General features: G+C 33.9%; 1 protein-coding gene across 8 annotated transcripts; it reads right to left on the reverse strand.

Annotated features, from left to right (window-relative positions):
- Positions 1 to 31,551: 31,551 nt before the first annotated feature.
- EPHA7 (EPH receptor A7) lies at positions 31,552 to 210,904 on the reverse strand. 8 transcript variants are annotated; one of them, XM_054557888.2, is made up of 17 exons: positions 210,276 to 210,297; positions 205,984 to 206,048; positions 201,739 to 202,408; positions 149,424 to 149,579; positions 147,879 to 148,214; positions 64,021 to 64,145; positions 61,202 to 61,385; positions 56,328 to 56,436; positions 55,592 to 55,647; positions 51,086 to 51,211; positions 49,832 to 50,017; positions 49,197 to 49,258; positions 47,585 to 47,794; positions 46,411 to 46,560; positions 38,649 to 38,842; positions 37,159 to 37,314; positions 31,552 to 35,391 (listed from the first exon to the last, which is right to left on the reverse strand). In XM_054557888.2, exons 3-17 carry the CDS (start codon positions 202,340 to 202,342, stop codon positions 35,277 to 35,279), a joined length of 2,769 nt encoding a protein of 922 aa, XP_054413863.1. In that variant the 5' UTR covers positions 202,343 to 202,408; positions 205,984 to 206,048; positions 210,276 to 210,297; the 3' UTR covers positions 31,552 to 35,276. The 8 variants fall into 8 exon arrangements, with proteins under 8 accessions (XP_054413863.1, XP_054413864.1, XP_054413861.1 ...); XM_054557889.2 differs by lacking the exon at positions 210,276 to 210,297 and adding an exon at positions 210,006 to 210,135; XM_054557886.2 differs by lacking the exon at positions 210,276 to 210,297 and adding an exon at positions 210,501 to 210,904 and having other exon boundaries at positions 31,553 to 35,391; positions 51,086 to 51,199; positions 61,217 to 61,385.
- Between the last annotated feature and the right edge of the window lie 77,454 nt (positions 210,905 to 288,358).

A 288,358-nucleotide genomic window follows, 5' to 3' on the forward strand; every position in this document is an offset into this window, starting at 1 on the left:
AGGAAACCAGCTAACTTGTCTCCTTAGTTCACAGCTTTCGCTGAAAGTAACTACACTTGAGAAACCTTTATCACACCAGGACCTGATTTAGATGATGAGCTCCTGGACTTTGAGTTAATATTGTACTGGAATGAGAAAATGTGTGTCTTAAAATGGAGACGAGCATATTTTGTATATGGGAGAGATATGAATTGTAATAGCCACAGGCCAACTAGTAGATAGTCTTGGTCCCTATACACATGCTGAGTCTCATATCAAGAGGTGGAGTCTAATGCACTTCCCTGTGAATGGGGACTTTCCTGGTAACTTACTTGACTAACAAAGTATAGTGAAAATGACTTCTGAGACCTTGGAGGCTACATCATAAGAAGTTTTTTAGTTCTTTTGAGCCTCTTAGAATGCGTGTTCTGGGGACATATTGCCATGTTGTCTAAAGCCCAAAGACATATGCAAAGTTTACATGTATGTGTTTCACTCAACAGTCCTAAAAAAGCTCTCAGCCAGCAGCCTGCCCACACTGCCAGCCTTATGAATGAGCCATCTTGGATATTCAACTCAGTTGAGCCTTCATATGACTTTAGCCTCAACCATCATCTGTCTGCAACATGACAGACTCTGAATAAGAACTGCGCAGTCATTCCATGAACCATGAGACAGAAAAATGAATTGTTCTTTTAGGCCACTAAAGTTTAGGGTTGTTTGTGACACAACAGTGGGTAACCTATACAAAGTTTTGTATTTTGTCAGAAGAAAGGAATTATTGCTTCAGAGATGTGGCAGCTGAAACACGTTTACATCTCAGATTATCACTCTACATTCCTCCACTTCCTTTGCTAAATATCACTAAGGAGCCAAATTCTTTGCAGTATGGAAGATAACACTCTCTCCAATAGAAAAAAAAAGATAAATTGTGAATTATTCACATGACTTGTGGTCTGGGTTGTGCAAATGTTTGCATATTAAAAAAAAATGGTAATATATTTTTAGGTCATCTCCTTGATTTTTATTTTAAAGTGAAATATGTATGGAAAACACAGGGGAAAATATTTGCAGTATAAGTTGTTGGAAAGGCAAATATTTTAATGCATACATTTTAAAAGAAACACCTTCCATGATCTCCTTTTGAAATATGATAGATAAAACATTTTAGCATCTGTCCCACTGGGTGTTTCCAGCATATGAAAACCCTCCCAAGATGATTGTAGTTCTTTAGGAGTGAATCCAAAACAGCCTGAGGTAAAACATTTACTTTTTGTTTTTGGGATTCTTAGCAATTAACTTGCTCCTAAAACTCTTGCTATCTTGGCACTGCTCACATACACCTTCTATTCCATTATCTTTCCCTGTATTCGTTGCAGGGAATACACTACTCTTCCTGCAGGCCACTGAACAGTGAGGAACCTGCTTTTTTGTATTCCTCACAGAAACTGGCCTAGTGATATGCTCAAAATAGCTGCTCAGATGGCTGCTGAACGACAACATATCTTCAAAGTACAGAGAATGGAAAGCCACACTGCATTTCATTTCTACCTTGGGCGAGGGTACTTTAGTTGTGCTATACCTGTCAGTCTCTGTTCCCAGAGAAGCATTTCACATTAGCAAGCATCATTACTTTCAAAGAAAATCCCCAGTGTTCATGACATAGTTCCACCTAAAGAACACAAGTGAAGGTTAGGGAAAGAAAGTGACAGGAAGATGGCTGTTTGAGGGAAAGATTGGTTTGGCCACTGAGCTTAAAAGTCACACTTGTAATAAAAAGGCCTAGGAAGCAAAGATCCTGGAAGCAGACATCAGAGTGTGAAGAAAGTGGCAGGAATGAGAAGTTAGGGAAAGCAAATAGCCAGAACCTGGAGGATCAGCCAGAGCCAGAGGAGACATAAATAGTGACAGAGAGAACCAGTACAGGAAGCTAGTTAAGGTGGGAGGTTCAAAATCAATCATTCCACACTGTATGTATATCAATGTGGCTGTGTACCCTGTATTTATGTACAATTATAATTTGTCAAAAATTAAATTAAAATTTAAACTAAACCAAACAAACAGAAAAAAACAAGCCAGAGTTGAGGAGCCTCGCATGGATCTACAAGAAGTTCATTACAGGTTTTGAGGTAGCATGTCTTGGGGCTAATGCCAATCAGCCAACCAACAAAAATTAACAACAGCAGGATACCTTTCCTTTCAGCTCTTCTATTCATATAAGCACATATTTATTAATCAGCAAAGATGGCCTCAGTGCTAGGGTGCTGGGGATAGAGACCTATCTAGAAAGACCCAGTTATTCCTTTTACAGAGCTTACATTCTAGAGCAGAAGTAATGAGTTGAGCGCATATCACTGGCCACACAGAGGTTACACAGATTCTTAAGGGTAGCCAAAGAGAGTTCTTCTAGGGCAGTGACTTATTTCCGCCAGTGTCAGGGGGCCATGCCATCTCCCTTTGTTCAGTCTAGAGAAGATTGCCTAGGAGATTTTCTAATTATGGAATTGGAATCCTCACTCACTGTAGCAGGAGCAAACTAAGGAGCCAGTGGAAGCCAAATAAAGATCCCTGCTTCCTGAGAGCTCACACTGCACAATTTCAGAACATCACAAACATCTTAGTACAGAAGGATCTGCAACACCTGGCAGGAAGCATCCAATGCTCACTGACCTGGATTCAGATGGATGTTCTTATTAGGGTGTCAAAGAAGAATTTTTTCCAGGAATTTTTAAACATGGAGCAGGAACATAAACATGGCAATGCCAAGTAATTTTGCCAAGTATGAAGAGAACAGAGTTTGTCACCCTCTGTGAAAGGTGAACTAGGACTCTGCCTGATTCGGAAGCTCATTTTGTGGACCAAGTGTGTTCCCTAAGTCTCCTTTAAGCTAGTTACTCTGGTTTCAGAGCATTCAGACAATAGTATTGCCCTCAGCACGTTACCATGCAGGCAGAGGCTGCTTCTAAACGCAGGAAGGAAGGAATGAAGGAAGGAAAGAAGGAAGGGAAGGAGGGAGGGAGGGAGGAAAGAAGGAAGGAAGGATGGAAGGAAGGAAGTGGGGAAGTGGGGAAGGGGGGAAGTGGGGCAGTGGGGAAAGGGGGAAGGGGGAAGAGGGGAGGGAGGGAGGGGTGGAGGGAAGAGGTGGGCCAGCCTATGAGCCACCAGCATTGACTGGCGTTTCTCACACGCTCAGTTTATAATGACAGCCTTGCCTTCTTCCTGTGCATCCATTTGGTAGCTTCCCCTCATTGTCACCTGAATACTAATAAGAAAACTGTTTTCAATTTCACAGCAATAAAGAGACAGTTTTTGAAATATAAATAGGGTACAGAAAGGGTAGCTGCCCATAGTAAACAAAATGTAAAATATTGAGATAGAAAAAAGTTACTAAACAAAAATAAATGTGTACATTCTCATATCCTGTATATAAACAAGTGATACTCTTCTTTCTATTTTTTGTAACAATATTTTAGCAAGCTGTTAAAGTTCTCATTGTGGGAAATACTTAGTACATGTTTGAGTATGAAATATGGAATCAGACCTAGATTTGAATCTCAACTCTGACAAATGATAGGTGTGTGAATATGAGCAAGATATTTAATCTCCTTTTATGTCTCAGATTTACCATCTACAAAATGGAGGAAATAATCTTACTATTCTTAAAGCAATTAATAATCATAATATACAAAAAGCCTCTGATACGTATTAAGCCCCTTCCATAAATGGTAGTTAAGTTGCCATCTTAAGAGCCATTTGAGCTAGAACTAAAGGTAGTGCTACCAGAATTGTATGTATTTTGCCTGGTATCAGCAGTTGGCAGATGCAGTGAGCAAAATCCCTCACAGAATAGTGCCTTCAAAAGGCCTGCAGAAGCCGGGCACGGTGGCTGACAACTGCAATCCCAGCACTTTGGGAGGCCGAGGCGGGCGGATCTCCTGAGGTTGGGAGTTTGAGACCAGCCTGACCAACATGGAGAAACCTTGTCTCTACTAAAAATACAAAATTAGCCGGACGTGGTGGCGCATGCCTGTAATCCCAGCTACTGGGGAGGTTGAGGCAGAAGATTCGCTTCAACCCGGGAGGCGGAGGTTGCGGTGAGCCGAGATCGCGCCATTGCACTCCAGCCTGGGCAACACAAGCGAAACTCCCTCTCAAAAAAAAAAAGCCTGCAGACCTGCCTTTGCTCTTATGCATCTCCTCATTACATGTCACAGACTACTACTATTCCCTAAACAGACAATGGAGGAAATGTTGGCATTTCCAGTTCCATATGTGTGTGTTTTAATAAATAAGACAAAACATTGAAAAAAATTCTGCTAATATTAACAGAGACTTGAACCGGCAACTTTACTGCACTAGTGCAGGACAACCATGTGTCGTGGAGGGTCTACAAGGAATTTGAGAAAAGGGCAGGAGGTAGGATGTTGCACCTTCAACTGCTCGGTTTGCTTTTAGCAGTTTACAGTGTTTGCAGTTTACCTGTGGCCAATGACATGGATTTTTGACTTATACAATCTACTATTAACAACATCAGGACTCACAAAGTAGATAGGGGACCTTAAATTTTTTTTTTTTTTTACAAAATGAGTCTGATTGTTGATAAAACTCTTAACACCAGCACCCGAGAGAACAACAAGAAGGGTGGAGGTGAGACCTCTAATGTGAGTCCCCTGGAAGGTCAGCCAGTTTGACACCACAGCTATTTCCTCTTCTGTGAGTGTGTCATGCACGGAGGTGCACCTCTCTGATCTTCCTTCAAGGAAGAGCTTGCTGTCAGGCTGCAAGAAGCACAGTTAGCTGACAGCCTGCGGGTATTAATGCTGCATCATTTGCCTCTGCTCCACTCTGGCAGCCCCCAGCAAATGACTGATCATGGTGGGAGTCCAAGTGCCTGGCCATTTCTAACCAACATGGGCCTCCCCTAAGGGCAATCTTTGCTCTGGAGCTCCTTGAGTTGGTGGAGATCTGCAACTCAGCCTGAGGCACTTGCTGCCTAATCCTGCTTCTCTTCTCCTCTGTCCCTAGCTCTGCCTTCCCTTTACATCTGTCAGTGCTGCATTGCATTGAGGCCTAAAGATTTTTTTTTCTTTCCTGTCTTGCTTCCTTCTCCTTTCATTGTTTACAGGTGTTATCATCCAATAAAACTCTTGAACTCCTAACTCCATCCCAGCATCTGCTTCCCACACAGCCCAAACAGCATAGTTAGTCCCTGGAAAATGTTTAAGAGCTGAAACTTGGGTTTCCATAGAAACTAAATTTTTATGGAGTGACTTCCTTTTTCTTTTGTTTGTTTAGCTCTCTACTTTTGTTTCCTTGTAAATTTAATAATCAACATTCCACTTAAAATTTCCCTGCATATTTTCCACTCCTTGATAACACTTGTTGAACTTGTTTTCATATCATTGTTTAGAAAAAAGTCCTGGCAGATTTAGTATTAAAAGATATTTGTATGCTGCATTTTTATAATTCGTCCCTAACTTATCACCAAACTAATTTTTCAAAAGATAAATATTTTAAAAAACTGATTTAATCCAATACTTATGGAATTTTTACTGTGTACCAGGCACTGTATACTGTGATACCTGCAGTTAGCATAACTGAAGCTTCCTGAATTTCTGGTGCTTATATTCTGAGGGAGCCAGACAGGCAACAAACAAACCAACTGCCCGCCTGGGGTACTCCTTGTCAAACCTTCACAAGTCTTTGTCCCTCACTTTGCTCTGGTCTTTGCTCCAATGTCACCTTTCAGAGGTCTTCCGTGGACACTCTATCTCAAATAGCTCTTTCCCTTTATATTGCTGGATGTTTCTTCCTTGAACTTACTGCATTCGAGATGACATTTGTGTATTGCTTCATCTGTATCCCCTAATAGGATGTAAGCTTCATGAAGCCAGCGACTTTGAATCTCCAAGTCCTGAAGCAGCGTCTTTCACCTAGAACAGAGCTCTTCCCAAGCATGTTAAGACATAAAAATACTAGCAATTTAGCTAGGCAAATGATTCTTAGAGCAAATAATAATAATATAGAAGAAGCCTCTGATATATATTAGCTTCTGTAGCTGCTTCTATAATTGTAGCTACTCAGGAAACGGAGGCAAGAGAATTGCTTGAGCCCAGGAGTTTTAAGACCAGCCTGGGCAACATAACAAGACCCTGTCTAAAAAGAAAAAAAAGAAGAGACAATTGGAGTAACAGTTGTTCCGCCCAAAATTAATTAATAAATAGATTTATTTAATAAATAAATTAATTAATTATAAATAATTTACAAATTTATTTATAAAATTTATAATAACATAATTTTATAATAATTATAAAACTATAAATAATTATAATTAATTAATTAATTAATAATTATTAATTAATAAATAAATAGATTATTTTATTTCAAAATAAAAATATCTATTATTATTATTGAAATATAAAACTGCATTCATTATTGATATTCTAAGCCTATTTTTAAGAGTATATTATATCTTGAGAAACTAGATAGTAGCAGTATGAAGCCATGATAAAGACAAACTAATTATTTCATCTTCAGGTCATTCCTTAAACTGCACACATTTGTATATGTTTTATATGTCCCACTTTATAAATAAATAAATGAACATACATTGTGGATGTGTGTTAAAAGATTTTTTTTTAGTTTTTAAAAAAACAGATTCAGGGGTTCCATGTGCACATATATTACATGAATATATTGCATAATTGTGAGATTTGGGCTTCTAGTGTACTCAACACTCAAATAGTGAACATTATACCCAATAGGTAATTTTTCAATCATACCCACCCTCCCATACTCTCCCAGTGTTGATTATTTTTGGAGTCTCAGTGTTGATTATTTCCATCATTATGTCCATGTGTACCGACTGTTTAGCTCTCACTTATAAGTGGAAACATGCAGTATTTAATTTTCTGAGTTATTTCACTTAGGATAACGCCCCCCCAGCTCCAATCATGTTGCTGTAAAAGACATGACTTCATTCTTTTTCATGGCTGCATGGTATTCCATGCTGTATATATACGACATTTTTTTTTTTTAATCCAGTCATCCACTGATAGGCACTTAGGTTAATCCCATGACTTTGCTATTGCGAACAGTACTGAAATAAACATGCAAGTGCAGATGTCTTTTTTACATGACTACTTCTGTTCATTTGGGAAGGTACACAGTAATGGGATTGCTGAGTCAAACAGTAATTATATTTTTAGTTTTTTGAGAAATCTCCATACTGTTTTCCACAGAGGTTGTACTTATTTACATTTTCAAAAACAGTGAATAAGTGCTTCCCTTGAAGTCCTTCCCAACATCTGTTGTTTTTAGACTTTTTAATGATAGCCATTCTGACTGGTGTAAAATGGTATCTTATTGTGGTCTTAATTTGCATTTCTCTGATGATTGCTGATGTTGAGAATTTTTTTCTATGTGTGTTGATCATTTGTGTATCTTCTTTTGAGAAATGTCTGCTCACATCCTTTGTCTACTTTTTAATGGGATTATTTGTGCTTTTTCTTGGGCAGTTGTTTGAGTTTCTTGTAGACTCTGGATATTATTTCTTTGCCAGATGCACAGTTTGGAAATAGTTTTTTCTCCTTCTGTAGGTTGTTTGTTTACTCTGTTGATTATTTCTTTTGCTGTGCAGAACCTTTTAGTTTAATTAAGTCCCATTTGTCTATTTTTGTTTTTGTGCATTTGCTTTGAAGGTCTTATTTACAAATTCTTTGCTGAGGCCAAAGTCTAGTTGAGTTTTCCCTAGGCTTTCCTAGACTTTTAAAATGACTTTTATAGTTTCAGTCTTACATTTAAATTTTTAATTCATTTTGAGTTAGTTTTTGTGTATGGTGAGAGATAGAGGCCCAGCTTCATTCTTCTGCATATGGCTGTCCAATTTTCCCAGCACCATTTATTGAACAGAGTGTCCTTTCCCCATTGTTTATTTTTGTTGACTGGGTCAAAGACCAGGTGGTTGTAGGTGTGTGGCTTTATTTCTGGCCTCTCTATCATGTCCAGTAATCTATGTGTCTATTTCTGTATCAGTGTCATGCTGTTTTGCTTACTATACCCTTGTAGTATAATTTAAAGCCAAGTAATGTGATGCTTCCAGCTTTCTTCTTTTTTTTGTCTGTTTGGGCTCAATTTTGGTTTCCTATGAATTTTAGGATTGTTTTTCTAATTCTGTGAAAAATGACATTGGTAATTTGACAGGAATTGCATTGAATCTGTAGATTGTTTTTGGGCAGTATAAAATTTTAATGATAATGATTTTCCCAATTCATGAGCCTGGGATGTTTTTTCCATTTGTTTCTTTCATCAGGGTTATGTAGTTCTCCTTGTAGAGACCTTTTTGTATATTCATAGTTTTTTTTTGTTTTGTTTTGTTTTGTAGCTATTGTAAATGTGACTGTGCTCTTGTCTTGGTTTTCAGCTTGAATGTTATTGGTATATAGAAATGCTGATTTTTGTACATTGATTTGTCTCCTGCAACTTTACTGAAGTCGTTAATCAATTCTAAAAGTCTTTTGCTGGGGTCTTCAGGATTTTCTAGGTATCATATTATATCATCAGAAAACAGAGATAATTTGACTTCCTTTTTTCCAATATGGATGCTTTTTATTTATTTCTCTTGTCTAATTGCTCTGGCTAGGACTTACAGTTCTATGTTGAATAGCATTGGTAAGAGTGGGCATCCTTGTCTTGTTCTAGATCTTAGGAGGAATGCTTTCAACTTGTTTTCATTCATTATAATGTTGGCTATGGGTTTGTTATATGAGGCTATGTTCCTTCAATTCCTGTTTTGTTGAGGGTTTTCATCAGGAAGGGATGTTGAATTATATCTAATGCTTATTCTGCATCTATTAAGGTAATCATATGGTTTCTGTTTTTCATTTTGTTTGTGTGGTGAACCATATATTGATTTGCATATGTTGAACTATCCTTGCATCCCTGGAATAAAACCCACTTGATCTTGATCATGATGTATTATCTTTTTTATGTGCTGTTGGATTCGGTTTGCCAGTATTTTGTTGAGGATTTTTGCATTTTGCTCATCAGGGATATTGACCTGTAGTTTTCTTCTTTTGTTTTGTCTTCAACTGATTTTGTGTAAGAGTGATACTGGTTTCATAGAATGAGTTAGGGAGGAATCCCTCTTCCTTGACTTTTTGGAATAGTTTTAGTAAGATTGGTATCAGCTGTTCTTTGTACATCTGGTGAAGTTCAGCTGCGAATCCGCCTTGTCCTGGGCTTTTTTGTTGTTGTTCGGAGGTTTTAAATTATTGATTCAATTTAATTACTTGGTATTGGTCTTTCCATAATCTATTTCTTCATGGCTCAAACTTGGGAGGTTGTATGTTTCTAGGAATCTATTCATTTCTTTTCAATGTTCTAGTTTGTACACATAGAGATGTTAATAGTAGTCATAGTAGTTTTAAATATAGATATTTAAAATCTGATATTTAAAAATCATTATGCTGTGGTAATAATGTATGTATTTAAATTATCTATGTATACATCTAGAAATCTCAGAAATATATAATGAAGTTATCATATAGCTTGATATCACCAGATATTTATATTTTAAAATGTCTCTGTTAAAATTCTTGTAACCTATGTAATCATAAATTTTTCTCCGTTGTAATTACTGTATGTGAAAAATTCAAAGCTTAAATGGAACAGTTTCGGGAAAAAAGTAAATATTCTTTCCCAAATTGCAGGGTTTGTTTTGTATATGTTATTGAAATCCATCTGCTTGTACTAAAGTTAAAACCAAGTAGATTTCTAGGGACACATTGCTCAGAATAAATAGCCAACCTTTGTTTGTCTGTCTGGTGATACATTGGACTTATGCTAACGAATGTGTTTTACCAAAAATGCTCAATAATGGCTCATTCTCAGCCATGACCCAACATCAGACATCTTGTAGATGCTATTGAAATACTAGCATTGCCAAATGAAACTGATACCCAGAAACAACAAAAAAGATTAGATTTTGTTCTACTTTATGAGACAAACCAGTCATGAAATCTGTAAAACAATACAGCTCCAGAACTGATGGAATCTGGCCAGGATTTAGTAAAAAATATATATACATATGGTTAGAAATGTTCCAGCTAAATTATTTGCAAATTCCTGGATGAAAAGCAATTTACTACAGACTTTGAGATAAGCCAAGTAAGCACTAATACCAAAGAAAAATAAACCAGCCAAGGAATGTTCTTCTTACCCACCAATATTCTTAGGACCCAGTCCAACGTATTGGCTGACATTTTGCCTCTTAGATAAGAAGGTTATTTAATGGTGTGAATCGAAGAGTAGATTCTCATTCAAAGGATAACATTATTAATAATTTTATTGCATGCCATACATCTCAATCATTGCAGGGGACAAAAAGACACAGATGTTTCATTAGGTGTTAGGAAGGAATTTATTAATTGCCATGTACATTTTCCATTTAGTAAAATGTCGAATAGCAAGTAAATCTTTTCAATAGAGTAAAATGTAACTCTCAAGGACGAAACCTAACATCAGTACTCACTATCTCCAATTTGTCTCTTCCCATTCTTTTTTGAACCTACTCCAATAAATATTTCACCTCACTATTCTGCAAGAGCTGGTGCTGTCAAGGGTCCATTGATTGATCCCCAATCCTCATCTTATTTGACTCATAAGTGACGTTTGACAGAGTTGATCCCTCCTTCCTATAGAAACACCCCCCTTTTTTCCATCTTCTAGAACAACACTGTCTTCTGGCTTTCTTCCTACCTTCAGGAGCTGTCCCTCTTTGCTCTATAGTGGTGGCTCCCCTTCCTCTGTCTGCACCCTGTAGTGTCCCTGGATTGTCTAGCCCATGTCTCTGTCTGCACTCATTCCTGATTATCTCATTCAATTTCCTGGCTTTACTTGTCATCTATGTGCTGATACCTTCCAAACTTAAATTCTAGCCTCAGCCTCTTCCCTAAACTCCAGGTCCACTTATCAAACTATTTCTTGTCACCTTCATATGGATATCTACTAGCCCTGCAAAGTTGTATTCTCCTAATAGAAATTGATTTCTACCTAGCTCCAAACTGACGCCTCTTCCAGTTTTCCCCATCTGTTAATAGAGCCTTTCTTTTTTTCCAGTTGTTCAGTCCTGACCTCAAACACTGTTTACTGCTCTGCCTCTTTAACTCACAATCTATTTCCAATCAGTATAAATTATGTTGTCTCTACCTTCGACATATATCTATAATCTAATTCTTCTCACCAAATCCACTACTGCAACCTACTTCAATCTACTTCATCTCCCTCCTAGATGATACTTGTTTCACTGCCTTGCAATATAGGATGTAACAAGAGTGAGACCAGTGTCAAAAGTCAGGTAAGCAGTACCCAGAAAAGTGCATGCTTTGAGGTTGCTGAGAACAGAAAACACATACACCAGGCTGAAGTGGTGCAGTGTTTACTCACGGCAAGAGAAAAGAGCACGCACAACCCAGCCCTTTGCAATGAGTTGGCTCTGCATGGCTAGTGGATCCATTTCCAGCTGACATGGCAGTGTGGCTGAATGCACCCTACTTCATGCAGCAGAAAAAGGGCCCCATCCCTTGCCTTGCAGGGTGGGGAATACAGAAAGTTGGGGGCATGTGTGAGAGCCACTGGCTAACAAGTTCCAAGGAAGTTTTGCATGTGCGCTCTACAGAGGAAACAGAGACATACTGGCTGTGCTGTGAGTTTGTTGCACATAATGCAATTTCTTTGCTTACCAGCATGTTCTGCACAGAGCACAAGGTTGTTAAAAAACACACTGGAGGTGTCAGACTGTACTTGGATCCTTTCCTCACAAAATTCTTGACTTGCTCATCTCCTTGATTCTCTTCTCCACAGAGCAGCTGAGTAGCCCTAAAACACAGTACATAGGACCACACTTCTCTGTTCAACCCTCCAGTGCCTCACTATCTCGCTCAAAATAAAAGCCACAGCTGTTACAATGGTCTGGAAAGTTCTACTCACAGTTCACTCACAGTAGCCAGGTAGGTGGTTTGCCATGATTGCTCAGGCAGGGGCCACGTACCCATCCCTGTGGCTAGTTGCATGGAGTTTTTGAATTGGTAGACTAGCCCAATCACAGTATGAACAGTGATCAGTTACCCAAAGGAGGGGCTGTGAGCAATGAGAAAACAAAAGCTATTTGTCCACTATCACATATTTTATCAGGTGGGCAGGATGTAATGCCTATATCTATTTGACCTTTGGCAAAACCATATGAATAATAATGACCAACATAATATCAGGTTCAGTTAGGCTTTGAGATGCTTGGTTCATGGGTTCTTAGTATGGTATTAAACTGAGTATATACCTCGTAATTTGATTACAGCAACATGGACGAAGCTGGAGGCCATTATCCTGAGTTAACTAATGCAGGAACAGAAAACTGGATGCCACATGTTCTCACTTGCAAGTGGGAGCTAAACATTGAGTACATGTGGACACAAAAGGAGAACAAGAGGCCTCAGGGGCCTTCCTGAGGGTGGAGGGTGGGAGGAGGATAAGGGTTGAAAGACTTCCTATTGGCTACTATGCCCACAACCTAAGTGACAAAATCACACCCCAAAACCCAGACACATGCAATTTACCTATGTAATAAATAAGCACATGTGCCCCCTGAACCTAAAATAAAAGTTGAAAAATAAAAAACTAAACTAAACTATTTAAGTAATTATATACAAGTGGGCCATGCCTGGACCAATAAAATAAGTACTTCAAAAGCCAAAGACCATGAATAATCCAAATCTGTGTACCTAAGTTTCAAATAACAAAATTAAATCTAAAAGTGTAAATAAGTAGAGCCTTATTCTTAGATGCCAACTTGAAGCACATGCACTGCAGGGGTGGCTACTTGTCCGAAAGTGAGAGTAGTTTAGCCAAGAGGATGAGGCAATTGAACAGTGGGTAGGCAACTGACAAATATTTACCATGGCAGGATATCACCAAGTGTTCCTCACTAGGGAAATTGGACCATTTGTGGACAAAAGGTGGAGCATGCTAAAACTGGGTTTCTCTTGCTATGGCTCTTGTCTTTCTCTGTCCCAGGCCTAGGTATACTCTGAGCCACCATGCCTACACTCACTGCCTTCTCCCTGTGAAAGGCTGCTCAAGGGAAGACTCTACATAATGAGCCATATGTACACCTGTGCCTGTGAACTCAGTGTCTTACCTTTTGGGCTTTGAATCATACACATTATTTGCTGTTGTAGAGTGAATGTCCGTACCATCTTAAATTAAGTCTACGAATATTCACAAAAATACGGGACAGCAAATTTTTCAGATATGGGTTTTTTCCTATGACAGTAAAAATCATAAAAACACATGCACACACATGACTAGATTTACATTTTGATATATATGATTGACTAGAATGTATCGCACTTCCGTAGCTAGTCTAGTCTAGACATTAAGAGGAATCTGCAAAATGTTTAAAATTAGAAGATCCACTCTTCTGATTCTCTAATTTGTTTAGTATAAATTTGCTCTATGGTAATCTTTACAATCAAGCCTTACAGCATTTTTTCTCATGTGATGATAATTTAATGGGAACATAAAATGGACACTGAACAAGAACAGAACTGTGATTACTCCTGCTACTCTTTGCCACTCATACCACTGTAGAGAGGTCAAAACTGTTGGTAACCGAGAGACATTTAAACACCTATGAGTCTGCCAAACTCAATCCTAGTATCTGAAATTCACCAGAAATTAAACAATTCTTACTTATGTCTTTTCATTATTTGTGATACCATTGTTTATAATAAGGAATTTCACTAACTGCCTAGAAGTAGACAATTTAATGTCAAAGGCCAGATACAAAACCATGATACTGAACCATAAGAATCAGAGTCCAAACCAGTACTCAGGAGCAAGACTAGAGTACTGGAACGCCTAATCAAGCAGAATAACATAAAGACTATGGTCATGTGAGCAAGGCTTTCTTAACTGTCTGACTTCCTAGGAGGGTAGCATAGTTTACCACCCCACCCTGCTGGCTTGGCTAACCCAACATGTTAAGACCAGATCAGCGAAAGTGTCACACCTGCCTCATGAGATTAGGAAAACAAAAAACAAAAACAAAAAAACACTCTTGCCTTGATAAAGTGTTTTTGTTCCCCATATAAGGAAGACATGGTCTGAATTCAGGCATTGATAGTTGGTACAGATTAATATAAAAGTGGGGAAAAGGGATGTAATATTTTCATATCCTGTATGTGTGCAAAGATAAATTTGAATCTGCCATGAGGAAACTGACCACAGCAAACTGAGCCCATAGCTGTTATGAGAGAATAACCTTCTCATACGTAGGTCTGCCCTTGGATTCCTCCTCTGGCTCTTTGTTGACAATTACTTGCTAAGTATAGCAGTAAGAGCTGTGTGACAGGAGAGTGCCTGAGATATCAGGCAACTATATAACCTTGTCCCAGCCTCATGACTGCTAAAGAGCTATTGTTGAACTTGTCTGTTTGAAAGGAAAAAAAAGCATTATGGAACCAATATGTATACCCAGAATTCATATCAAAGCTGACACATCAGATACACATTCAAACTACTATGCTGTACTGTGATGATAATTATTCTGACTGTTGGTATCATTGTGTTCACACTATTACCCAGAAAAATTGCACCTTGAGATTGTTGTGTTGATTCAGATTTGAATCTATTCATGTCTAGAGCATAGAGTGATACCAAAATAATTTCAAAATCCTTCCTCAGTAGAAGATATAATATCAAACACATCTCTAAAGCAAGATTGAACTAAAGCATAATTTAGTCAAGTTAAACTTGGGGTTTTTTCACTACCAAGTTTTTGAGGAAGTTATTTAATTTCTCAGCCTGCATTTCTGTTAATGTTAATAACAAGGACATTAGACACAAAACAATAGATTAGGTATCGGTTTCATTCTTGTAACAAGGTGTTGGAAAAGACTGAAGCTTCTCTATTAGGGTTTTTAGACTTTGTGAATATGATATGTTGATACTATTATTTGTGCAATACAAATGTAAAAATGTCAGTTATTAGACATATTGTTGGAGGAAAAATTGGGGAAATATTTTGAAATCTTCACACAGAAAAAATTGGAATGTTAGATATATTAGCAAATGTAGAGATCATCTAATTTAGTGACTCTCAAAATGTAGTCCCTACAAGCAAAATAGCATCACTTGGGAACTTGTTAGACATATAAATTCCTCCACCCAGCCTCAAACCCTGTGAAGCAGAAACTCTGGCTGTGGAGTCTAGCAGTCTGTGCTTTAATAAGCCCTTCTGGTGACTGTGATGCCCACTAGAATTTGAAGTCTACTGACCTAATTCAAGGTCTTCACTTGACAGATGAAAAAACTAGCCTCAGAGGTCACCACATTCCTGATTTGGGTACTGAGATAAGATTAAAAACAAAGTCTCTTTTGTTAGTGTTATTTATTCATTTTGCCCCTAAGCAATTCCTTAAATTATCCAGAAAGCCATGAATTAAGTAATCAGTTTCTTTAAAGACCAGCAGTGATTTTTTCATGTGTTTTTTGGCTGCATAAATGTCTTCTTTTGAGAAGTGCCTGTTCATATCCTTCGCCCACTTTTTGATGGGGTTGTTTGTTTTTTTCTTGTAAATTTGTTGGAGTTCATTGTAGATTCTGGATATTAGCCCTTTGTCAGATGAGTAGGTTGTGAAAATTTTCTCCCATTTTGTAGGTTGCCTGTTCACTTTGATGGTAGTTTCTTTTGCTGTGCAGAATCTCTTTAGTTTAATTAGATCCCATTTGTAAATTTTGGCTTTTGTTGCCATTGCTTTTGGTGTTTTAGACATGAAGTACTGGCCCATGCCTATGTCCTGAATGGTATTGCCTAGGTTTTCTTCTAGAGTTTTTATGGTTTTAGGTCTAACATGTAAGTCTTTAATTGATCTTGAATTAATTTTTGGATAAGGTGTAAGGAAGGGATCCAGTTCCAGCTTTCTACATATGGCTAGCCAGTTTTCCCAGCACCATTTATTAAATAGGGAATCCTTTCCCCATTGCTTGTTTTTCTCAGGTTTGTCAAAGATCAGATAGTTGTAGATATGCGGCATTATTTCTGAGGGCTCTGTTCTGTTCCATTGGTCTATATCTCTGTTTTGGTACCAGTACCATGCTGTTTTGGTTACTGTAGCCTTATAGTATAGTTTGAAGTCAGGTAGCATGATGCCTCCAGCTTTGTTCTTTTGGCTTAGGATTGACTTGGCAATGCGGGCTCTTTTTCTGTTCCATATGAACTTTAAAGTAGTTTTTTCCAATTCTGTGAAGAAAGTCATTGGTAGCTTGATGGGGATGGCATTGAATCTATAAATTACCTTGGGCAGTATGGCCATTTTCACGATATTGATTCTTCCTACCCATCACTGGCCATCAGAGAAATGCAAATCAAAACCACAATGAGATACCATCTCACACCAGTTAGAATGGCAATCATTAAAAAGTCAGGAAACAACAGGTGCTGGAGAGGATGTGCAGAAATAGGAACACTTTTACACTGTTGGTGGGACTGTAAACTAGTTCAACCATTGTGGAAGTCAGTGTGGCGGTTCGTCAAGGATCTAGAACTAGAAATACCATTTGATCCAGCCATCCCATTACTGGGTATATACCCAAATGACTGTAAATCATGCTGCTATAAAGACACATGCACATGTATGTTTATTGCAGCACTATTCACAGTAGCAAAAACTTGGAACCGACCCGAATGTCCAACAATGATAGACTGGATTAAGAAAATGTGGCACATATACACCATGAAATACTATGCAGCCATAAAAAATGATGAGTTCATGTCCTTTGTAGGGACATGGATGAAGCTGGAAACCATCATTCTCAGCAAACTATGGCAAGGACAAAAAACCAAACACCGCATGTTCTCACTCATAGGTAGGAATTGAACAATGAGAACACATGCACACAGGAAAGGGAACATCACACCCTGGAGCCTGTTGTGGGGTGGGGGGAGGGGGAAGGGATAGCGTTAGGAGATATACCTAATGTTAAATGATGAGTTAATGGGTGCAGCACACCAACATGGCACATGTATACATATGTAACAAACCTGCACATTGTGCACATGTACCCTAAAACTTAAAGTATAATAATAATAAAATTAAAAAAAAAAAAGAGTAGCAGTGAGAACTTAGAGGTGTGACAAGCCTGCAGGGTGGAAATAGAGAGATGGAGCCACAGCTTCAGGACCACATGTTTCTGACTGTGGGCTTGAATCACTATCAGATAACCTTACAGACCCAGATATTACAGTGCAACTTTAGGACACTAATAAAATAAATTTTAGGTGTGTGTAATTCAGGGCTGCAAAATTACTATGGTCTTTCTACTTTCCAACTTATTTTTAAGTTGCATGGATTTTTCCTCATATTTTATGCCATTTATGCTCTTTTTTCTAAGCAGCATAAAGTGTCATGGCTCCCAGCACCTGAAAACTAGATTTAGAAGATTTTTATAGTACATGTTGAGAAGATAGTTTTTTTTTATTGATTATTCACAATTCCAAATTTTTAAATATTGTCTATTAAACTTTACTGATGTATTTCTTTCAATATCTTAAAACTATTTTTTTAAATTGGAGAACTGCATTATACTAATAACATCCCTTTATTTTTTTTTGATTGGAAGCTATTTAAAAAAATTAAACCCGTCACTAGAAAAACCTGAAATAAAAATCATATTGAATACAAGTATTTCTTAATCTACACATTTTGTATTTTTAGCTCTTTAATGGATAATGTAAGACATTCACATTTTACGGTTCTGGGAACCTTTATGAGAAGATTCTAGGAATATGTACTTGTATTTCTCTCCTGCTCAGATGCGAGAACATTTAGAGCCAGGAAGGCAGAAATCAGCAAACAATTTAGTTAATGTGGTGTGCAGGTAAGAGTGTGGTGTTCCAGAGTCAAATATAGCCACTAAGGATGTGTGACCTTGTACTCAACTTCTCTAGAACTTGGCTTTCTCATCTGTGGACTGCGAATATCTGCCTCACAGAGTTATCATGATAAATAAAAAGAAGGTATATATTGAGTCTAGAAGTTAAACTCCTCTACAGATGGCTATGATGTAATAATGACATCAGTAAATATCCATCTAAGTTTAGCTATTAGCTTTATATATTTCTTTATTTTCTTATCAAAAGACTTTATAACGCTTGTGTTTCTAATGTGTGGATTTTTCCGTGTATGTTTGTATTTCCTGCACTCTTAACTATCCTAGCATCCACTCTAGATTGGAGATAGTGGGATAGTTCTTATCCCTGTAATTTACTTTATGTTCATCAATATTTCTGATATAGATTTATTTTATTTTCTTTTTTCTTTTTTTTTTTTTTTTTTTGATACAGTGTTTCCCTCTGTCACCCAAGCTGGAGTGCAGTGGCACAATCATGGCTCACTGCAGCCTCGAGCTCCTGGGCTCTCATTTCAGCTTCCAAACTAGCTGGGACTACTGGTGTGCTCCACTATTCTTGACTAATTTTTAAAAGTTTTTCGTAGGTACAGGGTCTTGCTATGTTGCCCAGGCTGGTCTTGAACTTCTGGCCTCAAACGATTCTCCCACCTCAGCCTCCCAAAGTGCTGAGATTACAGGCATGAGCCACCATGATCGGCCCTAATACAGCTTTTCAATCTGTACCAAAAAGTAGTGTATTGTTTTTAAAGGGTAACTCTTCTTAGAATTTATAGACAATTAGCTTATTAGATATTTCATCTAAAAAATTATGCAATTTCTGTCTGCAATTATGAAATGACAATAATTTACAAGAGGAACTCTGAGTTTTACGCATTGCCTTAACACATCAGAGCACATATCACCTTGTCAATATAGTTACTAGAAAACCCTCAAGGCTGCTTGGGTTAATTATTTAAAGAATGTCCTTCAAAGGAAGCAGTTATGGGTTATGCCATTTGAGTTTGACGTGCTAAAGAGCCTGGCCCCTAATACTAGTGTGATTTTCAGATAATAAGAGGGTAAAGAAGGGATATGAAGTTTATACTGCAAATGGGCAATAAATATTCTTCTATTTAATGCATACGCTCAGATTATTTTTAAGAAAGAAAGCTTCACTAATTCATATCCAGATAGTTAACTCCAATAGAGTATTCAGTCTGAAAAATTGTTTATGGGTCTATTCTAAAAATATTTTGGATTTTGTTAGTTGTCATCCCAAATCGTATAAAAAGTAAGACTGCATGTGGTGACACCTAGTATTTGGTTAACAATAAAATAAAATCAATATGCATTCACGTTCCTAAGTATATGGATAACAGATCTCATTGGCCAATAAAGAGTGACCAATACAAGTTTTAAAACTTTTCTTCAAGATATTTAAATGTTACATACCCAGCCTTGGTCTGGTGTTAGTTTCATTACAATATATTAAATATGGATTCTGGGAATGATCTACCTTGGTTTGAATCCTGGATGCCAGTTTATTCTCTGTGTAATCTGGGCAAATCATTTACCTTCTCTAATTCTATTTCCACATCTAGAAATTGGGTTAACAATAATCTTCACCTTATTTAGTTTTAGAGTACATAATTGAAATAATTCACATACCAGATTTAGCATATTCCTGGCAAAATGTTGTGATTCTGTTTATGTTTATCAATAACAGTATTATTACTAACACAAATTAAATTAACTGTTATTATTTTTACTACTGCATGTTTAAATATATTTGAAAATAATGTTTGTTATTACTAGTTAAACGAACGAAATCAGATAAGATCTAGAGCACCTGATACGTTCAATAAATTAAGCCTACACTATTGATTATATATATCCAAGGAACAATTCTACTGTTTAAACATCTAACATTATATATGTAAAGCATCTAACATTAAGATGTTAGAATGCTACAGAAAACCAATTTCAGTACTATGAAGTCTCTGGAAATAACTATTTTTTGTTTCACTTTTAGCCCATGTAAAATGGACCTAAACGTATTTATTTACCTCACTACTGTCCATAAAAATTGAACTTTATAACTTTTTAAAATATTTTGTCTTGCAAAGATGTTACAAAGTGCTATTATTGTATGTTAGAAAATCACCATTTATTTATAAGTCTCGCTGAAGCTCTATAGTCAAAAATACCTTCCATAAAGAAGCAAAATCATGAGTACTATTAAGGAGTTAAATTGGTGTGCTCATATAGAATCACTTAGAATTCTGAAATAATACCATTTGGAAAAGTAAAAAAAGTCTTAGCCTTTAGTGTTCTACATAATGTAAAGTGACCCACATGATCTTTTACTAACCCTAAGGATATGTTCAGATTACCCCAAAACAATTTTATGTCAATGATAAACATGTCTCTGTTGATGCAGAGGGATGATCTCAACTTCCCAATTCTTGACTAAGGAAGATTAACATAATCAAGATGAATAGCCTTTTTCAAACATTTCCTCATTATAGACAGGTCTACAGTTTTATAAAAAATATGAGACAGAGGCAACTGTTTCATTTTTCCTGAGGTTATGAGGAGTGGGAGTAGAAAAGAGATTTGCAAGCAATTATCATTTATAAAATTTTCTTTAAGTGAGAAAAGAGCTGGAAGAGTGTTATTCAGTTCTGTCCTAAAGCCTGTAAACCGTAGTCCAAATCAATGGCTTCCAAACTTTGCTACACAATAAAATCACCCAAGTTTTAAAAAATCCTAATGTGCAGGTTGTACCACAGACCAGTTGTAACAAAATGCTCACTGTGGTAGCAAGACATGTATATTTTTTGAAGACCCTTATTTGATTCTAACGTGCATCAAATTTGGGGCTCATCAGTATAAGTGTTAGCTTGCAGATTTGAGTCCTAGACTCAGCTCTCTCTCTTCTTGTTTATAATATCAATTCACAAACTCAAGTTTTTTATACTAAAGAAAACATTTAGGTGAAATCATTTGCAGTTGGCTGCTTTCAATAATATCTAGCTTTTGAAAAAGTAATATCAAAGGAAAGTTGGAAATAATAACAATAATTAAAAGGATACTAGTATTTGACAAGATTTCAAACTTTGTAAACAACGTGATCAGGGCTAATACAGAGGGTGTGGGGTGCTAGTATTTATAGGGCCGGCAAGATAATTAGAGTGAGTAGGCTTACATTGCTCCTAAGAAAAGTAGGCTCTACATTGATAGTCATATAAAATATTTAACTTATTCTTTATTAAGCAAGGGAAGCATAGTTTTGAAACCTAAATATGAAAGCTATTCTACTTAGAGTTCTTTGAAGTAAAATTATTTCTTGCTTTAACTTCCAAGGTCTCTCAAGCTTTTTGACAAACGATTTCCAATCTGCTGATGGTGTGAGAAAGTGTTAGTTCTCATAGGAACTTTGACCAACTGTGCTTCTATTTATTTGTACAGACCGATAAGAAATTTGCAAATGATTCTTCATAGTGCCATCAAAATTTTGTGAGGTAAAGATGGAAATTGTACCTCTCTCGAGATGATCTTAGGTTATTCAATACTAAGTTATTTGCTATGTCATTATTTTTGTTTATTTAAAGGCCAACTTTTCTTCCTTTTTTTCTTTAAGATCCCTGCAAGTAAATTAGTGGGGGCTTTATCTGAGAAGTAGGTAACACACTAAAAGTTTGAAAAAACAATTATTTCAAGCAAGCCTCACCTACTGCCCTCCAAGTGAAAGAAATAAATTAGAAAATACCCAGCAGTAAAGTCTTGAAAAATCAGTGAAAATACTTCTGACTATGGTGAAACTCATAATTGGAACTGGAATTCTACAATATAGAAAACACTTAGTTTCAAATTCCTCAATAAAACAGAGAAGTCCAGCTAACAGAAGATGAAGGACAACTTTTAAGCTTTCACAATATTTCAAATGTGGATTTTGCCTGGTACATTAACTCGGCTAGGATTGTAAGTTCAATGACTGACTGTTATCTATTTAATAACTAGAGGTTTACAGGCTCATATTTTAAAACATTCACATAAGGATGGGGGTATATATACTTTCTTGACTTGCTTTTTGTTACTTAAGCTTTTTGCCTAGTTATTCGAATAGTTATCTTTTATATGCTGAACTATGCATGAAGGCAAGATAAAGATACTATTTCCTACCAGTGACACAATATGGAATGCATATGAAGATAAAGTAGAGGAAGATTGTGCTTTTCTATAATTTTCAAGATTCTCTCCATAACTATTTAGAAAATAGGAAAGAAATGGGCTTTGTAAACCTGTGCAGTTTTAGACAGGCAGATTCTTGGTATAATTTCTTAAAAACTAGTTTCTCATAGGTCATGATAGTGAAAGGAAAAGGCATTTGGGCAAAAGAATGAATTAAGTTGTAAAAGTAGTAACTAGGTATCTCTCTTTCTTTGGCTTATATCTCTTCATTATTAAATTACACCGAATTTGAGACACAAACTATTGTCTCATTCACACTATCTGAGGTATTGAATTGCATTATGATTACAAATGCCAGGGCACATTTGTAATCATAATGCAATTTGTGAAAAGCACAACATATATGTTCACAAACACCCCATTTAACGAACTTATTTCCTGTAGATGTGTGTTGTGGGGGGTGTATTACATCAACTCTTAGCTCATTTTTGATTATTCTACTAATTTTACCCCTGCTTCAACAACTAAATGGCTTCTTATCTCTTTTTTCTTTTTTACTTTTTTTTCTACTTAGATTTGGTATATTTGTAATATTAGCTAAGTTTTAGAATAACTTACTGTTAATTCTGAGTGATGGTAATTTTTAAAATTAAATCTTAAAAAATTTGACATTCAAATTATATTCTGGGTTTGGAGGCCATTGGTGGAGACAGAAGGTTTTGTTTCTTAGATGTGTTGATAATAAAGGACAGTGGCTGCATCATACCCTGGCTGCTCCTTACTAATGAGGCAATTTGGGGTGGGTATAGACTGAAAACAATTTCAGCTTCCTTGGGCGGAAGAGACTAGCTGGGGTTTCCATGTACAGTGTGAAGATATAGTCACTACTACACTTGTCTTTGTTGCGAGGATTTCTGTCCTTGGAAACAGATCCTGGTAGACCAAATAAAGGCGTACTCTATACCTCCGTGTGTCCTGTCAATCCCTTGGTTTGGTCAAGGAGAGGAAAGTAAACATTTTGTTTTATTAGTAGAGAGTGTGCTATATCTATTTTTTTTCTTCTTAAAGCAGCAGTTTGAAGAGGTGCTTTAGCCCAATTTGGCTGATGAGGATACAGATTCAAAATGTTTGAGAGGTAGCCTCAAAGTCACATTTATTGAGTGGTCAAGTTTTCACTTAAGCAAAATGTGTCTTACTCTAACAGATGTGCAGTCGTTGCAGGGGATTTAAGAAATCCATAGTTCATATCTGTGTACTAAGATAGCACGTAAGCAGGATTTCTTCCCTTTTCCTAGAATCCTGCTTTGCTCTGGAAATCTGCATATTCAAGTATATAGCCTTCTTTCAAAAGTTCTCTAAAAGCTATTTTCTGGGTTCCCTACATTTTCTCTCATTTATTCCTCCATAATCATAGGACTCTGAGGCCTAGTAAAATGCTTGACATTTAAGTTGCTCGCAGTGATTCTATTTGAATGCTTATAATGAAACATATCTTTAGATAGGCTGCTGCCCTCTTAGCTTACAAATACTGAGGAATCTTTAGTCACAGGGCTTAATGATTAAAATAATTATAGTCAGGCACTCTTCTAAGAGCTTTACATATGTTAATTAGTTTATTTCTATCAGCAACCTTATGAAATGGGTACTATTTACCATTCTCATTTTACAAAGAAGAAAACGAGGCAAAAATGTGATTAACTAGTCTAAGGTCACACCACCAGTAATTGGTGAACTGGAATTTGAAAGTAGAAACAAAAGAGTTTCACACCTTCTTTACAGACAAACATTACTAACCTTTTCCTCTAGACAAGCTCAAGTATTTGTGAATGTCTAGCTTGCTCAAACTGTCACCATCTGACAGAACAGAAGAGACTTAAGTGTCATATCTTGGAATCCCATGAAGGTAACAATTTTACGCATCTACTTTTGAAATTAAAACAAGGACTACCCTCACTTTTGCCAACGGATTTTGTAAAGTTAAATTGAGAAAAGATTCCGATAACTTGATAAATGAAGATAAGACGTTTAAGAACCAGAATTGCAAGCTCTTTAGGAACCAGCAAAATGCAAATCAAGACACAATATGCCATATATTGTCAGAAATTATATGGATCTACACATAATAGTAGTTATAACTTTATTGTCAAAGATGGAGGAACTACCAAGCAAGTCAAAGAGTTTAATAACTCCAAAATGTATTTCTTTAATGTCAAAAGTATTTTTATGCTTATTTATTCAGTTGCAATAGTTTTGAAATGGTTAGTTTCAAAGCATTGATATTTATGCATATGCATACACTTTCCTATTTGTCTGAAATACATTAAAATTAAAAAATCTATTTTCTTTTAAATGCAGTGAGCCACCTGAAAATCCAGAGTAACAAGAAAAGTCTCAAAAATGTCAGTCATCTTACATGGTTCAAATAATATGAGACCTGGAGAGAAGGGTCAGAACAGACCTGCCATGGTTGAATCTGATGTGATTATTTACATCCAAGTTAGAAATCTCTAAAATTATACAGAGTCTAAAAATAATATTGACCAAACCTCAGGCACATTGCTTCAACTCTGGTTGTTCTGCTCTAGTCCTATGGCTGATATTTCAAGATGAGCAAACCATTGATAATAGCTTACCTAACAAGTCTGTGCAGTGCTAAACCAAACAAGCATAATTAGATATGCATATAAACAAGATTAAAATAGAGAAATAAAAATTTACCATACCCTGGAGCACTAGTAAATAAGCAAACATCATTTATTCATGCAGAAAATACAGTTGTTAAATCCAGGCAGCTTACACAAGTACTGAGTAACACCCACCTCCAGTAACCTAGGGGCCACCACACAGAATTCATCATGGCCAAGAAACTCCAGGTAGGCTGTAAGGGTAGATAAATGATATGAAGTTCGGAGGATAGAGAACATGACTCCAGTGTTTATGGGATTAAGAGACTTTGCAGATTACGTGTAAGATCTCTAGAAGCTATAGAAGCTACCAAGAACAACCTTGAACATGGAGCCTGTGCTTGAGTGGAAGCCATTGAAGGAAAAGCAAAACAGTGGCTAGAGGGAAATTCTTGGACTACGTAACATCCAATCATGAAGGTTGAGAAGCCACAAGTAAGTTAGAAAATACCATCCTTGATACCAAGAAAATATACCAAAATCATTACAAATAAGAAAGCATCAATATCTTTTCTTATACACATATACTGGGATTTATCAGGCTAAACTGAAACATATAAGAAGGCATTTTGCAAAGATATCTTTTTTCCAAAGAGATAAAATCATCATAACGTTATTTTTAATTTGCTTTATATTATTTTAAGTGCTGTTGTCTAATTTCATGCAGTTTTCTTAAAGTCACTGGAGAAAAATAAGTCAAGACAGGTATCTCCAATCTGATGGATGAAGAAACTGAGTTTTATAGTTAAATTGTTTCCCGCAATGTCAAGGAATCAGTAAATGGTTGAGCCAGGACTAACACATCTACTGTTGAAGTCTTCTAATTTTGAAACCGTTTAACTTTCTTTTTCTGTCTTGATTGTATTTAGGCTTATTGTGGAGATTCTTCTTTCATATCAAATTTATATGAATTTATGCATGATTATAGTTATAACTAATAGTCAAAATTGAGATAGTATTAAGTAAGTGAAAGATTATATTTCAGTTGCACTTGAGATGTATTATATGTTTTAGCCTCAAAGGCAGCTACATAATTGTTTATTCAGTCAAAATCATTGATTATGTATGTACCATGTGTAAGGCAGTATTTATTCAGCCTATATACAGTGCTGAGTAAGCATACAAAACTGAAGATTCCTTATAATAACTCCATGGCCATAGCTCATGCAGAAAAACTCTCTGCAATAATATAATGGAAAGTTAACTCTTTATATAAAACAAGCAAGTAGGAAACATGAAGATCTATTTACTCCTAAATGGTACTAAAATTATGTCAATAAATACAATTACTAGGAACAGATTTTGGTTCTTATCATTAGCACGTTGAATGTATGAAGACAGTAGATGCACATCTCTTTGGCCGTCTTTCCAAATACGTGGCAGATAGGAGTGTCTGCTGCTGTTTTGGGAGCAGAGAATCAGGGTAGACTGAGAATTATAGCAGCACATGTTGAGTAGGAATTGTGTGCTTTTCCTCAAATTTAACTGTTTTTTTATTCAGTAGAATGTTCCAAATATAAGAATTGTTTTAGTGATAATTACATATTCTTGCATTAGGGGATAGGAATAGAAACCATCCTAGCCGTTAATTCTGTGTTGGACACTGTGTTGGGCACTCTGTTGGGCTCAGTATATACTAAAAAGAGCAAAATACATTTGCTTATCCCCTTCAGATAACTCGTAATTACAAGGAAATATAAAAGAACTATGCTGCAGGAGACACCAGTAGTTCAGTCCAGCAGAAGCATGGGTAAGAGAGAAGGGTTGAAGATCATGCATGGGCAGGGTCCCAATTGCTGATGCTATATTACATAATTGAGTGTGACTCTCTGATTTGTGAGGGGCCGTCAAAGTCTTTTAAACTAGGCAATAGTGTGATCAGATATGTGTTAGAGAACTTACTCAGGAAGTCATAAGTAAAAAGGATTAGATAGAGGTAGAGAAACAGGTTTGGAGGATGTGACGTTAATCTAGGTGAGAGATGATGAAAACTTAATTTAGGTCAGTGGCTGTGGAATGGTGATAGATTCAAGGGATACTGAAGAGCCAAAATCAGCTGGATGTGGGGAACAATTGTTTACGGCCAGATGAATGAAGTTTGACCCTCTGTGTACTGATTTGAGCGATGTGATTAATGATGATTAAAAAACAAAACAAAACACAACACAAAAAAAACTGAGTAAAAGATAAGGAAGAGGTTTGGAACAAAAACATAATTTAAATTCTAAAATTCATTTGTGAGTTAGTTGTTCAGAACTCACAGCAATGAATTTATAAATGTTTGCTAAAGAGATAGAAATGCAGACAAAAATATTACCCAAAGCAATAAGAGCTAACATGTATTTCCTCACTCAATATTGTTATAAATACTTTCTGAGTATCAATTAACAAATTTAACAACTCTTAAAGTAAGTAGTATTTTTGCCCATTTTACAGACAAGAGGAAGGATATGGAGAAATAAAATCATTTTCCCTGTGTTACAAATGTAGTAATAAGAATAAATCCTACACCGTCTGGCTTCAAACCTTCTGCAATCACCCCACCACCCGATGCTACCTTTTTCATGATATAAATGCTAAGTAGACTTACAGGCTGGCCAACAATGTTCTATCTCATTATATTTTTACTTGACTATAGAATTCCTGATATCTTGAGTTTGGGAGATAGAATGAGGGCTTTTTTTTTCGTTATGGAAGAAGAAAAAAATATTCGTCTTCATCTTGTCTAAATTTTAAAGTAGTCAAAATCACATTTCACGTACCTTTGCATATTACTGTTTCTTCAAAAACATTCTTACCATGTGTCTCCCTCATCAAATGAGATATTGGTAAATAATCCTTCATTGTTTCTCTCATCAAGTCCAATTTCCTCCACTTGATTTCAAATTATTTGATCTGGCCTTACTATTTGCAGCCATTGATGCCGCCTATTCTTTTTCAATATCTGGAAGGTGCTGCAATGTGGTACACCCTGGTCTTGTTTACTAATCAGCTCATTCCACCCTCCTTTCTCTCACAGGTTCACACCTCTGCTCCTCCTCTCAGCCCCTCAGGGCGTTCCTGCTTCCCCAGTCCATCACAGAAGCATCCATCTATGCTCTGAAATTAGTTTTCGCCCTCAACACCCGTTTTCCTACCACCTTTCCTGCACTTTGTGCATCCTTCGGAGCACCTGATTCTCGCTACCTTTTAAGAAGAAAACAATTTGAATTAATTTACACTTCAAGGATTCTAAAATATTTATAGAGTGTCTACTGAGTGCCAGAAACTGCTAAGTCCCTAAGGACATAAAACAAAGATTTCCATTTGGTTTCTGCCCTCCAAGAGCACTTGATCTAGCTGAAGAGACACACACAAATAATCTGACAGAACAAGGTAGGATAATAGTAGCGCCAGCAGTGTAAGCAAAGCGCCAAAGAGAATTAATTCTGGGTCTCTAGCGCCAGTGAAGACTTGCAGGAAATAACTTTTGAGTTATATCTTGGAGAGGGGAATTTCTCTCATTTAGAAATGTGGGAGGGAGGCCTGGCACGGTGGCTCATGCCTGTAATCCCAGCATTTTGGGAGGCGGAGGCAGGTGGATCACCTGAGGTCAGGAGTTCGAAAGCAGCCTGGCCAACATGGTGAAACCTTGTTTCTACTAAAAATACAAAAATTAGCTGGGCATGGTGGCACACACCTGTAATCCCACTCAGGAGGCTGAGGCGAGAGAATTGCTTGAGCAAAGGCGGCGGAGGTTGCAGCGAGCTGAGATTGCACCACTGTACTCCAGCCTGCGTGACAGAGTGAGATTCTTTCTAAGGAAAAAAACAAACAAACAAAACTGAAAGAAAGAAAAAGAAATGTGGGAGGGAATGTGAAGCTGGAGAGCAAAAGAATGGGAGCATGGAAGTATAGCCTGTTTCCAATTTAGAATAGTTTCACTTACGATTTGTGGAGTTGACCATAGTGTGAAATTCAGTAGAGGCCATACTATGCATTCAGTAGAGGCCATAACCTCCTAGTTTAATCAAAACATTAGATGGTGAATCTAATTACAGATGCCCACTACTTCTTATTTACCTAAATTCTAAGGAGCTCCTCCACTTAGGATGAGACTACATCCTGATAACCCCATACTAAGTGGAGAAACTAAGTTGGGGACCCTCTGCTGCGTTGCTGGCACCAAATACACTTTCCACTTAGAATATTTTCAACTTACAATAGGTTTATGGGGAGGTAACCCCTTCATAAGTCAAGGAGCATATATTCTATTGATCTGATCCAGAAACAGTCAGTAGTTAACTTAATCTGTATTTCAGACACTATTGCCTTAAACTTCATTTCCACTATATCCTTTTTTTCTGGCCAAAATTGCTGATAGCTTTGTGGTGCCTCTCCTATTAAACTCAATATCTCCTACTTGACTTTCAAGATTTGATGTAATTCATCTCTGCCTTTTCTATACAAATTTCTATACAATATTACTTAATCCTCTTTGAAATATGAAGGATTGTATTTAATGTTTGCGGGTCTTGTTTTGTAAGCAGAGCAGAAGATATTTAATTGCACCTTGTTCTGCTGGCTCCACAACAAACTTAACCGAACAGGGACTCCTTTATTATGAGAGAAGCCATCTCAATAATAGCAGCAACTCAAGCATTAACCTACATTCATTTCTCAGGTAAAACTAAGCATGACTGTTTTCAGTGTCAAGTTCCTGTAGTTCCTGTTAAGTTGGGTCCTGGTGAATTCGTATGGAGCTCAGTGTGTAACTGGTCAGGATCTAAGTGAAAACAAAGAATTACAATGCAGATCTCCAGCCCAGCAGATCCCTGAAAACACTCCTGCAAATGTTAGGATTGAAGAAAGGCATGGGTGTCTGTCATCTGGGAGGAATACATTTTAGTCTCATATTCTGTCTGTTTTTTAATGTAAACAGTGCATATTTCTAGCAAATTGACAGAAGAATATCAAGTTAATCTCAGAAATGTCTGTTGTAATTTGCTGTGGAGTCTGTGCTATCAGTGTAATAAGAATCTGCAAATTCATGTTACATTTTAAAGGTGTTCTTAAGTTGTTTGCTTCATTTCTATAAAGTGATGTTTTAAAAATCCTATGATTTGTTTCAACATGTTCTGCATATGCAGCTTAACATTTTCTATTCGTTTTCCTATTATTTGTTGTCTAGTCATTCATTTTATTTAGTTTCAGTTGTGTGAAATGGTGAGACTTGAACAAAGGGTTTGTCCTTTGCTAAACTAAAACCATGCTACTTAAAACAAATTTGCTCATTTTTTTCCTCTGAGCATCTTCAAGTAAGATCTATGATTAACCGCACATTGAAAAACATATTGCACCTTCTTTAGTTATATATAAAATCTACAAATATACCTAATTTGAATTTCAAGAGAGAGATAAAAATAACCTTCAGCAGTAGATAACTAGGACATTTAAAATAATGAAATACAAGGTGCGGGTTATATCTGATGGAGCTTTATTTGCCATTAATGGAGGTTTAGAATATACAGCACCTCACTTGTTATTGTTGCCAAATTATCAAATTTAGAAATTCCTACTACTGTTACCTATCTACAAAACAGTTGGCTAGGGCATCACTACTTACTAAACTTTGTGCAATAGGTCCAATTAAATTGGATCAATTAATTACATTTATTTTAACCTCAAGGTCAATCAGAAGAGGTCTTTTATTGTTTTAATTACAGATTTAATTAAATTCAATCATTGAACTTGAAAAAAAATCCACCCCCTTACAGCACTTAACTCTAATGAGGTTTGCAGAAGCATTCCTATTGAAATATTTTATTCTCCTGCCCACATTCTTTAAGCTATGCTGAGATGCACTAGACAAAAGAGTAAGAACAGCTGGTAGGAGTGTGTGGGATACTGCAGGGACACCAACACAAGGCCAAGAGGATGCTGCTCCACAGCTTCAAAATTTGCCAGTCACCATGTTGTCTTTATCATTTTACTATCTGTAGTTACAGTTTTTGCATTTAGGATTTAGATAATCTCTTTGATTTGTGTGTTTCTTTCAGTAGCTTTCTTCAAAATTGACATTGACTTTTCATTGCAGCCAACAATATACAACGAAGGGTAAAAGTAGGAGATAAGTGCTTCAATGAAAATATTGTTACTGATGATTACCATAAATGTTTAAATATAATTTTTATTTAGTTATGGAACTTGTGTATTTTAATAATGGCTTATGATAGTGTATTTTTGTACCAGTTATAAATCTAATACTTTGGAGATAATTTTATAATTTCTGGGATCTCCCTCAGTGTTCCAGGATATATAATTATCACTGTATAAACTTAAGAAGAATGTTGGTTTATGTCTTGCCTCTTTGAGCAGCATTTTGTTAATATGTATATAAGAAATGGGCAGGGGCAGGCCAGGATATCAAGATTATCTTTGAATTTCAGTTCAGTGTAGCATGAGCCTCAGCACTACAAGTATGATAGCTAGCAATAGTGCCTCATCTGACATTTGCCTATTATTCTCATTTTTTGGGGGAATTTAAGAGGGTGATGTTTTAAAATAGGGAGTGCTTAGTTTTCATCATTTCAGGTGCAAGTTAGAATGATCACTGAGTCACTTTCTATGTCAAACAACTCAATCATTCAACCAGATTTATCACTTTTTCCTTTTGTTTTGGATTTAACATTTGCATGATCTAGTAACTTGAATGAAAAAAAAATCTAAGTTCATTTATTATATCAAAAGTTTAAAATATATGTGAACGTCCAACGACAAAATATTTCCTTTCTCATGCAAATATTATTGTTAGTATCATGCGGTAGTTTCAGGAAGGAGCAAGAAAGATAACTATTTGGCAGTACGGCTCTTTGAAGACATAATCTTATTCTTCTGTAATAATTAGAGTGGAATTAGGTTAGTGTGCAAGAGAACAAAAGGAAGTAATGGATATTCATTTTTCTTCGTATTCTGATTGGTCCACTCAACTATTTCAATAAAACTTTATCTCTTCTTGTAATATTGTATAGGAAAATAAAGAACGTGTAAGGGATATAAAGGAATCCACCAATGATTGGAGACAGGATTTTCTTTACATTGTCTAATAGACTTGTTTATTATTTTAAGCTGGTAAAAAGAGACTTATGATTCGTGTTGAAGAAAGAGTTATTTGTGCTTGATACATTGAAGACACTGTTCAAAAGCGGTTTGTCCTTATAAAAGGATGACCCCTGTAGTATTTCTTAGGCAAGGAGGGACAAATTCAACCAACGAAAAGCACATCTCGCCCCGAGTTCCCCATGATTTCTCCACATATAGCAAAAAAATACACATCAGTAATTTATTTGAACATGCACATCAGTGAGTAGCATAGTTCTAGGCTACTCAACAAACAAAAGGGAGAATATCAGCATTACCTAAATAAAAGAGAGGTGAATCACACCATTTTAATTGTCTTAAAAACACAGATAAGAAGAGCAATTAAAATATAGTCCTAAACAGTACTAGCTAATGTAGATTACATAAGTATACAATATGATTCAACTAATAGTGCTCTGACAAGCATAAACCACCAGTTCTAGTAAACAAGGCCCAGATCAATTGCTGAGAAAATGTTAGATTCAAATGTAGAACAAGTTACTTTTATTTCAGTACTGAATGCAAAACACAGGTCAAGTGTGAGGACAGCGTTCTAAAAAAGGTGGCTCTATTAAAGCAAGGAGGCCATTTCCTTTTGCATTTTTATAATTTTGGAATTCTATTTTTGACGTTCACTTTCTCTACTTTTCCTCCCCTGAGCACTAATTTATTTAAAAAAAAAGATTCCAAGGTGCAAGTTGTACATTCTTATCGTTATACCATCTCATCTCTTTCTGGAAGAGAGTATTACAATCAGCATTACAATGTTAATTCTTTTTCTCTTAATATTTGTTTCACATACATGTATTTCAAAATCATAATGTTGATTAGGAAAAGAAACTTACAAACGAGATAGTGATGTAATCATACACTTCCTATTGTGCTGTGTGTCTTTCCCATCCCTTCTCCCCTTTCCCTGTAAAGAGCTGTAAAAAATTTAAGGCAGATGAGGTATATTGCTGAAGGAAAAAGTTATTTTTGAAAAAAACTCAAAAAAACTTTTATTCTGCCCTTCTACTCAAGAAAGACTACTGAACTATAAATCTAGTGCTAGAAAAAAGCAGGAAAGACACCGTTTGCATGTACCATACTATGTCTTCTATTTCTAGAATGGCTTTTGTTAATTTAATTTTAATAGAAAAAATAAGCACCTTAAGCTATGAACAAGAAAAGAACTTCATTATTAGTGAGTCTAGAATCCAAAAGGAATTAAGAACACTCACTCAAACTCTTTCACTCATTCTCACAAAGGCCAATGCTACTGATTAGAATTGTAAAGTGCTGTACTTAGTATAAACACTTGTATACACTGCAGACACTGAAAAATAACCCTCAAGCACATTGTGTTATAGTTCCAAAAATATATTTACAGTCTATTACAAAGATTACAAATGGAAGTGTCTAGGTGACTGTATTATGCTAATTAAAATTATTTTTACAGATTACTTTTCCTTAGGGACAAAAAACATTTTAGTGAAATTAAAATGATTTTTCTAGTCAATCAAAAAATAAATTAAAATATCAAATAACACTGTACAGTGATTTAAAACCAAAAAAAAGGGTGGGGAGGGGTTTGGGAAGCAATCCATTTGAGTTTTTCTATAGCCATCTTTGGTCCTAAATGTGGGAAAACACATTATGTAGCACTGAAAATACCTGTTCTTTTGTGATGCTCTGCAAGTAAAATAGAAAAATATAGTGCATTTTCAATGTATTCAGAGCCCACTACAGAGAAATGTGTGTACAAAACAAGACAGTATAAATAAAATTTACAAGTTTTACAAAGGAACATTTACAGATTTTGTTTCTGTTATTTGTTTGTTTGTTTGTGGATGCCCACATTATCAAACAAGACCAATTATGACCGATCCCTGGGATCTTTCTCTATTAAAATCATTATACAGCCCAATTCTCTTTGGAAGTACAACAGTTCAATTCTGGGGTAGTTCATGATTTTCATAACTTTTGAAAGCATTACTCACAATATGTATACATTCCTGCAATATCTATAAAGACACATTTAATTATTGCTTATGAAATTCTAACACAGTAATCAAATAATATGGTTTAATAAATAAAGCTTTAAAAACAAGCCAGATCGTTCACCTCTTCCTTCTAGGGTAAAGAGTCCTTTCGTTTAACAAGTTTCTTGCATCAGTGTTCACAAACAAAAGACTTTTTGTTTTGTTTTGTTTTGTTTTGAACTGCAATGGTGATATTCTGTGCAGCAAATTTGTGTTTAAATGGTGAAAATTGTGAACTGCCCCTTTATCATGCTTCAGAGTTATAATATAAAACAATTATTTCCTTTCATGTTTGGACTGCATTCAACAGAAGAGGATATAAAATATATGTCAACTATTTATCCTAAATTTCCTAATGTCACGAGACTGAAAAAATCTTGATGTGCTCAGATTAAATTTTAGATAACACTGGATAGTTCTGCTTTCAGAGACTTGCCTTCACCAACATTCTTCAGATGAAGTGCCTCATTTGTTTATATACTCATAAACCTAAACTTCGAGTTTATTAAATTCTTTCTAGTAAAATCACTCTATAAACAATCTGTTAAAAGTGCCTTATAGTATGTATGGATCATTATTGCTTTTTTCATTGAAAAGATAGTGTGTTGTTGATCTTTACAAAAAATTTCTTTTTAAAAAATATCAGAGCTCTTGGCAACCTGCATTTTCTTGACTACCTGCCAATTAGCAAACAATATCAAAACAGCACTGATTAAACAGAATAAAATGGCACAAAAAGGATACCAATGTTCTGACAGAGATGTATCTTCAATCATGCTATTTCTTTTGAAATTTGAGATTCTTTCAAAGGTACCCAGTGTAGTGATGTGTTACAGATTTAACACTAAAAAGGTCCAAAGCTATAAACAGCTTTCTAAAACAAAGTCCTTATGAAGAATAAACACAAATGATTTTAAAAAGGAATAGTCTGAAATCACATATTTAAGGAAAATATTTCATTGATTTTAACAATAAGATCATGATTTTATTTGACAAATATATTCTTTCTTAAATTCTTTATGTACATTTTAAAAAGTCTATAAGACAAAAAGGAGGTTAGAGAGCTCAAGGTGTTTGGATGTTTTTCAGGTAGTACTTTGTTTATTGTCACTGCTATTTTCCTGGCCACCGATGGTGGATCCTAAATTCCCTTTTTATATATTCTGGTGGCACTTAGGAGTTCAAGTCTATAGGTGCTTCTTAAATCTTCTCTTCACTGTTGGAAGGACCCAGGACATCAATTGTCTTCTAGCAGCATTCTATGCATATACTGAAGGCCAGTACTGTTCTCTTGCAGTCTGTAATCTCCCTTAAAAGGGAGAAATGCATATCACACTTGAATGCCAGTTCCATGTAAATGTAGCATTTGTGCTCTCATAGTCTGAATGCTGCTCATGATTTTCTTTTGATGACCAACCAGTGTGATCCCTAAACTCATCACATCCCTGAAAAAGACAAACGCACTTTTTATTAGGTACCTTACAAAGAATAAATGTGGCACTAAACTGTCATCAACTGTTTAATTAAATACGTTACCTTAGCCAAATAGATCTTATCTTAGTGTTCTTGGGTATTAAGATCACACCCCTGCAGCAGATCAGAATTGTAAAACCTACATCAACATTCTCCTTTGTAAAAACCTAACTGCTCAGGTTCTCAATTTAATCTCAATTCACTTATAAAGTGATATGAAATTTTACATAAGAAATTATTAAAGTCTTAAGACTATTATTAACTTAAGGAAAGGTTAGGAAATGTTATTTGAAATGTTTTCTTGAACCTAATAGGGATTTAGAAATTTCTCACTGGAAAAAGCTGGATAAAGGATAATGAAAACAGTTGGTGGGATCTAGTAGAAAAATTGGAAATCATCAATGACCATGTGAAATTTTATACTGGATTTAACTAACGTGTGGTAATTCTGAGCATATTATTGGTTATATACTTACTTCAGTCAGTTCAATCATTTCATTATATGTTATAAAAACTATCTTTTAAAATGTACAACATCTATGTTTAATAGCTTAAATTTGAATTAAGAATTGGATCTGTTTGTGTTTTGCCTTTCCTAATAGCCAGATACAATGAGCTGATGTCTTTACAAGCAGCTAAAATATTGCAAAACTATAGCACTGTAGTTTTTCATGGCAGTGACTGAGAAACATGGTTTTTTAGGGGTACAGATTGCTTTGGGGACTCAAGTGTAAAAATGCCCACCTAGTGACTAGAAGAAAACTGAACAAAATAGCATGCACACACTTAAATCCATGTACATGACATTTCCTGGCATATACCAGAAAATAATATTTGATTGGTGGTCTTCGTCTCATTGGAAAAATGATGACAGTACAATATAGGATCCCACAAATGGAAACTTGATTATTGTTTTCCATTTTCAAACACATTGACTGAGAGGAACTATGTCACCCATGAAAGAAAGTCATGCTGCAGCCAAGTCAACTGAGGTTCAGAGATTTTTAGATTGTCCAGAAACCCATAACTAGTGATGGAGCCAGACAGGAAAAGTGAGTTCTTTTAACTTCAAGTTCATAGAAATTTCAAAAGTTGTTTTATCAGGTCATTTTTTTCAGGTTAAAAAAAAAGGAATTGTTCAATCACACATCTTCCAAAAAGTAAGTTTAACTCTTACTTTTAAGCTATGGTTAACTGAATTAAGCTTCTTTTGATCTCTTCAGAAATAATTATATTGGACGTTCTAACGCATTTCAGCATTGAGTATAAAGTTTTGAGATTATTTAAGTTCAACACAAACATGGTGAAAGAAATCCTCCTTTGCAATGGAGAAAGTTTCCCCAGTGAATAGGAATCTAAATAATACAGAGGTTAACTACAGAGGAAGCCTCACTGGATGGTGTTTAGAACAGCAGCTATGGAGCCATATTAGTTATTACTTACTAGTTAACTTGGCTTAGGGAAAATATTTAAATTTTCTGAACTTTAGCCTTGTTGGCAACAACATAGGTATAAAACTATAGACTTAATACAATTATTGTTGTGAAGGTTAAAAAGGTAATATGTTTAAAGGTCTATTTAGTATAATGCCTGGTACACAGTAAGAACTTGTTAAAGAAGTACTTTTTTTCTTGATTTTGGGATTCAAATTCTTTTAATATAAAGAAGATAACCTAATGTATAAAGTGTAGATTGTACCTAATAAATCCTTAAATACAATTTTAAGAGTTTAAGCTTACTCAATAGTCATCCTGGCTACTGATTCAAGGGAATTGTAGCCAGCTGCTGTGAAGTTATCTTTGTATCTTTCCATCTTAATAGCTTGTAGCCATTCTCCAACTGAACAAAAGGTAGTGAAATCAGGAGTGTTTTGATCCAGAAGAGGGCTTATTGGCCTAGATAAAAATGAAACAGAAAAGCAATATTATCATGAACTACCAAAGAAAGAATGTTTTGGCCCATATAAAATTAAAGTATAAAGAACAAAATTAGATGTTTTAATTGGTGTACATAATAAAAAAATACATCGATATGCTAATAAAATCCTAAAGCATCCAGGAGGCCAGTAACTACAAACTCCTAAATTTACATTTTATTTAGATATGATGACCACCCGGTTTTGTCTTCCATGTTTTTAAAAGTACAGCCAACAATATTTGGAATCAGTAAATAATTGTTCATTTGCTTTTCCAAAAGTAATTGGGAGTAAATGATGCACATATGGCTGTGTTCTAACCTATTCAGGCCACAAGGGTGCTGTAGAGATATTGTGCATCTCCTTTGCTGATGGCATTCTTGTGAATACCTGGGGAGTTAGAACACCTCCACAGGTGCGAACTTACTACCAATGTAAACCAGAGCATCAATATTACCTGGCATCTGAGGCTGAATAACTATTAACATGCATTACAATCAAGCAAGCCAAATGCAAAGGATGAATGGACTCTTTTTAATGAGTACACCTCTTTAATTCTGTATTGAATTTTTTTTTCTTTTTTTTTTTTTTGAGACGGAGTCTCGCTCTGTCGCCCAGGCTGGAGTGCAGTGGCGTGATCTCAGCTCACTGCCACCTCTGCCTCCCGGGTTCAAGCAATTCTCCTGCCTCAGCCTCCCAAGTAGCTGGGATTACAGGCGCCCGCCACCATGCCCAGCTAATTTTTGTATTTTTAGTAGAGACGGGGTTTCACTGTGTTGGCCAGGCTGGTCTCGAACTCCTGACCTTGTGATCCACCGACCTCGGCATCCCAAAGTGCTGGGATTACAAGCATGAGCCACCGCGCCTAGCCTGAATTTCTTTTATAAACTTTAACATCATTGAATCATTTATTAAATGACTTGAAGCAAAACAATTAAATAGATACTATGCATATAACAAAAAACAAGGACAACAGTAATAAAAACCCATGTAATAATAATAATATTGGTCTGAAAATATGAACTGCTGCTATCTTATCACAAAAATCCAGTTTATAAAGTTTTTTTTTATAAAAGCAGCTAGTGATACTCATAAGTTTAAAAAATACAATAACTAATAGATTCTTTTTAAGCACTAATTAAGGTAAGCCTAACTGAAAAGAAAAATATAAACTTCTATAAATGCAATACATTTAATATGAGTTTATACGTCAACACAAAAGTCAATTTGCCATTGTGGTGGGGTGGAGGAGATAAACGGTTTACGTTACTGTTTTAATTTCTCCCAGATTCCATTCCCTTAGGCATTTCTTACCTACTACAAGTTCCCAGGGGAGTTTTCAGACTATTTGGGTTTCGAATCATTTTGTCTAGAATTCCAACTATCTGTTCAAATTTTGGCCTTTCAGCACGCTCCTTTTGCCAACAATCCAACATTAGCTGGTGAAGACCAGCTGGGCAGTCCATGGGTGCTGGTAAACGATAACCTTCTTCTATTGCTTTTATAACCTAATAGCCAAAAGGACATTACAAATATTACTGATTTAGGTTCAATTATAATAAAACAAATTTCCCGGTAGGCAAAATGATTTATCCAGAGAAGAATGAGGCACAATGCTTCACAAAAGACTTACTTTTTTCCCAAAATTTCCATGAATATTAAGCATGTTATTAAGGAGTGCATGAAGTGCAGGATATGATGACATTTCCTAGTTAATTCAGCAATAGGGAACAGCAATTAAGTTCATCCAGGGTACAATAGATGGAAACAGTTTTAATATCATCCCAGAGGCTTTCAAAAGGGAACATGTTATGGAACTATCTTACTTGTGTATCTTTGTGAGTATACATATGTGCCCATACATTTAATAATTCTGCAAGTTGTAAAAGGAATTTTAGTTACCCAGAATGAGCCAAAATGATTCACTTTTAAACAGGGTAGCAAAATAATATGAATGTACTATGATAGAAAATATTACCAAGCACATGAGTCTTTTAAATAATATGAAGCTTATTGTTAGTGTTATAAGACAGTAGTTGTAAGACAGGAGCGAAGTTGTACTGGTTTATGAGTGGCGACTGCATCCCTTCCCTACTCCAAGTTCCCTTACCTCACACTGGCAGATTGAAATCAGCGTGGGGGAAGGGTTACAGCAGGAAATAGGGAAAGGGTACAAATCAGGGCTTTCCCAGTCAGAGAGCTGGTTTTTATTATTATTTTTTATCAGCATACCACTGCCTACTTAATAGCCCAAAAAACTGTTCATATGAAGCTTTGAATGTTAGTGAAAAATAGGCCCCTGTAAACATTTGTATGTAGCAATCAGAAAAATTATCATTCAGACTTGGGTTTTTTATTTATATGAAAGGCAAAAATAGATCTTAAAAATTTGAAAATGTTCCAAATCTGAGCAGCAAAGGGAAGAGAACAAGAAGACAAATAGCAGAAATAAGAAGGGATTGGAGAACACTAAAATAGTATTCGAGCGGGAAGAACAAATCCTTTGACACTGACTGATATAATGGTAGAAATGTAACAAAAAATGACCCTCTGAGAAAAAAAAAAATCTTTGAATTTTCAAAGAAAATAAGGCCAAAAGTAGGCAAACAAAAAGCTGGCTTTAAGAAATGTTGAATGTCTTAATATTTTTAGGGAAAGATGCATGCTGACATTCAAAAATAGCACCTTAAAATATAAAAGGTTGTAGGATAGGATGTAATGAGTACAGTACTTGGCATCAACAATATTTGAAAAAAAATTCTTTTGTATAAGGGAAAAAAAAGTCTACTTTTTTCTTTAAGAAAAATCTCTAACTCTAAAGTTTAAAAAGTAAATAGATGGACTTAGTTACAGTAATTTTTGAAAATTTATATAAGTATAAAATTTAAGACCAAACTCTCTCCTAATCACTAGGTTGTATTTCTATCAGTTTATTAAACTCTTCATCTGAATTGTCCATAGGTACCTCCACTGTATATATTTAAAATTGAATTTATCACCTCTCTTCCCAATCCTTTACTATTTCAATTAACGGCACTTCCAGTCCCAGTCAGGAAGCTGAAAACTGTGCCAGATTCTTTCATTCTCCCTCTCTCTCTTTTTAAAAAACAAAGAAATAAACAAACAACAACAACAACAAAACGGAGTCTTGCTCTGTCATCCAGGCTCTGTCATCCAGGAGTGCAGTGGCACGATCACAGCTCACTGCAGCCTTGAATTCCAGGGCCTCACATCCTGATCCTCCTGCCTCACATCCTCTTATATACACAATTAGTCACCACTTTCTGATGATTTTCTACTTCCCAAATACAATATATGCTCAAATACTAGAAAAAGTATTTTTCCATGTCTACATTTATATATCTCTCTCTCTATATATACGTCTCCCTGAAGTGATGGAGTAATTATCTCACAGTTAAGTCTTTACAAAGTTTCACACTGAGGTGTTCCTTTAAGTACTTTATTTTGAACAACAATTATGGAGAAAACACCTTGGTCTTAAGTGACCTTAATCAGTGTTGGTACTAAATGCAATGGAGGTCATATGACAGAACTTAAAAATGTCCTTTTATGATCCCATAATTACAAATGTTGCATATCACTGTAAACATTCCTCTAAAATATCCCTTTTAAAAGCTATACATCAAACAAATACATACAAATGGTAACTCGCAAGGATCACAAATATATAAGTACAGGAGAAATTATATTTTTTAAAAAACATTTTAAATGCTAAGAATTTCAGTGGTTTTGCAAAACATTCCAGTAATAGCACTGTACTTGGATTCAAAAATGCTATGTTAAAAAATGTGAATAAAAGTAAAAGTAATTTACTTTTAGAAAGTTGGGTTAAATGATTTAAATAGCAGATCAAGCTGGGAATAAATAAACTAATAACTTCTGAAATTTTATGTATTCAAAATGACCACACAATAAGCAACTGGGGGTATTTTTTTTCATTGGAAAATGAGTGGCTTTTTGTATTTGAGGCTGCTTCTATTTAAACACATACAGTCTATTTCTGATTTGACATGACTGCATTCTAATGCTCATAACATTAATTCAGTCCTCATTATTTCCCACCACCTCCTAACCTATTTCCCTGCTTATAGCTTATCTTCAGGTGTCCTGAAAGGAACAATGTAAGTTGAGTGATCTTCCCTATTTTCTTTCCCTCCAAATAATGTTTTAAAATGTAAATCTAAATCTTATCATGCCCTCTTGACATAATACTTTTCAATAGCACTCCAAGCTTTCACAATAACACTTAAAATTATCGATTCTTTAGCTTTCAACACAATATATTCTTAAGTTTTTGTAGCACTGAGCATAGGACCATTAAATGATTATTAAAAAAATGAGTTAATGAACCTCTGTAGTTGTCCTACTGCATTACAGAAATTTAACGATTCCTTTTGCTATTGTAGAGAAACAACACTGATCTCACTTCAAAGTGAAACTCCTAGCTATATTCAAAGATATAATGGTTTATACATTTATAAAGGAATAACAACAAGATATAACATTTAAAGTAAGAGATATTGGGACTTTAATAATCTCATTAATAGTCACATCCCTATGGACATGAACACTTAAGGTACTTGCTGGGAACTCTTCGACCTTATGGAGCAGTTTGGCATAATCCAAGACACACCCTTTGAAACAAAACCAGCCAATAGGAGCTAATTTAGGCAAAAACTGAACTTTGAGGTTCTGTAGTTTTCATTTATTAGCCTAGCAGTAAAACAATTTTGTTAAATATGCAACTAATAATCATAGTTAATATTTATTAAGAGCTTATTATATGATTGGCATGGTTTTAAACTTGAATTATCTTATTTGATTCTTACAAAAACCTTATTAGGTTTAAGTATCATTATTATACTGATTCTAGAGATAAAGAATGTGTGGCACGCAGGAAAAAAAAAGAGAGGGCCAGTCAGTATCAGGTAGCTGTTAGTAGAAAAGACAGAATTTGACGTATGCCACAGACCAGAGCCCGTGCTGTTAAGAATGGCATTATTTTTCCAATGAAAAATTAGGTACGTTATTCAAATAGTTAGATATTCTTGGAAAAACAATGCACAGAGGTAAGATGGCTGGCCCTCCACTTCTTAGAGGATTATGTAATTAGTTCACTGAATTCATCTGAAACATATTCTTGTGAAATTACTAGAAACTCCTTGTATTTGCCTTAGTATTCTAATAAAATTCATTCATAACCAATTCTATGTCTAAATAGTTCCCAGCGGAACCAGAAGTGATTTGGGTAAATGTAATTTTAAAAAAGATCTCTGGGACACAACAGGGACCACTTCTTTGGCAAATGCTGTAAAGCAATACTTAGAAATAAAAACAAAAGTTACTTACGGAGAAGTGTTTCCATATTATTACAGTATGACCATTGTAATTAAGAGAAAAAGGAACACAATAAGACCCCATTAATGAGACTGTAATAACTCAAAATGGCATATGACATGATTGGCTTCTGTCCTCTGCTCAATACTCATTTTCTATTTCATTAACCTCAAAATAACATGACCCACATTTTATGCAATTAAATATGTTGGACTTCACTTATGAGATTATGGAAAAGTTTTACATAAAACAACATCATCATTTTGCTTCTGTATTAACATGAAAAAATATAAAGTCATAAATCAGTGATGACTTTTAAAAGGAAAAATGAGGTCTCACAATTTAGCTGAGAATACATTTACTTATGGGTATATTATACTTTCCAAGCTCTTAAATGACTTTTCTTATATGGCTTTAAGGAATTATCTTTATGTCTCATATCTTTAAAAAAGCTTAAATTTTTTAACATCCTAATATCTACCTACTAGGAAAATTAACAATTTACTGGCCTAGCTTTATATAAGAAAAAAATACTTTCTTACTTTTTTTTTAAATACTTTTTTCTTATGTTAACTATTAAGATACTTAATTTGCTATATAGATTTTATTCTTTTTATGCTAGTAGTATTTTTTCTTATATTACAATACATTAAAATACTAATGTAAGAAAAATACTCCTAGAAGAAAAAAATAAAATCTATATAATAAAAAACTTCAAAATTTCATAATTTGAGGGTAAAAATTTGATTTGGATGAATCAAGATATAAATTCAATTAAAAGATAGCTGCTGTGAAAACCAAAAGGATATTTTCAATTTCCACAATATTTCTTATATTTGACTACATTTACATACATGAAGATTTTTCTTTGAAAAGTCATTAATGGAAAGAGCTAAATGTTTGCAGATTTTTTAGAAGAATGAAAGTTGGAAATTTATTTGGAAAGCTTAACCTCTTGGTTTTAATTGCAAGTAACTGAATCTGACTGTTTCCATCGTAGTTAAAACTTAAGAAAATAATAGACACACGAAAATACAAATGAGTGCCCATTCAAGGGTTAACTAATGGATAACCTATTTGAGTATGAGTCTGGTCATGTATACGTATATTAGTTTTCCCTAGGTTTTTCTTGTTCATTGCCTTGTCCAGAGTCACACAAACCGTTCAGATAGTCCAGAACTTTCTCACTCATTAGCTTCTACACCACCCTTTTGTGTCTCTTCAGGTTACAAAAACCTCACCTTATCCAGCATTCAGCCTGGAACTGTGTGGACTTGCTTAGAAATGTAACCATCACTGTACATCTTGTTTTCCTTTGTCTTGTAAAAAATCTTTTAAAATCTGAGGCATTTAAAATTTGACAGCTTTCTAAAATCCCTGACAAATTCCTAGCAACTACATTTTAATAATGTAGAGTTAATTGGTTCACTTGATAAATCCATTTAGGCTAATTAAAAGACAATGAATACATCTGAAAATCTGACGAAGGCAACCTTCCCAGAAAAAAAAAAATAATATATTCACACATACACAGCAGTTTCCACATGTATCAGGGGTTCACAGGGGTTCATAGATCTAAGTCTCTCCATGAACTCCTACCACAGATTCCTAGAAAAAAGCTTTTATCTAGAAAATTTTATCCCAGAATGGAAATCATTATCCTAAATTATCCGATTTTTCTCTATTTGCATATTGAAAATTAAACATATAATTGTTCAAATAGCACTCTACTGACATAATTATAAAATAATGAATATTATCTAATAAGAGGAATATGAATACAAATTTCACTGTACAAACTGACCTATCTAGGTAATTTCTCACTGCTAAACAAACCTGTGTCCAAATTTATTAATTATTTTAGACCTTCTAAATAAAAAAATTAAAGAATGTGCCAAATATTTTAGGTTAGAACTAAACTGCACAATAGACATAATTATGTCATTTGACTAATAAAATATTAATCCTTGGTATAGTAAGGCTATATTCATAATGTTCATTTTTAAGAAAAACAAAAAACAATACTTAACACATTTTAAAATTTAAAATTGGAGATACTAATTTTTTTCTTCTTAACCATTTCCATTATTTGTTTTTGGAAGTTAAGTGAACTCTGAATTTGTCAGTCTTGTCAGTCCCTTTATGTTTGAATCCAATACAGAAGGAAGGTGTCAAAAGAAATGAAACTCCACTGAGTGTCTAGGGAATGTAAATATTTCTCTTTCTCCGCCCTAAGGATTTGTTTGTCCAAATTTTGACAGTCCATGAAATCTTTGACACTGAGACCTGTCAAATATTAACAACTTTGCCTCTGCCAAACAGACTCATCATTTAGACTTTTATCTTTGAAAAACAAAAACAAAACAAAAAGCAAATGAAAAGTTTTATGTCATCATCTAATTCAAAATATCAATAGATATAACTGATTTATAGCCTTCCTCTTTTCAGACTGGGGACTTCTCAGTTAATGAAAAAATTTGTAGGGAAAGTATCAAAAATAACCTTATCAACAACATATAAAACAGTCTAAATGTTAGTTGTCTAAAAATAACTACTGTAAGTTTTAAGACCCAATGTGGATTTTCCTTAAGCACTACTTATTTTTTTGACTCCACACTCCAAGAATCTGCATTAGTATCATTTCCAGACTCCTTTGAAAACTCCTTCATCAATTTGTCCAAACCTACATCTTCATTTCTAATTACCACAAGTCTACTGCATCTCTGTTATAGAAAAGTGAGTCCATTTGATCGGTCTTCATACACCTCTAAACCTTAACTTCTCAACTTTCCAGTGTGCTTCCTTAGAGAATTGGCTCCTCAGCTCTGAACCAAGGTATCCACCAGATTTTTAGTACAATCCTGGATATCTTCCTAGATTTCATACTGGCTCTACATTTATCTAATTTTCACTCATATTTCAATAGGTTGAACTATAAGTGCTCTTGGCCTACAAAATGGCCATTTTAACAAACTCAAACTAATAAAAGCAACCTTTTTTTTGCACTTTTGCTATATTGTTTTATAAGTGGTCTCTTGGTGTGAGATGTATACCCTCACATGGACTACCATCAGTTTCTTTTCTCAACGGAAAACAGTATGTTTTATGTTTTAGCATGTCCTCATGGCAACAGGGTATGTACATTTAATAAATATACTTTTAAAAGGAATTTCCAAAGATATTCTTATTGTGATTGCATTCTAAAATATCACTATGAAACATTTACTAATATTGATCATAAAATCTAGATTGTCCCATGAAACTAAAACTTAGTTAAACCAATCAACAGTAGATAATTTAAAGAATTTTCTTAGAACACTAAAAGAAAAAGATAAGCTTCAAAGACAAAACAAAGCACAACCAAACTTCCTTCCCTCCTCTTCACAAATGATTCTTTTACTCATGTGATGCTCCCACTCCAGCTGTGCAAGTGTGGAAACATTATCTTTATTAAGGAGGAAATATCATTAGTAAGCTTCTATTTTGTGTCCATAGAATTTATATTATAAAAAGAGAAAGTGATTATTCAAAACGAAAGCCAAAATAATAAAATTAGTAGAACCACTAATTTATGGTAATTAGTGTGGTAGTAATTGTGGAAAACTGTATTTTTATAATTATTTAAAAGTGTGTTCTAATGAGCCTTTACCTACATGTTCCAGTAATACTGGCTATTAATGTATTCAATCCTTTTTGTTTAAATGAATGTAACACCTACATCTTGATTTGACATGTCCCAATAAGGTCTTTCTCCATAAGACATAACTTCCCACATGACTATTCCATAGCTCCATACATCACTGGCTGATGTGAATTTCCGGTACTGGATGGCTTCGGGTGCTGTCCACCTTACTGGAATTTTTCCACCCTGTTATAAAAAGAAATGAACATTTTAAATATGTATAATAACTGATATATTATTTATGGCAACACCATAAATACATATGTGCATTTTTGGTTGGTAGTTCAGCAGCATCAGGTCTACCCATCTTGAATCTCTATGCGTATTTAAAGTTATTTATCTGATTTTCAGAATACCATTACAAGTTTCGTCATTTCAAGTTTACAAGGCAACTCAACTGATTGAGATTTGTGTGGTGTTAGGGCAAGAGTATATTGAACAAACAATGACAGGCCGGGCGCTGTGGCTCACATCTGTAATCCCAGCACTTTCGGAGGCCGAGGTGGGTGGATCACCTGAGGCCAGGAGTTCAAGATCAGCCTGGCAAACATGGTGAAAACCTGTCTCTACTAAAAATACAAAAAAATTATCCATGTGTGGTGGTGGGCGCCTGTTATCCTAGCTACTTGGAAGGCTGAGGCAAGAGCATTGCTTGAACCCAGGAGGCGGAGGCTGCAGTGAGCCAAGATTGTGCCATTGCACTCCAGCCTGGACAACAAGAACAAAACTCCATCTCAACAACAACAACAACAACAACAGCAGCCACAACAAAGACAAACTAGGCAAAGTTACTATGAAAATGAAATAAAATATGGATAATTTAAATAAATTCTCACATATTTTCTTTTTTTCTAATCTTACAAAAGTTATAAGGTTTAGCATAGTTAATATTCTTTTAAATCTTTATTTAAAATGTGATTACAGTTTTCTACAAATATGAGTGCTAGTAACTAGATGTTTTTGTATGTAACTATATTCTATGACTCTCCCAATATAAGGTAGTCATGTTATCAACACTTTCCTTATTAGCCTATATATATATTGTACAAACAATGATTCTTCCAGAAAAACAAAAAACAAAAAAGCAACCTCAAAATGCTTAGCTCAATTTGCTTCATTTCTCCTGTTTAGTTTTACATTATTAGGTCCTGCTTTCGTGGTAGAAAAATCTTAAGAATATGAAGAAGTGCAGTAAATGACTTTTTCTTACAGTAGTTGTATAGACAGCTTCTGGATCATCCTCTATAACTCGGGACAGGCCAAAATCTGACACTTTACAAACGAGATTGCTGTTGACAAGAATATTGCGAGCTGCAAGGTCCCTGTGAACATATCCCATATCAGCCAAATATCTCATTCCAGCAGCAATTCCTCTCAGCATTCCTACTAACTGAATGACTGTAAATTGTCCATCATGTTTCTGCAGGAAGACAAAAATAAAAGCCCAGTTAACTGCATACTTTAAAAAGGACAAAAATCACCATGAAAAATATCTGCATGCTAGTAATTTGCTATTGTATAATAGGAATTGTTAATTAATTTTTTATATAATATGGATACTTGTGAAAAAAACATAACATGCTCATTTAGCTGACAGCCAAATAAGAGAATTTTGGTAATCATTTAGTTATTTATACTAATTTGATATTTTAAAATGAACTAATAACAGTTTGAGATTGCACAAGTCCAAAAGTAATGCTAATTTTTAAGTTTGGAAATAGAGTATCTAAAAAATTACCCCCAATAGCTAAGTGTTTTCCCCACATGCCAAAAAGTCTAAATAATATAAAAGTATATAAAGAAATTAATATACATATAATAAGGTTTATTTTCCTCTAAATGCTAAAAAAGAGCAAGGGGGGAAATATTTGAGTCAAAATGAACAGAAACTAAAATGTAGAAAGTGATTGTAGTGGCTACTTTGTTTCCATTTCGTTTTTTCTTAGTTTTGCTACTGATAGGAGCATTACTTGCAACAAGGATTCTCTAGGACAGATGTACTAACAAATGGGATTGAGAACTGTTTGCAACCAGACTGGCCACTTCTAACCCATTTTAACTAAAAAATTACTCCAGCTGAATATAAACATGCTGGATGAAGTATGCTAGTCTGAGTTGATTAATTTTCTAGTTGATACTTATATCATGATGATGCAGCAGTAAAAGTTTCTCTAAATCCTATGACTGTTTATATGCCTGAGTTAAATATGATTCTAGATCATATTAAATAACTTTGCATGTTCTCTTTTTCTTTAGATTATTTTTTCTTTGCCATTTGGAAACATGTTCACATGTTAATATTCTTAGTTAAAAAGCCTCTGAGAGTAAAAATATCTATGTTTATATATTTTGGATTTATATGTCATTTACAAATAAACCACATACCATTAATTTGAAAAATAATGTTAATAATCATACATTTTATGCTTGGTGTTCACCTAACAATAAAATAGAAATGCTTCTACAGAGCAGAGCTGTGATCATAGTGTCAACACAGAATGGTTATCTCACCTTTTAGTCTTTTCCATATTATCTCTATATTTCATTTACAACTGTATATACTGTTTTATAACATGAATTCAAATTACAGGGCTTCAGGCATCCTCCATATCTCAGGTAATAATATTAACGGAAATAACTTCTTGACCACATTGTATCACTCAAATGCTCAAAATATTCTAGTTTAATCTAGTCTTGAACTCTGATTATTAATCTGATTTTCAAAGACAAGGCTCTCATTTTACATCGCAAAAAAAGTTCATAAAATTATATTGGTAGCAAGCGTAGTATATTTAGAATAAGTGGATCACGTTGGTACTTACCCTGAGAAACGCATCTAGGGCTCCATTTTCCATGAACTCTATTACAATCATGACTGGTTTCCCTAAAATTAAAAAAAAAGTTTCAGAAGTCGTAACCTGAACTGTAGGGTTATTTCCTTTCTCATCCCCCAGTAAAACACATGGTGCTCTTTTGAAAGAGTGAGTGTGAGAAGTATGAGCATTTCTTTTACTGTTGCTGCTAAGCTCAAAAAGTCATTGTATGTCTGCTTGGAAGATGGTCATGATTCATAAAATTAAACCATATAAATAAAAGTCACTGTGTTCTTCTGACTCCTGCTTTGTGAGTAAAACTCAGAGAAAATTACACTTTATGTAAAATGTAAAGACTATATTGTATAATTATTATGTCTCTTGAAGAGAAATAAAAACATTTATCAGCCATTCCATCTATCAGAGTTATTCTTCAATTCTAATCTTGCATTCATTTTTTTTCTGCTTTCTTTTCCCTTGAGGTGATAACATAAAGGAAGAATTTTTTGATTAGTTACATACCAAGAAAACACATTAATTTAGACTATGCAACATATTTCATAATTTGTTTTATTATGTACATAATAATACTAATTTCTGACACTCAGTCTTTTTGATAAAATAAAGATATAACCAATATCTACCTCTTGTAACAACCCCTTCCAAATGGACAACATTTGGGTGGTCAAACTGCCCCATGATGCTTGCTTCACACAAAAAGTCTCTCCTTTGTTTTTCTGTGTAACCAACTTTCAGGGTTTTTATGGCTACTGCAACATCTCTTTTCCCTGGAAGTTTCAAACGGCCACTGCAGACTTCACCAAATTCTCCTGAAGTAACAGAACAAGCAGGCATATTTTAGTTTCTAAATATTGTAATTTTCTTTTAAGAGTAAATGCAATGAATTATTTTTCTTTAACTTTTAGTAAATTATTTGAAAGCATTTTAAAATATTTTCAAAAATACTTGGTAAAGCCCTGTAAGTTACATTGAATACATTCCCATATATAGGGGAGTCTATTTCCTAGACACAAAAGTTGTTTATGAAAATAATGGCATAATTTAAATTAAAACCTGAAGATACAGTTCAGAGCTCCTTCATAGAAGTTACGCTTTCCTAAACTGTCCGTTAAACAGGCTACTATTTTTCAATTGAATTAACCAACACTCAGGGTCAACATTTAGATTTGAATTATGCTATTATATATTTAAAATTTTTTAAATATATTATATTAGTATATTACCTAGACTACCTACTAAAGCATGAGGACACATCAGCAAATTCTAAACACTGCTATTCCTTTTAATTTTGAGAAGAAAATACTTACTAAATATTTAAAATCTGGAATTTATATGCACTATGTCTACTGGATTTAAAGGAATTAGAATCAGAAATGTATCATTATTATAAAAATACATACATATAGAAAATATTCCCTCTAAATAATTCATACACATTAATTTTCTACATGAATTTAAAGTACAATGGCTAATACCTACAAATACAAGAAAAAAGATAAAAACGAAAGTTTTGTAAGAAGACAGTAAATCAAGTAAAAGGAAATGTGCAGCAAAATTCTGGAAATTTCTGACCTTTTAAAAATACAAATTCATTTCTTAAATGACAGGCCAGAGCTGTTATAAAGTAGCTTGTAGTAGAACAATATCTTAAAAATCCAACAGAAAACCAAAAATACATGGATTCTTTGTGCCACATGCTAGTTTTTCACATTTTTTGGTAAGATTTCATAAACAAGTACAGCCTCACTGCTTCCAACAGTTCAGGTAAATGCAAAAGTTCTATACTTGAGGGATAATTATTTGCCTGTCATTATGATGTATGACTTTCGATCTTGGCTAAATGGAACAGCTGAACAAGGAAGCTACAATAGCCTTACCTGCACCAATCACACGCTCAATTTTAATACAGGAGGCATCTAGCTCCTTGGCGAATTGATGGACAGCTCTATTTGGGTCCTCATAGGTTTCAGGGTCAATGTAGGTTTTGGTGCCTGGAAATTTAACTGTAATGATGTAAGAAAGCATGACTGTGATGAAGCAAAGCACTTATTGTGCAGTCAGCCCAGGAATTTCATTATGCAGAGTGCTCCTTGGAACAGTGAACTTGCTTCCACATCACCTGATTCACAGCAGTTTTAACAGACTACTTCAGTCTGCTGGCGTATAGGTATTATCTGCAAGCTTCTATAGGTAACATAGGATCCAGCTCATAGGTTACTAACTGAATTGCTTTTCCAGTAAATCAACAAAAGACATTCACCAAAATTTCTGACATGCCTATCAGACTGGAGGTTTAATTAAATTCACTGCTATCATGGCATAGTTCAAGCCATATTAAGGTTTGTAATGGACTTGGAAACACATTTGTAAATCTACCAGTCAGTCAATCAATCAAATTAATACACTGGGAAAAGAAGACATTTCATTTACAGGTAGCCTACTACACTGACAGCAATATTAAAAACATTTAGACATCTTACTTATTCTTTTGATTTATTTTTTTAAAGACCAACCACCGTTGATATATACATAAAATTAATACAAGATGTGAGGGACTTCTATCACAGAATCAAAGAGATATCTTCTAAAGACAGTTTCATCTTCACCTTCAAGGGCAATAGAGGCCAGATATACAAAGTGCAGAGTAAAGTCAGAAAATTTACAATATTCCTGGGATCTGTTAACCAAGTATGACAGCAATTTGAAAGAGGAATGGTCTATATGAACTTTCAATTATAAGGCTCTGGAAGATCTTAACTGTTGAGGAGGTAGCCAATATGCCTCACAAAAGGTAGTCGAAATGCAAACAACATAGAATAATCTCAAAAGTTAAACTCTTCTTAAAATGCACCCAGAAGCATGCAGGTAACAGATAATACTATGTCAACTTTAAATAAAATTCTATTACAATAATGTATTCCAAATCTATTTGGTAAAAGACAAAGATAAGATAGATAGGCATATATTTGGTTATATTAATGCAATAAAAATTACACTATATCCTCAAAAAAACTTTATTGTTTTAACAAAGCCACTGAACAATGTTTTCATCAAATCTTACTATTTGGAGAACAATATATTTCTTTATATATTACACTGCAGCCTAACTGTGCTTATGTCATCACATTAAAATTATATTTTAAAAGTAAACACATAACAAAAAGAAGCAAAATGTATAAAGGAAAATGGGATTTAAAAATCTTGATTTATTCTGCTGTAGTTGATTTTTTATCCAAAATTGATTGTCTTAAACAATTATTGTTGCAGTTTATAAAACTGACAGATGCTCATTTGTTACTAAAGCTGAAGATGAAAAAAAAACAACACAAGAAGAAAAGAGAGAGGGGATAGAAGGAGAAAAGAGAGAAGAAGGAGTATAGGGAAAAGGGGAAGAGAAAAAGAGAGAAGGGAAGAAAACAATAGGTTAACCTCCTAGATTGGCAGGCAGATGGAGAATGAGCCATCTTCTCCCTTTTTATTCTCTCTTTCTTTCATTTTTTTAAAATTTTGTTTTGATAAGGGAGCTAGATTGGAGGTAACCTTCTGCATCTCAAACGGTCTCTGATGGTTCTTTATTCAAGCTGTCATAAAACATTTTGACAGGCCAGAGCTATTTTGGCATAAAAACATGAAATACTGCCCAGCTTGGATTTGAAGACATTGTTAGAAGAAATGGTAGGAGGAAACAAAATGTAAATTGGAATTGCTTCACTAAATTCCTCCATTGTGTTTATATCTTTAAATGTAGCACTTGGGGCCATGGAGAGTTGAGGGTGCCTGATACAAATGACTGGACATTCTATTAAATTCCGTGCTCTAAAAGCTAGTTAAATGGTTGCTTTCAAGTTTCTGTAAAAATTCAATCTGGTGTTTTAGCACCTGGGAAAATTGTCCATGTACTAAATAGAGGAATAAAAAGACAGCAACTTGTAAACAGCTGGTTACCACAGTATTATACTTTCTATATTAAGTAATCATAAAATCAAATAAAATACCTGGTTTTAATCAAATGACAAGAAAACATATCCTTGGAAAAAGGGTGATTCAAAATATTAAGAATTTACCAGGATAGGATATGTTAAGTGCACTTTTTTCATTATTCATTTAAAAATGAATGTTTTAAAATAAGGAAAATATTGACATTATTTCTGAATATTCTGGTTTATCCCAACTTGAGTATGAACTTTTGTATTTTAAAATATTATTTCGATTTCTCATGAAAGTTAAACATCTTAAAACCACCATTGCTAGTTTTCTCTAATGATGAAAACTTTACATACAGCAAGCTTATCTTGTCTATATTAGCAAGTAAGGCATGCAACTATATATTTTCTAATTACAAACTGGATGTGAAATGTGAAAAAAGTGAAAGGCATAAAAATATTAAAACTGACTGATGACAATTAAGCATAAGGCTATACAACAAATTTTGGATAAGTCATGTTTCAACTGACCTTCTGCATTAACCTGCAAGTTAAAAGTAAATAAACTGGTGTATGTGATCATTTGGGGATATTTCAAATATGCCCAATAAATAAAAGAAAAGTGACATACTGATTATGGTAATATTAAATAATTGTGCCATTAAATTATTCACATATGGGCAGGACCAGGGATTTCAGGAACTACAGTCTTATGTTACTCTTCTATATACATTCTACACTAGAAATAAAATTTAGGCATTCAAGTTTTGATCTGCTCCTTCCTGTCTGGGGAAGTGTTAAAAATATTCTCACATGTCATTAAATACAAACAAAAAAGGTAACCCCCACTTTTTTCTCTATTTCCTCTAGCTATAAACTACCTATGGTTCTCTCTTCACTGAGGCTTGTCACAGGAAAATTAATGCCAGATTAGCAAAAGGAAGTTCTGACACTGGGGGCACATCAAATAATCCCAAGTGGGGTATAGAAACACACATATTCAGTCATAATCAGGGGTATATTTAAGTTTTTTGAGGCTTACCCCATATACAGTTTGGGATACTTTTTTTAGGGGAAAGAATACATGATTATATACATAAATTTGCTAGAGCACTCCCAGGGCCTAAAAAAGGCCTGTGAAAGTAAGAGGCCTTGAATATTAAAGTTTATAATAAAGCCACTTCTGGGCATACCTTTAACTTCAATTTGTAGTACATTGTACTACCCCACATGCCCTTCCTACCATCAGAGGTTGAGATTCAAGAGAATTTCTTATTCAATTTGGATTTGTGTTACGTAAAACCACTTCTATTTTGAAAACTAAAGGTAACTGTTGTTTCAAAAATACAAACACATTGAGAAAATTTAGGAATGATAAGAACATTTACAATTTGTGTATTTAAACCACACATTGTCATTTGAGCTTTTTTTTTTTAAAAAAAAAAAAAGAATCACAAAGAAAATCTAAAATGTATTAGAAATTCTTGATGGAGGCTTTGATATTCTTATGACTTTAGGATGGGTATAGGACAGTATCTTCACAGATATTGACATAAGAATCTAATAAATAACACAACAAAAGATACAATTCTTACATCTTATGTCATGGGAAATTTATCTACACATGAGAACATTTGCCAAAGATTATGGGTACTACAAAATAATAATAAAATTGGTTTTTAATATTCTTAAGGATTAAAAATGGGGAAAATAGGTTAGGGTAAGAACATCATCAATTATCATAACTGAAGTAATTTGGTTGTTAGGTTTTGATTTTGCCTACATAAAGTAATAACATTTACTCTCAGTGCTCTCATTTTCACATGCCATCCTCATTGCAACAAGAATAAGATTAATGCAGATAGGCATCTATTTTATTTGGGTCCCTAAGCTTTCTTCTAAATATGATTTTTAAAATGAACTTTTAAGAATAAGCTAAATCAAATCCATAGGAAAACATCAGAAGTATGAATCTTATTATTACACTATTTATGTCCTGTGAAATATCTATCAATGATAGGTAATTTATAGTAGCTGAAGAGAAAGAGGCTCCTTAATTTAGCCTTTTGTGGTGGCATCACTCATTGGATTAAAAAAGGGCCTATCTTTGTAACCTGACATGACATTCCTTAGCTAGAGAATGGGCACATGCAACCTTTAATGTATTATTATTAGGATGGTAAGAAACACTTGGGCAAAGTTTGCAAAATAAAACATTGTGATGTAAAAGCAGCTGAATATTCTGCAGTTATATGACATTTCTGAACATATTTTATTTTTTCAAATTCATATCACATGATTTCAATTCTAAACATCTTATTCAAATGCTTTAAAGCAACATTTTGAGCTCATGGTATAATTTCAAGCATGATGCATGAGGACTTTGTTAATGCCAATGCTAATAACCAGATTTTTCTGTTAATAGGGGTACATCATAATAAAGAAAAGCCAAACACTTACAATGAAAGTAAAGCTCTTCATCGCCTTCTTGGTCAGCTTTGCTATAACCACAGTGCCTGGAAGAAAGCAAATTTGTGACAATCTCAGTCATTTTACTTTATATATTTAATATTCAGTACAATGTACCTTAGTTACTCAGCAACTTACTAGAGTTAAATTTACTGTTCATAGTTATGAATCCATTTAGTAATAATATAGCAAAATTCACATGATTAAAAATGCACAGAAAACAAATTTTTGTGTGAGAAAATGTAAAAGGAACATTTTAAAAAATACATTTAGATTGAATACACAAAATTCAGTATGATTTGAATCCTCAAGGTTCAATTTACAAAAATATTCATGAGTCACAAATATTCACAAGTGAATGTTTACTTATATCTCTTTCTGGAAAAGAAAAACTTTTTAAATGGTGTCCACAAATATTTAGTAGCTAAAAAAGTAAATATTTCCCCAGGTATATTCTATATTTATTATGAAAACTTAACTCTGAAAATAAGCAAACATATTCACCCAATAAAAACTGCAGTACTCATTCTCTTTAAACTAAAGGCAGTGATCAAACTCATATTCCATTTTGATCTTGAAGGAATGACACATTATTGACCTTTAATGTTTTATATCAAAGAATGTTTGCATTTACTATTTAAAATTCTATTAACTAAGTAATAGGCTGACACAATTCTTAAAAAACAATACATTTTATGTTAGAGATTAGAACAACTTTGTGTTCTACCTTCTCCCAATGATGAAGCCAAACACCATGAACACCAAAATGATGGTCCCAGCCACAGCAACCACAGCAATGATAATGACAGGATTCTGTTCACTGGAGACAGCTGTAGCTGTAAACAGAGGAAATAGGCTCAGAAATACTTGACACCATGCAAGAACTTGAGATACTTAATTAGAGATATCTTTTCTATTTAATTCATTCTAATTTTAAATAACTGCATTATATTGTAACAAAGTAAATTTAAACAAATGTTTATTTCTGCCTTTTAAAGAACTGCTAAGGACAATACTTTCACATATTTTCCATTTATCAGCTACAAAAGAACGTATAAATGCCTTATTGAATGACTATATTCCTGCTTAGTTGTTGAAAGCTTAGTTATAAATCAAGAGATAGACACATCTGATCTGCAAGTGCTATTAAATCCCTATTGTTCCTCAGCAAGGCATTTGATTTTGATCCCTTTGTGTCTTGCTTTTTGGTATGTGAAATCAGAACCAAAATACATACCTCATGTATTTTTGAAGTACCTTAACACACATTAAATGCTTTATCTCTCATACCATCAATTAAAATGGAAAGCATCATGTAATCATAAACATCATGAATTTATAGTCCACTATAATTCAGGAAAAAGATGAGCCACATTATCTGTGTTAATTTTCATGAAGTATGAGTAAACACATTTCGTATTTTAAGATTACAAAGTAGCTAGCCTATTTTAGAAAGAGCAAACTTTCTTCAAGTACTTTAAAAAACACTATCATTACCTAACTGCAAACCCTTCCGTACAATACTAAATAATTCTTCTATGCTCATTAAGGCAAACCTGGCTGAACCTTTCTGACAGTCTCTTTGGGAGGAAGTACATGTTTGCATGTCTTTTAAAATACCTTCTGATATAGAATTTTTGCACTTATCACTTCCATTTTTCCAAACTAGTGAAGTTTTATTTATATGGTGATTCACAATTGTAATATTTTCCCAGAGTTTCATATTTTCAGTAGCAATACAGACTTTATAAAATCATCAAAGACATATGAAACAATGAAAATGAATATTCCAATAAATGATCCAGTTGCAAATATCATAAAATACATAATGTCAAACTAATATAATTTGCTATCTCTGAAACAATCAACAGCTGCAATCTTTAATTTAAGGCAGCATGGAAAATACCATTCCTTCTTGTTGATGGCAAGGGACTAGATCTCTAGAGAAGTAATTCATATGAAGGCAAAACATATCTTGCCACAATAGGAAGTATAAAGTTTTTTTCAGATTGGCCTTTCTCTAGTTTGTCTGTCTCCTTTTGACAACTTATCTCTTAATTTTGTATACCTATGCTAACAAGAGATAGCTCCAGTGTTGAAAAACAGGAAAAATTGCTCTGGTCTGATAGATACTTTCTGAACAAAGAAGATTATACACATTCTTTAATTTATCACCTGCTGAATTGCTCCCTGAGGGAACTTAAAAAGGTTAAAAAAAGCAGAAGAAGAAAACAACTTTCAAATACTAATTTCTGAATTACAGCCTATTATCACACAACAGAGAAAAGATGACTTCAAGTCTTTTAAAAATTTGCTTATTTTTTGTTTTCAGTCTGTTTTTTAAATATACATTTTAAGAAAGAAAAAGAATGGAGTAGTTCCAGTCATGAGGAAGAAAAAAATTATGTTCATATGTTATGAAATTCTTTCCATTCAATCAGTGTGTCCCATGGGCCTAATTCTCTGCTTGTCTTAGGCTCAGTTTTTTCCTTAGCTTCAGAAACAGAACTCTAATGAGAAAAATGAACTCAGGTGAATGATGAATCAGAATTTGTGCATATTTATTTATACATTTTTGTATATTGTCAGGGTCATACTTTAATCTTTCCATAGTTGACATTATGGTTAATATTTTCATCTATTTCACGGGCAATACATATTAAAAGTAATTTGCTAAGGCTATAAACAGAATATCATGGTTTAAAAACTCGAAAAAGTAGACAGGATACTGCACAGAAGGGGATTTTAGGATGTATGTGCAATGGAAGAGACTGTCAAATTTCTCTTTACAAACAGTGCTCAAGTGACTTCTTTTAGGCTGCATCTTACCTTCTGACCTGCTTTCTGGCACAGCGAGTCACTGCTCCCTGACATGGTGATATCACTGGACCATGCATTCCACCACCGCTTAATTGTGTGGCCAGAATCCGTGTACCTGTCCCTCTCTTTCACTGAACTTTCAATAAAGATCATGAACTGTGTGTTTCTGTGCCTCCTTAATTCTTAGCATAGTACCTTATGCTGACTCACTGGTTCACAAAGAGTAGTCTGGAAAACCCTGAGAGTCCTCAAGAACTTTTCATAGAGTCTGCAAGTTCAAAATCATTTTCATAATATGAAGATGTTATTTGACTTTTTTACTCTCATTTACTTACGAATGCAGTTAAGATTTTCAGAAGGTGTATGACATGATAACACCATGACTCTGATGGCTAATAAGATGTGTTTGTGTGTTCTTGTGTTTTTAAAGTTTCCATTTTAATTTCTAATTTGGTGAATATTAATTGATATAACCAATATAAAACATTTTTTGATATCCTCAATATTTTTTAATAGTAAAAGGGCTCCTGGGATGGAAAATTTTGAGAAAGGCTGTGTTTAATAAGAGCTGACACTTAAGACTTTCCATGATAGGGGCTCTCCTTGACACTTTGTATATTTAACTTAAACCTCAGAATATTTTGTGAATTGAGTACTACTATACTAGAAATTAGGGTACAGAGACCCAGCTCATCCAAACTCCTATAATTGGACATGGCAAAGTAGAGAGATTTGAAACCAGGCAGCTCTCTACTGGTACTGATTGATATTAATAATTCACTCTATGTTGATCAGTGTGAAGTATTCATTTATTGCTAATTTACTGAGTGCCTTCTGTGCCTGAAACCATAGTAGGCACTGGCAAGACAACAGTAAGAAAAAGAGATATGGATTCTTCTTTCATCAACTTTACATTCCAGTAGGAGAGAATATATTGATAGTAAAAATCACTAAATTCTAATGCAAAAATCCATTCTTAAAATACATTTCATGTGATCTTTCAGGTTCCACTACCTTAATCTCTGAGTCTTGGTTACTTCTTTTTTAAATAATAAAAATAATATCTATGAATCTCAGCACTCATTAAATGATAGTTTGGTTTAATATTCTCAATTTACAAAGTCAGGAAAAGGCATAAATTCATCTTGAAACATTTGAAATCTAAAAGTGTTTTTAAATAATAAGGAATGGTTGGGTAAATGTGAGATAACTGATATTTTAAGTTTTAAATATTTATTAAAAGATAAAAAACATAATCTGAAGTATCTTATTATATTTGAATTTACAGGGTGATATGATATAGATCGAATTGAAAATTACTAGAGCACATTTTAACACTAACCACTCAAATGTTTAAATGTTGAAATCTTAACTTAAAATGCTTTAATGTTTTGGGGGACACTAAACTTTGATATGCTGATTCTTGATCTTATATAATCTATTTAAAAAGAATAATCATGAATAATGGTATTAAGTTTACCACATCAAATTATGTAGCAAATTTTTAAACTGACACCTTTATGTTTGCAACTCTATGTGAATGATTTATATGTCAAAATGATTTCAGCATACGTTTTTATTATTTGTGGCTATAAGAGTTACAGATTTATTTTAAAATGTAACAAAATATGTGGAATAATAATACTGCTACCAAACTTAACAAACATTAGTTAATGCAAAGGATATTTATCAATTTACTCCACCTTTTGAAGAGCTATACAATTCTTTCTTTAAAGCCAAAATAATTCTTCAATCAAAATATTAATTTAATTTGTTTAAATTTTTTTAATTGAGAAAAGTCATATAACATTTTCCAACTTAATTTTGATTAGAATTTTGGAGGAATGCTGGATTGGCAAGGAGAAGAGATAACAGCTGGGTAAACCATGTGCCTGAGCAGTAACATCAGGAGGAATCAAAACTCCAAAATATAGAAACACGTACTGAGACATCAGCTCTGTTGAGGAGCAACAGCAGTGGTATTCAGGGTGTTCTGAACTTGGACTCTGACAGCAAATGGGGACATGCATCCCAAGATACATCTGCTTACTTCTTATACACTATAAATACATGCATTTTTACTATAATCTTGTTGCATTGTAAAACATAAAATGATAAAGGGGCTTCAAAGATATTGGTTATATTCTATTTTTAAGATGAGTGGTTATAGGGATATTCATTTAATTATCTCCCTTATATTTCATATATACTTTAAATAGATTCCTTAGTATGCATGAAATATTCTATAACAAAAATGAAAAATGTCAAAAATAAAAATAAAAACAAGTTCTAAGACCTTCCTGAACTCTAATTTTTGAAATCATTGCTAAAGGGCAAGTCACTTAAATTAATACAGGTTCTTAGATACCATCTTTCTCTTGTCCACCTCACTACACATTCTGGCTTCATTTGTGGGTTTCTGTGAAGTAGCTGCTTTGATGGACACACTTAGAATAAGATTGTTTTGAGGTCGACAAAAACATCTTGTGTCAATACACAAATTGAATCAGTCCTGCTTCTGTTTCTAATTTCACCTTTTTCAAAAAATAAATCCAGTATGCGTTAAAGAAACTAATTAAAATCACAAGGTTCTAAAATTGCTAAACAAAACAGAAAATATTAAATTATTATGAACTTTTACAAAGTACATTTATATGTACATATATATTTACTTGTATATGTAAAAATTATGATGATGCAAATGATCACCTCAATATTGAAAAAAAATTAATATATGCTAGAGTTATTGAGAGTAGGAATCCAAACCAAAGGCATAATTACCTTCAAACATTTTACCTGTAGCTTCCTCTAGTGTAGCAACATCAAGTCTGGGACTGTAATTTCCATAACCAGCAGCAGTAAAAGCCCGAATCTGGAAAACATACACTGTTCCTGGTTTCAGATTATTAATGGAGGCTGAAGTAGACTTGGTTTTTACTGTTGAGTAGGTCCGTTCCCTTTGATCCTAGAAACAATATTTAGAGGAAATATTTAATTGTGATTGCAACCAGACAATTTGACAGCCAACTGTTTCAATTTAATTCAATTTGCTCCATTGTTTTTATAGAGGCTACATTGTACTTTGTGGAATATTATAACGTTAAATCACTTCTAAGATAATATAAAATGAAAATGTGAAATACATGCCTTTGTTATATATATTTAGGGAGAAATAATTTAGTTAAAACATTTATGGTGTTTTTAGCTTTCGCACAGGTAATACGTGACAAGAACTATTTAGCCATAATATAATAAAATATCCTACTGGTCAAAGAGTGGGTACACCTGTACAATCTACAGTTTAGTAGAGGTCATCAAATCATAATGTAGTTCTCTTAAGTTTTTTCCGAAAGTTATTCAGCAAGAAAAAAAGCCAGATGCTAAAAATTCAGAAAGTTATTAAATCAAGAAATTCAGATAACACTACTACTATACTGACATACCAATTTTTTTAAAACAACCCTGAATTTCTCACAGAATAAACCACTTCTGCAAAACAGTGCTTAATGAAATATTTTTAAAGTAAAATTATAAATATTAAAGTTTAAATATATATGATTTATGGTTTGAAAATATTTTAAACATGATTTATTTCATTTTGTTCATATTTCAGATATAAAAGCTAATGCAAATTTACTAAAATCAATTATATGTTTATTAACAATTTTTATCCTGTCATTATCAAACACATTTTATGTGCATATATAATAAGATTAAGAAGGGAATAAATGTAAAAACTCAAGCATATAAAAACTCCATCAAAACAATATTTAAATAAATAAAAATTTAAATCTTCCTTGATATGATTCTCACAAGCTATTTATGAATAAAAGTTGTAAAAATTATACTTCATAATATACAATATTAGAGAGTTCTTATTTGGTGTATAATAAATACTTGTGTTCAACTTTATCTGGCAATGAAATTCTTCATTGAAATCTTAAAATGTCAATCAAGTTGTTTGATTTGCCTTCACAGTGAGATTTGCAAAAGTGTAAATAAATATATACTTAAGCTTGATTTACTCAAACTGATCTGTGACTGTCCTCATTATAATCATTTATAAAAATGATAGTTTGTATTACATGTATTTATCTCAGACAAAAGACCTAGGCATAACTCAGGTGACACAAACATCATGCATGCCTGCATATACATTACAATATAATACAATACAATACTATTATTGTCTTTTAGTTGCCTAATATGCAAATTTAGTGAATGTAGATTTCGGTAAGGCCAAAAAATGATATGAACAGATTTATTCTAGAGAAAATATTTGCAAAATATTTCAGATTTATATTGTGAGAAACTTTACTCTTACCACCTATGTGTTTCATTGCTTTTGAAATTGGATGCAATTTAAGCAGGGACTATAACTGTTAGCTCTCATGGGAAAACAAATATACCAAAACCAGCATTAAAAACAATGATCCCCTCTAAAACACATTTGTTGGGATGAGAAATGAAGCATATAAAATGCAACCTTAGCCATGAAGTCATGAATTCATAATGTAAGTAACAAGCAAAAATATTTTAAACTTAATCTGAACATTAAAACAAAATCATATTTTAAACTAATTTTTCTTTAGAAAAACAAAGGTATCTATTGCCAATGTACTATACACATTTCAATTTATTTAATCATGTCCACTCATCCCCAAAGTTTTCTCAAAGCTTTAAGCTCCTATTTTCTAATTCTATTGTCTAAACAGTTAAAATGGTTATGTGTATTATAGCACTTCAGGTAACTCAGGTAAGCCAAAAATAGTAACACTTATTACTATGACTGTAGTAATAGCAATGGTTTCCACGTTTCAAACCTTGCATTGAGTCTTTTTGTGAGGTGGGGTTTTAAATCACGATCTGTGAACACGGTTCACATAAACATTTTCTCTCTCTTTCCAAATGCAACAGAAATAAATATACTCATATACTCAGATGTATCACTAGTTACTAAAATTTAGTCATTATAGGCGGATTAAAAAGGCAGCACTTGGGTTTTAGCCATACTATTTTTCCTGGAAGGAGAAGTGTAAATAAGTCCCATACATGATTATTAAAACATATATAAAATAAATTTCAGGAGGAATTTAAAGGAGTGAAATAACATCATCTGATTTGTAAGTCTGAAGAACTACATATTTATTATACAAAATATTCTTATTATTTGAAATTACTAAATTATTTGAGGTCATTATCATCACTGAAACCACATAAATTAAACAAATCATTAAGGTCCCAAACAGACATACTAAAGAAAATATTTTTTAAAATGCATTGGGGCTGTGTGGTTTCTGTGGTACCAAAATATCCTACATCTAATTACTACAATATCAAAAATTGAATAAATAAATAAATACATATGCTACAAATGGGATAGTTTCATTTGTGTAACACAGAAACTTAATACACAGAAATCACATTTATAATGATGAGCCAGAGATTCACAGAGATGGTTATTATAAATGGCTAAAATTAACTACGAAGTTTGAAGTAGCTCCAAATTGTTGGCATAATGACCAACTTTAGTCTACAATACAGTAGGATGACATGAGACACACAGCACATTGTACATTTCAGTTGCTCTTAGCACTTACTTTCTCGTAATACTTGATTTCATATTCTGTGATGACTCCATTGGGATGCTCTGGTTCCTGCCAGGAAAGCTCGACACTCCGCTGCAGTACTCTCTCCTTCATTACTCCGCTCACTTGCGAGGGAGCTGTTTGGACAAGATGTGTCAATAAACAATGAGAAAATTCACTGGATGCCTCAAATCAAATGTCACAACTGATCAGTCCCATGCTGTGCCAGTTTCATTAAGGTAAAAGAAAGCACCTTTTCATAGCTCACAATTCAGAAGCTAATGAATATTCAAACAGGACCTTATTACTGTTCATAAACCTTAATAGAAATTTAAATTAAAGTGCAAACAGCAGAAGATAGCATTGTTCAAGTTAGTGAAAAATGGAAATGATGGGGCTGAGAATGACAATTAAGCAAATGAATGCTAATTAAGGCTAGAAAATATGATTTCAGATTAATCTCCAGTGATAAACTAAGTCCAAATATTTATTTCACATGCAACAGCAATACACTTTTTAAAAGAAAAAATAATTTAATATTTATGCAAGAAAAAGTGTATGAAATGGCTACTTTGATCTTCAATTAAAGGAATCATATTTTTAAAAATGTTTCCATGTTTCACTTGGTGTGTGTATACTCCCAAAGAATTCCAAACAACTTTGGAAAACATTTTTAGACTTTATTAGGTCAAGATGCAAGAAAATGCAAAGGCTGCCTGCTACTTAAATTATGTGCATGAACACACATACATACACATGGACTCTTGCATGTGTAATTTATACCTACGTAACCTAGGCTTCAAGCTTTGAAAGAAGCAATTCAAAGCTACAATCTTGCTTTCTCTTTCTATACAGATAATAATATGCTTAGAGTTCTTTCATTCTAATTAGTGACATATACTCTTTTTGGTAGCTAAGTCTGTGGAATGTAGCAAACTAATTTGCTCTGTCTAATTTGCTCGGTGATGATTAACTAGTTGTCTACTCTGTCTAAATGAGTAGCTGCACTGGCTTGGCTGAATTTCAGTGGGGTCATTATGTTTCATGTATCACGCTCTATCTCATTCTGTAAAATATTTTCAGGCTGTTAATTTAATTTTCAGATGTCTGAAATTGTTAATAATCCTGCTGACAGAAAAGCAATTATATGGGACCAAGTCGTTTAAGCAACCTTCCGATGTTTATCCCTTTGGCTTTATTTTGTTTCTTCTACTGAATATTTTCTTGTATCAATGTCTAAAAAACACATTTTTCACTTCTTTCTGGCTTGGCGATTTTGAAGGAAGGACATGGAAGATACATGACTCTCATTTCCTCCCAGATTACTAACAAAAGCATAACGAGGGCAGTTTAAGTGGGACAACTTTCCCTTGAAGGGGATGTAGCCAAAGTACTCAACAAACTGTGTTTACAGTCTAAATGCATTTCTGATATATTTTCAACGAAGCTAATTTCTAGTAAGAAATCTTATTTTTGTCACAACTTTTGAAACCTGAACATATGCAGTAAACAAGAACTTATCTCTAAAGTGACACGTCTCTGTACCCAGAACCTGCTTAGCATAACTCAGTAGACTGCAACGTTCAAGAGGCTGTTTCCTTAGGCCATGGCCTTAGGAATCCAACTCCAACTAATTGTGCCATGAGACTCTACTTGACAAATAATCTCTAATAGCATAACTTACTTAACAAAATCATCCCCCCAAATTTACATTTTAACTAGTAAAAACAATAGACTGCAGCACAGGTGAGAATACTGTAATGGTTAACACATTGAGTTACCCAGGAATGCTGCTGGTCTCTGATCAGAGTTTACCATTTATGTGTGCCATTTGAAAATAAGTTAGCTAGAAGTAGGTTAGAGAGCTCGTATGTGTAAATCTCTAGGTTTCTTTCAAATAACACCAATAGCCTACTGTGATTTTCAGTATAAGTCAAACACTAAGACATGTTGCTTGGTTTCTATCCCTAACTATCACTTTGCTTGGTATGATAAAAGAGGCAGGAGACTCTGAATTCTTCAGGTTATGGAAAAGATTTGGGTTATAAATCTACCCTATTTAGTTTCTGATACATTGAAACAAGATCTAAATATAAAATGAGATGATTTTTGCAAGTTATACACTAAAATTACATTCATTATTTCCATCCTGGAAAATAATTTTTACCAATAAAATTATAGCAACTGGGAACTGAAAAAGAAAAGCTGCTAAAATATTTGAAATATATGATATTTTGAAACTCATATCACAATGCTGACAGTGAAATATGCTGCAACATATTTTCCTTTTTCCACAGGAGCCATATCTGTAAGTGAATATACTCCTGAATTCTTCTATATTTCTTTCTTTTTTCTTGTATCCCTTGCTGATACTATATCAAGTCACACATTTTAAGAGGGTCAGAAAGGGAAGCACTAGCACATGGCCCTTGAGAATGGATAAACTGCGTGACAGGAAAAAATCTCTCTGTCTTATGTCCTTCAAATACAACATTCGGTACAAGAAACATGATTATATTTTCCCTGAGCTTCAATATCTTAGGTATAAAGGATACACAACTCACAGGATATACAGCTTATAAACAAAAACATCTCTAGCCTAGATATATTCTAACAAGGTAATTATTTTCAGATAAGGTTATATGTTAAAGTAAAATTAAAGTGGCATAAGGTATGTTAATCTTAAAACACAATGATTTCTATGGTTAATATATTTGATTTACTAAATTAATGTTATTGTAACAATCTCACTAAAAATGTGCTCACTCTTACACCAAAATATTCAATTAACTACAATCTAAAGTTCATTTCCGAAAAGAAAATAACAGTATACAAATGAATTATACAAATGAAATATACAAGTGACAATATACAAATGAATATACAAATGAATTAAATGCTTTAAGAACCAATTCAGTGTTATAACATTTAAATTATAATTTTCATAATTATCAAAATGAAATTACACATGTTGTAATTGGAATTATGTGAAGATAATAAATAGTAACCAATAATAATAAAGTTCCTGAATTGAAAGATGTAGGAAAACAAATACTGTATATAACAGAGCTTTTTGAACATAAATTTTTAGTAGGTTTTCTAACAAATAATTAACAGATTCATTTTCACTAGAGTTTCTAGAAGTATTCAAATATAAAAATTAAATTCAACTGAAAAAAACAGATAGAACTTCCTTTGCCCTTAAAGATCTTCAAGTCTTATCAGGGATATAAGATATAACAAATAAATAAAATATAAAACAGACTAAGCCATGAAGCAAATTATTAATCATATTTGGAATCTTCACAAATGACAATGACATAAGATCTTAGGAAATTCAAATTTGTTTCCAGAGTTCAAAGTGGTAAATCTCAACAGCATAAAAACAAAATTGATAAATTTGATGAAAGAGTAAAGCAAAAGTCTAATGACAGGCAGAAAAGTAAATTTGTGGAATGGGTTTGTTAGTTTAAGGCTTTAAATTGAAAAATAATCAGTAACAAGAATGGTGAGTTTATGTACAGACCTGAACCAATGAGCATTTTTACAGATTTTGAGCTTCGAGCACTCATATGTGATCTTTGATCTTAATCAATTTCCAACTAAAATCCAATTACAAAATACGTATTTAAATTACAGAATGGAATTTATTCATAAGGTCTATGTACTGCCTCCCTCTACCCCCTGCCAACAGGTTAAGCTTAACTATTTGTAAAGGAAAATCTCTTAGCATGAAGCAGGGAAAAAGACAATTTTAAAGCACAGCATAGTAGGCAGAGTGACCCCACAAAGATGTCTATACCCTAATCTCTGAAACATGTAAATATGTAAATTCCATGGTCAAAAGGGTACTGTAAATATAATTAAGGTTACAGACCTTAAAATAAAGAGATTATCCTAGATTCTTCCCAGTGGGCACTATCTAGTCATACGAGCCCTTAAGAGCAAACAGAGATGCTGTAGAAGTCAGAGAAATTTCAACTGTGGGAGGAACCAACTTGCCATTGTTGGAGGGGACCTCAGAGAAACATGAAAAGATACAGGGGCAGCTTTTAGGATCAGACTGGCCCTGACTGACCGCTACAGAAATCAATAATTCTGTCCTATCGGAGCAAAGAATCTGAATTCTTCCAACAACAGGAATGAGCTTGGAAGTGGATCTTCCCCAGAGTTTTCAAGTAAGAGCCAAGACCAGCTGATAACTTGATTTCAGCCTGTGAGGCTGGTAGTTGAACCTTGCTGTGCCCAGACTTGTGTCCCACAGAACTGTGAGATAATAAATGAGTGTTTTAAATTGTTCACTGTTTGTGGTAATCTGTTATGGCAGTGATAGAAAATGAATACATGTAGTAAGAAAAAAAGCAGACCGTCTTATTGAAATTTTTATGAAATTATGAAAACAGGCTAGTGATTGCATATTTAAATAACGTGATATTAAATTGTATGTTGAAATAGCATGGAATCAAGGAATATTGACCTTGATTACGACCCAAAACATAATGTTTCATAGAAAAGAACTTAACCAAGATAATGAATTTCACTTTGGATTTAAAAAGTCATTTATTTATACCATTCATTTTTTTCTACATTTACATGTTTCTAACTGAATTTAAACAAAGAATGAGATGGAAAATTATACTGGTATTTTTCAACAATACAATGAGGTAAGATGGGTCAACAAGCATAAAATGACCTTTCAGCAAACATATCAAGTTTTTAAATCCACTGAAATTTGTGAGATATCCATTAGGTAAATACAAAAAGTAAAAATAAAGATATCTCTGGAATACAGTCAAAGGAAAACCTGCTAATAGTAGAATGATGCTCTTTCATGGAACTCTTTTCCTATTGTACATTATCAGCAAGAAATTCATGTTTAGCAATCCTCAAAATAACAAATGTATGTGTTACTATGAGCTTAGTATTTTAAAATATACAACTTTTAGCTTTCTCACTCTTCCCCACAGGTGTTCATTTTTGTACTATAGGAAAAACACATAAAAATACATACAAATTTGCTTAAATAATGAAATACTTGGCCATAATTATACATGCAGTGCAGTGTATCATGTAACATAGCAATTCTGTTTCTAGAGTATGTAGATATACATATAAAATGCTAAACACATAATTTCACATTTCAATTTCTTGGCTTTGAAAAAACAGGGTCACTAATAATATTAAGAATGATACATATGCAATTTTAGCTAAAAAAATAAGTATAGGAACTAAGGGTAATTGAACCTGTAGCAATTATGAGCTATTCTTTTGTGATAGACGTCTGTCAAATTATCTTTGGCTGGAGAGAAGCATGATCTGTAGTTAAAACCAACATAAATTTTCATTCTCTAATAAGTATTTGAAAAAATTGGTGGAAGAGAAATGATGTTTTTTCAAAATTAAATTATGTTATTTGCATCACTATCTACTTAACACACCAATTAGGATAATGATTTTCAAAATGTAAAATATACAATATAGTAAGATATACAACAGAATGAATTTCTAAATAAATTCAAGAAACAGTTACTAAAAAGACAATTTGACTAAGAAATAAGGTTTGAAAATTCTGGAAAAAAATATGATGTTGAGCTGAAAAAGTAGGAAAATAAAAGCATCCTGCATAGCGGCCCCAGTCAGGTATACATATGAATTAAATCAATATATCTTCAGTAGAGTAATAAAATACCTAAAAAGGACTACAAAAGTCACCATTTCACAATTTGATCAACCAAGAACCATTCTGTTCTTTAAGGCAGCGATTGTAAAAATGATCTGACAATACATCCTTCTGAGAATAAAGTTTTATTCTTTTTTATCACCCGATAATTGGCAACCAATTGTTTGGACATTTAATTAATTATTATAGGAGTTAGCACTTCTCAGAAAAATCTATAAGTAAAAGGCTTTAAGGGGCATCAGTTTGTGGAGAAGAGCTACTGTTGGTCATTGGTGCTAAACACATACTAGGACTCCTCCTAATCTCTGCTAAAGTACTGACTAAAATGTCAACTGTTGAAAGGTTAATGTGTAACTCCTCATAAATTTTTATTTTAATAGAATTTCTCTTAATGTAAAAAAGATAAAATTTTGAACACAGTAGGTATAAATTAGGCAAATTCCCCCAACTGGCTGTCCTATTCATACCAGTCTTACAAAGGAATAACTCAATAATGATCTAACATGACAATTCAGAATGGTTAAGGAGTTCTTGATGGTAAGACACACATTATCTATCTTTTCAATCAACAAGTAATACTATCTTTTTACTGGTTTAGTTCTATTCAACAAATACTTGTTTGACATTTACTATATGCAAGGCATTGTGGATTTTTATAGTTCCTTAGAATTTGCAACGTTAGATAGATAGACAGATAGAATTCTTCCCTTCTAAAACCCTATGAGGTAAATACTGCTTTTCTTGCTGTTTTTTTTTTGTGTGTGTGTGAAGAAGCGGAGACTTAAAAATTAAGTAGCATCATCTCAGAAAGAGGCATATTTTTTATTTAATCCACGTTTTAAAGCCCTAATTCTCAACTTTTTTTCAACTATATTGCAAAATTCTAGGCTCCGACACTTCCTGAGAGCAGAAACTAGCAAGAGGAAAGCTAAGCAGTCATTCACTCATTTAATGTTTATTGAGAATCCATGATGTGCCAGGACATTAGGTTTTGAGAATATAAGGATCAAAAGACCCACAGGGATCTGCTCAGTAGGCAGTAGCAGTCTCAGAAACTGCAGATACTAGAAGAGATTAAGCTGAGCAGAGATGTTTTAAATGGAAAACGCGTGTATATGCGACAAAATTCAAAAATACTAAAGTGTGAAAATTGACACTCCCTCCCAACCTGTCCCCATGTAACTAAGGTACTTTTCCCTGAAGCAATCACTCTTAGCAATTTATTTGGTATCCTTCCAGAAATTGTCTACTAGGTAAACACAAATATGTGCATTTTTTACATGAATGGTATTTTTTGATTTATGCTGTATTTTATAACGTATTATTTAACACATACAGATCTGCACCACTCTTTTATCAGCTCTGTTGTATTCCATTATACATATGCGCCATGATTTATTTGACCAGACACTTATCAATAAGCATGGTCCTTTCCCACCTCTTTTTCTTACTAATTATGATCCAATGAAACTGCTGACAAACTGGTATCTAATTAATTAATCCTATAAGGAGAGTAAAATATTTCAAAGTGGTCTACTGCCCACAGGTGAAAAGAGGTAGGCAAAGTTACATGGACTGAATAGGCAAAATGTGGCAATTGTTAAAACTCCTTTAGAGGTTTTGCTTTAAAAAAGAAAATGAGCACTTTATTTGGTTATTATTATTTAAAATATTCTAGAGCAGTGCCACTCAAAGTGCAGGCTGGCTGGCTACTCAAAACGCAGCTGCAAGTTGTTGGTGTGTGAGAGGAACTTGTGTCAGATGTACATCAGCAACATCAGTAAGCACTTTTTTGTAGCTCAGCTGACGTTTTTTTCTTAGTAAGATTTCTTGATGAAAGAAGCATTTCTTTTTCTTTGCAGCTTCCTTGATCATTTTCTTTCTGGTGCTAGCTACTTATCTGTCATATGCTGGCATTTTGAGTAGCAGTGACTTTTAAAGGTACGCTAGCATTTGTCTTAAATACCCTTCACTGTAACACTAAAATGCCCAAAAGGTAAGATTACTATAACATTTTTACTGATTTCTGATGAAAACTCCTTTCGTTCATACCTTCAACATATAATTTCTCATGACTGATTATAGTATAAAGAGTTGTGCGAATTGCAAAGATGATGATGTCTCAGTTCCTACCTTCCAGGAGATTTAAATCCAGAAAACAAGTTAGAACATGAATGCACACAATCTAAATGCAAAACTAAATATCGTAACATAGATGAAATATAAATCAAGTACCAACATATTCCTGGGAGACAGTAAAGAGCAAAACACACAGAATATTGTCCTGTTGTCAACCCCATTTGTAATTCAGCATTTGATTGGTATATAGCCATGCACTTAAACAGCTTATCAAGACTGTTGGCATCATATCTATATAATCTGCAAGTGATAACTTTATATCAATTAGATAATAACAAACTCAGTTTCAAGATTGGGCACACATTTTTCTGTCTATTGGCCTCCACCAATAACCAACAACTCCTTGAATCATTCTTCCTCTGCTTCAACTAATACAGATTTCATTTTCTGTTGATAGTTGAGTGGCTACACAATGTGTCATTCAATTATGTTATACCTATCTCCTCAGCTATTCTGATGCTCCTTAAAGGTAGAAAACTTAGAGAAGCACTAGAGTACAGGAATGAAGAGCATGGGCCAGAAAGCTAGTCCATGGCTTATTTGTTGTGTGACCTTGAGCAGAAAATTGAACCTCTCTGTGTCTCAGTTTTCTCAGCTTTAAAATAAGGATAATCAGAATACTTACATCATAAATAGAATTGTTATGGAAATTAAATATATAAATGTTAAATATTTAAAACCATTCCTAGCACGTGGTAAGAATTCCAAAAAAAAAGTATTATTATTCTATTATGACTTTGTTTGTATTAAAATTACTGATACTTGGGACACCTTCCAGAATACTCCGATTCTAAGATCAGATTCAGGTCTTCATATTTTTCAAAAACTCCATAGATAAAGCTGACGGACAGCTGAGTTTGAGAATAATTCCTTTAAATCTTTGGCAGTAACATAAATTGCTATTCTAAGGTGGGATACCAGCACTCTCCATAATAAATTCTGGCAATGTTAGATTTTGAAATCACATTGATAATTTTTATAAAATAGCCATTTCAGTAAATAATCCATTTGTATAATTTATACTCTGTTTTACATGCATGAGCTAGCTAGAAAAGTACATCATCAATGTTAAGTTACTTAGAAGGGATACATCATTGTAAGAAAATGAAATAACTACCAAAATGAGACGAAGACCAATAACACACACTCTTTTCAAAATGTTATAAAATGCATTGAGAAAGAGAAATACACAGATGAAGTAACTTCTATTTTGATTGGTGAGGAAACTAATATTTTGAATGATTTGTTTTAAACTACTTTCGTACTTTCACAGTCAGTAAACTGGCTCCATCTCTAATTTTCCATGAATTCATAGCCAAAGGATACTTTACAAGGTCAACTATGTAACTGTGGCTTTGCTTTAATGACGAAATAATCATAGAAATCATTTATCAGGAAGTATGGGACAGCTATGGCCCACAACCAGACTCCTTTAACAATAATCCTTTAAGTAGAATATGTGTATATATGTCTACACACACACACACACACACACACACACACACACATTAGTTAATGACCTCCCTTGCAGGTCATCGGAGTAACATTTTCAGTTGTGCACATTTTCTTTGACCTCAGAACTTTTTTTTAAATAAAGAGAGAAATATATAGTATTCCAATCTCAAAAATATTATAATGCCAGTTGACAATTTTTGACATGATAACATAGTCTAAATGTCATACTATGGGTATCTTTAAATTTTCATAGCTATATTTAAATTCTTTACAATATGGATTTCTGTATTACATAGGTAAATTATATTTTAAATTTGATGTACTATAACTGTATTTCCTTACAACATGCACATCAGTATAATCCTTCATTTAGATAAGGTAAATTTATATATTATATATTTCATAAAATGTACAAATAATTTTATGTAATATATACAATTTTACATATATAAGTCACTATGTGCTTAAGTAAGCTTATTAGTTCCTCTTCCAAAGTATGTGCACAATGTTTATAACATTAGCGTGTTATTACTCTGGAAATTCATAGATTTGGTTTACTTTTAAGAAACAGTAAATCATGTATTTAAACAATATATAATTTGTTTATTAAGAACAGGGTCCGTGAGAAGGAAATTGAAGAAAAAGGGAATATGAGATTTGTCTTTAAGGCAGATATTACACATTCTGTTAATCATACACATTCATAATAAATCCTATTTATCCATTTAAATAAAACTTCCATTACGGAACGCTGAGTGCTTAATAGGTGACTACACTGTGTTTATAATTTCCCAAATACTTTTCCATCACACCAGCATTTTTCATTTTTGTGAACACAATGAATGGATTACAACCGAAGTTTTAAAAAATAAATTGGAATAAAAATTGAGTTCATTGCAGATAGTAATGAGAGGTGACAGCATGCTGGCAGCCCTCGCAGCCCTCGCTCGCTCTTGGCGCCTCCTCGGCCTTGGCGCCCACTCTGGCCACACATGAGGAGTCCTTCGGCCTGCCGCTGCACTGTGGGAGCCCCTTTCTGGGCTGGCTAAGGCTGGAGCCAGCTCCCTCAGCTTGCTGGGAGGTGTGGAGGGAGAGCGGCGGGTGGGAGCTGGGGCTGAGCACAGCGCTTGTGGGCCAGCGCGAGTTCTGGGTGGGCGTGGGCTCGGCAGGCCCCTCACTCAGAGCCCCCGGCCCCGCCAGCCAGGGGCAGTGAGGGGCTTAGCACCTGGGCCAGCAGCTGCTGTGATTGATTTCTCGCCAGGCTTTAGCTGCCTCCCCGCAGGGCAGGGCTCAGGACCTGCACCCTGCCATGCCTGAGCCTCCCCCCTCCCCCTCCCCATGGGTTCCTGCATGGCCAGAACCTCCCCAAGGAGCGCTGCCCTCTGCTCCACCTTGCCCAGTCCCATCGACCACCCAAGGGCTGAGGAGTGCAGGCACACAGCGCAGGACTGGCAGGCAGCTCCACCTGCCGCCCTGGTGTGGGATCCACTGGGTGAAGCCAGCTGGGCTCCTGAGTCTAGTGGGGACTTGGAGAACCTTTATGTCTAGTTAAGGGATTGTGAATGCACCAATCGGCGCTCTGTATCTAGCTCAAGGTTTGTAAATACACCAATCAGCACTCTGTGTCTAGCTCAGGGTTTGTAAATACACCAATTGACACTCTGTATCTAGGTAATCTAGTGGGGACATGGAGAACTTTTGTGTCTAGCTCAGGGATTGTAAACACACCAATCAGCACCCTGTCAAAACAGACCAATCAGCTCTCTGTAAAATGGACCAATCAGCAGGATGTGGGTGGGGCCAGACAAGAGAATAAAAGCAGGCTGCCCAAGCCAGCAGCTGCAATCTGCTGAGGTCCCCTTCCACACTGTGGAAGCTTTGTTCTTTCACTCTTTGCAATAAATCTTGCTGCTGCTCACTCTTTGGGTCCACACTGCGAAGTGTCTGCAGCTTCACTCCTGAAGCCAGTGAGACCGCGAACCCACCGGAAGGAACAAACAACTCCAGATGCGCCACCTTAAAAGCTGTAACACTCACCGCGAAGGTCTGCAGTTTCACTCCCGAAGCCAGCGAGACCACGAGCCCACCAGAAGGAAGAAACTCCAAACACATCTGAACGTCAGAAAGAACAAACTCCGGACACGCCACCTTTAAGAACTGTAACACTCACCGTGAGGGTCCACGGCTTCATTCTTGAAGTCAGTGAGACCAAGAACCCACCAATTCCGGACACAGTAATATAGTTTCACAAAACCTTTGCTTCACATGTTTATGTGCATATGGATCAAAGAAAATAAAGATATATAATATGTGTCTACTAATTACTATAAATACAATTAAAAGTTTTGGAAATCACTATATTACATAAAATATAATTGAAGGTATACCTATTCTTAAAGTGATATTCGTTTAAGCTGATAAAATACAAAACATAATTCATACAGCAAAAACGCTTGATAGTTCCATATTATACCATTAATTTACTCCATCCCAAAGTTCTCAATAATGGTTGAAGAGAATGATCAACTTCATTATATTTTGGCTGCTATCAGTACCATATTTGTTTCTATTTTATTCTATCTTTTTATTTTATTTCTCTCCTTTCTTCCTTCTATATTTTTTGACTGTATTTTTTCCAGGCCTAAAACCCATATATATCAAACACAAATTGACTTTCTTAAACATGATTTAACAATGTTAGTTTTTGCAGAATTCTTCCTCGTTAGTGGCTTTGCTCATTTGTTTATTTTTTTCGAAATCATCACTCTGGTGTTCCTCAGAGTGATGATCTGTAAAGTGGATTATCCTACAAGGGGAAGAAGAAACAGGAAAAAAGGAGAAAGAAAAGAATAAGAAAGATGAGCAGGAGCAAGGGGAGAAGGAAGTGAAAAGGAAGGAAAATGAATGTGGCCTGAGACTCATTAATACTACCTCATTTATAAAGACATATGCACACATGTTTATTGTGGCACTGTCCACAATAGCAAAGTCATGGAACCAACCCAAATGCCCATCAACATCAATGATAGACTGGATAAAGAAAATGTGGTAAATATACACAATGGAATACTATGAAGCCATAAAAAAGGATAGGTTCATGTCCTTTGCAGGGACATGGATGACACTGGAAACCATCATTCTCAGAAAACTAACACAAGAACAGAAAGCCAAACACCTCATGTTCTCACTCATAAGTGGGAGTTGAACAATGAGAACACATGGACACAGGGAGGGGAACATCACACACCGGGGCCTGTTGGGGGGTGGGGGGCTAGGGGAGGGATAGCATTAGGAGAAATACCTAATGTAGATGACGGGTTGATGGGTGCAGCAAACCACCATGGCACGTGTATACCTATGTAACAAACCTGCACATTCTGCACATGTATCCCAGAACTTAAAGTATAATTTAAAAAAAGTACAGTTAAAAAAGTTATCATTTCAATTGCTCCAGGTACTCTGAATACATTGTATCTCAAAAGTGCATAAACTTAAGAAATTCATATTGCTTAATAAGTTCTCAATATTAGTCAAGATTTACCACTTTATTGCAAGAATCTGCTACAAACTGAGCACTTAAGTTTAACATTTTCTGCTAAATACATTTTGATTAGCTTTGCAACTTCTATTTTAAAGTTGTTCTACAAAGCAGCATTAATTTACTATATAATATTTTAGTACCAAGAGAAAATTAACACAGCTAATTAATACCCAAGAATCACTGCACTGGGAAGATCTGGCTTATAATGAATAGTTATACAGAGTGAGAGTTACCATTTTATGAATAAGTTTGGTTCCAAAAGTTAATTTGTAATTTCATTGTTTGTAATTTGGAGTTCATTTAACACAGAAGTAATATCATAAATAGCAGACAGGCCAGCCAACAAACATGTATTTGACCCAGAAGGTTCTTAAACTATTGTAAATTTGCACAGATAAGAAATCGAAAACAATTGTTTTAATATTAGTAACTATGCAAAAGAGAAAAACCAAGACAAAGAATAAAATGTATTTGCTATTTCTACTGACGCACTTGCTTCAATTACAGGAATGAAGATCTCCCTGAATTCTCCCCATATTCTGATATCTCTTAGCCAAGGACAGAAACTTTTGCTTGTTGTCTGCCTGTCTCCTTCTCTTGCCACATATGAAGTTCCGGCTTTATTCCTAAATAATCTCCAGCCAGCAAGAAATAATGAACTCATAAACTAACTAGGATATAAATATAAAGTAGATGATGTACTGACTTTCATCTTTTTTCAGTTAGAGCCGGGGTCTGTGGCCCATGGGCCATATCTGGCTAGCCACTGGTTTTTGTAAATAAAGTTTCATTGGAACACAGCGGCACATTTTTTACATATTCCCTCTGGCTGCTTCTGTGCCAGAATGTGAGTGTTGAGGAATTCTAACACAGAAAACGTGGCCTGCAGGATGTGAAATATTTATTACCTGGCCCTTTTCAGAAAAAGTTTGCCTTTCTCTGAGTTACAGTCTGTTTGGCTGCAAGTAAGAAAACTCAAAAAACTAGTAATTTGATTGTTGTTGTTTTTCCTTACACACACACACACCCTACACACACACACCCACACAAATGTATTCTACAGATGGGCATCTATGTTTTATTCAGTTGTTCAAGGCTATACAGATGATTCTCATGGCGTTTCCCTCTTGGCTGCTGCTACCACACCTATGACATCTATATTGCAGGCATGGAGAAGGAATAAGCAATGCGAATGCTCAGCACCTAAATTAGGAAAGCCAAAGTTTCTAGTAATCTCTGGAAATCTTCTGTTTGCATCTTATTCCCTAGGCTGGGAAATGGATTTTTAGAATGTAATCTGGCTGTACTGCTGCACTAAAAAATATGGTAAATAAGAAGAAAGAAGATATTAGGGAGAAAACTAGCAGTGTCTGTCACTTTCATCATCCCAATAGCAGAGAAGCGGGAGATCACACACTTCACTTGATTCTCCCTCCTCCCCAGTTAATTTCTTTTCTGAATATAGAACAGAAGGAACCAAAGGAATTGATTCAGATTTCCTAAGTGAAGGCACCAGATCATGGATAAAAATAATATTTTTTAAACTGGGGCTTGGAAGACTATATATGATAGCATTAAACCTTCATTTGTCAGGTTTAAAAGGTAGCAGGTGAGAAAAATATTTTTTGCTTGTATCTGGGAGTTTTCAGGTGAAGCTTTTCCCTCCAGGACCAGACAGCTGTGGAGACCCTGAACAGGGCAAAGGGTGGGTCTGAAACAGTCACATCCGGTGATTTAAACATATTTCCAGTGAGAGAAGTCATTTACTAGATGGCATGTATAATATGTTAACTAGCATGAATATAGTACTTTTTAAAAGACTTTCAATAACATTTAATTTCTCTGTTTTATCATTGAGAAATATTTATTTGAAAAAGTCTCAAATTGATTCACAGTACTAACAAGGAATACTCCACCATGCATATTTTTGGCACTTAGTATATGCTAAATAAATGAATAATGGTGTGACACTACAAATTACCTTCACTCTTTTATATAAACCAGTGTCTTCCTATCTATTGGATTCTTCCTGAAATATTTTGTGTAAACTCTCCCATGAAAATAAAATTGTTTCTCAAGCCTATAACCCTTTCCATCTGCTGGGGAATCTCTTTTCTTCACTGTGTAGTCAAATATGAAAAAAATTGTCCATATTCTTTTTCTCCATTTCTCAACTCCTTTCATGTTTCAACCTTCTTTAGTCTGGCTTCAGTCCACCTCATTCCATTAAATGAGTTATTGATAAGGTTACCCACACTGAAGTGATTTTCTCAATCCCTACCTTTCTTGGACTCTCAGTAGCATTAATATTTTTAATCTCTCTGTCCTTTTCTCCTTGGCTTTTGTGGCACATTCTCTTCTAGTTTTTCTTCTGTCTGGTTGATTCTTTTTTTTAACTTTTATTTTTAGTTCAAGGGTACATGTGCAGGTTTGTTATATAGGTAAACTCGTGTCATGGGGGTTTGTTGTACAGATTATTTCATCACCAAGGTATTAAGCCTAGTACCCATTAGTTATTTTTCCTGATCCTCTCCCTCCTTCCACCCTCCACCCTCCAAAATGCCCCAGTATGTTTTGTTCCCTCTGTGTGTCCATGTGTTCTCATCATTTAGCTACCGCTTTGTTTCCTTTGCAAACCCCTTCTCCTCAAGCAACAGTCAAATTTCTTCAAGGCCATATGAAAAGATGTTCATCGTTATTAGTTATTAGGAAAATACAAATTAAACCTACAGTAAGATATCACTTGACACGCAACTAGAATGACTATAATTTTAAAAAATCTAGATAATAACATGTGTTGGCAAGAATTTGAAAAGGATAGAATTCTTTATATGCTGTTGGTAGAAATGCAAAGTGGTGAAGCCACTATGTAAAAGCAGTTTTTTTTTAAAGAGTTAAATATAAAGTTACCATATGACCTAGCAATTCCACTCTTAGTTATCTACCCGCAAGAAATGAAAACATAGGTCCACACAAAAATTTAAATGTGAATGTTCACAGCAATATTATTCATATAGCCCAAAAGTGGAAACAACATAAAGGTTCATAAACTAGCAAACAAATAAGGTGGAATACATACAAAGAAATAGAAGTGCTCAATACAAATGGATGGCTGTACAGTACAACATAGAAGTACCTCAAAAAATTAGGCTAGGTGAAAGAAGCCAGATGTATCAGAACTACATTGTATGATCCTGCTTATATGAAATGTTTAGAAAAGACAATTTTAGACAGACACAAAACAGTTTCGTGGTTGCCTAGGTCTAGGGGTGAGAATGGGAATACATGTAAATGGGCAGAAGGGATCTTATGGGGTTATGGAAATGTTCTAATACTGGATTGTGGTGATGCTTGCACAACCCAGTAAATTTATTAAAATCACTGAATTATACATTTGAACTGGGTGAATTTTATCATATGCAAATTATACTTAATAAAAACTGTTTAAAATACTTAATTTTGCATGACTTTTAGAATAAGAAACAAAATCATTGCCATGACTTACTGTCTGAGCCCTATGTATTTTTCCAGCCTCACCATGCATAAATCTTCCCTTATTTTGTGCACCTTACACCCTTTTCTGTTGCTTGGCTGTGCGCCCAGCTGCTTTTCACACCAAGTTGAGGTATCACTCTGACTGTTCTGTTCTTAAAGTGACTTTCCCTAACTTCTCTGAGTAAAATCCATCTCTTATGTGTTCTAGTGGAATTAGGAAATATCTTTTTATAACACTTTACAGCTGAAAATTGGCATGCGTTTGTATGATTATTTGATGACTATTTCTTTTCCCCACTAGACTGTAAGTACCATAAAGTGGTGGGGAGGCCACATTTGGTTTTGCTAACCAATATGTTCCCATTATTTATCACAGCATGCAACTTTAGACATATATTAAATTCTGCTTAAATGAATGAATAACAACTATCAATTATCTACAATTTCCCTCTTGGATAGGAAGCTTTTTTTCCCCCATATAAGTTCTAGGTTATTTATTTGCTCAAGTTAAAGTACTAAAATATCTTATAAAACTTTGTAAAATTGTACACACACCTCAAGATCAGACTTTATATTTTTAACTAGTGCTTGCAATGTATATTGCAATTCTCTAAGAGGGAAACATCATTAACTCTCAAATGATAGAGAAGCAAATTAGTGATACCATGTATAGTCAGAATAACAACTTGAAAGTCAGCAATAATTTTTTTGATAATTTTTAATATATCACTAAGAAATTTTGATAACAATGAATTAAAACTATTAATTCATAGTTTATAAATTGATAACTTTTAAAAGTATGTAGATCCTGGCTAACATGGTGAAATCCCGTCTCTACTAAAAATACAAAAAAAAAAAAAATTAGCTGGGAGTAGTGGCAGGCACCTGTAGTCCCAGCTACTTGGGAGACTGAGGCAGGAGAATGGCGTGAACCTGGGAGGCGGAGCTTGCATTGGGCCAAGATCGCGCCACTGCACTGGAGCCTGGGTGAAAGCGCAAGACTCCATCTCAAGAAAATAAAATAAAAAAAAATAAAGTATGTAGAATAATTTTGCTAAAAGTAATCTTAAGGTTTACCTTATTTTAAACAAATATTCCAAATGCAACCAAGTTCTCTCATTACATTTTGTCTGCATGCCTAAACAGGAATTTGGAGATTAAGTAGGATACATAAAATCATTGGTTATATATAACACACTTACTAATAAAACAAAGCCCATCAAAATGATAGTGTCAGTTCCCTGAATTTTCATTTAAATGGTCATCACGATGAAGGATTTTAGTTTATATATTCCCTTTGCCTTAAAACCGTTTTGGATGGAAAAGCAAAATATGAACAAATTATTAAAGAATGATTTTTGTCTAAACTGATACACACTCTATTTTATACTGAACATGCATCTTCTTAATATTTATTGTAATTTTCCATGTAATAAAATGCTTATAGTTCTGTATTTATAGTATCTAAGCCAAGAGTTTCCTTTTAAACTTGTCATATATGTATATGTGCATAAATATACACATATGTAATGATTTTTATATAAAAAGTTCTTCATATTTATAGTCAAAAGCAATTTTGACTATATATAGTCATATAAAATATGACATAAATTATGAACAAACATAGTTTGGTAATTCTCTGACTAGTGAATTCCATAATATGATAACTACAGAAAAGTATTATGTAACAAATGACTTGTACCTTCTTGAAAATATTTCTCATTTAATATAATGCAGTCATGGAAACTGTATTGGCTCATATTCTCTAAAAATGAATTCTTTATACAATAATTGTACAAGATTGATAAGGTTTCAGCTCTCCATTCGAATGACAGGTAATACATACAAAATGGCATTGGAAATTTCTTCAACTCTTAGCAATTTGCCAGGTCTAATTCAGAGAGACTGGAATTAGTCCCTAGAAGTCTGATAACTTTCAATTACCTAAAATCTTCCTCTGAAATAGAAGTAATTTCTCCCTTCTTTCCTCTCTCTCCTTTAATTTTAGCTTTAGGTTAATTATTCAGTTTTAGATCTCTTTTGCTTAAACCATTAGATTATATACAAACTATAACCAAGGTTTGGCAGCAATGTTTGCTTCCTGAGATGTGAAGCAACACAGGGTATGAGTACCTTCCATTACAGGACTTCTCACTAAACATAACAGCGAGGCTCTTCCGAATGCCCAGTGTCCTAGCATTTTAAGATTTGTGGCCCAGCAAAAGTCACACAAATGACTCTTTAAAGGGAATTCTATCTAATAGTTAATATAAACCGGATTCTGCATTTCATCATCATCATCATCATAAAGCAAACAAAAAATACTGCTGCAAACAATGAATACAACATTGAAATAGATCCCAGTAGTTTATGTTGCAAACACTACTCTGTAGATGTTCACTTAATATTTGCAAATCACTGACCAAGAAATGCTGAATTTTTCTTTAAAATGAGTAAATTTTATATTTTGATAGTAATAAAATTTGTTCAGTAGTGCCTGTCTCTGAAAACCCTCTTATGAATACATCCCTGATTTCTGTCCTAAACTGTCTTGGATGGCAAACAAAAGCAATTGTGTAACATATTTTGTTTATAAAGTACTACATATCAATGAGAAATAAAAGGAATACGCTCTACAGTTTGTACTTACTAAAAATTTATTTTGAATGCAATGTTCCTTATGCAATGTTTTAAAATAAGAACTTTTGAATTTAACAGAATTCTAAGGCTTTTACGGTTTTTGTTTTTTTAGTCAAAGACCAAAGAGAATTATCATTAAGCATCTAATCACACAGGCAAATAAAATATTTGACAAAAGCTGCAAAATTGATTAATCTTCCATCACTAAACAACAGATAAAAAATACTTTTCTGGAACCAGATTACCAGGTTATGTGTACAAAAAACAAGAACTATTTGTTAGTTGCTTCCCAATGATTCATTTGCAAAACTGTACATTACTCCTCAGATAAGGTGCAAAAGAACTTTAGCCACACACACGTCAAAATATTCAAGGTATGTAGCATACATGGAATATAATTCCATTATATCCCAAAGTTAGAAAAAATATTTTCAAAAGAACATAAATTTTACTTCTCATACTTGGAATTAAACAATAACATATGATTGGGTACTGTCTCATAAGCGTATATAGTTAACTACAGTAAACAGAAAGTGTATTTATTACTGAAGACACTCCCTACACTCCTTCACAAGATTTGAAGTCATGCAAGAAAAGGCACAATCCCAGCTCTGTCACTTATTAGTTATGTCATTTTGTCCAAGTTGCTAAATGCTCTCCCTCCCCTTGCCCCCAACTTATTAGTTACTTTTATTTTTTAATACTTATTTTTATTTTGCACATCAATAGGGAACATGACTTGGTAAATGCAGTCATAAATACAAAAGTATTCACATCTCTACTTTCAATGCTATCTAATATTTTAATTTTACCCTAGTATTTTAAATATCTCTGTCCAAACTGTTGATACCATTTAGAAAAACAATATTATTTATGGGAAACCTGATGATTTAGGAAGAGACAGGCAAAAATGCAGCATTCTTATTTGTACTGAAAAGTTGTGTTTTTTTTCGGGGTGGGGGGGTATTCGGTTAAGTTGCCACATGACAAAGCTGACCCAGCTAAAAGGTTATGGAGTACTACTGTATTAGGCTATTAATATCTATTGCTTTAGATCAATATCCAAGAAATTCCCAACTGTTTTTACAAGCTCAGTATATGAAAGTAGGTATAAATAAATAAGTTACTTTACACTAACAATAACCTACAGAGAAGTAACTTAACATCATCAGACAACTTTTCATTTTGTAGTGTAAATATAACATAATGCTTACAACTTCTATGAATACTAGAGAGAAAGGCAAACAACCCATTGAACTACAGGTGATAAGAGCAGAAGATAGTGATAGAGAGGTATTCAAGATAAATCTGCGCTCCTGCCAAGTGCTCCATTTCTAATCGTTTGCGCTCATTTTGGAGAAGGTATAAACTCTTTATATTCATGCTGATCTGTGGGCGCAAAGAGGGTAAGAAAGATGTTATTCTTCTAAGTTAGAAGATACTAATAAATGATAGAGATGAGAAATAGTTTGAGGCCTTCAATTGAAAAGAAATGATAAATTCTTTTTTCTAATATTAAGCTAAAGATTTTTTAAAAATATTGACAAAATCATATACATTTAAGAATTAGATTATTAAAAATCAAGTAATATGTAGAAGAGACTATGTAAACCCATATATATAATTTTTTGTTATTCATAATTTAGTTTGCAAAATATTCAATCTATCATTTAATCTTACTTAGGTATTTTTAAAATTTAAAACAATCAAATTTTAGTGATAATTTAAGAATTATGTTTCAGAATATTTAGGTAGTTTACTATTAAGAATTATTAATGAATTCTGAAATATTTTCCTTTGGTTTTAAAATATAAATATTTTGCAATATGAGAAAAGCTTCATAAAGAGATGTGAAGTCATATAAGACATTTAGAAAAATTAGATATGAAGGTTTATCTGTCATGTTTTTATGGGTAGTGCTTGCTCCCAAGATCATCGTTATGAAATCCCGTTTCTTTCTTTGACATTTGAAAGAAAATATCGTCATTCTTACGTCTTTTTAAAACCAATCTGTCGACACTGGTATCAAACAACTTTGAACTCACGTTGAGTTGTGTAACAAGTGACAATATCAACTCCCAAGACAACCAAAATGCTTGCTTCATGAATGCATTTTGACAGGTCAGATGCTAACTCGATACTTACAAATGTGCAGCAGCAATAAGTGAGCACCACAAATAGTAAAGAAAAGCTTTCAATTTCCTTGGAAGACATGTTTATATTCTCTGGAAAAATGTTATATGTTAATTACAGTTCCTTTGTCTTGTCTTTGCTATGATTCAGCCCTGGCATTGTATTTTTCAATAGTAAAATGTTTGCAACCTGCTTGTGGACAAAAACTGGCCCGCAGGTACTGCTGTTTGTAAATGACTCCCAAAGGCAACAAGACATCATTTTTCCCAGGTGGGCTACTCATTTACTTTCTGTTTTCTTTCTCCCACTATTCATCTATGCTGACAAGTGTCAATTATGGACAGGAGATTTATGGGACAGGAAAGATAAAGCCCAATTTACAAATCATTTCCCGTGCAAGCAGACAGGTGCAATGACAGAGCTGGCTTGCTGTAATTGAATTTCTTGCTGCTATCTACTCAGTCACAAGAAGATGTCAACCTCAAGGATGTTAGCTATGGAAAAAGTCTTAATACGCTATGATTTTGAATGTGAAGATGACAACATAGCCTGGGTTTTAACTATGGACTCTGAATGGAATATACTAAAATAAATTCTTTTTCATGTAATAAGGATTCTCCTTGCTCTTAAATGGGCAGTGTATCAGGGATGATGTGACAAGGTAGTCTAAATTTAAGTCCCATGACTATTATGGTTAACATGTCTATTCTGATGTTTCAAAAAGTTGAATTTATATATAACTACTGATATACTAAACCTGAAGACGAATATTTACTGGAGAAATATATTTTTTGATGGGTAACTACCTTGATTTTTATTAAGGGGAATGTTCCTTAACACATTTTTTTAAGAAGAAAAAAATAGTCCATATGTCTAGTTTTTCTTTTTAACAAATAGAACAATGTCATAAATTGGTAGTTAAATGTTGCTCTATTTCAAAGAATATGTAAGTATAACATGTATAATCATATGAAACTACAGTTGTATTACTTATACCTTGCCAGCTCTCAAAATTAACTAATATATCTGTTTATTATTTTTACATGCTCAGCTTAAATCCAACTTTTTCAATGCATACATTAATAGATATAGATTCACATATGGCATTGATAAGTCAAAATGTTGGAGGGCTATAGAAAGTAGAATAAAATCAGTACTTTTTCTTTGCTTGTATATATTTTACTGAATTTATCTGAAATATGTAATAGTTATATTAAAACCAGATTGGCTTGTTTAATGGCCTTCTCAAAGATTAATATTGAAAAGTTTTGAATTAACTTTTTCTGAGAAAAATTTCCAAATCATACAGTGTGTTTACTTTTTGAAACTGAAGGGGAAGGGAGGAAGATGAAAAGGGGGAGAGAGAAAGAGGTAAAGAGAAAGAGGAAAGGAGGAAGGGAGAGAGGAACAAGAGGAGGGAGAATGGGGAGAGAGAGAGAGATCAACCATTTTGAACTTTGTGTGAATGTGTACACTGGAATTTCAGTAGTGTGATAATTTTCAGTTCGATAAATATTGCCACATTACTTCTAATCAGATTTACATATCTGCAGTTCAACCAGCAATTTATGAAATTTTCCATTTTTTTGTGTTTGAGACAACCTTTAATATGCTGCTATATTTTTAGTTAATATTTTACACTTCTTAATTATGTCTTAAGTAATTTTTCATTGCTCTCCATTCTGGTAGTTTCTGTAATTTTGTGTATTTACTAGACATTCTTTTTCCTTCAGTTTCACACATTTTGATTAGATTGCTTGTCTCTGTCTCAGGGTTTTGTGGTTTTCTTTTTAAATAAATATATGATATATACTTCTTTAAATATCTAATTATACTTAAATACATATGACAAATATATATGACATTTTCTTCCACTGTGTGTCTTACATTTTGATTTTTATAGTCAATTTTATCAAGATTTTCTTTATGGACAGGGCTTTCTGGAATTCCTTCTCTAATCAAAGGTCGTTAAGATAGTCTATATTTTCTTTGAAAGTGTTTATTTTCCCTACATAATTGTCTTTACTCTATGGAACTGATTTTATTTATTAGGTATACTACTATCTATTTTTGTCACCTCTGTTATATATATTTCCATTGTTTGAGATTTCTGTCCTATTTATGCTACTTATCTTTCTGCTGACAATGTATTTTCTGAATTTCATGGCTTTATAATACATCCCCATAACTTTGTCCTCAAATAATTTTAGCTGTTCTTAGCCATTTTTGATCTTCCATTTAATTCAGCAGACATACACAAACATACCACTTCCTATTGGAAGCTATATCGTACTCATATTTAATTAATAAATTAATTTAAGGCTTTATATATAATTAAAATATTAATACTTTCAAGCAATAAATATTTTATGCCTTTCTATATTTTGAGGTCTTCTTAATGCCATTTGAAAACGTTTTGTAGTTTTCTATATAAAACCTTGTATATTACATGGCCCCTTATAGATTTTCATCTGTTGGTTTTTACAACAGATGAAATGTTCCTCAGAGGGACATCTGTTTCACTTTGGTGGCAACACAGATCGCTGCAGCCATTATGGAAAACAATATGGAGGTTCCTAGAGAACTAAAAAATCAGATATACCATATGACCCAGCAATCCCTCTTCTGGGACTATACCCAAAGGGAATGAAATGACCACCGTGTAAAAATATTTGTACTCCCTTATTATTGAAACATTATTTACAATAGTCAAGGCAAGGAAATAACCTAAGTATCTGTTGGTGACTGGATAAAGAAACTATTCATAGCATACACACACACACACACACACACACACACACACACACACGGAATATTATTCAGCATTAAACAAAACAAGGAGATACTTCCATTTGCCACCACATAGATGAACCTAGAGGACATTATGCTAGGAGAAATAAGCCAGGCACATGAAGAAAAATATTGCATAATCTTCCTTACATGTGGAATCTAAGAAAAAGTCAAATAAACAGAGATAGAGAATAAAATAATGGTTACCAGGGATAAGAAGGGGGTGAGGAGGAAATGGCATGACGCAGGTCAGAGGCTAGAAAGCAGCAGACACTGATACATACTTACATACACTGCCATTAAGGATATGAAAAATACTAAGCCTTAAACCAAGCAGTAATTACTTTTTAAATGAGAAATTATTTTGCCTATCACACTGGCAACTTCATAGAATTCTAATATACAACATGGGAATAGTTAAAATTATACTGTGTTTGGATTCCTGCTAAATGAGTAGATTTTACCTGGTTTTGTCACAAAACCAAACAGGTCACTATATGAAATGATGGCTATGTTAATTTCTTCACTATAGTAATCATTTTATTATCTAAAGGTATCCCACAACATCATGTTGTATAACTTAAATATATAAAATAGAATTTACTTAAAAATAAAAATATAATCATGCTTTTTCATTGGTCACCATTCATTTCTCAACTGCATACTGCAGACTGAGAAAGGCACTCTATATAATTACCTAATTTAATCCTCAAAACTGTCTTCACAGAAGGCATTTTCATCATTTTACAGATAGGATACAGGTTAAAAGAATTTAAGTAACTTTCCCAAGATCACCAAACCTGTAACATTAAAACTGACAACTACAGTGTAGACTCTACATGAACTAGGCATAACTTATTTTTTTTCTGAGGAAAATGAATTTACTTACCTGCAGGATGTTGTGTTTGGATCTTAAGTAAAGCATATTTTTAAACCAAAGTTCTTTTGGTCAATATAGTCATAAAGACACCAAACCACATTTCATAAGAATAAGTTTTGGTTTTCTGTCTCTACTTAAAAACTCCTTTTCTTTGATGTCTCATTTATTCCTTTGTTTATAATTGGTTTAGTTCTACTATCCCTGAGGTGCCTGCAATTCTGTATAGCCGTTCTAAACCAAAGAAGAATTTTGAGAAATGGAAGGTTCTTTGTAAGTGCCAGTTGCCACTGGTTATTAAAATAAAAGCTTTCTCATACACAACCTCGTCAGCAATAGCACTTAGTGACCTACAGGGCAGCTATTTACTAAAAACAGGAACTCAGTAATTGAGGTCCATATATACTATATCTCCAAGTCTGCACCAAGATGTACTACAAAGGCTTGAGCTAATTGCTTTTCAAGCCACTAAAGTTTCTACTTCAGCATATATCTCTCTCCAAAATACCTGAGTTAGCCCTTATTTCCATTATAATATTTTATATGTAATTGCCCATTGATTAGAGAAACAAAAGTAGCCCTCAATGCAACAAACTTTAGCTTTAAGTAGGTATCATTTCAGAGATACTTTCAAAGACATGTTTGGTATATCAATATCTGTGAAACAGATATCTTTGATAAGTAAAACAATGTCATATTAGCCACAAAATAAATAATAAAGAATTAAATAAGACCAGAAAGTCTAGAAACAGGCTTTAGTCTCTACCTGGCCTTGGAAAAAAAATATTAGTCTTTCAAAATAATGTGGGAAGGATGTGTTTTATAATAAAGGTATCAACGTTACTGAATAGATTAGTGGGAGCCGACAGTCAGAAATACCTTCACATTGTAAACAAACCATAATCTAGATAAAATAAATTTTAACATAAAATTTAAGCCATTTAACAAAAGATGAACACAGAAATAAATATTTTCCTAACTTTGTTATGGATAAGGCTTTCAAAGCATCATATCAGAGCCATAAACCATTAAGCAAAAGATAGACTCATAAAAATGCAGAGTAGCATATATAAAATTAAATGGCAACAAATCATAAATGTTTATATTATATATATAGATATATGAACTGATATATGCAAAAGAGTTCACAGCCATATTTGATGAATAGTAGAGCATCTTAATTTTTAAATCAGAAAAGAGGCCTAAAGAGACACTGATACATACTACATACACTGCCAATAAGGATATGAAAAATACTAAGCCTTAAACCAAGTAGTAATCCCGTTTTAAATGAGAAATTATTTTGCCTATCACATTGGCAAAGACTGAAAACCAAAAGACAATGCTCAGTTTTGGTAAGGGCTCTTGGTAGTTCAATATTTCTGGAGGTCAGTTTGGCTATCTACAATAAAATTCCAATACTTTCTAGCTAAACAAGTCTATTTCTGAAAATTGATTATCAAAATAATCAAAGATAGGTATAGTGATTTCTAACTGTGTTTATTTGGATCTTCTCTCGTTTCTGCTTTATTAGTGGAATATCCAGCATTCGTAAGGAACTTAAACAAGTTTACAAGAAAAAAAACATTAAAAAGTGGGCACAGGAAATGAACAGACGTCTTTCAAAAGACATACATATGGCCAACAAGCTTAAGAAAAAAAGCTCGGCCGGGCACGGTGGCTCAAGCCTGTAATCCCAGCACTTTGGGAGGCTGAGGCGGGCGATCACAAGGTCAGGAGATCGAGACCATCCTGGCTAACACAGTGAAACCCCATCTCTACTAAAAATATAAAAAATTAGCCAGGCGTGGTGGCGGGCGCCTGTAGTCCCAGCTACTCAGGAAGCTGAGGCAGGAGAATGGCGTGAACCCGGGAGGGGGAGCTTGCAGTGAGCCGAGATCGCGTCACTGCACTCTAGCCTGAGCGACAGAGTGAGACTCTGTCTCAAAAAAAAAACAAAAAAAAGAAATTAAAAAAAAATAAAAAGAAAAAAGAAAAAAAGCTCAATATCACTGATCATTAGAGAAATGCAAATGAAAACTACAATGAGATACCATCTCATACCAGTCAGTTTAGCTATTATTAAAAAAGACAAAAAATAAAAGATGCTGGCAAGGTTGCAGAAAAAAAGAGAACATTTATACACTGTTGGTAGGAGTATAAATTAGTTCAACCATTGTGGAAAGCAGTGTGGTGATTCCTCAAAGAGCTAAAAACAGAACTACCATTCGACCCAACAATCTCATTACTGGGTATGTACCCAGAGGAATATAAATCTTTCTACCATAAAGACAAATGTCCACTGCAGCACTATTCACAATAGCAAAGATATGGAATCAACCTAAATGCCCATCAATGAAAGACTGTATAAAGAAAATGTGGTACATAAACACCATGGAATACCATGCAGCCATAAAAAAGAATGAGATCACGTCTTTTGCAGGAACTTGGATGGAGCTGGAGGACATTATCCTTAGCAAAGTAGCAGAGGAACAGAAAAGTGAATACTACATGTTCTCACTTGTAAGTGGGAGCTAAAGGATGGGAACTCATGGACACAAATAGGGGAACAGAAGACTCTGGAGCCTACTTGAAGATGGATGGTGGGAAGAGGAAGAAGAACAGAAAAAATAACTACTGGGTGGTAGGCTTAGTACCTGGGTGATGAAATAATCTGTACAACAAACCCCTGTCACACACGAGTTTATCTACTTAACAAACCTGCGCATGTACCCCTGAACTGAAAGTTTAAAAGGTAGGTATAGTGATTTAAACACAGATTGTTTCTCACGTGGAAGCACCAGTAACAACTGCCTAAATATACATGATTAAAATAATAGCATTACAATCGTAGAATAGGATTCAGTGACAGTTGAAATCATGCATTCAGATAAAAGCTAGAAACATTTGTGGCAACATGCTGATGATTTTGTTGAATGAAAATAAGACAACATATTCAGTATGATCTAAATTTTATCAAAAATAATTAACAACATATGTAAAAATACAGGCATAGTAAAGAGCCATACAGAACACACCTGGAGAAATATAAGAAATACATGCAGTAAGATTTAGGACAATTTTTATTTTCTTACAATTTTTTGTAATTTTATGAATTTCTGGACATGTATAATTTTTTAAAAAGAATTATACATGAATACAATAATAAAGAGTCCTCGATGTTTAGTCAAATTTTGCTAACACTTAATCTGTAATTTTTAAAGCTATAACCCAAATAACTATGAAACTTCTCCCAATTGACCTTTATATTTTAATAATGCATTCAATAAATATTTCAGATTTATTTAGATATGTTAGATAACATAAGGGGAATATTGTTTAATTTGTTTTTAAGTCTCTTAATTTGTTCTGTTGCATGAAACAAATACACAGTCATGCATTGCTTAACGATGGGAATACATTCTGAATAATGCATCGTTCGGTGATTTCATCATTATGCAAACATCATTGAGTGTACTTACACAAACCGAGATAGTACTGCCTACTACACACTTAGGCTATGGGGCCTACAACTTCTAGGCTACAAACCTGCATAGTATGTTACTGTACTGAATACTGTAGGCAACTGTAACACAACGGTAAGTATTTGTGTATCTAAACATATGTAAACACAGAAAAGGCAGAGTAAACATATGGTATTATAATCTTATGGGCCAACTGTTGTGTATGTGGTCTGTCCTTGACCAAAATGTCATTATGTAGCGCATGACTGTATCTCTCATACAGGTGATGAAGTGACCCTCAGAATTTAAATATCTGGCCACAATAAATATATTATCTACTCTGCTCTAAAATGTATTTTCTTTTAAGTTTCTTTTTTTTTAATTGATATCTCATATTTGTACATATTTTGAGGGTACATGTAATACTTTGATACAAGTACAAAATGTGTAATGATCAAATAAGAGTAATTGAGATAGATATACATTATGTAAAATATTTGTGTGTTGGAAACATGACAGTTCTCTTCTAGCTAATTTGAAACATACAAGAAATTTAAAATATATTTTCTGCTGTAAAAAACTGATCTTACAATTTGGGAAACATATACAATATTTGAAGGGTGAAATCTGTATAAATCCATTCAAAACAAAGTTGTTACTTTATAAATGTTTATATAATAAATTTAATAGTGATTTTTCTACAGACAAATAGAAACCACTTCAAATCATATACTCTAGTAAAAATGTCAACATTATCACTAGCTCCCAATAATAGCAATTGTCTGTCATCTCCACACCACCAAAAGTGATGACAGAGGAGCCAAAGTTCTATCTAATCCTGGAAAAACCCTTGCCTCTCCCTTGCTCCCTATACTTACAGCATAGTGAATGCAATCTTTCTCCAAGACAATCTAGAATAATCCCTCTATGTCTTTTGTCCTTGATACATCAGTTACCACAACTACCCAGAACTCCCAAGTCATTGCTCGACATCTGAATTATCATCTCCACACAAATCTGCACCCATAACCATATAACCACATGCCTTACTCTGTCCTTAGTCATCAGCAAAGTCTTCACCATCTTCTTCAACATTCCCTATCCTCTCTTGTTCTAACATCCTCACAGAATCTTGCTTACTTCTGAGAGCACATAGCTTCTCTGGAAGCCCTCTTAAGTAGGGTTGGTTGTTCTTCCACCCTTACCGTCACTGGGCCGGAAAGTGGGTAATTCTCCTTGCTCTTCTCTTCTATAACCTTGAAAGTCTTACTACTTCTTCACTTCCATATAAAATCCCATAGCTATAATGCTTATGTCAACTGATTATGTGACTTCTGTCCCTCCAAGCTGTTGCTATTCATAGACTCCAGGTCAGTCCTTCTCACTCCTTGAAGATTTTAGTCCCTAGCTCACTGACATTTTTACTGATACTACTCGTGTCATAATATTTATGAATATGAAAAACCAGGTAAATAATTCTTACTGAACTATGACTCCTGGGTTATTTGACCTCTCGTTCTTCAGTGTTCATGTCTCCAAATACTTCAACTGTCCCCTCCCATGGCATAGCCTAGACTTCATCATTACTCTTTTTATACTTAACAATTTCCAGGGTGCCACTCTCTATTACTTCCTATCATTCTCACCTCACTCCCCCTGGTACCTGGACTGTTAGAATTCTTCAACTGCATTGGCACATATAATTCTCTGAGATGCAGACTGCTCTACCTTTTATCTCTACTTGTAAATTATATAAATCTGGATGCAAGAACAGCAACATATATTTGAAACAGAGATAATTTAATTTATGAAGTTGTTTATACAGATGTTAGAAGAGCTGACAAGCCTCAGGAAAGAGGAGATGTTTTTGCTATCCTTTCACTGGAGGGGGAAAAGGAGAAGGCAGAGTTACCGGACAGGAATAAATGAGGAAAAACTGGAACTGCATGGAGGGACCTGGAGTCATGGAAGAGAAGAAGTTGCTGATGGAAACCACACTTAAAGCACAGAAAAAAGGGAGAAATACTCGCCTTTTTGTCTTCTTGTGCCTTCCAAGCTCTAGCCAGTTCTTAATAGGGGCCACATGCTGTCAAAAGTTAGCTGATAAGGTAGCCTGGGAAACACTACCTGCAGGGGTAAAGACCTGCCATACACATAGAGCAAGGGAATCACGAAGAATGGATCAGGAATCACAAGGCCATGTACTGTGTAGGCATACAACAGTTGCCTCACACTGAGCACATGAAAAACCTAACTGCTGATGTTTGCCCGTGATCCTACTTCGCTCACAATTAGTGCTGTCTCAGTGGAAACTTCATCTTTACATTTGCTCAGACCAGAGAATATGAAGTTATACTGAACACTGCTCTGTCTATTACACCAAATCCTGCTGGCTCAATATTCAAAATACAGCCAGTGTTAAGCACTTCTCACTACATTAAAAGACAGCACCGTACCCTCTCATAGCTTGCTAATCTATCTCCTTACTTCTGTGTTTGCCTGTTTCAGTCTCTTTCCAGAGGAGTCTAAGAAGCTTGCATTCTAATAGGGGTGGGAAAAGGGTAGATAGAAAATAAGGCAAATAAATAAAATATGTGCTCTGTTAATAGTAAGAAGTGCTAAAGAGAAAAAAAAATCAAGCTGGATGTAGAGATGGGAATGTTTGTTAATGGCTGCATTTTTAGATCTAGCATACATATTACCTTAAGTAGTACATGTTACCATACGTTCATTTCTAAGAAACAACATGGAAATAAATGAAGACAAAGGCATACACACGATATGGATCAGCATAGTATCTGCTCTACGTTTTAAAATTAAATTAATTAAGCTTTTACTGGAGGTCTTAAATTTAATTTCATCAGTAGATAGGTGATTTATGATGCTATAAAAATGAAAGGTGAAGTTATATTTCTGAAGTATGAAAAAGGAAAGCAAGGCAATGCTCTTTATTCTGTGAATGTCCACAGGAACTCCACCTATCGTCTGTAAGCCACCTTTCTCCATGAATTTTTCCCTGATTTTTCTTTGATTGAATTGTCAAGCATTATCTGTGGAAACCTTTCTTCTATTACCTGACTAGCACTTAATATGCTTCTCACATGCTACAAGACATAAATGTCTGAGAAATGAATAGGAGAAAGGTGCTTTTGCATCTGTTGTTAAAGACAGCCTTCACTGCACTCAAACGAAGAGGACATTGGACATTTCTCTGACTAAATCACAGGATCTGCTAAAACAAATTGTAAAGGAATAGTAGGCATTCTAGAATGGACTGGCTGTTATGAGTAATTACTAAATTTGTATGCTTGCTCAGATCTTGAAAGACAATACAGATGCACTTGATGATTTGTGATTTATTCTCGGTTCTAGATTGAAGACAGGAAGGCAGCTTCTATTGGACTGTTTGTATTTATAAGGTAAACTAACAGAGTTGTGCAGAAAAGATTTCTGGAGCTGCCAATGCTGGCAGCAATGCTTTTTTTATCTGTTCTGCTCCAGCCTCCCAAACCAAATCAATAATTCTCTACTGAGTGCCACTATACCACCTACTTTATTCTAGATGCTGTAGGGAATATAAAAAGATTGATTATATCTCATGTCCTTGACTAAAAGGAGCATATAATCAGGTTAGGAAAGTAAGAAGTCAGTCCGGGAAATTAGATAAAAATGATTGCCTTAATGAAGGCCATTGTTTTATAGGAGGAGAATTCTTTCAACCCAGAGTTAGATTATGTCACTCCTCTGCTGAAATTCTTCAGTGGCTTCTCACTTGCCTCAGTACAATAGCCCAATTCCTGAGCGTATTTACATGAATTCACTGCCTACTCTCTTTCTCTTGCTTTTTCAACATTGGTTTCCTTACCATTACCAGAACTCAAAAGACATGCCTCAGCCTCATGGCTCACAGATGGTGTTCTGTTTGGAAGATTCTTTCCTTAGATATGTACACGGTTTGCTTCCTTTCCTCTTCTACATTATGAAATATCACCCTCTTACTGTTACTTAAAATTGTCAATCAACCCCTGCCTCACCACCCCATTTCTACTTCCATTCCTGTTTATCACCTTCTAAAATATAATGTAGATTATTAATTTATTTTGTTGTCTGCCCCACCTCACTAGAATGTAAACTTTATAAGCTTTTATATTAGCAATTTTTATGTGTGTTTTTTTTTTTGTCCACAACTATTTCTATAGCTTCCCTATTACTTCCTGGTACAAAATATATGTATGTGGAATCAATGCACAACTGAAAGTGTTCATGGAAGGAAAGCATGAGTTAGACCTTATAGGATGGGGAAAGATTTGATTAAGCAGGGTGAACAGTAAAAGACCAAAATAAAAGTAAAAGATAGTATTAGTGAAAGGAGAAATTATGAAAGTAAAAGTCCAAAAAAAATGTAAGAGGCTGAAGCAGTTCTGCTATCCAGAATTCAGTGAATTAAAATTTCTTAATAATACTATGAATCCCTATAGGGGTTATAAATCATTTTTTAAAATAAATCATTCCTCCTACATTTCCTCTATAAACATTAAAAGCCACTCAGGCAATTCCAACCTAAAGAGCCTATGTGAGAAAGAAATATTTCCTGGTAACCAAAGAAGCAAAATACATACAATTAAAGTATGTATTTACCAACAACTAGTGATTCTGAGAGTGCTTTTCCTTTTCATTCTTCAATAAAATTTAATGTTTATTTAGACTTACTAGACATATTGAAGTTACTGTGAAAATAATATAGACTAAACTACCTAGTAAATGAAAACCATAGGTAATTAATTTATTTCATTACCTATGGGAATAGATTTTTTTGTTTGCTATTGTCAATACCTCTACTAGAGCCACCTTTGCAAACTTATCTGTCAGAAGAAAATAAAAAAAATTTAAGTTTCTTCTTTGTTGTCATATATCCTGCATGTTCACACAGATATAATAGTATTTAATACAGTCACTATTGTTCTCATTAAGAGATATTCAGTACTTACCTAGAAACTCCTGGCTTTAAAATAAATCAATCTATACAATAGATATCATAATAAAATATTGGAATATAATTTATTTTGGTCTAAAAAGCAGAAATACTTAATATTTTTACATAAAAAAGGGCAGTGTGAAAATCACCATTTATGCAAGAATCATACTTGAACTAAATTAGTCCAAACATGTCTCTAACTCTAGATGGATTTTTTTTTTTTTTGAGTTTTTATTTTATTTTATTTTTTTATTTTTTTTTATTTTTTTCTTTTATTATTATTATTAGATGGATTTTTTAAAATATAATTTGACTGCAGAATTTTGTAAGCAGCCTATAATTTTTCTCTGCTTTTATAAAGTCTCCCGAAATCCCAGTTGAATGACTTTTTATTTTGCTGATAGGCCGGACAATATATTGAGAAGCTTACATTTTATCTCACTTAATATGACAAGGGTACTATAATGTTAGCTTCTGTTGGGGTGAAAACATAAAAAAAAGTCCTCAGGGAATTTGTCAAGAATCATGTTTGCACAAAGTACTAAAAAGTTTTAGGAATATATTTCTTAAACATCCAAATGGATTAATTAAAGCAAATAATTTCTTTTGAACTAGCCAATCCCACAAATGTGTGTGCATCGCACAGTATGATGGACTTAAAAATGACAAAATCAAAGGACTCAGAGTAAAACAAAGACCTAAAGCTAGGTCATCTTTCATGTAAACTATGTTATACTGAACTAAATATATATTTTAATGTAAAACAAATTCCAATGTTTAACAAAATGTTCAGTTTAAGTCAGTTGCTTTCGCTTTTCCTGATTTCTAAACTAAATCCCATGTGCAGTTCAAATCAATATTTATCATGAAATATGTAAATAATACATATCCTATATAAATAATCGAATTAACTTTCCAAAGCATCAGACAATTATCCCTCAGTTTTATTGTCACCATGCTACAATTTGAATCGAATTATGACCTATTGTAAGAATGCTTAGTTTTGGTCATCATGTGAAATAAATCAATTCCCTCTAGAAGGAGAAAAAAACTCTCTTTATGAAGATGGATCAAATAAATTCTATCTTTTAGTAGCAATTATAATTAATTTTAACAGAAAATATCATAGTGGATTGACACATTTAGAATTGCTCATATCTCCATTAAATCACAATATAATACTATTGCATAAAAGAAGTATAATATAATATTTGAATACAGGACTTAAACATAACTGCTAATAAAAATAAATTCAGTCTATAAATTATCAAACCCATCTAAACTGCATCTCTTTATAAAGAATACTTAAATAATGATACCAATTATTGCATCAACCAAATGTTACATATTCTGTATCTTTTTAGAAAATCAACCAATGTGACAATATGTGGTACCAAAAAGAAAAAAAAATTCACCATGATAGCAAACATAAATACAAAATTCTAGTTAAAAGACACTGTCCACATCATTTAACAGAAATAAATGAAAGATAAGAAAGCTTTGAATGTATTTAGGTAAAAGTTGTTCCGACACTGATAACACATATTGAATAACCCCTATGCAGTGATTTCTAGCTTACTCTGGGCTAAACCATTTCCACAATCCTTTAAAGAATAGGTATTGTGGAAAATAAAAAGAAGGATGTAATCCCACTTTTTTCTTCCCAAAATAGACAGTTTTTAAGGATTGAATCTATTCAATGAAAACTAAAAAATAATTTCTAAGTTTTACACTGTAAAGTATGCAATTTTGAGCCAAGTTTATTTGCACTCCCCTTAGGCTGACTAATACAGATTAAATTTTATGACATTCAGATTAAGTAGTTAGTAGACAGTGGAAAAAATAAATATGGTAAAATATGTATGCACATATATTACATATTCATATAGACCAATCATTATGCTTATGTTCTAATTCTCTACTGAGTGGATAAACATGTACTGTCCTCTTCATTTTGAGGATAGTACTACTACTCATTCATATGTTGAGCTTGGGAGAAACCAGGAAGATTTAGTAATAATGAGAGTAACTTCTATGGTTACTCAAAAATAGTGAAAGTAGTAAACTATATCTTCTTAGTTCTCAAATATCAAGACTTTTTCCCGATGAATATGGATTTGTGCACTTTTGTTCAGATGTCATCACTATCAGAATAAAGAGAGAATATGATCCTGAGTTGCTGTGCTCTTGGTGCAGGGTGTAGGCTGGGAGAAATGGTAGTGTGCAGAAAAAGCTAACAATACCAGAGTAACCATTATCAGTCACCGAAAACTGACACTGTCCAAACAGAAAGCATATTCTTTGTATCTCATGAGATGCTGACCATTTTTAATCTTTTGAGGTTTAATCACTCTTGAGTGACATGCTTACATGATAATTCAAACTGTCTCAGGCTCTAACTGTCAGCATCCCCTCTTGCTCGGGATACTAGGATTTTTTCTCTGTAGTTTGATTATTGGAGTACACAGGCTTTTCAACACCTGCTCTGGCTACTGTAGAATAGATTTCAATATACCAAAGGAAAATATATCTTATTATTTTTTGCTGTTACAATTAGAAGCACTGCTTTATTTATTTACTTTTTTTAGAGTTTGATCTAAAAGCCATTAGGAATGATATCTTTAAACATGTGGTGTGTATGTAGGACTGGGAAATGTTGGACCTAAATTTCTCTGCTGTAAGATTCACTTAATATGTTAGTATATCCCTTTCTGAGATGTACACAGAAAGGAAACAACATCTTACTTATGTGTTTATTTTCAAAGAAAAGATATATTTGAAATTTATTTGTTGAAAGATGTTTGAACTATTTATAAATAATTGTCACACTAGTTGGGACTTTTAAAATCTACACATAGGTATTCAACTATATAGTTAAGAGTTAATAGCTAGTTAGGAATATACTAACATACTAAGTGAATCCACAGCAGAGAAATGTAGGTTCAACATTTCCCAGTCCTATATAAATACCACATTTTTAAAGGTATCATTCCTAATAGCTTTTAGATTAGGGCTCTAACCTCTGCTCATAGGCGTTAAGCTATATAGTTAAGATAGCTAGCTGAATACCCACGTGTAGATTTTAAAAGCCCCAACTAGTTTGACAATTACTTATAAATAATTCAAACTTTTTTTTTTTTTTTTTTTAAACTACAGAGTTTTGCTCTGTCGCCCAGGCTGGAGTGCAATGGCACGATCTCCGCTCACTGCAACCTCCGCCTCCTGGGTTCAAGCGATTCTCCTTCCTCAGCCTCCTGAGTAGCTGGGATTACAGGCATGTGTCACCATGCCCAGCTATTTGTTTTGTATTTAGTAGAGACAGGGTTTCACCATGTTTGTGGGGCTGGTCTCAAACTCCTGACTTCAGGTGATCTGCCCGCCTCAGCCTCCCAAAGTGCTGGGATTACAGGTGTAAGCTACCGCGCCCAGCCTCAAACGTCTTTTAACAAATACATTTCAGAGACGTCTTTTCTTTGAAAAGCAGCATATAAATAAGACTTTATTTCTGAAATTCTTCATGTTATGAAGGCTACTTTCAAAATGTTCTATACATATATTTTACCATATGAAATGCTGATATGAAGAAATTATTGTAGTCATCCAAGTTCTAAAATATTTTTGGGCACAATTTTTTATTCAGCACTTATAATCATAATTAAAAAGCTAAACTTGATATAAAATAATGACTTATAAAGACATTTTCATTTTTAATTAAACGTTGCAAAAAGTATCTGTTGCCCAATAAGGCTAATTAAAATATCTCTATTACATATGCTATTGAAATAAATCTATTTTTTGAATTTCATAAACTGTGATCCTATATAATTCAAGATAATTGTATAAGAAAATAAATTCATACCCATTCAAATATGCCATTATAAAATATTTTATCATAAAACGTTCTATACTTGAGATCAACATATGTGAAGAACAAAATGAATATTCACAGAGACTAGCAAGTAAAAGCATTAACATAACTTCTGATGTTAAAGGCCATGAGTAGTTGCACAATTAAATGAACAATATTGTTAAGTATTCTGTTAATGCTCTAATATCAGAAAACAACATTTTTTAATTTTGACTTTTTAAAATGGCAAATAAAGAAAGTGAGATCAGAAGCATGGAGAATTAATTTTTAAGAGGTGGATTTTAATCACTTTAGTCATTTTAGATTTGGTTCACAGTCCTTAATTTCTTGACAGTTTAATTGCTTTATCAGGCATCTAGCAAGTACATTTTAAAAGAATAAGACTAAAAAGAGGTATGTTTTTGAACAGTCTTCAATAAAAATGAATTATTTAAATTAACTTAATTTTCATGGTGCTAAAAGGTTTTGGAATAAATTACTTGGCCTATGACATGAGTCAAGTTCACATAAACTTTGATTATGACTTCAATGGAGAAAGTTGTACTGCCACCCTCAACAAGTGATTTTTCAGTTATATTGTGATAAGCACTGAAAATTAAATAAAAATAAGCAATGGAAAAATCCCTCAACAGATGACATCAATGTTTTTACATGTTTCACTTTATAGTTTCACAAAACTTAAAAAACAAAACAAAGGCTGGGCGTGGTGGCTCACGCCTGTAATCCTAGCACTTTGGGAGGCCAAGTTGTGTGGATGATGAGGTCTGGAGTTCAAGAACAGCCTGGCCAAGATGGTGAAATTGCGTCTCTATTAAAAATACAAAAGTTAGCCAGACATGGTGGCGGGCGCCTATAATCCCAGCTACTCAGGAGGCTGAGGCAGAAAATTGCTTGAACCCGGGGGATGGAGGTTGCAGTGAGCAGAGATCGCTCCACTGCACTGCAGTCTGCAACAGAGCGAGGCTCCATCCCAAAAAAAAAAAAAAAAAAAAGTTACGTTTACATTATACTGTAGTCCATTAAGTGGCAACAGCATTATATCTAAAATCTTAATTAAAAAATACTTCATTACTAAAAACTGCTAATCCTCTGAACCTTTAGCGAGTCATAATATTTTTGCTGATGAGGGGGTTTGCCTTGATGTTGATGGCTACTGGATGATCAGGTAGTAGCTGAAGGTTGGGGTGACTGTCATAATTTCTTAAAACAACAGTGATGTTTGCTGCATCAGTTGACTCTTCCTTTTGTGAAACATTTCTCTGTAGCACGTGATGCTGTGTTTTTTGTTTGTTTGTTTTGTTTTTTGAGTGTCTTGCTACAGTGGTGTGATCACAGCTCACTGCAACCTTGACCTCCTGGGTTCAAGTGATCCTCCCACCTCAGTCTCCCAAGTAGTTGGGACTACAAGCATGTACATCATGCCCAGCTGTTGTTTTTTTTTTTTTTTTTTTTTACAGAGATTGTAACGTCTCACGATGTTACTCAGGTTGGTCTTGAACTCCTGGCTGACATGATCCAACAGCCTCAGGCTCCCAAAGTGCTGGGATTACAGGCGTGAGCCTGGCCTGTGATGCTGTTTGGTAACAATTTACCCACAGCAGAAGTTCTTTCAAAATTAAAGTCAATCTTCTCAAACCTTGCCACTGCTTTATCAGCTAAGTTTATATAAGTAATATTCTAAGTCCTTCTTTGTCATTTCAACAATATTCAAAGAATCTTCATGAAGACAATATTTCTTCTCAAGAAACCACCTTCTTTGCCCAACCATAAGAAGCAGCTCCTCATCCATTGCAGTTTTATCTTGAGATTGTGGCAGTTCAGTCACATCTTCAGCATCCACTTCTAATTCTAGTTCTCTTGCAATTTTCACCACATCTGCAGTTACTTCTTCCACTGAAGTCTTGAACCCCTCACCATCATCCACATGGGTTGGAATCAACTTCTTCTAACTCCTACTGATGTTGAAAATTTGACCTCCTCCCATGAATCATGAACGTCCTTAATGGCATACGGAATGGTGAATCCTTTCCAGAAAAGTTTTCAATTTACCTTGCCCAGATCTATCAAAGGAATCACTATCTATTGCAGCTATAGTCTTAGGAAATGTATTTCTTAAAAAAGACTTGAAAGTGAAATTAATCTTTAATCTATGGGCTGCAGAATAAATATCGTTTTAGCAGGCATGACAATAATATTAATCTCCTGTATCTCCATCGGAGCTCTTGGGTAACCAGGTGCATTGCCAATCAGCAGTAATATATTAAAAGGCATTTCCCCCCCTAAGCAGTAAGTCTCAACAGAGGGCTTAAAACATTCAGTAAGCCATGCTGTAAACATATGTGCTGTTATCAAGGCTTCATTGATACACTAATAGAACACAGACAGAGTAAATTTAACATAATTTAAGGGCCCTAAGATTTCTGGATGTTAAATGAGCAGTATCTCCAACTTCAATTCACCAGGTGCATTTGCCCTTAAAAAGAGAGTCAGCCTCTCCCTTGAATCTCTGAATCCAGACATTGACTTCTCCTTTCCAGATACCAAGTTCTAGATGGCATCATTTTCCAATATAAGGCTGTTTCATCTACACTGAAAATTTGTTCTTTAGAGTAGTCACCTTCATCAATTATCTTAGCTAGACCTTTTAGATAGCTAGCTGTAGTTTCTATATCAATACTTGGTTCATCTTGCACTTTCATGTTATGGAGATGGCTCCTTTTTTTTTTTAACTCTCATGAACCTACCCTTGCTAGCATCTAACTTGCCTTCTGAGATTCCTCATCTCTCTTAACCCTCATTAACTTGAAAAGACCTATGCCTTTGCTCTTGATTAGGTTTCGGACTAAGAAAATGTTATGGCTGGTCTGATCTTAGACCACTAAAACTTTCTCCATATCAGCAATAAGGCTGTTTCACTCTCTTATCATTCGTGTATTCACTGAAGTAGCACTTTTCATTTCTTTCAAGAACTTTTCCTTTGAATTCACAACTTGGCTAATGGTATGGTGCAAGAGGTTTAGCTTTCGGCCTGTCTCAGCTTTCCACATGCCTTCCTCACTGAGTTTAATTATTTCTAGCTTTTGATTTAAAGTGAGAGACCTGCAGCTCTTTCTTGCACTTAAACACTTAGAAGCACTTTAGAGTTATTAAATGGCTTAATTTTAATATTGTTCTGTCTCAAGGAATAGGAAAGCCCAAGGAGAGGGAGTGAGATAGGGAAATAGTTGGTGGAGCAGTTGGAACACACACTGCATTTATCAATTAAGTTTGCTATCTTATAGTCTTGTACAGGCATGGCTTATGGTGCTCCCAAACAATTACAGTAGTAACATCAAAGATTTCTGATCACAGATAACTATGAAAATTATAATAATAATGAAAAAAATGAAATAAATTGTGACACAGAGACACAACGTAAGCACATGCTGTTGGAAAACTGACGCTGATAGACTAGCTCAATGCAGGACTGCCACAGCCTTCAATTAGTAAAAAATGCAATATCTGCAAAACAGAATAAAACTAGGTATGTCTGTAGTGGTAGAGAGTTGGAGACAATCTAAATATCCTTCAGATGTTAATATTATAAAAACACTGGTGGTAATGTTTTCAAAAATTTCATTTCATGAGAAAATGATGCTATGTGGTATTGAGGAAAAAGTAGCATATAAGATGAAATATAGACTATAGGTGAAAAGTTGGGAAAATTTTAATAGCTGGTGATTATTTTCTTTCTTGTCTTTCTATTTTGCATATCTGGATTTCCCATTTTCTTCAGGAAACACTTACTGCTTTTATAGCCAGAAACAATAAATGTTTTAAAAGAATCTCATATAGTAAAATATCCTTATTTGGTATAAAAAAGATACAAACAAAATTAAATATGGATAACTAAGCAGAATAAAATACATTCTGTTTTTAAAACAATTACTAAATAAAAAAAAAGATTGTTAAATTAGGTCCAAGGCATTTTTCATATGATTTCTGATTTAAAAAAATAAAATAAGTATTAATCATTAAGCTTAAGTTTTCTTAAAAGATATGGAACAAGCAATATAAAGACTCAAGCAGAAGTTTCTTTACCCTGTAATGAGGTGATGATTAAGAAACAGGACCAGACTAAGGAAGGTGGTCTTAGGCTAGGAAGGAGAAAAATCTGGGGCAACAGTACCATGGCCTAGCACTAACTGGTAGACAGATGTAAGATGGTAGCAAATTCATTAGGAATCATGAGTTTAGAGATGATGTTTCTCTTCTTTCTCCTCCTTTATCTTTTCTACTCCTGTGGTATATTTTGTAATTTCTCTCATTTCATCTTTCTTCTCGTTTTCAATTCTTCTATGTCTTACAGTCCACAGTCTTTTCTCCTGTTTTTTTCCTGTTTCATTAACTTCCTTATCCTTCTCTTCATTCATTTATTTCAATTGCCTTGTTTTTATAAGGTATTAGTTCTATTTAACAATAGCTGTCTCAAAATTACATTAGAAAATAAATGTCAAGAAGTTTCAGTTTGGCTAAACTGCTTTTTTTCTTCTAAGAAGTGTTATATGGCAAAAATCCTATATAATACACCCATTACCACAACTCTTATTATATTGTCTAACATTAATCATTTATGTATTATTTAACTAGCATAGTAATCATCCTTATTACTACTGTGATTACAACTGCAGAGATGAAGAATCTCAGGCTTGGATGAGTATTTAATAAAGTAGCATAAACATATTTGACTGCAAAAAGGCTGACCCTTTCACTGACAGGCCCAACTTCCATATCTGTTTTAACTTGCCTCACAATCCTTGAGTAAAGCATACATCTACTGACCATTTGCAGAGCTCTTAGTTCAACCAAGAGCAACAAGACCACCTTACATACAGGACCTGTAACGATGACCAAACATGAAAGCCATATTAGTAGGCATTATTTGAAGAATACAACCAATTTTGTGGGAATATAAAAAATAAATGTTTACTCAAGAAAACTGAACTTAGATTTAACTGATAATATCTGGAATTGAACTATGAATTTTATTAGATATTATAGTTATTGAATAAATATTTTAGTGATGCTTGCAAACTTTAAAAATGTTAAGTCACTATATTTATATATTAAAAACTTGAAAATTAACGTTAAGACTAACAATATAATTTTCTTAAGTAAAATGCATTAAGTGATTAGTAAGTAAATATATATTATCAAAATCTGATAAACCAGAATATTAGATGTTTTCATTGGGGTTAAATCTCTGATTAAAATATGTATCACTTAGGTATTCACACTTAACAGAAACTAGGGTAATTTCTTCTAAGCTGTGTGTCAAATATCTCAAAGATGCAAACTAAACCATAAAATAAAGTGTATAATTATAAGAATATGCAGCAGTTGTGTGGTCTGTCTTTGTCTTCAAAGGTCCCAAATCATGCAAATCTATGACAAATTTCAAAAGAAAATACTTAATACGTAACAATCTAAATGAAAGAAACTTCATCCCCCTTTATATAACAGCTTGCTCTGATTTCAGCTGTTATCTCTGGTTATGGAAACCAATGGTCAAGTCTATTTTTTTGTATTTCAAAAATCTCTGTAACATTAGTGTTACTCTTGTGGATGAATAAGTGATTTGGCTTCTGCTGCATATTTTTCAAAGTGTTCATCACTGAATTCTAAAATCAACAGATTCACTCTCTGCTGAACTTTTCTTGTTCAACTTTTTACCTAGGAAGTACTGTGTTTTGTCTTATCAATTTTATGGCCTATGAAACTAATCTTCTCATAGTGTGTTATTTTACTTATGCTAAAAGTACTAATAATTCACTCTCAGTGTTTGATCCTCTCCTTAGGGATCCACAGTTCATGTTTTATTTTAAGAACCTAGTTGTAGGACTAGACCCCCTGGAATATGCGCCCTAAACTATATAGACGGGAAAAAGTTGATTTCATTGTTCCTGTTGTAGAAACTAAAGTTCCTCCAAGTCAAAGAAATGGCTCAGCTAAGCTCCTATGTTTTTGAAAGTGATAAGAGGGTACAATGAGAACATATTATTGGAAAGAAAGCAAATCAAATAGCTGTGCTAACATACGAAGGGCCTGCACTGCCGTAGTTATAATAATAACAGTGAAGCTAACAGATCCTTAGAATGAGCCTACTTTACTCCCTCAAACCACAACCGGTAAGGCAGGAAGGAGTGATTTCTAAAAATCCTCATATTTAACAATGCATATGTAGGAGATTATTTATGTTTAAGAATAATTGCAATAACACCCCCTTCCTAACTTCCTAACAATGTTTAAAATTATATCATTTTAAGATTTTCATTTTGTGGAACTGAGTATGTCAATTAGCTTATAACATCAGAATTTACGTGTAGAATCAACCTGAAAATATTTAGGAGTTTTCCCTGTGAGGTTACATATGTTTTCAGAGACTTTGAAAGCTACTGTTCTAACATTGCTTGTATTATATTACATACTGCAATTATAGAATTTCTAGATAGTGTGTAACACTATTTCTGTGAAAACATCTATACTTTTAAAGCAATATATACTCTTCTGAGTATCTACCTATCAGATGCAAACTGCTTATCTGATATGTAATAAATTATTTACATATAAAATATCAATTGTGCAAAGAAATTACTTTCTATATTAACTAGTAAAAATGACTAAGTAAACTTAAGGCAAATTGTTTACTATGTCTGATTATATTTCAGAAGGATTATATATTTTCAAGAATGTCCTGTTGACATTGAGTTTCTGCATTATGTAAATGAATAGTATTCATTATTAGATTCTCTGAATACATTCCCTGTATACTTGGCTTCTAACTATACAAGTGAGATAGCAATACAAACAAATATTGAAAACATTTAGAAGCCAGTTGGAAAATAATAATTAGCCTTGACAAGAAGAAAACTAAACTACAGTCCTAAGATGGAACATAGTTATTTCAGTTTGTACATCTAGTAAAACTACCTGCTGTGCTTACGAGGGTCATTTCTCCCTGGCTGCTCTTTCTTAAACATGTAATAACATGCTCAACATTTTGGATTTTCTCTCTTCTCTCCTCATTCTTTCTTTCTTCTAGGATGCAAGCAAACTTACAGGCAGATGCTCTTGAGGGCTTTATTCTCTAGTGTGTAAGTGGTATGTTTGCCTAGGTAGATATAAAATACTCTTGCAGAAACCCCACAACTTTCTGGCTTTGGAATTTACTATAGGGATTTTAAAGAAGATTTACTATTTTAATTATGTCTTAAATAAGCTAATGTGAAAATGAATTCACATTTCCCATATATAACAGGTGGGAGCCAGTCCTAGGAATGCATGGTATAAAAGGCAGTAGAAGGTAGCTGTGAAAAAACAGTTCTTCAACAAGTAAAGGTAGTAAATTGGGGGAACACACTTCTATAGGACCCAGTTTTTTGATGGCCTTGGTATTTTTACATATGAATTATAGCCATGGTTAATTCTCAGACACATTTTTCAGGTCATTCAATTTTAACATTAGCAAAAGAATTCATTATTAATTTTCTTTTTAATGAGGACTTGGCATATAAAGATTTAGTCTTAAGCTGCATTTAAACTTGGTCACAGAATTACACATAATCACAACAAGTTCAGATATTAACTGCTTGAGCAGAACCCATTTTGCCTGAATTAAAACATAGTTAAGTTTTATCCTCCCTCCATATCAAACCAACCCACCTCCAACCCCTTCAGCTGTTATAAAGGCAGAAATCCTTGGCTGTGTCTAGCACCTACGATATGTGAAACTGGCTCCTGCTGCCATCACAGCTGGCTTATGAACCCCTTGGAGAGTCATTAACTAGAAAGAGATAAAGCAGCTTATCTAATGAGGTTACATATGAATTGGAACTCTTCATCCTCCTTCAGGTCAGCCATCCAGTAATCATAACTCTCATTCTTACCTCAATACCTTCTTCATAATCATTTACTGTATCTGGAAGTCCCACCATTTCTTTTTGATAGAAATATTATACTGCATAAAGTTCAAACAACTAATCCAATTATGGCATTACCCTTCTAAAAAGAAAAAATGTACTTATAAGACATACTGTACTCCTATGTGTTAACATATCTCTCTTGCTAATTCAAGGATTTCTTGAATAAAATAGTGTATATGAAAACACTAACACAGAGCTTGGTATATAATATGGCTCTCAAAAAGTGTTAGTTTCCTTCTCTTGCTTTTATTTTGCCCACAAATTCTAGCACAGTTTTTAGTGCATGGCAGAATAAATTGGCCTGCATGTCTCCATAACTTGCCACTATGCTGCCATCTGCTTGGTGAGAAAGTGAAAGATATGCGCAGAAAGAAGCTACTTGGAACCAGGCATTCTGAAGCCAACAAGTTCCCTAATTCATTGTATCTAAGTGCAGGTTGGCAGATAAGAACAATTTCTTGATGCAGTTTTCACGAGAAATGAGAAAAAGAAGGGTAATGCAATAAATTATGCATTTTAACAAAGGTAAATATATTTAATTTAAAAAATGACCTTAATCTTAAAATTATATTTTCTGCTTAGTGTTTAAAGACAACGGCTTTTAATAAACAATAGAGATAAAAATACTATGTCATTTTGTTTTTTGTTTGTTTTTGCTTTATTGTCTATGGCATGACCATTTTGGCAATGATACCATAATGAGACTCATTATAAGAACTTTATGTAGTTTTTATGAAAAAATAACAAAGCTTTAAAAGAAGGCAGCAATCATTTGTCAGCTTTTCCTTCTTAAAAACTGTTTTCTCAATTTTAAAGTTACCTCAAATTCTAGAATCAGGAAACTATTGCTGTGGCTGAAAGGAAAAGAAAAACAGTGGTGTTTTCTGAAAAATACAATGAATTTTTCTGGCATTTCAACCTCTGAACCATTGCTGTCACTTAAATTTAGATTTCAATTCTTAAATAAAAATGATATGCATTCAACAATTTATCTTCCTCCTAATGTCACAAACTAGAATTCAATTCAATTCTACTTAACAAATATTTATTAAGGGCCTCATATGTTCACATCACTCTTATAAGTGTTTAGGAAGTAATATTAAGGAAAAGAAATATCTCTATCCTAGTAAAACATATACTTTCCCCAAAAAGATGGACAATAAAGTTAACAACTAAAGAAACTGTACAGTGTGGAAGGTGCAAAGTACTCTAGAAAGAGTAGGGTTAGGGGGTCAGAAATGTTAAGAAGTTACAAGTTGTTATATTAAGTAAGGTTGTTTGCACACTGTCATTGAGCATGCAGAGTTTGAACAATGATTTGATAGAGATGAGTTTGGTAGCCAAACAGATATCCAGGGGATGATAATTTTAAGGGAGTGGGAACAGCTAGAACAAAGGCCCAAAGATAGGAACACTTCTGGTGTGTGTTAAGGATTAGTAAAGAGACTAGCATGCCTGGAATACATGAATGAGGGGGTTAGTGGTAGGAGCTGAGACCAGAGATGCTGAGGAGGTGGGATAGGCAGCAGATCACATAAAGCCTGGCAGACTTCTACTCTTGCTCAGAGTGAGATGTGGACTCACAGCAGCTTTCTGAGCAGAGGAACAAAATGGTCTATGCTTTAAAAAGGATGTAACTGCTGTGATTGAGAACTGGATGTAGAGTCAAGTATAGAACAACGAAGACCTACTAGGAAGTTTTGCAGTAATCCAGATAGGAAATGCTGGGGGCTACATAGCCGTGGAAGTGAAGAAAGTGGTCATATTCCATAAATATGTTTTACAAATATTTGGAAGGTAGATTCAATAAGATTTCCTGAAAGATTACATATATTCACAATCAAATATTATACTGTTTAATAATTGATAACTGACAATTATAAATTCACATGAAAAATAACATCTATACAGCAATAAAAGTGATTTTATATATTTTTTTCAATTTCTGTGGTAAGCTGAAAAATATTCCATGCTGAGGCTCCCTCTTACTAGTACAGATTTACTAGATATTTAGGGATAAATTGGGTAAAATATTATAATAAGAAAGTATGATAGATAATTAAAGATGTGACTCTGTGGTGAAATGTCTAGCATGTATTGTGTGCTAGTATTAATGGGCTGCTCATTTAAGGAGGAGAAATCACTGATCCATTTCATTGATTAGCTAACCTCCTTGTGAAACTGTAGAAATTGCATCTGATATTATATTTTCATGCCTGGTTTTATTTTACTCAGAAGTGCTTTAATAAATGTCATATTTTAATATTAAGAAGTTTCAGCATGTTGGAATATTCTGCAGATTTAACAAAAGCTTAGCAAAGCATTTTAATATATAAGCACCTTTCGAATAAAGATTCAGTATATTAGTTTTTCATTCCAAAATAGAACTCTTTAAAATTAATATTATATTACAATGATAGGCAAAGTGATTAGAGAGCAAATATGCTTCACTATTTTGAAAGAATACAATCATTAGCAGAAAATGGTTTGTAGTGCAATTTTACTTCACTTGGGAGAAAAACGATTCCCTTTCATATTTACTAAATATACTTAAGAATGTAGCTAGAGAAAACAGGTTCTATAGAAGTATAATGCTTAGTATCCTCTTTCTTGGTTTTAAAGGATGCTATTAGACACAGGTCAGAGGTGCAATTAAAGCTAAGGGAAGTACATTTCATAATAAAGAAATTTATTGCAATTTTGATAACATGAAATTTCATAAGCATTCGTGGGAAAATATAATTTGGAAAATTATATTTAAAGCTTACACAGCTTTGCTAGTATTTAATGCTTTAGAGACAAGATGGCCCAACACAATTAGCCAAGTCCTGAGGCAGCATTAAAATGCTGAAATATGGGATTGTAGGAGCTTACCAAGTCAGACATTTTCAAAAATAGTTTTGATTCATTGAAATATAATTTGACTTATAAAATGTTATACAGTTAACAAGATAGTTTGTGTATATTTTGTATGATGTAATAATTGCTAAATAAAACAGCAGTAAATTCAATTTACTTATCACGTGTTACGAGGAGGGCTTATAAAAAGATGTACAGTATACAATTCATACCCTCGAGAAAATATATGAATTAGTATTTATATATGTCTCTTTTAAATCAGTATATCTCAATATGTGGCATATGCATTAAAATAATTAGAATTACCTGCATACTTATAAAAATATATATAACTGGTCTCCACCAAGTTTGTCTACAGAATCAAAACTTCCTGAGTGTGGGTCTCAGTATTTGCATTGTAACAGCACCTAATATCAACTTTGAGAAGATAATATTTTGAGAATTGAAGAATCAAATAGTAGGCAACAGTTATATGTTATTTGTTGATTATGTATATATCAATCACAATAGGTGAGGCATTGATCCCAGGAGCATTCTCCAATAAAATTCCTGCATATGTATCTCTGTCTCAGAGTCTGTTTATCCTTGGAACTCAATCTGCAATGTCTGGATATGACTGAGCTCACTAATTAGTGCGCTTCTGATTTCCTCTCTCTATATTTGTTTTGTTAGACACAATTAAGGTGCAGTTTGTTTACTAAGTTTAATTACAAGACAAAAATTATAATATCTGAAATTTCACTGACAAATTTAGATTTCTGACTTGACTTCTAGAATTGACATTTCTGACCCCACTGGGCACTTACGCATCTTCAGCAAGAACAGGGAAGTGATTACTCCTTATAAAGGAGATATTCCCTCTCCAGGTCCCTGTGGTCCACACAACTCCACACTGCATCAACATTCATTGATCAGTTTTAAAGGAATTTGTTAAACTAACTGGTCAGTTACTCAGGTAAATGTCCAAACTATCTCTTTTTGAGATTCATGTTGGGTTTTAGAAACATTAGAAAATTAGAAAAAGCCATAAGGCATTTTGATTAAGAGCACAATTTGGGGTTTGATTACTGCCACTGTACGACCTTGGGTTATTCAAACTCTTTATACATTAATTTCTTCATATTTATAATGAAGACATTAATACTACTTACATTATAGAGCACTGTGAAGATTAACTGAATTAATGAATGAATAATGAATGTAAAAAACAATACAAGTCTCAATATGTCATAAGCTAAGCACACAGGCTTTCACACTGTACAGACGCACACACGCACATATTTTATAAACATACGCAAACATGTATGTATACACATATATATACAGATGCATAAAATTTACACTATGTAATTTTTTTATTATATATCTGTAATGTATACTATATAATTTACACTGTAGGAAAGTGAGATAAAACAAGTAAGGTTTGAGATGGAATTTGAAGAAAAAATATAGCATTAATTATTATTCTTTTTAAAATTTAGGAAGAAATATTCCAACAAAAACTTACAGGGAAATTTTGTATCTCTTAAAATCTACTGCAAGCAATTCCTTTTTTTGTCTTGTTTTATAAAACATAAAGCTCCCCAGGAAGGCCAAAAGATTTATTATTTCATAGAGGGGTGCTTTTCTGATAAATATACTGGAGTTTTGCAGAGGCATACTCTTCATTAATTAATTTCTAAGTCTGGATTTACTAAATCATGCTCCTAAGGAACATGCTTTTCCTAGCTTTAGTTTTTGGTAAGCGAATATTTTAAAGCAGTGCAGTAGCTCAGGTTATATCAATGACTGAATTAGAGAGGCATACTAGTGACTATCTAACTCTGATTACACCTTCAAAATTAGGACCCATTTTCATGAACTCATTGTATCAAATAGGGATTAAATATTCTCTTTGGATTTAGTGATTCAAATAAATCCCTGAGGGAAGCCTTCCAAAAGTCACCTACAGATACTTTTACTCACTATGGTAAGCAGTTTTACAGATTCAGGGAGCATTCTGTCCCCCATCTGTGCTTTATGTGTGTGTGTGTTTTACTAGCAATATGAATGAATATGTCAGTTATCACTTTTTGAGGGTCATATAGAACAACAGTTAATCAAGTTGGGCATTTTCAGTAGACTTAATTTAAAAGTTTGAATGAAGATTTTATTAATATGGTATTCAAAGGGGAAACAAAAAAAAAGATGTGAAAACTTTTTGGTTTTGCCCAATTGCTTTCAATTAAAATAAACAACTTCAAAGGCATAATATAGAATTTTTTGATTATACATATTTAAGCATTTTAACAAAATAATTTATTTCTACATATTCATCTCTTTATGAAAGAAACAAACAAGCAGACTGTATTAATCAATTAAATGTACAGGCTCTAAAATTTAGGAGTAAACACATGATTCCTTGCTAAGCTGGCCTTTTATCCACCTCAGTGGGGACTTAAATACTGGAATCCAATGGGGTAAAACGTTTTCGAGTGTATTTAGGACTCTTGTCATTCTTCCACAAATTCTTTCCTTCTTTCTCTTAATATTCTACTCAATTACCATCCACCACTTCTTACAGTTCAAGAAACCAAAATAATGATACCAAATATATAGAATATAAAGTTCTGGGAAATGTGCATGTTTATTGTACATGTACAAATATATACTATTCATTAGGTACTAAGTTTTAACACACAAAGTAGCATGTTTTTCCTGGCCTACTATAATCAAGATTTTGGAAAGGCAGATGTTTGACAAGTTTATTTACATTTTCTCAGATTTTATTTTTAAAATTAAAAATTCCATCTGGATTAAAATGTATTTCTACAAGGTTAGGAAATCAAAAATGAAAGGACTCTACCCTTAACTGATCATACTGGCTTTCATACAGTGCTGCTCTTTAGCATCTTTCAGTTTGATATCATTTTTGGATGTAGCTAAATGCTAGATACCCTGACAAACATATATTCTACCAGCTGGATCTCCATCTGCTCAACTAAACATTTTCACACCAAATCTGTATAAAAAGCTATGTTTTCAAAGAGAGTTATCTACAACTGAAATATTAAAATCTTAACTCCAGGAGACCCCCCATTACTTATTTCACATGTATTAAATCATGAATACAAAACTACCTCCAAGTATTATCAGTGGTCTGCTTTCTGCTGCCAAAAGTTATCTTAAACCATCCATGAAGGGGCAGACAGACTCTTTTGAGCACAACAAATATTTTTGGGATTTTTCACCTAAGGCAGAAGTATTGCTACTGTCTTTTGATGTGTTTCCTTAGAAAAATACTGCAAAATTACTGTTAATGGATAGACTGATTTTTTTAAAATCTGCATTAAGTTTGTCCTGGGATAACTTCCTTTACCAACATATGAGTATATTAACTAACATAAAATATGCCTTTAATTAAATCCTCATAATATTCATCAGAATCTTTTTAATTGAGCTCTGATTATACAAGAGTGGCAAAGAAAATCTCAGGTAATTTAAAAAAGTTTCTATCAGAAAATAAAGTTGATCCTCATCAACATCAGTGCCATTAGATTTTCTAGCTTGGGGAAGTCATCTATAAATCTTTATCAGATTTTTGTAAACCCAAGGGCAGATGAAAGGCATGAAATACAATAATCTAGCAGGATTGGCCTTGAGGCAAAAATGGGATCACAGAACTCATACAACATGTAAGTCTGGAAGAAGGAAACTAGACCCTCTCAACATGTGTATCCTACCTCTTAAATAACATCAGTTGCCACACTCTAAAAAAAAAATGCATGTAAGTGTGCCAGGGCAAGTAGGGGCATTCCATTCTTTGAGACTGCAGAAACATGATCAAGAAAAGAGGGAATCAAGGGTGCTTTCAACACGTATACAGAGAAAGACAAATATTCACTATTTATCACCGAGGCAAACAAACATAAAAGCATTGAGACTTCATAATTTTTTTACAAATCAAGGCCTTGGCCAGGAAGCTGAGTAAAGTGTTTCTGTGTATTCATAGTAAGAGTAGAAGCAAAAGAGGTTCATATTGTAGAGGGCAGAAGGGATATGTGCAAGCCTTTTATTGATAGATTTTTCGCTCACTATTTTATTTTGTACTTATTAATAACAATCCTGAAAAAAGGCATTTTTTTTTCCAGTGAACATACCTCTTCTAAAACTGGGGTTATGTAGTATAAAAAATGAGGGTGTATGGGAGGAGAATGAGAGAGAGTGGGTGTACAGACTGAGACAGAGTGAAGATTCTACCAGCTGAAGAAATATTTAGAATTGCCAGGAATAATATATGCATATAGGGAAACACTTGTTACAAAATAAGCTATAGCTCAACTTTAACCCTAAATTCAAAGGACACTATCAATGGAATTCAGAAACAATTGGTCCTACGTGTTTCCTATATTATAGAAACTTCAGCATTATCTCACTTATTCTTTTTTAATAAATAAAATTATTTAAGTGAGGAGTTCATCACCAAATCCTTCTAAAAAGATATATGCCTCTTTATCAAAACAAAAGCCAGGCTTATTTAGCTACATAATATAGGCCAAACCAGTGATGGGTAAGTGACTTAAAATAAATATCTCCTATGATCAATTGTCTAAAATTTTCTGTAATTGTAAGCTTTGTTTAAAATAGTAAAATTTAATATCTATCATCCAACTATACTCCACTCCTTCCCACCTTCTACATTTTCTAATCTTACCAAAATATGTCTACCTAGAGAATCAAGGTAAAAATAATAGATAAGATAAATGAAGGAAATTTTAAAAATTCCAACAAAATGAACCATCACTTTTCTTGGTATTGAAAACAGGTGTACATTTAACCAAGGTTAACTGCAGTAAAAAACTGTTATGAATCTACCGGTATACTTAATATTTTATATTTACTAGACACACTTTGAAGTTTCTAAATATATCCAAGTGGCTAAAAAGAAGGACTTTGTATCTTGAAAATTTCAATAAAGAAAACTTGCTTAATTCAAACGTTTGCCAAGAAAAATGGTTATCATCAAACACAGGATATTAAATAATTATCTGTTTGCACTGCTGGCTCAAGATAGATGTAGTGCTGATGCCCATGCTTGCTGAAAAAAAAATGACACAACATCCTCTCTTCGCCATCAATGAGATCTAACAAAGAGTCAAGAATAATAATTCTAGATTTATAAACTGCCTGCTGTGTTCAACAAACATTAGTTACATGGAAGATAATTCTATTCATAGTCTAATATTCATGTAATGAAAATCTCATAAGAACACTGAAGAATTATGCCGTGGTAATAGTGGGAAGTAAAAAGGAAAGAGATTAAAATCTGTCTCTCCCTATAGTCTAAGTTCCATGAGAGGCTATGTTCATGTCACCACTGAATATCCAGCCCTCAGCAAATTACCTGGCATACAGTAAGCACTCAATAAGTATTCAACAAACAAGTAAAATCACAACCCTCATTTCAATAAAACACTGCACAACATTCAATGTCATCTTAAACATATTAAAGAGCGATTTTAAATGAATACTCTATTTATATAAAATATATGAAGATAGCTTCTTGTGTTAACTGTTAAATATCTAATGAATGGCATAACTAGAACTTACTTAGGAGAAAGGCTGACTAGAAAGTGACCTAAAATTATCTCTATGTGAAGATTTCCAGTTTCACTGAAAATTATAAGTAGAAGAAAGTTTTAAAACTAAGAAATTATTTGTTCACTGAAACTGAAAGGTAAGGTCTCTCCCTCTTCATTGTGTTTAGCAAGTGAGTTCCCTGTTAATGCAGGAATAGATCCTGGGATCCCCTCATAGCATATGACGTGTTTGGACTAAAATCTTTCAGAGAATCTATTCTGTGAACAGAGGAATCCTGTCTTTATTTCATACTAACACACATCCAGCGGTTAGCAGAATGACTCATGACAGGTGCTTAATATTTATTAAGTACATCAATGAATGGGCAGAAACAACAGAAAGACATATTGTAACTGAATATAAGAAAGAACTTTCTAAGATACAAAGCTGCAAATTTTTATTATTGTATCTTCTTAGTTTTCTCCAACTTAGCCAAACTCATTCTTTCAACTGGTATCCATCTTACATGATTGTGAGTTACCTCATATTTCCCAACACTTTAAAATATATTTGTATGACTGTTAATCTGTGCTATCTAGAATTGGGCACAATATTCCTAGTTGGAAGTGGCATGTGCCGAGCAGAGCTGAGTATCAGCCACCTTTACTCTATAAATCAGTGCAGTCTAAGACACATGAGATGTTCTGATGGCCACTAGACTCATACTGAATTGATTATATCCAAAGTTCAGTTCTCACTCCTCACCTTGCAGAGCTATCAACATTTGGGACAGATCATTGCCTCCTCCTTGAAATAACTTTGCTTTCTGAGCATCAAATTGAATTTTTTCTATTGTCTCAATGGCCATTCATTCTCTGTCACTTTTCCTGATTGTTCTTCATCATCCAGTGCCCTGGCACTCACACCTCAACCCTGGTTTTTATTCTATTTATACTCACTTCCTTTTATCTCATTTAGTTCATGACTTTAAATTCCATGTCGATGCTGAAAACTCCAGATTTACATAATTAACCCCAATATCACACATAAACTAGAGGCAACTATAGCATCTTAAACACAGCATGACAGAAACTGAGTTCCTAAACTTCTTCAAACCTGTCTCTCCCACAAATTTTTCTGTCTAGAGTTACTAGTTACTTCATCTTTTCAAAAGTTGCATAGGTTTAAAATACTCAAGGCCTCCCTTGGTCACTGTCTTTCTGTCATATTCCACATTCAGTGTGCTAATCTTGTTGACTCTATATTCAAAATGTATTCAGAATTCACTACTCCCTACCATTCCATTGCTACCACCCTAGTGAAAGCCACCTTCTAGATTATTGCAATAGCCTCCTAAACTCATCTCTTGCTCCTGAGAACCCCTTAGCTATTCTTAACACAGCAGCGAGATTGTTAATGAGATGGTTATGAAAGTATATTCATGTCATTCTTCTGTTTAAATCCCTCCATTGGCTTTCAATCTTCATCTAAAGCCAGTGGTTATAATGACTTGCAAGGTCTAACACAGTGTGTCGTTGCAACTCTGTTAACACCCAACTTCCATTTCTTCTACTCTCCTCCTTTCTGTCTTCACACCAGATACACTTATCTCCCCCACTGAACATGCTAAACATGCTCTTTCCGTGGGACCTGCACAGGCTGTTCTCTCTGTCCAGAACACTCTTCCTCTGTTTGGCTTTGTTTTCATATCTCACTCAGGTCTTTATTCAAACGTCATACCAATAAAGCCTTTCCTGGCAATTTTTAAAAACTGCAATCCCTTGACACTCCATTCATGGCTTTCCTATGTATTTTGTTTGAACAACATCATCTAATTTTTTATATTTTACACATTTAGTATATTTCTGTCTGTTCTACTTGCACCCCACTTCTACCAGAAACTTTTTAAGAACAGAGATTTCTTTTTTTGTCTATAGCTTTTCCCAGCATCTAGAGTAATGTATGAAATGTGTGAAATGCTGAATAAATATCTTTGAATGATACAACAATATATGAGAGTTTTAAGGGAAAACATTTCACTGGTGACTTTTCAAGTATTAGCCAGCTGGGAAATGTTTTGGCATGATGGAATCCACACTTTTCTAAAGTGCATCATAACTCGTACTTTAATCATCTTTCCTCACCCAAAATAGAGGTAATCTGGTCTTTCTTACCTGACTTTATTATCTTGAATACCAAGATTTCTTCTAGGACATTGGTTCCTGAGTCATGGCAATTTTAATGCACCAAAGGGGCACTATTCAATCTGGGTAATAATATATTCTCATTAGTGAATTCTCATAGAAGCCCTACATAATCAATGTGCTCCCTCTAAGCACATATCTTAAATAATAGGGAGAAAGAGGAATAGCAAATGGCATGGTCTCCTTAAAAGACTACATGGGCAAAATAATACTTTGATTATACAATAAAATAAACCAAATATGAAAAGTACTATTTTCTAATTTAAAGACAACATTATTAAGGAGGGAAGAGAAAAACAGCAAGTCAAGGTCACATTTTGCAGAATGAATTAACCAAAACTGCATTATAAAAATCCATATTCATCTTTTAACATTAAAAATAACTTTAACAATAACATGTACACACAAATAACTAACTCCCCAGGGAACTAAAGTGAATAAAGTAATGTAGGTTTTTTTTTCATTACCAATAACTTTTAACTTTTGTTTCCTTTAAGAATTTTATATTTTAGTGTCAGATTGAATGAAAATCCTCTTTCTTCAGACCCGCATTGTAATAATGTAAGTAATACACACCAAAGATAAATAACTGCAGAGTATGACCTACAAGTTCTGAATGAGACACTGGCCACTAAACATTTATCATACTTTTAAAATCAGAAGTAACTGAAATGTTTAATTGCTAATCGTTATTTATTTCAAACAGAAAGGTTAAAAGCTTTTGTTAATTAATATATAAGCCAGATTACAAGCAATATTAATGTAAATATGAAAATACAATTATCATTTTTAGACATGCTAACTAGCAACAGCATATGGTCCAAGAACTGTTCCAAGAATTTTACTTCACACCTAATAAAGAACCTGAGTGCTATGCCATGAACTGTGTATGAATCCTGACATCTTTGATTTTTCAAATACTTTTCCAACACAGCTATTCTTTGTATACTTTTTTTTAAAAAAGGAGACATCTCCAAAAGAATGCATTTAATCCATTATAGAGTATGACTGACTAAATAAACTTAGTAACTTCTTTGATTTTCTCCAATAATCTTATTGTCTCAAATATTTTTAATTATATTTTGTATAAATACTCTTGTTATACATATGTTCTACTTTATACAAGGAGACTGTGGCAGAACTGGAAAGCGAAAACAGGTCTCTTGCTTCACAGCCCATCTTCTTTCCATTACACTCATCAGCTGAAGTGAAATTAAAAAAACAAAAACAACAAAGACTCATTCTTGGAGCAGAAGATACTGAACAAGAATACTAATTAATTAAGTTATTAGCAATGTAAACTCTCACATAAAGTATAAGCAGGTTTATCCTTTTACACTAGTTAGAAGAAAAACTATATTTTGGAGGAATTGAGAAAAATGCCACAGTCAGTGGAATGAGGGAAGGAGGTAACTAAGGAAGTTGAAATAATTCTTGTTATACAATGTTAAACATAGCAATTAAATTGTTTTCAAACAATACACAAAATGATAATCATAGGATGAAAGTGACTCTTTTTAATTGACACATAATAATTTTACATATTTATGAGGTACATAGTGATATTTTGATACAAGTATAGAATGTGTAATGATGAAATTAGATTGATTAGCATATCCATTACGTCAAACATTTGTTAATATCAGTTCTTTGTGCTGGGAACATTCAGAATCCTTTCTTCTAGCTTTTTGAAAATATAAGATAAATTATTGTTAACTATATCACACTACAGTGTTATAGAACACCATAGCTTATTTCTCCTATATAGCTATGAGTTTGTATATGTGAACCAACCTCTATCTTCCTCTCTCCCCTAAACTTCTCAGTAACCACTATTTTACTATCGGCTTCTATTAAAGATTTTAGCCCTTACATATAAGTGAGAACATGTAGTAGTATTTGTATTTCTGTACCTGACTTATTTCACTTAACATAATGTCCTCCAGGCTCAACAATATTGCTACAATGACCAGATTTCTTTCTTTTTTATGGCTGAATAGTATACCATTGTGTATATATGTACCACATTTAAAAAATCTGTTGACCTGTTGATCGATACTTAGGTTGATTTCGTATCTTCGCTATTGTGAATAGTGCTACAGTAAACATAGGGGTGCAGATAGCTCTTCAATGTGCTGATTTCCTTTCTGAAAGTTATTTATCCAAGCCAATCAACAGCATTTTCTCCAAGGGCAAAATATTCACTTTTCTCTTTTTTATGTTACCTTGGGTATCAGCTGAGAAGCCATCTCAAAAGGTGTAAAGCATTTATTAACTCCTTACTCTATAACTGATCTTAGGACTTTGCTGTATGGAGAACATGCACACCTACCCACAATAGTGAACATTTCTTAACTGGCTTTTCATTAGATGATCGGTCTGTTTAGGTTCACAGTCAAGAGTGGGCCTATATGTCAAACATTTTGATAAACTAATGGCTATTTGGAGAAAAGTACTGCAGATGCTAAATTGTAAAATTAGGAACATGGAAATGCAGTAAATCTGTAAAAGTTTAGTTATAACTTTGGCAACAAAAGTATAAGTTACAATATTACAAATGAAGGATATCACTGCATTTTAAGAAAAGAAGTAAACAGAGATGGCCTAAACAAGTCTCCCTAGTTTTTCCACATGTATAGTCACACCACTATAATAAAATCATGTTTTTTAAGGTCTTCAATAATATCTTTCTTGCTAAACACAAAGGTCTTTTCTCAGTTTTCTTTACCTTTAATTCCTTTCCAAATTCTGCAACTCCTAAATACATGCCTTCCTGAAATATGCAGATTATATATTTAGCAGAAAAATACAAAAAAAATTCCAGAGCTTTTAAAAATCAAACCTAGACATGAGTCTTACTTTTTCATTTATAACTTATTTAGAAACAGAGATTTTGTCTAGAATGCATACTAAATTTATTTCATGTACACACATAAACATTTTTTCAAAGAAATGATCATGGAGAGTTAAGGAAATCATCTGAATAAGGACAAATTATTACTTTACATGAAATATACAAACAATTGAGGCAATGTTGCTTTCTCATCCAATAACTTCCCCATGTAATTTGTATGTGTGTGGCAAATAGCAATTCAACCACATTATACCTTGTTTAGTTTATCAATTAATAATTTCTTCAAAGATATGTACTTTCTATTTTTCAGCTACTATTGTAAACCACTATGTCATTTTATCTTTTCATAGCATCCACAAGCAAAGGCTGAATTAATAGGCTTTCATTATATAACTCTGCTTTAGGGCAAATGTAGACAACATGCTACATTGCCTCGCACAGTTCAGTTCAATAGAAATAACATATTAATCTATTTTCTCAACAAAATACATATTATACAACTACTACACACCTGACATTGTTGGGTGCTTGACTTTTTTGTTGTTCATGAGATCACAGGAAACAGGTACTTGACTTTTGATAAGACTTTTAATAATAGCACTTGTTTAAAAATATTCTCACAGAATTGGTTTCAAAGTATATTTACAGTGAAGCTCAATTGCTTGTCAGCGTCATGGCTAAGATTAAGTGTAGTAGAGTGGCGCTCAGTGGACCTGGTGGAAGGTGACAAGTAGAACTGAATAAAGCAAGCAAAAAATAAACAAAAAAACTTGAGAAAAGTAATAATTTGATAAAAATGTTTATAAAATAAAATAAGTACAATAATGGTAAGTATAACTCTTTTCACCCCAACTCTGGCAAATTATATTTCTAGTATGTACTATAAATAATGAACAGTTATCTACAGAACATGAGCTTTGTATATTTGTAATCTTTTATCTGATACATACTTAAATTACAAATTCCATCTCTCTCTTTGCTAAGTGGCTTATATATTTTTATATGCAATTTATAGGAACTCAATTATAATGTTAAATTTAATTTTTGTGCTATATCGTAATATATATGTGCATGACAAAAGTAAACAAGCTTATATAAACATTGTTTATTGTGCACATTGGATTAATACATCTCAAATTCTGAAGACAAAAGCAAGAGCTATTTCAGAAAATGCCTTAAAATTTCAATACAATTAAGTAAAAAATATGATTCAGAGCATTTTTGAATTTCAAATAAACTGATATGATCAACATTGTGATATGGCAGATTTAAAGCAATTAACTTGTGCAGAGTATTAATTTAAACATAAATGCTGGCTCAAATTCATCAAAATAATAGAAACTAATTTCATATTTATTTTTATGTTAAATTTATATCGTTTTAAATTTTTATTTTAGATTCAGGGGTACATATGCAGGTGTCTTATTGGTAAATTTTGGGTCATGGTTGTTTGGTGTACGGATTATTTCATTACCCAGGTAATAAGCATAGTATCTGACAGGTATTTTTTCTGATCCTCTCCCTCCTCCAAAACTCCACCCTCAAGTAGGCCTGATATCTGTCATTCCCTTCTTTGTGTCTCTCTGTACTCAGTGTTCAGCTTCCACTTGTAAGTGAGAACATGCACCATTTGGTTTTCTTTTCCTGCATTAATTTGTTTAGGATTATGTCCTCCAGCTCCATCCATGATGCTTCAAAGAACATGATCTCATTCTTTTTTAAGGCTATGTAGTATTCCATGGCATTTATGCACCACATTTTCTCCATGCAGTCTCTAACATTGATAGTCATTTAGGTTGATTCCATGACTTTGCTACTGTAAACTGTGCTGTGATGAACATACGCATGCATGTCTCTTTATGGCAGAATAATTTATATTCCTTTCGTTATATAACCAATAATGGAATTGTTGGATCAAATGATAGTTCTGTTTTAAGTTCTTTGTGAAATCACCACATTGCTTTCCACAATGGCTGAACTAATTTACATTCCCACCAGCAGTGTATAAGTTTTTCTCCAAAACCTTGCCAGCATCTGTGATTTTTTGACTTTTTAATGATGCCATCCTGACTTCTGTGAGATCTCATTGCAATTCTGATTTGCATTTCTCTAATGATTAGTGATGTTGAGCATTTTTTTATGTGTTTGTTGGCCACCTGTATGTTCTCTTCAAAGCATCTCTTCATGTCCTTTGCCCACTTTGTAATAGGATTGTTTAATACTGCAAACCAGACAGGTGAAAGATCTGTACAATGAGAATTACTAAACACCGCTGAAAGAAATCAGAGATGGCACAAGCAAATAGAAAAACATTTTATGCTAAATGATAGGAAAAAATCAATATTGTTAAAATGGCCATATTGCTCAAAGCAATTTAAAGATTCAGTGTTATTCTTATCAAAATACCGATGACATTGTTCACATAACTAGATAATACTATTTCAAAATTCATATGAACCAAAAAAGAGCTGAATTAGTCAGGACAATTCTAGGCATCATGTTACCAGACTTCAAACTATATTACAATGCTATGGTAACCAAAAAAGCATGGTATTGGTATAAAACTAGACAGAATAGAGAGCCCAGAAATAAAGCTGCACACCTATAGCCATCTGATCCTTGACAAAGTCAACAAAAACAAACACTGGGGAATGAACTATTTATTCAATAAATGGTGCTCGAATAACTGACTAGCAGAGGACTGAAGCTGGACCTCCTCCTTACACCGTATACGGAAATAAACTCAATATGGATTAAAGACTTAAATGTAAAACCTAAAACTATAAAACACTGGAAGATAATCTAAGAAATACCATTCCAGACACAGGCCCTGGCAAAGATTTCATGATGAAGATGCCAAAAGCAACTGCAACAAAAAAATTGACAAATGGGGGGTAATTAAAGAGCTTGTGCACAGCAAAAGAAACTATCAAGAGAGTAAACAGACAACCTACAGAATGAGAGTAAATATTTTCAAATTTGGCATCCAACAGAAATCTAATAGCCAGAATCTATTAGGAACTTAAACTAATTTTATATTTCTAAAGATAATTCTCTAACCAGCATATACAATACCTACAATCTAAAATGCTTTCCAACTATTAGAGAACAAACTTAATGTATAATGTAGAAAAAATATGTCCAAAGAAGCACATTAAGGTGTTAGCATTTCTGCTACTGTGCATAGAAAACTGTATCCCTGTGGCTTTTCATGCATTATAACTAGGATATTCTGACTCAAATCCACAAATATCAAGGTTAAACATGTGATGCAAATCCATTTCATTCTCTGATAACCATGAACATACTTGCATGTTTCACCTTTTTTTTTTCCCCTTTTATTATTATTATTATTATTATTATTATACTTTAGGTTTTGTGGTACATGTGCGCACTGTGCAGGTAAGTTACATACGTATACATGTGCCATGCTGGTGCGCTGCACCCACCAACTCGTCATCTAGCATTAGGTATATCTCCCACTTAATCCAAAACTAGTATAGATTGTGATGTGTAGCTCATATTTTAAAATTTTCCAGTATTAGTATGCATCACTTTTATTAGAATTGATTTTTTTTCCCCCAGAAATAGGACAACACAAGTGTGAAAATCAAAGACAGGAAGAAATAAGTAACCTAGAAGGCAACAGGACAGGCCACAGACCCATATAACCTCAGGTGTTGTCTCACCCAGCAAGTGTATGGGCTTTATCACCTTCGGCAATTTGTTTAACTTCTCTCAGCATTTGGACTAATAACATATTCCTCACAAAACTGTTGCAAGTTTGATTCCTAGAGGGTCAATTAAGTGTTAACAGACCAGAATGTATCCTTCAATATATTTTATGTCAATCCAGTCTTACTTTTTCTGCTTCCAAAAATGGGGGATATTCAAGAAATATTATAAAAATTATTCTACTTGTTTTTAGTTTTAGAACAAAATGAGACTTTTCATCTAATGTAAAACAAAATCATCAACATATGTGATACATTATCTGTCCAGGGTTGTAATGTAAGTGTTTTGCCCTGACCAAACCTGGGACAATAATTATATTCCAAATTTTACAGTTTCATTGGTATTTATATTATAATTCCAAAGGATTTGTTAAAGTTCTCAGTATCATTAAGGACATAAGGAAATACTTTTTAAAAAGTGAAATAATTATATTTTTAAAAAGCACCTGTGTTTTAGAAGGGAGACCACCAGCAAAGATGAAGAATAGTAGTGGGAAAATAGGAGCAGAAAGGAGTAACCTGTTAGACCCATAAGTTAACCAGTAATAATCATCCAAAGTTTTTGGGTTTTTTTTAAATTTTTAATCCCATGCCTATGTATCTATAACAATTAAAATAGAGACATGGAAACTATACTCTTTGAATCCTTATTAGCTTCTTATTGTGGTATGAATAACAATAAATTACATCATTTTCCTTTGTATTTTGTGAAAATTTAAATAGAGAAATGGAAAATTTTCTATTTAGCAATAGAGATTATTAAAATTCAAATCACACATAGTGAAATTATCTAATTCATTTCTTGATATACTCCAGAAATGGCTGGATAGAGATCTGAACATGTATCCAGTATATGAGAGACATATAATGAATCTTTCTTGCTATAACCTACAAGAGAGGCACAAGTACTATCCTTGGTACCCAAAACATATTGGATAATGTTTCATTATAACTGATGTACCTTTAAAAGCCTATTTAAAGTAGTGTTTAAAAAATAGTTCATGTATAGCATTGGGAGATATACCTAATGCTAGATGACGAGTTGGTGGGTGCAGCGCACCAGCATGGCACATGTATACATATGTAACTCACCTGCACATTGGGCACATGTACCATAAAACCTAAAGTATAATAATAATAATAATAATAATAATAATAAAAGAAAAAAAAATAGTTCATGTAGTATATTGAGCACTAAAACTTTCAAGCCTACTGCTACCCTACTACGAGAATAAAAGTATTTTAATACAAGAAAGAAAAATAATATATAATCATCACATAACTTTATATTTTAAGGTTGCCCAATAAAATATTTATCACAACCACTTCAATGAGTTTAGCATCAGAAAACGAGGCAAATGCAAGATATACATGAAAGTTTCAGATTCTATTCATATCTCATATGTTACAAATTGCTTGGATTTCATGTGTATCTCACTTTGAAAGTGTAGTGGGCAGTCAAATGTACAACTGTTCAAAGCCTTTTACACTTTCTTGTTGTTGTTGTTTTGAGATGAAGTCTCGCTATGTTGCCCAGGCTGCAGTGCAGTGGCACGATCTTGGCTCACTGTAACCACTGCCTCCTGGGTTCAAGCGATTCTCCTGCCTCAGCCTCCCAAGTAGCTGGGACTACAGGCACGTGCCACCATGCCCAGCTAATTTTTTGTATTTTTAGTAGAGATGGGGTTTCACTGTGTTAGCCAGGATGGTCCTGATCTCCTGACTTTGTGATCTGCCCGCCTTGGCCTCCCAAAGTGCTGGGATTACAGTCATGAGCCACCCTGCCCAGCCCCTTTTACCCTTTTAAGAACAGAAGTGAATAGTTCATCCCCAATACCAGTTCCAATAGCAGCCACTGCTCAAGTAACCAAGAGTAACCTCTTGCTTTGAATGGCATCCTTCTTCCACCTTAACAATTTTGCCATAAATCTGAAGGATCAGTAGAGTAATATAAATTGGATAGTTTACAAAGTATTATTTTTGTAAAAAAAAAAAAAAAAGGAAAAACAAAGAAGCTTTTATCAGCCAACCTATTCCTTTTGTTTGCCCTCTATAGGGGTGGCAGTTTGAAGTAGTTAGAAAAAAGACGTAAAAATGAAGTATCAATGAGTAATTAAAAGTGGCTGCTGGTTTTGTTTTACTGTGTTTGGTTGAATGCACAGTCAGTACAGTGAGAATCTTCACAGAAAATACCTTAAACAACGGAAGAGAGTATTGCTGCTGTGTTTTCAAATCCGCAATTCAAAGTTTCCCTTTTCTCCCATGGGAGACTGACCCAGAACACTGAAGAAAGATCCACAAGGATAAGGTTGCTCAATAATGTCAAAGATTACCAGTGATCAAAAGCAAGGTTCCAGTGACCGCACACCATTTCCAAAAGGTCAGAATCACAAGTTCTTTTAGTAAGTGAATGTCTTTACACACTGATTGCACAAGGCTGCAACAAAAGTCTATTTTTATTCTCTGGAATATAGATTAGAAATGAGACCTAATTTTCTGTGGATAGTTTTTTGACCAATTCTACCCTTAGAAAAAAAGTATTGTATAAACATAAAATCAGTTTGGGCATTGTGCTGTATTTTGTTTACAAGAATGTGTAAGTGTCAAAGGAAAGAAAATCTATTTTCAAAGGGCCTCAAACAACTACTTTAAAAGAAACTCACTCAGATTTGTTGAAACGTATTCAGTAGATAATTGAGAGATTTCTCTCATAGAGAGCTGGCAGGGAAAGAAAATATTCCAATATTTTTCCATGTCAAACAGTAGAGTATCACAGACAAGCCTGTTGTTCTCACCACTGATCTCAAACCTGGAGCTCTCAAGTTAGATATACCTCAGAAAGAGAAGTAAGTATCACAGGATGGAAAAAGTAGCAGCATCCTGGAGGCAAAGAAATGAATTCTCAGGGAACAACTTGCTTTGTTCACTGTTTATATGACTCTTGTGACACTGGAATAATGATTTCATATTGTAGCATGCTTTTTCCTCTGCACACAGTTCCTTATCACCAAAACAAACAGGAAGGAAGAAATGGAGTGAGGATGGAGGCAGGTGAGGAAAAGAGGGAAGGAGAGAAAGAAAGGGAGGGAGGGAAGAAGAAGCATTGGGAGGGAGAGAACAAAAGGGAGATAACTCATCAAACAGTATAAAAGTCTTGAACAGGAAGCCTAAGAATATCATCATGTTGCCCCCAAATCCCCACCAACAGCCTCTGGGAGTAGAAATGTAAAAGAAAAAACAATTTTCTGGGGTTAAGGAAAGTCTGGGACTGCTGTAATTCATATGCAATTCCATCCAAATTCAGAGTGCTTGAGGAAATCACATGCTTCTCTCTTCTCTCTCTTTTCTTGTGTTTTACATTCTTCAGCTTCCTAATTCTTGCTTTTTAAATTTAATAGTTTGAAATAGTCTAAGCAGGGTGTATGTGTTAGTGTGTGTGTATTCAATAGCTTAAAACCAATCAAATATATTAAATAAGAGAATGACTTTCAGGTACCTTGGAAGCTCCTCCAAAGTTACAGGGGATATTCTGCTTGTGATTCCTATGTCACCTCTGAACCATTGAAATTCTACTCTCTCTGCAAATCGGTATTCCAATAAGTCATGTTTCTTTTTTGCCCAGTTTGGCTATAAATGGGCTTAAATTTCAAAAATAGATGTTCGCAAATGTTTAAAATTTCCTAAAAGTTCTCAATTATACCTGAATATTAAATAATAATCAAAACAATAAAATGGTTATTTTTCATTCTTTTATTTGTTTAATGGAGGTGAGATACAGAATATATCTTAAAAACTTAAAACAGCTACAGAGAGTTGATCTTTAGAATCTTTTCAATGTTCCTCCTATAAAATAATTGTCTTCCAAAGTTATACTATCTAACCTCAAAACACGATATAAATTGAGTGCAATGATGGAAGAGGTCCTGTAGTCTGATAGAGAAGAAAATCATATGTATTAGGTATTTTAATACATATCTCTATATATCTCTATATTATATATCTCTCCTTATAGCTATATCTATATGTACAGAGATAATCAAATTTTATGTTAAATACATATTAAATTTTATATAAATATATGCACACATATAATACCATAGGATACCAACATTGCATTAAATAACAATTTCTCAAAGTGTACAGGAATAAAATTTTACATGAACACTTAGCATCATTTTTAAAAACATATAATAAAAATAAGTTTTTAACTTATTGGGAGATAGTGTCTTCAGAATTCAAAGTTCATTTTTAGAAACTGATTACATCTAATACAACTCATTAATTGCTAAAATTTTGCCTAGAGATTGGTTTTTAAAAGTGTCAACATTACTTGTTTAAAGAATAGTCAACGATTTATTATTCTTTTGTAGTCCCGGTTATTGAGAGGGTTACATATTGTGAGAGTGAAGACAACATTAATCTTGTATAATAATCAGCATTATTTTGTTACTTTTTCCAAAACTGCACTTTGTCACAGTTAAATTTATAGCAAAGAATTCAATTCTACTACATCAACACCACTAACTCATAACTGCATGAGGTTTTTATTTTATAAAACATTTTTTCATGTATTGCTTCATGTAATACTGAGATTAACTAATAAGATAGATTGCATTACTTGCCCAAGGTCAAAAAACAATTTGATCAACCTGGGATTCAAACATTTTGATTCTAAATCCAGTGTCCAATTTCTCTGATATGTCCTTTATGTCTATTTTTCTCTAGATGCATTATTACATAGAAACTGATTTTATTTTGATATAGAAAAATAATCCACTGGGCTTGATATATTTATTGACTATGTAAACAGCCCAGGCAATACATATTTTTGGCACGTCAATACACTGAAAAAACATATGTCTAAAGAATATATAAAAGAAAAGTAAAATAACTTTGGGTAATGTTTCTGGTTAACAAATCATTCCTAAATACTAAACTAGACCCTATTTATCTACTATACAATGTACAAATAATCTCTCCCTTTATCTATATAAGTTAGATCAATCATATTTGTCATATTCCAATTCAAAATGGTGTTACAGGGAACAATAACAATTACTGAGAAATATAAATTCTCACGATTCCTAGGTTCCAAAGGGAACTAAACATAAGGACAGATGTTAATAAGCCATAAACTCTTTGTTTAGCTATATATGCCTGATTATTACGGGAAGTATGTCAATACTATATAAACAAAACAATTTCTTTAAAAATGTAAAATATGAATTCATATATATTCAAACAGGGTATGTATCTGATATCCTGTATCAGATATGTATCTGAGTGTATATGTATATGTGTGTATATGTGTATGTGCATACATAAACTTTACTACAGAATTCACAATAGTAAATCATTCAGTAGTGAATCTTCTTGACCAATTTAAATTCTGATTTAACCTACTGTGTGGTTTGTAAACAATTATCATGAATGTATCTAATGAAAACATTATTAAATTATCACATCTTCATTCTAGAAATATTATGGGTACAGGTTTAGAATACCCGATCTGAAAATTTAAAATCCAAAATGCTCCAAAGTTAAAAAGAATTTTGAGCACCGAAATGATGCTCAAAGGAAATGCTCATTCGACCATTTTGGATTTTGTACTTTGAGACTGGGACAGAAGTATAACACAAATATTCCAAAACTCCAAAAAAAATTCAAAATCTGAAACACTTCTGGTCCCAAGCATTACAAATGAGGGATACTCAACCTGTAGTAAAATGTTCCTATACATAATTGCAAGTAAGCCACTTTTTAAAAATTTTTAAAAATAAATTGAAGATTTATTTCTAAATGACAAGGGAAACTAATACTTGGGTAAAAAGTTCCATGTGGTTTTTACAAAGAAATGTTAAATGTTTTAGAAATCCATATTATATATCTTCAATTATTTTTGTAAAAATAAAAAGGTCAAATTAAAGTTACACATTAAGAGAAAAAAAAAACAAAGTTGTGTAAAGTTGGTTTTGATAGTGGAACACTTATAAATGCAATCACAATCTATGGCCTTGTGAAGATACAGGTAGTAGTCTGTGACAGAACTCAGGGCAAGAGGCAGAGATTCATGGGCTCACCTGCATAGGAGTGACAGTGGAAACTGGAAAAGTACTCACCCTTTCTCCTAGTACCATCAGTCCAAATTTTCCAAAATTCTTGCTGTGTAAGCATTATAACCTATTTAGTCTATTAAAGATTGGACTGCCTTCTCTTCTGCAAATCAGACAATCTATAGCTTAAAATAATGGCAGATATTTAGGTCACTTTCAAACAGACGGACAATCCATCTACTCTATATTTTAATTTGATTTTCAGAGAACCCCCAGGGTTTCTTGAAATATTCTCAGAGAAGCAAAATACTACATATACAGTAATCATAATTTCCAAATACACAAATCATAAAACATTTATGCATTTTTGCACAAGATCATAAAATAAGACTACAACAGAAAGACAAATTTTATATTTCAAACTTACTTTGAGTGTGTGTGTGTGTGTGTGTGTGTAAACTAAGTTGTTAGGATCACTGAACTTTGACATTAATCAGTTTTGGAAATTAAGAGATAGAAATTATGAAAATCAAAAGATAGGAAAATATAAAAAGTGAGGTATCTATTAATTCAGAATAAAGAAAGTTGTAGAAAACAAAGCATATAACTGAATTTAAAGTACAAGGCTAATTGTAAATGTTTCTAATTTTATCTAACCATCTTCAACCCCAATTCACTTCAATTTGTATAAACCTTAAATCCTGAACTAAACCAACATGCTGAAGTTTAGGTGGTAGCTTTTGCAAACTTACACCAGCAGACTGATACAAATGTTAGCTACAGTTAATAATTCAGCACAGGTCCTCTACATACAAAATAACATGCAGATTGGTTATACCTAGAAGTGAAAGGTGACTCAATTTTAATATCATTTTCATGATTATAATAATCTATAGGTTTCTTTGATTATGGAAGTATATTTGTGAAGCCAGATATAATTTAATTTATTCACAATATCTAAGAGAAAAAATTCATAGGCATACTTTCAAGATTTGGAAGGCCTCAGATCTCTTTCAGGGTCTGCCTGGTGAAAAAGGCCCAAGACCCATTCAAGCACACATAATTCTGAAGGTCTGCCTGCCAGCAATAAAGGCCGAAATTGGATACTTGGTGAGATTAATTACCTAGATAGGGCTTGATAATGCAAGTCAAATGGGAATGTAATTAAAGTGCACCTTCCATGAAAATTATTCATTGCTGATGGATCAGGTGACAGATAAATCAAAAGGCATTTTTTTAAAAGCCTACAGGTTAACTTGAAGCAAGTCTTTCCTCTTTTTAAAACTCCGTAATTGCAGGTGTGGAATTCACTCTTGCTGTCCTATCCTCATCATGATACCATAAGACAAAAAAGTAGATTGTAATGTAATCTATTAGAAATAGAAGCCAATAGAAAAACCATTAGGACCATAGTTACAAACAAAAGGTCACCTAGACTGGAACCAGTTGGCTGGCAGCTTTCAGAAGAGAGTATCACTCTACGCTCATACTATAATGGGGATTGCAACCATAAAAAACGACAAGTGATGAATTCATAAGTTGACTAGTCCCTAGGGTGCAATTCTAACAGATAAAGGCATGCTGGAGTAATCAAATAGAGTTATAAATTAGATAAATAGAATGGCACAAGAAGCATTTTACATTGTCATTATTAAATAAAGTCTTCCTGGATGTGCTGTTAATTCTTTATTGCCAGTACATTTATTTACAGTGTAAGAACAATAAAAAATACTGTTTTATAAGGATGGCAGGGTAATTTCAGTTACCCAGAAGGATACTGAATCTAATTTCTATATTCAGTTATCTTATATATGTTTATTATGCATCTAAGAAAAGAAAGATGAAACAAAGTATCCAATTAAATGACAGTTATTAGAAAATATGGCTTTACATGTTATTCATTTGCCTACTCTAACTAATGAACACGTCTTTACTGACATGTGTAAAGAAAACACATATTGTCTGCAAGAACAAACTTCGTGCTGAACAAGAAAATTGTGTCATCCAGCAGATGGCATATGGAATTCACAAAAAAATCAATTACTATTAGAAGAAATAATAATAACCTAAGCATAAAGGTTGAACACTTTTTGTTCTTTGGAAATCTTTGAATAATACTGATCTACAACAGTTATTATGAACCCTCAAATAGTCATTTGACTTTTCCAAAACTTTATACTTTCTAATTCAAACTTGGAAAACATCCAAAATTTGAACTCAAATTCCTTCAACAATCTATCTGTCCCAGGATCACATAAAAATACTTCAAATTAAAACATAATCAAATTTTTATAATCACTTACATGCAATTAAAATAATAACTGCAGTTGTTTTAACCTAGTTCTAAGAAAGAAATATTTCTAAAATTGTGTTACATGAAAAAATTTACAAAGCAGCTCTTTTTACACAGTGAAAACTCCAGAAATAAAAAAATCCAAAGTCAAACACATGATGTAGATTTTAGATATGTAAATTAGATATACAGGGTTTGTGCTTGAAGTGCTATAAATTTAAGTGTATAAAAATAAATCTGTCAGAGAATTATCTGTTTATAGTTCTTCATTCCTAAAGGTTATGAATTAAAATTGAAAACAGGCATAGCAAACACCCAGTGCATTTTATCAGGAGACATTGCTTTTTGCGTTCCCTGCAGGTTCCAGTTAGTAACTTAATCCCAGCCAAACTATAAAGTAAACTGTTCATGATTTGTCAGATTAGCTGATGCTTGTCCAGAAAAATGGTCTGAAAAAAGAGTCACCAGGACACTATAATTAAGGACCATTCATCCATTTCATCCTTGGATTGAAGAAAATAATGAAACATCAAAGTAGGCAGGCAGCAGTCTAAAGGAGGTCAGCTGTTGTATTTTCAAACATAACACCAGCGTTTAATGCAGCGGGTGTACCAGAAGTCACTTAGAAATTATATTAATATCCGACGTTTGTTGAAATAAGACAATGGCTTTCTGTTCTTTGTTTATATAATTTTCAAAGATAAAGGAAATGTGTCTAAAAATAAAAGATTTATCAGTATTGACAAATACTGCACATAGCAAAAATAAAATTTCCAAATTTTTAGGTGGTTATACTTTTTATATTGGCAAGTACATGATATGGGACATATAATTTAAAATCTACTGGAGAAAGAAGAACAGATATATGTCTATCTATCTATCTATCATCTATCATCTATCTAGCATAGCACAGTCTCTGTATTAGATGTGTATAAACAGTAGTTTGATTTTATAGCATTTAATATTAATGTTACTATATTAGATGAGAGATAGTTATAAATGCATAGTTTATCTTTGTAGAATTAACATCTTTCTTTTTATGACCTTTATTTCTGAGATTATCAGGTTCTCAACAATGAAATTTATGTGAGGCTATATTTGGGTTCTTGGTGATGTCAGGGATGTGAGAAAATAGGATGAGATGTCAAAACAAGGAGAAAACAAGGTTATGATAATGTATTAGAAAAGAACAAAGGCAGTAATTTTTTCCAAACGTAATTCAGACTCATTCTCTGTCTTAAAGTCTTTACCAGTCTGATAAATGTTGTATGAAATCGGCCTAAAAAGTAATCTATTACAATTCAATTCAGCCATCATTGAGCTGAATACTCTACTACATATGCCATAGTGTCAGGCTTTGCTTCTGACCATGGTAAATATCATTATGATATTTTCTACCTCAAGTTATCAGAAAAAACTGTTTCTCATGGTTCCAAATGTTCAAATCCAGTAGACTTTCTTGTGTCTTCATTCTATTGACCTCCTGTGACACTTGATTCTATGATTAACTTAATCAGAAAATTTCCCTTCCTTTGGTAATTGTGACAGCCCCCTTATTCAACTGGCCTGGCCACCCCTCTTTGGTCTTTGTCATGTGCTTCTGAGATTCTTCCAATTCCTAACTATTTGTTTTCTCAAAACTTTTTTGTCACACTTTTAAATTATACCTCCACTCCTCTTCCCAGGAAAGGCCACTCATTAACTCACCAGCTGTAGGCAAAAGATTCCTAAAGCTGTAACATTTAAGCCCTACCACCATTCGAATGCCCATTCTCTTAGGAATATATAGGTACTCATAAAATGTATGAGGTTAAAGAACATATATTTATTACTGTCTATACATGTCTATACACATAAATACATCAGCTCACAGTGGTATAGTCTGACATAACTAGAGTTAAGGGTGTTGAGATTAAGAGTATTAGCAGTATTTGAATAATACAATAGTGATATGGCTTAACCAGTTTTGTTTTTATCATCATATACAATTTCCATTATGAATGCTATGCTCAGACAACGTTATGCATCTTTCTATATGCTGAAGTTAATGACAAAATATTAAAAATTAAGACACTAATTATCTGATGTCAACCTGCTATGGATAATTAAGAACTGCATGCTTTAAAGCTATGCTAATTGTTTTTCACAAATCTTCCTCTGCAGTCCTTGTGTCTTAAACAAGGCAAGCAGCTACACGACTGTATGTACATCTCTGCCATGTATTTTGTCACAGAACATACATCATCTGCTCTGCCTTGTCCCTGACTAATTTTGTTAGGCTGCAGTAATTATCTCTCCCTTTGTGATTGACCTATTTGTAAATTAAGTGCAGGGAATTTGGGGAATTTTTTTCCCAGGGTTCTTAATTGATCCTTGTTCATTGCTTACACTAGTACAAAGGGAACCAAAGTCATAAAAACAGTTAAAATTCAAACAAGTAACAATCATGCTTTAGCAGTTGTACTTGACAGATCTAAAAAACAAGATCTTGATAGTGTTCTCTCCTTTACCCTATTACTTGGATCAGTTGGTTAAAACTGTTAATGATTCTTGTGGATCAATGCCTTTTCCTTGTAGCTCTAATTTACTGCATTGGTAGACTAGTACAGATGTTTTTTTTGGATGGCTCTGCATCATTCCACCAGACTGCTTCTCTGGATCAAATTTGCTTCAATTCATCACCAACGAAGCAAGGGATAAAATAATCAACATTTACTCCCTCTGAACACATGTAGTAAAAACAGAACAACAACTAAATGCTTGTCCAAATTTAAAGACAATCTCCTATTTTTCACCTACATTTCATAGCTTTCAAGGCTATGTCCCTTAGCTGATCCAGGGCTGAAAATGATGTATATGATTGACAGTGGCAGTGCATAGGAATTGGGACTGGGGGAAAACCTAAATATGTACTTAAAATTTATGGGCCCATGTTTTTACTACTGTCGTCATCATTATTACCAATTCATATTATGTGTCTTTGTCTTTACATGAATAATGTATGAAATTACTATCCACTGGCTTTTCATTCTCTGAAATGCAGCTTATTGATTTCTTGCTCTTAAATGAAATTTTTCTGAAACTGTGTCTGTCTCCACAATGCCACCACTTCAATAACACTTAGAGAAATGGGCACGATAGCTAGCTACATAAAAACTAATTCATGACTCATGGAACTAAACCTGTTTGTACCATAGAACCAAGCAAATCAGGTAACTGGTTTCAGTCAAGGAAGGTTTAACCAAAAACACTTCTTTAGTCAATGTATATTGGAAACCTATTACGAATGTGTTAGTTTGTATTCTTGGCAGGGTATTGCTACAATATAACATATTCGTTATTTTTTATGATATATAATTATTTAGTATCTCCAGAAAAAGAGACTGAATTCAATATATATTTACCTAAGGTTATGCCCTGAAAAACTTTGCATATTTTATTTAAGTTCCTCCTGTTAACTTGCTTTTTGTATTTTTCCCCTAAAAGTAAAGAGCATGTGGTCCAGTTAGTCACATTTTACTTAAAACAGATTTTCTATATATCACTTGAACAAACTTCTTTACTCTAAAGTGGCTATTTATTTGCAAATATTATTTTAGTAGATGAATATTCAGCTTACAAACTTCTTTACCCTAAAGTGGCTATTTATTTGCAAATATTATTTTAGTAGATGAATATTCAGCTTACTTACAATGTCTACTACATAAACTCGCAGTTGCAAAATAAAGGATCTTCTATTAAGGGCAATACATGTAATAAGAATTACTTTATATAATTCCATCATTATGGACTGTTCCAGGATAATGATCCTAAATGGGAAGTCATATTTTTTGAAGAGGATGCTTAAATTTAGCAAATTACAAATTTGTATCTCCAAAATATAGAGCTATAAACACTTTTCCTAAGAAAATCCTGAAATGGTACTGACTTCCTAATCATGTAGAAATTATTATGTTAAAATTGCCAAGAATTTGACAAACTTACTCAAGCTTCAAAACTTACAAACAAAATTTATTATAAATTTTATATTGGATGTTCTGTTACCATCAATATATCACCTTCTAAAATTTATTAGATGATTAACTGGCTCTGTTAAAAAATAAAAACCTGTCTTGGACATTGAAAATAAAACATTACTATTGGTCATTTTCTGCTACTTACAGAGGTACTGCACTAAACAAGTTAAGGGTTTTTTGGAGGGGAAAAATAATAAAAATGCATAAAATTTCTACCACTGTCATTTCTTGCCCCATAAATAAAATTTTACATGCCTTAGCTGTCCTCATGCATATGGAAAATAAAGACTTTTCAGGATGGAATTAAATTATCTCAGGGATGAGTATTAGTCTGCATTTGTTGCTATAAGAAAATACCACAGACTGAGAGGCTTAAACGGAAATTTGTTTTCTCACAGTTCTGAGGGCTAGAAGTCCCAAGTCAAGGTCCAACAGATTTCAGTTTCTGCTGAAGCCTCTCTTTCTGGCTTGTGGATGGCCATCTTCTTGCTATGTGCTCACAGGGCCTTTCTCAGTGTGTATGGAGGAAAGTATACAGTTACATTGGGGGTTAGGGCTTCAGCATAGGAATTCTGAGGGGACACAATTCCATCACAGCAGTAGAATAACTGGGTTATTGCCAAACATGAACTCTTGCTTCCCAAGTATGTAAACATCATTATTTACAAAGTAGCAATTCAAAGATCAAAGAATTTAAGAAAAGATAAAGAAGCATTAAATTGGAAATATGAGAAGAAACTTAAAATACCCTATACTAGGATTTTTTCAAGAGTCTACTAAGAGCATGTCCATTAAACAGTATGCAGATCAACTTGTCACCATAACCTCAACATAAGCCTATTTCATTACAAATATTAACAATATCAGAAAAGGATAGATTTGACAACTCAGAAAGATACTGGGACTAGAGATCAGGGAGTTGAGGTGGCAAGATTAGGGTGTGGGGATGAGAACACAGGTTACTTAGAGGTATTTCCTTATGTATGTTTTAATTGAGAAGAGTCATGGCACAGTGATGTGCTGTAGCCTTAAAGCTGTCACAAAACCAAAAAAAAAACAAAAATATTAAAACCTAAATATACCAAACTATAAAAAGTATTAAAATAATGTATGAAAAGCTGATATTATGTTCCTAGGTACTAAAGAAAGCATCTCCAATCCTGATCTCTGTGCTTCTACATATTCAATGTTATATAAAACATATAAATTAATTATATTTTCAACAAGCTTTCAAAATATGAAGGATTACGAAAGTTTTCAAAGTTAAGGTTTATTTGTACCTTTAATATTTTATAAGAAGGTTAAGCTTTTGTTTAAAATTCCTGTTTAAATACCACATTATGGCTGTAAACAGTTTAAGATTTTAAAAATATTTACAGTTTTAGGACCAAATTGCAAAATGACTATGCTTGAAATTATTAACTTATGTACTCATTGCATAATTTAAATAACATTATATCATTTGAATTAAATTAATGTCTTCTGTAACAACCTAGATAATCTAAGAAATTTTCTTTGCATATTACAGTATACAAAGAATTTATGTATTCAGCCAACAAATAATTACTAACCATCTACCCTGGGCCCAATAAGTTGATGGGGCTAGAGAGTATGATCAAAGGTACCGCCATTTTCTTATAACATGAAGCCTAAGAGGAAAGATAAACTTTTCACAACCAATATGTGAAGAATGTTACAAATATATGATACACTTAGTATAAGACCATATCACAGAAACATGTGATTTAAACTTACATGATAAATTCGGAATGTGAAGATACTGTGCAAACATATGGGCCTTTATGTGTAAAGGAATCAACATGTTTTATACTAAGCACTACATAAATCCTGGTTATTAGTATTAATGTCAACACGGTAGTATATTACCTAATTAAAATTTTATTAAAATAGTTATCTAAAATATCATCCTTTTTGTATGTTTTAATAACTTACAGCCACTAAATAAAAATGTAAATGTATCTATATATATATATGTTTTCATATTCATGGTTTCACAAAAATACAATTATTTTTCAAAAAAAAAACAATTTCAAAAAAACAATTTCAAAAAAAATTATGTCTCAAAATATGTTTCAAAATATGTTTCAAAATTATGTCTCAAAATATGTTTCAAAAAAAAACAATTTCAAAAAAAAAAAATTATGTCTTGTTTCACCCTGTGGAGAATGCTGTGTTTAATATTACTTTATATAACCAATAAATGTTCTAAAATAAGAAAATATATTTTCTCAATATCATGTTCCTTTAAAATATAAATCAATCTTATACATTCCTAACAAGTATAAAAATATACAAACTTAAATGGAATTAATTTACTCATTAAAAGACATATAACTTGATGTGTGTCCATTAAATCATTGAAAAGAGACGATCTACGTTAATTTATGAGAAAATAGTCACAGTTGAGTCACATTAATTCATGTAAGTGAAGCTACTTCTGACAAATAAAGAAAACGATTGTTGGTTTTGTCTTTTTTGGGGATAATTTTGCTTATGTATAATGTTATATCACATGACTCAGGTTATATTTCATCTGGTGCATTATATAAACATTACAAATCAAAGTAAAGGGAATACTGACGCAAATCTTTATTTTGCCTGAGAAATTAGATGTGGGCATTGAAAAACACAGGAAAGTCAGTCAGTTTAAAATATGCAGGGCTATTTTTAAAGTTTCTTGAAGAAAGATAATAAAACAGTAATGAGAAGGCAAATGCTATATTTAGCAATGCTATCCCACAAAGATTACATTTGTTAATATTCTCAGGAAATAACACTTCTTAGTAGGTCTCCTTTTCACTTAACAGCTCTTATCACTGACCATTAAACCAATCTACAAATTCTCGTGTAATGGATTATGGAGCTACATTTTTAAAGATAGCACTCTATGATAAGATTGCATAAACACTTAATAATTTTGAGGTAAGAAGTGTATTTGATTGCAATCATTTGGGTCATCACTATATAATTTACTGTGTGACCTTTGTAAAGTCATTCAAACACTCAAAATTTTACTTTTAAAATGATATCAGTTCTTGTCTTAACAACTCCACAAATTTAGTTCAAATTTTAATATAATCTGTGTGAGTGTCATATAGATCATTCATCCATACACAACAAAATTGATGATGGGGATAAAATATTAATTCTTTTTGAGAGACTCTAAAGAGACCTTTGAAGATAGTTAAGATGTCTCCACACCATAATGGCAGATTCTTTGAAGCTTTCTTATATTTTCAGAAACTGTATTTTTGTACATTTTTTCCACAGTAACACTAGGCAGGAATTTTTTTTTTTTTTTTTTTTTTTTAACAAACGACTATATGTAATACATGAAATGTACTGTGGAAGATACACAGAAGTTTAAGTTAAACCAGGGTCAATCACGTTACTTTCCTGTTCAAAAACACTCAGGTTTCCCCGCTGTCTATCAGAAAAGATTCTTTTCCTAAAAATAAAAATTCCCCAGTAATCTTTCCCACAAATCTTTATTCATCCAGTTCATAGCACTATTCCATAATCACACTCTGAATGCTGTCCCTCTTATTCTTTTGCATAATTTAACCCTCTATAATGGATGTTGTAATGGGCTGCCCACATTCTCCTTAGAAGAGGACTGAAGAAATTATTTGCCCAGCTGCCGAGATATTTGCCAGAAAACAGGCCTCAGTTCCCTGCCTCATTTAGAATTTCCTTTCTGAAAAGTAACACCTTGCTCATTCCTAGGAAAAACTGCAACCAATGTCTGGACAACACAGACATATAAAACTGTCACCTAAGGACAACCTGAGGGTTCATTACAGGTAGAGCACTCCCCATGGAGTTGGCTGATGATTCCAATGAGACCCCATCAGAGCTCAGCCCTGCTCTGCTTGGTCGTGCTTGCTTCCCTTCTCTCTGATGGGGTTGATCCCAAACATTCTTCCTAATAAAACTCATGCACGCTAATCTCCATATAAGTATTTGCTTCCTGGGGAGCCCAACTCGAGAAACTATCCCTAACCTTTTTCAAGAGGTTTCAGCTTTCATCCTAATTCCTTCCCGATGCTTTCCAGAGCATTAAAATAGTTATCACTCTCATTGAAAACTGTAGTATATGTACACTATCACTCACCTATTAATAGTGTACAGTGAATAGTGTAGCATAGTGATATGTTTGTACTGTATACTGAGTTACTACTTTGTTTATTTAGTTATAAATATATGTGGAGGTCTGAGAGGTCTTGTGTCCCAAATCTCTCAGTTGCCTATGGGGACAATATGAGGCCAAAAAAGTTAGGTGACTCAACTTTGACACTCTTTTCATGCACATTTTACATTTCAAAAAGTACCAGGAACATAGTAAGTGTTCAATACGTAGTAATATTTTAATTATTGCTCTTATAACTGTTTCAGTACAGTAACACACCTTTTTATTCTAATAAATGTACCTGGAATTAAGCTATTTGCTCAATTTTTACAATATGACAAGTCAAATAGTGTACCACTTGAGGAGAAAATGCTAGTATAAAGAGGTGAAGTAACTTGTCCAAAATCATGTAGTTATGTCATCTAATATCAAATAATATGTCTTTTCTATTAATGCCTTAATGGTTTCACTCTTGTATAATGATTTAATTTTTCTAGTTTTCCCATTGGCCTTAATTCCACAACATTTTTTGTACAGCTAATATGCAGAAAAGACTGTATTTGATGGTGGTGACACAGATAAACATGACACAGTTCCTGACTTGAAGGATAATTGCTAAGTCATCTATTTCCCTTTGAGGAGAGACCACATATTATAATTGCTTAAATAATCCCAGAGTGAATGAAGTATTAAAGAAAGAAACAGCATTTTTTGAGTGATCTGTTTTTATTAACTTTCATACTTCTGCATACTACTTCTGTGCTACCATACTTAGTCTCAGGAAGGAAGGTAGTGGCAATTACCATGTTCTGATTACAGAAAAGGGGTAGTATTCTTCAGGGCCTAGAATAGGATTTACTTTTATACTCTTACTTTTATATCTAGCAAAATCACATCCATTCTGAATCTCTAGACTGACTAACATCTTTTATGGAAAGGCTTTCATTTGTTCTCTGAATGAATCATTCTTTCTTCAGAGTTTTGTGTTTTGTTCCCAATGTTGTTCTACAACATTATAATAAAGTGTTCTATTGTTAGATATTTAAGAAGAGAACCATTCTTTACCTTCGTATCCTTAGCATCCCCCATAGTGCTTGACATGCACTGGGTACTTAGTGTAGTTGGACAAACTAATATTAGAAAGCAGCACTTAAATAGTGCTTAAGAATGGAATACTATGCAGCCACAAAAAAGAACAAGATTGTGTCCTTTGCAGTGACATGGATGGAGTGGGTGGGCATTATCCTTAGCAAACTAACACAGGAAGAGAAAACCAAATACCACATGTTCTCACTTATAAGTGGGAGCTAAATGATGAGAACACAGGGACACACAGAAGGGAACAACACACACTGGGGCCTACTGTGGGGTGCAGGGTGGCCAGAGGGAGAGGATTAGCAAAAATAACAAATGGGCAGTAGGCTTAATACCTGGGTGATGAAATAATCTATACAACTAATTCCCATGACACAAGTTTACCTATGTAACAAACCTGCACATGTACCACTGAACTTAACATAAAAGGTTAAAAAAGGCATTTTTTAAAGAGAACATTTAAATATAAGGAAGAATAAGGGTCATAATGTCATAAATTAAATACGTATGTCTTCCCCCTACTTCTATATTTTAAAAAATATCTCCATTGTACGTAACTTGATCTTTGTGACTTCAGCCTTAATAGGTCAATATAATTACTAACAAAACAACAAGAACAAAAATGTGTGGTTCAGCCAGCTTGTGTATGGCATGTTCATGATAAGTAAATATTAAAATTATATAAATATGAATATTAAAATACGCTTTTCAATACAAATCTATCTTAAAGCTAAGGTTTACATAAGAACCTCTATCATAAGATAATTGATAACTAGATAACAGTCATATTTTTTACAGGCCAAACAAAATTAATTTCTCCCTCTTCCAATGTTATAATACATTAACTGCCAATTCTGCACTCACATTATTTTCCCTCATGCTTCTGCAGGTAAAGAAATTGGTCCATTTTGCCTTGACAGGTTCCCAAAGAGTTACATAAAAAGAGGACTAATTGGCATTCATTTTGCTATTCACTGCATTAGCATTTTTATGGCAATGTATGAGTTTAGTTTCCTCTAATATCATCTCACTTAACAAGATAATACAGGAAGGTAGATATTATTTTATCCCCTTTTTTTTTTCATGAGGAGCTTTAGTGATCAATCCAAAATGTATATACCTCATAGTGGTAGACTAGAAACTAGAACTCAGGGCCCTTAATACCAATGGCCCTATTCTTCCTGTGAGCAAAAGATATTTCAATACACTTCTACTCACACAAATACTGGTATAGGGTCTTGTGCTCCAAACTCAAAACTTAACAGAAAAGGAACTACAAAGTACACACACTACCTTTCAAGCACTGGCTGATTATTTGTTATCCTGACTCTCTAAGCTTTCCCAGAAACATGAAATTCTCTTAATAAACCCTTTTATGCTAGGCATCAGTGGATTGCTGAGGAGGAAGATAACCAACCAGAAATATAGACTTAAATTCATTGTTGAAGTGATTTCAGCATAAACTAGGTTGGAAATGATACTATTTGTTTAATGGAGAATGATAATTTCAAGGGTTTTACAGGGTTTCTTGGATAGTTTTGAACTCGGATAAAGTTTCAAATCACCCCCCTTTAGGAAGAGCAAAAATATGGTAATGGAGGGAACTGAGTATACTCACACAAAAGAACAAAAAGTATAATCACTAACACATTCCAAATTTCCTGTTAGAAAAAGCTAACTGTAAATTCATGAGTTTTAGCATTTGAGATGTAGTCAGACTAGGCAATCATGAATTAGTATTTTAATACAAAAGTGCAAACCTAGTTTTTTAACCTTTATTTATGTTTATGTTATTTAATAAATGTATAGGTATTCTTTTTATCATTTTTTCTTTTCATTGAGGTATAATTTAAATACCATAAAATGTACTCATTTTAATATACGATTAAGTATTTCTAGTATATTTACAGGGTTGTACAATCATCACAATATATTTATTGTACATTTAAATCAACCTCCTCCACAAATAAAGCAAAAAAAAAAAACCCTCCAGCCAACCTAGTCTGTTCTTAACCAGAAGGGAATCAACATCCAAAGCCATTTTACATAACATCTGTGAACTATTTGATTCCAGAAATTTGATAATATATTTAGCCTGTATAGTATTAACTTGAGAAATCAAACAACAGACGTTTTAGGAACATGAAAAGACATCCCCAAAGTGGCCAATTTGGCAAACACTATTTCTGGTATCAGTTCAGCATCTCCTGGTTATATTCAAAAATAAAAATGTCACTTCTTGATATTAGCAGGAATAAAAGAATGCCATTCTAACTTAGTAGAACTAAGTTTCTATTAATGCTTCCAAAAGACAGCTCTTACGTCAAAATTATAAACCTAAAACGTTTCAAATCCACTCACTGTAAAGTTATGACGATAAATTTACATATAAAACAACACAAGTGGAACTATCTTATGACAACAGCATTTTAAAATAAATAGTATAAATATTGCTAATAAAAGAGGTAAGTCCAAAGTAAAATAGGTAAGTCCAGGTAATTAGCTAAATCAGTTATTTTTTGTCTAATTATTAAAGATTTACATTTCTATGTTTTACCTCCCGATATCTGCTCTTATAAATAGGAGATCTGATTGAAACAGCCTTTGAAATAAGCATCAGAATGAAACCTTTAGAATAAAAACCCACTAATCTGTTAAAAAATGGTAAGCCTGAGATCATATACATAGTTTTCATTATGTAGATATAATCTAAATAGGTAACAGTTGGTTAAAATTCGCATGGAAATGAAGAATAGATTAGTCTGTGCCCAAGAATTTGGGATAATACTGGTTGCTTTTAGACAGCCAGCCAAAGACCAAGAGGACCTTGTTATTAGCTTATTACATTGTTCACACAACACACTACTCTAGTAAAGGCCCGATTTTAATATTGTTGATAACGTAGCACTTTTTTGCATTTACTACATAGCATCTATCTTCAGCAATAAGAATTTTTCAAAAGACTGAGAAAGCCCCTAATTTCTGAGATTTCCTTCAGCCGTAAGATTTTTCTGAAGGTTTAGAAAGTCTCCAATTTGTATTTTCCAAAACACACCTAACCACAACAAAGAATAACTTAAGGAGGGCATTTCAAGTGCCAGTGAGAAAATAAGTGCAAACTGCCTTTAGGCTAAGCTACAAGTGCACAATTATCATGGTTATGCCATTTTTTCTGAAATCCTCATGAAATCTGCCATTTATTCGAATATAAAAATGGAAATTAATATGATCACAAATCTACTGATGAACTTAAAATTCCCTCATGCATATTAAAATGCAGACTTGTCATATATTACAAAGATCATAGTCTATGTAGTAAAAAATTGGGTAACATTATGTGAGACAATGAAGCCAACTCTTTCATTATTCCTAATTATCATGTAGTTTATGATCATGAGCATACCAAACAAAAAGGGAAAAGTGTGAATACATCCTTTACTTCATTTTGACCAATATTTTCACTCCCCTCCTCTAGATCTTTCAGTGGAGTTATTTGTTTTATAGCAGTCTTAAGGGTTTACAATTTTATCTCCTTTTTTTTTCGGAGACAGGGTCTTAGTCTGTCACCCAGGCTGGAGTGCAGTGGCGCGATCTTGGCTCACTGCAACTTCTGCCTCCCAGGTTCAAGTGATTCTCCTGCCTCAGCCTCTCAAGTAGCTGGGACTACAGGCGTGCACCACCATGCTCGGCTAATTCTTGTATTTTTAGTAGAGATGGGGTTTCTTGTTGCCCAGGCTGGTCTCAAACTGCTGACCTCGTGATCTGCCCGCCTTGGCCTCCCAAAATGCTGGGATTACAGGTGTGAGCCACCGTGCCCGGCCAATTTTATCTGCTTTTATTTCTCCTGCCAGATCTCTGAAGATGTTAATGAGTACACTAATGGTGTAACAAGCAACAGAAAAAGTTAAAGCTGTAAATAATCAACAAGCTGGAAGAATCAAGCTCTGTGTAGAGAAACTAACTAAATATTCAATTAAGACACCTCATTTAGGTAGTCACATTATTCCATTCAGTGAAGATAAGCACAAAACATACCTGCTTGACCAGTGGTGATACTGACAGCAGCAAAGAGCCTCTGGGATCGGCTTAAGTCAGAAACTCCATTTACAGCTTCAACTTCAAAAGTATAATTAGCGTGGGCTAGCAGGTCCATGACAGTGACATAGTTATCCTCTAATCCAGTTTGCTGGGGCATGTATCCAATGTTACTCCCACAGGGAACACATTCGCCCTGCTCCCAACTGCACCGCTTACACAATATTCTGTAGGTCACATCGTTTCTTCCCCCATTGTCTGCAGGAGGACTCCATTCCAAACTTACTGTGGTTTGGTTGATGTTGAAAATGAGGTTCTGTGGTGCAGATGGAGGCCCTTGGGAAACCAAGAAGAAATAAGTAAATAAGCAAAAATAGAAAAAAAAACCATATAAACAAAAAGAACAAAAGGATTCGTCTGGGGCATTAAGCTTGTGGCTCAATTACCAAAGAGAAAACGAGTTGAAATGCTTTCTTTCACATAAACATTTCATTACCTTTACTAGAGAAGCTGTATAAAAGCCTCCTTGAATTCACTTGGCAAGAGGCTGTATTTATTTTCCTTTTAATACATCAAAATGAAAACAGGATAACAATGGTCTTTGTACTTTTGCCACAGTCTTTAACTATTTTTCTTCCAAGCAATTAAAACAGTACAGTTAATGCACCTAAAAAAACCAGCTGTGCAGTAGTTTAAAAATAGTTCTCCCTTTAACCACATAACAGGGAATACATTTATTCATTTTAATGTACTCAAGAATGATTTATAGCAATGTCTGAGATTGGCTTTGGATTTGGATCTCTCAAACATTCATTAATTGAAGAACCAAGATGTGAGATTTGCTCTATTTAGTGAGATCTCCTCTATTTAGTAATGGAATTTTAATTCAGAAACCATTACTTTTTAATAACATTTAATATCCATGCAAGACCCTAATAATTTTTTTTTTTTTTTGAGACGAGGTTTCATTCTTATTGTCCAAGCTGGAGTGTAGTGGCACAATCTCGGCTCACTGCAACCTCCGCCTCCCAGGTTCAAGTGATTCTCCTGCTTCAGCCTTCCGAGTAGCTGGGATTACAGGTGGGCGCCACCACTCCCAGCTAATTCTTGTATTTTTGGTAGAGACGGTGTTTCACCATGTTGGCCAGGCTGGTCTCGAACTCCTGACCTCAGGTGATTATGATCCACCCGCCTTGGCCTCCCAAAGTGCTGGGATTACAGGCATGAGCCACCATTTCTGACCGACCCTAATAACTTTTAATTTTACTTATGATTCTTATGAGATACATGTGAAAAATATTATTAAAATGCATCTTAATTTTGCAGACATGGAAATAACACCAAAGTTGATATAAGACATATTTATATTACTAAACCTATCTGCTTATGAAAGAAAATTTTCTTATCTTAATATTTTAAAATAATTTTAATATTTAAGTATAATTAAGAATGTATCACAAATTCAATATCTATTTCATTGATGTCACAAAAGTATAAATGAGTGGAAGGGACTGCAAAGTCCTTTACTTTTGTAATACAACTCACTTGTGCATGCAACGTACGGTGGGTCAGATGGAGCCCTGTAATACCCATCTTCACATTCACATCTGGAGGAGCCTTCTTTATCAGAAAAACTGTGAGTTGGACAACGAGAGCACTGAAGATCTTGAGAGGAAGACTTGTAGAACCCACGGCCACAGGCTGGGTATGCAAAAGAAAGCAAAAATTCAGACATGAGAGCAAATCAATCGTTAAAGAAAAATTGTATTATTTAGCAAGGAATCAAATATTAAATTTGATGTATGTAAAACAAGCTCTTTATGATAAAATATTCATTTTAGGGTATTTCACTAGCCAAATGTTATGATAGTTCATCTTAAAACAAAATAATACAAACAAAATGATACAGCAAACTTGCACCTGCAGTTGGCACCAGGCCAAAGTCTGGAGCAGAAAACTGAATACAGGCATAATTTATTTAGCCAAAACCTGAGAACGTTTAATTCTGATATATAATTCAAATTTAACTTTGATTTCAACATAATTAACCGTTTGTTGGTCTGCATTAGAACACTTCAAGTTATGTTTTCTTAATATAGCTTTAAACTAACTTTTGACATGTTGATTTGGTTCATGTTGAAAAACATTAATGTAACTTTAATTACCAGACTAGAAATAATAACTATGTAAAATTTTTCACCTGAAAATGACAGAAATATATTTCCCAAAATTTTCAGGAAACTCCAAGATAGAATTTCAACCAATTTAAGTTATAAGGCAGGCTGGTTTCCACTAAGTGAAATTCTTTGTTACTGAAAATAATGAAATCCTATGAATAGGAGATGGCTGCACCACCAGAAACAAGGGGAAAGCCATCAACAGCAAGTAGATTATGGCCCTGTTTGTCCTCTGCCGAGAGAGGGTTAGGGTGCAATCACACTAACACAGCAACTGTTCTCAGCAGTGAACAGAGATGGACAGAGAGCATTTCTGCCACCTCCTAATGAAGTTGCTCTTATTCATTTAGATTCTGTAATTAAATCCAGTAACAGTGTACCATTTAATATCACTGGACATTTCATATATTTATATTTATCTTCAATGAAAATTTAGCAAGTTATTTTTTCATTATTTCAATAATTTTATTAATACCTTATATATTGAACAAATTCAATCTATTCTTCATATTTATTAAATAAATATCTACTTAAATTTTAGTAACCTTCATATTTAGCTAAAAGAAAATCATATCTGTGAAGAAAAGTTAGTGAAAATTTAACATAAATAAAATTTAGCATTTAATTTATTGGCTGAAAGTTCATTTAATATTCTCTACTTGGGTATTATGCAAAAAATTAACCCCATTTTTCACTCTGCGGGGCATGGAAGGCAGGAACAATCCTAACATACTGAGATGTCATAGTTTCCAGAAAACAGCTGAGTCATCCCTTAACTTCTGTTCAAACGCTGAGTTTTAATGCACAATTTTGATATATTTGGGAGCTCAAAATAATTTAGGGGGCATCAAGAAAGTAGATTTACATTAACAAGATAGGTATTTTATATAATTTAAAGACTCAATTTAAAGGTATGTTATGTTGTGAATATAGATCCATCGATCAATAGATAGATGATAGACAGATAGATAGATAGATAGAGATAGATTTATACAGGGCTACAACCATCTCATTGTAAATTAATGACCCACTACTGCCCTCAGAAGCCAGTTGGCTATGTTGTCTTTAGTTGGCTTCTCAATTAATACAAGAGAAAGCAGTTACAAAAACATTAGGCAAAGAAGCATAATGCATCTTCACTTGTTTTCAATAGCAATTATTACAAACATAAGGCATAGAGAGAACAATGATATTGATTACTAAATATTATAACAAAAATATAAAACCTTAAAATGTTTCTAAATATATGATCTTGTCACATTAAAAAATATGGTTAACAGAAAGGATAAAGGGTTTAGCTTAGATTTCTCAGGATGGAAATTCTTCTTTTTTAAAATAGTCACTGTATCTTGCTTTATGTATTATTTGTAATTCAAAGATCAGAGACAACATTCCATAAAACAGAGAAGGCAATGCTTTACTCACAACTAGCTGTCTGAGACATTAAGGCCTGGAGAAGTAAAACAAACAGCCAAAGTAGACATAGAGACAAAGAAGAGGTGTGTGCTGACAAGTTTTTGATGACATCGTGTGTATGTTTACTGTTTTACAGGGCAAGGAGGTCATGGGGGGACAATGGCAACATGATTTAAGATTTCCAAAATGATGTCTACTAGTGGAATTCCTCAGAATTCTCATTCTCCCATTGCAAATAAAAGCCTCTAAATAAAGGCTGATTCCCCTTTTCCCACAAATGAGGTGCATTCCTTGCTCAACTGACATGATTTCAAGAATCTACATGATACTAATGCAGAGAAATTTCAAACTCTTATCACTTAACTTTCAAATTACATTGAATTTTGTTATCCTTTTAACAGATGGGAAAACAGATTTAAAGCAAAAGTAACCTGAGTTCTTCAAATAATTCTGTTTGTCTAGGAAAAAACTGGATTTAAAACACAGGACTACTGACACTCAGCCTTATGCTATTCTACCATCATCATTTACTGTTAAAAGAGCCAAAGTTTGACACTTATGTAACGGGACTCAAGGGCTTTAGCTACCCTAAAACTTAATTTTCAATGGATCCTTATTACTTTTATTATACATTTTTACTAATTGAAAGATATTACTTTAACTTAGAAAGCTATGAAATAATATCCCAACATACTTTAAGAAGAGATATTAAACAGATATTCTCAATTTCACTATGAATTTTGACACTGATGATACCTGCACAATTATGGAATATATGTATGACTATCATTAAATAGATAAAGGCAATACCAGAAAAATGTGATCATAAAAGTCTTAACATTTTTTCTTTGAAGTAATATTCTGTCTCAGTTCAGTTAATATTGAAAATAATAAGTTGAAGCAAGCCAGTTTTCATTTGATCTCAAAGGAAACTACCAATTTAGAGTTATTAAAAGTAAGTACAAAAGCGCTGGAGCAATGGTGTTGAGAGTAAAGCCAAGAACATGGAAGAACAAAAGCAGTAACTCTTATGATAACAGTGATCTACCGGGTGGAAAAAGCTTGGGAAAGCAGTAACAGATGCTCTTAACATTAGAAATTGTGATAAGATATCTACACGAAATACCTAGAGTTAAATACTCAATGAGATAAAGCAGGGTAAAGTGGCATATCTGAGAGATACACATATACAGGAAAGTTAGATGAGCTCACCAACTACTCCCAGAAAAGCTACATGGAAATCCAGGCAATTTCTCCTCTCTCTAAATGCAGCTGGTTTTCTGGAAACTACTAGTAAAAAGTCTTCAGAGGTAAATGCTTTCTGAAACCTTAGAGATAAATTCCCTTCATACATAATTATGAAGTATACAACAATAACATCCTAGGAATTGTGCAACAGCAGTTTTACAAATTTTTCCTCTGCTTTCTCAATCTGTTCAACAGCACATGAACTCAAAGCAAACTTTAATTGATATAGCATGTGCCCTTTGATATAGTATGTGCCCTATGGATAAAGTTAGTGACATTAAGAAATATAGCATTGTAACTTTGTGTCTTTTGATGTTTTTGCTTTTCTAACTGAACATTCACTATATTGATAAAAATTAGGGATACACATAAAAATTGTTTTAAATATTTAATTACTTTTGTAAAAATAGTATTTCACCTCTTATTTTAATAACAGTATTTTTCCATGATACCATGAAGGCCTAGGATTGATTCTTTTGACTGTTCTTTTAGTCCTTAGGGCCTTAATGAATAAAATAAGCTCATTATCCTAGAGTTAAAACCTGTAATCTTGTCAGATTTCATATGTTAAGCAAGTTTTTGCTCAGTCTGTTCTTTAAATGCAAAACCACCAAAGAAAAAGGAAATCTAGGAAATATATGAAACTTCTATATACCAGAGTAATAATATCATTTACTGCAATATATCTACTAAATTATATTACAACACATTAAATCATAAGATCTGCTATATTACTGTTATGAAATAAATGTAGTTTATTATATTTAATCTCAACTATTTAAATAATATATTGTCCCACAAAATTGATTTAAATAATATTTTTAATTTAAAATTTTTAACAAAGAACATGAAAGGCAATCAGGTTTCCCATTTATAAATTATTTAAGAATAAAAAAGCACCAAAATTCTGAAATCAAATATATTTAAATATACAAGAGGGTTGATACCAAAACCTTCTATGCTGATTCTCCATTAAATTCTCCTAACAATCACATATTCCATAGTTGTCTTCAACAGATGTTTTGTTTAAGCAATGGGATGCCAGGCCACTGAGACTATACTTGCATTATGCCAATCAGGGTACTGGTATAACAACTGTAAATGAACAATCCTAAAGGCCACCCAAAAGCCATACATTCCCATGCCTCTTTAGCTTAAGCAATTAGGTAGAAATGGAATGTATCTTCTTTCTGAATGAGGGCACAGATACCCATACTTGGTCCAGTTTTTTATGTTTATGACCCATAAGTGCATGCTTGGGAGAAATCTTACCTGATTATATTTCTAAGGATCCCCCTTCCAACAATCTTGTTGCTAGAAAATCCACCTACTTCTAGAGTTCTTTTACAGCCAAAAAAATATTTCCTGATCCTTAATGGACTGATTTTTTGGAACTCTTAAGCAACAACTTTTATCTCAGACATACTTCACACCATCCTGAACATTAAGGCACTGATAATCCATATCTTGCTTGGTTATCCTCCATGGCTGCACATTAGGAAGGCTTTGATAGGACACTAATGTCTTGACTCTATCCAAATAATTAAATCATTATTAGGGCCTAGACATTTCTGTATTTTAAAAAAATTGTATAGGTGTTCAGAACCAACATCCTGGAGGTTCCAGGTATTTTCTTGGACTATCAAAGTCTCTAAAGAATACATGATAATAAAATATCTCCCCTATAACACTGAAGAGGTAAAATTAGATATTATCAATAATTTTTAAAAAATGCAAAAATTAAAATCCATCAATAAGCCAATCAGTAATAGGCAAGGAATCTGAATTGATGTTTCTCTATGAAAGCTTTACAAATGAGTAATAAACACATAAAAAATGATGTGCCAAAGGCTACTGAGCACTTAAAAAGATGTTCAACATCATTAGCCATTAGGAAAATGCAAATGAAAACCACACATCTACTAGAATGGCTATAACCAAAAAGATAACAAGTGTTGGTGAAAATATGGAGGAATTAGAACTCTCCTACACTGCTTGTGGGAATGTAAAATGGTGCAGCCACTTTCAAAAAGACTACCAGTTCCTCAAAAGAATAAACATTGTTACTACATGACCCAAGTAGTATATTCTACTCCTAGGTATATACTCAAGATAAATGAAAACATATATGCACACAAAAACCTGTACATTAATGTTCATAGTGGAATTATTTGTAATAGCCAAAAAGTGGAAACAACCTAATGTCCATCAACTACTGAATGAATTAAAACAATGGAATATAATCCACCAATTAAAAGGAGTTAAATACAGACACATAATACAACATGGATGAATCTTTAAAACATGCTACATAAGAGAATCCAATCATAAAAGACTACATATTGTATGATTCAATTTACATAAAATATCCTAAATAGGCAAATCTATAGATGTAGAAAATAGATTACCAGTTTTCGGGGATGGGGTAGTAAATGGCATTTGACTGTTGATAGATATAAGGCTTATATTTGGGGTAATTACAATGTTCTAAAAATGATTTGCAGTGATAGTTGTACAACTCTGTGACTATAATAAAAATCCATATACTGTACACTTTAATGGGGGAATTGTACGATATGTGAATTATATCTTAATAAAGCTCTCATTATAAAATCCATCAGGGCCAGGCACGGTGGCTCATGCCTGTAATCCCAGCACTTTGAGAGGCCAAGGCAGGTAGATCACCTGAGGTCAGGAGTTTGAGACCACCCTGGCTAACATGACGAAATCCTCTCTCTATTAAAAATACAAACATTAGCCAGGCGTGGTGGCAGGCACCTGTAACCCCAGCTACTGGGGAGGCTGAAGCAGGAGAATCACTTGAACCCAGGAGGTGAAGGCTGCAGTGAGCCGAGATGGTGCCACTGCACTCCATCCAGCATGGGGCTCAGGTGACAGGAGCGAAACTCCGTCTCAAAAAAAAAAAAAAAAAAAATTCCATCAATAATGTACTTCAAATCTGAACACTTAAATAGGCAAACATTAAGAAAAAATAGTCAATTTTATTTGTTATATTAGTTTATTTTTCTAACATATATACTCTATATGCATCAAATTTTATAAAGTTGCATTTAGGTAAAAGAAATTGGCTATGTACAACTACTGTGTACTCACAAAAATTAAAAACTAAAAAAAAATTACCTATGGATTACTTTTAAGACTATTAGAAATCTATTATCAAGGTATTCTTTTAACCTATTTGTTAATTTAGTATGTATTTTTGGAGTTTCATAAATAATAGCTTACCTTTTATCTGCGGAGTAATAATTTTATCACTTAAAAAACAGTCTTATCAAAACCAAGCTTGTATTTAGGGGAGATTTTTGATACATTTTATACAAATATTTGTGATTGAATATCTGAATAGATATTAAACATTTTTATTTTTCATCCACATTACTTTGCCAGATGAGGTCTGGTTTCCTTCTCCCATCTCTCCACTTCTCCCCCATGAGCTAAAGGAATACAACTTGACTCAGCTTCCTCAGGTCTTACTCCATTTCCAGACCGGTGATTTTAAGCACAATTGAACATTTTCTGAAGGAATTATGTATGTCTGTGTGTAAAATATAAGGCTTTGCAGATGTTTCCGGCCGCAGTTATGCAGCTGTAAAGAGTTTATTAATTATGAACTATAAGTAGATTGTTCTGTAATTGAAACTTTCTGGGCTTTAACATTATTGTAAAATCTACATACAAACGTAGTTAAGAATTCTAATGAATGCTGTTGTTTTATTTATTGCAGATGAATATTTATCTTAATTCAGGCAAAGCCAGTCTGTTTCCATAGGAGCTTTCAAATATTTGTGTCATATTAATATCTTTCTATAAGGCAAAGGGGAAAGCACAGCTTATATAAATAGTACTCCCACTGCTCAAAGAACTGACCTCATCTGGGATGGACAGATCCAGAATCTGTGTTTTAATCCTATTGACTGTGCCTCAGTGGGAATAATTACAAAAGTCTGCCTAAAATACAGACCTCCTGTCACTAATACGCTATGATTTTTCACGTTGAGAATGAACAGCGGGCAGGGAGGATAAAAACAACATGATGTAATGAGTATATTATGGTTTGTGGAACACCATCCCTATCACCCTGGAACTAACATGCAAGAGTTTAGAAAAGATAGCATGCAGAATATAAATTTTTTCATAACAGGTACTTAAGTGCTCAATGATAACATGGGGATTTTTAAAACTAACATGAAAAACTCATTTCAAGGCATTTTACATGTGTGTTTGTTATTAATTTGTGTTATTTAATTATTTGATGTTTTATTAATACCATATAGTGGAAAAGAAAAACATGTAAGATAAGAAGCTTTAAAAAGTTTCATTTCTAAAGTTTAGAATGTAAAATGAAATAAAACAAAGCATTATGTAAACACATCTTTATTTAAATTTTCAGCTTAGAATATGTTAAGAATCTGGTTGAGGTCTGGAGTTATGACTCTTTATTTCATCAAATGATCACTATAATTCTGATGTTATTACCCAAATGATAAAAAAAGAGAAAAAAAAAGTCAAGTTAGAATGTTCTAGGATTTTTTTTGTCTTGTTATGTATTCTACTTTATAAATACGAGCCTATGTTGAAGAGGTAATATGATACAGTGAAAGAGATTCAGATTTTAATTCAAAGGATCTGTGTTCAAATCCACTCCACCATTTACTAGCATACAATTGGGGCAAAGCCACTTCACATTAGGCTTCTACTTCCTTATTTCCCTGTTAACTCTAACATGCTATAGACATAGTAGTTATTTTTTATATTTCTATCTGCAAATGATTGTTTATAACAATAACACAGTAATCAAATGTCTAGCTGCTAAACTACCTTCCAATTGTTTTAACTGAAATGCTATCTTTAAAAAATGTATGTTTCTACCATCATCAGCCTAACCGCCCCTACAAATATACCATATAGAAACATACAGTACACCCACTTAGTCTTTCAGAGATGCCTTAGCAAGCAACAGTGTTAAAAAACAGGTTCTACAAGGGCTGTCCTGCATCCGCATGGCACCCCGATGGTGTCTGATTCTTGTCAGAGATCCGTCTGCCAACTGGTTTACCTCTAGCTTTCACTGTGCAATTGTTGCTGAACCTTGTCTGTGTTTCCAAAGATGTGCACATTCATTTTGGTTCATGCAGATAAGTATCCAGAAATAGAATTTTTAAGTCATGTAAATTACTAAAAAGAATCAACTTGTGCAAAAAAGGAAAGATTCAAAATGAAATGCAAACCCTTCTGGATGTCACTCAATAATGTCCTCATAGGTTTACTCTGAGAGTTCACCCTATAGATTAAAAAAATGAACTATGAAATCTCAGGATCTAGTAGCTGGACAGGAAAAGCAGTAAAATAAAGTACTTTTAGCTCTAATTCAAGTCTGTGACAAAACAGTATTATTTTGGGGTTTCCATGGACTAAAAATACTTAAATTAGGGGAAGTTAGCTTAATAAATTCAAACATTATATTATTTATTTGTAGGAACTTAAAAGTATGGCTTATTTGTGACACAGCACTATTTTATTCTACTAAAAATCTTCTTTGAGGACATGTCTTTATGAACAAGAGGCAACAACCAGGAGAGTTCTTACCCCACAATTAGTGTTTGGAAGATTTCAGACACGAGGCACAATTTTCAATAGCATTTATGCCACTGCCAAGTTTATTTTCAAATTGTTCTCTTATATTTACTAAAGTATCATAAATTTTGCACATCAGTTTTATTATTCATTCTCATTATGAAAACCTACTGAGAAAGGTCAGAGAGTGTAGGCTCTATGTTAAAAAATATGAGTGATAATTCCCCTTTTTAAGTACCATTACATTTGCTGTCACATAATCAATTTTAACACATTTTTAAAAAGATAAAATTCATATTTTGAATGATGGACATTGTCAGTCTCACTATATAAGGTCTCACTTCAATGATCCTAAAGAGGTATGATGGCTTGTTCTTTATATCAATTATAAGACTGTTAGAACACACACACACACACACACAAAAAGTTATAAGACTGGCTGCTCTCCTAGTATGTATTCACTGTGTGGTCTTTACAAATTTGCTCAAGTTCTGAGTCCAGTTTTCCCATATATAAAACAGAGAAAATAATAATAAGACTATCTTATAAGATTGTTATGAATTACAGTGCATAGTTCATGTGAAGAACTTAGTATGCTGCCTGGCATAGACTAAGCACTCAATAATTAGTTAACTACTGTGACTATTTTACAATGTCAATTTCCAAGCAAAGTTTTGATCCCACTGTGGTTTCTACCCCAGACAACCTCTGAACCACTTTCCCTATTCCCAAATGTGTAAGCAAATAAGAAATACAAATTAGTTATTAACCAAATATAGCCCAATATTCATTCTTCGACCAAATAATTACTATTTGCATACTGTGTATCTATTACTGTGTCAGGCAGGCAATGTACCAAAAAGGTATATCAGCTAAAAAGACAAATAATGACGATCTCTAAACACTACATTATCCTTTTGACCACTGGCTTCAAATGGTATGGATAATCAGTTGATTATGAGCTTATGCTAATTAAATTTCTGATATTTAATAGTAAATTACTTATATAAATTATAAATATTGTACCTTAATTTGTATCTTTTACAGCATGCCCAATTATCTCCTATTTCAGAGGTGACTATAAACTCTAAAGTCACCTTTCCTGCCAAAGCTGTAGCATTTCATCAACGTGAAATGAGAAAACTACTCAGCACAGGTAGACATGCAAGAAGTGTGCAGGGACACATTATTGACCAATTTTATATATAAACTGGAGAGCTGTCTGTGGCAGTTATTGGCTTGATTTTCAATGAGGCTAATGAAGGATCTGGCAATATCAGAATATTCTATAAGGTCAGGTTACTTCAAGTTCATAAAAATTGCAACTTTAGTCCAATTCAAAGGATTAAAATTAGACTATCTTGTGAGTGGCTTGTCAATAATTAATTTTTCTCCCATAATATATTTAAATCTATATATTTGTGGGAAAAGCCTTGAAAAATCCACACCTAAAAAGAAGATAATTAATTTCATCTTAATTTCCTAAAATAAAGAGCTGTACTTCTATGCAAAGCAGTCCAAGACATGGGCTTTTCACTATCAGTTTTCTGTGATAATTTTAAAAATGATGAAAGCAAAATCGTCAGTTAAAGCAATCGTTCTAGCTGTTTGGTGAAGACTCTGTTTCCTTATTTAGTCAGTTATAAAATGTGGATCAATACTAAGTCTTGTGAAGCAAATAACCCTAAAGCAGTTTAAGGCAGTTTGAACATGTGGGGAGGTAAATAATCATTTCTGTTATGTCAGTGGAAAATTTTCTGGAGATCATAAAGAAATCAGTTTACCCTGAAGCATGACATATTAAATGGCTGCGTCAGGACAATGAGTGTATTCACTCAATCCTTAATTCTTAGAAACAAAAGAAAATAACGAGCAGAATAAATCCTTACAAAAATGTTGTTGAGCGCGATCCTTTTTTTTTAAAAAAAAAGGAGCTGGCAAAAAAAAAAAAAAAAAGAAAAAGAAAAGAAAAGAAAAATAAAGGCCACACACACACACACACACACACACACACACTTGCAACATACATAGAATTTTTAGAAATAAACTAGTAAGAATTCTGACTGTATTTTCATACTTTCTATTCCTTCATAAGAGAAAACCAGTTAATTAATTGCTGATTTTTACCTCCACACCCAAGTAAATAATTTGCCACAGCTCTCTCTATCCATTATCCTATTAACTTTGCATCCATAGAATTTTGCAAAAAGACAATGTAGCCAGTAGCAGAATATCATTTAATTGTTTGTTAAAACAAACTCTGCAGAAAAAGTAGCTACATATGTAAAGAATAACCCTATATAGTTTCACTCTTTTTAAAAGAGTAACATCCATTCTTCATGAATCAGTTAAACGCTTTACCTCCTCCATCTTTTCTGAGCTCTTAAGGCTACTTAGGAGAACAGTTTCGCTCAATACAACATACCACCATTATGACATTCACACTGCCATAATTATTTCTTTATGCATGTGTCCTCTAACTCACTATGAACCTCTCAAGTTCAGGGATTATAATGTATGTATCCATGGATTCCCAAAGCCTAGCACAATGTCCAGCACATAGCAGGAGGTTAATCTATGTTTATTGAATGGAAGAATGAAGGAATTTTATTCATCCTCCAGCATTACGCATCTGGTGACACCATCCCACTTACCAAAGGTTAATTCACTGACACCACTTAGTAAATTTTTCACAGTAATCAGAGCAATAGGACTGATGTGGCACATTCTTAGTAGAGGGGAGTGCAGCCTTGGCTACAGAAGTAAGGAGAAACACTTCACTGGCTTTCAGTCTTTAAGTCTTCCTGTTATGCTGCACAGAGAGACAACTGCACAGCCATTTTTACGTTAATACTTTAGATGATTTTAACATGATTCTGTAAGCATCCTTAACACAGTAACAAGAAAAAGTATACGAATGAAATTAAAAGCATTTTAGGAGCATATAATTGAATATCTTCTCTGAACACAGGGGAGAAAAGGTCCAAGAGAAGGAAAACAACTAAGCTGAGAATTATAAATTATAACAAAACTATCATTTCAGGGTTGTTTCCAAGGCAAAAATTTAAAGAATAATAGTTTTTTCCTGCTCTGGATTATTTTAAAAACTATCTTTCTTTAAATACATGACCTATCCAAACTCAAAAAAGTAATATTCTAGTTTTAGATTACTGAGAATTGCCATACAATAAGTACACAATACTTTCATTTCTGTTGGTAATTTGGAACTAGACAGGCCACTATTAAAATAAATTCTAATAATTAACATTTCTATTGGAAAACAGAAATATCACTGATTCTTTCTTATGAAAAATAATTTCAATTTATTTCTTACTGGCTCTCTTTTAAATATTTAAACAATTGTAGAGTAAGCAAAAACACTAATTTAAAAACAATGGGATATTACATCTTTTGTTTTCTTTTATTATGAGCATAAATACACATATATATTCATACACCCTTCTGTACATTTGGTTTCCTATTACGTTTCATATGTCTCTAAGATATATTAATTCACTTGATCTATGACCTATGGAGGGGCACGACAAAAACTAAAGGTGAAAGCTTGTTTATATGTACATATACTACTTTACATTTTTCAAGTTATAAACTAGGCAAAACTGTAAATTACCTTAATATTCAGAGTGAACTCAGAAAAAGCACAGTCGGCAAGGCGTGGCTCACGCCTGTAATCCCAGCCCTTTGGGAGGCTGAGGCAGGCGGATCACGAGGTCAGGAGATCGAGACCATCCTGGCTAACATGGTGAAACCCTGTCTCTACGAAAAACACACACACAAAAAAAGAAAAAAATACTTAGCTGGGCGTGGTGGCAGGCACCTGTAGTCCCAGCTACTCGGGAGGCTGAGGCAGGAGAATGGTGTGAACCCAGGAGGCGGAGCTTGCAGTGAGCCCAGATCACGCCACTGCACTCCAGCCTGGGCGACAGAGTGAGACTCTGTCTCAAAAAAAACAAAAAAAGAAAAAGCACAGTCAGCTCTCTGTATCCACCGGTTCTGCATCCATGGATTAAACCAACCATGGATAATAAATATTTGGGGAAAAAAATAACCAAAAATAATACAACAATAAAAAAATACAAATTTTAAAACAACACAATATAACAACTACATGCCTAGAATTTACACTGTATTAGATATTATATGTAATCTAGAGATTATTTAAAGTATAGAAAAGGATGTGTATAGTTTATACGCAAATACTATGTATGCCATTTTATATAAGGGACTTAAGCATCTGTGGATGCTGGTATCCAAGGGGATCCTGTAACCCATCCCCCCTTGATACTGAGAGGCAACTGTAATGACAAGCGCTACAAAGTATTAGACTCAACACCTATGTGTGCATATATTTCAATCTGAAATAATTTAGAAATTTAGAAGTGAAATACTGTTTTCTCATAGGAAATCATGATGAAGTAAATGTGTACATTTCCAAATAAAAATGCATTGAAAGTTCTTACAAAGGAAATGAAAAACTAGAATATAATGATTGATTCTACCTCTATATTAATGGTGCTATAAACAAATATGTATAGAGAGCTGATGGTACATTACATCTTCCTAATTAATTAGTATACATCATCCCAAAACCTGACTAAAGATTTGAAAATGCCAATTTATACTAACCAGAACACCAGAAATAAGGAAGGGAAAAAAATCAGTTCAAAGATTGCACCCAAATGAAGTGGTTAAGAACATACAGGATAAAAGCAGATGACAGATTGTGAAGACATACTGTCACAGATGGATACCAGGTGGATTGGATCAGACAATATTTTTAGAATCATTTTTTTTCAACATTTAAGTTAAATTACCCTTTGGGTAAATGTTCAACAAAAGACTGATAAGAAAACTAGTTTTACATGCATCTAAATAAACAGAATATCTAAAAGCCAAGGGGTGAATGATTTATCTTTATATTACTTAGGAATAATCAAGCATTGTATAAGAACTTGTAAAATAAACATTTGTGAGTGGACGAACACCAATGATAAAGGAGGTATCTGATGCTTGAACATTTCCTTTATGCTTTCATTTCATTTCACCATAATGAGCATACTACCTATGGCACAGCAAAACAGAGGGTAATACTTGCCAAATATCAGCAATTACAGAAAGGGGAGTTACAACCTTATAAGAGTATGACTATTCCTTTTGCCATTTTTCAACATGATTATTTTGCAGTCTCAGTTAGCAGCTGTTTAAATACGAGGCTAGAAAGTGAATCTTCTCATGCTACAGATGTTAAAAGATAATATCTAGACATAGAGTCAATAAGGTTTTAAGGTTTTTGATTTTCCCAGACTGAAATCCTACTCTTATCATATATTAGTGCTGAATGCTATAAAATATTTCACAAAATTAGAATTTAGAGTAAACAATTTTTAGCAAGATAAGATGCATTGCTTTTTGCTTGTTATTTCCATTACATTTTTGCTTTATAAATTTTCCTTCTAAGTTATGGCCTCAAATGGCATAGGTTGTCCAAACTTTTAAATAGTTTTCTGTTTGTTGATGAAATGTGTTGAGTGACTAACTCCAAAGCATTGTGCTTGCAGCTATAACAGCCTAAGTGCTATTCAATATGGTTAGTCAAACATTCCACTTTTCACATGAAAAATATAATAGTTAAGTTTATACATTGGCTTTGCCTTAATATCTGTATCATGATTTCATTAATTTTTTAGTAAATTACTTCTTCCACTACCCTTTTAAATAAAATTATACTAAAAGGAGATGGAGAATTCTGAAAATGTAGTACTTCCTTCTGAATTATGGTATATACTCTTACAATTTAGAGTGCATACGTCTTCAACAATTGTCAAAATAGTTGTCTGGATTAAAATACAAACATTTTCTATTCAAGTATTTGTGATACATGATTATATAACAGAAGATATATTTGTATTTTGACATATAGTCAATAATTATAGTAATATATCTTTGGAATTAACAACTAGAAATCACTAGTTCTGTTTATATTATATTTAATTTTATAATATAATCACAAATTCTACTTTATTGCTTCAATATCAAAAGGGAAAAATTACAAAGTTAACAGAAATCTCCAAGAGCAATCATTCTTGACCTTTTCTTAAAATCTAAATGTTCTGTGTAAAGTAATTGTTCAATAACTTGGTCATGTGAAAAAAAGACTTGAGTCAAGAACAGAAGCCCTGACTTCTCAGAAATGGTGAATTCCATAAGGCAGGTCAGGGAAACTTGTGTGTAATTTAGTACTTTTACACTGCATTTCTCATATTCAATATCATTTGTGAAAATTGTATGGAATAGGTTCTCACTCTTGCCATTAACTTCTACTCATGATTCTCTGGAATCTGATATTTCATGGATTTGCCAGTTGTTTACCATATAGGATTATCACACAGTATTATGTGAGACAGTTTAATTAGAGAGCTTAGATGATGGTATCAAGATTAGTAGTATTTTTAGCTCTCATGATTCACCAACATCTCCAAAGTTATTTCTGTGGAGTGACAAAGGTTTATGCTCTATTTGTCACTCTTCTTTTTTTTTCTGGTGTATTCTCTTTTGAATAATCACAAGCTTACCATAAGTGTGCCATTTACTAATGGATTAGTATATTGTTGCATGTTTTACAAAAGGTAAAAAAAAATTAACTTCAAAGCTCATTTGACATACCATACTAGTACATAAAAGAATAAAGGTTTTCACAGTATACCTCATGTTTCATAAATACATCAATTAATTTTCAAAGAAATAAAATAACACTAAATAAATAAAAATGTATAACATGTCAGAAGAATTATTAAGAATGTAACAGAATATTAAATTCCTAATCAACAGAGAGCCTCAAAATAACATGGAGTCACACTAAAGATATCTAACCAGAGCTTTAAAAAAAAAATTCAGGTCAAATCTAGAGATAGTTCTATGAAGGAGTACACTATGTAGTGCTAACTTCCTGAAGAGAGTCATTACAGGTATATTTGCTAAATTTCTAAAACACATCACCTCCTTAGTGAAGCCATATCTGACCTCTGGGTTAGGTAATTGAGTCCCTCATCTGTCTTCCCATTCCTCTATTTTAGCACTACAGAAAAGAATAGAGATATGAATTTATATACATAGATAAATACTCTATCTATCTATCTATCTATCTCTATCTCTATCATCTATCTATCTCATGCTGAGTACATTATACCCTCACTAAAATCTTGCAAGATCATATTTTTCTAACTAAATGTAGAAGTGTCAAATATATTACCTTTATATTTCACAGTTTAATCCTTTAAAGTCTTCCTTTTAAGTGTCATGCCTTACTAGCGAATCTTTGACACTGCCAAATATGTTGTGGTTTTATGTATATTTTTATTCATTGTAATTTTATTTGCCAAAATAGAAGAAACTTGTATCTGTGAATGCATATTGATGGTTAAGAAAATAATTAAACAACAGTGGAGACTAGTCCTTCAGACTGCTGGCTATGGAGCCAAACACCTTGAGTTCAACTCCTGAGTTCAAGTGCTAGAACCATCATTAGATCACCAATAGGAAACTGCCTTGGTTTCCTTATCTGTAATACAGGAATAATAGTGACACTTTCCTAATAGGATCACTATGAGGATTAAATTAAAGAACATGTAAGAGTGTTTGGCACATAGTAAGTAATTTACACGTATCAGTTAATATTATCATCATAATTATTTTAACATAGTAAAGAATATCATTTTAAAAAAGATAACATTGCTTCCTCCATAACATACAAAAATTTCTGAATAGTTTTTAACATTTTTGCAATCTGTTTAACTGCCTCATTATACAAACCATGTAACTAAATGTCTGAAAGTTTCAACTTAGAAATTCCTTTAATAATTTCAACAAGTAAGGAAACAATGTATACTGGATCCTTTAAAATAATATCATTAAAAAAAATTCATTTGAAAATAAGCCTGTTTTCCTTCTGTTATTGATCTCCATAAACTTACTTTGTTTAGCATGTTATTTTGGTAGAAGTACAACTCTACCCTCTACTCTACAATGGAAGAAAGTATGCCAAACTCATGTTCCAATATGTGTAACTTGAAATGTAAAACCAAACAACAACAACAACTTGACAAGACTGGTAAAAACTCAGAGATGCCAAGCATGGTGGCTCACACTTGTAATCCCAGCACTTTGGGAGGCCAAGGTGGGCAGATAGCTTGAGCTCAGGAGTTTGAGACAAGCCCAGGAAACATGGTGAAACTCTCTTTCTAAAAAAAAAATTAAAAAAAAAGTGAGATGGCATGTGCCTGTAGTTCCAGCTACTCCAGAGGCTGATGCAGGAGGATCACTTAGGCCTGGGACACAGAAGTTACAGTGAGCCAAGCAGAGAGACCTTGTCTCAAAAAACAAACAAAAAAAAACTCCAAGATTTGGAACGCTCAATTAAAAAAAAAAAAAAAAAACTCCTAATAGGCAGCTAGTATAGATAAAAAATTCACTAATCAAAAAAGTAATGAAAAAAGAATAGAGTTCTGTGAAAATATAACTTACATTTGAAGTCAGTTCATGCTTTTTCTTTGCTATCATAAACAGTGATGTAAGTCTCTATACACAATTTGCTGTTAATCTGCTTCCCACCTAACCTGAAGAATCTGACAATTTTTCTTCTAAAGACAACTAAGAAAAACAAAAGCTCCCATTTTCCTCATTCATGATCACAAAAGGAAAATATTTTAGAATTTCTTCCATTGTTATTTCTCCTATCCAGTGGGTCCACAGAAAATTCATTATAAAAGATTTATGCCATGTGGACATGGCAGAAGATAGACAGAAGGAGGTGGGGGTTGGTCATCTCATCATTAATGAGTCTGAAAATAATCGAGAGAGGAAGAGAGAGGGCACACTGCTATACTGTCACCAGTAATTCAGGGGACACATTTTTTTGTGTGGGGTTTCATTTTCTTTTTCTTTTTCTGAGACAGGATCTCACTCTGTCGCCCAGGAGGAGTGCAGTGGTATGATCACTATTCACTGTAGCCTCAACTGCTGAGGCTCAAGTTCTCCCACCTCAGCCTCCTGAGTAGCTGGGACCACAGGCATGAGTCACCACAGTGAGCTGATTTTTAACATTATTTTTAGAGACAAAGTCTTGCTATATTGCTCAGGCTGGTCTCAAACTCCTGGGGCCAGGCGATCCATCTGTCTCAGCCTCTCAAAGTGCTGGAATTACAGGCATAAGCCACCACGCCTGGCCCATTTTCATAAAGCAATTCAGCACTGAAAGTCTGCCACCAAATAACTGACATGAATTCTTTGAGAACATAACTGACCATCATGATATATGAGAACAGAAGCAGAAGAGATGCTTCTTCCAACTACAGAAATACGTGTAGCTGATTGTCTGGAAAATTGTGTCCTTCCCTTATAAAGTAACATTTAATGTCTTCCATATCAATGTATTTGAACAAAATAAAGTAGATTTTATGCATAAATGCATACCCTGTAACGGAAGCCCCACATTTGAGGAAATATAAGAGCTTTTGACTCTTCAGCCCTGGGCTTCAAGTTAAAGATTTGGGCACACTCAGGTGCTTTCTCCTTCCATCTCTGAGGAAGACCCTTAAAACATAAATTAATTGTCTTTCTTTTCTTAAGTTCTCATCACCTACTCTATTGCTTGGATGTCTATGTTTCCTGAGGCAAGCAGCATTGCGTCCCTAGCAGTTCTGCATTCCTGGAAGTATCTGAAAGTAATCACCTTGATGCTTTACATTTTACATATAATCACCATGAGGAAATCAAAGATCCATAAAAAATTTACATGATAATTACAAGGCTCCAACACTTTACAAATTTTCTTATCTATGGAATATAATTTCTAACTCTCCAGTGCAATAGTTTTCAAATGAAGGTGATTCTGCCCTGTAGGAAACATTTGCCAATATCTACAGACATTTTTCATGATCATAACTGGGTGTGGAGGAGGTCTGTAACTGGTATCTAGTAGGCAGACATCAATCATGCTGCTAAACATCCTATATGCCTTCCATAACAAAGAATGATCCTGTACAAAATGTCAATAGTGCTACTGTTGAGAAATTCTGTTTTAATACAAACAGGTATCAGTTTTATTTCTAGGCTCCAGGTAACTCCTTGTAATAGAGCCCATCCTAACTAAACAAAATAAATAATGGTTATTGCTAGTTTTTTTTTTCCAAAATATTTAAACAAAAAAAACATAACTTCATTAGAAAAGTTAAGTTTCATCCCTTAAAATATTAGGTTTTCTTCAAAGTTCCCTAGATGATTTGCTTGGAAATTAACTTTGAAATAATTCTGTAAAATAAGAAAAAAGCTTTGAAAAACTAAAAAAGAAAAATGTGCTACATAGATTTAAGTTGACAGAACTATTGTTATTTCCACCATCCCTTATCTTATATCAGTGTCCCTATTTCAAATTTCAAAAGGAAAACCAGAAGAAAATCTCCCTCCAAATTTGTCATTCTTTTAACAGCAGAAAACTTAAAAGTTTCTACTTTCTTCTACATCTCATATCAAGGTAATCAATTCCTGTTTGTTACTCTTTTGACCCTCTCATAACAGTAACTCTGTGTCAAATCGTTATCATACTTCACCTCATTTACGATCCTGCATTCCTGATTTGTTTCAGTCATTCGCTAACTCATTCAACAAATATTCTGGGTACTTCTTATGTTTTTATCATGCTAAGAACTAGACCCCTTGTAGGAAGAAAAACAGACACAGTTCCTGCCCTCATAGACCTCTCAGTTTGTAGAAAGCCAATTATAAATTAAATCATTCTAATAAAGCATTAGGTGTTATGAAAGGAGATCACTGTAGAAACATGGACAGTTGGTGTCTTTGGTATAACTGAAATCTGCAGAAAAAGTAAGAGATATTCAAGAGACTGGAAAGAGACAATTCATAGGCAAATAACTAATAGAGAGGAAAAAGATCATGGCACATCTAAGGCAATGATCATGGTGCCTTGAGGCAATGTCAAAGTGGCTGAAGTGCCAAATACAAGTGGAAGAGAAGCAAAGGTCAGAGCTGAAAAAAGAGACAGGAAAAGTTTTTTCTAAGAGGAAAAGAAAGCTACTGAAGGATTTTTAAAAGATAGTGTTATGATAAGACTTGCATTTGGAAAGATTACTCTAGCCATGATGGATTAGCAAGAGGCAGAAAAACTAACAGGAGGGCTTTGGTGGTAATGCAAGATGACATGTAAGAAGATGATGGCAGACTGAGGCAGTATGCATCAATTAGTTTAGTGGGAACTGGACATCGAGAAAATCTTTGAGAAGGGAAATCAAGAGATGTTTAACATATTCCCTAGTCTCTACTCTTATACTTTTCAGTTATCCAGAATACACCAAGCAGATTCCATTTTAAAACACTGGAACTTAAAATGCAATTTGATTTACAATTGCAAGTATCTCTCAAGCATCATATGAGATAGGCAAGACAAGTAAAGTTCCCACATTAGACAGATTACAAAAGTTGAGGCTCAGAGAGATTAAGTAACTTACTATATTTTGAAATATGACTAGGTAGTAAAAATAGGCTTAGAATCCAGTCATTCATTTCTGAATCCATTTCTGTTTCTAGTAAATTATGCTGCTTCAGGATTTAGAATTCTAGATTCTGCTTATAAACTTCTGTCAAAGTCTTGTGTTATTTGGTGTGTACTGTACAATCTGGTACTTCATTACTGTCAAGTACCATTTTCTAATCATTTCATAAATGTATACATTTTATTCACTAGCCATTCCACATAGAAATGGAGATGAAAAACATAAACATATATTGAATATGGCTGAAATGAATAAAATTATAAACAAGTATTTATATTAATACAAGTAATACAAGAAAAAGAAATACGTTAGCATTATTCAAGTAAAAATCATGTTACACATGGGATACTTGGCACTATGATCAGAACATAAATATGTAATGAACTATAAAAATCAAATTTGCTTTAATACAGACTTACTCTAATTGAAGGTTAATTCCAGTAGGTAGAAAGAAAAATTAAAAATTTGAATTGCCTCTTCCTCCAAAACATAATTTTTCTTTCTATTTAATTAAATTTGACAAATAATTCTATAAAATGCTTTACATTTTCAGCTCTAGATTTGGCTCCAAAAATTATAGTTGGTCATTTTGCTATTATGAAATATGAATATTTGAGTCATAGTTTAATAACTTACCTTTAGAGCATTATAATAACTTTTGTTAGGGAATGTAATTATCAGATACATGAAGATCAATTTAACTTGGGATATGATATGTAACAATAACTTTTTATATTTAAAAAGCTAAAATATGCAAGAATACACTTAGAAAAGTGATTGTTTTGGAAACAAATGTGGAAACAGAATGCCAAAAGATTTATATGGCCAGTGATTATATAATCAAACCAGGACCCTTTCGAGAGTGAAAAAAGAGCTATTAATAATAGCAGAATGAATGTCACCTTAATCACTAAAATAACAATAAAGGGAAATAAAAGAGTTCTTGAAATTATAGTGATGAGTCCATTAGTAAAATTCATTCTAAATATAATAACTAAAGACATACATCTAGACATACAGCAGGCATACACCAAACAATAACCTAGACATACACCAAAGTTCTGAAATTTAGAGATTTTGTGAAATTTTTTGCCATGCAACTCCTCTACCAATGCTTCTAGGAATTAGAATCAATATATTTCCCAGTATCAATCTGCTCAAAAACAAGTTTAAAACTGTGAAAAGATTTTGTTTCTTTGTTTTTAACATTCCTCCATACTAACTAAAGCACCCTGATTTAGTATGAAGAATCTGGGTTTCTTGCCGCAGTGACAAAACAGATTTCATTCTCCAGTAACATTTTTAAAAATCTATTATTAATCCATTTAACCCTTTCAATCTGTAGGAGCCTTACCCAATTATCTTAGAAAAGCAAAGAGTAAAGACCAAACACATCAAATCTAATAATATCTCTCATAATTCCTGAGCTTCAGCTCTAAACTGCCACAAGACAAATATTTTGGTAGGGGGAAACGAAAATATAGTTTAACTCAAACTGGTAAAGGCATGAAATGTGAACAATAACCACTTACAGTATATAATACAAAAGCAATACGCGACCATAAAAGCATTCCACCATGGTACCAGCCATTTTAATCCATTTTTGTAAAGAACAAGAGGTATAAAGAGTTGAAACAGAATTTTTTAAGATGTCCGGAGAAAGAAATATCCATTAGTAAGTGGCATTCTCACTGGGATTGCATTTCGTGAATATTCTCCATCAAGAAGATGAGAATATCAGTTTTTACACATTAGTTAAGGAAAGCGATAGTCTGAAATTAGAGCTGCTAAAAACAGGCAGGTACTGTGAAATTCAAGGAAATGCTGCATCAAATAGCTAAGGGAATGAAAAAACGATAAAATTCTCTTTATCCTTACAAAATTGGCACATTATTCCAAGTGAGGTAACAGGCAGAACCTCACAGTAGATTAAAGGGAATTTGAGGACAAATGTTTCATTCAATAGGCCTTTCTATATAGCAGATAACTTTCCACCCAGTAAAGAAGAGCCTTGTTTTTTATTAACTCCATTTGAAGGTTTGTGTTACTATTAAAAACCCTGTTTTTTCACTTATTCATGAATGTATTGGCAAGTACCTCTGCATCACTCACAAAATTCAACATGGCAGGTGGTCCTTAATTTTTCACCAAAACTATTAAAAGCTCTGCAGACAGCAACTGCCTTGTTTCCATTTGCTTTTCACTTGTTTCAGCTGCCATTAAGCAATGCCTCCCGAATATTTTCAGAGATATCTTCTATGAAAATAATAAAGTCCTTTTTAAATACAATAGATAATTATTTTTTTCTGAATGTTATCAGTTATTGGGTATATTTATTTCAAAGAATTTACATTTGCCATTTTAAAATTTATCTATTTTTAGTGCTCCATGCACATCTATCCTTGACAACACAATTACAAATTGAGAAACTTTAGTGCAATAAGTTTTCACCTGAAAGGAAAATAAGCAATAAAAGTTATTATTTTAAGTTATTGTATAATTAAGTGATACCTATCTCATTTTCATAAATCTAGGACTGAAGAAATTGTGGGGAACCCAAATATGATCTAATGCAATATCCCTCTAAAAGATCATATTGTGTTTTATTACATTATCTGAAACAAACTAAAGGTTTATATTTTAGAAAATCTTTTTCACTTAAAATATGGCCCTTAAAAACTAGGATTTTTTGAGTTATTCTATAGACCAAATAAGCTGCTACTTTTGGTATCATAATTAACACATGTATCTATTAATTCTAACAAATGGATAACTAATAAATAGCAAATTAGTCACAAATTTAATTAACCACAAATTAAAAAGTTTACAAGCTTTATGTCAATGGTTGTTGGAACAAATAAACTGACAAGTTAGGAGAAAAAACAATTACATCCTGGAATTCTGTGACAAAGATTTTTTTCTTTTCATTTCTTTTTTTTTTTTCTTATACCTGTGATCCTCTCATCCCAATTCCTCTGCTCAGTCTTTTGGAGAGAGAAATTGATGGCATTTCCATCTGTCAACAAGCACAGCCATACTTAAGTCATCATCAGCAGTCAAATTTTTCATTTCCAGTCACAAATTCTGAAATTCCTCACTTTGATTCCTGCCTTGTATCTTGTTCCTGTTCCACTTTAATCCAGCTTTCTATGCCTAGATGATCATTTCGCCAAATGTGTTCACAAACATTGCTCCAAATACCACTAAGAATTACATAAAAAGAATTTGATCTGAAGTCAACTGTACACATTATATCAATCCAATAAGTTTAGAAAATTTTGGATAGAAAAATTCCTTAAAACTAACCTCTCAATGTTGTTATCTCACATTATAAAGAAGGTAGAGTCCTTATGATGTAGATGAGTGGTCCCCAACCCTTTTGGTACCAGGGACTGGTTTCGCGGAAGACAATTTTTCCATAAATGGGTGCGAGGGTGGGGGTTGGGTAGAAGGGATGTTTTCAGGATGAAACTGTTCCTCCTCAGATCATCAGGCATTAGTTAGAATCTCATTAAAAGTATGTAACCCAGGTCCCTCACATGCACAGTTCACAATAAGGTTCATACTCCTATGAGAATGTAATGCTGATGATGATCTGACAGGAAAAGGAGTGCAGGGGGTAATGCACCTGCCTGCCCCGCACATCCTGCCGTGGAGTCCAGTTCATAACAGGCCAGTGACAACTACTGTCTGCAGGTGGGGGTTGGGGACCCCTGCTATAGACAATATAAATAATTTAAGAATAAACTTCTACTCACTCTGCTAACAAGTTTGCTTTGTCATTTCTCTTCTTTCTTCATGACACCTCTCTATTCTTATTCCAGCCATTTCCCCACCTTACCATTCAGTCCCTGGTTTATTGAATGAGGTTTTTTTCCTCACCACTGTTTAAGCGATACGAGATCCTACTTGCTCCATGTGGGTGTCCGTGAAAAACTCTCCCACCAGGATTTAATCTAACTTGTCCTTCCAGCTTTTTCTACCACTACTCTTTTTAAAAATATCCATGAAAAGGTCCCAACATACCCAAGTCATTTTCAAGAGGTATCACTACCATCACACACAGCCACTATCCAGAGCCACATTCATTCTAAGAAAAACTACTTGACTTTCTGAATGACCAAGGAGATTTTAGGGAAAGTGAGTATTTGAAACTACTTCCGTCTCTTTGTCCACTGAACCCAATCAACAAGTCTTTATCCTGTTTTAAGAGCCTGATGTTAAAAGAGCTTAATTTGATGGACCCATCATTTAAAAGGAAATCTCCATTCCCCACTGCCTTAAATATTCTAAATAATTCAAACATAAACTCTCATGCCACCCAATAATTAAATTAACACTTACCAAGCATTTATTTTGTTCCAAGGACATTACTCTGTAGTGTGTGTGTGTGTGTGTGTGTGTGTGTGTGTGTATATATAAAATATACAATGACTTATATTGGAATTCGTGTGTGTGTGTGTGTGTGTGTGTACAATGACATATCGGAACTCATTTTGTGTGTGTGTGTGTATAATTTAATGGCAATAATAATCTTGGATGTCACTCAATGCATAGATTCTATCATGGTTCCTCAGTTTAACATGAGGAAACTTAAAGTTATGTGAGATTAAGTGTTCGCCCAAGGTCACAGCTGGTAAGTGGTAGAGTAAACGCTGGTCCCTGAACTCTTGCCCTTCACCAACAAAATATAATTCTAAGGGCTTGCACTTAGGATTACATCAAATTACACCATCAAAATGTAATATCTTAGGCAATACCTTATTTGTCATAAAAATGTAAAAATAAAATATTCTGGGACTTCTAAGAAAGGAGATATTAGTTTTGATCATAAAAATCAGAGAGGGCTTCCTAGAGGAATAATAGTTGAGGTTTTTCTTTTTCTTTTTCTTTTTTTATAGACAATGTCTTATTGACACCCAGTTTATTGCAGTAGTACCATCATAGCTAACTGTAGCCTTGAACTCCTGGGCTCAAGCGATCTGCCCACTTCAGCTTTCATAGTAGCTGAGGCTACAGGAGTGTCAGTGTGCCTGGTTAATTTTTTGTACAGACAAGGTCTTGCTTTGTTGCCCAGGCTGATCTCAAACTCCTAGCTTCAAGGGATCCTCCTGCCTCAGCCCCACAAGTGCTGGTATTACAGATATGAGCAACCATGCAGGGCCAACATGAGTTTTTGAAGGACATATAATATATAAACCTTTTATGAGGAGATGGAAGAAAATCAGTATCAAGAAAGTAAAACAAGCACACTCAAAAATATTAAAATTATTGACCAAGTTAGTTTGGCTGAAGTGAATTTGGCTTAAAAAGAATAGTTAAAAAATAAACTCAGAAACCTAATGTCATGTGTTACCCTTAATACATCTCATTGTTTTACTAAGTACTAGTTCTACCTCCATAATGTGTCCCTAACACATCCCCCTCCCTTCTCTCCCATTTTCAGCAACAGGATCTTAGCTCAGATTCTTTGCCTAAAATTTTTCCAAAAGAAGTTGATGCCTTCAGCCTCTCCCATATCTAGTTCAGTATTCAGTAATAACTTTAACTTCCCTTAAAGATATTACTATAGCCAAAATTTAATCATTATGCCCTCCTTAAGAATTCTTGGCCATTGTTCCACAACTAAAAAGAGTAGTACAAATTCTTTGGTACAACATAGAAAGCCCTCCAGAACTTAATCCAACTTTTCTACTTTCCTAGCTTTATCACTATAATCCTTCTCACTCAAGCCCTAGCTATCTGATCATCAAATAAGAGCTGCAATTTCATATGTCACCCACTTTTGTTCATCTTGCTCACTGTGCCTAGAAGTGCCCTCACAGGATCACACATTTGTCTATTAAACCTCAATGCACATATTATCTCCTGAAAGACCTTATTTGTTCCTTCCTTGAAATTTATTCCCTCACTTTAATTAGAATTAATTTCTGACTTATATTGTAACTCATTATTGAATGATTTGTCTTCTTAAAATATTTCCTGTAATTTAGCATGAAAATTAGTGTTAATTTCTTAAAACAAACCTACTGAATGGCATGAAGGTAAAAAACTATATTACTATATTTTCAACGGAAGGAAGAAACCCAGAGATTTGGAATATGAAATAACAGACCATCAAAAACTGGTTGCACTACAAACACAAATATGTGTGTAATATAAAGTATATGGCAAAATTTAATATGCCATTGAAGAAGATTATAGCAATGTATTCACTTCCTTTTATTAGTTATGTAATTAATTTGGTTTCCTTTTGGGAATTAATACACTATTATATACCAAACCAATTTCTTCCTTACATAAAATGGCACATTTACTTTTGGGGAATTAATATATAAAACCTATTAGAACTCATGCTACCCATTTGCATGTTGTTCTATAAATGAAATTCATTCCCACAAAACAATGCAACTGATTGCAAATGTATAATGGTTTATTAGTAACAGCAATAGCTCAAGAACTAGCAATATATTAATAGAAGAGAAAAAATATATATGTGTATGCACATAAATATATAATAGAGAGATATTTACACGTTATGTAATACACTGTGTCTAAATAATCCACCTCTATGTCATCTAGCAGTCAGAAAGGAATAATAAAAATCAAACGCTTCATACTTTTAACTCCCACAAAACTTGTTTTCCTTCTACATTTATAGTAGTATATTAAATAAATTGGTCCAGATTGCATTTTTTAATTTATACTGGAATATTCTTGAAAATAAAAAACCCTATATTTATTAACTACGATGGTATCTCATATTTTTCTTTAACAACAACCAAAAAAGTACTTGCACCCCACTTATTAATGAGACTGAAGAATGAGACAATGATGGGTAATTTTGTCTTGTTCTACTCCCATGAGCCTTTTTCTTTGTAAAATTATATATAAATATATTAGATATACATAGAGATGGTGATGTGTGGATAGATGGATAGATTAGATAGATAGATAGATAGATAATTAGTCTATTTTCATACTGCTGTGAAGAAATACACAAGACTGAGAAATTTATAAAGGAAAAAGGTTTAATTGACTCACAGTTCTGCCTAACTGGGAAGGTCTCAGGAAACATAATCATGGTGGAAGGGGACGCAAACACGTCCTTCTTCACATGGCAGCAGGAGAGAGAAGTGTAGAGTGGAGTCGAGGAAACTCCTTATAAAACCACCAAATCTCATAAGAACTCATTTATTATCATGAGAACAGCATGGGCAGCAGGGGGGGACTGCTCCCAACACATAGGGATTACAATTCAAGATGAAATTTGGATGGGGACACAGAGTCAGGCCACATCATTCCACCCCGGGCCCCTCCCAAATTTCATCTTTCTCAAATTTCACAACACAATTATGCCTTCCCAACAGTGCCCCAAAGACTTAACTCATTCCAGCTTTAACCCAAAATTCCAAGTCCAAAGTCTCATCTGAAACAAGGCAAGTCCCTTCTGACTATGAGCCTGTAAAATCAAATGCAAGTTAGTTACTTTTTAGATACAATGGGGGTACAGGCATTGGGTTAATAAACCCATTCCAAATGGAAGAAACTGGCCAAAACAAAGAAGCTACAAGCCCCATGCAGGTCCAAAATCCAATAGAGTAGTCATTAAGCCTTAAAGTTCCAAAATGATCTCTTTTGACTCTATGTCTCACATTCAGGTCATGCTGATGCAAGAGGGGGGCTCCTCGTTCTGGCTGCTTTCATGAGCTAGCAATGAGTGCCTGTGGCTTTTCCAGGTGCACAGTGTAAGCTGTTCATGGATCTTCCATTCTGGGGTATGAATAATGGTGGCCCTCTTCTCCCAGCTCCACTAGGCATTGTCCCAGTGGGGAGTCTGTGTGGGAGCTCCAATCCACTTTTCCCTTCTGCTCTACCCTAGCATAGGTTCTCCATGAGGGCTCCACACCAGCAGCAAACTTCTGCCTGGACATCTGGTTGATTCCATGCATCATCTGAAATTTAGGAGGAGGTTCCCAAACCGCAATTCTTGATGTCTGTGCCCTTGCAGGACCAACACCACATGGAAGTTGCCAAGGCTTGTGGCTTGCATCCTCCAAAGCTATGGTCTGAGCTGTACCTTGGCCCCTTTTAGCCATGGATGGAGGGGCTGGGATGCAGGGCACCAAGTCCCTAGGCTGCACACAGTAGGGGGGTCCTGGACCTGGCCCACAAAACTGTCCTTTCCTCCTAGGCCTCTGGGCCTGTGATGACAAGGGATGCTGTGAAGTTTTCTGACATACCCTGGAGACATTTTCCCCATTATCTTGGCAACTAACATTTGGCTCCTTATTACTTATGCAAATTTCTGCAGCATATTTCTCCCAAGAAATTTGTTTTTTTTTCTTCTCTTCCACATTACTAGGCTGCAAATTTTCCAAACTTGTATGCTCTGCTTCCTCTTGTATGCTTCGTTACTTAGAAATTTCTACTGCCAGATACCCTAAATCATCTCTCCCAAGTTCAAAGTTCCACTAATCTCTAGGGCAGGAGCAAAATGCCAGCAGTCTCTTTGCTACAGCATAGCAAAAGTCACCTTTGCTGCAATTCCCAATAATTTCCTCATCTCTATCTGAGACCACCTCAGCCTGGACTTCATTGTCATCACTACTGGCATTTTGGTCAAAGCCATTCAACAAGTCTCTAGGAAATTCCCAACTTTCCCATATCTTCCTGTCTTCTGAGCCCTCCAAATTGTTCAAACCTCTGCCTGTTACCTATTTCCTAAGTCACTTCCACATTTTAGGGTATCTTTATAGCAGCACCCCACTACCTGATATCAATTGACTGTTTTAGTCTGTTTTCACACTGCTATGAAGAAATACCCCAAACTGAGTAATTTATACAGGAAAGAGGTTTAATTCACTCACAGTTATGCATGGATGGGGAGGCCTCAGTAAACTTATGATCATGGAGGAAGGGGAAACAAACATATCCTTCTTCACATGGCAGCAGGAGAGAGAATTGCAGAGTGAAGGGGGGAAAACACCTTATAAAACCATCAGATCTCATGAGAACGCACTCACTATCACAAGAACAGCATGGGGTAATCACCTCCATGATCTAATCAACTCACATGAGGTCCCTCCCCCAATACCTGTGGATTACAATTCAAGATGAGATTTGGTGTGGGACACAAAGCCAGACCATATTAGATAGACAGATAGATAGATAGATAGATAGATAGATGGATAGATAGACACAGAGACATACACATGTACATACAGCAATTCATGATCCAGGAGGAAAATATAAAGAACATAGAGTAATCCAAATAGTCCACCAACCAAAGATGACCCACATGAACATTATCTTGTATATCCCTCCAGTCTTTTCCTAAAAACATGTATCACATTACTTTGTGCACTTCTTTCTTCCTTAGTCTAATATCATTAACATTTTTCCATGAAAGCAAATATAATTTAATGACATAATTTAAGAGTTTCAATGACATTTCACCATAAGGATATTCATAACAGTCTTAATCCCCTATTCTTGGACATTTAAGTTGACATCTTTTCAAAAGTCAAAAGGCATTTTCTTGCCCTGGAAGAGAATCCCTATTATTATCAATATTACCATCATCAAAATCACTTGTTGGTATTTCACGACATTTTGGATAAAGACACATAATCTGTGCTTCCTGCTTTACAGAAGTTATCTAAATAACTTCATTTGTATGTGTAATCATTCCTCTTCTATTTACTCATTAGGTAAGTTAGGCAGGGTGCTATGTGAAGGATATAAAGAAATGCTATTATTTTGTAGTAACCTATAATCTAATGGGGCACGTTACAGTAAAGAGGGTACATATTGAAAACCTCTCTGACCAGCATGACTGTGGGCTTGTTCAGAAGGAAATGGGGAGAATAGTGAAGGGTGATAAGCTTGGAAGAACCTTCCGTAAAGAGATAACAATCCAGGCAGAAAATTACAATATATTATAATCACAGGGGGGAATAAAACATTTAGGATACTTATTCAGTGTCATTACGTGACGCATAAAAAGATAAGCAAAGGTAAGTAAAAAAGGATTTTGATAAAATATTAAGAAAGATCTTAGAAATTATGGGAGGAAATGATATATTTTAAAGAAAATCATAACATGATTGAATTTGCAATTTAAAAAGTGACTCTGGAGAGTGAGTAGAAAAAATAATGAAGGGGAGCAAGATCAAATGCACACAAATAAATTAGGAGGCTACTGATACTCTGTAAGATAGATAAGACACAGACTTAAACCAAAATAGTGCAGTAGGATGTACAGAAATTGACAGAATAGATTTGGGAGACATTTGGAGAGAGAATCAATAAGATTTCTGGATCATTTCCAGCCACATTTACCAAAATACAAACCCTGAAAGCAATTCTTGGAATAACAATTGTAGCTAACATTTATTGATATCTTACCATGAGTTAGACAGTGTGTTAAATGCTTTACAAGCATCATCTCATTTTTATGCATATTTATTGTCCATTTTCTATGTGCTAGTACTTTGTGTATATTACATCACTTGCTCCATACACAACCTCTTGAAATAGATACTGCTAATATTTCCCACTTTGAAAGCAGGAGACAAAGGTCTTGAGAGATTAAATAGCTTTCCCTTTCACACAGCTAATCACATGGTGGATTCTGGACTGGCACCTCTGTCTATCTCTCGTCTGGAAGAAATATTCTTGATAATTATTTACTTACTTTAATAGGGTTATGCTGTCAATCTAATCTGAAATATGTCACAAAAAGTCTCCTGAAAATGGAATACTTATTTACGCATTACAAAAGATGCATAAAAGTATCATTAAATTCTTGTCAGAGGAAAAATAAGCAAGTAAAAATAGAACAAACGTTGGAATAAATTAGCTATAATTTCAATCCTAAAAATTATAAACTGCCATAAAAGTAAATGAATATTTAATTTCACCCTTCTTCAACTAGAAATTAAAAAGATGAAAGTTTTCTTAAAAAAATGATATTGGTATCTGAGTCCACAGCATTACTCAACAATAACAACAAGAAGTTGCGACTAGAGAAAGACAAAACTTTCTTACAGAATAAAACAATAAATATAGAAGGAATAAAGTACAGAAAATGAACAGTTTGCACTATCAGTGTAACAAATGATTCTAGTTGACATCTTAATGATAAAGCAGTTTGTAAAAGATTGTCAGGGAATTGGAAAATTTCTGTGTCCCCAAGTATCACTGAAATTCATAAATTTATAATATAGGGTTCTGGTTTAACAAAATCACTAAACTTTCGCATCAGAAATAAGGAGACAAAGCAGCATGCTGTCACGCAATGGAAAGTAAACCACATCAACTATATTGTATCCCTGCCCCAAAATTCAACTTGAATCTAACATTTAAAGAAATAAGAAAATCTACAATGTGGAATATTCTAAGAGGTAACTGGTCTGGATTCTCAAAAAAAAAAAAAAAATCAGTAAAGTAAAAAAAAAGGTGAATGAAAGTTTCAAATTAAAAGAGAAGAAAAAATTATGTCAACAAAACAAATATGAAATACTTAACTGAATCATGAATTGAAAAAAAATCAGCTACAAAAAAGGCAATCTGAAGTAGGTCAGAAACTGGCATATTAACTACATAGAAACTACACATTAAGAAAAATTTTAAAATAAATATTAAATTTCCTGGATTTTAAATATGGCATTGTGTTTATGTAACAGAACATCTTCATTTTGAGAACATATGCTAGAGTCTTTAGGCATTAACTGTCATGATGCCTATAACTTACTTTCAAATGGTTCAGCCAGGACAAAAAAAAAAAAGTTTATACACACACAGGGCTGGGGGGAGTGGGGATATAAACGTAGAAAAATTTTAACAATTAGAGAGTCTGAAGACCATTAGGGTGCTCATTATACTATTCTTTCTATTTTCCTGTTACTTTGGCATTTTTAAAGGAAATAAATAAAACAAAATTTAATTTCTCAAATGGAGTTGAAAATGCATTGCTGGATTGTTAACATTATTAGTTTTAAGTATTTTTGGCAACCTATAAACTCATGAAGGTTTATCTCTCTCTCCAAAATTTATCATAGTTAATCTGTAAACAAAAAGCACTCAAGAAATGTTTATTGAACTAAATTGAGTTGGTTTTATATTCCAAACATTTTTCCCAATGGTCTTTTTAGTACTGAATTCTCATTAATGCCAGTATTTTTGTTGTGTTTGGTCTACTCTCCATGCAGCACTGCAGAATTCCTAATCCCCCAATATATTATATTCCCATCAGTTTAATCATCTTCCCTCATTAAAATGCATTAAATTTTGGTAATAATTTAAATTGTCAACAAATATTTAAATCTAGTCTAATAATCCTTGTAGCCTGTTATAAGTGTACTCTGAAAAGTACAATCCCTTCAGAATTTTCTACCAGGTGCTACCTCTCCAGAGATTCATGGAGGTTCTGAAACATGGAACTATACCTTGGAGCAAGAGAGGTCATTATAGGAATCAAAGTGGAAATGGAAACTTCTATGGCATCTTTACTTGAGAAACTACTAATATGATATCGCCATCTAAGAAACAAACCAAAAGAGACAACTGGCAAGAGAGGAAAAGAAAACTGGAAAATACTCCCCAATATTCAAATTTTGAAACATAATTATATGGTATTACCAAGAACAAACTGTTCTTGTATATTAACATAACCTCTTCTCATGTGGACGTTGATGCTTCCATAGAAAAGGACAGAGAAGGACCAAGGCAAGGAGCCTGAACATGGCAAAACTAAAAAACTATTCCTCCAGTCACAAAGGAAAGTTACAGTTAAGAAAAGGATTTACTACAGAACTTCTTGACCTGAGAAAATTATCTATATATTTATGAATATATCTATAGGTTTACGAACTCTATTATATTTATGAATACAAATGACAGATGGAAAGGTGGAAGGATGAGAGGGAGAAATAGAGGAAGGGGAAGCTGGTTAGTTAATTAGTTAACTAGCTAAAAGACACGGGCAACAGAAAAAAAATACTCCACTTTCTAACCTATTGCTTCCTAATTTACCTTCCAACTACCTAAAAATAGAATAAAAATTAAACTCTTCATGGTTTATGAGATTAAAAAAATAAAACTAAAAATATAAACTCTGAGTTGTAGTTGGTTTTTGACTCATTATAGTGTTAATTCTTTGGAGCATATCAGACAGCGTTAGACTCAGTTTCCTTAAATAAAATGGCATAATCTAAATTTTTTAAATCATATGGCACAATCTAAATTTGTAAAAAATTATACAGTACATTCTCCTGCTCTACAGAACGCAATTTTTACACCCAATTCCTTCCATCTCAGGATTCTTTCATAGCTGAAGAAAGCCACAGCTATGCTGACAAAGCAGTGCAGAGTAAACTCCAATGTACACATAACTCCAGAGATCTGCAGGCGTAGAAAGTGAAACTCACCCACTTTTCCTGACAGGAAACACAGGTCAAGCCTTTCCAGATATCCTTGACCCCTATAGCACAGTAAGAATCAGGAGCAAAATCAACTATGCCCTCAAAGGGATGGTTACCTTTTCAATTGTCCTGACTGCTTTTGCCTGGCTGCCTCAATAGGAAAAGGTGGGAAATGTCAAACCAGGTATAGGAACTACTGATTTATTTTTCCCTCCAGATTGACACAAAAGAAAAAAACAGCAAATTCCATGGCTCTCAGTTACAGATGTCACTATTCACCTGATGATTCTCTAACTGATTATATGACAAAAATCTTATCAAATTTTTAAATACATTTTTAAACAGAAAAAAATAAAATGCATTTAAAAGTGCATACTATCCATTTACCTTATTTTTCTACAAATAATTCCTTAAAGATACAAAGTAACATTTTGTATTCTTTAATACAGCATAGAAAATTGCCACCAAAGAATAGGCTGATTTTAATGGCTTAAATGCAAAATAATTTATTTCATATTGAAAAATGTATGCATGTCAAACCTATCCATTATATAATGAAATACCATTTATTATTTAAAAGCAATATGTGTAATGTCTATTTTGATATATTTTTCAGACAAGGACTTTACAAAAACATAAAATATAAAATCAACAATCAATTTTCTTAAATATTTTTCAATATTTCTTTGAAAATGAATAGAAACAGAAATTCTTTATTGGGAATAACTAACATTTACATAAACTTATTTATTAAATAAATTATAGCAATATCTTTTCACAGGATCATGAAACTAATACTAGTTTAAGAAAAAAACCTCATTTCATTAAATAATAATAGGTGGCTGTAATTGCAATCAACTTTGAATAAGGGTGCTTCAATTCTACAGTCTGACTGCATTTAAGGATTTCTGAAACTCTTTTTAAGACCTGTTTTAACAAACCACAATTCATGTTGAAGTGATGTGAATTGTTTAGGCATCTTTAATAACCCTCTATTGGCATCCTTTTCTCAAACCATAGCCCTCAGCTATGATAGCTTTCCAGAATCTAGGAATCCTAGTGACTTTAGGAATTGTTTGGCTAATAAATATCTGAAATATAAATCAGTATCATATGTAAATACAGTACCTAAATTATCTTGAGTGATGTAGTTCAATCAATGATTGTTAAATTAGTATATGAAATATATTTAGTACCTTTTTAGTCTTAGAAGTTTCCATACAAAAAAATGCCTCTCAGATTAAACTAAGAGGTCCAGTGAGATGATATCACTGGTTCAATGATTCAATAAAGAATAATCTTAGAAAGTTAACAGAAGACTTTATGATTCCAAATACGTTGATTAACATATTTTTTAAAACCCTATATTGGGCTAGGACTGAAATAGACTGAAATCTCTAAGCTCCCAGGGCAAAGGGGTAGAAACTTACTTGACAGCAGCATGAAATGCCACTTTGCTTTCTAAACCTCAGTGTTACTAATCTAATATGACTTCTGCAGATCATAAAGTACAATTGGCCCTTTCAGTTTAGATTCAAACACCTGGCTAAATCCATTAACCAGTGATTCCATGAAGCCAAATCCATTGCCTTTTAGCCAAATCATATTTTTCCCCTCTTTCATGGAAACTCTTTGAATGAGGTTTCTGAAAAAAAAATCCATCACAAATTAATGTAAAAAATGCACAACAAATTATATATGTACTCCAGACAGCTTTTTCATAAATTTTTACGAGTAGAGTCAAACTAGGCTGTGTAGACCACTTATACAAAATTATCTCCATAATAAGAGGCTCCTGTCATTTCTGAGTGTATGTGTTTGCATGTAATTGTGTCCATCGGATTTATCTTGACTTTTTAGACAAACTATTGCAATTCTAAAGATTTGAAAATTAGCTCAATTTAATCCACCACCACAACCACCATTACACTACTAACAATAACAAAACTTCTTAAGTTATTCTTTGTTATGGTACTACTTCAAAAATAATGGCTTCATTGGCTGAATTTAGTAGCTGTATGTGCAGATATTGCATATCTTTTATAAACAAAGCTACAACTCAAATATGCGCCTTTTATATATATAACTAAATCCTACTGAGGATAAACAACTGATGAGAGAGAGAGAAAAGTCAGAACTCAGTGAAGTTACTATCAACACAGATAATTTCTCTGTGGTCTTTGAGCACCATTTTACTTAGGTGCTTAGATTAACAAAAATGTGGGAGGAAAATAAGAAGAATTGACTAAACACATGTTTAGTGTCTGTATGATTAGGTTCAGGAACAATGCCAGGAGGAAACTATGTACAATCTCATCTGACTTTAGTTACTTGTCAAAAAAGAACTAAGAAGAGAGTATCTTACTGATGAGATGCTGTCTTTTTAAGTTTGGTAGAACAAAAAACAAGTTCACTTCTTTAATAAGTACAAATAAACAAGACTGATGAGGTGAACAAAAATCAATCAACAGATTCCAAATATTTTACAACTGTTTATTTTCAGTTCAAACATGATTGATGTCAATTAGATGCAGATCTGTCCTGGTGATTCTCAGGAAATCTGCCATGTCAGATAATCACCTTCCGTGAAACTCAGAAAATCCAATGCTATGCGTTAACCTATCTTTTCTCCAAATCCTTAAATTCCATACACTCTTTAAAATTGTTTAATTTTTAACACTATTTTTCATTTCTGCTAATATTAATATTTTACTTACAAAATACAGCAAATACTTAATATTTTTCATGTACAGCATTTTTCTTATTACTGGCATATTTTAAACTTTATTTTTTGTGAGAATTTTTTTACAGTACTATGGAAAATCCTTCCAAACAAGAAATGAGTAATATGCAATTTAAAATATAATCCTTAGTAAGCAAAACATGAAAATCTTGATTTAAAGACTAAGAAAGATTATTAGATTTTAACAGAATTACTAACTAAAAAGAAAAGATTTTAGACAATGCTTTAAAAATGGTTTAAAAAAAAAAGCCTTTTTGACTTGATCTGTAACAAGACCAACACATGTTTTAATAATGTGAAAGATGTATATATTCCTTCATTACGTTTTGAGTGTGAACTAGTAATTCAGAATTGTCTTGGAAATTTACAGCTTTCATTAGTAGAAACTGAATCTTCTCTTTCTGTAACTAGGCACTGCATTTAGAGACAGAAGAAAGTCAAACAAGCTTGTTCTGCAGCACAGTCAAGCTCTGCATGTAAAATGTCATGACATGTAAACGAAAATAATACAAATTTCTGTCAAAATTGTAAAACTGTGGTTATTGTGAAAGTCAACTAAAAATATAAAGTGGAAAAGGATATATCTTTACTTATTTCACACAAACACACACACACATACACACACACACATCTGTCCATCACTCACTTTTTGAAGTGTCAGATAACATTATTTCTCAAATGACACATAGGGCTTCATTTGCTATGCATAAGGTCAATGAATATTAGCTTCATTTACACTTGGCTGAGAATCGGTTGGTGTCAACAGAAGAGGCTTAGTTCCTCCACTGAACAGGGTTAGAATCTGACAGAAAGCTGCCACTGAAGAAGATGGATGATCTTCCTTGCTGACCCTTCTCCTCTGAAAGTGTCATAGATTGGGTCTCTTTCTATCTCTACAACAAAGACCCTCTCTGAGCTTCCCAGTGGCCTTCAGTTTTATTGGTCCTAACAGGTACAGACGTTTTCATCGATTGGATTCTCTACCTTTTCAAACACAAGAGTGTGCCCTTTTTGGCTAGCTAAACCTTGGCACAAATGTCTTTTTTTGTAATTGTGTCTCTGCTGTCTATTGGAAAGGATGCAATCAGACAGGCAAACATCATGTCAGCACGGAAAATGCTAAACTATTTATCTCAGTTTCCCAATGTCATTTTAATGAAAGTGACATGTCATTTATCTGTCGAAATTAACCTTGGATAATCTCACAGCATATTTCTAGGTGAAAAATCAAAATCTCATGCCATTTTGATGACTAATGTGTAAACAATAATTATACAAAACTATTCAGTAGGTAGAAAAAATGTACTTTTCTAGTCATTTTATATAAACTGTTACTGACAACCATGTTTTAAAATGTACATACCTGAAAAAGTTCTACATAATTTTCAGAAATATATTTTGCTTTTTACTAGTGGCTGAAGCTGTGATATAGATCCTATCCTGACTAAAAGCATATAAAAATATTTAATACCTAACAAAGATGCTATAATAATATAATAAATTACATGCTGCTTGAGATCCTGACTGTGAGCTCTTTTAATATGTTCGAGATTTGTTATTGATACTTGAATGTTAAAGAAATTACATAACCTCAAATTCCACTTTTCAAAAACGCATATGCTAAAATGATAAAATGTTTTTACAAATAGATTTACATGTAACACATTTTAGGAAAAATGACTATTATGAAACATACAGATTTGTAACTCAGCTCTAAAATACTACAATATATAGCTATCAAAATTATTCCATATAAAATATAACTTAATATATTTGCACATCTGGAATTTCAGAGTTAGTCAATAAATATATGCAACATAAATATAAATATGACAATCCCCAGTGCAAATGGGGAAATTAAAAATAAAAGATTTCACTAAAAATGAAGAATTACTAATTCTAAACATCTTAACCCTTTTGTTAGACTGTAGAGAAAGATATATGATAATATATTATATGATTCTGAAATAGAACCTATTAATGAGCTTAATTAAAATATTCTGAATATTCTGAATATTATTTTTAGTGTTACTGTTTTCATTAAAATTGAGAACATTATCAAATTATAGTTGAAAACAACTATCAATGAAAATTTCTTCAGCCAAAAGCTTTGTTCTAGATGTATCATTAACCGCAATCATTAAAATAAGTATACTTATTAAGGTGGAGAAGCCCATTAAAAAAATACAATACCAACACTTGTAAGAACGCAGTTTCCTTCTATTTTTAATGTCATATAGGGTGTGCATCCATGATGCTCAATTTTTATTCTCTCAAGTAAATAGTTTTTCAAGAAAAGTTCCAATAATTTCAAATATGTATATGAAAAGTAATTATCAAATTTTACTTAGAATTTTCTTTCTATAAAACAGAGAAAACAAAATCAAAATTCTTCCTCCAATATGGGAGCCAGAAGCACCAGGAACCCAGTTTTTCTTTAAATCAAATCAATCATTACTCTTATTTGATAAATATGGTCCTAAAACTCTAAATTAATCTTAATTATATGAATTCTGAAGAATATGCAATGTTTTTTAAGAATAAAGACAAACAGCAAGATTTATCACCCCCAAAGCTGGGTCCAGGATAGCGTTATGTGTTCAACTGACCTAAGCAGTCTACCTATGAATATTCTCACGAGTATGTCCGTCAATCGATGTCAACATTCCACCAGATTCCAGTCTGACTGGCAAGTGACACTCAGTTATCTATTAATATTAATGAATAATAACCGTGCCCTTTAGGTTTATATGAATATAATGTACATTGTTTTCTGTGTAAATTACCCTATATTCAAAAGCAGACTTGGTTTTGTTATTTTCTTTCATATTATACATTAGAAAGTGGTTTTTAAAAAAGGAAGAAAAAGAAAGTGGCTGCAATAAAAAAAGTGTGCTTAATGTGAACTCTGGTATGTATCAGTGTTTTGTTTTTCTAGTCAACCTTGTCCCAGCTTGTAACATATAAGCTTAAATGAGTTGTATTCACAGGTTCCTGAATATATATACTCTTTTACAGATCTAACATGTAGTTTTTGTCTCTGTAACAGAGTATATAATGACAGAAAATCCTTAAAAACTAAAGATCAGAACAAGTTGTGTCAGTATTCTAACCTTGTTCACTCTTACCCCTTCACCCTTAATCTGTCTTCCTGGCAGCAAAAACTATTTCTATTTCTACATATTATTTTCATATTCTTATTTGTTATTGGTCTCCATTTCTCTTTCTCAAATTGAAACACACCATAACAGAACTACTTCAGCTTTTAGAAAAAATAAAGATTAAGAACTTTAACTGATTAAGTACTCTTATAAACATCTTGGCTGAGTTCCTTTACGGTATTGATTGAGAGTGGTAATTCTGGAATTATACAAGTCACCATCCAAATGTTACAAAAGAGACTATAACCTTCAGCATTGATCAAGGTGTGATTTATTTTCTTAGCTCTATAAAAGAGGCCAGAATTCAAATTATGAAAATTTGCCATACCATATGATTTGTAATTTTTATTTTGAAATTACTATTTATCTTTCCATTAAAGGAATAGTGCAGAATTTTCTCAAAGATAAATGAATATCTAATGCCAGTGTCTAAAACACTATAAGAGAAGATGGAGAAGGAAAAAAAAGAAATCAGATGGAACAGGAATTGAAAAGAAGATACACTTTATTATAATGAAGGATGAAGCATATTAGAGGATGAATGCATACACAGTGATGGCCTGGTAAATAATCTTGAAAATCAACAAGAGAGCTATTTGAATTTGGAGTAGTAATTGTCTCATTTGAAAAATTTACAAAGGATGGAAATGATCCAATTGTTATGTTCAGCTCTGAAAAACACAGTTCTCCTGTACATAATGTTTGTGCAGAATAAACATTAGACACAGTAAAGAACATGTGCTAAATAGTGAACTTTAAAATTTCCTGTCAGGTTTTATTTTGCCCACCAAAACACTGTCTCAACATAACTCTTGAGCTACATGTTTTCCCAGTTCCAGCTCACAGCCTGAATGTCTAAGCTTAACATGTGTTAATTTTAAAAGTCAGTTCTGAGAAATAGATTTTGCAGAAGGGTGATTGCCCCTTTTCCCTTGCAAGGGCAGAGAGGTTAAAGTTTAAAGGTTTCTCACAGGAGATCTGGTCAGAAATCACATGGTAAAACAGCAAAACTTCTGCTCCTGTGCAAATCTTCAGTTTCTGATCATGTAAGAGGTGCCCACTGTTCTCATTTTAAAACACATTTCCCAATCATTAATTCCTAAAATTTGTGTTCTTTTGTTCTAAAATACCACAGAAATTTAGAGGTATATAAAAAGTGAAGTTTACTTTCTCTTCTCTTCCCAGACATAAATAGCCTTCAAGTATTCCATATGATAAAGAAAACCTAAATATCTACTTGAATATAAAGAAGTTTGTTTACACCTTTGTTGTTCTTTGAAGCAATATTTAAAGATGTTATTGAAGTAGCTTTATTTTATTATTTTTAAAATGTGAAATAATTCAATAATATTCTACAGGAATTTTTAGCCTCTTTTTAATTGTAAATTGAGATTTCCATAGAGAAGAAATCTTAACTATTCAGTACTCCCAAATTAAGGAATTAATGCATAGAAATTTGGAAATCTAAAAATGATTCAAGAAGATATTTTTTCTTGCTCCACTATGTTGACTTATGTTTTTCCCTCTTGTTGGCTCTGTGTGTGTGTGTGTGTGTCTCTGTGTGCGTGCGTGCACATACATATAAGAGTGTATTTATATATGTGTGCTTTTGGATATCTGTGGTTATGTGTGTGTATATGTATTATGTGTGTGTACTGGCAAAGAAGAAAGGAAACTGGAAAGAGTAAGATGTGACTTACTTTTGAATCTGTCATTAATGAACTGTTAGAAGTATAAATGAGGGCTTTAGTTGTCCCATTTATTTAAAAAGAAAAAGACTAAAAAAACCCTCTAATTTATCTTTGATGATCTTTAAGGCACACTCAAACTTGAAGAATTTGTAATATTAATTGTCTTGAAAGAGATTATGCCCTAAAGGAGTACAAGAATGCCCAAAGAACTTTTGCGTTATAAAGAGTGTATCATATTTGAGTGGGTGAGAGGCATATCCTACCGCACATCTCTCTTCAAGTATAAAAGTACTTTATAGGAAAATGTCAACTAAAATAGGGACATTATATAATACAAGTCACTTATTTTACTGGGATAAATGTAGAAGATAGTATGAAACATTTTTAAAATCCATTAGGTTTATTTAACCTATATATTAGGTTAATGTCATTAAGTAAGCTAATGCCATTTGGTATTATTTTCTATATGGGAACTAGTTTAGCAAAATGATAGTGAACTACTATTAAAATAAACAGGGAACATATAAATCACTGGAAATACAGAATTGTACAGTGAATGTACTAATCTTTCATTTATTTTTCTCAGAATAAGCTTTTATTTTATCAAGCAACTCCACATATACAAGTGTTTTTTAGATGTATTCTATCCCTCCACACCTATCCATTCACCCCTAATCCCTCTCCTGGTCCAACTCTCTTTTAGAAAGAATGATTCCTGCCCTGCTTTTTTGTTTGTTTTGTTTAGAAACAAGCTCTCACTGTCACCCTGGCTGGGGTGCAGTGGTACCATTATCACTCACTGCTCACTGTGACCTCAACCTCCTGGGTTTGAGTAATCCTCCCAACTCAGCCTCCTGAGTAGCTAAGACTACCGACACACACCACTACACCTGAATAACTTTTCCAATTTTTGCGGAGCTGGGGTCTCACTATGTTGCTCAGGCTGGTCTCAAACGTCTGGCCTCAAGCAATCCTCCTACCTTAGCCTCCCAAACTGCTGGGATTACAGGCATCAGCCGCTGCGCCTACCAAGAATGATTTCTTAAAAAAGTAGACTAGATTATACTAATGTAATAGATTGTTGAATCATTCAACTTAAAAATGATAAATGTATGATATGTAGTTAATATTGTATCAGATTGATATTATGCTTTATTCATAAAAGCATCACAGTGATCTCTTCTCCAGATCTAGGTTTTCTATATAAGGTTGTAATTCAGTGTTAATGGGTTCAGGGTAAGTCTGAGGCTACCACCACCACAGGCCAGGGGCTAAACTAGGTGTTAATTGGGTGACACATGAAACAAAATATTAAACACAGTATGTGTCCTTTCAAAGCCCCCTGATTTTCTAATACATTAGGAGCAAGAGATAACATAATCATCAGCAGTAAATAACTTAAGTGACTAAATAACATGAAAAAATTCAAAATCCATAAAAAATATAACCATTAAAAAACTTCCAAACTATTACATCCCAGAGTGCATTTTCCCTGGGTTTCTTTTTTCTTATGTCATTCATCGACACTAAACAAAGTAAATTAAATAATAAACCTTCCATAACTCTTAACAAAATCACAGAATGTAAGAAAAATAATGCACATTTGTTTCAGCTGATGTATCACTTTGGCTTCCTGAGAAATGCTATCATTCGAGATTAATATTGTAACATATACCTATAGATTCTACAACTGTAGCCAAAGTGTGTAACATGGGTAGAAAACAAAAAATAACATCTATAACTCATTAATTTGAACTAAATTCTAAATTGAGTTGTTTTACCACCCAGATTAAAAAATAAAAACTTATATGTGCATGTGACCTTCTACTTTTCACATATTAAACTTACATGAATATCCTAATGAAGACATGCATCCATAAAACTAAATATGTGAGATATTTTGCAGGGGATGAGGTAATTTAAAGTTATTTAAATGTGAGAAAAATCGAAACAAAAAAGATTTTCTAAAATCTTTCCTCTGGTATTCATGTATCATATTTGTATGGACATAGAGAAAAATATCAAATATATAGCTGTGTCAAAATTCTCCCACGAAAATATTATTTCTACAAAATAACTAATGATAGACAATATCTTCATGAATATTTCATAGATTAGTGATTATCTTAGAGAAAATAGCTACAAATTACACAGAAAAATCAAATTAAATGCAAAATTTTAAGGCATCATAATTGATTTGTATTATAACACTGCCTGCCAGAAAATGATGCCAATTTAAACTTCCACTAGAAATTTATAAAAGACTGACCATATGCTTCCCAATGCTAGGTTAATTAGAAACACTCTGAAGTCACACTAAACTAACAAACCACAGAAAACTAAATCAGACACATTAACTTCCTATTTCCTTCCATATTTCCTTATGTTCTCCCCCCTTTCATCAGTTCTTTCTATCCTTCTTTATTTACTGAAATAAGTACCATGTTAAATGCATTGTGAGAACAAAGATGACTAAATATGGGTAAAAAGAAGTATAATTTCAAATAAAACCTACAATGTTCTAATTGGAAATTGTGACATGATTCTAATTTTAAGCATCAAAATGATATTTCTCCATGTTTTTAAAGAAAGTAAGAGCAATTATCTTTGCAAGGTACACAAGAAACTAATACCAATAGTTGTACCTGGGAAAATATACTGTGGAACTGGGTCACAGGGATGACATTTGTTCTAGATCTGTGTATGTCACGTATCCAAAAATGTCTTAAAACAAGTATTTTGAGTTTCTGAATGTGAATAATTTAATGAAGGGCATAAAAAATTGTAAAGGTAATATGTGTAGGTATAACTCAAATAGGAGAAATACGTTTTGACATAATATGGAATTTATGTAATATCCCACTTACAGAGATAATAGGGTAATATTAGCTTAGGGATAATTATCATGTTTTGTTTCTTTCTGTTATTTTTTGTTGGGCAATCCAAACTAATATTTATAATATATAATTTGGAAGCAAAACAATATAATTTTATAACAAAAGTTGCTTTCCCATATAATATAAATATAAATGCACTTCAAGGCCTTCTTAATATAGAAAATGTTATCAGGCTCTTAGATCTCTGTTTCTTAAGACATAAATAATGATAACAAGGGTGAAATGCCTTTCATTTCCTCAGAGGAGGGAAAGGGAGAAATTGAAAAGACACACAAAGACAGTAAGAAAGAATGAGAATGTGACAATAAATAACAGTTATATTATCTTCACACGAATAAATTCTTCAACTCCAGAAGACAGTCCTGCTTATGTTTGCTAATTATTAGCATTTTATCCTGTTATTTGCTATGAGGAAAATGGAATGTAGTTAAGGACTCCCATCCTCACAAAGTTTAAGACTACTCATACAGACTAGGCATATAAAAGAAATTAAATTAATTGCATTGAAATTAATTTAAATTCATTGAATTAAACGAATTCAGAGAAAGAAAATCTTTGCTTTGCCAGTGGGTAGTTTATGAGTAATTCTTTAAGAAATTTCATAAATATTTATTAGAAGGCTAAGGTGGTGTAAGAAACTGCTAGGTATCATGGAGGGTAGGTAAAAAAAAAAAAAATCAAAAGGTTTAGCTGTTTAAAAAAATAGAATCTTTAAGAGGAAAAGACAATGAATAAAATAAGATAGCATGCAATGATTCCCCTAGGGAAAGGGCAAAGTTTAAGTACTCAAAAAGAGAAGCCAGCATAGTGGCAGGTGCCTGTAGTCCCAGCTACTTGGGAGATGGAGGCAGAGAGGATCACTTGAGCCCAGGAGTGCCGGGCTGTAGTGTGCTATCATCTACTATGGTTGCACCTGTGAATAGCCACTGCACTCCCACCTGGGCAACATGGCAACACTCATCTCTTAAAAAAAAAAAAAGAAAGAAAAAGGAGGATCACCTAACAGGGTATACGTGGTATTTAAATTGATATTTTAAGGAAAGGCAGAATTTCTACAACAGGGAGACCATAAGAAAAGATATGGTACCTACATAGGAAAAAACAAGATAGATTAAGAACAAGGAGAATGGTACTGCCAGTAACCAACATCAGAATTTGAAAAAGCAGCTAGGGAAGCCTCTTCAAGAATGCATATAATTAAAGTATAATAGAAAATTGTGAGATATATAATTGTTAATTTTTTTCTTTTTAGTTGAGGCCAAATGTTAAATAATGAGACATCGTAGATATCTATGGGCATGCTTAATTAAGGTAGAGTGAGAGAACAGTTATCAGGCAGAGGGAGCAGGGGCTTCAACTGTGATAAAAATGTGACTGAAAGTTAGAAAAGAAGATAAGGTGAAGATGAGGAAATTTACATGCAAGTTTAAAATACAGACAATTTTTCTAGGTAATTAGAAGCCTGAAGCTTTCTGAATAATGATACCATGTTGTGTTTTACAAAATACAGTCTGATGGCCATCTAAAGAAAGAACTGGAATCAAAAAGAGAATGACAAAACAAGTGAAATATTTAGGATGTTAGGAAAGGTAGAGACACATATTTCGAAATTACGATAAATGAAAGAAAATGTTCAGATTTGTATCACCTTTCAAGAAGTTCTGAAAAAAGTTTACGTTCATAAAAGACTTTGCAATAGATAAAATGTTCCTCTATAAAGACATGATCCAGGGTATTGGTTAGGAATAAGGATTCTGAAGCCAGACTAGCTTGATTAAAAAGCAGTTCACCACTCTGTGATCATTAGTACTTAACCCAAAATCATTATGCTTCAGTTTCCTTACATTGTTTTTATTCATGAATTTATATATATACAAACTTATATAAGATATATAACCATATATATGTATATATGTATACATATAATCATATATAACCATATATATGTATATATGTATACATATAATCATATATATAACCATATATGTATATATGTATACATATAATCATATATATAACCATATATGTATATATGTATACATATAATCATATATATAACCATATATATGTATATATGTATACATATAATCATATATATATATACACATGTTTAGAGAGAGGGAGAGAGTGAGGGAGAGAGACCTATACTTTTTACGGTAAGAGTATTTTTTCTCTTTTAAACTGGGTAATAACAGTCTCATTCTATTAGGCTAAATTAGTAACACCTCACTTTAAGGTTAAGTACATGAAAGTACTTAAAATAGGATTTGGTATCCATTAACAACTAAAAACGAACAAAATGTATGAGCTGTATTTATTGAATGCCTTCTATTAATATCTTCTACCTTTTATATAATTTAAACCACACTTGCCACTTACTACTGCTGTAGTACCTGAGCCCTGTGTTTATACATAAACAAACTTAATTTAAAAATCCATATTTTGGAGATACAATTCAAGTTGTCTTTATATAAGCTACCTGGTTACTTAGAACTTAAAATTATAGTGTACAAAAATAAAAGTTAATGTTCAAGATGTTTTGAATTATAGACAGAACAAAAGATCACCCACAATCCCACTACACAGATACATTCATTGTTAGACTACCATCTATTCTTTTTCCTATGTATATTTTGCATAATTCTAAATGTCATTTTATACAAATTTTTGTTTTTCATTCAAAATTATTAATACAAATTCAAAATTCCTTTAGAGCATCATTGATATTCTATAGACTAAGTTCAATGAAGGTGATACACCTTAACTTTGGACATTTAGGTTATTTTCAATAATTAAAATTGCATACACTGCTGGTGAAAAAAAGGGTTATATAAAATATTTTTTAATTGAAATGCCTTCTTAGATAAATTAACAGGTGTGAAATTACTTGCTTAAAGGATATTTAACTATTTGTGGCCTGTGAGATACATGTTCATTTGTTCATCACCATGAGATTTCTTTACTTAGCAAATTCCTTGTTTTATTATTAATAATAAGCATTCATTGATTATTTGCTATGTCCCACATGCCATTTTTAGGATTTGTACATACATTACTTCATTCAATTCTGACAAGAACCCTATGAGGGAGGTACTATTTTTATTAGCCCCATTTTATACTTAAGGAAATTAAGGTTTAGAGAGATTGTCCTACTTTATGCACCTGGTAAGTTGTGAAACCAGCATTTTGAAACTGTGACTCCGGCATCTGAGCTATTAACCCACTGGTGTTTCTTACATTTCTGTATATATGTACATATATATATATATATGATTATAAATACTATATAAAGACTCATTTGTTATGAAAATTTCATGGTACAAATTACATGCTACTTGTCTGCGAAAATAAAGGCAGTTTTCAAAAACTGATCAAGAAACAGAGTTTAAATATTGTTAATGCTATAAAATTGAATGTAGTTTCATTTGTTAAATTATACATATGTTCATAAATTATATATTATCAAAATAATGACAGTCCTCTTAGCATTAATAGAAACTATTAAAAAGCTGCTATTAGGAAAAGTTCTCATAAAAATTATAAATGTATGATTACTTGAATTCCCCTTTACATGAAATCATCTGAAAGAAAAATTTTACATATTTGCTTTCAGAAAATTTAAATTAAGCAATATAAGTAATGCAAGTAAATCACATTTCTATATTCTGATATATGTGCATGTAAATCTTATGTCTTTGAATTTTTTACTTCCAAATGAGAAGAATTTTTTACAAGTAGGATTATCATCCAAATCAAAAAAAACACTTTTCAAAGCAAAAAGAAGCAGTGTTAATTAAAAAAACAATTATCCCAGGCATATTGGGCATATGGTCACCCTACATAGAATAAAGTTTCATTAGTTTTTTAGTAACTAAAATCTACTGGGTAAAGTCCAGAACAAATTTTAGAGAAGTAGTGGAGTGAGGAAAAAAGACTTGAATTGGTAAACAGGATTTTTGAATTCTTATCCAATTTTGTTACTTATTAATATCTCTGAGCTTCAGTTTCTTCATACGTTGAAAGACAGAGAAAAATAATATTTTCCACATCTTAGTGATGTGGTGAGGTTTAAATGAGAAAATGAATGTGACTGTTCAGTATAAACTGCAAACTCTCTATGCAAATCCAAGTTATAATATCCAGATCCACACTTCACTTTGACGAGCACTATTCTACTTTTAAATCGAATAAAATCGTATAAAAGTTACAAAAATTGAAATATATTTCAGTAGATTTATTTTATTAGTCTTCCCAAAACATTTACATATGTAAAATATAACAGGATCTCTCAATTTTTAAAATAACTATACTTTTTATCTAAGAAAATGTATTGGCTAGTTTGCAACAAAGTTGTTACATAACTTGTAATTTGACAATAAAAGTATACTAAATGAAATTATAAATTCTTAAATCAATATAAAGAGATGTCCTCATAAAAATACTATGTTTAAGAATTGGACAGAAGTTCTCCACGTATTAGACTTGAGAAGCATTTGGTTTTCAAAATTGAGCTATTTTTTCAGTCATGAAGAAAAGCTTTTACATCAACTCATCAAACCTACAATCAGTTTTTTATAGTTATTCATATTTCATATTGTCTTCTAGCAAACATCACAATGGGCTGCTACTTCAAAATATGCCCAGATAAACTTGCCTTTAAGTGGCTAACCACTCTCATTTGGCTAGGGACTCACTAGCATCCTCTCCCAAACACATTAGTTTTCTTCAATATGGGACTGGAATTTGTTTTCAAACTCTTAACAGGATCATTGAAAGGAAACAGGAAGAATACTATAAAGGCAAGCCTGGAGTGATTCCAGAGGCAAGTACTCTTGCAGAAATGCATTGGAATTATGCCAAGGAGGAAAGTGTTTTTGCAAATGAACATAGTTCCATGGTTAAGTAGAAGGTATTTAATTCCTTTGTCAACATCACCAAGGCTAAAAATTAAGAAAGTTATGTCATAAGCAATTTACTTGACTTATAACAACGCACACATATTCTTTCGATTAAACCATAAGGTGGCATCTTGCCTCCTTTAACCATGTATTTTTATTTTTTAATTAACTGTTACTATAATATTAATACCTAATTTCAAGTATTCAAAAGCAGAATTAATGAAGATGACAGTGCAGTAATTTTATTTTATTTTTAAGTACCTTGGTATAGTTTGCAGGTAACAATAATTTTGGTAGTAAAATGTTTCAATTCTTGCAATTAAATTTGACGAATGTAAGTAATTTTATAGTACCATGTTTAATGAGATGATTTTTCTCATTTGAAATAAATTGAGGTTTATTTTTCATGATAAATATATCTATTTACTGTGGTTTAAGACTGCTTTTCTTACTAAATTCTATAATTAGAAGCATAAAACTCGAACAGCTCCTGTTCACATTTTCTTATGAATAAATGTGGAAATCACATTTTCTTAACAAATAAATGAGTTAAATTACACAAAGTGAAATAACTGCCACAAAAACCCATAAGCTTCTTTAAAACCTTTAAAACACAGGGCCTTTAATGTTATTTCCTATCTTTTCTCAGATAAATTTAATTGTGTACTTTTATATGTATTTCTACTTCGTTATTTTTCCCGTTTTAATTGTGTAAAAGTTTTAAGTTCCTTTTTCATATCAATCAAGATCTGCATAATATTGAAACTGCTCCTTTCACAGCTAAAGTGCAATAATGTTCCTAAAATTTTTTGTAACAGTTACTGCTGAATCCACAATCACTTCCAAGTAACTGTTAACCTCTTGTCAATAGGAACACTTCCTTTCATTGAATTGATTAGTTCACTGAGAATATTTCTCCACTTACCCAGTGGAATAGCATTTTGCCTACAAGCAGGGATAAATCTTCATCAGTTTCTGATTTCCACATATATAGAAACTGCAGGATTTTCTACTCAATTAGAAATACTGCCAGTGAGGGAAAGGGAAAGAGGACAATAGGAGACAGGTTTGACTCCTTCAGGGACATAAAAGGAGACTGCTAAACTGGCCTATGGGACCTGAACCTATATCATCTCCATTTGTTTTGCTCAGAGTTCACTTCACAATGTCACCTCTGGTGAAGATGATAATTGAGTGCAGAGCCATAGGTACTTTACATGCTTAGCAGCCATCCACATGAAGTATTTAACTCTTTGAATAGGACAGAAAAAGATATTTGCTCAGTTACTCCATTTGAAAAGTATATCCAATACAAACACAATGTGAGCCACAAATGCAATTTAAAAATTTCTAGCCACACTAAAAAAAAAAGAGTAAAAGAAACAGCTGAAATTTTAATATTATCCTCTATCTAGCCCAGTATATCTAAAATATGATTATTTCCACATGTAATCAACATTTAAAAATTGTTAAGGACATATGTTACTTTTTTTTTCTTTTTTTTTTCTTGCAGTACAGCTTTGATATCCAGTGTGTAACTTATACTTACAGCACATCTCAATGTAGAATAGTCATTTTTCAAAACCTAAAGAGCCACATGTGGCTGCTGGGTTCAGTACTGTATAGCACAGGTCTAAATTTTTTTAAAATTATTTAATTTTAAAAATTTTATACTAGAATGAGAATTTTATGGGGAAGTAATCCAATTTATATATGTATATGAGGCACCTAAACACTATGAGCCATGATACAGTATTTCCTACGATTCTCCTTGCTTTGTGATTAAAACTAGGGCAATATTGTTGCCTAGGCTCTAAAGTCAGAATGTCTCAAGTTTGAAATTAAGCTCAGACAAATATTACTAACGTAACTGCAAGCAAGCTATTTACTCTTGATATCCTCTATTTTTTTATTGTGTAAAATATAAATGATAATGATACCTACCTCATCAAATAAGCTTGCGTATGTAAAGGAAATGGAGGATGTCTGCACATCCTAAGTTATCAAGAAAAATTAGTTATAATAGTTATTATTATCAGTGGTCCCCTTTAGCTCAACTAAGAATTGCAAGTATAAAACCTGTGCTTCTGGCTCTGGCGTAAAAATATATATAGATATATGTGTTATTTTTAATGTATTATGTTTTATATATCATAAGTTAAAAAGAGACACTAGCAAAGTAACTTTATAATTTATTTTCATGAAACCTAGAAACAGAATATCTATCAATCTTGAAGGTCCATATGACATAGTTTTAAATATTTAGCCACATAATGCTAGGAAAGAGAAAAAAAAAACGGTTTTACAAAACAAAGAAAAAGGTTTACTAATTCATACATAATTGTTTCAAAACATGCAATTGGTGTACTATGATAATTAAAACTTTACTTTGGCCCACTTCCACAAAAATGTGGTCATTTTGGTACTTAGTCCAAAAAAAATAAAAAATCACACCTTTCTCAGAAGTAACCACAGAGATTTTGTAAGTGAAATTTAAAAATTTTGTATTAAAGTTACAGTATTTATATAAGATAATTCTAAAAGTTTGTAAATGTATTCGTTTATGCCCTGCCTGTCACTAGAGCTCTTATTCACAGCCCTCTTAACCTTCTATTTACTGCTACTCAGGGGCCCAGACAATATGGGTTTAAAAACAGGAGGAATGGCATCTCATTAAATCCTGTTAAATGTCACCTCAGTCTTGCCAGTCTACAAGTCCAACTACCCAGACTCCTCTCTAAACTCCATAGCCCAATGTGCAACTATTGACTTCCATGTTAAGCATAGGACACATTAAATTTTAGTAACAAATATCATTATCACCCATATTGATTACATACACTTAGTGCAGATGCTACTGTAGGGCAATCACTAAGTTCAACGGTGACTTTGCTTAAGATTTACTGAATTGCGCCTCTGGTACAGAGCAGATTCACGTATTCAAATAACTATTAAAGTTTAAAATGTCTGATATTGAAATTTAAGAAGGCAAAGTAGAGTTTTAATAGGACACATTACTTACGTTCACAAGTGTCTCCTTTTTGCTGGTAGCCCGCTTTGCAGATACATTTTCCAATGGGCACTAACCATTCTCCTTCTGCGCTGCAGTGCATCCTGGGGGAGTTTTCTGCTTCTTCCTCTGCACTGCTGACACATGTCCCTCGAACCTCGACTAAAGAGGAAAATTCTGAACCAGTCACTGTATCTGGAAAGATAGCTAAGTTCTCAATAATGGACCAGCACTTCTTGTAGTACACTTTGACAGAAACCAAAGCTATGCAAGCCCCTACATCCTGAAAGGCAAGATAGAATCCCTTTTTGGACAAAGGTCCAATCTCTCTCACCTCAGTGTTAAGCTTCATCTTTCTTTCACCAAGGTCACCTTGGGTAAAACTTTCATCTGCAGCAATGGTGTCTATTTTTACATAGAGGTTTTCTCTTATATTCCTGCCAGTGTCATAGTCTGTTTCATAATAGTACAAATTAAATGTTTCCTTGCAAGTTCCCAGTACTCCAGGAAGACTGTTACAATCCCTCAGGGTGAATTTCAATTCTACAAAAATCCTTTGTGCATTGCCTTTAGAAATCCAGTTAGTCCGCAGCCAGTTGTTTTGGTTGGGCTCCATGACTTGGCACACCTGGTATGTTCGTATCGGGGTATAGTTCTCATCCAAACCACTAATTTCTTCCCACTGTAAAATTTGAAAAAAGGTCATCAGTCATTCAGCAAAATATAACATTTTGCTTTTGAAAGTGCAAGTACTTCACAAATACGGATCTTCGAAAAAATTAGGTTGATTCCTATCCTGGCAAAACTATAAACCGGAGAATGTAAGATTCCAGAGAATGTAAGATTCCAGGTTCTGCTTCATCCTGGTGATGGAACATACTTACGCTGCTTGCTTTGTGTATACATACAATAAATATTTCATTTTGTTTAATATCTTTCTGTGAGTATATTAGTGTTTCTTTTTTACATGTTTGCTTGTGTTTATGTTCTCCATTGAGATTATAATTTTTATAGACTAAAGCTCACAATTATTTAAATTACCAGTGAAAGTATACACATATGGATGCCTGGCAGAATTTTTGACAACTCAGCTGACATTTTAAGTGGCCATATCATACTTAACGATTACAGAGTACTTAAAAACATGAAGAAGAAAATGCCCACAGTACTCTGAATAAACCATTCAACAACATGTTGATATTTATAATTTGGAATATTTTATAATCTTTTCAAAATGAGATATAAGGAAGTAACATTTTACAGAGCTATTTATTTATTCCAGTGTTATATATAATATTGTATACAAAGTCACACAACTATAAATAAGTAGTTGTAAGAGTATGATTCATTTTTATAAATAAATTGCTTTCAATAGACAATCAAATGTACATGGCAAATCTGCATGCTGGATCATATTTAGTATAAACTTTCTGACAGGAAAAATATCAGATGTTTAAAAATGTCCATTTATATGTTGATATAATGTACACTACAAAACAAATCTATATTAAATATTTTCTCAGAAAAGGAAAAAAAGTGCATTTGTCAGAATTTGCAACAATTTCAAACTATTAAACCATATATAATATTCTCTGTTGCTCATTAATCAATAAAATCATTTCACCTAGGAGTCTTAAAAGCCTAAATGAATAGTAGTTTGTTTTTTTCTTACAATTATTAAAAAATTTCCCACTTTGTATTTATGATGTCTTAATAATGAAATTGTCATCTGTTAATATTAATTTCCCCAATAAAAAATTCAAATACAAAACATTTGTGTTCAAGTCCAAAGTTGCATAGCATGCAATATTTTAACTATTGTTTCAAGAAAAGAAGACGAGAAAATAAAAACCATGTGGTAAATACTTTTATTTTAAATACTTGATTTGAGTATTGATTTATTTAAATGTTCTGTACAATATTAATGTATACTTTTAAAACCAGTCCTTAGAAAATTAACAAGACTGACAAATTAGCAATATAATACAAATCAGAAATTTCTTTGATGATGTTATATATTTGGTATGATTTTGTTATACACAGCCTAATATCATCAAAGGTACTCAAATGTAGTAAAGAACCCATTTTAATGTTCAGCTTTTACTCAGTTCAACTTGCATTTGTGACTAGTTAACAGCATGCCTATCTTCCCTTTGTTTCAGTTAGCTGCCTACAATCTGAATGGCAATCAGCCAAATATAACCAAATTCATCCATTTGGATGGGTAGATTTCAGTCTCTTAATTAGATTCAAATTGCTAAAAGAAGTAAAACTAGTAATGATATCTACCAAAAAATCAAAAGCTCCAAAGATAAACGTGCTCCTTTTTAACAACTCTGCAGTTTGAAGAAACCAAAGCTAATTATTTTAAAAGAATATAGCCTAAGAATTCCTTTATCTAACTTCAAGAACAAATTTATTCATTTATTCTGTATAAGAAAAATCAATTTTACTACCCTTGAAACCCAATTAATTTTTATTTTTACTTAAAATTTTATTCCAGAGGGAATGCTTCAGGAAAACTATGATGTAGACTACAAACATTGAGACTACATAAATTCATTTAACACAACTGTTGTTTTATTATCTCACTTTCTAAGACATTATGAACATTTCCACAAATGACGCCATTGGGAAAAATGTCTTCATTCAGACACTGCATTTTTATAGTATGTTTATAGAAATATTTTCTCAAAACTTATGTCTCAGGAACATCTTCTTTACAGTTAGGTATTTAGTCACATGTGAACCAACCTATTGCACAGATATAGAAAATATTGTCCATCATTGTTTTCTAATATTATGTGTTGATGTCTACAGATATGTAGGGTTAACTGTTAACTCAAGATACTTTGGATTGATAAAATGCCCATTTGAGTCCAAGATAAATTGACAGTCATAATTTGTCATTTTGTGTATTACATGGATGAAATACTACAATCATATATCAGTTTACTTCTCCTCAGAGATAAAACCATCCTCTATCTCTATTTGTTTTAATTGATGGATGGTAGAAAATGGGCTACATCTGTCATTGGCAAGAAAGGTGTTTCATTTTTTATCATGAATGGCTGTCTATAATGTATATTGTTTTACTCACAGAAACCACTTATCTCAGGAAAGGTATTATATTCATACCTCCAATGCATGGAATTTTTATATTTAATCTGTAAAATGGTTGCCATTTATTTGTAATTTATCATAACCAATACAGATAACCACAATATGAATGAAAGGAGGCTTAAAAATTAAATTTAATGAAAACTCTAAATATCTTAAACAGATTTGTTTTGTTCATATTTTACATTCTTAAACCTTCAGTTCCTGACATGCTGATTTTATGATCTCAACAATCTCTTTCAAACTTTCATTCTTCTCTTTGCAAAATATGCTACAGTTTTTGTATCATAACTTATACTCCACACGGTTTTTTTAATATGCCAAAGATAAACATAAATAGCAATAAGGTATCTTCTCCTTTCTCAAAGCCCTCTTACTTGATAAGGAATAAAGAATGTGCCCTCTCTCACAATTAAAAATAAGATCTGAAGACACAGATACTGAGCTACATTTACATATGAAAAATAATGGTTAGTATTTTTAAAGATTTACTAATATTTTGGTAGGTTACTATTGGACAATTTTCACTCATATCTATTGCAGATTTTTATTGTAATATGTGCAGGCTTTGCCATCATTTCTGATTAATAACAGCAGATAGCAGATAATATGAATTTGGAGAATTTATATAATATTTTATAGTAAATTGTATACCAAAATGTTGAACATAGTACATTTTTACTTATATTTTAAAGTACATTTTGAATGATGCTGAAACTTTTAAAAATAGGAAAACAGATTGATTACATATTGATTTAAAGAATTATACACCACCGACATGGTGATTATACTAGAAATATAAAGCAACTAAAGAGGTTTAAGTGAGTTTGTGAAAGGAATGTTCCCTGTAATTAGTTAGCATTTATAGCTTGGACCCTGAGGTATGATTCCACGCAATAAGAACTCAAAAGACTATGGCTATGAGGTTTGTTTTTTTTCCATTTCCCCAAGTTCTAAGTATACCTTCTCTAATCAGAGAACTCAATGTCTTATTATAAATGCAACATAATATTGGACAAGATATTTGGAATTAAACAGTTTATACATGAAGAGTGTGAATAATTACCCTGGAGGGAAGGGAAACATTTTGTTTCTTATTTTAAAAAACAGTGATATTTTATGATGAAAAAAACTTACCCCATTGGGTGGAGAGGAAATCCACTCCAACTCTGTTTGTTGTGCTTTAGAATCCAGCAGTAGTACTGAAAAAGAAAGTTGTATTTCCAGATGTTACATGAAACACTTAAGCACACAGGTAGACATTTTTAAGGTGAATCTTTTTATATAACTATCATTATAGTACTTAAGATCTGTAGTCATTTATGTAAATGAATGGTGAAATGAACACCCTCCTGATACATGTATATTCCACTTCCTTACAGAAAAAAGATATTAAGACACCAATATTATATTTGGTATTCTTTAATTACAATATTAAAATAAATCTTAAAATGCAATATTAGAATGAGGGTAGAAATTTTATATGTGATACATTAATTCTACAGTAATTATATATTATAGTTTTGTAAACCATTGAGCTGTTCAAATTTGTCAAATATAATAACATGAACATAATAAGGTACAATTCCTATATTACTCTTGATCCAGTCATTAATTCGTAACATTCTGCCAGCAGTATTTTCTATTGTCTTTTGAGAATTGGAGTTTATCTCTTAAAAAATCTTTTCACATATAGTGTCGTTTCTTAAGCTAAAATGAATACAGAAATGTTAAAAACTATGTTAAGCAACATTATCAGAAAACCAAATTGCCTATTATTTGCAAGATTTTTATTCCGGTTAGTCAACCATCAGTTTTTTCAGCATTTTTTTTTAATTTCTAAATTTTCAAAGTGATAGATAATTCTCAAAATGGTATCAACTCTGACTTCTAATCACTTGTATTTCACTTTTATGCTATCAAAAAGCATAATGCGATTAATTTAATATGTATATAAAGTGTTATAAATGCTCCTGATACTATCAATATGAGAATGCATTAGAATGTTATATATTAATACACACAATATTTCTATTTGATATATTTTATTTCTTTTTTGGACAATTACTCTTCTAAAGCACTCACTCTTTTGGTCAAACTGGTTTCAGAGTTACATGAGTTTTTGCACTTTAAAAATATTTATCTGACTCTATACCATTTTGACAAATGCATCAATTTGTCCAGAAATAATAGTGAATATATTTTAAGTATGTCAATAGGCTTAACATCAGCCTCAGCAAAATGTTAAAATTTTGACTTAAAATACTTTTAATAATTATACAATTCAATCACTAGGGATAAAATATGTATTTGAAAGACAAGAAAAATCTGTTATGATAAGAAAACAAAGGAACAATTGATTATGTGTTTAAAGGAACAGTTGATTATGTGTTTAATTCCTTCACACTAGTCAAGATTACTCATTGTAAATGAAAATAGATATAGAGACCCTAGGATTTTTGTTTCTTTTTGTTGTTGTTGTTTCTTTGTTTAGTGTTTTACACTTAAGACTCCCAGGGAGACTGACAGGAAAAAAAAATCTTGATCAGAAACATTTGACTCCCTTTCAAATGAGAAACACCCACAACACTTTCAAAATGCCAATTTGTATTTCAACTTGTAACATCGATAAATCGTTGGACTAGCGAATTTATATAAAAAGTAATTTTTAAAGTTTATTTTTATCCTCAACAACAGAGATGAAGCACAAGGAAACAAGGTGGGTGGCCAGGTACTCTACTCTTTGAGATGCTTTCTTTATTTTTATTTTATTTTTCTTGTGTACTGTATATATATAACAGGATTTTAAATGCAGATGACTTTCTTGGGTCATTTCTGAGAGTGAAATAAACATTGCGAGATTACTGTTTATTGCCATTCTGCGACCCCTCAGCTCAGCCTGGGGGTGGAAGCAAGGGACCTAAGCAGAGAGCAGTGACGGCCAAGTTAAGAGAGAAACAAACTAACAAATTAAAACAGAACCCGGCCCGAGAACGTTTAATCAGAAGCCGCTCTCAAGTGATCCCTGCGCCTCTCTTCTGCTCGATCCGCTCTCTGGTTAAACCCTCAAGAGAGCGCGTTTCCCTTCCCGCTCGGAGCAGAGTGCCAACCTCCCTTTGCGCCCGCGGAGGCGCAGTCCCTCGGCTCACCCGGACGCTGGGGGCCAGGCTTGGGACTTCAGGGCTCCGCGCCCCGCTGTGAGGGCCAACAGGTGATGGGAGAGGGGCTAGATTGGGGGCGCGCCCTGGCCGACCCAGGCAACGACCGCGCGGGCAAAGGCTGGCGTCCCGGGACTGGGGCGGGGCCGTCGGAGGGGCGGGGCGGGGGCTGCCAGACGGGCGCGCCAGCCGCGCCAAGCATCCATTACGCCTCTGCCAGACCCGGGCACTCCAGGGAGCCGGTGGCGCCCTCGCTCGAGAAGGAGTCGGGAAGAGGAGAGTGGCTTTCGGGAAGCATCTCCTCTGAGGAAGAGGCGGCGGCGGCGGCGGCGGCGGCGGCATTTACGGAGAGAAAAAGTGGCAGCTGCACTTTGCCTCCAAGCGTCAGACTCTGACACGCGCTCCCTGTAGCGATGATAACTAACCTACCCGAGAGAACGTGCACAAGGAAAGTGATGGAAGGGGGTTTCTTATCTTCCTCTAGCCACCCCCAAATGCCCCAGTAGGCCCGGCACCTGCTCCAAGCGGTTCCCAGCGCTAGCCCTTGGGTACTGCGGCCCGCCTCGGGGCTTGTGAACTCCTAGAATGCCAGCTCTTGGTCGCCGCCTCGCCCTAGAAGCGTCGCCGCCTAGAAGCCGGGCGCACTCGCCGCCCGCCAGCCACAGATCACCACCCTCCCTCCCACCGCCCCCGCGCCTTTTATACATCACACTTCTGCATCTAAAGAATTCAGGCTCCTAGAATCAGAATCCTCTTCACGTAGCTTGCACCCAGAAGAGCAAAGCGAACTAGACATTCTGGCTGCAGGAACCTCTCCCCCTAGTGATGCAGTTATTTATAGACCAAACTCCAGCCCGAGTCTGCGTGTGTTCGCGCGCGGGGTTTCGCCGCGGCGGTGCAAACTTTTCCTCTGGTCCGCTATTCCAGAGGAATCACAGGATGCCAGGGCTGAAGGTTTCTGATCGCTAACTTCAGGGGAGTAGAAATGTGGTTTTGGAGGGGGATGAGTGTGCGTTTCTAGCAGATGTCCGTCCATCTGCAAACGCGTAACCGCCAGCTTGGAGGCACGGGGTTCTCTGAATGGGTTCAGCATCTATACAGGTTGCAGATGTGGAAAGTGGGGTCAGAAGGTCAGGCTGAAAGAAGGACTAGAATGTGGCGCCGGGCTGGAGGGGAACTTGAGTGAACTAAGAGGAGTGCACGATGAGAATAAAGAAAAGGTCCACTAAGTTTTCAGAAATAGATGAATCAAGGACCTATATGTAAGTCCCCTCAACACCCCGCCCGATAACCACCATGACCTAAATTTCATAAGAGATTCCTCTCCCTCTACACATCAGGAATAAGTAATTATTTCTCTTCTGCTTTTAACAGATCAAAAATGAAACTTACATACACAGCCTGAAAGACCAGGGGGCGAGGGGATGAGGGGGGTTGGGGGTGGGATTGTGACACTGCTCAAAAGCAAGAGACTTCCATTGACAGGGTTTATTTTTCCCCAGCTCCAACTACAGGCACCGAAAGGTATTTTACCTTCTGTCAAAGGTTCAAAGAAGGAAAACATAACCATATACAGGCGTATCTGTAACAGCTTGCCAAATAAAACCTGCCCTCTCCTACCAGAACCAACCCTCAGGGTTCAGGTCTTTGGCAAGGACTGGCCACTCGGATTCCTCAATTGCGGCACTATGGGGCAAATAATTGGGGACTTTGAGTCGCCCAGGCGGCATCTCCTTACAAATTGCACAGCTCCAGCCCGCCCCCTGCCTCCACGGCCCGACCAAGCCCGCTGGGCTGCCGCTGCCCCCACTACCGCTGGGCCCGACGCGCAGCGCGCGCTAAATGGAGACATCTCCGGCCCGCGGGTCGCGCGCCGCACGCTGCGCTTCACCTCCGCGGCGTTATTGTTCCGCGCTGGCTGCCGAGCGCCAACCGCAGGACCGCGCCGCCGCCTCCGACGCAGTGAGCACTTCATTAGTAACCCGAGCTTTCCGAGCTCACCGAAGTCTCGGTCCCTCTGGGAAGGCTCCGGGCTCCCGCTACTCGCCGGCGGGCTGGCGGAGACGGTAGGGGCTGCGTTTCCCAGTCTCCAACCCAACTCTGGCCGCAGCTCCCACAGAAGGCGAATGAGGAGAGAAGGAAGACGGAGCTAGAGAAAGATGTGACCCGCCTGAGGTACTAAGAAATAAGCTCGCCAGCAGTTCCTCCAACCCCACCCCACCCCCGTTGCTGCTCACGCCCTCCAGACTGCCCGCGCCAGAAATTCCGCACCCGTCGGGTGGACGGCTCCGGGCACAGGGCTGTAGCTGGGAACAGCCCTGGCTCGCGCTCGCTGGTCCGCCGGGAGCGGCCCGAGCGGTGAGGGGGCGGGGAGCCGGCGGGGGAGGGTCGCCCGGCGCCGGAGGCGCGGCCGGCAGCGCCGCGGACGAGCTGGCTTGTGCAGGTAGATATCTAAATAAATAAGTCAGAACAAACTTTGCTTTCCCATCACCTTACCTTCCTTCGCAGCCTGCGCCTCCCCTGTGTGTGCAAAGCGGAGCAGCCAGATGTAGCATAAAATAATCCATGAAGGGTACCGAGTTTGAAAAACCATGGTGCATGAGCAGGTTTTATTTTAGGTTTCAGTTATCTTGAGTCGTGGATTTTTAAATGCTGTTTGTTCCGAAGTAGCTTTTGTTTTATTGTGCTCCTTGCATCGATTCCCCTTCTCGGTCCCCGATCGGCTGCTCCACGTTTAGCTTTTTTTAATTTCCCCCCCCACTCCTGTTCGCTCGCACCGTGTTTGCTGCCTGCAAGTCTCCGACTGCAGACCGGCCGCTTGCTCCACACTCCAATAATATCAATTAGGGGGGAGAGGGCGGGGCTCCGAGCCGAGAGCCTCCGCCACTCGGGCTGAGTGGCAGACACAGCCGGCCTGCCAGGAGGCGATTCCCAGGGCCAAGGGGCGGGTCCCGGCGAAATGGCCGCCCCGGCCTCGGGGGCGGGGTCCGAGGCAGGAGCCAATCGGTGCCGAGCGGAGTCAGGTTGCTGGTCCAGGATTCCCTCCAGGTTCTGAGCTCGCGCTGGATGTTCAGAGGAGAAAGAGGATGGCAGCCGAGGTGTGTGCTGCTTTGGACGCTCTGCTTTTAGCAACCGCAGCTTTCGCGGAGCAGAGTAAATCTGAGAATAACGCTCCCAACTTACACTCTTTTCTATAGCTGTACTCCGCGCGATCTTTTAGAAACCAGAGGCGAAGCAAGCCTTCTCTCCGCTACCAAGCACGGAGCCCGGACAGTGAAATGAGCTGTGCCTTTAAGTAAAGTGTTTTACTTTTTTGTTGTTAGAACCTCCGCGGGCAGGGTAACTTTGTTTTTTGCTTTTTTGAAAAGTTTCTACTTCTTTTTTTCTGTTACTCCAAGAGCAGTCAGTTTTAGGTACCACCCACCACAATCCCTGAAAGAATAAAGTAACCAAGTGTATTATGTTTAAACAATGTTTCCAAGAGTTTGCAACAAGCTCTGGCAAAAGAAACAGAGGAAAAGGGAGTGGGAAAGGAAGTCTTTTGTTTTAAGCGCCCCTTCACCTCCGCCCTGTCTTTTCACCATAGTTTGTTGAGGGAAGTGAGACATTAGGAGAGAACCTTCTGATGGTTGCGTATCGTTTTTTTACGCGTTTATCATTTTCTAAGGTTTTCCTTGGATTGCCTCCACTTTAATAGTTTTCCATTTTGCTGCATAAATTACACTTAATTTTAAAGAATGCCACTACGTATTAAATTCGTAAAGCAAGACCTTTCTCTTCGCAAGTATTTACCATTTTCAGGAATTATTCAATGCTTATGTTTCGAAGAGAAACTAAGAATAAAAAAAATCATAACCAATATCTCCAGCTGAATTCATTCAACCCGAACAGCAAGGAAGGCTGCATAGAGAAATCTGTTTTCCATTAGGCAGTTTTGGACACTTTGTATTCAAGAGGTAGGTAATATGAGGAAGAACTTTAAAATTTTAATTGCCAAATCTTCAATTTCAAAGGTCACACAGAGTAACTTGATCAAATGTTTAAGTTGAATTTCTTTTTTTGTCCTATATTTCTTCCTTTAAAAATATTTCTCAGTCATTTATGATTTCCTTTTATTAACGATAGATACAAAGTTTGATCTCACATAAGGCTCCAAACTTTTTCCAACCTTTCTATCTGGAAATATAAAGTAAATTGAGTTGTTTCTGCTGTTTATAGTAGGGAGTTCTCAAAGATGACAGCCCCCAGATATTTATTTATATTTTATGTTAAATTGTCTCCTGTAGTTTTTAATTTGCCTAATAACATGGAAGAGAGATATGAAATTTATTCTTTAAACCTCTTTGATTCTGTGGTTTCTCAAACATTTCTTAAATGTTACATATTCCTAGCCATTATGCCTATTTAATATTTTAGAAAGTGTATCAAAAAGCATCTTCAGTGTCCCTTAAAGGATGCATAGAAAATGTAAATGCGTAATAGATTAACCTTAGAAAGAGACAAAAAAGAAATATGGGGAGAACACACTTGTTATAGAGGAGATGAAGCTTTATTTACACAAATAGATGATTTAAGGATGAAACTTATAAACTAAAACATAAGAGTTAAAAACATAAATCCCTGCACTTAGTCTTTAGAACTCACAGAACTACAAACTTACAAATATTAAATCACTTATAATAGTTAAAATGAATTCTCCAGGATTTCAACACTTTCCCCAGGGTCTCATCCCCACTTCTTAAAGTGACACCAAAGTGGCCTTTAAAGTTTAAAATATTCCTTTCATCTATTGAATGACTAATACTCGGTGATGGGAATACAAATACTTTTCCATTAAAACCAGGAAACCAAAGAAGTAACATCCTTCACTCCTCTGATGAGTGTAGGTGGTATAGTGAGTCCTCTTTTTGTGTCCCTTCTCTCTGTCAGACACAGGGGCATATGTAACTTTACTCTTATTTTTAGAGACAAGAAGCTTCACATTAAATGCACATGTGCCAGGCTGCTGACAGTTCTCCCTGCATAGCTGCACAATGATACTCATTTTTAGGTTTTTCAAACTTCTCTTCTTTCTTTTGTAGTATCTAGATATATTGACAAAGAATTCGGAGCATTTAAATAAAAATAAATGACAGTCAAGAAGACAGTGTTCAGCATACAGTATATGATTAATATATAAATTTACACTCGACTGTATTTGACTAATGATAAAGCATATAGACCTATTTGTACATGAAGCCACTGACATAAAAATTATCAGTATATAAAACTTTCTCATTTTAAAATAACATAATGGTGAACTTCCTCACACCATTGCAGTTTATTTTAGCTTCATTTTATGATTTAAGCATATTATTTCTAATCAATTATTTTTAATAATGTGATGTGTTTGTATATAAAGTGAATTCAAAAGGAACTTGTCTTCCTGAGCAATACCAAATAGTGTATGAGACCAACACTTGTGCGCCAAAGCAATAATTCTGAAAACTAGTTTTACATTTTTATGCATTCATTGTACAATTAAGTTGATAGCGTCGTCCACATATATTTAGTGAATTTTAAGTAAATGGAAACAGAGACTAATTCCTTAATATTTCAGTTTTATCTCCACTCTGTTGAAACATCTATAATAAATGTATAGTGGAAAGATGAAAAACACCTCTCTTCAGATACAAAGGAGATATACCCAATTTTAATGCACTTTGTATTATTTTATTTGTATAATTACCAATAATCACATGACTGTACATGTAGGGAAATATCCAAATTCAAGACACATTCCAAATGAGGGTACACGTGCTATTTTGTTTTAACTTGTTACAATACTAATATTTACCTCACTGTTTAGCTCTGGGAAATATTCTCTGATTTTAAGAGAGAAATAGGAGTAAATTATAATGACTTCAGGAAATAAGTTCTATGAATTTTCAAATGAAAGAAAAGGTTATGCTGTGTGTGTCTAGTATTCAGGCCATTCGAGGGCAAAGGAACAATTGGAGATTTCAGTATGTTACAAATCCAAGACTGTCAAACTAAATAGTTAACAACAACAATGAAATCAAAGGGCTGTTTCTGAACCCACTACTTTTGTACTTACCATCAAAATGCATTCACAGCTGGCAAATGTGAAAATGCAAGTTCATCACAGAAAAAGGGTAATTTAAACTGAATTAGAAAAGGTACTGTGCAGAAGAAATTGATTATAAGCAGAAAAGAAGCATTATGTCTCAGTTAACAGATATTACAGAAAACTGGGTTCTGTGATTTCAGTCAAAATATAAACAATCTTTCCACTGTGTAGGAAAATCATTTACATATTTACATTAACATGATTTATGTAGTGTATATAAAATAGTTGCAGTCTAATGTAAAAAATGTGCATAACCTAAACTTATTAAAAATGTATTAATTCACGAATTTTTCTAAGCTCAGATTTAGCTGAAAGTATAGGAAGTCAGAGGTCAGAAATCAAATCATAAGTCAAAAATTTATTTTGTGCTTTTGTAAAATTTCACACACTTTTGTGAGGTCAGATAAATAACTAAAGTTCAGAAGATTACAATTATAATTCTTTAAGTACAATTTCCAAGTTAATTTGAGACAGTTTAACAAATAAAAAAATAATTTATATCTAAATTATGAGTCCACTTGAATATTATTGCTAAGGTACCACTGAAATTTTCTAATCACTTAAAATATTAAAAAGTGTTCAGTCAAATTACTCTTTTTTTAAGTAATATTAAAATAACAAAATGTAGCTGGGAAAATGTAGCACTTTATACCTGAAATCAAGTAGCACATGTTTGGTGCTCTTAGTGGATTTTTTTTTTCAAACTTGATTTTGCATGGGGAGGCTCTTTTCTTCCATTACTTCCAGTTCATTTTGCCATAAATCACCAGGACTGATAGGATGAACTGGCTTAAATTATTCAAATTACTTCTACATGCTTCCATGGTTTCTCATGTTGTAATTTTTAAGCTCTTCACCCAGAGGATTTTTAGGTATCAAGATCTGTGATAATTCAGTGACCACCAGGGGGCAACAGGACCTCTGGGTGTCCTGGACAATCAAGTCCACCTTGTACAAGGTAAAGATGAGTTAATTGTGAAATTGTATGTGTGTGTATTTGTGCATGTATATATATATATATATATATATAAAATGAATATATAATATTTGTCTCATTGATTACTTTTAAGTTTCTTTTTCTCTCGGTACCTATGCCAGCCTACAAAATGCCTTCATAAAAATTTGTGAGATGTCCTATGACCTATTTTAGTCCATAGAGGCCAAGTTAAATGAATAGGCTCAAAGGCACATTAGAAGGTGAATTATACTATGGAAAAGCTCGCTCCAGTTTTTGTTTTTTGTTTTTTTAACTAAACCGAAGAATTTTGAGTTTCCAGAGTGACCTCAGATACTCTCTTCCTTAGTCTGTTCCCACTTATCTTAGTCTTTTACCCAAAGAACAGGGCCAGGCTGGGATGGAGCATGCTCTGGGACTTAACAGTCCAGATTTTTTAAGGATCCTCTGAAGTTCCCAGAGAACTTTCTAGGCTGAGGAGTATTTTAGACACTACACCTCATCCTACTCTTCTGCCGTGGTTAATACTAAAAATGAAATTGTCAAAACTTGCCTGACTAATCTCAAAAAGGTCTAAGAAGAGGTCTAAAAAATAATGAGTTTCTATGTATCGTAATAATTTGGAATTTCTGTTTTAGAGAAAGAAATGCAGGAGTAGTGCCCCCTAGTTGTGAAATTGTAAAGCTGTGGACATTCTCTCCATGGAGGAAGGGTAAAATTCTATACATACCAGAGGTGATGTCTTATAATACCTCTAGACTTGGCATGCAGTTGTTCTCTTTGGAGAAAAGGCAAATTTGTATAAGAGACAAGGACTTTCCTGGGAGGAGAGGATCCCAAACTTATTCCATTTGAGTTTTAACAGTATTAGAAGCTCTGAAAGATTAGAATGGTTCTGACTGAGAAAGAAATGAGCCCAAGTATCACAAAGAAGTGCTTACTGTGAGGGAAATAGAATTGAGCTTAAAATTTACTGGGTGAAGACATTTGCTGATACTCAAAGGCCTTGGAACCCCGCAACCTAGCTATGGTAGTTATGCTGATTACACAAGCATGAACTAAAAGAGCTGTACCATTTTAGCTCAAAGGTGAAGTGACATTATAGCATGGAGGGATCTATATAACAAGGTATCATTGTAGTGATACTAAGTACAGCCAGTTTTTAAAAGATATACGATATGACAGTGATGTAACTAAAGTCAGTAGCGCACTGAACATTATAATCATCTGGACAAAACGTGATCCCTTTGGACTGAGTGTATGCCTAGAGATTCTCAGGAGGAATTAAGGAGAGCAGAAGCCCTCAAAAGGGAGATGCTAGATTTGCCCATTTGGACAAGCAAACTTAAAAAAGACAAGTGACTGTATTTCTTGTTGATAATGTGGATCAAACTGATTAAAGATTCACAGTCTGTCATAAGATTCCAGAAAGAGAATGGTGACCAAAACCTCTATCAAAAGTAGGCTTTTCGTATATATATTAAATACAAAAAGGCACTAGGGACATATGCAGATGAATAAATCATAACCCAATACACAAAAGACCTAACAGCCATCATGATGCCTTTGTGACTCATGTTTCTTTTTGAAAACAGGGAGAATATCATATACTTAGAGAAATAGGTAACCATTCCGTTTTTCTGTGTTGATTTCAACAGTGATGATATCTTTATAATTGCACTATTGACCATAAACTGCAAGAAAATTCAATGCACAGTAAGGATTTTTATCATCTGACTTGTCTAAAGTTGTTTTCTTTTCCCCTCCCTGTACTCATATCAGATAGAAAATTTCATAAAAATTTTACATCATCTCAGATTCTATGAGCTTGTTATTATCATTGTTTTGTTTCGTAGGCGCATTGCTGTAGATAAGCTACAGAATTAACCTGCCACATTCTCTATTTGATTTTAGATTGATGAAATGACTGAGGTCAATCTCAGTTTAATTAAGTATTTTAATATCTGATAGTCAGTCTTTCAGCAGCCTTTTAACAAGCAGGCTTTGGTGGCAAAGTCTGTGAAACTTAAAAACATGAAAATTCTGGCAGAAAGTTCCTTCATTTAAAGATAGGTGATAACCATAAAAGACAAAACCTACTTTATCTACCTCACAAGTACAGAGAAAAGAGAAATTATCCTGCATTTCAATAAGAAGGACAAGATCTCTTATGAGAGTTCTTTAAGATCTCAACTTGAAATTAATTTTTCTATACTATCATATCTTTGTCTTTATTTTAACAAATTATAATATATTTGCATATACCTTTGATTTAAACTTTTGAGGGAAAAATTACTTTCTAAGTTTTAATAAAGAAATGCAGTACAATAATTACATGCATATTCTTAGGTACTTTTGAGAAAGTCCAGTGGATCATCACATTTTAGATAAATGGTAGTTGTGTCCATTTTAGAGAATTGGCAGCTCTGGCCCAATCAGTTATACTTGGTCAGAAGGCTATAAAATGGGGAGGGGAATGATACTGAATGAAAAGGAAAGGAAAGTAGTAACACATTAGAATCCATGTTAGAGTTCTACCTAGTCAAATATCTTAAAATATGATGAATATTTAAAAACAAATGCCCTATACTTAGCCATTTAAATTTTTAATCAAGGTTAAGACTTAAATAGATAAATTTTTTGATCAGAGAATGAAAGTATGAATTTTATATAAATTGTACTGCTAGAGCTATATTATAAATATATCTTTAAAGTTATAGTTAAAACTTGACTAAGATAGTGTATTTTGTGTACCGTTGTACGAAATGTGTAATTTTGCATTTTTATGCTTTATAGATTAATCTGAAATGTATTCTCTAGTAATACTTGTAATTCAAAATGTAAAATTTTCAGGGCTTACCATTATAAGGCATTTATCTCAATGCTAAAGTAAATAGTTAAAATGTATTTCTTTAATGGTGTCTGATTCATCATAAACATAGATCCAGAAATATTTACCTATTCAGATACACATATCTATCATTTCCAAGGTCTATGTGATGCATAGATTTTGCATATTTCTCTACACCCAGTAGAAGCCATCTTAGTCTCTATCCAAACTAAGCGTAGCCTTAGGAAGACAACATTCAAAGATCACGAATTAAATATTCAGAGGACCATTGTTTCATTTTTGAATTAAAGTCTATGTCTGTTTTTCTAAAATTGGTATTCAAATCTCTTAAGAACTACAGTGTGCATTCCATAGGTTAACTTTTTGCTTCCCCATGCCTCTAATGGGATCCTTGTCCAGAACCTGGCCTTATGCCTTAGGCCTTGTTAGTTACTGATACATCGTCTTGATGTGGACAACTGCCATCTGCCTGAATGTGAGCTGCTCGTCAATGCCTGACTTTTCCTGCCACCTTTAGACAACTTCTACTATGTTTTTCTGAATCTGTCTGATGTCAACCATTAGCAGATAGTACCAGTCTTCCTGTCAAAATATTTATTGGACAACATACAACCTGCCTTTCTAGGCTACTTCCATCACCTATAGATCCAAGCATTTCCCTTAGCAAACCTAGGTACATCTTATTCCGGCCCTGACCCCTTTCATTTTATCCCATTCTGCAACATTTAGCCTGAAATATATTTTCTGCTACATAATGAGACACTGAAGAATTCGTTCAGATTTTGGGGCATCATGTTGTAGTTACCATATTGTATTTGAAAAATGACTGGTTTTATAGTTATTTGTTCTTTTTCCATTCTTTGCTTCTTCCCTCTTTTATTCTTTATTTCCCTTCACTCATCACACTTTAGAAATACATTCTGCTCTCTAGGTTTTGGCTAGGTACTGGCATGCAAAAATAACTAGGAAATGTTCTCCCTTGTGATCCTCAAGAAATACTTATTTTATTATATGGCAGAAATACACAATTAATGGATACTGCCTTTTAATTGAGATAGGTAGATATCTGATAGATATATTCAGAGTGATAAATCAGACTGGAGAGCATCCTGTTAGGGACTGACATTGTAGATTGACCTTGAGTTGCCAGTAATAGGTGGTCTGCCAAGGGGAATAGGGGAAAGGAAATTTCAGGGAGCAAGATAATATGTAAAGGGCGCAGTGGGGAGTATAAAAGTTACACTTTATTGATGAAACAGACACTACCCTAGGCATTTTAAGCTGAATAAATTTAATTTGGAAAATTAGCTGCTCACAAAATTTTTGAACGTTATTGTACTAGTTACACATAACTGCATAACAAATTAGCCCAAAACTCAGAGGCTTAACAAAACCAGTATTTATTATCTCATAGTTTTTGTGGGTCAGGAAGCCAATCAAGTTAGCTGAGTCCTCTGTCTCAGGGTCTTCCACAAAGTCACAATTAATATGTCAGTCTGCACTGTGATAATCTCAAAGCTGAAGGGGAGGATTTGTTTCCTAAGACACAAGTGACTGTTGTTAGGTTTCAGAAGACCCACTTCCAAGATCACTCAGCATGATAGTGGCAACCTCATTTTTCACTGTCTGCAAACCGAATGTCAGTTCCTTGCCACACAGACCTCTTCATAGGGTTACTCACAACATAGCACTTTGTTTACATCCAGAGCCAGGACCACAAGGAAAAAAGAGTCAGAAAGGCACAAGAAAGATAAACGTCACCTTTTTTTGTAAGTTAATCTCAGAAGTGATACCTATACTTTTCTGCCCATTGCAAGGCAGTCACTAGGTCCCGTCCACACTCGAGAGGAGAATGATACACAAGGACTTGAGTACTGGGATTCAGGATCATTGGGGCCCATGTCACCCATGCGTCTGAAGAAACAGGCTTTAGACTGGTCCTCCAGGAATGATCACCAGATCAACGCAGAACTCTTCAACACTGACACTTCTGCACTTGAAACCACCTGTGGAATGGGTTTCAGAATGCATCTCTGGAGCAGCGATTCTGGAATCAGGAAGCTGAAAACAAGAACCCTTACCCCCTCAGCTATCATTGCTGCCACTTTTCTCACCAAGCAAGAAGCTGAAGAAAAGTCAGTAGAAGACTGCTGTCAAAAACACAAGAGATTTCCATGGTCTTTCCTGCCAGAATATAAAGCCAAAAGAAAGGTGGTAGCTGTGGCTTAACTTTCAACTTCCAAGTCTTACATGATTTCAAGACTTTGAGCAACAAAGTCCATTAATATTTCTCAATGATAAGAGGCACCATTATCATTTAGAATTTAAAAAAAATTTATTGAAGAGTAATGCATACAAGGAAAATGTACTTATTATTAAGTATACAGCTTGATTGATTTTTATAAAGTGAATACACTTGTGTAACCAGTAGTGGAATTTTGAAACAGAGCATTAAGAACTTCCAGAAATCCCCCTTCTTGTCAAGTCTCAGTCTCTACTTCCAATAAAATGTTTTTCCGTTTTGTGTAGTTTAAGTGAACTGAATCTGTCATTATGTAATTTGTGTCTGGTGTAGTTGCTTAACCGATTGAGAGATTTGTCCATGTTATTAAGCATAGTGCATGTAGTTGTGGTTTCTCTATTTTCGTGGTTGTATAGAATTCCATTGCAAGAATAAACCAAATTGATTTGTTTATCCTACTGTTCATATACATTTAATAATTCCTTGCTCTTGAAAATTATAAATGATATGTTCTAGAATTCTAATTTGATGACCATATGCTAAGACTGAATGTTTGTGCCCTCCAATAATTCAGTGTTGAAGTCTAAGTCCCAACATAATAGTATTTGCAAGTGGGATCTTTGCAGGTAATTAGATCATGAGCATGGAACCCTGATGGATGGATTTAGTGCTCTTATGAGAAGAGACAGGAAAGATGATCTCTGCCATGCAAGGATACAGTTAGAAGATGGCCATCTGCAAACCAGGAAATGAGCCCTCACCATAATCCAACCATGAGAGCACCTTGATTTCAGACTTCCTACCCACTAGAACTGTGAGAAATTAATCTCTGTTGTTTGCATCAATTAATCTATGGTGTTTTTCCTATAGAAGCCAGAAGCAATACACCATATATGTGCATTTTATTGGATGTATTCTTAGGAGTTGAAATACTGGTTCACAGAGTTGCATATGTATGTATATGTATATGTTCATTGGCCATTTGGATATCATCATTTGGGAAGAATCTGTTCAAAATTTTTGCCTTTTTGAGTCATCTGTGTTTTTCTCATAAACTATAAGAGTTCTTTATATCTAGATATGCACCATTTGTCAGATATACGTATCTTGCCACACTTTGTGGTTTGTCTTTTCACTCTGTTAATGGTATCTTTTGATAAATATTAATTTTACTATAATCCAATTTATTACTGTTTTCTTCTGTGATTAGTAATTATGGTGTACCGCTCAAGAAGTCTTTGCCTAATCCAAGCCAAAAAGGTATTTTCTTATGTTTTCCTCAAAATCTTTATTGTTTGTTCCTTCATATTTGGATCTGTAACCCATGTAAAATTAATTTCTGTATGTGGTATGAGGTAGAGGTCAAGATTCATTTTTTTCCCATAGATATATCCAATGAACCCAGCATAATTTCTTGGAAAGACTCACTCTTTTGCATTGCACTACAGTGGTGCTTTGGTCATGAATCCAGCGGATGACAGTATGTTTGCAAGATCCTACTAAGTTTTTGAGGAAATTCTATTGCCAAAGAAACCATGGTAGTCAGGAATCTGGAATATTTACCTACTTGCTTTTGTGTAAGAGGGAAAATATGACATTTAAAACCCTATGCCATCAAATATGTTTATAAAGATTCTTATTGTATTGATAAAACTTCAAAACATTTACTCTCTATGCTAGGGTTTCAATGTCCCCTCCAAAATTCATGTTGAAATTTAATTGCCATTATGGTGTATTAAGAGATGGGACTGGCCAGGCGTGGTTGCTCATGCCTGTAATCCCTGCACTTTGGGAGGCCGAGGCGGGCAGATCACCTGAGGTTAGGTGTTCGAGACCACCCTGGCCAACACGGCAAAACCCTGTCTCTACTAAAAACATAAAAATTAGCTGGGCATGGTGGCAGGCACCTGTAATTCCAGCTCCCTGGGAAGCTGAGGCAGGAAAATCGCTTGAACCTGGGAAGCAGAGGTTGCAGTGAGCTGAGATTGTGCCATTGCACGCCAGCCTGGGCAACAAGAGTGAAACTCCATCACAGAAAAAAAAAAAAAAAAAAAAAAGAGGTGGTACCTTTAAGAGGTGATGACATCATGAGGGGTCTGACCTCATGAATGGATTAATGCCATTATTGTGGGACCAGGTTAGTTATCTTGGGATTAGGCTTCTGATAAAAGGATGAGTTCTGCCTGGTTTCTTCTTTCTGTCTCACGTATTTGCTTGCCCTTCTGCCTTCTGCCTTCTGCCTTCTGCCATGGCATGATGCAGTATGAAGGCCCTTGGCAGATGCCAGTGCCATCCTCTTGGACTTCCAAACATCCAGAACTATGAGCCAAATAAACTTCTATTATTAATACATTACCCAGTCTCTGGGATTCTGTTATGGCATCAGAAAATGGACTAAGACACTATATATTTGTAACTTAGAATTTTAGGTACAAAACACAGCATTTAAATTTAAAATACATAGATTTTGGATTAGCATGTGAACTGGGGCCTCTGACTGTAACAGTGCCCGTCCAGCTAGAGTAATCCTAGAAAAATATATATCATAATATGTTACTCTGGCCCTGGAAACTCTCCAGTGATTCCCATCTCATTAACAGCTCACTCAGTCTCACCAAACTGTTACCCTCTCTCTGGCTCCCTCGCGTTTTCTCACCTTTTCTCATCACACTGGCTTCCAGCTCTTCTAAGAGGTCAGGGATGCTTCTGCCTCAGGATATTTGAATTCCCTCTGCCAGAAGTGTAATTCCTCTCCACATTTGCATGGAACATTCTTTCATTTCCCTCAGATCCACTCAATTGTCTCTTCTCACAAAGATTTTTTTTTGAGGCTTCTCTATCCCCATTATTGTTTTCCACAGATCTTACCATCACTCAATATATCATATAATAACTTATAACTTATTTAATATATCTCCAAACTAGAATTTAGAAATCATGAGGATAGGGAGTTTTTAAATTCTGCTTTCTTGGTGCCTAGAGCAGTGCTTACATATATACTAGGTACTTAGTTGTTGAATAAATTAATGAATAGTTTTCAATTAGCTTGACCATGTGTTTTATAATTAGATTTTTAAGGTTATTTTTAGAGAAACATTCTGCAAGGACATTTCCTGCAGTTTAGATTATCTGGAGGCAAGATTTTTTGGCAGTGCCATTAGTAATAACAATTCAAATCTTTGAAGAGTATTAGAATAGTTAATATATAAAATTCAAAAGAGGAAAAATATATCAGAGGATGTATATTCATTTTTAAAGAGAGCTATAAATATTAAAACACAGCAGATAATTATTAGGGAAATAGGGAGAATTAAGGAGGATAAGTTCTCATCATACATGCTAAGTAAATAAAAAACATAATCTCTAGCAGCATCAAGATGGGCAGCTCACCCTAGCCCTAGCATTCCTACTTGGAAATGAACTGTGATAATAAAGGTGTATAACTAAGGACATAAATAACAAATTTTGTGAAACCCAATTGACTTAAAGTGAGTTATATAAAAGCCTTGGAATAGGGGTTTGTTAGAAATACCTTGAAATTCTATGCAAATCTTGTGCAAATATGCACTTTTCTGGGGGAGGATTTCCCATATCCAATTGCTGAAAGATTCCAGGTCCCCCAAAATTAAGAACTACATTGGATCAGTGATTCTGAAACCTGGTAGCACATTAAAATCATCTAGGAAGTGTTTTAAAATTATCCAGTCCAGGGCTTCATTATCAACAATTTTATATATTTAATAGGAGGTGAGTGTAGATACTAGTATGTTTTTAAGCTCCTTGGGTAATTCTACTGTATATTCAGAGCTGAGAATAATTGCTGTAGAGCAGGGCTATTTAATAAACATATAATGTGAGCTATATATATGATTTTAAATTTTATAGTAGCCACGTTAAAAATAAATGCAAGTGAAATACATTTTAGTGATATGTTTTATTTAATCTAATGTATCAAAGATATTAACATGTACCACTAGCCACATTTCATGGCTCAATAGCAGCATCTGGCTAATTGCTACTCTATTGGACAGTGCTATGGTTTGAATGTTCCCTCCAAAATTCATATTGAAACTTAATACCTAATGTGACAATATTAAGAGGTCAAACCCTTAAGAAGTGATGGGGTCATGCCCTATGAATGGATTTATCAATTAATAGGTTAATAGATTAATGAGTTATCATGAGAAGGGAACTGGTTTCTTTATGTGAAAAGGAAAGCTGGGCTAGCACATTAGCATCCTCAACCCTCTTGCCATGTGATGCCATGTGCCATCTTGGAATGCCACAGAAATTCCCTACCAACAAGAAGGCTCTCACCAGATACAACCCCTCAACCTTGGACTTCACAGCCTCCATAACTGTAAGAAATAAATTCATTTTCTTTATAAATTATCCAATTTCAAGTATTCTAAGCAACAGAAAATAGACTAAACCAGACAGTATAGTTTCCATGTTTAGATTAATGTAGCCACTCCATGATCAAGATACAGAATTGTTTCATCACCTCAAAATTCTCACATGCTACCCCTTTATTGTCACACCCACATCCTCTCCCCAAACTTCCTAATGTCTGGCAACCACTAATATCTTTTCCATGTCTCTCATTTTGTTATGTGAAGAATGTTTTACAAATCATGTAGTAAGTGACCTTTTGAGATTGGCTGTTTTCAGTCAGCGTGGTAATTCCTGAGGCTCATCCAAGTTGTTGAGTGTATCAATAGTTCATTCTTTTTATTTATAAGTAGTATTCCATTGTCTGAGTATACTACAGTTTATTTGCCCATTCATTCATTGAAGAATGTTTGGATTGTTTCCAAGTTTGGTCTATTACAAATAAAGTTGCTATGAATGTTTATGTACAGGTTTTTGAATGATCACATTTTAATTTATCTGGAATACTGCCCACTAGTACAATTTCTAGGTCATATGTAAGCACAAGTTCAATTTTGCAAAATACTGAGACTTCTATACTCTTTTTCAAAGGAGCTACTCCATTTTATATTGCATCTAGAATATATAAAGAACTTTCAAAACTCAACAGTAAAAAACTCCAAAAATCTCATTGGATAATGGTGAAAGATATGAAGAGACATTTCACCAAAGAGGATGTACAGGTGGCAAGTAACCACATGAGAAAATATTCTCATCATTATCTATTAGCAAAATGTAAATTAAAACCACAATGATAAATCACTACACACCTAAATGATGGCTAAAATTTAAAAATTGTGATAACGTCAAATCCTGGCAATGATGGAGAGAAGCTAAATAACTCGTAAATTGCCAAACAGAAAGTAAAAGTCTGTAGCTTTTCATCTTCTTCATAAGATCTTTCACAGGAAAAAAAAATTTAGTTTTGGGGAGGCCTAATTTATTAAGTGTTTTTGTTTTGTGGACTGTACTTTTGTTGCTAAGTCTAAAAACTCCTTGCTTACCCTATGTACTAAAGACTTTCCCCTATTTTTTATTTTTTATTTTTTTACTAAAAGTTTGGTATTAGCACTTTTTACATTTAAGTCTGTGATTTATTTATTTTGGGTTTATTTTTCTTATAGTCATGAGGGTTAGGTACAGTTTCTTTTTTTTTTTTTTTCTTTTTGGAATACTCCAATTGCTCCAGCACCATTTCCCACCAAAGTCTGAAGTCACTGCAAACTTTGTGAGATTAATCTTTCCCCATGCATTTACCTCCCAATTCTGGTGCATTCTACAAGTAATCTTCATTACTTGTAGTATGTTTCCAGTGCTTCAGGGTTCAAATTTACTAACCCATCTTGGGTTTGGCTAATTCAAGTAGTCTGGATTGAAGTTCAGATAAATAAACACATTTCCTCACTTTCTTCTCCACTTCTCCTTCTCTCTTTTCCTCTTCCTCTTCATTTTCCTTTCAGTCTTCTCTTCTTTGTTCTTTGTTGAGCAAGATTCAGTTGTAGATACTGAGGATGTAGCAATGAACGACTCATACTTGGCTTCCTGGATTTTATATTCTGCATGAGGGAGACAAATCATGTGAGCAAATAAAAATAATATGGGGTCAGAGAATAAGTGTTTGAGGACTAGTAAATGTTCGCAATATGATACAGTTGATTAGAAAACTAATTTAAATCAAGGTGTAGGCAAAGTCCTTTTTAAGGACGCGATATGCATGTCAAATCTTGAATAATGAGATGGAACGAGATGATTGTGTATTTTGAAAATCCTGTCGTCTCAGCCCAAAATCTCCTTAAGCTGATAAACAACTTGAGCAAAGTCTCAGGAATCAAAATCAATGTGCAAAAATCACAAGCATTCCTATACACCAATAACAGACAAACAGAGAGGCAAATGATGAGTGAACTCCCATTCACAACTAAGAGAATAAAATACCTAGGAATATAACTTACAAGGGATGTGAAGGATCTCTTCAAGGAGAACTACAAACAACTGCTCAAGGAAATAAAAGAGGATACAAACAAATGGAAAAACATTCCATGCTCATGGATATGAAGAATCAATATTGTGAAAATGGCCACACTGCCCAAAGTAATTTATAGATTCAGTGCTATCGCCATCAAGCTACCACTAACTTTCTTCACAGAATTGAAAAGATAACTACTTTAAACTTCATATGTAATGAAAAAAGAGCCTGCATAGACAAGACAATCCTGGACAAGAAGAACAAAGCTGGAGGCATCACGCTACCTGACTTCAAACTATACTACAAGGCCACAGTAACCAAAACAGCATGGTACTGGTACCAAAGCAGATATATAGACCAATGGAATAGAACAGAGGCCTCAGAAATAACATCACACACCTACAACCATCTGATCTTTCACAAACCTGACACAAACAAGTAATGGGGAAAGATTCCTTATTTAGTAAATGTTGTTGGGAAAACTGGCTAGCCATATGCAGAAAACTGAAACTGGACCACTTCCTCCACCTTATACAAAAATCAACTCAAGATGGATCAAAGACTTAAACGTAAGACCTAGGATCATAAAAATCCTAGAAGAAAACCAGGGATATACCATTCAGGACGTAGGCATGGACAAAGACTTCATGTCTAAAACACCAAAAGCAATGGCAACAAAACCCAAAATTGATAAATGGGATCTAACTAAACTAAAGAGCTTCTGCCGGTCAAAAGAAACTATCATCAGAGTGAACAGGCAACCTACAGAATGGGAGAAAATTTTTGCAATCTATCCATCTGAGAAAGGGCTAATATCCAGAATCTACAAAGAACTTAAATAAATTTACAAGAAAAAAACAACCCCATCAAAAAGTGGGCAAATAATATGAACAGACACTTCTCAAAAGAAGAAATTTATGCAGGCAACAGACATATGAAAAAATGCTTATCATCGCTGGTCATTAGAGAAATGCAAATGAAAACCAAAATGAGATACCATCCTATACCAGTAAGAATGGCGATCATTAAAAAATCAGGAAACAACAGATGCTGGAGAGGATGTGGAGAAATAGGAACGCTTTTACACTGTTGATGGGAGTGTAAATTTGTTCAACCATTGTGGAAGACAGTGTGGCAATTCCTCAAGGATCTAGAACTAGAAATACCATTTTACCCAGCAATCCCATTACTGGGTATACGTTATAAATCAGTCTACTATAAAGACACATGCACCCGTATATTTATTGCGGCTCTATTCACAGTAACAAAGACTTGGAACCAACCCAAATATCCATCAATAATAGACTGGATAAAGAAAATGTGGCACATATATGCCATGGAATACTATGCAGCAATAAAAAGGATGAGTTCATGTCCTTTGCAGGGACATGGATCCAGCTGCAAACCATCATTTTCAGCAAATTATCACAAGAACAGAAAACAAAACACAGTATGTTCTCACTCATAAGTGGAGGTTGAACAATGAGAACACATGGACATAGGGAGGGGAACATCACACACTGGGGCTTTTTGGGGTGTGAGGGGCTAGGGGAGGGATAACATTAGGAGAAATATCTAATTTATGTGATGGGTTGATGGGTGCAGCAAACCACCATGGCACGTGTATACCAATGTAACAAACATGCACATTCTGCACATGTACCCCAGAACTTAAAGCATAATAATTAAAAAAATATATATAATGGATTTAGTGTTTGTAAAGTATACAATTTTTTAGGATATACATTAATATTTAAACCTATTAAAGTTAATATTAAGTATTAACTTTATTATTTAAAACAAAAAAGAGGACAAAATATAACCCACTACGACAAAAGCAAGTACAAAAGTGAATACATATTATTATTTTAAATTGCATAAAGCCCAATTCCTAGGTCCTAACTAAGCCCTTCTTGAGGTGAAGGATGGCCAAATACTGCTGACAAACTCCCTTTGTATCTTCCATGACAAGGTGGAAGTTCCTTGCAACGAGAACATCTTAAAAGGAAATGCGCAAGGCTGTAGTTCCTAATAGGGTTCTCTGTCAGAGCTTGATGACCAAGATCCTTTTAGTTTATTACAGAAACATGTAATAAACTTGGTAGAAGTCATGTACATTTGTGTGTGTGTGTGCACGTGTGTGCATGTGATATATGTGTATATACACATATATATGTATGTTGAGCAGAGAAACACATTCCATGTATTTATAATGGTTAAACTTTTCTTTATACCCAAAGAGCTCCACATAAACAATTTCTCTGTACATATTGCTGATCCCACAGTTTATGAGTCATTTTTAATATCCTTATCTCAACTCAGTTGGGCAGGAAAATAAAGTTTCAAATGTTGTAAATATATCTTGTCTTTCAAAGACAAAGAGACTTTTACTTGTGAGAAAAGAAATGATTAAATCAACTCATGATTTGCCATATATACTTTATGAGAAATCCGGAAAAACTAGTACTGTTTTAATGTCATGTCCCCAGCAGGTTTTATGGGTTTTAGTTTAAATATTTTGGTAGTGTGTTTGATGTTTTCTCAAATAAAAAGAAGTTTTCATGTAACAGTTCTCTTTTTGTCTCTTCCTCAGGTATATCTTTTTCTGGTTTTATCATCACATAACCTCAAATACTTCATTACATTTTTTGGGCACTGGCTCTATTCTCTATGTTGGCATGACACAAAAGTTGATAATTAATTTTCCAATTTCAATGTAATCATTCACTTTCATCAATTTTCCTTAAAAGTTTTCAGTAACTATAGCTTCAATATCTCAGGCCTGCCTAAGTTGTAAGATTATAATATTAGAAAAATTGTATGAATGGAAAGAATCAATGGTGCCTGTTTGCTAATTGAATGTGATTTTTGTATTAAGTCAAGATTTTAGTTTTAGGCATGTATCTTGGAAGTAAATACTATTCAGGGAGCACTATTAAAATGTCAATTACAGTGTTACTCTGGGGTGTATTTTTATGATATATAATGACACAGGCATGCATATCTATAGTTAAACCCCAGTCCATATTCTTATTTGCTTTATGATTTAGTGTAGGTAACTTCTAGTTGTTGAGTATTGGTTTCCTCATCCGTAACAGAGATGAAAATAAGTGTCTCCCAGAGATTCAATATGAAATTATGTATATAACTCAACACAGTGCATTGCAGATAGTAGTCTTTAAACAAATTTTATAAAAGTTGTCATTCAGCAAAAGGTCTAACAAGTAAGCAGCCTTCTGTCACATTATTATTAATAATAAATATTGCTTATTACTATGGACTACTTACTAGCCTAATTGATTTGTAGAACAATTTGATGAGTAGGCCCAAGTTCTACCTCAATTCCAACAATTCCTACTGAGTGCCTCATTCTCTCTTACCTCGTGCTTGGAACCAGTTACAGATATTTGCCATTCTGTAACTCTCAGTGTTTCTGTGGTAGGACTGAGGAGCCTCAGTCTCTGAATGCTTCCATGCAATGGACACTGGGTTGATCTGTGCCATTCTGCCTAAATTTCCTGAGATATAGGTACTACAAATTTATCTAAATTGTGTCGGTGCCTTCGAGTGGGAGAATGTCCTATGTTCCAATTTTTGGCATAGGCCTAATAAACACTTTCCTTTTTCCTCCCAGTTCAGATTTCTAATGGTTTTCCCTCAGTCTCAACCTTCTACTGTTATGTTTCTTAAGCCACACTTCTGTTTTGGAAGGATTTACAATGTATTATTTTATTTTCTTGTAAGTGTATTTTCAAATAATATAAAAAGTAACATGAATTCACTATAACTAAATAATGCAACGATATATAAAGAAAAATTGATAATTATTTCCCACTACCTTCTTCATTACTTCTCATTTCCCAGTTTGATCCCATATAAACATGTTAACATTTTGGTGTGTATCTAACCACAGCCTTATCCATCCTCTTACAATATGGTCATTTCCCTAGGTTTACAAAATTGCTTAAAACAATCATAACGTCTGAATCTATAACTTGTTTTCTCACGTAATGCGTCAATAGGATCTGTTCATTTCCATAAATATGAACCGTTCTAAAAACTGTCTCTAAAATTTAAACACTGAATGAATTCAAAATTAACTTTGCATATGGTGAGCTCCATCTTTATTTCATTCATTCAATTTCATTCATTCTCTCATTCTTCTTGCTTGTCCCTGACCCAACTGTTTCCTCATATCTTCTCTTCCCCTTACTACTCCTGATGCTTTCCACTGTTTTCCTGCTAATATTGGTGGCACATGGTGAGTAAGTTCCTCAACCTCTATGAGAGTTTTCCCACCTTGGCACCTTAAAGGATAGTCCCCAGAGTATATCTCTCCTGAAACTGAATGTTTTCAGCACCATGTACCTCACCATAGAGAGATGGAGTCAGTGTCCTCCTTCCTTCCAGCTGTATCTTTCAGAACACGAATCTTCTATACACACGTACACACACACACACACACACACACACCCCACACCATTTTTTCTTTTTCTTGGGTTTATAACTGCCTATATAGCTACCTAGTGTTGTGAGTCATTATATATACTGATCTACTTTTGAATTCTCTTTTCTGTGTCACTGATTTTTCACTTCCCATGACCATACTATATTTTATTACAAAAGTTTTATAGTAAGAAGTTTGGTATTTAGGAAAACTAGTATTTTTTTAATATTATTTTTTTCCACTCGTTATACTCTTCCTTAATTTTGCTAGCTCTTCATGGGCTATTATTCAATATAAATATTGAAATATTTAACCTTAAAAATTGTGTGGGAAGTTTGATTGGACTTGCAGTAAGTTAATAAAAATAATATGAAATATTCTTACCAAGAGAAAAAAATCTATTCCTCTAATTGTTCACGTCTTGTTTTTTTGTTGTTGTTTTTTGTTTTTTTGTTTTTTAATAATAATTTCTCTCACACAGGTGCTATTTTTGAAAACTTATTCCTTGCATTTTATAATTTTTAAATTGTAATTGGAACATTTATTTTTCAGTCCTATTAACTTGTTACTGGGAATTATCAATGAAATTTTTCATGTTTATTAGGTATCCACCCAACTTAAGTAAATTTTATTTTTAATTCTTGGATTTTTCTGGGTATATATTCATATATTATATAAATAGAGTTTTTTATTCTTCCAATATTAAAAAATTAATTGTTATATCTGATTTCATTAACTAAACTTTCCAAAATAAATTTTAATCACAATAGTTGGTACAGGTATTCTTGTTCTTGACTTGTGAAATGATTTTAACATTTCACCATTCACTATAATGGTAAGTTTTTGATAAATATTTGTTATCAAAATTCATCAAGGTGAAATTGTTCTCTTTTAGTTCTATTATTTTAGAATTTTTATTAATATTATTCATAAATATATATTCATTATTGCTTATAAGCCACCCAGTTTATGGTATTTTTGTTATAGTAGCCTAATTGACTAAGACTGTAATTATATGGGTTTGTTACTTAAGTAAATGAACTGATCTTGATCATCCTTTCTGGAATGAGCCCTATTTGACCATGGTTTATTATGTTTTTTTCTGTTTCTTTGACTGCTTGTTTGGAGGTGAAATTCACATGACATAGAGCTGGCCATTTTAAGTGAATAATTTAGTGACATTTAGTATATTCACAATGTTGTTTAACCATCACCTTTATCAAATTTCAAAACTTTCTCATCACTCCAAGTGAAACCTATGAAGTAATTACTACCCATTATCACTCTCCCCTCCTCCTACTGGCTGACAACTACCAATCTGCTTTCCCTGTCTATGGATTTTACCTATTCTGGTTATTACACATAAGTGAAATTATGCAATATGTGGTGATTGTGACTGGCTTCTTTCACCTTGCATAATGTTTTCAAGGTTCATCCAAGTCGTAGCATGTATAAATATTCAATTCATTCTTTTTTGTGGATAAGTAAAATCGTATTGTTTACCAAATTTATTTATCCGTTCATATATTGATGAACATTTGAGTTGTTTTCACCTTTTAGCTATTATGAACACTGCTGCTATGAACATGCATATATGTATATTTATTTGAGTACCTGTTTCCATTTCTCTTTGGTATATATTAAATGGATTTGGATTTGTTCGGTTGTATGATACTCTATATTTAACTTTTTGAGGAATTGCCAAACTATTTTCCATAGTGCCTGATCCATTTTACTTTCCCATAAGCAATGTATAAGAGTTTCAATTCCTCCTCATCTTTGCCAACATGTTGTTTTTTTAATTGTCATCCTAGAGAGTGTGAAGTGATAGCTCATTGTGAGTTTGATTTGCATTTCCCTAATGACTACTGATATTGACTATCTTTTCATGTGCTTGTTGGCCATTTGCCTATCTTCTTTGGAGAAATGTTTATTAAAGTCCTTTGCTCATTTTTTGGAGATTGAGTGTTTGCCTTTTTTGTTGTTGACTTGTAGGAATTTTTTTTTCTTCTTAATATTAATCCCTTATCAGATATATAGTTTGAAAATATTTCTTCTGTTCTATAGATTTTCTTTTCACTTGCTTGATAATGTCCTTTGATGCAAAACAGTTTTTAACTTTTAGGAAGTCCAACTTAGATCTGTTTTTTATTTGGTTGCACATGTTTTGATGTCATAATCTAATGATTCACTGCTAAATTTAAGGTCATAAAGATACACCACTATGTCTTCTTCTAAGAATTTTCTGGTTTTAGTTTATAGAAATAGATCATTGATCTATTTTGAGTCATTTTGTATGTGGTGTAACATAGAGATCCAGATTTATTTTTTTGCATATGAATATCCAGTTATCCTAGCACTATTCTTTTGCGTGTGGATGTCCTAGACTATTCCTTCTCCAATAAATAGTCTTGGCATTCTTACTGAAAATTAATTGACCATAGATGTATGGATTTATTTTTGAACTTTCAAATCTATTCTATTAGTGTAGATGTCTATCCTCATGAGAGTGCTGCACTCTTTTGATTATTGTAGATTTGTAGTAGGTTTTGAAATCGAGAAGTATTGGTCCTCCAACTTTGTCTTTGTTTTCAGTACTGTTTTAGTCATTCAGGGCTTCAGTTTGGAATTGTAATTCCAAATGAATTAAAAATAAGCTTTTCAATGTCTGCAAAAAAAGAAAAAAGAAAAAAAAAGGCCATTGGAATTTTGATAGAGATTGCATAGAAGGTCTAGATCTCTTTGGGTAATGTTGCCTCTTAGCAATATTATTTTTTCCATCTATGAAAACAAGTTGTCTTTTCATTTATTTAGGTATTTAATTCCTTTTAGCAAAATTTTGTGTTTTAGTGAAGCCTTTCACCTACTTGATTAAATCTATTCATAGGTAGTTTATTCTTTTGGATGGTGTTATACATCAAATTGATTTTTAAAACCTTTCAAACTACTATTGCTGGTATATAGAAATAAAACTGAATTTTGTATGTTAATCTTGTATCCTGCAATTTTGCTGAGTTTATTTATTAAGTCTAGTTGTTGTTTTTTGTTTGTTTTATTTTGGTTTTGTTTGTGTGTGTATGTTTGTGTGTGTGTGTATACTTTGGAATTTTATATATATAGATTTATGTTATTTTTAAATAAAGATTTTTTTTCCCAATTTTGATGCCTTTCATTTTTTTCTTTATTTTTCTTTCTTTCTTTCTTTCTTTTTTTTTTTTTTTTGCCTAATTGCTTTGGCTAAAACTGCCAGTACACTGTTGAACAGCAATAGTAAAAGCAGGCATCCTTGTATTTCGCCTTCATTCTTCTGTCTTTCCCCATGGTTATGGTGTTACTTAGGGTTTTTTCATAAAAGTTCTTTATTACTTGAGGATGTTCTCTTCTCTTTCTAGATTTCTCAGTGTTTGTATCAAGAAATGGTATCTGATTTTGCCAAGTACTTTCTTTACATCAATTGAGATGGTGAGGATTTTATTTTCTTTTTTGCTTTATTAGTGTGGTGTATTATATTTATTTTGTGTGTGTGTGTTGATCCACCTTTGAATTCCTGATATAAATCCTACTTGATAATGGCATGCAATTCTATTCCATTAGTCTAGATATCTATCCTCATGAGAGTGCTACACTCTTTTGATTACTGTAGATTTGTAGTAGGTTTTGAAATCGAGAAGTATTGGTCCTCCACCTTTGTCTTTGTTTTTAATACTGTTTTAATCATTCAGGGCTCCAATTTGGAATTGTAATTCCAAATTGCTGCTGACTTCTGTTTGCTAATATTTTGATGAGGATTTTTACATCAATATCTATCAGGGATATTCATCTGTAGTTTTCCTTTCTTGTAGTGTCTTTGTCTGGCTTTACTATCAGGAAAATTCTGGTAACATAAAATGAGTTAGGAAGAGTTTCCTCTTCTTTTAGTTTTTGGACAAGTCTGAGGACTTGTGTTAATCTTGTTTAAAATATTTGGTAGGATTCACCAGTAAAGCAGTGGTCCTTGGTTTTTCTCTGTTGGGAGGTTTTTGATTACTAATTTAATCTCTATTTATTATACATGTGTTCAGATTTTTTTATTTCTCCTTAAGTAGTCACTTTTGGTAGTTTGTGTGTTTCTTGGAATTTTTCCATTTCATCTAGGTTATCTAATTAGTTGGTGTACAGTTTTTCATGGTATTCTCTTATAATTGTTTTTTATTTCTGTAAAGTTAGTAGTAATTTGCTGTTCTCATTTCTGATTTTAGTTATCTGTGTCTTCATTTTTCCTTAGCCAGTCTAGCTAAGATTTTTCCATTTTGTGTATCTTTACAAATAATTATTTTTTTGTTCCTTGATTCTCTTTACTGTTTTCTTAGCTGTATTTCATTTATCTCTGCTCTAATCTTTATTATTTCCTTCTTTCTGCTAACTTTGAGTTTAGTTGGATATTCTTTTTCTGGTTTCTTAAAGTGTAATATTAAGATATGATTTGAAATGTTTCTTCTAATTGCCTTTGTGCTGTTTTCTTTGACTCACTGGTTGCTTAAGTGTATTGTATATTGTTTGATTTCAGCATATTTGTGAATTTTCTAGTTTTTCCTCGGTTAATTGATTTCTAGCTTCATTCTCTTATGGTTGGAGAACATATTTTGATATCTTTTAAAACCCGAGATTTGTTTTTTGGCCTACAATATGGTCTATCCTAGGGAATGCTCCATGTGCACTTGAGAAGAATGTATATTCTGTTGTTATTGGGTGGAGTGTTCTATACATACTTGTTAGATTTAGTTGGTTTAAAGTGCGATTCGAATCATCTATTTCCTTATTGATTTTCTGGCCAGATCTTCTATCCATTGTTGACAGTGAGGCAGTGATGTCTCCAAATATTATTATAGAACTGTTTGTATCTCCCTTCAATTTTGTCAATGTTTGCTCCATATATTTTGGGTTCTCTCTTGTTTGGTGAATGTATGTTTATAAATGTTATAGTTTATTGATTAAATGTCTTTTTAAACTGTATATATATATATATTATATATATATAATTCTTATTTATAATTGTAACAGTTTTGGGCTTAAAGTCTGTTTTGTCTATTATTAGTAGAGAAACCCCAAATTTCTACAAGTAGCTATTTACAAGGACTATTTCTTTTTTCATTTGCTTACTCTCAATCCATTGTGGTCCTCAAGGCAGAACACAGGAGCAGGGTTCCCCCGTCTCTTCTTCTTCTTTCCTTTCTCCAAAGACAGAGGATAAATACAAGAATAACATTATCAAACACTTTCATTGTGCTATGTGACAGATGTTGTTCTAAGCACATTTTTTTCTTAAAAATTCTAGGAGTTAGGTACAATAATTATCTCCACTATTTTATTTAAATTTAGGTATCTACAGTTATAAGTGAAATTGGTTCACAGTGTTCATTCTGGGTTATGACACATTCAAAAATTATATTGAAATGTGTTCATGTTTTGAATAGTTTAAATAACATTGGCATTATTGTTTCTGCTATGGTTATCTAGAATTCAGCCTGTCTAGAATTAAACTGGATTTTCTATGTGTTTTTGTATTTACTCAGTGACCTCTTTTGATGCTTCTTACACATTTTCTTCTTAAATTCCTGCTAGTTTCTGCCAGCTCTCTCAGAATGGATCAATAACTCCCAACTTTCTGTGGGCCATTGCCACCAGTCAATGTGCTCCCATGTCATTATAAATTCATTCTGAAACTCTAAGACTCACACTACAAATGCTTTAGAAATTTTCCTTTTACTGTTTCAGAAATTTCTCCTTTCCTGATAACTATAATTCCTATACTTCTCTTTCTGTTAATAATTCCTCTACTGTAATCTTTAGAGAAATGACTGAAAGCTTTTATATGATAGCTCTAGAATTCCTCAGACCAACTGCAACTTGCCTGTAATTTTTAAATAGTTGCTTCTTCCTCTCAGCTACCTTATTTCATCCCTCTCAATTATCTGACTGAATGCTGCAATATACTCCATTTATCTCAGCTTCTAACTTGTTGCTACCAGGGATGGATTTCATAATGTAAGCAAAGAAGCTTTGGTGTTGATCACAGGAGCCAAACTGTGAGGATTCTATTCTCAGCCTCCCTTTCCAGCTCACTGACTGTGTACAAGTTGCTTATCTACTATGTGGCTCAGTTTTCTTACCCACAAAGTGGAGATAATCATTGTACCTAACTCATGTAATTATTAAGAGACAAATGTGCTTAGAACAACATCTATCACATAGCACAGTGTAAGTGTTTGATAATGTTATTCTTGTATTTACTCTCCATCTTTGGAGGGAGGGAAGAAGGAGCAGAGAGAAAGAGAGAGACAGAGAGACCCTCCTCCTGTGTTCTGCCTTGGGGCCCATATTGTCAACTGTATTAGTCCGTTTTCACACTGCTGATTGGGAAATTTACAAAAGAAAGAGTTTTATTTGGACTTATAGTTCCACGTGGCTGGGGAAGCCTCACAATCATGGCAGAAAGCAAGGAGTAGCAAGTCACGACTTACACTGATGGCAGCAGGCAAAGAGAATGAGAGCAAAGTGAAATGGGTTTCCCCTTATCAAACCATCAGATCTCATGTGACTGATTACCACAAGAACAATATGGGGGAATCCATCTCCATGATTAATTTATCTGCCACTGGGTCCCTCCCACAACCTGTGGGAATTATGGAAGTTACAATTCATAAGATCCGAGTGGGGACACAGAGCCAAACCATATCATCAACCAACCAGTTGAGCTTGCTTCTTATCTTATACCTCAAAATACCTCATTTTAAGGAAAAGGGATAGGTTCTACTCACTGAGTCCCTTCAACTGAGACCTAGTCAATCTCTGGATATACATTTTATAAATATCTTCTTAAAATTAAGCATTAAATCACAACTGAGTGCTACAAATACATAAATCTCACTATCAATTTTCTTAGTACATGTTGTAGTGACAATGTAGAAATGGTGCAATATATGCACCATTGAATGATTTCCTCTTCCGTTTAAACCTTTCATTTGCTAAATTATGTTTTAAAGTGAAATATAAACATTTTCAGAAAAAAAGAGCTTCCTAGGTCTGAAAGGGACCAGAAATCTTGATGGAAGATGAAAGAAAGGAAAAAAGGGAGTGAAATATAAACAAACTGTATAATATACCTGAATGTGGGTTTGCTTTATCTCTCATTTATTTTCCCATTTATTCACAACTGTGGCCTGCTGCATGTGGCTGTGCTTGAGATAATTTGACCTACTCTTACTGCCTACTCTACTGGTCATTACTACTCTTCACTTATCTATTCAAATATTTATTAAATACCCTTCCCTCTTTCATATTTTGATTGGTCCAGGAGAATTCTGATACAATGCAAAGTGCTCCACACCAGGAAATTCTGATTAACTTCAATTTTGTTCTTATGCTGACTCTAATGGTTCCGTAGCCCTCTCAGATATTCAGATTCCTCAAGAAGCTAAACCTACTATTTGTGGTGAGTTCAGGTACCACAACTGGGTAAACAGTTAAAGAGCAGTATGAATTCGATTTTCAGCTTGATATTCTATTGGCAATAGATTGTGTGAGCCTCCAAAGAAGTGGCTCATTTTTACCACTCTTCTGTACTTTTAGGTTGGCAACTACTATTTCAGCCACTACAGGGATTAAAATATAAGACAGTCAATGAGTCTTTACTACATGACTAAATAACTCTTATATGAAGCACAACATAAGGATGATAAGTCCAAATGTCATGGACATCCCGGAAAGTGAGGCTACAAACAGGGCTAGTACAGTAGGACACAGTGCACCATAGTCTTCCAGGAAACGTGAAAAAGATTTTTTTTTTTTTTTGCAAAAATTTGCACCAGAGTAGAAGTACCCTACTTTTTTTTTTAAAGGCACCATTTCAGAATGAATATATGTCTATTTTTTTTTAATTTCCAAGAATTCAGAACAATTTTGGCATTAGGAATCATTATATATATACTTTCTCCGTCTTAAAAAGCTTTAACGTCCTCTTTATAAGTTTTAATGGAGAAAAAAATACCAGGTTACTTCCTGATCATGCATAAGTAGTTGTTCCTTTGTGAACTTGCCTCTTTTTACATGAAGAAAAAACTTTATGTTCCATCAGGCAAGACTAGAGCTAGAAGAAGAGGGGATATTTCCAACTACATGTGGGTGTAGGCAGAAGGCATTGTCATCCCTCAGGTGTTTGAAACATTCTATAATTTACCCTCTCTTATCAGGAGAGAGTAATTTTCTTGCTTGACTCATTTCCATTCTGGGCAGAAAGTTAGTGTAAAATTTTATTTTGCTTCCAATTCTTACCCTTGGAAAATTCTCACTTCCAGCTCACTCTCCCTACTGTTTCTGAAAGGAATGAATACCTTTCTTTCCGAATCCACATCTTAAAGTACAGTTGAAACAGAATACATACAGATTTTAAGCAAATTTTGCACAGTTAAAAAATCTTAAGTATTTCTTATTTCTAATTATTGTCTTTTAAAGCAGCATTTCATTTCTAATTTAGTAATAGAGATCTAAATTGTTACCCCCCTAATTTTTCATCCCCCCAAATTGGTGGTTATTGAAGAAATATTTATTATAATATATGCTACCAGGTAAAAATTCATATTTGAGCAACTGTATGGCTCCGAAATTCAAGAGGCTAGATTTTTTTAAGTTGATAATATGAGTCTTAAATGTTATTTTTGGGTGTTCATATGACTGATAATTTTCCTTTATTGTCATATTTTGGTGATATTTATCATAATATGCATGCATTTTGCCTTTTTCCTTTGATTTAGCTGAAACTTTCAAATAGGATTCTATATAGTTAATGCCAGTTTTGAAAAAAACGGCTACTGATCTAGTAATGTTTTATTGAGCTGGAACAAGAAGCTCTTCTGAACATAAATAATTCAATTAGTTGAAATCAAAGTTATACTACATTCAGTGTTAGATAAAACTAATATATAACAATAAGGATAGGATCAGTGTAAACTTGCAAATAGTAGAAGGGATGAGCTTTATACCAACTATTTAATGCAGCCCTGAAAGGCAAATCCCAGCCCATTATCAGACATGAAGAGAAATAAATGAAGGAAAACTGAATGATTAAATGCTTTCATCTGGAAATTTGATTTCAATAATCAGAAACCCTACAATACTCCTAATTCATCATGGTCTTTGTTTATTACTAATAAATTAATGTGCTGATGGAAAGAATTCATTACCCTTTCTATACACTTCACTAGTTGCGGGTCATTTATTAATCTGTGTTATCTGGTGAGACTAAAACAGCTGTAATTACATTGTTAAACATTGATTAATAAGCAACTCTCATAACTAATAAAAGAAACATGTAAAATGTACATTCTTTCAAGTATTTAGCTTAAAGTTTTACTCTCCTGTTGGGAATAAGAAATTTCGGAATGCCATTAGTATTCTTTCTGAGCAAACTTGATTTGCTTTTGCAGCTGCTTCCAGTCACACCTATGAAACCCGATTACCAAAAGAATTCAATTACACTAAAGAAACTCATCTTGTTCATGAAACAATATTAATTCTCTAAAGTTGACATCCAAAATTGAAGTATATTTTTATGATTTTTACTTATTTTTCTTTAATTTAATGTTAAAAGGCTGCTCAATCAAAGCTGTTTTTATTTCCTCTATTTTGATTATACAATCTAATACACATCCATTTGTGGTTTGGAATTTAAATATTTTACCGATTGGCAGTACATCAACAGCCAGAAGCATATTAAAAATTTCTGTAGTTACTGTTTATTAGGTTTCCAGTATAATCAGTTTGATTTAAGTGTTACCAGAACATTATTACATGTCAGATATTTTGATTATCATTAACAGAAAATAAGCAAACTACCTCTGACACATGAGCAAATTATGTAATTTCCTTTCCATCAATACCATAGAAAATAAAATGGTAATGTTAAGAAATGGTTTTATAGTAGATGTTTTAAGCATAACCCAATCAAATTCATGACTTCTTAATAAAGTGCCTCTTGTGCTGTCAAAAATTCATCTTGAAATTTGAGGTGCCATATAGTTTCTTGTACGTTTGTCACTGAACAGACTCCTGCCACTAATTTTCTCACATTCATATATGAGTGTCAAGTTCTGTAAAGAGGTAGCTGTCATTTTTAGGCAAGATGGTGGTATCGCAGGAACTGAGGGTAGATGTTACATGTTCAATTCCCAAGTTTTTCACTAAATAGCCGTGACTGGAGACAGTTGCCTAAACTATCTTTTTACGAGAACGAAAGGAGGTAATTTTTTCAAAAAGTGGCTAGCATAGTGCTGTTGGCTTAGAGTAGACACATGTAACATGTTATTTTCCTGCCTTCCCTTGCATCAAGATTTGTAATCAGAATAGTCAATCGTTTTAGATTTTTAGACTGCCAGGATGGTCTTCCTATTCCCCAAATATCTCCATTAACAGCTGGCTTCTGACCTTTGAAAGTCTATTGGTTATTGTATTCAGCTTCTATCAGTTATTCCCGTCTAAGTTAATTCATTAAAATATTCCCCAAGATTAGGATTGAAATTATAAAATTCTTTTTTATTAAAAAATTATTTTTTAAAATAAAAAACTAATGAGAAGGGAAGAGGAAGAGTCAGGTCAAAGGGAGGATTAGGTAAGGGGACTGAGTGGCTGGATAAAGAGGACAGGACAAACTGGGATAGATCCAGGTGACAGAAGCAAAGAAAGGACTTCACCTGCTCTTTGGGAGAACCTGGTGTCATCCAGCTTGCAACTCAAAGATGCAACTAGGAACAAAATATGTTACGATGCTCTTGGGTACAAATAACAGAAACCAACAAGTGCATTTATTGGGAGGATTTTTGGAACATATGTAATTGCAGAGAAGCTGGAAGGCTAGTTTAGAGGAATGAATTGAGCTGAACACTTCCTAGTAGTAAAAATACAGGAAGCACTACAAGTGTTTTTAGCAGGGATAACCTGGCAGGCTACTGCTACTGCTGCTGCTGCTAAGGAAATGAGAACAGCTTCCTCTGTCTAGAATAAATCCTAACTCTAGTTACTTTTGCTTATATCTTCCAAGTTTAGTGTTTTGGGAGGGGCATATCTCACTCAGTGCTCTTAGGCCCAGACACTTACCTTACTAGTCAAAGGGCAGGAAGAAGGAAAGTCTATTTTTCTGGCTTCCAATGGCCTTCAATCACAGGCAGGAGTTCTTCCCCCACATCCCCACAGAGACAATAAACAATGGGGAGTTTCTTCAAAATAAGAAGAGGTTGGATGCTGTAAAAACAAGCAAACCAACAAACTACTATGCCATAGCACCTGCCTTATGTGCAAGACTTCAAATAGCAAGAGAGTAAATGAGACATGATTGCTATCGGGGTAGAGGATATATCTCATTGTTCCTTGAAGAAAATGCTGTAATGTAGGGCCTGGGAGACTTGCTGAAAGAGAGATGTCTTTCTGTTCTTTCTCTACTTTGCTCTGTGCTAGGGGAGGCTAACTTCTATGGGCACATCAACTGGTCTCCCTTAACTTCTGGTTGGCCTCAGAATATGGGAAACAAAGGCCAAAAATTAGAGATCAGAAAGACAATGGGTTTGAGTTACTTATTCTCCTAGCTCAGTTAGTGCCTGGCTTTAGGTTGGCTGTTATTATTGTCTCTTGAAGGCCACAGATCCTGCCCTGCTCCTTTTCTACAGTGACATGTTTACCTGAGTTCTCTAAATAATTCCTCTCCTTATATACTCAGGGCTGGGGCTGAACCATCTTTCCACTATCATGAGCCATTGGATGTTTTACCATTCTTTTATGTTTTCCTTTAACTATGTTGAAGCCTTTGTTCAACAGTCCCTTCTGTAAACTCTCTTCAATCACATACTCCTTTTGAGTTTGTATTTGGTTTCATGAACCAAGATGACTGACACAGGTGGGGTGCAGAACATGTCATTGGCTGTAAATGGACTTACTGCTGTTCCACAAATGATTGTTTTTTAATATTGAGTGAGATAATAAGTTTATGTAAACCTTAGGCATAAGACATGCTTTCACTAATATTTCTCTAACTTTTCTAATAGTCTCCTAAATAAGGAGAAATCAGAGTCAGGTCAAAAAATTACCACAGCCTTAAGTTGGTTTATTTCAAGTCCTCATCTATCCTCATATTCAAGCAACATTCTAAAACAAAGTCCAAGTCAAGTTTCTCTTCACCAATCAATTTTCTCATTTGATATGTGCATTCTAAAGATAAAATTTATTTAAAGTCAAGTAAGAATTTATAATTTAGGACATTGATTTCTGATGTTCTACAAACCTTTGCATGTAAAACATTTTCAGAATCATTTTTAGAATGTTATGTGAATTAAACTGTTCAAAAACAAAAAAATTCACTACAATTTTTTTAATCGTTTGTAGCTCTTTTCTCATTTTCCATTCTTCTTACTGTACTTCCTGCAACCTGACCCCTATTGAAACAACATGATCTCCAAAATTCCAAATTTCTTTGAACCAAACCTTTTGACTGCATGGGATTTTTCATATCTTTATTGGAAATCTCTCGTCCTTTGGCTTTCATGACACCATAATCTCAGTTTTCTTACTTGTTTGACAATCCTTTGCTGAAACTGTCTTCCAAATTCTTTAATACTTTTCAGGGCAAACATTCTTCTTTCTTCCCTCTCCCCTCCCATTTCTTCTCCTTGTCTCTTCTTAATTCTTTTTCTTTCTCAGTTGTACTCCGCTCCTTTCCTCTTCGGTTGTGCTTTCATTAACTATAAAAGCTTTGACTGAAAATATTAAGATCAACAGATGCTCACAGGTAATATAAATGAGCAAAGCAGATGGAGGTAAGCATTTGTGTGTCTTTAATGAGCAGGGGAGTAAAGGAGGTTACCAATCTCTTCTAAAGGGGCAGCCCTCAGTAAGCAAGTGTAATATTTTCATGTGGTGCTTTGGCTCAGGGTTCTTTGAACTTACAGTATTTTGAGAAGAGTTGAAATTAGTCTCCAAATGTTTCAGTGTTTGTTCAGAAAACTATTTTAACATGGTACAAGTTAAACAGGACACTCATATAGACCAAATTTGGTTTAAAGGTGGCTACTTTTTTGTTTTAAATTTTATTTTAAATTTTTGTGGGTACAAAATAAGTGTATATTTATGGGCTACATGAGATGTTTTGACACAGATATGCAATGCATAATAATCACATAAGGGTAAATGGGGGCATATATCATAAAAGTGACTAATTTTTGACCCTTCATCTAAACTTCAGTTTTAGAATTCTAGACCTGATTTTATATAATTTCTCTGAAAAACTCTACTTACATGTATGACCTACTTGTAAAACACAATATGTCCCCAAACTGTAATCATCACCTTCATTTCCAACCCTTCCTCTTGATTTTCAACAATATTATCACCATTGAGAACCATTTTCCAAGATAGAAATCTTGAAATCATCCTTGTATTCTTATTTTGCCTTTCCCAAAGTTTTCAGACCCTAGATGCTGCATTTCTTGAATCAGTTATCTTTTCTTCCTTATCACTGTCCCTATTATGACTCTAATATTTGGGTGGCCTCCCTAACATCAAAGTATTTCCTTCTGGTAAATTTACTTTTGTACATATTTATTTATACATTTATACCTCTGTTAACTCTCCACTGCCTCGTGGGACTTTTGAAATCTGCCTTTAAAGCTTGCTGGGAAAGGCATACTTTCTTGGATTATGTAAAAAAGTTTTAGATGCCCCAAAATAACTATGGCTGAGCATACTCTAGTATCAACTTACTCATTTGTAAATGGGTCAAAACATCTCTTTCATATTATTACAAACAAATTAATAAAATGTGAAATTATCATTAATTTTCACAATAAAGTACAGTAACATTTATTTATTTATTTATTTGGTTTGCAGTAGATTACTACTTCATATGTTACTGATGGACTTATGATGGTACCAACTCACTCTCTGCTTTCTGTATTATTTTGGCAAAAAGTTTGAAAATTATTAAAGACAAAATTCAAGCTACTTTTTTGTGTTCAAAAAGTCTTTACAATTTGTTCCTAATTCATCTTTCACATCTCATCTGAATCTTTCACTTTCACTGACACTCTGTCCATATCATTCTTAGCTTTTTGTGATTTCCCAAACATACCAGACCCTCTCACTTCTTGATTTTGCTCATGTTCTCCACTTTATCTACAGTAATTTTTCTAGTCTCAGGTCAAAAGTTAGCTTTTTGTGAAGGCTTCCCAGTTCTGAGGTCTTTAACCACTTTTCACTTACATTGTATTCTAATTACTTGCTAAATTTGTCTCTTTCATTACACTATGAATTTCTGGAGAGCAGAGACCTCCTTTTTAATCCCTAGTGTCTAGCGGAGTGCATGTTAATGATTGAAAAAAAATGAATGATGAAACTAGCTATTGAATATATTAATTTTTAAAAAGTACGTGTGTGTGAACAAAACCCCAGAAAATATCTCTTCTAACTTTGATTTAGTGATAAGATTTATATTAAGCAAGATTGTGAACTTTGTCAATAATGATCATGGAAATTAGAAATAATTTAGCCATCTACTTGTTGGTTGTAATTAGTAATACTACTCAATAAATTTTATGAATTAAACACGTTGCACATTAGTTTAGGAGAAACATTTTTAACTATATATTTTGGGTTTGCTTTTCCAGATCCTCTGCTCTTCCTTCTCTACCCTGCTGTTTGTCTGAGGAAATGTAACAACTTAAACTGCCACAATAGGGCTTTTGTTTCTGGCCAGTGGGGAGCCCCGTGGTCGAGCTGTGGGCAGAAAGAGAATGAACTTGGTATTTAGTCTATTGGCCCTCTCCCTGTAATGGTCCTGTAAGTGTTCCCTCTCTTCTCCCTTAGGTCAGGGGGCGGCAGCTCTACAGTTACTACCAAGCCAGAGTTGCTGCACTGTACTTTGTGGTTCCCTTACACCCCCATCTCTGTAAATAGCCTCATATTTGAGTAGTTTGTTGAATGATCCAGATTTGAGTGTATTCTATTTGATCCATTTCTTGTTGGGAACTTGACTCATATAATTCTCTTCTATTTCCATGATTTCTTCTTCAAAATTTTAAATGAATAAGAATGGCTTTTTCTTTCTTTCTTTCTTTTTAACTACTTTACAGTGATAATTTTTGTTCACCCTTAGGAAAGTATGTGTTCAAGACTAACTTTAAAAGAAAATGAATAAAATGAACAATGGCATGCTTTTGTAAAATGCATTTTTATTCCAGGCCATAGTTCAAAATATTTAGATTGATGTTGAATAGCACTTATATTTTAAGAAAATTTCCTATATTCAAGAACATAAATCAAGTTAAAATACATTAAAATATTTCTCAGATAAATAAGGTTACAAAAAGCTTTCATGAAAGTTTTGTGCCTAAAACAATTAAAACCTAATTTTAAACTCTCTGTGGGTAACATTTAATATCAACAGGAAGAAAGTTATTAACAATTTAGATAATTTAAACATATTTTACATATAATTTAGAAAGTAAAAATTAAAGATATATCTAATAATGATAAAATTATAAAATATTAATTAATCTTTAAGACTATGAAATAGGGAATTATTTTAGCATTTTCATGGATTCCTTTTTCTTTTTTCTTTTCTTTTTTTTTTTTGAGAAAGCTTGTCACCCAGGCTGGAGTGCGGTGGTATGATCTTGGCTCACTGCAACCTCTGCCTCCCGGTTCAAGTGATTCTCCTGCCTCAGGGTTTACAAGCACATACACCACACCCAATTAATTATTGTATTTTTAGTTGAGATGGGGATTCACCATGTTGGCCAGTCTTGTCTCAAACTTCTGGCCTCAAGTGATCCTCCCACCTTGGCCTCCCAATGAGCTGGGATTACAGGCGTGAGCTACCACACCCAGCCACTCGCCATGGATTCTTAATGTGATATGTTTAAATTCCGGAGCACATTGTTCTAGTTTTTGTTCCAAAGTATTAAGATACAAATATATTGAAGCTTTGCTGAAACACTGCACTCGGGGTTCATGCTGTGGGACTGCCCATAGGTAAAATAATTTTAAGACCCTATTGGTATTTTCCTGAGTACTCCTCCAGATGATGCCCAAATATAGTTGCTTCTCTTATGCTTTATAGTGAAGAACATTGCAATGAAGTTTACACACACAACCCATTAAGATTAAATCCATCAAGTTTAAAGATAACTTTAAGGTGCATTTTAATACAAAAAAATTAAAATGATAATATACTTTTAACTTCTCTATTTTATATGAATATTTTTCCTACGCTTAGTCCTGTTCCTTTCATTTTTCACATGTCAAATGTGTTCCACAAATTTTACTCATGCACTTTTAACTTTCCCAAATGATTGACCACATTTCACTATCTCAAGGTTAGTGACTCTGGCTTGTCATTTTTCTGTTAAGTATGGCCTGTAAGTGAAAGTGATTGAATCTTCTTGAAGTCCAGGGTGGGTTTTGTTTTTCCTTTGTGACACTTTCATATACTAAAGAAGTTTTTACAGCACTGGTGCTTCTATTTTTGGGGAACACTTTGAGTTTGCTAAGAATAACACAAGTCTTTGAAAATACTAACCCATGATCCCACATTCTGGTGAATGTCTGCAAGAAGAAATGTAGGTGACTATAAATCATTTTGGACAGTCTTGGTGATGATATGAACTAACAGAAAACCTGAAGACAACCAACACACTGAATCAGTCACAAGCAGAGAATCTCATGGGCTGCTGGCCCCAGATTCTAACCACCTCCTACACCTGATGCTGAACCTTTTCTACTAAACAATGTCTATTCTGCCTTTACTCACAGCACCTACCTCAGTTTCTTTACTCTTCTGTTCTAAACTCTGCTAGTGAACCTGATACCCATCCAATACACCTTGGCAGTTCCCCGCGTCTAAGACCATCCTGCTTAGGAAAGAACTACTGAACAGCTTACACAAATCTGATGACATTTAGCCTTAACTACTCTTCTAGCCAGAGGCCCTGGAATGTGGACCTCACAGTCAAACTTACTCTTATCTCTACGGGATCCAGTTCCCCCACAAGGGCTAATTAATAATTCAATTCATTTTAGCCTGTCTCCTTTTCTGCTCCTTTCTAGTTGTACAAAAGTGTTGCTTCTAAATATTCACCTACTAATTGGGCCCTTATTTTCCACCTACAAACCTATTTCTCAATAGAGACCTATTTTTTTTCTTCCTAAATTTCCTGAGCCATCAACCAGATTATAGCTGTGCCCTGCTTTCCTGCTGGGATCTAACACCTGCTCTTGCAAAACCCTCTTTGACTTTTGTCTGAATCCAAATTGAGTTTGTCACATTCTTTGTACATTGTTCATGGCGCATACATCCTCCTACACCCCTTCCCCTTTCAACTGCACTTTGTAGTTAGTCTCACAATAAACCTAACTATCATACCCTAAACATAATCTCTATACCTGTTCTTCCCTGGTGGGTTTAGATTAATGTACAAATGGCTTCAACTTTTCCACTCTTTTGTCTGCTTGATCAGAACTTCACTTCTCACACTCCAGTCCCATGTATGACATAAGCCAATACCCTATGTTTCCTTCCTTTTCAGTCAACTCCACAGCACATTCTGTCTTATTCTAAGCTTCCTGAGCTCTCTATTTCTGCTGTCAGCCTGCTCATCATTGCTAAACAAACAAAAAACAAAAGTCACAAGACTGTTAAGATAATCAACTTCAGATTAATTGCTACTCTTCAGATAGACTTTGATGGTAATTTCTGTATCACTTAGAGACTGTTTCACACTTTTTTATTCCCTTCTAGCTTTAAAGAACACTTCTGTTCCCATCCACACCCCCTTAACTTTTCTCTCCCTAGCCTACAACCACTTGCCTTTATTCTCAGCAAATATGAAACATACCTCTTATTTTTGCTAACAGAACCATGGACATCCAATCCAAAGGGAACCCCCTGAAATGCCTTTATCTTTTCTTAATATTTCTCAAAATTATTTTTTGTGAAAAAATATGAAGTGTCTGCCACCGTTCCCAAGCACAACTTATTTATAATTCTCCAATTTTCCTTTTGTTACATCTGTATCCCTAGAACTACTATGGAAACTCTTCTTCCCCTTACCACTAAGAGGGACTTTAATTTTCACTCATTCTCCTTTTAACTTTTTACATCTCAGCTGCTTAAAATTTTTTTCTTTATTTAATATAACCTGTAAACACAAAACATATATAACTACCTAAAAAAATACAATAAGTATATATATGACCTTCCAGTTGAAGAAATAGATGATTACTGGCCGGGTGCGGTGGCTCACACCTGTAATCCCAGCACTTTGGGAGGCTGAGACGGGCGGATCACGAGGTCAGGAGATCGAGATCATCCTGGCTAACATGGTGAAACCCCGTCTCTACTAAAAATACAAAAAATTAGCTGGGCATGGTGGCAGGCACCTGTAGCCTCAGCTACTCGGGAGGCTGAGGCAGGAGAATGGTGTGAACCTGGGAGGCGGAGCTTGCAGTGAGCCGAGATCATGCCACTGCACTCCAGCCTGGGCAACAGAGCGAGACTCCATCTCAAAAAAAAAAAAAAAAAAGTTGATTACCAATATAATTGAATGGGCTTCTGCCAATTGCCTCCGTTCCTTCTGTCCTAGAGTAAACTGCTATCCTAAGTTTTGTGACAATAATTTTCTTTCTTTTCTTTATAGTTTTACTGTGTGTGTGTGTGTGTATGTGTGAGTGTGGGTGTGTGAATGTGTGTGTATCTTTAATGAATCAATTGTTTATATTAATGCAATACTTGTCACAATCTTTTTTTCACCCCAGCAGGCACCCGCTTGCTATGGTTTTAGAGCCCTTGTGCTTACTGCCATAGCATTTATCACATTTACTTACTGCCAAACCCTTAGAATATGAGCTATTTGTACATTTTATTTCTTTATTCTCAGAACTTAATCAGTGCCCAGAACATAGTAGGCATTCCATAAATATTAGTTAAATGAATTAGTAAAAGAAGAAATTGGAAGCACAACCTCCTTACAGGTTCAGAGTTCCTGTATTTTTATATTGAAACATTTAAGTAGATAAATACATTTTGAGCAGAAAGATTTTCAATCACAGAGATTGAAACAAAAAGCATGTTCTAGTTAAATTTCTCTTAAATAATCCCAGTTCTGTCACTAATTGACTGCCACCTTGGGCCATTTACTTAACCTCTTGGTCCTCTGTTACCTAATCTATAAAATGAGGTTGGACTAAATGATCTCCAAAGTCTTTTTCCAACTGTGAAATTCTATGATTGTCATCAATGATTGTATAAATAAAAAATTCAATTAAAAGAACATCTTAATCCCTAAGCATTATCATTAAATTGAGATTTTACTTTTTCAAAGAGCAATTATTTTATATACACAGTAGGATAAGAAAGTGTTCATATCTTCCTTTCTAGCTAGAATTCATCAGCAAATTCCTTTTTACATAATGTGAACAATGTTTCTCCTCGTCTAGTATGGGAACTTCTGTTCCTTTGAAGGTGTATCATTGAGAGGTCTCTTCTTTATTTAATCAATTGATTCATTACCTAGCTCAGAATACATGTCATTTGTCTGACCCCAGTCTAATGAAACCTGCTAGGCTTTCCTCAAAAATCAAATGAGACACTCTAGTCTTCATGACCAGCCTGGGAGAATTTCTGAGACTTTGGACTACAGGCCTCAGGACCTCAGCCTTTATGTGCTCCTGGACCATTCCAAACCCATTTTCTACAGCTAACCTATGTTATTTCTTCCTTCTCTGTTCTTTGCTCCACCTCCTCCCTATTGTTACTGCCTTCTCTCCTATGCCTATATTCCATGGGTAAATTTTTGAGTAATCTATGCTGTCTAACTGACCCACTTAGAACTTCCCTCTGTAAACCTTTCCAGTGAGGGCTACTCTTCACATTACTGCTACAAGGTAGGAATCTGCACACATATATAATATAATCACAGAATAAAGAAAATCACTTAAATATGAAAAGTCATACATGGTAATTCTAAAATATTTAACAGCTTTATTGTGGTATAAATGATATAAGATAAGCTTTACATATGTCAAATGTAGTTTGCTTAATTTTGACATAAGTATATACTTGTGAACCCATAAACAGAATCCCGATAATGGATATATTTTTTGTTCCCTAAACTGATCTCATCGCCTTTTATAATTCTTATTTTCTACCCTTCCCCACACTCTTCTCAAGTTCCCCGCAAACCCCACAGTTCCACCTACTTTTTAAACACTATAGATTTTATTACATTTTCTAGAATTGTTTATCATTTGAATAGTTGAATATGCATGGCTTATTAATAATTAAATATCTAGCCTCTTTTTCTCAGCATAATTGTTTTGAGAGTTATCCATGTCATTGCATGTATTAGTAAATAGTTTGTCCTAGTTTGTTGTCTAGTATGTTCCATATTGTGTGGATTTATCACAATTTATTTGTCTATACATCTGTTGATGGACATTTGGGTTATTTCCAGTTTTTGGCTATTATAAGTAAAGGTGCTATGAATATTTCTGTTCAAGTCTTTGTATAGATATATACTTTTGCTTCTTTTGGATAAATACTAAGGATGGTATGGCTAGAAAATATGATAATTATTTTTTTAAATGCCAAATTATTTTCCCAAGTAGTTGTGCTATTTTGCCAGCAGCAGTATATGAGAGTTCCAGGTTCTCCACATGCTAACACTCAGTTTAGTCAGTCACTTTATTATAGCCATTCTAAAAGATGTGTCATGGTACCTCACTATGTGCTTATCATTTAGAATATATAAATAAAAGTAAAATTTCAGTAGTAAAAAGACAAGTAACTCAATAAAAATGGAAAAATGTTTAAATGGACACTTCACAAAACAATATATACTAACAGAAAATATGCATATAAAATGATGCTCAGCATCATTAGTCATTAGGAAAGTGCAAATTATTATAGATATTTTGATTTACAAAAGAATCAATTAACATGAACTGCCGAGTTGTACATAGTTCATATCATATATGTAACGTAGGTGTGCTTTATTTTTTCTAATGCAGCGTGAAACAATTTAATGCATAAATATTTATGTTTTAGATATGTCCCTGTTATGGATGACCAAGAATAAAATATGTATACTAATACATATTTTCAAATTACTTCCCATAAACATACAATTTCCATCAACGAATGAGACTTCCTCTTTTCACAAACTTTTAAAAAGTATTAACTTCCAAAAATCTTTCTAAATCTGTTTGTTGAAATTTTGATTTAATTTTAATGAAAATATCTTTTATTACTCTGGATAATCAGCTTTTTGGTATATTTATTATATGAAATTCCTTTTTTATGAATTGTCTCTCATATTCTTTACTTATTTACCTATTGTATCAGTTTTTTTCCTTGATGGCTTGTGTGAACTCTATGCATTAGTTTTTAAATCTTTTTCCATTGCAAACACGCCACTTTATCTTTTAATAGTGTTTGTGATACTCTTGATATTTAGCTTTAACTTTTTATATTCCCAGCATATAAACTGTATCCTTCATAATTTATCACAATTACTTTAAACTTAGAAAGTTTTTATTATACATTTTTAGCTTTTTATGGCTTGATCTGTTATATTTAAAAACTTAATTAATCTATGATTAATTTTGGCATATGGTATAAAGGATCTTAATTCATGTTTTTCTATTAGTGACCATTTGTTCAAGAACATTGGTTGATTAATTTCTTATTCCCTCATTGTTTTCCACATTTTTTATTACATATTTCTTTTTATGAACTAGTTTCTATTTGGGGGCTATTCATTTTATCTACTCAATTTATCTATTTTGTGGAAATTCCTCACTGAATTATAATACATTTTAGAAATATTTTAATCTCTTAGACACATCTTCTGTTATTACTCTAAAATTACTAAGAATTGTTTTATCTCTGGTTGTCTGTTCACAAACTTGATAATTATTTTTGTTCAAATTAAGATAAGACCTTTTTAAAGTTTTAATTAAAATTGTGTTACAAATTTAAAGTAGTTTGAAAAGAATTTTGCATTATGTTTTGTATTCTTATACAGAAATATTGCATAACTTTTCATTTATTTAAATATTTCTTCATTGTTTTCAGGAAATCTGCTGTTTATTTTATTTACATCCCATATATTTCTTATTCATTTTCTTACTAAGTGCCTCATATTTGAATATTAGTATGTATGTATGTGTGTATATAGTATCAGCATGTATGTATGTGTGAGTGTGTATATGTATGTATGTATGTATTTAATTATACAGTCAACCCTCTGCATGGAACAGTTCTGCATCCACAGATTTAACCAACTGAGGATAGAAAATATTTGGAAAAAATGGATGGCTATGTCTGTACTGAACATGTACAGACACTATTTTCTTGTCATTATTCCCTAAATCATATAGTATAACAACTATTTACATGGTCTTATATTGTATTCTAGAGTTTATTTAAAGTATACAGGAGAAGATGTGTAGGCAATGTACAAATACTACACCATTTTATATAAAGAAGTTGAGCATCCATGGATTTTAATATCTGAAGAAGAAGATTCTGGAACCAATCTGCCATGGCTACCCAGGGACCACTATACTTCCAATTATTTAAGACTGGTATTCCAAAAAGCTATGTGATTTTGTATGTTTATTTTGTTTTCAGCCACCTTATCAAATTTTCTTATTAACTTTATTAGTGTTTCTTTTCATCAATTTGAATATTCTAGCTTAAAAACATGTTATCCAGAAAAATAATTTTTGTTTATATTGCCATATTTAGACTTTTACTTCTTAAGTTCTATTTTTGATTAATTGGTTAAAACTTCCAAAGGCATTTCAAATTATAACAGTTTTATCAGAAATTCTTGCGTTTTTTCCCTAATTTTATTAGTTTCATATGTAGTATGAACTTAGTCAAATTTTAGATCCCCCTTTTACATTTTTTATTAATATTAATATTTTTAAGCCAGTATTAAGGGTTTACTCAAAATAACCTAAAATATCAGAATTCTTCCTCACTTGATCAGACAGTGATTCTCTAAATATAATGTGAAGGTAACAAAAAGAAATATAGTATTTAAAAATGTCAATTATGTTCCTTTAAATTACTATTACTTTCATAAATCGATTTGTTATTTCTAATCACATCTATAATATAGCCAGTTAAATAATTAATGGATACATTAAATTAACAAAAATTTTATTTTCTCTTTGTATGCAGTTATGAGCATCTACTGCCCTATAACTCTTACAGCAGGTGCTTGGAAATGATAAGAATCGTGGTCTTTACCTTTAAGAATGCCACTTGGCAAGTCACTTCACCTCTCTGCATAACTAGGTCATTGAATGCTATATATGTCTTTAATTACAGTGTGTGTAGGATGCTAAGGTGGCAGTCAATATCTTTGTGAATTTGAGAAGTTACATTATTTCCTAGTTTTCTTACCTCATTTATTTATAAAGGAGTCGAGGTAGGTTACCTCTATGTATTACTTCAGTCTCACACTGCTAATAAAGACCTACCCAAGACTGGGTAATTTAAAAAAGGAAAGAGGTTTAATGGGCTTGCAGTTCCACATAGCTAGGGAGGCCTCACAATCATGGCAAAGGTAAAGGAAAAGCAAAGGCACATCTTACACGGTGGCGGGCAAGAGAGCATGTGCAGGGGAACTCCCCTTTACAGAACCATCAGATCTTGTGAGATTTATTCACTATCATGAAAACAGCATGGGAAAGACCCACCCCCATGATTCAATTACTTCCCATCAGGTCCCTCCCACAACACGTGGGAATTATGGGAGCTATAATTCAAGATGAGATTTGGACGGGGACACAGCCAAACCATATCATTCTACAATCTTTTTCACTAAAACATCTGTAACTTTATAAAAATCTTTGTAAAAATAAAGCATATATATGTGAGAATATACATAATAAAAAATTATGCGTCAATACACTATGGTAGACACATCAGTGATTTTGGCTCAGACTATGCTATATCAAAATTCTAGCATTACCTCTTACTATATGTATGACAGTATATTAATTGTTTTAACTCTATGAGCCAGAGTTTTATTAATGTAAAACAGGAAATATATTTGATAACTGTTCTGGATGTGATGAGGACTAGATAACAAAAAGTATTGAAAGTATTGTACTCTGTGGGTACCCTGTGGGGCTGTATCTGTTAAAAGTCCCAATAGGAAACAGATGGCACTTGAAAATAGGTTAATTCTAGGATGATTTATTTACAGAGGTACTAATTATCAAGGTGTAGGTGTCTAGTTACCACAATGGATATTTCAATAATCTAGGCCTTTGTAGCAGCCAAATTATTTTCACACCTAGGCCCAGGATAGTAGGGAAGGAAGCAGTTTGGGAGCTTGGAAGGATGCAGTCATATATAATCCTGGCCTTGAGGGATAAAATGATCATTAGTGGAGGGACATAATCAACCTAAGCCAAACAGAAATAAACCTCATTCAGAATGGTATAGGGTGGGTTTACTGACTAATTAATCTCATCACATCTGGGCTTCAGAATTTTTGCTCTAATAGGACCTGTGTTGTCCAGGTGTCTTCATAAAAACGTACCCAGAGAAGGTTCATTACAGTACAATTTAATATATCACTTTCCAAATTCTCCTCATAGAAGACCTGTGATACTCATTTAGCAATGTGATATAGTCCAATTTGGATTCTGATCTTTCTGTCTCAAGTTTGTTTTGCCCAAATCTGCTTGAGCAAGCTTTATGCCTTGTAATACAAGGCTCTCAGTCTTTTCCTGTGTGTATTTTTTTCTTCTCCTTCAATGAGGAATGTTTGTACTAAATCTTTATCAAATGATGTCTATAGAAAGCTGTGCTTCACTTTAATATGTTCTGGAAACTGCTGTCTGGGAGTGGATTCCAGCTGCTGTTTGCCCTTTGATTCTGAGAGATGTGTGTCTAATGGCAGCTGCTTTCTCTTTGTAGAATTAGCATTCTCTTTTTCACTTTGATGATACATGAGAAGTTTTCATCCCCTTGTGTTTAAAAGAGTTACTTCCTTCTTGGAGTCATAACTGGATCTGCTGTTGCAGGGAAACATGGATGCCATGATGCCTCTGTGGGCAGCCATAGCTCAAGGCACTGTTCTTTAATTACTTCCTGTGCTACCTGTCAGGAAATTAACAGAGATGGATGATACAATGAAAAGAGTGCTGAGATAAAGATTTAAACCCTGGGCTATACAGTAGGTTTGTTCATTCTCTAGCCGTGCAATTTAGAAAAAATTATAATATGCAACTTTTTGATCCCCAGTTTTCTTTTTCTCTCATTTGAAGGAATGAAATAGTACACTGCTCTGCTTAACTCATGATTGTTATGAGGCACAAATGAAATAATATATGTGATGGGATTTTCATACTATAAAGTGGAAGGGATTACTACTATGTGGAAAAAATGCATATCCTTGATCCTTTGGAAACAGCACAGTACATTATGTAAATTAGTATTTAACTTGTGTTCATATTTTCCCACCTGACTAGCCAAATGAAAACGACATTTATTTCTCCTGGAAATCACAAGGGATATTAAACAATCTTGCTTTAGCATATTTAATATAATTCTAAGAATTAATAAGCAATATTTAGAGTAATCATAGATACAAGACTGCACAAATCAAATCATAATCATGTTCATTTTACACTGATACATTTTCTAAGAGTACAGTGTATCTTTGCTATTCATAACATACTTGAACAGATTTTAAGCCTCTATTTTTTCTTGAGCTGTAAAATATCAAAAATTATTATATTGACTTTAAGGGAATTGTGTAACCTTCATTAAAGGCAATGACTATTATTAATACATTAATTCTGGAGTTAGTCTATACTGTTCAAATGAATCAGCCTACTGCATGTTTGTTTGGATCTTTAAAAGTTTACGTGAGTTACCGGGCACTGTGGCTCACACCTGTAATCCCAGCACTTTGGGAGGCTGAGGGGGGCGGATCACGAGGTCAGGAGATTGAGATCATTCTGGCTAACATGGTGAAACCCCGTCTCTACTAAAAATATAAAAAAATTAGCCGGGCGTGGTGGCGGAAGCCTGTAGTCCCAGCTACTCCGAAGGCTGAGGCAGGAGAATGGTGTGAACCCGGGAGGCGGAGCTTGCAGAGAGCCGAGATCGCGCCACTGCACTCCAGCCTGGGCGACAGAGTGAGACTCCAACTCAAAAACAAAAACAAACAAAAAAAAACGTTTACGTACTTTCAGATGGTAATAAGTTCTATAATAATAACACTGGCATATAGGATCAGAAGTGGCTGGAGTAGAAAGGAAGAGAGATCTGCCGTAAGTGAGATGGCCAATAAAGGTCTCTTTCAGAAGGTGACATTTGGCTTGAGGCCTGAATTATTACAAAGAGCCAGGCTTTTGAATAATTAGGGCAAGGAATTTGTAGGATTTAAGAGAAATATGAAAAGTTCTATCTGGGAAAATTAGCTTGGCAAAGGAAGTCTGTTTGGTTGAAGTCTAGTGAATGGTTAAGCAGGCCGACTAAATCAAGCAGTAGATTGTAGGCTTACACAACGAGATTAGATTTTTGTTGTTGTTATCCGCTACTTTGAAGTACTTAATGGTATTCCTTGAGTGCTTTCCAATAGTTTCTGCAATTAAAGATTTAATCCAAGAAATGACATGACTTGATTTACATTTTTGAAAATTTGCCCTGACTAGCATGTATGTGGAAAATGAGTCATGTGAAATCCAATGATGGAAACTGGGTAACAGGTTAGGAGGCTGTTCTAGTATTTCAGGTGAGACAAGGTGGTAATGATCAAGATGGTCAGTGTTCATGGAAATGGTCTGATTTGAGAAGTATGTGAGAAGTATATAACCCCTAGATTATGCAGGTGGATTTGATGTGGGATATTATTAAAGAGATGAATTAATTTTGCCTTTTATATTTTGGGGTGATCATCAAGGTAATATCAAGTGTGAGTGAGTACATCTAAAAGCAGAAGACGTTTTAGGGGCGGGGTAGATCTGAGGCTGCTGTTGAGTCAAGATTTCTATTTTGAACTTGTTAATTTTGAAATGCCCATTGGGAACCCAGATAGAGACGCTAAGAGTTTGGTTATATTTTTCTAGAATATGGGTGATTTATCCTAGTGGAGAGACTATTAAGTTGGGCCAGTTAATCATTAGAAAGATAATTAACATCTTAAACAATTATCAAATATCTACTAAAATCCCTAGGTATAATAATTTCAAAAATGCTTAAACTGTGAAGAGCTCTTTATTTCTCAAAATTTTAAAGTGAGAGAAGACTCTCTCTTATATTATTACACGGAAGAGAAAATCAATATTTGAAATACCTCCCAAAGGACTTGAAGTCCATAAATAAATTTATATTTATTCTTATTTTCTAGTCATATATCTTATTTTCAATTCCTTCCAGTAAATGAAATTACTTTTGTGTTTTGCCTGCTGCTGCACAGAGGGAGCCTTTAAATTCAGAGTACTTTATTACCATGTTTTAAAGAAGGATTCGTTCAAAAAGGGAGAGGACAGATACATTTAAAATTATTTTTCTGCACTAAACCGTTAACAGATTTAAACCTGGTCAGTCAGTTTCTAAAAAAAAAATAAGTTTTATATTGTCAGCATAGGCAGCATATAAACTTAATATTAAACTTGTTGCAATTTTAAAAGTTGAAAAAACATTATATCCATTTTGTTCTTGTGAGTTTTATGTAATGAACTTGTAAGTTTATATCTTATTGTGGAAAGACAACATATTACAGGTAAATCAGACTTAAAATGATTTGACATTCATATTAACACATTCTTAGTATGATATATTTAACTTTCCTCCTACATTACTTTCTTTATGTTTGTGAGGATAAAAAAACAAAACACAGGAGTTTGTTTGGCATTGAAGAGCAAAATGGCTAATTGGCATGCACAATGAAAGTTTTCATAGATTTTCCCCTTAGTGGCTTTTTTCTTTTGAGTCTTTCATTGTTGATAAAATGCCATTAATCTTTTGTTTAGGATCTCTTATCTTAAAGCAGGCTTAAAGAAAACCCTTTCATTTCTCTCTCTATATATGTATAGTAAATATATATAATTTTTTGCAGTAGATTCACTTCCCCTGTAAATATGCTTGATGAAAGAGTTCCTGGCAATCCTTAAAAGAACAGGCTGTGGGGATCCTCATTAATCTTCTAATAGTTTCTGCTGTCGTCCCTCTCTAAAGTTCCTTGCCTTGTAAAGTATTTGTGGTAAAGCAAGAGCACTTTTGCTTTCCACCAAGCAAAGTCATCCAACCAGATCCCAACAAAAGCCGCAGCTTCCTTTCAAATAGTTTCAGCCTCAGCTGTATTATTGGCTGGGATTCTGAGCTGTGAAAGGGAGATGCTATTTGTTTAACTGTGTTTCACAATACAAACAAGCTGAGAAAATACAACTCTTCTGGTCTTCTTTTGTGTCTCTTGATAGTAATATGGTTTTACTCTTAGTGACTGCAAAGTTACTTTGGAAACAGATGTTAGACTTTTTTCGTTTTTAAGTTTGTAAGCATTTTGTTAAATACTGTACCTTGATAACATAGCTATGTTTAGAGTTATAATATAAAGAGAATATCTTACTGGTTTCATTAACAATAACATGTCAACAGTCTGTAAAATGAGTTCCGTATTAAGCCATAAATGTGAGTTGCTGTAAAATAAAACGTAATAAAGTATTTAAAGAGAAAATAATTTCTGTTGAGATTTTAAAGTATTTCCTATTTACATTGTTAGTCAATAAATATCTTTAATTCAAAGGTTAAGTTTATAGGATAATCCTCCTTGAGAAGGGAAGGCATACCTAAGTGTTAACCAAAAGTTGATCTCAAAACCTGAGAGGAAGTGTGCTATGCAAATCTTTACTGACAATGCTCTAAGACCGCTAAAAGAAATCACAATATATAAAAAATAAAATAATAGGACTCATGTAGAAATACGTATCAGTTTCTTTACATAGTCTCTATATACTTGGGAAAGCTGCAGATGATAATTCTTTCTAGTATTATTTAATTAGAAAGAAGAGCAACTTGAAACAGATTATCATTTTCTCAACTAAAAAAAAAGTCTATTCATTTGAGCAAAACTGCCACCTAAGAATGGTGGTACTGCAGAAAGGAAGATTTATATATTTAGATGTATTCCTTTATAAAATTTTGCATTTCTATTTTTTTAAATTTGTGATTCAAGGGCCCAGTATAGAAGCATTTATAGGGCAACCATCCTATAAAAAAGAAAGGGGTAAAATGTGTATACATTTATATAAAACAACCAACTAATACATATCAGTATCAATTATTTCTAAGAGAGAACAAAGACATTAGAACTTACAGGCAAATTTCATTCCAATAATTGATACTTTGTTTTAAGACTCTTATAGTACACACTCAGTTGTGGTTCTCAAAGTGTGGTCTTGCAACTAGCAGTATCAGCATCACCTGGGACCTTGGAGCTGCAAATTCATGAGCCTTATTTGAGGCCTACTGAATCAGAAACTCTGGGAGTAGGTTTCCCAGTAAGGATTATTAACAACCATCCAGGATTTCTGATATACACTAACATTTGAGAACCACTGCTTTATGCACTATACAATGTTAACAAGAACTAATTATAAGCCTAAGTCAGTGCAATCTTCCTAAACTTTAAATCTATAGGAGGTGCAAGCCAATCCTTGGTTACATGATAAAATAAAGGTAAGGGTCCCTTGTTTCATTAACCATCTTGTATTTCTCAAGCAAGTATGACATTTTGTAAACTACATGAAGAAAATATTTACTGTTCAAATGCAAAATGTTATATTTAAATCTCTCTAAAAGGATATGTGACTCAGGAACACAGATATTCACTCTTTCACGATCACTGTAGCAGTGTCTATGTGGAATTTCAGTGCAGAATCAGATGTGGATTATTGTTTTTGTATATATGTCTAGCTACTCCCCAGTCTTGCCAAGCAAAGTAAAATGTTCATAGCCAAGCAAAGTGCTTATAGCAAGATATTACTACTATAAAGATGCATCAGCCTCCCCAAACCTCCACACTCTGTTTATTATTCTAGTAAAATAACTATGACAGAAGAAGCAGAATATCAAATTTTGAAGACAATTTTATGGTGATTTTTTGGTCGGAATGCAGTGGGAGTGCATTGAGTCAGTGGTATACTTGGAGAAAATTTTCATATGCCCATCTATATTTCTAGATGGCAGAGTATACTGTAATCTAGTAATAAATATGTTAGAATATCAACCAATTTATTTTACTCTGTAGATGTACCTTTAAATATGTCCTATTCTAGTAATGATTAAATGTTAGTATTAATCGCCATCTAACAGAGTATGTTATTTATGAACTTTAGGAACTCAGGCAAAATACTTAATTTCTTTGTGTTTCTGTTTTCTCTTATATGAATTGGGAATAAATTTATACCTAAAAATTTATTTTCTAAAGTTGGGGATATCTTGATCAAAAAATGGCATTGAAAAATATACAGCATTTAAAATAGTGCTTGGCACATAACAACTACTCACTTATTATTAGCTATTGCTATTACAGGTTGAGTATCCTTTATCCTAAACGCTTGGGACCAGAAGGGTTTTGGATTTTGAATTTTTTCAGATTTGGGAAAATTTGTACACATAATAAAATATTTTGGGGATGGGACCCAAGTCTAAACACAAAATACATTTATTTTTCATATAAACCTTATAAACATAGCCTGAAGGTAATTTTATACATTTTAAATAATTTTGTGTACCTGTTACATGAGGTAGGGTGTGAAAATTTTTATTTGTGGCATCCTGTTGCTGTTCATAGGACTTCAGATTTTGTAGCATTTTGAATTTAAAATTTTCAGATTAGAGATACTCAACCTGTATTATTTTCATCTTACCAGCTCATAATTTTTGAAAGAGAGAACTTTAGAAAGTTTCCTATTGTGGTTGATATTGAGTGATGTAAAAGCACTTTTTAAACATTAGGGAATAGGCTTTTATCAAAAAAAGATTTGATATTAAAAATCATTTATAGATTATAAATTTTTTATTGGCATTTGCATCCCCGGATATAAATTTACTTTGTTTTCTACCTAAAGTTATCTCATACGCAATGAAACAGAGCTAGAAATAGCAATAGTTAAAGGAATACTGCACAAAATAGTCATTTCTCAAGAGATGCAATTCACACACCTACTGTACATTTTTGGAATGTGCTTTAGGTCACTCTTTGAAAGTAGTATAATAAAGTGCACATCAGGAATGGGAATGAGTCCATTCTCACCATCTGTTCCTAATTTTTTTTAGTTGAAGACTCTGTATTATTAAACCACTGTGTAAAATGTTAAAATGGCATTAGAAACCTGAGTTAAATCCAGACGAGTTCAGAGAACTTGAGGTTACTTGAAAAGATATTGATAGTTGCATTACAATGATGGATAAAATAAAGCTGGCCCTTATTCTCAAGTAACCATGAACTTCATTTTTCAAACTTCACACAAGTTCAAAGTTCTTCCAAATATATTGTTAGCCAAATTGCATATATATTTTATTTTTATATAAGAATTTAAAGTTTTGTACCTGCTTACTTTAGCCTAATTTTAGCAAATAAGAATTTTAATATATCCTTTATCCCCCAAATTATAAAATTTTAATAGTTCATTCAATCACATGAGATAATTTAGGTGACTCTTTCAAGACCTCAAAATTTCAGACTATTTTCTCAACAAATGTGAGAGTTGACTTACTTTCCCCAGGGAGTGTAGAATACAGTGTCTATATTACTTTTTTGTGGCATCCTTGGAAACTCCAAGAACCTTCTAAAAAAACTGTCTGTGTTAAGATTGGTTCCTAGGCACGCACAGGTTTCAGTGGGATTTGAAAAGATGCAAAAGTCTGCTTGGCTCCAAAATATATCCATCTTTACTCCTGCCAATGTACTAGAAATTCACCCATCAATCACTGTTCTATATTGGGATTAAATATGGCTAAGATGCATATGTACTCTGGGTTAGGTACAGTCAACATTTATTCAGCATTTATACTGAGACAGGAACTTTAGTAAGTATGTCCACATGAACGTAAATGCTTCACTATATATAGGGGCTTCACTGTCTTAGCCTCAATCAAATAAGTCAATTGGGCATTCAGCTATGTGGAGGAGATGCTTTTCATTTTCTTAAGAGATAAATGCCCAGTTAATTAATCATAAGATGTTCCTGGAAACATTTTACTGTCTGATTGGGTGGCAACAGTAGGTCTTAAAAAACCTTCCCTGAGAGCCTAAGCCAATTACTTGATTCCATCCTTTTATGAGCACACATCACATTGGTTCCTAAAGAATGTGAATCTCTTGGCTCTTTTTGACTAGGGTTATGCTTCTTTCCTGTTTCAGTTCAATTCATTTCACATGAACTAAACCCTGAATACCTGTCCACTCATAAACTCTCTCAATTTTACAATGTATCTCCTGGAATGGCCTGAAGGTCTCTGTCTCTGCTTTGCACTGATGTTCCTGCACTGCTACCATATTCTTGTCAGGGAAGAATAATTTGTTCATACACCTTCCCCTCTTTAATCTTAGGTGCTTGGCTTGGAAGTGGCCTAATTATCTATGCTCTTTTTCAGCAATGTCCTTCATGTGCTGTGACCTGTATTCTGTACCATCTTGCTTTCCTACTTTTTCTGATTACACTTCCACCCTGCCTCAATACCTCCTTTTGCCCTATCACCACATTACAGCCAATAGACTTTTTAAATTATTATTATTATACTTTAAGTTTTAGGGTACATGTGCACAATGTGCAGGTTAGTTACATATGTATACATGTGCCATGCTGGTGTGCTGCACCCATTAACTCGTCATTTAGCATTAGGTATATCTCCTAATGCTATCCGTCCCCTCTCCCCCCACCCCACAACAGTTCCCCAGAGTGTGATGTTCCCCTTCCTGTGTCCATGTGTTCTCATTGTTCAATTCCCATCTATGAGTGAGAACATGCAGTGTTTGGTTTTTTGTCCTTGCGATAGCTTACTGAGAATGATGATTTCCAATTTCATCCATGTCCCTACAAAGGACATGAACTCATCATTTTTTATGGCTGCATAGTATTCTGTGCAGCCAATATACTTTTGACCCCCAAGCTGAAATCAAACACGGAACATGTATACTCCTATACCAATGAATATGGAGGTCTTCCCTTTTCTCCTGGTAGAGTGTTTTTGTATTTTTTTCATTTTTCTCCATTTATCTGCAATCTCTTGTCTCAGTACAGGGTTGTCTTCTCCCTATCTCATCCCACACACATCACACTATTCACCCAGTTTTTTATTCTGCCTTAGTATGCATCTAGGGTAAGGATAATAAAAAATGAAGTAACGGTAGTAATAAAGACTAACAATTATTGAGTTCTTAACATGTGCAATGAATTGTTTATAGTGTTTTGCATTTATTATCATGTTTAATTTTCATAACAACCCTATGAAGTTGATAACATAATTACCTTTATCATGAGGAAACTGAATCACAATTTGTTTGGCAAGATGAATGTTTCTCTGGGCAAGAGCAATGAAATAGAAGAAGAAATGATTCTAAAGCTGATCTTTCAGTAACCTTCTGCTACTACTTATACAGCTGTTATGTTCCCAACTTTACCTCCCTTCACTGACCCCTAGCCCTAGCAGTGAAGAAATGCTCAAATATTCTCAGAATGATTTTCTTCTCAAAAGTGAGTGGAATTTATTTCTATTATTTGTATACCCAAATCCGTTAGCCTTTACGGAGGAGTATTTTTTAAAATTTTTCACAGAGTATGGTAAAGAGGTTATTCTTTTTTTTCCTTCATTAATAGCAATAGCATTGTAATAAAACATTCAAAATGCTGTATATTTGCTTGAGGAATACAGTGAAGGGAGAATATAGGAAATTATTTTCTATCCCGTTGTGAATCAGAGGGTGTAGAAGCTATGACTGGGAAAATTGTTACAGAAAATAGTGCTTGCCAGGTAAATACCTGGAATTCTTTAAAAATACAGAAAGGGCCGGGCGTGGTGGCTCACACCTGTAATCCTAGCACTTTGAGAGGCCGAGGCAGGCGGATCGAGGTCAGGAGATCGAGACCATCCTGGCTTACACAGTGAAACCCCGCCTCTACTAAAAATACAAAAAGTTAGCCGGGCGTGGTGGCGGGCTCCTGTAGTCCCAGCTACTCAGGAGACTGAGGCAGGAGAATGGCGAGAACCTGGGAGGCGGAGCTTGCAGTGAGTCGAGATGGCACCACTGCACTCCAGCCTGGGCGACAGGGCGAGACTCTGTCTCAAAAAATGAAATAAATAAATAAATAAATAATAAAATGAAAAAAAGAGAGAGAGATCATGAAGAGACATTTAAGTTTGAAAACTATTCCCGAGGAAGTACACTAAGGAGAGTTGTGACCATTGTGTCAGTCCCTCAGTACCCAAACCTGCTTGAAACAAATTGTGAGAACTGGGGCTAGTGACTCAGTCTGCTGTGGCTGAAAAGCTGTTTAGGGGAGAATTTTATTCCAAATTTTTTTCACTTTATTTCTGCACATTTTTCCCCACAGACAAAAAATTACACCAGTTTATTAGTTCCCATGGTATCTCTCTATGGCTTACTAGAGTACATAACTATTTTGCAGGCAGGGGTAGCTAACATTTATTAAGCTCTCACTCTATATGCCCTGTACAAGCCTATGCTCGCTCTTAATGTATCAGTAGCTCTTCATTTTTTTTTTTTGTCAGCATAGTTGTGAACACTAGAACTTTTGACAGCACGCTTGAAATGATTAAAAGACTCCAAAGAACACTAAACAGGTTAGCAACAATTACAATGTAATCATTACCACAGTATAACAATGTCTCACAATGTCTATAAAAGGATTTACTGTTCTCTAGCCCAGGCTTCCGTTGGACTTGGGCTGTGTACTGCCCATCTAAACAAGTACTGCTATATACTCACCAGGGAGAGCTCTCACACGTCACACTTAACCTGAGTTTGTTCCCTGTCACCCGCTGAACACTAAACTCTAATTAACTATTCCAAAGAGCATCTTGTACCCAGCTCTGTGCCATAATGAAGGACTCTCTCAGCTCAATGTTCACTCAACAGATGCTGTTTAACATTGTGTATACTCTGTCTTAGCAAAAATTACATTGGATACATTGATCAAAACGTACCAGTGCATTAGAACCTCAAAGTACATTTTGTACCAATGGTAGACACAGAGGCTGTACAAATTTGGAAGGGTGGAGAAGGAGTCATTGAAAACAACAGAAGCAGTGGCCTTGGATCTGGGCCATAATGAAAAAGTAGGATTTTACCAAGTGAGGGAAAGAAGGAAAGACATCCTACTAAAAGAAACAGCTTTGACAAAGGGCCAGAGGAGATAATACACATGCATTATTTGGAATTCCTGAGTGGATTGTTATTGGATGGACCTGTGAGGGTAAGAAGAGATGAGACTGAAAGGGTAGGTAACAGATAGATCATAAATAGTGACAATATAATTTGTTGAAACTGGAACACTTTGAGAGTCAAGGGGTACACTGTAAATAATTACACTGAAACAGTATGTTTAAATTGGTACTTTCCTGAATAAAATAGGATATGCAGTCACCCTAGTCATAAAGGGCCCTGAGTGCTATGCTGAGGAACTAAATGAGATATATAGTCATAGACACATTTTAAAGAAAGGTTACTGTGGCAATAGAGTGGAAAATGGATCAGCAAAGAACTGGGAACGACAGACTTCTTAAAAGCAATTCAGGCAATTCAATAAAATAGGTGAGTACTAAGGACTTTTCATTTTTCTCACCCCATGTCTTTGAAGTACCATATCCTTTACTAAGCCTTCCTTCATCTCCTTGCTTGAATCTTTGCAGGGGCCTCCACTTAGAACCCTCTTCTTCACTCAAGTTCTGAACCAGCAAAAGAAACAAAGAAACAAACAAGAACATAAATGAGCAAACGAGAGCCCAAATATCACCTTTATCACTGATAAAGGGTATGTTGAAGATTATGACACATGTGCTTCTTAACATCATATCCCAAACCATAGGAATCTCTGGGCTGGAGCAAGATCTGTCTATACCTTGGGGCAAAACCCTATCTTGGGAGAGGAGGCCCATTTATCAAAAGGGAAGAAGGGAAATGTTGAGCTCAAATTTTCCAATGAATAAAGGTCTTCCATGGAACCAACCTAAATGCCCATCAATAATAGACTAGATAAGGAAAACCTGGTACATATACATGATGGAATGCTATGCAGCCATAAAAAAGAATGAGATCATGTCCTTTGCAGGGACGTGGATGGAGTTGAAGGCCATTATCCTTAGCAAACTAACACAGGAACAGAAAACCAAATACCGTATGTCCTCGCCTATAACTGTGAGCTAAATGATGAGAACATATGAACACACAGAGAGGAACAACACACACTGGGACTTATCAGAGGGTGGAGGGTGGGAGGAGCGAAAGGATCAGGAAAAATAACTAATGGGTACTAGGCTTAATACCTGGATGATGAAATAATCTGTACAACAAACCTCCATGATGCAAATTTACCTATGTAACAAACTTGCACATATACTGCTGAAGTTAAAAGAGAAAAAAAAAAAGGTCTTCCATTTTCCTTGAATGATTGTGGTAAAGGGGTAGAGAGGATAGGGTGTTCCACTAGTTTATTTACTGTTACATGGAAGGAAATATTGGGAGTAGAGAAAAACTGTTACCTCTCAATACCTTTATGCTTGAAAAGCTCTTTCTGAACTCTTTTATGATACACTGTCAATTACATTACTAGACATTGTGATATACATATATGCATGTGTGTGTGTGTATACACACACATATATATATAAAACCTGATATATGTATTTCACACCTGGTTCTATAGTGATTTCTACTATATTTTATATACTTGTTTATATGTTAATATGTTATCTTTCCCCAAATAAAGTAGAAGTTCTCTTACTCAGACTCTTCTGAACGTAACAGACTCTCAGAGTCCCTCTGCAAATGACACTAAATGCTGCCCAAGGCATAGCACAGATTCATTACAGGTAGTCTAGTGTACCAATGCACTTCTGTTCCCACTGAAGACTCATATGCTTAATAAGAGTCAGTTGAATTTTTTATTAAACCTGCTTATAACAATTGTAATTATAAAATATAATTCCATAATACAAAGATAATGAAATGTAAATGTGAAAAGAGTTGGGTGTATGAAAACTAAGTTAAATACTTTGAAAAGACTCAATAGCTAATCACCAAAAATTTCCATAGTTTTAAGTACAAATGATAATAACAAATTTAAGAAGAAAAAAGTTTAGAAAGATTTTGCACTCAGATATTTAGAAAAATGTTTTAAGTTTTCACTCTGCTTCAAAAAAAGGGTAGAATTTACAAATAATATATTATTGTCCAATCAGCTGAGCTGAATTTTTTAAAATTTCTTACATCAAAAGGTGGGTGAATAAATGTTCATTTATATATTTTAAGTCAAAATAAAATATGTAATCTATGTATTATCATGATTTAGAATCCTTATCAGCAGTTGAGTAACAGTAGATTTGAAAAACCAGAAGGAATCGTAGAAAATGTAAGTGTGAGTGAAGAATCTTCTTAAGTTAAATATGGATATAGATATACCTGAGCATTGTTATAATAAGAAAAATGCTATTGTATTCTATAACTTCCTTTAAAAATACTTCGTTAAGATTTTAGTTTCTTAAAATTGTTCTTTGATAACTCCTTTAAAGGAGAAGTAAGGAACTATTTACGATGATGTGATCATAGTTAGAAGAAGAGTAAAAATAAAGGTGCAGGTTTTTTATATATGAAGAGCATATGCATGTATATATGTTGTGTGCATGTACATGTACAAACACACATATTATAAATAAGTGTTGAAATTAAATAAGCCAGAGGACCAAAATAATTGTATTTGAGTGGATTTCTTTTGCTCAAATGGAAGTAGATTCCAGTGATTTTTTCTTTCTTCTATTTGGCACATTTTTTTTGGTATTGGTTTATATTACTTTTATATTTTAAAAATTATGTAAACTTTTTTATTATCTTTGCTAGAAAAAAATGCCAACGTAGGCTATTTCCTCACATAAGAGCAGAGTGTTCTGGCAAACTTTATAGCTTGAGCCTGTCAGAATAACTTTTGACATTAAGGACTAAGATTAACCAGTGTTCCTGCTTGTGACCCATTATGTCCCTCTGCTCATTATAGATATTATACTATGTTCCATGTTTGTGGAGCACTCCTAGATGGTATTTCTGTTCTGGTTCTGTCACTAACCAACCCTGTGGCCACATAATTTATAGAGTTCCCATTGTTCATTTATAGAATTATGGAAGTAGGCTAGATTATCTAAGACCTAGTCCAATGTCAACATTATATAACTATATTATTTGACAATGCTTACCATGGATTTCAACTAGTATCAGCATGTTTCTCTAGAATATTCATCATAGATAATTGTTAATCTTCAATTTTAACATCTCTGGTGAGAGTAAAATTGGAATTTACTCATAATATTTATTGTGTGTTTAAATTCTCCTAAGATTATTAATGAAAAACTTTGTAATAGAATAAAAGTTCCTTCTTACTTTGGGCTTCTGAAATATGAGGACACATATTTTACATTGCGATCGTCCTTTCTGTTGACTGGAGCTATAAAAATTCACTGAGTTTTTCTACCTCATAATAACTATAAGATATTAAAAACTGTTAAGGTATATTTTCTTCCCTGCAACTCTTCTCTTATCTGGGAAATTGTTTTTTAGATTCTCCCACTCTTCCCTGGGTACTCACTGGCTGAGTTTTCATTGTCTGTTGTAAACTGTACCACACAGAATGGAGTAAAAATTCAGAAATATTTCTTTCTTGTTGGAGTGCAGTTGACTCTTAGAGTGAATACTTAAAATAGACATCAACTTGGGGTTTTTCAGCCTCTAGGGCCGTGGCTCTATTTCTAGTTTTATTAGATGTTTCAATCAGATCTTTCCTTCTGGAATCTGAAACTTCACAGAATGTTACGAGTCACTGCATCTGAATCACTCTGATAGCAAAAACCTAGAGAAAGGGTCCCAAATTTCTGTATTTGAATCGTGAGACCTTCTCAGTTCAGAACTCCTTTTGATTCTGAATACTATGCATACGTTCTTCCTTTAAATTCTCCTACTCCTTTTTTCTCTTGAGTGAGGTTTGAGCCTTATGGTTTATGCTTTATATAGAACCACGAAAAGGAAGACTCAGCAGGAAAATATCAGAGAATTAAGAGGGGAAAGGTATAAATGTTATATCATGAAAGGAAGTTGAGAGAAAATTTTTAGTAGAAAAGAAATGGTCAACAATGGAAATATTGTCAAGGAGAATGTGAAAAACCAGGGAAGGTGTGCTGAGTTTGGCAATTAGACCATTGTTGAACTGTGAAAATGAAGTTTCAAGGAACAAAGGTGTACTGTACCAATTTAAAGAGTGAATTGAATAGAGAGGAAATAAAGACATTTAAGATATCTGATGTAAAATAAATGCCATTTTAGTTCAATGTGTTAACAAGTCAAGGTATAGCTATTCTACTCACTAAGTTGCAGATAAATGGCCAGGCTTAAGAAAATTGAAGAAGAAAAATGTAATGAGATATTCAATAAATAAAGACTTTAATAGCTCAAAGATCATAGAATTTATAACTCAACAATAAACTTTTGCTGGAAAAGAATAAGTGAATAAGAAGTAAGGGATGATGGAACTTATCAGTTATTTTGAGTTGATGAAGGAGGTAGAAATGGAAGCTACTATCATGAGTCTGTTAGTACCTTCATTAGAACTCAGATCTTGCTGCATAATTTGGGTGGCCAAATGCAAAACAAAAAATGAGGGGCCACGTTTCAAAAATTAAGACAGTTATAAATATATCATATCATGTTCAGGGAAACATTATTTACAACATAAGGCTAAAAACTGAACAATGATTAAACACCTTATATTCACAAATTTGTGTTTTGTTTGTATGTTTATGATAATCGTTTCATCTTAATACCCTTTTTGTGATAGTATATATTTATGATAATGACTTTATCTTAATATTCTTTTCATTATAATATATATTTCAGGTAACATATCATGCTTTAATATTTTTATTTGCAAATCTGTGTAGTTCAGGACAATGGCGGTTGCCTAGGTTTACATCTCCCAACATTTTATCAAAAACCAAAATGGAACAATAGAATAAAAACAAAAGACGCAGATGGGCAAATTGGATAAAGAGTCAAGACCCATCGGTGTGCTGTATCTCACATGCGAAGACACACATGGGCTCAAACTAAAGGGATGGAGGAATATTTACCAAGCAAATGGAAAACAAAACAAAAAAAAGCATTGGTTGCAATTCTAGTCTCTAATAAAGCAGACTTTAAGCATACAAAGACCAAAAGAGACAAAGAAGGGCATTACATAATGGTAAAGGGATCAATGTAACAAGAAGAGCTAACTATCCTAAATATATATGCACCCAATACAAGAGCACCCAGATTCATAAAGCAAGTTCTTAGAGACATACAAAGAGATTTAGACTCCCACACAATAATAGTGGGAGACTTTAACACCCCACTGTCAATATTAGACAGATCAACGAGACAGAAATTAACAAGGATATCCAGGACTTGAACTCAGCTGTGAACCAAGAGGATCTAATAGACATCTACAGAACTCTGGACCCCAAATCAACAGAATATACATTCTTCTCAGGACCACATTGCACTGATTCTAAAATTGACCACATAATCGAAAGTAAAACACTCTTCAGCAAATGCAGTAGAACGGAAATCATAATAAAGTCTCTCAGACCACAGTGCAATCAAATTGGAACTCAGGATTAAGAAACTCACTCAAAACCACACAACTACATGGAAACTGAACAGCCTGCTTCTGAATGACTTCTGAGTAAATATCAAAATGAAGGCAGAAATAAAGATGCTCTTTGAAACCAATGAGAACAAAGACACAACATACCAGAATCTTTGAGACACATTTACAGCAGTGTGTAGAGGGAAATACACAGCACTAAATGCCCAGAAGAGAAAGCAGGAAAGATCTAAAATCAACATCTTAACACCACAATTAAAAGAACTAGAGAAGCAAGAGCAAACAAATTCAAAAGCTAACAGAAGACAAGAAATAACTAAGATCAGAACAGAACTGAAGGAGAGAGAGACACGAAAATTCCTTCAAAAAATCAATGAATCCAGGAGCTGGTTTTTTGAAAAGATCAACAAAATAGATAGACTACTAACCAAAGTAATAAAGAAGAAAAGAGAAGAATCAAATAGATGCAATGAAAAATGATAAAGGGGATATCACCACAGATCCCACAGGAATACAAACTATCATCAGAGAATACTATAAACACCTCTACAAAAATAACCTAGAAAATCCAGAAGAAATGGATAAATTCCTGAATACATACATACTCTGAAGACTAAACCAGGAAGAAGTCGAATCCTGAATAAACCAGTAACAAGTTCTGAAATTGAGGCAGCTATTAATAGTCTACCAACCAAAAAAAGTCCAGGACCAGACAGATTCACAGACGAATTTTGCCAGAGGTACAAAGAGGAGCTGGTACCATTCCTTCTGAAACTATTCCAAACAATAGAAATAGAAGGAATCCTCCCAAACTCATTTTATGAGGCCAGCATCATCCTGATACCAAAGTCTGGCAGAGACACAACAACAACAGAAAAATTTCAGGCCAATATCCTCGATGAACACAATGCGAAAATCCTCAATAAAATACTGGCAAACTGAATCCAGCAGTACATCAAAAAGCCTATCCACCACAATCAAGTTGGCTTTATTCCTGGGATGCAAGGCTGGTTCAACATATGCAAATCAATAATGAAATCCATCACATAAACAGAAACAATGACAAAAACTACATGATAATTGATATAGAAAAGGCCTTCAACAAAATTCACTAGCGCTTCATGCTAAAAACTCTCAATAAAGTAGGCGTTGATGGAACGTATCTCAAAATAATAAGAGCTATTTATGACAAACCCACAGCCAATATCATACTGAATGGGCAAAAACTGGAAGAATTCCCTTTGAAAAACGGCACAAGACAAGGATGCCCTCTCTCACCACTCCCATTCAACATAGTATTGCAAGTTCTGGCCAGGGCAATCAGGCAAGAGAAAAAAATACAGGGTATTCAGGTAGGAAAAGAGGAAGTCAAATTGTTTCTGTTTGCAGATGACATGATTGTATATTTAGAAAACTCCATTGTCTTAGCCCAAAATCTCCTTAAGCTGATAAGCAAATTGAGCAAAGTCTTAGGATACAAAATCAATGTGCAAAAATCACAAACATTTTTATACACCAATAGCAGACAGCCAAATCATGAGTAAAATCCCATTCACAATTGCTACTAAGAGAAAAAAATACCTAGGAATACAACTTGCAAGGGATCTGAAGGACCTCTTCAAGGAGAACTACAAACCACTGCTCAAGGAAATAAGAGAGGACATAAACAAATGGAAAAACATTCCATGCTCATGGATAGGAAGAATCAATGTCGTCAAAATGTTCATACTGCCCGAAGTAATTTATAGATTTAATGCTATCCCGATCAAGCTGCCATTGACTTTCTTCACAGAATTGGAAAAAAACTACTTTAAATTTCATATGGAACCAAAAAAGAGCCCACATAGCCAAGACAATCCTACGCAGAAAAAACAAAGTAGGAGGCATCACAGTACATGACTTCAAACTATACCTTAAGGCTACAGTAACCAAAACAGCATGGTACTGGTACCAAAACAGATATATAGACCAGTGGAACAGAACAGAGGCCTCAGAAATAACGCCACACATCTACAACCATCTGATCTTTGACAAACCTGACAAAAACAAGCAATGGGGAAAGGATTCCCTATTTAATAAATGGTGTTGGGAAAACTGGCTAGCTATATGCAGACAGCTGAAACTGGATCCCTTCCTTACACTTTATACAAAAATTAACTCAAGATGGATTAAAAACTTAAATATGAGACATAAAAGCCATAAAAACCCTAAAAGAAAACCTAGGCAATACCATTCAGGACATTGGCATGGGCAAAGACTTCATGACTGAAACACCAAAAGCAATGGCAACAAAAGCCAAAATCGACAAATGGGATCTAATTAAAGAGCTTCTGCACAGCAAAAGAAACTGTCGTTAGAGTGAACAGACAACCTAAAGAATGTGAGAAAAATTTTGCAATATATCCATCTGACAAAGGGCTAATATCCAGAATCTACAAAGAACTTAAATAGATTTACAAGAAAGAAACAAATAACCCCATCAAAAAGTGGATGAAGGATATGAACATATATTTCTCAAAAGAACTTTTATGCAGCCAACAAACATATGATAAAAAGCTCAACATCACTGGTCATTAGAGAAATGCAAATCAAAACCACAATGAGATACCATCTCATGCAAGTTAGAATGGTTGTCATTAAAAAGTCAAGAAACAATAGATGCTGGAGAGGATGTGGAGAAATAGGAACACTTTTACACTGTTGATGGGAGTGTAAATTAGTTCAACCATTGTGGAAGACAATGTGGCAATTCCTCAAGGATCTAGAACTAGAAATACCATTTGACCCAGCAATCCCATTACCGGGTATATACCCAAAGTATTATGAATAATTCTACTATAAAGACACATGTACATGTATGTTTATTGCAGCATTGTTCACAATAGCAAAGACTTGAAACCAACCCAAATGCCCATAAATGATTAGAGTGGATAAAGAAAATGTGGCACATGTACACCATGGAATACTATGCAGCCATAAAAAAGGATGAGTTGATATCTTTGCAGGGACATGGATGACACTGGAAACCATCATTCTCAGCAAACTAATGCAAGAACAGAAAACCAAACACCACGTGTTCTCACTCATAAGTGGGAGTTGAACAATGAGAACACATGGACACAGGGAGGTCTGTCAGGGGTTCGGGGGTTATGGGAAGGATAGCATTAGGAGAAATACCTAATGTAGATGACAGGTTGATGGGTGCTGCAGACCACCAAGGCGCATGTATACCTATGTAACAAATATGCACATTCTGCACATGTACCCCAGAACTTAAAGTTTAATTATAATAAAAAAAAAACACAAAACAAAGCCCTTAGTATAACTTAAAGACAGAGGTTGCTAAATGTTAAAGTAAATGTAAGAAAAAAAGACAAATCATCTAATCCCAGCAAGTGATTACTCCAGGAGTTGCCCTGATGCACATCTTTGTGTGAGTAAGGGTAGGTGGAGAAAAACTGTGAGGCAGAGAGAAGAGAGAAATACCAATAACCTGAGGTTGAGATAAAACTATTACCAGAGTGTGTAATTTCACTCTTACTGTGAAATTATTATAAAATAAACTTTTGACAGATAAGAGTGTGGACTACAAGAATGTAACTTAAACTTGTACATAATTTGAAGTGTCAGATTTTGAAAGGCTTAGCTTCTGGGTCAGAAAAAGGTAAAAAGGAAGGAAGAAGAAAATTTTGGAAATTCTGTGCTGAAGAGGGAAAATACACAAAAGAGAAAATTCAAGGCCATACATGGTATTAGAAAAAATACCAGAGGCATACTACTCAACCTCTTGTCCTAACATGGAGTAAAGCCCATTGAAGAATCTAGACTTTGAAACACTGAGAGAAGCTTTCATTGAATTCAGAATTATATTATTCATTCCAAACCACAGAAATAAAAACATAAAATTTCAATAAGTGTATACAGAGATATTGTAAAGAATAATAGATTTAAAACACTGAAAGTCACCCCTTTACTTTCTCACTCTTTGTAAAAAATACACAGAAGGAGACAACATTTGAAAGTAAAATATAATCAAACAAGCATTGGAGTTATCAAGAATCAGTTTGAATCAGAAATTAAAAAACTAAGACCAGAAATCGACAAATAATAGGATGAAAGAAAAATACAATTGGTTGTACCCAGGAAAGGAATAGAAGAAAGAGACAAAATTATCTTTGAGATAACGAATAAAATATGTGATGCAAAGTAAAATGAAAATTTAATAGAGGAACTGAAGAAAGGGGTAACAACCAATAAGATAAAAAATGGGATAAGAACAGAAGTAAAAAAGAGTAAGAAATGACATTTATGTAATTGATGTCCCTGAAAGGGTTAACAATGAAATGTAACTAATATTTAAACCATGATCTAAGACAAAAACTTTCCAGATAAAATAAGAGTTGAATGTATATATTAAAGGGTCCCGTTAGGTGCCTGGAAAAATTAACACAGAATGGTCAACTTTAAGAAATATCACAGTAAAATGATTAGACTTCAAAGATAAAGAAAATATCCTGAAGATCTCCAGGTAAAAAGATTATATAAATTATAAGTCAATAGAATTTGACAAGCATCAGACTTTTTAAAAACAACATAAAAAGCAAGACAAAAATTGAGCAGATTTTGAAACAGCTCAGTGAAAAAAAGTTAATTAAGGATTATATCCAGCCAAACTGTCCTTCAATTATCAAAGCTATATAAAAACAGTTTTGAACGTACAATAACTCAGGGATTTTGTACCCATAATCTTTTTTTGAAGAATATACTGCAGGATAATCTTCACTCAGCTGATGTATCGCTGGCAATGCTTTAGCAAAAAGACTGACGGTAAATATTTTAATATATGTAATTCTAGATCTAAAACAAAAGTAGAATAAGTGGACTACTAATGCACATTGATGGATGTTGTGAAAAACTCAAAATTAATGCTCTATAAAAGGAAAAATAACCCGTGAGGCGGAGCTTGCAGTGAGCCGAGATTGAGCCACTGCACTCCAGCCTGGGCGACAGAGCGAGACTCCGTCTCAAAAAAAAAAAAAAAAAAAAAAAGGAAAAATAAGAAAAGAAGAAAGTAGATTAAGGTAAATTAAGAGGTTAAGGAAAGTGCCTGTATAAAGGTCTAACTAAAAAAGATAATCACTTGAATAAAAATACAAATCTTCTTACATATAAACATAAGGTTTTTAAAAAGCAAAAGTACACATTTTAATAAAAACACTGCAAATAAGATAAAATGTATGTAATTATTAAATATTACAGAGTTGAAACCAGCTGTCTCAGTCATATCCATAAATGTGAATGGGCTTATCTATTAAAAGAAAGTATTTTTATTTTGGATCCCAAAATCATAATTCAGCTATGTGATGTATAGAAGACACACATCTAAGACAGGGGATTTAGAAATTATGAAAGTATAGGAATGCACCAAACGGTATCAGTCAAGTGCAAATTATAGAATAAACTCCAGATGGAAGATACAAAAGTATAAAAATAAAACCATAAAAGTAATAGAAATAAATAAGTACTAGAAGAAAACTAGAATTCATTGAATGAGTTTCTCTTTAACTTGATGGAGGGAAAGTCTTTCTAATCATGAGTCAAAATCCAGAGGTGATTTTGAAAAGGTTGATACATTTAACTACAGAAAAATGAGGAAAGAATAAAGTATGGTGAAAACACTATAAACAAAGTCAAAAGACAATTTTGTACTTTACGAAACTGTACGAAACTATTTGCAGAATATATCATAGACAACAGAAAAATAGCCCTAATATATAAAGAACTCTTAAAAATTAGAGTCATAGTTCTGTGCATTTACCCAAAAGCTTTGGAGTCAGTATGTCTGAGAGATTTCTGCACTCTGGTATTCATTGCAGCACTATTCACAATAGCCAGATTATGAGATCAACCTGTGTCTGTCCAGGGACAAATGGATAAAGAAAATCTGGGTCGGGCGCAGTGGCTCACGCCTGTAATCCTAGCACTTTGGGAGGCCGCGGCGGGCGGATCACGAGGTCAGGAGATCGAGACCATCCTGGCTAACACGATGAAACCCCCGTCTCTACTAAAAATACAAAAATTAGCCTGGCGTGGTGGCGGGGGCCTGTAGTCCCAGCTACTCAGGAGGCTGAGGCAGGAGAATGGCATGAACCTGGGAGGCGGAGCTTGCTGTGAGCAGAGATTGCGCCACTGCACTCCAGCCTGGGTGACAGAGCGAGACTCCGTCTCAAAAAAAAAAAGAAAATCTGGTACATATATACAGTGAAATACGACTCAGCTTTATAAAAGGAAGAAATTCTGTCATTTGTGACAATATGGGTAGAACTGGAAAACCTTATGCTAAGTAAAATAAACCATAGGAAAACAAATACCACATATTTTTACTTGTATGTGGAATCTAAAACAGTCGAACTGATAAAAGCAAAGAGTAGAATGATATTTATCAGAGGCTAGTGGGTGGGGGAAATGGGGAGATAATAGTCACAGGATATAAATTCTGTTACATAGGTGGAATAAGTTTGATTTTTTTTGAGATCCATAACACAGTATGCTGAATATAGCTAATAATTGAGTATTGTATGATTTAATATTGCAAAGAGAATAAAGTTTTAGTGTTCTCATCACAAAAATGTTAAACATTTGAACTGATTAATATAATTTATTTAACTATTCAACATTGTGTTAAAAAGTTATAGCACTTCTCTCTATCCCATAAACATACACAACTATAAATTGTCAATATATAATAAAAATTAACAAAATGAATTGAGGATTAAAGGGACAAAACATGATGGAAATATTGGGAACATATATGAAAGATACTTAACAAAGAAGAAAGAATAATGGCATTTAAGCATATGAAAAGTGTTTAACTCACAGAGAAATGTAAATTAAAAGAACACCAATAGAACCCATCAGATTTGGCAAAAATTTATAAGTATGACAATATATTCTGTTTGGTGAGGCTGTTGAGGAACAGGTAATCTCTTTACCAGTGTGAATGTTACCTGGTACAACCCTTTTGGCTTAAAAACAACAAAAATTATTCCCTCACAATTCCAGAGGCCAGAATTCAAAAAAATCAAAAGTATTAACAGGACCACACTCCCTCTGCAGGTTCTAGGGGAGAATCAGTTCTTGGTCTCTTCCAGCTTCTTGACGCTATTGACATTTGTGATTTGTGGCCACGTCACTCCAGTCTCTGTCTCTGTGATCACATTGACTTCTTTTCTCTGTCTTTTATGTCAATCTGAAGCCTCCCTCTGCCCTTCTGTTATAAGGGTCCTTATCTTTGAATTTAGAGACCCCCTAGATGATTCTTGATAGTCTTTTCCATCTCAAGATATTTAACTTAATTATATTTGCAAAAACTCTTTTCTCAAACAAAGCAACATTCACAGGTTCTGAAGATGAATACATGGACATATCTTCTTTGAGGCCACCGTTCAACCTATTACAGTGAGCAATCTGACTACTAGGAAATCATCTTGAAAATAGACCTCCGACATATAAAAATACACATTGACAATATTATTCATTACTGCATTGTTTATTGCAAAATATCAGAAAAACCTAAATGCTCATACATGGGAGGATGATTTAATAAATAAATAAATAAAGTGATACACTTACATAATATAATATTATGCAGCTATAAAAAATAAGAAGTGCCTCTTTGAACTGACATAGATTGATTTCCAGGATATATTGTTATGTAAAAGAAACAAAGTGAAAAAGAATATCTATAGTTTTCTACCCTTTATTGCAGAAAGTACAGCGCCTGGAAATATACATGTATCTTCTCATTTTTGTAAACAGAAGTTAAGGAAGGATAAAGCAGAAACTAATGAGACTGGCTACTTAGAGGGTAGGAATGAGATGAAAAGAATGGGGGTGATGGTAGATGGCATGAGTAGGGAGTATTAGTTCTATGATTATAACTGTTTGTATAGTTTTTACTTGTAGAACCATGTTGCTGTTTAACATATCCTCACAATGTTAACATCCTCCCAAATTCTTTATTTTAAAGAAATAATTAAAAAATTAAAAGAAACCAGGATTTGAGTGGGAGAGCCTAAAATATAAAACAAAGAATATAAATGAGCTTAACAGTATTGCAAATGAATAACATAAGCACCCTGGAATCAGCCATTTCTCCACAAGCACCAATTTCATTTGTAGGATTGTAGCATTAATAAATGAAGATTGAGGCACTGAGGATGCTCATTGTTACTTGGGTCTCATTACCTCCTGGCCTTTTCGGTAGACAGAGCTAAGAAATACAAGTACATATTTACACTAGTATACTAACATCTACATTTATTTCTATTAGATAGGATATGGACAAATCTTATTTTCTTTCTTGGATTAATATTAATTATCCATGGATTTCATGGTTCTTCTAATGCAGTTGCATTAGACTTATAGTTCTTAAAGTGTCGTTTTTCTCATATTTTATGAAATATTTCACATAGCATTAGCTTTAAATTATTCTCTCTCTTTCAGATTGCATTATTTCCTAAACACTGTGGAATTCAGAATTGTTTTCCCCAGGAAAACTCACCCAATTACCACTTAGGATTAAGAAAGCCTAATTTTAGCTTTTGGAATTTTTAGCTCTAAGAAAAAAAAAAAATAGGAAGAAAAGAACCATTTTAAAAACTGCTTTTTTTTTTTTTCTGAAAAAGCCCCATACCTGGAGTGAGTTTACTTAATTTAAAATATCAACTCCAAAATCCAATACCTATGTGACCTGGAACAACTTACCTAACCTGACTATGCCTCAGTTTCCTCACAAAATGAAATGATAGCATGATCTGTTACTTAGAGTAGTTTTAGAAATTAATAAATGATTGGAGATAAGTCACTTAGAATAGTCCCTGGCACACAGCGCAGAATAACTGTGAGCTAAAACTTTTTCTATTGTACAAACTGAGTTTTTGACCCAAGATGATCTCCAAATGATGAATTGATCCCTACATTAATAAGATTTTTTTTTTCTGAAAGTTTTAACTAGTTTTCTAAAGTAGAACGAGAATTAACTCTAATAGAATATCTTCCCTCGAAAAGCTACCTTGGCATAGTTTAACAGATCTTGTATTTAAAACTGAAATGGCTTATATTTATTTAGATCTTAACATGGGGAAATAGTTTTTTTCATAAATTACCTGATTTCAGTTTAAACTTCACACTTTGTTCCACCCTAAAAATACAATCCCTAGCCTACAGGAGTGCTAATTACCTGAAAGAATTCTGTGCATTCAAATTCCAAGTTACAGTTAATTAACTTAATTAATTTTTCATAATAATTTGATCTCTTAGGCCCCATTTTGGTTGCATTTTTGTAGTGTTCCAAGCTAACCAATGAAGCACACACAAAAAATATTTCAGTTGTGACTTATATCCTTGTATAACAAGAGAAAACCAAACAAAATTCATCACTAATGGATAAGTTACATGAAAAATGAAAGAAAAGTGGGGAGAAGTGGACTGGCTGATGTTGGAGATAGTAAAGAAGAGAAGGCACCCAGAAAAGGAGGAAAATATTAAAGAAATTAAAAAAATAAGAAAAAAGGAAGGGATTAGAAAATGTTTGTTTGCGAATTTTAAGAAAACTAGATGAGAGTAGAGAGGAACAATTCTTAGATCACGGAGGTAAAAACAGTGAGAAGAGCATGGGGTGTTAAGTGTCAGCTCATATGGAGGGGGAGAGAAGAGGAAATGCCCCTTTATACACATCTGGAAATGCTAGATTTAAAAAGTTGGATATCTGAACTAAAAACAAAAAATTAATCCACATTTACTTGGAATCAAGCATAAAACCAGTCCAAAAGTAGTAGATTGAGGCTGACACCAAGGTGGCTCAGGAAATAGAATTCTGGGGGGTCATTTCCGGGCTGGAGAAGTGGGTTCTGAAGCTTGTAAAGACACACAAGGATGAATGGCATAGCCTCAGGCCTTTAGGAGGTAACAGCCTGAATAAAACTCAGCACTCCTCACTGCATCCTTTCTTCTAAAAAGCAGTAAGAGTATTTCTTGTGTCTGTATCTTTGAAGAGGAAATGTCACTGAAGAGAAATTGAAATCTCGAGTTTGTCTTAAATGTGAGTATAAGATGCTAAAGTACATACACTGCATGGTTTTAGAACAACATGCCAAGAATTCAACATAAAAATTGTGCCAGGGTTATTAAACTTCTTAAAATTTCCCTGAAAAACAACAACAACAAAAAACAACCAAAGACATGTCTGAAGTGGCATTTCCACAACTCTAGGGCTTTCTAAATAATAAATAAATATAGATAGATAGTAGGCGGATATGCTGTAGATAAATAAAATTTCAGCTAATCAAAAATTGCTAATGCATGGGAAGTAAACCAACATGAGAATTGGCAGACATGATGAAGAGAATGATCAAAGTAGAAATCATACTATTTGAAATAAGAATATTAAAAAATGATGTAAGAGATAGAAGCAATTAAACCACTAAAAAATGGCAAATTGAAGGGGTCCGAATTTAGAGATCCAGAAAATCTTGGGATTGACTGAATTTACCAATAAGTAGTTGAATAACTGGTGTTTCATTTCTCTGAGTTTCAGTTTTCTCATGGAACTATTGGTTTATCTATCTCATGGTGTTGGTGTTAAGATTAAATGACAAAATATACGTAAAGTACCTAGAAAATTAGAAGTCCTCAATATGGATTAGTGTTTGTCTTACTTCCCATTTATAAAAGATTAACTTAGAAATTGAAATTTGGTCAAGAGAGATTCTCTCCTTTTTATTTGCTATTCTAAGTACCAAGATATATTTATGCACATTACATTTTGAAACACTGATTGCCTAATTAGTAGAACTGCAAAAATATAGTATGGAATATGTTTCCTATCAAGATATGCAGCTCACTAACAACAGTCACATACTAGTTTTCTGTTCATTTATATATGTGATATCTTCTTCAGTGAGGTATATAATATAGTCCAAATGCTTCCCTCAAACATGGCATTCTTTAGGAGAGAAGGCAAAAAGATAATACAGTTTATTTTTCTCATAGCTTAGAATTATTTTTGTCATGTTTGAAATATATTCTTTTGATGTATTGATTAACATTTCATGATATTTACAGGTAATTTTAGGAAAATTTATACATCTATACCATCCCATCTTTTAATCCAGAAATCTGACATGTCCCTCTACTTTTACTTAACTTTTAAAATATTTTTTCTTCCTTAGTAAAATTTTGTGGTACTCTTTATATAAACATTTCTTTCATTTTGTTTTCTTTACTTTTTTTTTTTTTGAGACAAGGTCTCCCTCTGTCTCCTAGGTTGGAGTGCAGTGGCACAATCGTGGGCTCACACAATCCTCCTGCCTCAGCCTCCTGAGTAGCTAGGACCATGGGCATGTGCCACAATGGCCAGCTAAATTTTTGATTTTTTTTTTTAAGAGATAGGGTCTCATTATACTGCCCAGGCTGGTCTCAAACTTCTGGGTTCAAGCAATCTTCCTACCTTAGTCTCCCAAAGTGCTGGGATTACAGGTGTGAGCCACTTGACGTGGTCATAAGTATTTCTTAAACAGTCATCCCTTGATATCTATGGTAGGTTAGTTCCAAAACCCCCATGGATATTAAAATCTATGGACACTCAAGGCCTTTATATAAAATGGAGTAGTGTTTTCATATAACCTAAGCACATCATCCCAATATACTTTAAATCAGTTCTAGATTACTTATATCTAATATAATGTAAATGTGTGAATAATTATTTTACTGTACTGTTTGAATAATAATAACAAGAAATAAACATATGTACATATGCAGTATGATGCAATTTTTCTTTTATCTTTTTTGAATACCTTCTATCTGTAGTTGGTTGAATCCATGGATATGGAACCCACAGATACACAGGGCCAACTATACAATTTATTTTTATATATTTTAGACCTTGGTTGCTATAGTGACTGACATCTTAGACACCATTAGTATCAAAGAAAGCTTTTGATTTCCTCATTTTTATATTTTACAGCCATCATATAAAGTGTTCTTTTTAAAGTGATTTTAAGTTGAATATTTTCTGCATTTTTAAGGTAGATAATGGGATGTTCTGGAATTCTTTCTTTACAAATTATTTCTACTGTTATGCATATAATTGACAAGAACTTTCAAAATAATGTGGTATGATAAGTGGTTATCATAGGCCTTATATCCTTTACATGTTGAATAAATATTCTAGATTTAATTTTCTAAGGATGACACTTTCTTTGGTGTCTTTTTGTCATTTTTCTAGGAGACAATTTGTTTATATTTCCTTTAATGTATTGAAGTATTTTAAAATTAATCTATGTGAAACCACCCTTTCCTTCCTGTATACACATTAGTTGGATATGAAGTATCATTCTTTTAATAAATTTTTGAAAGGCATGACCTTGCATTTTGGATTACCTTAAAAGCATGATTGTACTATTGTTTACATGCATGTGTTGTGTGTTACTTTGTTAGATCTGAGTTTTAAAGCTAAATTTACTACGCTGAGAATAACATGTTTGACAATTTGAAGTAATACAGCTATAAAACTGCTATAAACTCTGTGAAGGCAAGAGCATTTTCTGTGACAAATGAAACTCAGAGGCTTACAGGGATATGCATAGATTAGATAAAAGCAACCGCATATACATGACAAAAATGTCACACATATGCATGACACAACATGGGTCACATATACATAGGTCACATCTAGATGGGTGGCCTTTATCTAATCCATGAATATCCTCCTTCTCCATGATTGCCTCTTCATAGACTGGTTGAGTGTTTTCATGCCATGATACCTGACTATCTCCAGAATGAGTGATGTAAGAAATCAAGAAATCAAGATGGAAGCTACAATGTCTTTTATGACTCAGAAGTCACACACTATCCTTTCTACAATATCAAGTCCTAGTGTCACCTTCTCAGTGAGATCTTTCTTGACTACTCAGTCAAAAATTATAACCTCATCACCATGTTTGTTCCTTTTCCTTTATCTTTTTGTATAGCTTTTCATTGCACTTATCAGCTTCTAATGTAGCAGATGTTTAATTGTTCATTTTGTTTATGGCAGTCTCTCTTCAGTAGAATATAAAAGAGAACTCCTTGAAAAAAGGGACTTTGTTTTATTCATTGCCGTATCCCCAGCGTCTAGGAGGCTGCTGGCTAATAGTGGCAGTCAAATTGGTGTTGATCATTAGTTCCTGCTCTTTCATTCTGTTGATCTCTGCTTCATTTAGGCTTTAAATTTATTACTTATTGTTTTTCTCTTTGTAATCCCTTTGGGATCAAACTTTCCCTTTGATTGTTTTATAGTTCCACTATTACCTTGACTCCTATAAAGAAACATTGATCTTGTACTAATTTTTTTAGGGTTTTGTAAGAACACCTAATATTTTTGACTGCTCATCTGAGTTACTCTTTTTTGAACTTTCAAATAATTTCAGTTATTTTTCCAAGATTATTCTTTTCTAATGTGAAATGGGACCTTTCAGAGGATTCAAGACTGAGTCTTTCAAGCTCAAATGAAGGGAGAAGGATAAGGTTCTCATATTTGGTAGTTTCACTTGTCAGTTCAGAGTTTCATAACCATAAGTTTGTAGAGATAGCACCACTGCTATACAGGTTTTACAACAAGAAGCTGCCTTCTGCATCAAAGATCACCTTTTTGTGTTTATTATCGCAGGCATTATTTAGCAGGGGTAGTTCCAAGGATACACGTGAGCAAGTGCTATGGGACCTAGGCACTTAAGGCAAACAATAATAGGGTCCTCACAGGACTCTAGAAGGATCATACATTGCTGTCTTAGTGTTAAAGTAATGAATTTGGCCTTCAACTCATTGATACTAGTGAATTCTTTTAGAATCTCTTCCCTTATTTTCTGGGCAAGGTGCTTCTTTGCATGCAGACAAGCAATGATCTGTGCAAATCATTGTTATTAAGTAGGACTCCTCCTTATGTAGAAAATTGTCTTGAAGTTTCTGTATGTGACTGTTATTCTTCCATGTTTTCTAATATGAGCACAGAATAATCTGTATTTGGATATTTAGATATTCATTTTAATATGATTGCGAGATAAAAGTTAGATATGTTTCCTCCATTCATCATTTAATCAGGAAATCAGTATTACATATTTAGCATTAGATACTGAGGTTATATCTGAGCATCTTATTCAAAGAAAGGTCCCTTTTAATTTTTGGCCACATATATTTTTTTCTTAAAGAACTTAAACAACTTTAAAGTTTTAATTGTTTACTTATTCTTTTCCATTTTCTCTTTTATGTGGAGTGTTCTATATGGTTAAGAAGGCTGTCTGTTTCATTTGTCATTGTATCTTCACTGCATAGGCTAGTGCATGGAAGTCAATAGGATTTAAATATATATATGAATAATGGTAAATTTTAGATAGAATGCCAGGCTTATGATAGGAATAAGGCAGACTGTCTATTTAATCTATGCCAGATCAGGCCTCAGACCTTCACAATCCTCAGCTTTAATGCACTCATTTTGTGGTATTCATTTTTTAAATTAGTAGAGAGAAGTATGAAAATACAAGCAAATGTATCTAACGCCAACTTCTTGGGAACAGCTAAAGGAGTAAGTGCTACTTAAACTGGCAAAATAATAATATATATATATTTATATATACCATTATAAAATATAACAATAAAACTGATTATACATTTTCCATGCTTATTAAACACATAGCAAGAAAATTGCCCTTTACTTCCATGGAAAAATAAAAACTGAACTACAACGAATAAAAATTTCACAGTAAGATCATTAATGGCAGGAAAAATGGTCAAAGGGCATTACAGAATATTCTTTATTTTCAATATCGTCTGACAAAAAAAGAAGTATCAGTTTGGTGTTATGGATAGAGACTTTGTAAAGGCAAATCATCTTTTAAAATTTGTTTCATATGTACAAATAAACTAGAGTAAAATATTTAAGACACATTTTTGACATGAGCTAAGTGTAGGCCTGGAATAATTTGCTAAATGTCACAAGAGAGAGAAAAAAATTAGACTAAATAGCTGCCTTTAAGCTTAACTATAGTATTTTCTTGTATCTGTGTTTAAAAAGTCACCCCTGCTAGCTAACAGAAAACATTAAATCAAAAGGATTTAGCATTGTGGTTAATGTCTTGTTCTTTATGATCTGCACAGGCCTAGATATTGCAGCACATATTTTACATACGTAATTCTGCTTTGGGACTACTCTAAAACCATCGTACAATATGCTGAATTAATAATGCTTATAAGTGTAATATATATAGGGAGAGTTTGAACAACTCTTGATGAAAGGTGATATATATTTATGAGGTGCCAGATGTTTGCCTTTAAAAGTAATTTTTATTAACCCACACTATTGAGATTTGTATTGAAGTGGTCTCTTTGTGGTAGTATATTGTTTAAAATATGTTCTGTGAGATTTAGGTACAATGGGGTGAATAAAAGAATAAGTACCTGTCTAAATTTTATGTATTTTTAAAAATTGAACCATGGGGGTACATTTTTAATACAGGTGCAATGTATTAGACAGAAAACAGTAAAAAGGGTTATACATTTCATATGCAACTGCAGGTGTTAAAATGCACATATTATTATTATTTTAAATATTTTCTTTTTATTATGGAGGTAATCATGATATCATATGCTTATATAACGTGTTTCTTGCTAGGTATTCAAAACACATTACAGTCATTCATTATTTCACATTTCATAACTTTCCTGGAGGGAAGCAAGGACAAGTATTATCGCCCCATTTTACAGACAAGGCAACTTGTTAACAAATGGCTGCTCTCTAAATGTCAGAGACTTTTTTTTTTTTTTCTGGCCTTGCACCTCATGTGTCCACTGGGCTGATTCCATTGCTGCTGAGCACCAGGGTCACCAATCCTTTGATTACTGCCCTGGTTATTGTGACTAGCACACATTTCTTTCCAAACACAAGGCACAGTGAGCATTGCAAATATTAATGACAGTTTACTGAACATTTCAGGAAGCAGAAGGTGTATATTACAAAGTGACTACATTCAACAACTGCCCAGGTGCAGACCAGTCACAGATCCCCCTTACTGGCTTGCTTCCTGTCCTACTGCTGACTCGTTTCCTTGTGGCCAGGGCGATTAATCTCTTGCTATATTGCAAAGCCTGATGTATATCTATTCTAGGCTCCAGGAAGAGTAGAACACATTTTCTTCCCTTAACCTAAAATCCATTTTCATAGGTCCCAGAATTTTCTTCCTAAGATGGAAATTTCCATTTCTTTTAAAGGAAGCATCCTTCTCATCTACACAAGTGTGTTCCATGTTATGGAACCAAACTTA

The sequence above is a fragment of the Pongo abelii genome, chromosome 5 (assembly GCF_028885655.2).
Source record: "Pongo abelii isolate AG06213 chromosome 5, NHGRI_mPonAbe1-v2.0_pri, whole genome shotgun sequence".
Classification (NCBI taxonomy): domain Eukaryota; kingdom Metazoa; phylum Chordata; class Mammalia; order Primates; family Hominidae; genus Pongo; species Pongo abelii.

Bases quoted from the DNA above. Each gene is read 5' to 3' on its own strand.
- EPHA7 (XM_024248383.3), bottom strand. From the start codon at position 210,597: ATGGTTTTTCAAACTCGGTACCCTTCATGGATTATTTTATGCTACATC. The intron at 202,409-205,983 runs GTAAGTTTTTTT...CAAATTTTACAG, and splicing joins TTTCCTCTCCACCCAATGGG to TGGGAAGAAATTAGTGGTTT. The intron at 61,386-64,020 runs GTAAGTGCTAAG...TATTGTTTCTAG, and splicing joins AAATCAAGTATTACGAGAAA to GATCAAAGGGAACGGACCTA.